We start from the raw sequence: 288358 nt of genomic DNA on the forward strand, positions 1-288358 counted from the left end.
TGAATTTGGAAGTGATCAAGGTTCTAGGCATACTCAGTGTAGAGCAATTTAAAATTATAAGAGCTGTCAAATTTTTATATAAGCACTTCAGTTAGAAAAGGGATTTGGGTTCTGGGCATGTGCAGAGAAGAGCCATTTAAATTATTAAAAGTACTTCCAATTTTTTTCCCCCAAGCACCTGATTTTGGAAGAGTTTTGGTTTGCGGAGCCTAAAGTGACAACTTCCTTTGAGTCTGCGTAAAGAGACTTTCAATCTTTCCAATAGGGCCAGCGCCATGGGGAAATGAGGCAGGCAGTGGGACTTTGTCTCCCAAAGTCTTTTGGTGGCTTGGCATCTTGTAACGACTGTAGTTCTTTTCTAGGCAAAGGCACCTCCAGGATGCCCCTGTCATGATGCTTATCTCTTACATGAAACCATTAATGCATTCATCAGGTTGATGGATCAATGCAGAGTAGGGCCCCAGGGGTGGGGGGTGGGGAGACAGACACACAAACATTGTGGTGATGAAGAGAGGGAGGAAGAGGCTGATGCCTGACACCAGCCGAATTTCTAACACCAGCTGAATTTCTTGGGGACTGTGGGCTGTGGAATGGGCCAGGCAGCAGGCGGCTCTTGGTTCCCAAGGCTGTGGGTAAGATGTGCCTGGTGCATCCTAGTAAAAAGTGATAGAGAACATGAAACTCACTTTCTGTGTGTCAAGATTTTACTGAGCACTGAGCTCCTCCCCCACTAAAACCAATCATTTAAAAAGGTGGATTCTTTGATACTGTTAATGTTCATTTGCATTATGGCTTGCCCAAGATATCAATTTTCTCTTTTCTGAGAAGTGAAATATTATTCATCTGAAGCATTTTAAGGGGAAAATTGAAAGGAAGGTAGAATCGATAGGTTCAGCTTTAAGGTTGATTTTCCTTATTTCATCTTTGGTTGGCAGTTTCAGTGATGTGAAAGAAAAAGAGGCAGACAAATCTGACCAAATGAAAATAATGTTTACTTTCAAAGGTGTATTTACAACAAAGGAAAGGGGAAGATAAATGATGTAAAATGCAGACACTTTGCAATTGTAATTTGTATTAATTTCTCACTTCAGTGAGGTTTGGGTGCCTCTGCTCAGTACTTACCTTATCAGAAGTGTGACAGTCATGCTGTCCTATGTGCCTTCCACTTGGAAAACTGTTTATGGGTCCTCAAACTTTCTAAAAGGGATGGCTTTAAATTAGAAACTTTTAACCTTGAAAAGGGACTTAGCCATGTGAACTTTAGGGATGTTGGTTGTCTTTGAAAGTGAGCCCTCATTGTTTTGGAGTGTGAAGCCTTTAGTTCATCCACTGTCTCTGGGAGGGCTCCACTTTCTCGGCCCGGCACCTCCAGCCAATAACATAGGCCAGCAGATGTCCTGACCTTCCATACAACCCAGCCCTCTGGGTGTCCCTCTCCCTCTCTTGACCTGGGAATGTCAGGGAAACTCTTAATCTTGCCTTCTTGCGGCTGGAGTTGAGGGCCTGAGCAAGTGTTGGGAAGATGGACAACCACTTAGCATTGTAAATTGCTTATATTTTCTGAAAGAGCAACAGAGGCTAGCCTACATCCATGCTGCTCTCAAGTCAGTGCACTCTCTAGGGCTTGCTGGAGGCTTGGCCAGCGGGCCTCCCTCTACCGAGGCAGTGGGTGCAGAGCAAGGTCAGGGCATGGCCGATCCCTGTCCTTCAGATGAGGGTGTGAGATGCTGTTTCTGAATCAACAATGCAACAATTCATCCCAGATGAATTTGAAGTTAAAATGTCATTCCTGCACATTAATCCAAAAGTTAACAAATTAATAAATATATTAATTAATGAGTCACCATCTGTTTATTGCATCTGAGCCATTGTGTTAGGTGCTAAAAGATACAAAGATAAATGAAAAACCATTATTTTCAAGGAATAACAGTAGAAAGATGTACACAAATGGCTGAACTAAAAAAGTATCTTTTTATCATGATGCATGTTTAAAATATATTATAAAACATGATGAAATATATAATGCATATCAGACTATTCTTGCATTCTCTATTGGGCCTGACTCATTGTAGGCTTCCCACATATAACACAATTGTTTTAAATAGTATATTTGTGCAATAAACAAACATGATCAATGTGTGAAGTAGAAAGGATGCAAACTAAGTACTTGGGCCACATGAAGATAACCTGGGAGCTCCTGAGAAATGCTAAGAAGAGACTGAGCAATTGGGTTGGGGTCAGACTTCAAAGGGGCAGGTACCTTTCTCTGTGAGGTTCAAATTTATGCACACTGGGGAATCCGTGAGGGTTTGGAAGCTGACAGGCAGCACTGTTAGATCTTTGTTTTAGGAACTCACTAGGGCATCTTGGAAACTGGAGGAAAGCAAACCAGTTTGGAAGTTATGCCTTCCAATAGAAAGGCAAGGGAGAAGGCAAATTTGAGCTGGGCTGGATTGAATAGAGGGGAAAGAGGAGAGAGCTTTGAGAGACATTTATGAGAGAAAGCCTTAAAGAGATGGGTTGGATGGTTGCATACTGAACTTGAAGAACAGGGTGTAGGCAGTGAGCACCCAAGGGGAAAAAGCAAGAGGAGCGGGTTCTGGAACAGGCGATGTGGGCAGGACCTCTGCATAGAGAGCACCCATGAGCACCTGGAATTCCTGCATAGGAGCTCAGAAGCAAGATTCAGCCAACACAGAGGTCATTCCTTGGAGTCCTCTTTCTCTCGTGGCTTGGGCCTCCACTTGCCTCTTAGGTATGTCCCCTGAGATGAGCACACACTGTTTCACAGCACATGTCACAGGCTGTTCCTCTAGTGTTGGTCATCAGAGCTGCTGTTTTACTCAGGGCTTCCAGAGGAAGGCCATTTGCAGCTCTTACACCTTCTTCAAAAATTAAGGTTTTGAATAAAAGCCAGTCATAGAATTAAGTCAGGCCAAAGTGGTGTCAGGGGTGAAATTCAAAAGACAATACGTAATAATTGGTTTTAAAACAGGAGCCAGATGAATCATAAGGTCAGACATATGAAAGGAAAAAGCTTTCTGAAGACGACTGGGGGGCTAAGGCTGCGAGGGGCTGATCGCAAAGTGGCCACGATGGAGGTAGGGCCTCCCAGTGAAATCACCCAGCAGCCGCTCACCAGTTCCAACGTGTCTGACGACACCCTGAGAAAAGAACTAATGCCGTCCCTGCCCACGTCTCACAGCTTCTGCAGAGAGCTGCTTCCGCTGAGTCCATTGTCACTACTCTGTTTCTTCCAGAGAGTGCGTTGGTCAGGGAGAAGGAAGAAAGGGTCAGGACGTCAATGTGTCTGCTGGAAGCCATGGCTCACCAAGGGGAGGAGCTGGGGTACTCGAGGGTGGGGCTTACTGGCACCCATGTTTGGAACTGAGAGAAAGGTGAGATATTGCCTGACACCCTGGCATCACAGTTGTGGGCACTGAGGCAGCATGGGTAATGACTTGCTCAGGATCGGTGGCTCTGCAGCTGTGATGTCAGGAGGGGAATCAAGACCTCCTATTTTGCAGGTCAGAGCTAGTCCAGCCAACACTCTCCCGAAGACAGGCTGGTCCAGGACCCTGTGCACCATGGCGCAAGGCGCATCTGCTCCAGGATGAGAATCTGTAGGCTGGGGAGTAGGAAGAATCCTTCGTGTTTCCCATTCTTCTGTTCTTTTCTTGTAATCACTGCTAGTTTTTCTTTGGTTTCCTTTTCTGATGTGTAGGTTTCAGAAAGCCTTTTGTAGTGGGCCTGTAACAGCTTGAACTGTGATTTTTCCCACTGGAAACATATGCACGATGACTGCCCAATCATGGGTCTCTCCTCATCCTCTGGCTGCTCAAATTTCCCCCACTCAGTTCATTTTGTGATCGGTGGAATCGTGTTCTAAAAGACTTTTTAGTAAAATGTGTGCAAAAGCACTCTTACTTATTGGAGACACCTCCAAATTACGGTCGCTTCTTCTGAACACCATCCCTTTCATACTTACATAAAATGGTACTTCAAAAAGTTTATGAGAGGGCCAGTGCTGAGGCTTAGTGGGCTGGGCCTCAACCTGTGGTGCCTACATCCCGTATGGATGCTGGTTCTGGTCCCGGCTGCTCCTCTTCCAGTTCAGCTCTCTGCTGTGGCCCGGAAGGCAGTGGAAGATGGCCCAAGTGCTTGGGCCCCTGCACCAGTGTGGGAGACCCAGAGGAAGCTCCTCAAATGGCTGAACCCAGGAGCCAGGGACTCCTTCTGGGTCTCCCTGGGTGTGTGGCAAGGGCCAGAGTATTCATGCCATCCTCCAGTGCCTTCTTAGTCACATTAGCAGGAAGCTGGATAGTATGCAGGGTAGCCAGCACTTGAACCGGTGCTCTGGTATGGCATGCTGCTGCTGCAAGTGGGGCTGAACCCCTGTTCCATAATGCCAGTCTCCTTCAGCAGCCCTTTACTATCCTATGAGGCAGATATGGAACCTTGATCTCAAGTTGGTCCATTTATTCCCCCTCTGAAATTTGGAATTGGGATGCAGTGGTTCTCCAAAGCTGGATCTGGAGGTCATGGAAGCCAGTGGAGTCCAGGAAGGTGTAATTTAGTAGCTGAAACCACAGCCCCTGGGGCGGGCCACCCGGGTCACATGCTGCTCTCCCTCTCCCTAACAGCGCAATCTTGAGTCTCTGACTCAACTTCCACAGATGTAAAATGGGGATAATAATAATGATGATGGTGGTAAAATAATGTAAATAATAAATAGATAAACATGACAATAAGTTCCTTGTGTTAAATGAGTTAATATGTAGTAATGTACTTAAGGCAATAATGCTGTTACTTACTTTTTTAAAGATTGATTTATTTATTTGAAAGTCAGAGTTATACAGAGAAGGAGAGGCAGAGAGAGAGAGAGAGAGAGAGAAAGGTCTTCCATCCACTGATTTACTCCCTAATTGGCCGCAATGGCCAGAGCTGTGCCAATCCGAAGCCAAGAGCCAGGAGCGTCTTCTGGGTCTCCCACATCGGTGAAGGGTCCCAAGGACTTTGGGCCATCTTCTACTGCTTTCCCAGGATCAGAAAAGGAGCAGCCGGGACTTGAACCACAGCCCATAAGAGATGCCGGCACTTCAGGCGGCATCTTTACCCACTATACCAGAGCGCCGGCCCCCTGTTATTTATTCTAATGCTGGTTATTAGTTCCCCTTCTTATCAATTGTAGTTACAGTATAGTTGTTTCATCATTATGGTGTCATCAAAATGGGCTGGGGGACAGTCAGCCAAGGAAATGGTCTTGCAGGTAACATGGAAATAAGCACATATAAATCCAGAAGCACCCTCAGAATCTCCATGAGACCTGAAAAAGAGTTTGGAGAGAATATGGGTTTGGGATTTGTCGTCTCTCCGGGCTAGAGTTCATTACCTCTTGAGCCCAAGTGAAATTCTCCCTCTTTTGCCCTCGGAGTTCCCTGTAATGAAACTTCTCCCTTAATTTCCTTGAATGACTTTTTTTCCCCATGGGACCCAAAGTTTCCTAAATCAGGACAAAGTTAAACCATAAAAGAGGACATAAACGGGGCCAGCACGCTGGCGTAGCGGGTAAAGCCACCACCTGCAGTGCCAGCATCCCACATGGTCACTGATTTGAGTTCCAGCTGCTCCACTTCTGTTCCAGCTCTCTGCTATGGCCTGGGAAAGCAGAAGATGGCCCAAGTCCTTGGACCCCTGCACCTGTGTGGGAGACCCGGAAGAAGCTCCTGGCTCCTGGCATTGAATCAGCACAGCCCCAGCTGTTGTGGCCAATTGAGGAGTAAACCAGCGGAGGGAAGACCTCTCTCTTCTACCTCTCCTTCTCTCTCTGTGTAACTCTGACTTTCAAATAAATAAATACATTAAAAAAAAAAAAAAAAAAAAAGAAGAAGACGACAGTCTCCTCTATGCCTTCCTGGAGGGGTTTCCAGGCATGGCCAGGTGGGTCTCTGACTAAGCTTATTTTGGCTCATTCAGGTTTGATCAGCAAGTACTGTCCTCAGTGGGGCAAGGACCACCCCTGTCACGGAGGTGAGCACTATGAGCTGTAAGACATGACCACAGAGCTTGCCATTTCCTTAAAAGCAACACGAACATGCTAGAGAGTAGGAGATGTGTGCCCTCATCTCCAGCAGAATGCCTGGCACAGGCTCAGGCTCAGTTCATCTTGGCTGTAGAATAGGTAAAGGAAGCAGTGGTGACTGGGGCTAAGTGGCAGTGGGGACCCGGAAGTCAAGAGAGGGGACTGGTTCTCGGTGGCTTGGGATGGTGATGGTGAGGAGTCCATTTCCGGGCCCTCATGCCCTGAGTGGAAGCATCATGGGATAACTTCAGGTTGTAGATGAGTGCCATTTTTATCCTAGAACTTCACACTCCTAATCATTTGTTTCACAAATTTCCAAAATAATCAAAATGAGAAAATCAGCATTTGCACTTCAGTACATTTACTTCAGGTTTTATTTTTGTCACTAAGGACGAAAGTAATTAATGGATTGCCTTTCGGATTGCATAGCGGGTCGGGGTTTTACTATGACCTCTGTGGTGTGTGTTAAGGCCTTCAAAGCTTTGACATATTTAGCTGCAAGTACCACCCAGCCCTAAATGAAAACAGCATTGCTCCAATCAGAAGAGGTCTGGCTATATACCAGCCATCCAGTGAGTTGTCACTGATGCCAACTTTGCTATCTCTGGATTTTGTTTTGAAGAATTTGGGAGGCATTTATTTTCTTGTGGAAACCCAGAGATCCCAGCACGGGACGTAACAGGAGCTATTTGAACACTGTCATTGCATCCCATATACCTGCACAGCGGGAGGTGCCGAGCAGCCAGCATGCCAGGGTCATCGCCACAAAGTCCATCCCCATAATTGGATATAATCCTACTGTTACTTCCCATCTCTTCTGGTCAGGAAAATGGAGGTCATTTTCAACACTTGCCTTCATTTTATTACTGAGAAAGAAAATATAGCTAAAGAAAAAAAAAATGGAGCCGAGACTTTTGTAGCATGGTGCCTGGCCCCCCAGCCTTTTGAGTCATTCCCGACTCACCTTTGTTTGGTGGTCCCGACGTGCACCGGTGCAGGTGTGTGGATCTCCCCCTGAGGCATGAGGAAGGACCCAGAGCCTTGCAGAGAGCCCCTGTCTGGCAGAAAGAATACAAGTGGTCTGATGCCTGTCTTGTCTTGTGGCGTGCTTGCACACAGAGACACATGCAGTCTCCGGCCGGCTCCTTTTTCCTCCCACTGAAACTTGCCTCCTTGATGATTTCACTTCAGACACTGCTTTCCCTAAACCTTTCCTTGACTGGAATCATGCTAATGTTGACAGTTCTCCCCACCCCCACCCCTTTGTTACACCGAGCAACCCAGGGAGAATGTGAGGTGAGCTTGTCGGAGAAGATGAAAGATGGCAAGAAATGGGTGTTTGGGGACCAGTTCTTTGGTGCCATGGACTCTGCAATCCCTTTTTCACTCTCGGTACCTCTCTCCCTCTCTCGCCTTCTCCCTCTCCCTCGCTCCCCCTTCCCGCTCTCCCTCTCATTCTCTCTGAAATGGTGTGTGCCTCCAGTAATTTACATAATACTCTTCTGACACCTTTACTTTAGTCATCAATCATCGCACCTTCTCTCAGTCTATCTTTTGTCTGAGCATGTCTCTTCTTTATCAGGCCATGCACAAAAGATTAATTTCACAGTTTTTCTCTCTTCTTTCTTTCCTTGCAAGATACAAAGCTCATGAAATGACAGAAGCAAGATAATGAAAACAACAATGCAAGCAATTTTTTTTTGTTCTTGCAGGTTGGATCTCAAGATACTTTTTCTAACCTCATTGTGTGCCATCTGTCTTAGAAAAGGTCTGCTCTGTATTTTTTTAATACCTTTCTGATGCTGCTCAGTAGACTACCTGGGGGAGGGGGGTGGATTACATATTTAAATCAGGTCAGAGGCTTGGGTTTTTAAAATCTTTAGAACAATTAAAGCAAGGGGCCCATCTCTGATGGCAGCATGGACTACTGCACAATGCCCACGCCCCAATTAATATTAATGAGGTCTTATGCATAGCCAATTTATGACATTTGATTGACTCACCCAACCACCCTTCAACCTGTCTTATAAAGTGAAATATATGGTGAAGAGGGTCTTATTTGCATATGCATATGTTCTTAATATTAATTAGCCTAATGGATCTAAGGACTTGGAGATAATATGGGCACAGGCAAAAAGAAAAAAGGGAAACTACCACTCACAAAACAGACAAGTGTTCCTTGTCCTGTTCCTGCACTTGAACAAAGGAAGTTGAACTGGGAGATAAGAACAACTCATGCCAATATTTTCTCCTTTTTCTTTGTGTTCTACAGGATTCCCTGTTTTAAAAAATAGAAATGCTTCATGCCAGGCATTAGGATTAGCTATTTAAATTAGTATGAGCTAAATAGATTATGGAATAACTTATAAAAATAAAAGCCTAGTTCAACTGCAAGCCGGTGGCCACAGGTCAGCTCTCTCCTGTCGGCTAGAGAGATGCTACGGCTTCCAGGGAGATTCAGCGTCTCTCAGGAATACATGTCAGACGCAGGACAAGAGGTTATGTCGGGAGGAAGTGTTCCCAAGAACATCTGCTTCAGCAGGGTCACTAATGGAATTTATCCCCACAGCGAATGGCTGGGAGAACCTCTTTGATGTCGCCTAATTAGACCTGGAGGAAAGAGTGGAAACTTCAGGGGTTTTGTCGCTGTGATGTGGGGAAACATCTTGCTCTGAATCCCTCTCTCCCCTAAACCATCCTGTAATGCCCTACAGTGGTGGTCTTTGACTCTGATGATAGGAGGAAAAGCATCGCCCTCTCAGCTCAACCTCTATATGCCAAGAGGACATTGAAATCCACGAAGCACAGGCCTCGCACAACCAAATAGTGCAAATCAGTCATTCTATGATCTTTTTTCATGGCACCATAAATAATAACCACTGTAAATAAGAGTAGTGACTATCATTTGAGCGCTTATTCTAAAGCAAATATGACTAAAAACACACATCGCTTCTTGGCCTTTCGGCTAAGATCAAGTGTGAAAACATATCCCATATCCTGTCGTATGCCAGCTCTGTAAAGTATAGATTAGCATGTCTAGTCCAGAAATCTCTTTTCCAGTAAATGAAACCACAGAGAGGTTATGGGATATGCTCAAGATTGCATAGCTGAGAATGATGAAGCCAGGATTCACCTCTACGGTGACTGGAATGCACAGTGTAATCTCTGCCTTGTCTGCAAGGTCGGGACCATTCAGCAGTGTTGTGGACTAGAGGAAGCTCATTCTAGAGTCAATAGAAACAGCAACAGGTACATAGAAGAGGTACACAAGGGCTTCCTTTAGGGCAGCCAGTGGCTTGAATCACATCATGATACTCACATTCAACAGTAGAAAGGATTATTTGTTGCCATACATTTTAAAGAATATGAGATAATGAAGCCAAGCTCATTAATCGACAGATCAGGAATTGCCTTAGAACAACATGTAATTATTTATATTTAATGTTTTCAGTGAAAACTATAGAGTTAGTTCTTAGGGCCAGTGTAGTGGGGCAGTAAGCAATGCTACCTCTTAACGATGCTGGCAGCTGACATTGGAGTGCCACTTCAAGTCTCAGCTGTTCCACTTCCAATCGACTACCTGCTAATGTGTCTGAGAGTGCAGCAGAAGATGGCCCAAGTGCCTGAGACCCTGCCACTCCTGTGGGAGACCCAGATATAGTTCATGGTTCCAGGCTTCAGCCTGACCTAGCCATTTAGGTTGTTTGGATAATGAACCAGGCAATGGAAAATCTCTCTCTCTCTCTCTCTCTCTCTCTCTCTCTCTCTATTTTTCCCTTTCTCTCTGTTGCTCTACCTTTCAAATAAATTAATTAATTTAAAAAAGTCTTATTGCATAAAAGTCTACCAGAGCTTGCTAGGCTGATCTCACAAATGGAATGAAGAGAGGCTTAAAGAGATGAGGACTAGCTGAAGCCTGTGATGGAGGAATCCAAGGCGGAAACATTAGGAAGGAGGGACAGAGGCCAGCTGAGCCCAGGGTGGCCCTATTGACTCTTCTCCTTTCAACCCCTTCTCTCTTCAGACGCCCTGCTGCTGGACACAGTTGGATCCTAAATCTCTGCAGGGATTTTCCTTCTCATATATGCTAGGGAGTTTTATGAGCTGCCATGCTCCTCACCTGGATCTCTGGTTCAAGCAATAGCCGTGTGGCTGTGTGTATCTCAGGGAACATGTGTTTTGGCAGTGGGCAGAGGGGAAACTGGAGGGGACCCCTGCTCCCAGAGGTCTCAGGCTTGAGTTCACACTCACAGGTGGGAACAGAGAGGGTGGGTCCTTTTCTCAGATAACCACTTATTCTGCCCCAACTTGTTACTTTTTTCTTTTTTTTTTTTTAAATCTCTGCTGCTGAGAATGCTTTGACTACATTGTGAAGCTGTGACAGGTAGTGAAAAAGAGTGTGTATGAAGCCATCGTGGAGCTGATATGCTTTATTCTCTTCTCACATTAAATATGTGTTCATTAAACAAGGCTTGTTTGCAGAGAGTGGAGGAAGGAGGTGGAAGAAGAAAGGACTGCAGTTGCCTGATGCCTGCTATCCTCTTTACAGCCAGCTCAGTAGCAGCTGGCCCAGCAGAATAACAAAGTGTGGGCTCTGGATCCCACTGCCCGGGACTGCATCCTGCTTCTCCCTCTTACCTGCTGGGTGCCCTTGGGCATATTACTTGACCCCCCTGCACCTCAGTTTGTCCTTCTGTAAAAGAGGTACAGCAAGAGCACTTAGTTCACATTGGATTATTTGGAATTTGAATAAGTGCCCAGAGCTGGAAACACAAAGGCAGGCGCCCTGTCCGTGTTAGCTCTCAGGATTATGACTGCCAGAATTTGTCCACTTGGTGGATACACTGAACCACTTACTTTCCCACCAAGAATTCTTGGCAGTACACTCAGGAATATTCTCATTCAGCAAATACGTGTCACCGTTGCCAATCACTTTACAGTTGCTGGGGATGAAAAGGACACATGTGACTACCCTCTTCACAGAGCAGAGATACTCAACAGCTGAACACAATAGAGTATGATGAGTGTTAAGAGTGAAGATTTATGGAGGCTCCAGAGCGGGCAGAACAAGGAGCTGCCTGATCCCAGATGCCTGGGGATTGGAATTTGAAGGACAGGCCAGAGAGCCCTAGAAGGAGGTCTGGAATGATGGGAAAGGGAGGATGGCCAAGAATACAAGTAAATCCTCAGAGTGGGAAGCATCGAGGCATGGGTCAAGGGACTAAAGGAAGACCAGAGTCGATGGACCTCACACAACGCAGGAAAGACAGTGGCAGGGGCAGGCATCGCCCGGGCATTGCTGGCCTCTCGGGGATGTGAGAGTCACACCCCCGTAACGGGAGACTGCTGACAGACCTCAAGCAGGATGGTGATGTGCATCGCATGTCCATCTTGAGAAGACAACTAGACTGGAAGGTCTAGTAGCGGGCTGGTGGGGTGTCAGCTGTGACGATGCTGATTAAGCACAGGAACAAGGAAGGGCAAGCTTGGGCTTACATATTCTCCAAGGTGCCCTGGCCGCACACTCATCTCTTGGGCGATTGCTTGGGTATGTTCCAGACCAGTCCAAGGAGGAGAGGTGATAGGCTGCAGTGCAGGAGGGACCCCCTCTACTGGGAAGCCACCTGTAAGCCACAGGAGGCAGCCCACAAAGCATTTTGTCTTAAACCTCCTGCTTAGGCTCCAGTTCCTACCTCGCAGAAAGAAGACATACCAGCCATTTCTCTCCTTCTCCTTCCCTCTCCGCCCCTCCTGACAGTGCAAGGACTGAGCTACAGTGTCCTTTGTGGCAGGAGCAAGCATGCAATAGACACCTTCTTCCTCCTTCCAACTGTTCCAGCTTCATGGCTGTACACAGTAGGCACCCATGGAATGCACGGTGCCCCAATTTTCTCTCCTCCTAAAGAGAGTGCTACTCAGGTTGCCCCCTTTCTTCTGCAGTTGCTTCGCGTTTATCCAGGTAAGGGCGGTGGGGATTCGGTGGAAGAGGAGACATGAGCAGTACCAGAGGCTTGGCCTCGCTCAGAGGACAAAGCCGTGAAGTTCGATCCCAGCCTTGTCATTCAGCTCGACTGCCTGTCAGGCTCCTAGGGTTCCCAGGCCTGTGGGCTGCCATTTGGACCAACATTTGGGAAGCAGGATGCTTATGGAATCCATTTTGGGTTTGGCAGCCAGAACAAAGACTCCAGGCTGCAAGGGAGCAAAGAGGTGTAAATGTGGCCCAGAGCCCCGGGGCGATCTGTGTCTCATAGCTGACCCTTATGGCCCCCACCCCCCACCCCGCAAGGGGTGGGGCTGCCTGGGGGCGGCTGTTTGCAGGGACATCATTTAAACTCCTACTGCTAGCCAAAAAGGGGGAGCCAAATTGCAAATGAGGTCCCTGAGGCAGCTGCCTCTCAGAGAAGGGAAGCAACTCTTTTTGTGCTCATCTGAAGCTCAGGAGGGGTTTTGCTCTGTGCTGTGCACTTAGGCCAGGTGGGAGGTGAGACAGGCATCCTGGATGTGTACAGGAATCAGTTAAGGCCCCTGAGGCCTTGCTGACAGCGCATCACTTCCTAGCAGGGCTGAGCCGACTCTGCTGCCCTCAGCCCCTTGCCCGCCTGTGTCCTAAAGAATGGGGGCCCTTGCATCCCAGCCCTCCCAGCCCTCCCCACCACGCTGAGCTCCCCCAACCCCCAACTCCTAGTGGGCCCTGTTCTGCTTGAAAACACTCTAAGATATTCTCCGTCCTTCATATACGGGGAAACCCCTTTAGGCGCTAGATACTGCAGTAATTACTATATAATGGAGTAAATACTATACTATAATAATTAACTTGTAAACCTTGAAATAACATTTACTGTAATTTAGACCAAATATGAACTGTGAGTAATGCAGCCCGATCCAACATGAAATCATTTGCAGAGCGCTGTAAGCATATGCCTGGGAAAGGGAAAGCAGCATTTTCACGTCGTCACCAAAATGGGCACAAACGAGGCTCTCACACACTGGAAGTGCATGCAGCTGGTGTTATTTGAAAATAGTGGGTTGGCATTTTTTGTTTCTTTTTAATAAATTGCTTCCCTCTTGCCTTTTCCTAAACTGTCCTTTTAGGCTGTCAACAGGAGCCCTGAGGTGGTGGTATTATTATTATTATTATTATTTTAGTTTAGTTTTTCTCCCCAAATGCTTGCAAATGCTCTATGCAAAACTAACATTTAAAGCCTGGCCCAGAGCCTTGGAAGTGGGCAGAGGGCAAGAAGGTTCTGGGTCCCCAACTCAGCAGAAAATGGGGCTGCTTCTGGACAGCAGATCTGCGGGACGGAGTTGCTCTGACCGCCGCGATGCCGGGGGGCCTCGGGCTCCCAGACGGTTAAGAACACTGTTTGCTCACTCAGCAGGCGTGCCCTCCTGTCTGATTCTCTTTGCGTAGGTTTGCTCAACTTCTGAGCCACTCAGAGGGATGGAGGGTGGCAGGAGGAAGGTTCTGCCCGCCACCCCCAGCTCCCTTCAAAGGTTTTTTGGGTTGGTATTATGTTTAGTCAAATGCAATTGCCAGCCCTGCTGGTACCATCCGGTCCCACCTGAAGCAGCGAGCTCAGTACTCTGCTTCGACGCCAGGCCCCTGTGCTTCCCTCCAGTACTCGGTCTCTGCTGGTGTTGTGGTCCCATTTCCCAACCTCCCCGCTATGCTATGCTTTTGGAAAACGTGTGTCGTTCTCTTACTTTTGCAGCTTTTTCTCCAACTGGCCTACAGGCCATTCGTTCTGGTTACATGGAACTATTGTTTCCTGTTTCAACGCTTCCGACTCTCAATCTTCGTGCTCTCAGGTCCCCTCTTCCCCAGAATCCCTTTTTGGCTCATTTCAATTCTGTCCATCCTTTTTTTTTTTTAAAAAAAAAAAAAACATTTATTTATTTATTTGAAAGGCAGAGTGACAGACAGTGAAAGAAACAAAGAGAAACAGGCAGACAGAAAGGGTGAATTTCTTCCATCTGCTGGTTCATTCTCCCAATGGCTATAAGAGCCAGAGCTGCGCCAGGCTGAAGCCAGAAGCCGGAAACTCCATCCAGGTCTCCGATACAGGTGGCAGGAACCCAAGCACTTGGACCATTTTGCACTGCCTTCCCAGGCACCTAAGCAAGGAGCCCGATCAGAAACAGAGCCGCCAGGACTCTGAAGCAGCACTCCAATATGGGATGCTGGCCCCATGGCCCCAGTCCATCTTTTTAAAGAGACAGTGAAAGTCTACTTCTCTAACTCTTTCCATGAGCAAAGAATATTTGAGTTGGGAACAATAGTACCTGGCATTCATTGAGCGCCTGCTGTGTATTGAGGGCTGATGAGAGGCAACATATGGATTATATTGTTTGATCTTCATAAAACCCATATGAGATAGGTCTCTTTTTTCATTCTGTTTTAGAGATGATGAAACTGACACACACCCTGAGGTCTGATCATGTGGCCAGGGCCACACAGCTTGCCTGCTACAGGATTTCTTTTTGGTGGTGGTGGCCTGGAGCCACAGGTTATCCGGGCTAAGTCCAGTCTCAGAGCAGTTCTGAGAGCCATCTTCAGATAGTTGAGGACTGAAGGCAGCAAAGGCATGAGATGTTGGCAGTTTTCACCGAGCAAATGAGGACCCAGGAGTCCTCATATCTAACACGCTCTCCAGTGATGTTGGGTCAGTGTGGCACAAGGCTCTACTTGGAGCACTGAGGTCTTTGATGTCTAAACTCTGCCCTTCCAAAACTGTTTTATGGACTATTTTGCTAGTAGATTGTGAGTCAGTGATATCAGCTGATTGCTGGACTGTCCTCTTCACTCCAGTAAGGCCACGTTTTGATGACAGAAAAATAATCCTGCTCTCCAGTAGGATCCCCCTCCTGCACTACTCTGTGCCTTCTTGCCAACTAATACATTGTTAAAAATTCAGTGTGATTTCTTTCTCTTCCTGTTTTATGAAAATTGCTCTGACATCTCTCATTGCATTTGCCAACGGAGATTTTAATTGGGACATGGATAAGGTTCTGAGCAAATGGCAAACAGTGGGAATTTAGATCAGGTAGGCCAGCAATTTCAATGACAGTGTCTCTGCTGAGATAAATTACTTTAAGAGAAAGCACATTCAGATCTGTCCAATCACTCCAATTTAGTTCATTGGTTTTTATTTTCAAGTGACATCACACCTATGTAGAAGACCCTTTTTTTTTAAAAAAAAAAAAAAAAAAAAAAAAAAAAAACTTTCTGTGTTTGAAGTAAGTGACTGCTGGGCCCTGGCTTCTTGAATGACCCCAAAGTGTTAATGTTCTCCCTCACCTCTTGTGAGTTGGCGTTGCACAGGGATTTCTACCCGATGCTGGATCGTAGACTGCAGGTGCACCCTGCTAGCTGACACAACGGATTGAAGTATTTATTGCTGCCTTCTTCAGAGGAGGTTTGGAGATGGGGACGTTGAATGCTTTTAGCCAGTTTTTCACAAAACAAAGGGCTTCATGTTTGAAATACCAGCTATTACCAGTCCACAGTTCAGACTCTGGGAAGACTCGTTAGCACTTGCAGGGCTCCCTCCCTCCCTGGAAGCCTGCAAGAATTACACTCTGAGATGTGACCGTTGAAACAGACTCAAAGTCAATGTGCATAATTACTTACCACAACAGTGGTTAATGTGCCCTGAAATATTCCCAGTGCCCCTCGGCCTGGGGCGTGATGGTTGATATTCAGATTTTCTTGATAAATGTCTTGGATGCTTTGCTTACACCATTTCCAAAAATACTTTTGGATTATAATGCATGTGCTTTTCCTCTCCATTTAGATGTTGGACAGAATGGAGGAAGGAAAGCCTCAGAAAGCTGTCACGTTACAGATGTAGAGGGGAATAAATAATACCTAGCATCTAGCAATAAAAAGGACCATTGCAATCATCTCCCACTAGCACAACACACTCATTCACAAAGAAGGACATGGAGACCCAGAGAGGTAATGTGACGTGCCCAGGTCACGCGGCTAATTAGTGCCCAAGTCCAGATAAAAGCCTGCACCCGAGTCTCTCTGTCCCAGTGGGCCGTCTTGAGCTTGCTCCTGCTGCAGGCAGAAGGGCTCACTTCCTTTTGCAGTTAACTGAGGGCCTGAATCTCCTTGCATCACCCAGGCCGTGCCCTCCTGCTTCCTGTCCTCTGGGGAGGAAGAGATTTTTCCATCCTATGCATTTTCCTCATGCTCTCATCCCATCACCGGGGTGGGAAGAGTAAATTCAAGAAGATGTCTCTTTCTGTCCCCTTCCCTGTTGGGTAGTATCGTCCGTTTCTTTCTCTGCTGGAACGCTGAGCTCTGAAGCTGCCTCTGAGGCCTGCACGCACAGCTGCCCTGCCTAAGCTGAGTTCTGCATCCTACAGTCTGATCGCTTCCTCTTCTCTGTGTCAAAACTTGGCCCTCCTCTCTTTTCTTCCCTTTGGGTTGTACTCTCTGTTATGACACCAGAGACAGTAGATGAATGTGTTGTTGCCCAGGCCTGGTAGGGTTCTTCTAGCATTAACCCAGAGTGGTGGCCATAATGCAGGCACCATAGTGCCCCAGGGACAGAGTGGGCAGAGTGAGGAGAGAGGGGCATGAGAGCTCATAAAACCTTCTAACATTGTCCTCCATGTGCAGGTGCCAGGCAGTGGGAGGAGGCACATGTGAGAATAACATGTGTCCTGCCACTACAGAGCTCACAGAAATGTGAAAGCACACTAACTCACCATCCAGGTGGACCGGCTGGGTCCCCCAAGGGAGTCAGTGAATGTTCTGTCTAGAAAGTTGTGATTGGATTAAGCCTGGAATAATAATGCAGATCTTGGTGCTGGGGGGTGGATTGCAAAGAGGAAGAGTACTAAGGGAGAAAACTATATGGACAGAGCCACTGTACAGAGGCTCAGAGAGGTGGTGTGACTTGCTCAGTTTCACACAGCTAATTAGTGGCTGAGTCAAAAAGAAAGCCATGAGGTAGGGAAGCAAATGGCAGCTTAGTAGAAAGATGAAATGTCCAGTACTCTTGGTTCAAGGTGACTGCCCAGTGTGCCGACACGAGGTGCTGGCAAGGGGAGCCCAGCGTGGAGAGGCCTGAAGGACTCAGGACTGGCTGTGCCCGAAGACCCAGTCCCTGACACCTGATCCTCGTGAGGCCTAACAGCCCCGTCCCAGCCAGGGCTGCCCGTGGACTCAGCTCAAACCTCCTCCTTCCTGTTCTCACACAGTCACCCCTGCTCTTGCGTCTGCCCAGACTCCCTCTTTTTTCTGACTCTGCAGGTTGACTCTTGCTTCAAGCACCAAGTCCCTCCCTTGTGTCCTCTGTGAGATCTTCCCTAAACGTCTACACCAGTTCCAGCTGGTAGGTGACTGTCATGCCACAAGCTCAGCTCTGCAGAAATTGTCCATTTCATGGTTGTCTTTGATACTAATGGGATCTGGGTCCAGGTCCTTGTCTCCACAGAATAATGGCAAGTTCAGTCTCAGTGATTGTCTTTATCCTCCTGCCTGGAAGTTGCAGGCCTCCCTGTAGCTGGCAGATGGAGGAAAGGCCTCTGACTTCTAGTTCACCGTGGTTGATCCCAGTGTGCTGTCTCCAAGCCCACGTCCTCCTGGGAGGTGGGTGCGCCCTATCTCTCTAAGCTTTCTGGGGCATGCAAGGTGTTGACCTAGGTCAGTGCTTCCTGCCTTTCTGAAGCCTTGGGGCTCTGAGGGGGTGGGGCACTGGTCTCTGCTTTCCCAGGCCCATTGGTCTCCTCCCTGCCCCAGCTTTGGATCCTTCTCTCTCTCTAGTTCCCTCCAAGCTCCTCACTTGTCCTGGTGCTCCTGGAACTTTGGCACAACCTCCTCAGTGAAGCAAGGCTTTTGAGGAAGGAGAACTTCAGTGTCTTCATCTTCTACCCTGCTACACAAATCTAGAAGCAAAGGAGTACCAAGGGCTTGGCTCCTGTCTTAGGATTCCCAGCAAGAGAGAAACTTAAGTATGTCAATAACTTATTCCAGTCACAACCCCACCCATCCTTTGAACTGTAGATTTATACAAGTGACCTGCCTAAACTCTGCCTTAGGTTCTTTATTCATAAGTGATGATAATGGTGATTTCTAAGAGTTTTACAATAATTACTTGATGAAAGTTACATAGAACTGAATCTGGATCATATTGAAGCTCTTGAAACCTGTGAGTTAGAGGCTGGTGTTTGGCACAGCAGTTAATACACTGCTAGGGACACTTGTGTCTAATATCAGAGTGCCTGGTTTTGAGTCCCGGTTTTTCTTCCAATTTTAGCTTCCTGCTAATGTGCACCCTAGGAGGCAGTGGTGATGGCTCAAGTACTTGAGTTCTTTTCCCCTACTTTGCAGACCTGGGTTGAGTTCTGGACTCATGCCTTTGGCCTGGCCTAGCCCCAGTTGTTGGGATAATGGGCAGTGACCCAGTGGATGGAAGCTCTCTCTGTCTCTCGAAATCAATCAATCAACCAATCAAACAATAACAACAACAGCTTGTGAGCTGCTTCATCAGTTATTGTCAGTTTGACCACGCAGCTGCCATGGAGCACTGAGATGGTTTTATCATGAGCATGGCACTAAGCACACGTGCGTGACTGCAATCCCTTGCCGGTTACAGTGCCCAATGTGTTCTTGGTGATTCGGACTTGACAGAAGGAGCAAGATTTGTCCCACGGATCCCAGAGGACAGTCTGCACCCTGAATAACTATTCCAACTATTGCTCACCATATGTCCACAACCCAAAAAATAATTTTGGAGGGCAGGAAATGAGCACACATGTGCACGTCTGCAGAGAGTAGCCTGCTGAAACTGACACGTAAGGCATATTTACCACTGAGGCAAATGCCTTCGTGTGTTTGTGAGTGGCTATTTCTGAATCCCCCGAAAGGGAAGAAGAGAGAAGCCAAATTCAAGCAGCATCATGTGTTTGTTATTTTGGAGCAAGGTTATGTGGAAGGAGAGCTTCCCTGATGCCTGGAAAATTTTAAGGGGGAGAAATGAAGTATTTAAAGGTATTTTAATGATCATGAAAGGCACTGGCTTAATAGGGCAGGAAACTATAGTTCTCTTTTTAGTCCCAGAAGGAAAATAACAAGGCTGTGGCTTAGTCTTCCCTGAAGAGCCATAAACTGGACTGCAAAGAGGCAGCCCCTTGAGACACCCTCTCTGGGTCCCCACCGCCCTTTAACCGTGGCTCTGTCTGCCCAGCTTTCCAATGTGCTTGTTAATTAGTGACCACGGCACTAGGCTTAAGTCACAGAAACCTCCATGGGTTCTGGGAGAAGCTGTGGCCTCCCTGCAGGCAGGATTAAGGACCTTCCCGAGTGAGCTGCTCTACTTAGTGCCATGTTTTCTACTGACTTCCTAACCCTGCATGGTCAGGACCTCTTCCCACCCCCTAAGTCTGGCTTCTACTCTTTCCTTTTTCAGACATGGGAGTCCCTCCTGCTACTCCCTGCTTCCATTGTTAGCATCACAGACAGTAGAATCTTGTCATCTGCAGCAGTTACATTCTGTAAAGTCCCCGCAATCACTGAATTTGCAAACGCTGACCATTGCTCCCAGAGAAAGTACGGGGTTAGGTTCTTGAGAACCTCCGGTTATACCATTTTCAGCAACTGATTAATCAGCGTGGAACTTGTTTCCTGTGTTTTTGTTTAATGACATCTTAAAGGCCACAGACCGAGCACTTCTGGAGTTAGCCGGTGGTCTAGGGTTTAACGGAAGAGATCGATGTCTTCGGGTGTGTGGACCCCGAGGAACATGCCCTTCTGCTGTCATCATCTCTGTTCTCGCTTGCTGGCCTGAACTGCCAGGAGAAGCTGCGAGCCCAGCAGCTTTCCTTGCAACTCCGGCCTGAAGCCTGCTCTCACAAACTCCATGCATCCTGTCGCTCCACTGAAAGGTCTGCAGCCTTCCCCCACCCTGGGATGGGAGCAATCTTTGAAAGTGCTAAGAGTGGGTTTCTGATCTCCTGAAGTCCTTTGGTCTCCAGAACGGCTTTCTCCATTGTACAGAAACATACCTTGGAATTGTGAGGCCTCAGGCCAGCATGTGAAGGACACGTGCTTCGGATAGCATGTGGAGGTCATCAGCAGGCTGTACGCAGGCCTGGATTGCATCAGCCCCGGCCTGATGGCTCCTCCAATGGGCGTTCCGTGGAAGGCATTGGGGATGGAGTTAGAGAGTCCAAATGTACAATTTCTAATGAGGGCACAATTGTTGAAGACCAACGTGAGTTTGTAGATTAGGCATCTCAGAAAAACCAGAGCATGAAATAGGATAGAACTTTTAGCAGAAAACCAGAAGGCTATGCATGAATGAATTCTGTGATTTAATAACCCTCACCTTTCATGGCAGCATGTTGTTTCCAGGTTCCTTAAAAATTATCACACTGCAGTCAGTAGTGGCTTGTCTATTAGAATTCTTGGTGTATTTCCAAGTGAGTTCTTTTATTCTGCTTTCATATATTTAATCCCATTTGTGTTTTGGTTGTTTTATTTTCATCTGGCATTTTTCTCTACTCCCATTTATCCCAACTTGTCATCTTATTTTCAGTGACTTCCCCTGCCATTTCTCTCTACTCCGTTGCCATCCCCCACACATACACTGACTTGTTTATGTATTGGACTACAACCCAAAGCCAGTTACCCCCCAAAAGTGTGAGAAATCCACTGTCCATGATGGCCTTGAGTAGCACTTTCTTTGGAGCTCTCTTTGTGAATGCATATGGCCTGATTTGAAGCTGTGAAGGAAGTACAGGGCAAATTCTGTGGTAGTTCAGGAAGAAAATCCCCATGGAAAAATGGAAAAAATGATGTCATCTTCACAAGGCAGCCTGAAGACGAGCATAAATTTCTCCATCACTGGAATTTATAGTGGGAGAAGAATTTCTGTCCCACTTTGGACAGAGAGAGAAGTGGAAGCACTGGGATATCAGTGACTGCTCAGGCCTACAGACAGTGTCAGAACAAGGGGCTGGATCCAGGGCTGCTGTCTTAAAACCAGGCCTGACCAAATGCACTATAGCCTGCCTGTGTCCCTGTGCCATTGACCAATTTCCTGCCTGGAGGAAGCTGTCTTTGCTCGTTTCCAACCCAGACAATGAATCCTGCCCTGACCAGAGTTTCTCACATGCTTCTTCCATAGGCAACTCATGGGCCCAATTTCTGGGACAGGGAATGACCCTTCCCAAGCCTGAGCACCCCGGTGGGTGCAGCAGCTATGGTGGCTCTGCCAGTTGGGTCTCAGCATGTGCAGTGCCTGCTGGGAAATCTGCCCAAGGACGGGCTGTTGTGATTGGAATTGAGTGTGTGACTCTTTTAAAGCTATGTCGTTGGACATGCTGCAGGAAATCTGTCCTCTGACAAAGTACTTGCCACAGCCCCTCCCCCATTGAGCTTCTGTTTTCTTAGTTTGACTCGGAAAGAGCAGTGCATCTGGCTCCCTTCGCCTCTCTTCTCAGAGCCTTTTCCTCAAGGTGATGAGGGCCCCCAGCTCTCCACAGAGGTGATGGGAAGAGGAGGAAGTACACAGGCTGACAGATCTCAGCCTGTCGGTGGTTTTGAGGACACCTGCCATGGTGAGTTCCGCCCCTCCTCAGTCAGCAGTAGATGCTGAGAAGAGCTCCGCCCTTCACTGCAAGTGCACATAGTGGCCCTTGAGAATGGCCACCTACTCTCACGCTCCCCTTTCCAACATAGCCCCAAGACCGGGTGCGGAGCTTCTGCTTCCAAGCAGCCTCCTTTCAGAGCTGATCAAAGAGAGCACTGAGAGCAAATCCTTCGCTTCTGGAACAGTGCCTGATGGTTTGGGTGCTATGCTGGAGAGTTTCATTTTGGCTATAAATGAGAAGCAAGCATTGTAAGTGACAGTTATAGCAAATCAGAGTGCAGTGGACGGTTCCAACCTTTATTCCCATTATGTGTCATAATAAACGGCTCTTTAGGAGAGACAGCATCTGCAGAGTCAGATGGAATACCCCAGCCTGCAGCTCTGCCAAGGGGTAGCAGCAATCACAATCAGAAGAGACTAGTGTGGAAAGAGAGTGAGACCACCCTCGACCATGCCTCTCAGATCCTTGGCCTCTGGGCCCATGACTTCTTAATGATAGCATCAAGGAAGACGGAATTGCATGTTGTTGCAGCTTTGGAATGGAGCCAGATGGAGAAGAGCTGAGCCTTGATGTGGGTTTTAGCATGCATAGGGTGGGAAGCTCAAGACTTACACAGGTTGAGTGTAGGAACCTGACAGCCAGCAAGGAAGTTGGTCATTATCATATTTTAGCTTTGGGAAAGCAAGAAGCTACCTGACACATTTCAGGTTCTGAACTTGAGTGGTCAGCAAAACCTGGCTTCTGGATCCAGGCCCATTCAGAAGAAAAGGCTTCCTATGATGACCAGAGGTGCTCCATATCCATATCCATATGCCCATCACCCCAGAAATTTATCTTCCAATTCCCCTTATTCATAAGCCAGTGAGGGCTTATGAGCACTTAGGGCCAATGTTTCCTATATTTGTCCCTCTGGGTTTGCTTGATTCTGAAGAATTTGGTGGTTAGAGAGGTCTGCAGCATCATAGACAAAAATGGCCTGACATCAGAGTTCTAGTGATCTATGTATTTAAACTACTGCTCCAGGGTTATTTCAGGAACATGAAGAAATCATCTCCAGGATTCTACATGGTTTAGTTGTGTCCTTAAGACAAAAGAGGAAAGGAGGATTGTTTATATTGATCCAAAGGAAACACACTCTTAGAACAACCTTACCTTCTCCAGGAGCTGAATAAGCTGTGACAGCAAGACCTGGCAATTATTAATCAACATGCCCAGAGATGTTGAGTAACTGGTCCAGACTTTCATGATTGGCAGGCCTGTGCCTGCTCTGGAAGTCGGTGTCTTTCCTCCATTGAGCATTTCCATTCATCAAGGAAGGAATTCACAGCTCCTCTATGAAAAACACAGGTTTCAGAAGGGAGGACATCCTGGGGAATCCCCGCGGAAATTCTATTGAACTTGGGTTTGAAGTCAAAATCGTGTACACAGGGCTCTGCTCCATCTTGTCAGCTCAGCCTTGGTAAAATGACTTTAAGAATTGGGGATGGAGTATCCTGAAAAAATAGGCCGATAGTAGGAGTGGGCAAACTTTTCCATATGGGACCTGATAGAGTGGTCCATATGGTCTCTGTCATGAATACCCAGACCCTCTGTTGTAGAGAGAAAGCACTGAGTTAGATTTAGCCCATGGGCCATACTTTTCTGGCCTTTGATTTATGCTAATGCTGAAATAATGCTCTGATTTCCTTTTAAATGTACCTCCCACTCCACCATTAAATAGCAATTTTTTTTCCAGGTGAATTTAAAAGGACAGGAAGGGGAGAGTTAACTGTGCCAGTGCTAAAGAACAGCAGGATTGCTTTGTAAAAACATGGCAATTGCTTTATATAAGGTTATTTTTTCTCACTGTGTGAGCTTAACACACACCTAAATAGACACTGACATCAGTGCCTTATAAAGCTCATGTTGCACTGTGGATTTGCACACAGATGTACAGAGTCTTAAGGCAACAACAGGTATGTGTCCTCAAACACAGACATACGTGAGCCTGCGCACCAAAAACTCTCGGGAACCCGTCCGATTTGATTCCCACATTGAGTATTTCATCCAATCCATTAAAATCACAATCATGCTTAGAAAGTCCACTGGTTCCATTTGTCACCTGTTTCTTGCTGCAAAGAAACTTTGAGTGTTGGCACCAACAGGAACAATATTCTATGTAAAATAATATATCAAGTCTCCTTTCCGTTCCCACCCTGTTCCATCCCATCTCTCCCTCTCTGGCCTGTTGGCTGCCTTGAGGACTGAAAGCAGTAGCTTTTCCATATCGTCCAGTGTGCACAAGGCTGAGGTCCTGGCACAGAGAACCTTCCTTCTGTAGGCTCAGGGGTGTAGAGGTTTTCTCCTCCTGCAGGATCTCCACATTGTGTCCCTTTTCAGAGAGCAGCACTGGGGACAGCTGCAGAGGCCAAGATGTTCATTCTGTTTCCAAACACATTTCACAGTTGACTTGGGGCAGACTGCTGTGCAAATCCAACTGGTTTCTGTTCTGTGCTCTGCAGGTGAGGAGGAAGCATAGTGGATGGATTACAGTGGTTTTTACTTCAGAATTAATTTAACACCTCCCCCGCCTGCCCCCGACCATCCTAGGAATGCAGAGTTTAATATTCTGAAAGGCTGTGGAAAGAAGTGGCAATGCCTTTGAAGGGTGCATTGCCCTTGAATTGAGTCTGGGACTGTTCTGGGCTTGGGATATGTGCCCAGTTTCTAGTAGAACTCTCCCTTCCCTTCACTGGGTGGGAAAGGAGGAGAAGCCATCTTAGCATAGGCAGACACATCTGCAGGGTCACCTGTGATTCGCAGGAGACTCTTGGGAATGCTGGCAGAAGACAAGCTTGAACCATCAGGGTCCTTGAGGTGGGAGCTTTGTGAGCGTGGAGGGAGGATTGGGATTCACCAGTGGGCGGTAAGAGCTCCTGTCCCTCCTGGGATTAGAGACGGAGCTTGGTACAACACACAGTAGCTCCATGTTCATTCTTCTCTTCCTTATTGGATAATCTGAAACCTCTACTATTCACTTCTTTCCTCATCGTAAAAAGGGTTCTCAAAGTACCTGTTGTTTACCGAAACCTTCAAGTTTAGTTAATAGCTATACATTTAATTTAACAGCTGCTGATCTGAAGTCCATGTTTACTAAACTGGGCCTGGCTTTAGAGTCTCTGAGTTTCCTGAAACCATAATCCAAATTATAGAGGGATTTGTATACATGTATTTATGAATTCATGCATATGTGTGAGTGAGGGTGGCTTCATAGCTTTGATGAAATTCTTCAGGAGATCTGTGATGTCCAAACAAGTTAGAGCTGTTTTCTGAAGCCAAAGGCATCTTGCCCTCATGATTGATTTTCAGATGTCACGGCAAATGAGTGTAGCTTGATGACTTTGGGTGCTATGAACTCATTGCTACTCTCTACCCTACGTGGGCAGCCACCCTCTGCAGAAATGTGAGACAGATGTGTCCACCAATGGGTGGGTTGCTTTGTAGAAAAAAAAGGACTGATTTAGTTTTCTAGGTCCTTGATCTGTGATAGCAAAGCTAAAACTAAATATGTGGTCTTCTGAATATGGAACATTTTTATCATTCTGCAAGACACAGAAACAATAATGAAAGACTTATCTCTAAGCACCTTGCTTGTATTAACTCCTATAATCCTCCCGATGACATTATGGAGTAATGAGTGTGTTAACTCTGTTTTACAACTGAAGGAACTAAGACATAGGAAGGAGGTAGCTTGCTTAAGTTCACTTCCCTAGGGGAAAAGTTCTGTTTTACCTGATTGGAAGGACTGTTGACTTGAGAAGAGTTTTTATTGTTGTTGTAATGTATGGACTCTCTGAGCCCATACTCCTAGGGAGGCCAGCTCCTGCCTCTGCCTCTGTGGAGCTAGCCTGCTAGTACACATTTCCATACTCAACACCCATCCATTCTGACATGTATGCATGGCTTTCAGGAGCACACAGCTCCTCTTCTTTGACTGTCCCACCCATGACTGCACCCTAGTGACTTGGCCTGCTGGGTCCCTGCCACCCAAATAGTAAGAGTCCTGCACCCTGTTTGGAACAATATGCAAAAGCAGGGACCTGCCTTGCCCTGCCCACTGCTGGGGCTGAGGCACAGCCCTAAAAATGCGGGTATTTTCTCTTCATGGGACTGTAACCAAATAGGACACCTTTTTTAGGGTCTCCAATTTATATCAGATTTTTTTTTCTCTTTCGAAATCTCTAAGAAGTATTAGTATATATAATTTCAGGAGAAGATCCAACCTGGAGTGTTGGGAAGGGCTGGGTCCTATCACTTGCCAGGAAGTTGCCTTGCCCTTGTGAGTCTCTGTTTCTATCTCTTCCAAAGGTAAGTAGGATCCTTTTCCTTTCTTTGTAGGTTGTTGCACAGATTCAGCGAGATCATGCAGATGAAAATGATCAGCGCATACATGCTGAGCACCATTCCTGAGCTGTTTTAATTGTTAACTCCACAATTGCTGTTTGTTTTTGAGGTTCAAAGACTGAGAGGGCATTGTGGGTTCTGATATTCATAGAAATGGAGGACAGGATTCCAGAAAAAGCAGAAGCCAGAGACCAAGGCACAAAGTGAAGGACAGCAGTCAGTGTACAGAAATGCAGGTGTCGCAGACAAGGTTAGGGTGGCAGGGGTAGGTGCAGTGGGAAAAACAGATGGGAGGGTTTTTTGTTTTTGTGGTTTTTTTTTCTGGAGATACTATTTGGATCTTTATTATGTAGATAATTGGGACTCATCCAAAAATTTCTAAACAGAATGGAAACATGGTGAGAAGGTTATTAAATGCCATATAGGGAAAATGAATCACTGCAGAAAAGTATGTGGCAGAGGCTGTCATGAATTTACCAAAGTCAGCTTGCTTCTCCCCGGCGCATGCAGCTGGACTCCATTTCCCAGTCTGCCTTGCAGCAAGGCAAGGCTGGGTGTTCCATCCTGGCAGAAAAAATGCTGGTGGAGGCGGTCTGTGCCAGGTCCAGACCTAGCCAGTTCCATGTGATCCTGTGTGCTCCCTTCCCTATGTGCCAGTTAGAAGATCTGTTGGAGAAGTGTGACTTCCCATGGAATGCTGGGGCCACAAGTTGCAAGGAGGCTGAGTCACTGAATGACTGCATGGATCAGTGTCCCAGCCCTCTCACCATCTATTGGACTGTATGTGAGTAAGAGATACACATCTACTGTGTTGAGTTCCTCAGAGTTGGGGTCATTTATCACAGCAGTCAGCTTACCTTGCCCAATTCGGCTTAAAGTAAAGAGAGATCAGAAGGAGAAACAAAGACTGGTGCAGTGATATAGGAATGAAAATCTCTGATTTTGGTAGAGGTTGAAGTGCGAATAAGTGAAAAGTATTCTCTTGGGCAGATTCATAAGATATAATGACTAATCAGAAGGGAGTAGTATGTGTGTCTGGTTAGAGGAAGGGGGCGGAGTGAAGGAGAGAAGTAAGTTAAAAATAATACCCATGACTTTTTAATCTTGGGACTAAGAAGTTGTACTACTGGCATCAATTAAGATATCAAGTGGGACACATCCAGAAAGGATGATGAAATTTATTCTATTTGTGCTGAATTGGAGGTGATGGTATAAAAGGATGCATCTAGATAAGAGTGTCTCAGCCTTGGCATGTACTTTGGGGGCTGTACTTCTAGGTGGGGGGCCCATCCTGCATGTTGTAGGATGTGTAGAGCATCCCTGGCCTCTTCCCATTCATTGGTCCCCTCCACCTCCCACCAGTGGAGACAACGCAAGGAGTCTCCAGGCAGTGTAAAACATGCCCAGGGGTGGTACAGAGTCAAACCCAGTTAGAACTGCTGGTCTAGAGGGAGCTGGGAGTGTGGATGAGTCTGAATGGCCTATGACGGAAAGGAAACCATATGAAGTCTTGGTACTTTTACTTCTGCAAAGCTCAGAGTTCTGCTGGTGGCCAGAGGTTCACAGAGGGCCCCATGGAAGTTGTCTCCAGGAACTCAGGCCTCTCTCAAGCCCAGAGAGCCCAGAATCTCTGAGGCACGTGTGTTTGCAACAATGAGCTTGGAACAGAGCTTTCCAAATGGCACCAGCCAATCTCCCGCACGGCAACTGGCAGCGTGGTTTGGGAGGATTCCCTTTTCATTTCCTATGCTTTATGATTTTTTTTTCTTCTGCCTTTCAAAGAGCATTTTTACAAGCTAGTATTCTATATTGCTCTGCCTGTACTGTGAGAAAAGATAAATATTTTCAATGTGTTTTCTGAGGCATATGCTCCCATCGAGCAAATGTATCCCTTATGGACGTAGTTATTTTGACCTCATTAGCTGGGTAGATCAGAGGGAATTTGACAAACAGGGCCCTGGATGCCCAGGAAGCCTCTGTTAGTTTCCAGGGGAGCTGTGGGGTAGATGCCACTGGGGGTGCACCTTTGGGTTTCCCAGAGGGCTGCTTCAGGAAGCTGAGGGACCCTAGTGAACAAGTCCATCAATGAGAGAGGCCTGGGAGGTTGACCTTGCTCTGGTTCCCAACCCTGGGGTCCCATTTAGCAGGAGTAGTGAGGAGAGAGTGGAGAGCAGGTTCAGAATTCTACAGAGGCTCTGGGACCACCCCAGGGAGGCTCACACGAATGCAGAATCTCTACCAGGTAGCTACGGCTGCTTTCTCCCTGAAAGGCATTCACAGGGAGGTTTCGTTGATGGAGAGTGACCTACTCATCATAGTTTCAATGAGACGTTCTCCATTTTAGCACTGAAAGCTTCACATCCCGGGGAACTCCTGGGTCCTTGGTTAACCATAAGGTGTTGGTCACCCTACCCAGATGAATGGGTAGGGTGGCAGTTGTTTGTGACATGAGAAAAGTGGAAAAAATCTGCTGCTGCAAGTCTCTATCACACTACGCTAAATCTAAGTGGTAGGCATTCAGGCTTCTGGTCTTTTGACAGTTCTGCATTGTATTTTGGATGTAGAATTTGAATTCCAGATTTATGAGCTGGGTGACTTCAGGTAACTCATATAAGCTCTATGCACCTTGTCTGTGATTTAGGATAATTCTGTCTCCTTCCACATTTGTTGTATGTATCAAACTGGATTAGAGGATATAATACACTCGTTGCACAGAAGCTGTTACAGTGTAGATAATAAGTAATAGTTATTATTACTGTAATTAATATGTGGCTTGAAAAGGCCCTTAATGAATGGGCAATAGCTCCTGGGAAGGGTGATCTTACAAGCCAACATCTGCCAACAAGCCAGGTCCATTTCAGCGTTCATCTTACTTGAATTTTCAACTGCCTTTGCAAAGTTAGTGACACTGTCTGGAAAGTGTCATGAAATGCTTTCCCTGCTTGACCACTGCCACTCTGGTCTCTGCTTTCTTCTCTTTCCAGTCTTCTTTAGTAGATCCTCTTCAAATTCCAGGGCCCAGGTTTAAGTCCTTGGAATTTCTTGTTCCTGTCCACCTTCATTCCTTCGGTGACCTTCATCCATCTCATGACTCTAAATGCCATCTTTATGCGGAAATTTCTGAACTTACATCTCAACTCCATACACATGGCGTCATACATTCCGTTTATTCTCATCAGCAGGTACAAGACTCCCCTGCATTTCACACCTTTGGTGAAACATAGAATCAGACTCATGCCCTTCCTATGTGAAAGTGAAAACAAAGGTGCATTATTCACTCCTTGTCCGTCGTTTTCTCACCCAACCCTATTTACCCCTTGAAGACCTGCTCACTCTTAGATCTCCCTGTGAGATTACAGACTGATGTGTTTGAGATTTAGAGTCCTTTGGGGGAACACTTTGCAGTCTCTCCTTGAGGTAAGAAGAAACCATCCTCCTCTTGTCTAGTAGCCAGGACTAGATATACTATGATGATTTCAGTTATGTCCATGGGTGTTACTTATCTAGATTTATTTGGTTTTTATTTATCTTATCCATGTTTCTTTTAAAACTAAGGTAAGATGATAAAATAATGTCATTTTTTTTTTTTTTTGACAGGCAGAGTGGACAGAGAGAGAGACAGAAAGGTCTTCCTTTTCCATTGGTTCACCCCCCAATGGCCTTTGCGGCTGGTGCACCGTGCTGATCTGAAGCCAGGAGCCAGGTGCTTCTCCTGGTCTCCCATGCGGGTGCAGGGCCCAAGCACTTGGGCCATCCTCCACTGCCTTCCTGGGCCACAGCAGAGAGCTGGACTGGAAGAGGGGCAACTGGGACAGAATCCGGCGTCCCAACCGGGACTAGAACCCAGTGTGCTGGCGCCGCAGGCGGAGGATTAGCCTAGTGAGCCGTGGTGCCATCCTTTATTTACTTTAAAGATTTATTTATTTTTATTTGAAAGTCAGAATAACACACAGAGAGAAAGAAAGGCAGAGAGAGAGAGAGAGAGAGAGAGAGAGAGAGAGGTCTTCCATCTGCTGGCTGCAATGGCTGGAGCTGTACTGATCCGAAGCCAGAAGCCAGGAGCTTCTTCCTGGTCTCCCACGTGGATGCAGGGGCCCAAGGACTTGGGCCATCTCCTACTGCTTTCCCAGGCCACAGCAGAGAGCTGGATCAGAAGTGGAGCAGCCAGGACTTGTCTTAAACAAGTTAGTTCATTTCCCTGAATCATTATTTTTATTGGTTTGCAAAATAAAGGTGGTGTGGTCTCCAGTCATTAAAGGGATCTCTGATTCTTAAATTCCATGATCTGGAGGACCATTTGGCAACCTGGCAGTTCAGAGACTTATTTTGACCCCCATATTGTCAGTCTTCAGTGGATACACATGTGTATGATGTGTCTGTGAAGTATGAGTATTTGAGTGTGTAAGTGTATGGGGGGGGGGGGTGGAATTTACAGGTTCAGAACCAAAGACTGAATATGACTTTGAAATACCTTGTGGTTCCACTGGTCTTCAAACCAAAACATCCAAAATTATGTCAGCAATGAAGAACTAATCTATTTTGAAATTTGCAGTGTTACTTGGAGTTTTTGTTTTTAAGAAATTCCTTCTCAAAGTGAAAGCCTGTCGGGGCCGGCGCTGTGGCGTAGATAGTTAAGGCCCTGGCCTGAAGTGCCAGCATCGCATATGGGCACCAGTTCTAGTCCTGGCTACTCCTCTTCCAATCCAGCTCTCTGCTGTGACCTGGGAAAGCAGTGGAAGATGGCCCAAGTCCTTGGGCCCCTGCACCCACGTGGGAGACTCGGAAGAAGCTCCTGGCTCCTGGCTTCAGATCAGCACAGCTCCAGCCATTGCGGCCATCTGGGGAGTGAACCAGCAGATGGAAGACCTCCCTCTCTCTTTTTCTCTACCTCTCTCTGTAACTCTGTCTTTCAAATAAATGAAATAAATCTTAAAAAAAAAAAAAAAAGGTGAAAGCCTGTTTGTCTTTAGTCCTTCACACCTGGTGTCCTTGTTCTCCTTGGAAATGGATGGATACACACAGTGTGAAATAGGAAACTTTAAGAGCTGGCGCTGTGGCTCACTTGGTTAATCCTCCGCCTTGTGTCGCCGGCATCTCATATGGATACCAGGTTCTAGTCCCGGTTGCTCCTCTTCCAGTCCAGCTCTCTGCTGTGGCCCGGGAAGGCAGTGGAGGATTGCCCAAGTCCTTGGGCCCCTGCACCCACATAGGAGACCAGGAAGAGGCACCTGGCTCCTGGCTTCAGATTGGCGCAGAGCCAGCCGTAGTGCCCATTTGGGGAGTGAACCAATGGAAGGAAGGCCTTTCTCTCTGTCTCTCTCGCTGTCTATAACTCTACCTGTCAAATTAAAAAAAAAGAAAAGAAATAGGAACTTTAAAATGTGTTTGTGTCTAATCAATGAGACAAGGCCAATAGGAAAAAATGATAGACATTTGCTAAATGAGAATGGCAAAAACCTGCTCTTCATACAAAAAAAAATAAGAAAAAATTCCATCCACCTGTCTATATACCTACCTACCTACCCACTATAATCTACTTATCTATTTATGCAGCTCCATTAGCCTAAAGAACAGATAGTAACATTCTCCTTTGAGGTGTCTAGCCCATTGTAGTATGAGTGGTTTCTGTCGGAGGCGGTCATCCATGCTAATACTAGACACACCACCAAACAAAAACTCACATGGAAGTGTGAATTTGAGGGCCATTTAACACTGTAAATTTCCCCCTTGTATAACAATTATGGAAACATGCGTGCTAATTGACAATGCAGTGCTGAGCTGTGTGAATGTGAGCAGTGTTCGGTCGTCCTCATAATTCTTCTTTTTATGGCTGGCGGTGAGCCTGTCCAGAGGATGTCATATGCAGCCCTCTTACACAGAAAGATTTCTCCTCACTGAATCATGTCTGATATTGTCGGTTCCCCAGGTGTATTCACACTGTTTGAACCATTGTGCCTAGAATTTGAGTTTTCGTCTCCAGATACATGCTGCTTTGTTGCTCCGTCTGGGGGCTGGGTGTTAGTTTGTTTTATTATGTCCTTTTATTTTACTTTGCCTGTTTGGTTATTGCCACCTGGGGTAACTGAAAAATATTATTGTACTCAAGAGGGAAGCCTGTGGCCTTAGTTAGCGCCCTAGCAATGGTGGGGGGTAGACTACACTTCTGTGTGAAAATCACACTTACTGGGGGCCAACAGGGTGTCTAAAAAGAAAGATTTTTAAAACTTAAATTGAACCCAGTTGTGCTTCTCAGGGTACTAACCCACACTCTAGACAGACAGCCATGGTCTCTCTGGGGAGTCAAGAGAGAAGGCTAAAGGTCAGTCACAGCAGGCCAATGGCTTGGGTTTGAGTCTGCCTCTGGCCTGATAACTAAATGTGGGAAATCCAGGAATGTAGTCACTTGCTTTGAACACCACTTTTCTCATCTGTAAGATGGGGATGCTGTTAGAGTTGTTACAAGGAGCCCATGAGATACTCTACATAGGGCACTTGAGCAAGTGTTTGGCGTTTGCAGAGCCCTCCTTGTAAGAAACATTGCGCTGCCTTGGCAGGAATCTGGAAAGTGAAATGAAGACTGTCTTCAAGGTCAGCCAGGTGGAGCTGAAACCCCAGTTTGAAATAAGAGCTGATGTGTTTGCACCGATCCTATGAGAATGGACCCAAATCCATGGGACAGGAAGCTCCCATCTCTCTTCACTGGGTGGGCCCAGTGAGCCCTGTATGCCAAGAACACTCACTCTGCTGTGTCATGCAGTTGTTCTAAGGATAAATGAGTAAAAACAGAAGAATATACTTTGGAATTTTTAAATGCTGTAGATGAGTTGTTAATACTTTAGTCTTTGGGCATTGCAACTTATTTCCTTAAAAGTTTCAGGTTACACAGTCTGGACACTGAGATTAGATGTGTGAGCAGAGCTTTGAACTTGAGCTCCTGCCCATGCTACAGGAAGGGAACTGGCCAGAATATCACAGGTTGGCCATGGAGTCTAAACTCATCAAGTAGATTTTTCACATTTGCCCTAAGATTGCACCCAAGACAATGAAATTATGAAGCACATCTCACTTGTATTGTTATGTTATTTTTTTAAAGTATGACTTTATGCTGAAGAGAAAAATAAAGGAGAGTTTGGAATGGGAGGGAAAAGAAGGGGGAAATGGCACATTGTGGTTGATAGTGGTATTTCAAACTGATTCTAGTTACTATTAAATTAAAATTACCACTGGATCTGAACTGACAATTTCTTCTCTTTAAAGTGTTCTGGTACACATCATAAATACTTAATTGAGTAGATCTAAAAATTCTCTATGACATGTCATTAGCAAGCACGTCCTTACAGCCATGTACTCACAGGTATCTGTGAAGGTGTAGAGTTATTTCTGCTGCATTTTGCGTTTTTCTCCTTGTTTTATTTTGTGATCTTGTTTATTTGTTGTGTTTTTATAATCTCTCAAACTCAGCCACAGCCTGTTTTTCATAACATCCATCTTGTCTCCCCTCCATCCCAATCCCCAAGAATCTTAATGCACAATGAGGTCTCAGGGGTTTGGAGGGTGGAGTATGGCAGGAAAAAAAAAAAAAAAACTGAGATTATAACATTTTATGGGTTGTCAAAGCTCTAATGACATTAGCCACCTAACTGCAAGGTAAAAACCTTTGTGATGTCATATAACAGGTTGCCAGGGACTTGACAAACCTTTGTGAAATAAACAAGAGAAAGGAGCTGAAAATACCCACAACCCACCTCTACCCCCCACCCCAAGCGCCCATCGCCACCCATGGACATTCCCTTCCTGCTTATTAGCCCCTGAAGGACATTTTTAATATGAAATATAGATAAAGTCTTCCCAAATCAGAAAGGTCTCCAAGTCTCCAATTTAATTGGAATGGAAAATGCTAACTAATTGGCATCAAAATTTGATTTGTGGGAGAAACCTCCTTTTTTGTTGGAAACACAACAGTGTGTCTGGGAATACAAGCCCAGTCCTTCAAAAATCATCTGTGAGTGCCGCCGAGGAATCAATTAAAGTTGATTTGGCATATCTGCGTTTGACAAATATAAAGAAATCTCTGATTAGGCAGAGAAGAAAAGAGAAAGAAGCCTTCTCTTTCTTCCTCTCTCTTCCTCTCTCTTTCCTCTGCCTCTTCCTCTCTTCTCCTCATTTCCCTTTAAAGGCGGTAGGTGTCAGAAGGGGGTGGGTAGTGATATGCAAAACACGGCCTCCATAACCAAAGTAGCCTGCAAAATTAGGTGTCAGCATGCAAAGCTTATTGATGTATGAATGCGGAAAATGAAAGGCGGCAGTAGACAGCCGGGGCTAAAGGTGAGACAGGCACAGCGAGAGCAGCTGTAGATCGACGTCAAGGTGTTGCTATATGAGCTCGGTTATTTTCTGGAGGGCCACAGCCTAACAAGGTAAGCCTGGCCATGAAATGATGGAACAATACAATATAGGCACACACAATGTGAATACCAAATAAATTGACATGGTGTCTCACCAACCCCCCCCTCCTCTGGCACTGCCCCCCCTTCAAAGTATGCCTGTGTATTCATTAATAAATTCATATTCTGAGTTTTCAATAAAAGAAGAAAATGCAGTGTAAACTGGAGTTACTTAGTGACACCCAGCTCATTGCTTTTTATTGTTGCTTGCAGCTACGAAGGCTTCACAGTGCACTAGTAGAATTTATTACTGTCTGTCTCTGTGGCAAGTTGGCGAAGTGCGCCTTTTGAAGAAAATTGACCCACACTTCATGAATATGATGAAAAATGCCAATAACACTACAAAGACGAAGCTCTTGACATTACTCTGCAAAGAGCTAAAAGACAGTAATGAAAGTATTGCAATTACAAATCATTACCTCCTCTCCAGCCAATCGCCAGCTTCCCTCCCTTTTTTTTTTTTTTTTTTTTTTTTTGACCACTCTCTAGCTCTGCCTGCTGCCCTAGGTGCTGTTTTGCAGAGCATGATGGGAAATGGAGGGTGTGTGCAGGCTCCAACTGACTTCTCAAGGAATGGAAAAGGAGATAAGAGGAAAACAGAAGAATAGGTCAGGGTGTGATAAAAGTGCCCCACCTATTGTACCAGGAGAAAGAAGGCCAGTGGTCAGAAGATCATGACCTTATGGTGTAGCCTCTTCTGTCTGAATAGTGGGATTATAAAAGCCCACTGGTTTCTTTGCCAAAATGGGTCCCTCTTGTCTGGGTTCAATTTAAGTTTGGTTTCATCTCCCTACCATTTGTGGCCAAATGCCAAAAATCCTATGGCAAAATCCCTAGATTTTAGAAGGAAAGCAAACCTGATGCAGCAGTTCCATACTGATTCTTCCTCTTATGTTGTTGTTTAGAAATCCAGCTCAGACATTAGCAAATAAATGATCAAAAATATATTAAAGTGTTTTCAACATAAGAAGGTGGCATATTTTCTTATCTTAAAGGTAGTGTTTAAAAAAGACAAAACAAGGAAGGAGGCAATTAAAGGAAAGAGAGAGACTTGAGACTATAACTTTAGACTTTAATATATCTTAACACTGAAAACCCTTGCCCTTACTGTTTCTGTTGATTGTGCTTCTACTGTTGATCTTGAGAGTCTTGGTTTGCTTTGTTTTTCATTTATTGGGTGTGTGCATAGAGGAGATGTATGAATACAAACATTTCCTGACTTATACATACACTATCTGTAAACAGTCTCTGTGCTTAAAAGAGGATAGTGGTTCATCTTACTTACGAAGAGAGCAGATCATCTTCTGTTTCTATGATGATTGAGGCAATTAAAAATATTGGAAGTTTATAGAGAGTATAGGAAGACAGAAATAAAAGTAAGGGAGAAGTTATGAAAAAAAAGTAACAGCATTGGGAGCTGATTTGGAAAGAGGAGAGGCAGAAAAGGAAGAGATAGGGTGGCATACTTACTTGGCTTTGAGGTGGTCCTCCTGCCTGCAGAGTTTCTCCACTTCCTGCTAAAAGGTTCATTTTACTCTGCAGTGGTGCTGGACAGTCTGCTAATTGGAGATTCTGTTTGATTCAACAACACCTGATTAAAAAGATGAATTCCTCTGGGAAGGATGGGAGGCAAAAATCAATTACACATCAGTATGGAACTGCCGCATCAGATTTGCTTTCCTTCTAAAATCTAGGGATTTTGCCATAAGATTTGTGGCATTTTGCCACAAATGATAGGGAGATGGTAGAGATGGTTTCTAGGTGGCTCTGGGCCCTGTGGGCTTTAGATGACCCTGCAGGACTTGAATTGGAGAAGAAGAACAATGGGTGGTAGAAGAGATATCTTAGCCCACTTGAAAATATTGCCCAAGGCTAGCCCTTTACCATAAAATGGAGAGATAAACTGGAGTGAAATTACTCCTGTGATTTTTCTGTCCTCCTTTCTCTTATATTACACTTTCATTTGCCCTTTCACTGGACTTGGAATTTTTAAGTTAATTATAATATTGTCATGAATCACCTTATGTGGGATACTTTAGGGATCTGGGAGTCAATATTATCAAAAAATCATAGTCTTTATGTCAAAATGGATTACAGGATCCCAAAACCCAACCAGCGAACTGCAGCTCACACTCAACATGGGAACTGTGAACTACAAGGGCAGATTCATTTTTAGTACATAATAGGTGGCCATCTTTGCTAGATTCTCATGAAATTGAGGACAACGAGGGCCAATTTTCCATTATCCTTCCTTTAGGCAAGAAAATGCCTCCCTACTATCAACACTGAACTTGCATAAGTTTTATTTACTATTTTTTTAAAAAGATGTATTTATTTGAAAGAGTTACAGAGAAGGAGAGGCAGAGAGAGAGAGAGAGAGAGAGAGAGAGAATGAATATCAATCTTCCATCTGCTAGTTTCACTCTCCAAATGGCTACAATGGCTAGAGCTGGACTCATCTGAAGCCAGGAGCCAGGAGCTTCCTACGTGGGTGCAGGGGCCCAAGTACTAGACCATGTTCTACTGCTTTCCCAGTACATTAGCAGGGAGTTGGATTGGAAGTGGAGCAGCCAGTATACAAACCATGGGATGCTGGCAATCACAGGCAGTGGCTTCACCCACTAAGACACAGTGCTGGCCTGCCCCTTATTTAATCTTTTAAATTAAATATTTTATTAATCTTTTAAATGATCTCTTACGTCTGTTAACTCAATTGCTTAATTTTCAACTGAGAACATCCAGGTGCTTTGAATCATGTGGTGAACTGAGGACCTGCTGCAGGGATGGCACTCCTTGGCATGCACAACTTCACCATTCTCTACCATATCTGGTATCCATCACCAATGGACTTAGTCAACATCTCTCACTATTCCCCAGAATCCTCACACTGTGTTTCAGGGAACTTCTATTGATTGAATAATGTTAGCACTCCAGAGTAGACCTATTTGTCACTCTGGGGCTCTACCTGTCAATTCCATCTTAATATATCTAGCAAAACAGTATCTCTCGAAGTAGTGACTGCTGAATGCATTCCCAAAAGGGGAAATCAGAGCTTCTGAGAGGTCAAACTAATAACATCGGGTATTCACTTCCCTTTCATTCATGCCTTCATACCACATAAACACAGTGAGTCATGCATGGGTCATGTCGACACATCAGTGAACTTAAGGTTTGACCATAAAGCAGGGTATTGGGACTAAGCTATCTGATATACAACTGAAAACTGGCCTTCCAATGAATAGAATTGTCTGGATGGAAGATAGAACTAGAAGGGCCCACCTTTCTCTGTAGGGTAGTAGCACAGTAGGAACCCATACAAGTAAATACAAGCTAACCCTGGGACTCCTGACTAGAACCTGGATTAATATTACTTAGAAGCTCTATTCTACATCAAAAAATGAGATTTGCAACAAATTATGAGATGTAATAGGATATACATGAATAAGAGGGTAGTAACCACAAATCAAGAGAGCTTGAACTATGTACGTAAATAGGAATATAATACAAATTGTATTTGCACAAGTATTGATGCTGTTAAATTTGTCCAGCCATCAGAAGATTTTCGTGTATTCTTCTACCTTTTGCATGCATCATAAAATGCAAAATCTTCTCTTTCTTGTAGAAAGACTGGTAGGATGGGAATGAAATGGAAGTGAGAAGAGCTTTTAAAGGAAGAAGACTGTGTTTGTGTTACTGGAGTTGATCTCGTGCCTGGCATATAATTGGTACTCGAATGATGATTTTTGAATCAAGTTGTCTATAGGATCAAAGGAAATTTAATTTTCTTAAGAGGTTGATTTCTAGACCATTTATCCACAGAAAGCCTAGCCTTGGAAAAAGGTAGGCATTCAGTGGAACTTTGAGAAGTGGAGTTAGATTTGATATGACATTAGAACTTGCATGAAAGGAAAAGAACTGAGTAACTAAGTATTATAGATCCTGATACCCAGTAAATATTGGTAGACACTCATAAATAAGGGTTTCTCTTCTTCTTTTCTTTCATATTCTATTGACCTGGTATATAAGTTAGGATAACATCTAGTTAGGCTGCTGTAACAGAAAATGCCAATATTTCAGTGATTGGATATACTAGAAGTACACTTCTCACTCATTGACTTGGTCAACTTTTTGTTCCTGTAACCAAATGGGGCAATTAATTAAAAATGGATGTTTATTTGATTCATTGTCCTAGGTGCTGGGAAGTTCAAGACCATGGTGATGGCATCTTTTGTCATCTGGTGAGGGCCTTCTTGTTGCATCAAAACATGGCAGGAGACATCATATGATATGATGCTAGAAAGTATGCTAGCTTGGGCTTTTCTTCCTCTTCTTATATGGCCACTAATGCCATCATGGGGAACCATTCTTCATGGCCTCATCTTGTCCTGATTACCTCCCAAAGGCTCCATCTCTTAATACCATCAACGTATGAATTTGGAAATTAAATTTCCAACACATGAAATCTGGAGGACACATTTAAACCACAGCACTCATACAACAGTCCTATGAGGGTGTTCCTGATTGTCAGGAACCATTTCTCCGTATCAGATTAGACTTCTTTCATCTTATGGTCTTGCAATGCTTTAAGGCCTTGCAGTCCTCTATAATCAGCCAGCTGTCATAGATAGGAAAAAAGTGCTGCAAAGGTAACGAACTGATCTCCTCACAGTCCATTGAAAAGATACTTTCAGAGTCCATCTGATGAAGACAGGGGTGGGAGGTGAGGCTCGGTAGCAAATTCCTAGTAAAGACCATGCCCTGTGGAAGCAGAAGAAGGATTTTTGGGCAGATAGCCAACCATCTCGTACACATGGGTAAGTAGCCCTCAAACAGTGATTAGTAGTGGAAGCTTCAAGTATAATGTGGTTTGCTAGTCAGATCTTCCTACCATGTGCTACAGCCAAAATTTCACCATTATGTATCCATTTGGCTTATTATTCTTATAGTTCCTCACTCATAATAACTCATTCATGTTAAGGAAGGTAGTGAAATAAGGCTGAACCTTGGCTGATAATGAAAGAGAACAAATTGCAAAGAGGCAGGTATTAGAGTTTGTGTAGAGTCATTCTGATAAGCAAGCACCATGAAGAATCAAAGTCAAAAAGACCATGTGTTCTCAGGATGCTGATGGAACTCTCCATGAGAAGACATTTGCTATCCAGCTCAGACCTGTGACATAGGTGCCATTGAAAACATGAGAGAGAATTCCCCAAGGAATACCTGCACAAGGTCTGCCTTGGTGTAGCTACTGTTAGTGAATCCTCACAGGCACTTGCCAAGGTCTTTTTGATTGGGAGGCAGCAATGTTTCCCAATGTGCATGCACTTTTTGTCCTGTCATCTTTGTCCCGCTATTCTGAGTATCTTAGCAGGAAACGGGGAAAAGCTGTGATGCGTGGTCAGTGGTTTTCTGGATGGAGAAATTCCTACGTAGGAGATGCAACTGTATTGAAGTAAAGGGCCATCAATAAGGATGATGTAGACTGGGGCTCATTTTGGCCTCGAAAAATCACTTTCACCATTCCTCATACTCTCTTTGCCAGCAAATTCTGTGTAAAGTTGTTATTTAGAAGCTCTGGAAAGAGTCTGATTCTAGCTTTGAGGTGCTTTCATGGGTTCATTAGCTTTACATCCTTCTTGAACTTGGATTTGCTGTAAATGTTCCGATGGTTACCAAAGCTGGCAACTATTTTCTCAGTGGGCCAAGTGGGCTACTTTTGCTTTCTAAAAGGCAGAGGAAGGCAGAAGGCTCAGGAGGGGGCCATGTTTTATTGTGCTACAAGCACCACACTTCTTGGCCGAAATAATCACCCAGATTATTGAAAGAATGTAGAAACTTGTTGGCAGTTCTGGGTCAAGGGAAGTCAGTGGTTATATATTTTTTTCTATTTAGAATTACACTGGGGAGAGTCTGGCCTCAGGTGCTCAGAAAACAGGCTATCCCTCCTCGTTACCAGGCCACAGAAATTTGAATGGGTTTGTATACACAGATTCTACTATTTCAGGCCTTTTACTTGTTTTTTGAGCAATGCAACTTTCCCCTCAAGTTTTGCATTTGCTCTAAACTAGATGACCATGATGCCTTGGCTAATGCCTTTTAATATCTAAGCCTTGTACATCTAGTGCTTGGTTAATAACAGGGAAAAAGCTCTGGTGACTCACCTTGACCTTGAGAGGGAAAAAACATCCTTTTAATAATCTGGGAGTTTATTTGGATCGAAGGCATACTGCATGTTACACAATCTTCTTGTAGAGCCACACAGGTCACATAGTGGCACCCTTGTTTTTTATGAAGTCGGCAAAGATGCATAGGGGCCAGGCTCACTGCTTCTTGGGGAACCTTCACATCCATCTTCAATATGTAACCCTCTAGCAAAGCAGAAGCCCTCAGTAAGTTTAATGGAGTTTTCTCTGATAACTTTTCTAAATGTATAGCCCTTGTTGCAATTAAAATTAAGGATACATTTTCTTAATGCCCTCAAAAAAGAGCTGACACCTATTTCTTAGGGGTCAACCCATGATCTCTTGTGTCTTAACATTTTAAACTTTCTTTCTGACACTAAATTTGGAGGGCAGGGACAAGTGCATTGACCAGAGCTGGACACATCAGAGTCAAATATGTTGAATAAACCAGAAGACGCAGGGTTACCATACCCTGAGGATTTTCAAGAAGACACTATTTTGCCCCCAGGGACAGTAAGCAATGTCTGGAGACATTTTTGGTTGTCACAGTGGGATTGGGGCAATAATGTTGCTAACATTCTGAGTACACAGCACAGTTTTACCACATTGAAGTATCTGGTCCCAAGCGTCAACAGTGCTCAGATTGAGAAACTGTTACATGCACCCCCACAGTGCTACAGATTTAAAATATCTGGAATGTGGTCGTTGGTTCTTGGAAGATTCATCCAACAAATCTTGGTTAAATGCTTTTCAAACTGACATTCCACCCAAGCAGCCACCCAGAAAGCCCTCTGACATTGTCTGTTTCCCTATTCCATCTCCCTCTTGCCTGCCTTCCCCTCCTCTCCTCCCTTCCCCTCCCCTCCCCATTTTCCAATATCTGTGGGAAAAAGTGAAAGCATACCACAAGAAAGGTCTGGCGTCCAAAGTTCAGCTCTCTCTGGTTATTAATTTCATTGTAGCCATGCCTTCTCTGGATGGTTCCTTCTGAAGATAGATATGTTTATGCTGCCAGTGCTGCCCTGCACAGCTTGGGAAGCCCTTTGGAGGTGGCATGAAGGTAAAGAAACACATTCGCAGCATGTTTACTCTAATGATGCCTCCGAAGCATTTGGGATTTTTAAACATATGCTTCTAACATCTCGCCCTATCTTCACATTGCTGCTAAATTGTGGAAAAGCTGTAAATAGAAATAATGGACTCAGTTTATTTTTAATTAGAAGGCTGCTGCTTATAGTTGAAATCGTGACACTACCAAGCATGTCTTCCTTTCATTTGGAAGCAAAAAATGGAGAGTTCCCAGGATGTTGAACTTGAGCCAGCTTCTGTGAGTCTGTTGGTCTCTGAGCCCCTGTAAATCCAATGCCTTTCAGGGACAAGTGCCATAGGAAGATTCTCTGTATATCTTTTTTTTTTTTTTTTTTTTTTTTTTTTTTTGACAGGCAGAGTGGACAGTGAGAGAGAGAGAGACAGAGAGAAAGGTCTTCCTTTGCCGTTGGCTCATCCTCCATTGGCCGGCGTGGCCGGCACGCTGCGGCTGGCGCACCGCGCTTCTCCGATGGCAGGAGCCAGGTGCTTCTCCTGGTCTCCCATGGGGTGCAGGGCCCAAGTACTTGGGACATCCTCCACTGCACTCCCTGGCCACAGCAGAGAGCTGGCCTGGAAGAGGGGCAACCGGGACAGAATCTGGCGCCCCGACCGGGACTAGAACCAGTGTTCCAGTGCCGCAAGGCGGAGGATTAGCCTAGTGAGCCGCGGCACCAGCCTGATTCTCTGTATTACTTAATAATGTCTTTAGATATAGCAAGAAATGCTACTGTGTGCACCAAGTTAGATACATTCCAAGATGTTTTTTGTTTTCCGTTTTTCTTCATATTCAACCACTAATACCTATTCTTCAATTCAGTAATATTTAGAGAATAATATTTGATCTTGTCAGGTAAATTTCTGTTAAAATGTAGTATTTTCATGTTTCTCCCTATCTCTCAAATAAACTTATTGTGTGAATATAATGTTTGACTATACGCAGTATTTTTTGAGGTTCAACTTTTCCCCCAACTATGACATGGATAAATAGACCTAGGCTAGTATCTGGTTATTTTTGGAGTCCCTCGTTTTTCAGGATTCTTTACTGGGCTGCAAAGATTCAACCTTCCAACAGAAAGTGACGGAAATGTTTATGTAGGAGATGCCCAACTTAGAATTCCCAGGTGGTGAGACAGGAGCAGCCACACGAAGATCTAAATCTAGGCTTGCGTGTTCCCCCCAAATGCTGTGATTTATGACATGCTACCTGCTTTGAAAGAGGCATTTCTCTGTTCTTCCCTCATATTTGATTTTTTTTCTAGTGGGTTAACATTTCCTATTCTGCAATGGGATGTCAAACTTAAAGTATAATCCATGGAGAGCACACAGTGTTGTGCGTTTACACTGTCGTGAGGATGTGGAAGAAGAGAGCTTGATGGAACATGAGAAGCAGCATGTTTAGTGATGCCTGATTAGGCTTAAATGGATATATTGGAGGAGAGTAACATTAGAGAAAAGGATAGTAAGAAGTCAGAAGTGTGTTGTCCAATATGGTAGCTGCTAGCCACATGTGGCTATTGAGCTTTTGAAATGTGACGACTCTGAATTGAAATCAATGTAAGTGCAAAATGCACATCAGATTTCAAAGACGTGGTACTAAAAATTATGAAATATCTAATCAATAACCTTTTATACTGACTACATATGGAAATGGTTCCATTTTGAATGTATTGTATTAAATAAACATTATCAAGATGAATTTTACCTACTTTTTATTTTCTTAATGTGGTTACTATAAAACCTGAACTTACATAAGCGGTTCATGTTGGTGACTTGCAGTATTTTCTGTTGGACCATGTGGCTTTGGAATGCTGTCCAGGAATGACCAGGTCCTCCAGAATGCTTTTCCAAGGTCCTAAAAATATAAACTGTAACCCAAACAATACTCTAGTTTTGAGTTGCATGAGTAGTAAGACCCAATATCACATAAAAAACTCAGAGCAGGGGTCCAGAGCCTTTAAGCTGCTGGCGATGGATTTTGTTAGGTCTCTAGCAACTCTAACATTAAATGCAAAGGATTTTTTATGTGTGAGTTCCATTGCTGAGAAGTTTCTTGACTTTCTTCAGATTCTCTAAAGGGTGCCTGGCCAATGCTTACATTGCACAACTTCAACAATGACTATTCTTGAAGAATTAAGTGGTGACTATGTGGCTTTGGTGTCTCTCCCTAGTTGGGCCACATGGTGATATTGCCTTGATGTCAGACTGTTTGAGAACACTGACCCATAGTGAGGACTCTCAGTTGGTGTGTCACTCTTTTGTTCTGTAGTCCTTGGTGGTTTCCTACTGACTTCAGAATAAAGCTCACATTTCCTAGGATGGCATTTATGGCTGATTACAGGCGAATACTTTCCTAGTTCCACATCTATGCATAATGTGTTTCAGCCACAAAAGTCTACTCAGTGTTTTCAAGGTCTAACTTCCATTTAAAAGGCTTGTGTCTTTATAAACAATGTTCCCTCTTTTTGAAATTCTTTCCTTACCAACTTTAATCTATCTAAATTCCACTTGATGTTAAACTAAGTTTTAAGACAAAATGAGGAGAATATATTTGTTTTTTTCTTGTAAAATTAATCCATCAAACATGCCAAGACCTCCAGAAATCGATAAAGGACGTGAAATCAAAAGTTTAAATAAGGGTAAAAGAATAGTAAGGAATTCAAAGGCTACTTGGCTATGAGAATCTTCAAATTGTTCGTATATACTGCACATATTATAAAAAAACTAAGCATGTATTTTAATAAAATTGCACTAAAATAAATGTGTAATGTAATTCCATTTTCCATGAACTTTTGAAATACCCTCGTATGACCCTTATATGACCAGTGAACATGAAAATATGCCCCATCAGTAAGAGTATTCTACTTAAATTTGATGGGCCAGATTCTGTTTTAAATCTTTAACATAGGCTAATCATTTAATCATCTCAGTATTCATTCCAACCAATGGGTAATTAAATGTAAACAAAAATATAAAAAATGATACTGTTGGTGATAGCAGAGGAAATGGGCACCCTGTATGATTGTATATTGTGCAAACTTTCTGAAAGCTAATTTATTACTATGTAATCGAAGTTTTAAATGCACATATCTTGTAATAGAGAAATCACATTTTGCGGGACCTGTCCTACCCAAATATTAGGAGAAACCCATAAAAATATAGGGACAGGTCTTCATAGTGATGGTCTTTACTGGATACATAAATTTCAGAGTACTCTTACAGTTCTGCAGTTGCAAAAAGAATCAAATTAACCAATATTGACAAATCTGTAGGAAGTTTTATAAATGTTGTTAATTGGAAAACAAAGACAGTGTAACATACATGTAGCTTAATTTTTACCTTTTAGAACAAAGTATATGCATATATATTTGTTTGTACTGGTACTATTACTATATTTATTGAGTGCTTGCTATGTGCCAAGAACTGTTTATATTCATTTTCCATTTAATTTTAAAAATATATCTAGAATATGTATTTTTATTAATTCTATATAGTAGAAAAATAAGACAAGAAAAGTTAAATGACTATCCTGAGTCCACATTGCTGATTTAAGATGGATCTGAGGCTAGAATCTAGCCAGTTAGGTCCAAAATCCAGCTGTCTTAAACTCTGTTTATGTATTAGAGGAGAACAGAGTACACATTTATGTAAGAACACATTGTAAGTCTGATATCATGCATATTGTAATGTTATCCCTTTGGATACTTGGATTGGAAACATGGAAGAATGGACTTATACTTTCCATTTAATACATTTTAGTAGAAAAAGTAGAAGCAGCAATGATGATGAAAGTATGGATGACTTGTATTTTATACTTTCCTCTCTTTTTAAATACTGTGTATTTTCTGTATCTTCAAGTACTATTACATATTGAACATGTGATTGTATTTGGAAGCATATTAACATGTGCTGTTTTGAATCTGAGACTCTGCTCAGTCTTTGTGAAACCTTTCCCGGTCTTCTCAGTAAGAATCTGCAGTTCCCTGATCTGAAACTCTCCAGGGAATGTGTTCTCATTGTTTCTTGTAATGTAGTATCTTTGATTATGTTTTTTCTCCTACCATGGATGAGAAGGCAGAAATGGCACATAGTAGGCCATTTGCCATTTATCATTAGGATTGATGGGTGGATGGACAGAATAAGAAATGCTGACAAGGGTTTTACAACTCAAGCTTTGGCTTCATTGTTGTGTTAGCATCTCATATTCTAATAGGTAAGACTACTGGCGCCTCTCTATATCATTGTGTGTTGTGTCTCCTTGGTGCCAGGGTAAAGCCCATTCAACAGGAATAAGTGCTTTTTAATGCGATCTTCTCGGCACAACTTTGAACTGAATAATAGGAAGAAACATGGCGAGTGAATCCTTGGGAATTTTATAAGCCTTGGGTGGAGACTATGAGAAATGGCCCCATGATAGCAGGCAAATTAAGCTTAGGAGTGGTATAAACAGGCAAGCTCTTCCATTTCAGCCACCTTGAAAGATGAGAGGATCCTTGTAAAATGAGAGAAAGTTCAGAGAGTCTTTGGCTTTCACTGAAGTGAAATACCTACACTTCAGAACAGGTGTCTGAGCACATATATTCCTAAGAACTATTGGTTTCTTAATCCTGGGTAGGGAAAAAAAGACTTGTATGAATAATTTATTATTGTATATAATTTGAAAATTTACTCTTAAGAAGTATAATCCATAGGACAAGAAAAATAAATGATACTCACTTGATTATTGATCTGTTCATATTTTCTTTCTCCATCTCTACCCCTAAAGGGATTGATTAGTAAACTGAGGAAGCATTCACACTTCCAAATTGTTGATTTGATGCCACCATAAACTTGGAGTGATTATTTCTTTAAAGATGATTGGGCTGCATGGAAGTTACAAGCTGTATCTAAAGCCCTAGGCAACAAACTTGACTGGTGATAGCCACAGGTGGAATTGGCCTACTGGGTCTGCTGATCCCGGCTTAACCCACTGAGTGACAGTTGGTTTTTAATAGATGTTCAGTGCTTTTCACTGCATGTACACTTTCTGTGGGATTCCTCAGTTAGTTACAGTTGTCCTGGCCCCTGGCAGATGAGGGGGTCTTGGCCCTCTAGGATGTTTTATTTAAAACTTTAGTTTTCTGAGGGAAAGTCAAGCAGTAGCCCCACTTCCTCAATATTTATACAGACTCTGGAGTGTCCAGAGTCACACTCCTTGCTAGAGAGACATGAAATCTTTGTGCCTCCAACAAAAGGAAGAAGAGCAGGCTATGTCTGTTTGTAGTACGTGCTGTAAGTCATTTGTTAAAGAAGAACCCTAATGGATGAGACACAGGAGAATGAGAAAAAAAGTGATGAGGGGAGGTGGGAAGGAGATGACAGGGCAAGTATTTGGTGCTGTGGTGGAGATGCTGTTTGGGACAGTGGCATCCCGTATCGGAGTGCCTGAGTTCAAGTCCTGGATCTGATCCCAATTATAGTATCTTGGTGGTGCACATCCTATGAGGCGGCAATGATAGCTCTAGTACTTGGGTCCCTGCTACCTACATGAGAAATGCAGATTGAGTTCCAGGCTCCCGTCTTTGGCCTGGCCCAGTCCTGGTTGTTACAGGCGTTTGGGAACTAAAGCAGCAGATGGAATATCTCTCTCTGTCTGTCTGTCTCTTTCTCTATGTAATCCAGTCAGAACAAGAGAGAGACAGACAGACAGAGAGACAGAGGGAGGGAAAGAGAAAGAGAAAGATGATGTGAATGCTAACCAGAATGATGACTGCTTTAATGAAAGCCATTCCCAGGCATTTTGAACCATCCAACAAAGAAACAACAGAGATAATGTACACTATGGACCAAATGGACCTAACAGATATCTACAGAACCTTTCATTCCACAGTTGAAGAATGCACATTCTTTTCATCAGTGCATGGAACTTTCTCTAGGATAGAGCATATGCTAGGCCATAAAGCAATTCTCAGCAAATTCAATAAAATTGAAATTATACCTTGTATCTTTTCTGACCACAATGGAACAAAGCTGAAAATTAACAATTTAGGAACCGCTAGAAAATATGCAAACACATGGGGACTGGCCAACATGCCCCTGAGTGAACAATGGATCGTAGAAGAAATCAAAAAGGAAATAAAAAAAATTATGAAAACAAATGAAGATGACAGTACAACATATTAAAACAGCAAAATGGGTACAGTGAAAGCAGTGTTATGACAGAAGTTTATAGCAATTGGTGCCTACATCAAGAAATTGGATAGGCATCCAGTAAGTGAGCAAACAATGCATCTCAAGGATCTAGAAAAACAAGAACAATCCAAACACAAAATTAGTAGGAGGAAAGAAATGATTAAAATTGGAGAACAAAATTGAAATTAAAAAAAGCAAGGCAAAAGGTCAGTGAAATGAAGAGCTGGTTTTCTGAAAAAATAAAATTGATACACCATTGGCCCAACTAACCAAAACAAAGAGGGAGAAGACCCAAATCAATAAAACCAGAGATGAAAAAAGGAGATATAACTATAGATAACACATAAATAAAAAGAGTCAACAGGAATTACTACAAATAGCTATATGCCAACAAATTGGAAAATCTATAAGAAATGGGTAGATTTCTGAGCACATGCAATCTACTAAAATTGAAGCACAAAGACATCGAAAACCTAAACAGACCAATAACCAAGAGGAAGGTTGAATTAGTAATAAAGATTCTCCCAAAAAAGGAAAGCCTAGGAATTCTACCAGATATTTAAAGAATAACTACTTCCAATTCTTCTCAAGCTATTCAAAATAATTGAAAGGCAGGGAAGCCTCCCGAACTCTTTCTATGAGACCAGAATCACCTTAATCCCAATACCAGAAAAAGAGACAATAAAAAAAGAAAACTATATACCACCTATGATGAGTACAGATACAAAAATTCTCAACAAAATACTAGCTAATTGAATCCATTCACCCAGACAAAGTGGTAATTATCCCTGTTATTCAGGGATGGTTCAACATATGCAAATTAATAAATGATATGCATCACATTAACAAAGTGAAGAATAAAAAACCGTATGGTTATCTCAATAAATGCAGAGAAAGCATTTGATAAAATACAACATCTTTTCATGATAAAAACTTTTAGCAAATTAGGTATAGAAGGAACATTCCTCAGTACAATCAAGGCAATATACAACAAACCCAGTCAGCATCATACTGAATGAGGAAAAGCTGGAAGCATTTCCACTAAGATCTGGAACCAGACAAGGATGCCTACTTTCATCGTTGCTATTCAATACAATCCTGAAAGTTTTAGCCAGAGCCATTAGGTAAGAAAAAGAAATCAAAGAGATACAAATCAGAAAGAATGAGGTCAAATTATCCCTGTTTGAAGATGACATGATTCTATATATAGAAGGACCAAAAGACTCCACTAAGAGACTGTTGGAACTCATAGAGGAGTTTGTTGAAGTTTCAGATATAAAATTAACACACAAAAATTCATAGCCTTTGTATACACAGACAATTTCATGGCTGAGAAAGAACTTGTAAGATCAGTCCCATTCACAATAGCTACAAAAAGTTATAAATATCTTTGAATACATTTTTTAAAGATTTATTTTATTTATTTGAAGATAGAGTTACAGAGAGAGGTAAAGACACAGAGAGAGAGGTCATCCATCTGCTGGTTCACTCTCCCAAATGGATGCAATGACTGGATCTGGACCAGCATGAAGCCAGGAACCAGGAGCTTCTTATGGGTCTCCTATGTGCGTGCAGGGGCCTCAGCACTTGGGCCATCTTCTGCTGCTTTTCCAAGCACATTAGCAGAGAGCTGGATTGGAAGTGGAGCAGCTGGGCCTTGAACTGGCGGCCATATGGGGTGCTGGCACTGTAGATTGGGGCTTTATCCAGCTGTGCCACAGTGCCTTCCCCACTTTGGAATACATTTAATCAATAATGTGAAAATCTCTCCTTTGGAAATTGCAAAACATTAAAAAAAGAAATAGAGGAAGACAAAAATGAAAAAATCTTCCTTGTTTCTTGGATTGGAAGAATTAATAACATCAAAATGTCCTTCCTACCAAAAGCAACTTACGGATTCATTGCAATGTGAATCAATCCCAGTGACATATTTCACAGATCTAAAAAAAGAATGATGTTGAAATTCATATGGAAATATAAGAGACCTGAATATCCAAAGTAATCTTAAACAACAAAAACAAAGCCAGAGGCATCACAATACCAGGTTTTAAGACATACTACAAGGCTGGCGCCATGGCTCAATAGGCTAATCCTCCGCCTGTGACGCTGGCACCCCGGGTTCTAGTGCTGGTCCGGGTGCCGGATTCTGTCCTGGTCGCTCCTCTTCCAGTCCAGCTCTCTGCTATGGCCCAGGAAGGCAGAGGAGGATGGCCCAAGTCCCTGGGCCTTGCACTTGCATGGGAGACCAGGAGAAGCACCTGGTTTCTGGCTTCAGATCAGCACGGTGCGCTAGCCGCAGCGTGCTGGCTGCAGCAGCCATTGGAGGGTGAACCAACAGCAAAAGGAAGACCTTTCTCTCTGTCTCTCTCTCTCACTGTCTACTCTGCCTGTCCAAAAAAAAAAAAAAAAAAAGACATACTAGCATAGAAATAGACATGTAGACCTATGGGACAAAATAGAATTCCCAGAAGTCAACCTGTGCATCTACAACTGGTGAATCCTTGACAAAGGACCTAAAATCAATCCCTGGAGAAAGGCAGTCTCTTCAATAAATGGTGCTGTGAAAATTGGACTTCCACGTGTAGAAATATGAAATAAGACCTCACACTTTATACAAAAATCAACTCAAAATGGATCCAGGATCTAAAACTATGACCTGATACCATCAAATTACTAGAGGAGAACACTGGAGAAGCCCTGCACGGCATTTACATAGGCAAAGCCTTCTTGAAAAAGATCCCAGAAACACAATCAAAGCAAAAATTGACAAATGGGATTACATTAAGCTATGATTCTTCTGCACAGCGAAGTAAGCACTTAAAGTAAAGAGGCAGTGGACAGAATGGGAGAAAATATTTGCAAGCTATGCAATTGATAAAGGAATAATATCCAGAATCAATAAAGAGTTGAAGAAACTCAACAGTAACCAAATAGACAGTCCAGTTTGAAATGGGCAAAGGGCTTCAAAAGTCATTTTTTAAGACAGGAAATTCAAATGGCCAACATACACATGAAAAAATTCTTAGGATCACTAGCCATCAGGGAAATGCAAATCAAAGCCACAATGAGGTTTCACCTCACCCCATTAGAAAGGCTCTCATACAGAAATCAACAAACAATAAATCCTGGTGAGGATGTGGGGGAAAAAGCTTCCTTAATTCACTGTTGGTGAGAGTGTAAACTAGGATAGCCATTGTAGAAGACAGTATGGAGATTCCTCAGAGAGCTGAAAATAGTTCTACCATATGATCTAGCCATCCTGCTGCTGGAAATCTACCCAAAGACATGAAATCCATATATGAATGAGTGATCTGTACCCCAGTGTTTATTGTAGCTCAATTCCCAATAGCTAAGATATGGAGTCAACCCAGATGCCCATCAACCAACGACTGGATACTAGAATATGGTATAAATGCACTTTGGAATATTACTCAGCTATAAAAAAGAATGAAATCCTGTCTTTGCAACAAAATGGATGCAGCTGGAAACCATTTTGCTTAGTAAAATAAATCCAAAAAGACAAATGCCATATATTTTCCCTGATCTGTGGTAACTAATAGAATATAAAAATGTAGTGTATAATTATGTCATTGCAGTCTGCATAAAATTATTCCTGTGTGTAAACTGTTGTGAGATAATTGCTTAAAGTCTAAATGAATTTAATTATTATCTTGGAAACAAAAGAAATATTAGGTGTTGCATTGTTGTTTTTTCTATTTCCTTGAAGACTGAGAGACCAGGATAGATTACACAAAGTCACAGAACCGGAGCAGGCTCCCATCTCCCCTCTAAGTGGTCTAATCTTTGTGTGCATTCATTTATGTGCTTGGTAACAGTCTGGGAAGTAGTGCAGTGCCCTTGAGCTAGAATTTGATCCTTGGGTAGGGCGTTAGTGGCCAGAAAGGAAGAGGAGCTTCGGAAGAGAAGGCGTGTGAATAAACAGATGAAATCTCAGCGAGGAGCATTAGTCTGTTGGAGCTGTAGGAGAGCCTCGATCCCCTATTCACTTCATAGATGAAGACACGGGGCCTGCAAGAGGGACAGCGTTTGAATTTTGAGCCAGGGACCAGGTAAACAGCAACTTCTGACCAGGTGACAAGATTTCTCTCTACCTTAGTTTCTTCCAGAGAATGGAGAGCTGTATTCTCTGGATGAAGAGGAAAGTTTGGATTTCAGTCCATCCTGAGTGATTGACTATGTAACTGCTGAGAGTGCATCAAAGGAAAGATGAAAATGGAGAAAAAAAAAGATAAGGAAAAGAGGAAAACATAGGAGAGGGGGGAAGAGAAGAAAGAAAGGAAGGAGGAAAAATGCTAATCATGGGCCGGATCTTCTGCCAAACTCATTATGTGAATTGTCTCCTTTAATCATCATATCAAACCTATGAGCAAGCAAAGTATTGCCCCATTTTACACGCGTGCACAGGGCCTCAAAATGGTTAGGTGTCTTGCCCAAGACCACACATGCAGCTAGTGATGGGACCAAGTATCAAACCCACAGTTGTTGGTCTTCATTGTTTGTGCTCTGAACAACCTCACTGAACACAGGGAGAGCACTCGGGCCAGCTTCTCCTTTGACCGCTAACATCTTCTGTGTCAACGCCCTGTCCAGTGCTGTTCCTCGCAGCCTGTTTTTTCGGAGATTGATGAATGTTCCAGGCATCATGATTCTCACTTAAGATTTCACTTAACCTTCATCTCTAATGTTGTGATAATTAGTTCAGTTTTGCAGGACAGGAAGTTAGGTTGGGGAGTTCAGCAAAATGAATTCAGACTTTCCTAGCTTATAGAACATAGAGTTGGAATTCAATCCAGTTCCTTCTAACTCCAAGTCCAGGTTATGTCCCTTATCTCATGAGTTTCCAGGCTGCAGAAAGAGAGGGTTCCTTATGTATAATTGAAGGCCACCTGGGCTGTGTCAGCCATTTCTTGTTTTGGGGGGAGCTGAGAGCTTTGTTTTTCTATGCACCTGAAATTCCTCACCTGCCTTTTATCCTGGAGCCAGTTTTTAGGACAGAATTTGACCAGTAATTTAAGAACAAGATGCCCAGGCTACACATGTCCTGCCATAAACTTAACATTGCAGAGGTATCTAGGCCCTGCAATCTGTCTGCATAATATCCTTCCTTTGTAAGGAAAGATATTAGGAAAAAGATGACTCTAATGGGAGGGGATAGGACGGGCACCTCTGTTTTCATATGATAACCATCTGCTTAAGGAGTGAGAGCTACTAATTGGTCTCTCACCTTCAATGTAAAAAATGCACCTCCAGCTATTGTACAGTTCACGCATCACAGTCTACATTAAATGAACCTTCAAGTGGTGGCATGGATCACAACTTCTTTTCTCTCTTTCTTTCTTTCTTTTTTTTTTCTGTCATAGAAATTGAAATGACTGCCAGGAAGGCATGGAGAAAGCTTGTGTGACAGATGGAGGAATTTCTGAGGCCAGGGAAGTCTGTAATTTATCTTTCTTAGGGCTGGTACAAAGCACTCTCCAAAGACTGCAACGTGGAGTGCTTGGGAAGTTGGCCCGTGAGATGCTGAGTGTGGATGGTCTGAGACCTCTGGGATTTGGGGATCAGGATCAGGAAAACTCCTTGTCCTCATGAAACTTACAGTTGCCTAGTTCTTTCTGTGTAAAGACAGGTTCTGAAAGAAAGGCTGACTTTCTAACCAGGCAGGGGAAGTGCTACTCAACATAGGATGATTTAAGAGCATCTTAAAGACCCTCCCTTCTCTCCATCAAACATGAAACAACGATTCTGTCAGGTTGTTTCAGTGTCTGAAATACCGACATCAGAAGTGTATTACTGATACATTCTGATTTTGAATTTAGGAATAGTCCTTTTGTAACATGCACACTCTCTGCAGTGAACACCTCAATGTGTCTTTTTTTTCCCCAGACATCTCAGAACAAAGCACTGGGCAGCCGACACTGGGCAGCAGGAAACACAAGGTATGGACAGACAAGGTAACATTACAATGGTCTTCAGGGCTGTTGTGTTTGAACATTCAGACAAGATCAGCTGGTATGGAGCATCTGTTTCTGCAATGGCGATGTTGTAGGCACCTGGCTTGCCTGCTTGGCAGGGTCCATGAGCACCCCTGGTTTCCCCCTCCACCATAGCTCCCTGACTTTCCCAAGAGGTAACTAGACTCATAATTACTGTAGCCAACTGATTACCCTGATGAAAGTGGGTTCTTGGGTTCTTTTTTATTTTTTTCCCCAAAGCAAACATCCCAGTTGAAATTCGTTTGCTTTTTGGTTCTTCAATTTCATTTGGCTGAACCAATGAAGAAGAGGATGGTCACAGGAAAAAGAGATAGAAAGTCCTCCCAGCATGGCTAAGGGAATGATCAAAACCCTTGACCAGCTCCAGGATTCTCCTGTCTCTTCAGGTGACTTCCAGGCAGTGACCTGAGTCATAGCCCCTGATCCTGCCGACACTCCCAGGTGAAATGTCCTCCACCATCCTTTCTAACTGTAAAGTTCTCCACTGCCTTCCAGGCTTAGAGTTAGACTCGTGTTCTCCATAAAGTGCTTCCTTTCCATTCTTGTCTTCTGACCCTTTACTGTTGCCTTCATTTTCTTACACTCATTATTTTAGTGCTCTGTAGGATTAGACACCAAGTTCACAGGCATTCCTTGTGTTTCTCTAACTAAACTGTAAGCCCCTCAAGGAGAGGGACAGTGTCTTATATATTTCTAATGTTCATGAATTACATGCACTGTAGAATTTTTAAAATTGGAGCGAATTGACTCATTTATCTGTAATTCAGCTGTGATACTAAGTTGCCAACCTTGGGTTGGAATGAACAGTGCCCAAGGATATAAGAAAAATATTGAAGTTGATCAAGTCTTCAGTAGAACAGCTTCACTAGAAACCATAAATTCCCCCTGAGGCTGGGAGGAAGAACATGCTTTGAATACATAACCCTGTATCACTGTGAGGAAGCAGGTGAGAAAAGGTGAATGGTGATTTAGGGGGAAGGAAGAGGAAATCAAAGGAGGTTAGGAAACTGGAGACTGTATTTTGAGACTATAACCAAGAGTGTACTTCATCAACACGTGTTTCGAGAGCCAGTGTGGTGGAGCCATGTGTGGTTGTAGGCAGAAAATGACAGCAAGAACAATACCAACACTGGGGCAGTAAAGAAGTTACTCGGCTGATGAGGTGTGAGCTCCGGGGACCATCAGGAGTGAAGAGCAGGAATATTTCCGAACAGTTGTGGAAATGAGAACAGCTGTGTTGGAGGCCCTAGGCAGAGAGACTAGAAAATACGAGGCAGGCATACCTTGGGCAAAAGGTAGTGTGAAACCAGCCAGGGTGGGTCTTGAGGACTACTAGGTGGGCTTAGACACCAGTACTCAAGAGCACCTGTGCGGATGAGGGTCTTGACTCATTTTCCTGCTCAGGAACGAGGGAGCTCCCCAAGGGGAGGGAATGTTGAGGAAGTGAGACTACTGAGAGTCTGCCCGGTGGCTGGGTATTAATTGCCCTAATCTGCTGATGTGAAGGCTCCAGCACATCCATCCCTGGGGGCAGATTGTGCCTGGGATAAAGACAGAATTGGGACTCTGAAGGACAAAGGACAAGTGGTTGGCCAATCGTTACCCCTCCATTCCCCAAATCACTCATCAAACATGGGAGAATGTGGTGCCCTCACAGGGAATGGTAAGTGGGTTACTTCCGTCTGGCCATATTGGTTGTTTTTAGCTATGCTGGAGTTTTCTTAATTCAAAGGATGAGCTTTGATGTTGCTGCTAGAGGGAAAATGGTCTGAACTTGGGAAACATCCAGAAGCCCCTGGCGAGGCTTTCATTCTGTTTCTGGGACTGATTCCTATCCATGTCCTCAGGCACAGCACTCTATTTTCCCATCTATAAAATGGGATAATGACTGTGCTCTGACAGAGATACCATGGGAATAAATCCATTTACCAGAGCTTTCCCTTTGAAGTCAATAGGATGTGTTATCATTACTATAAACACTCTTACACTCCACTCCCTTTGAAGACATAGGAAAAATCCTGGAGGCATCTCAAATACATTTAATTGAGTCCACTTTTCTCCCAGCAGAATTATAGAAGGGATGGCTAAGGTGCTTGAGTGGGAAGAAGCAACCATGTGGGTGGAGGAGGAATAAAATAGCAAAGACAAATTCAAATTCTAATAGGAATCAAAAGACCAGTAATAATGATGTTAGCCATTGCCAGGAGCACCACAACCACCCCCCTGCCCCACTCTGTCTTTTAAATACAGAGGTCCTTCATAAGCTGCTGTAAACACTGACAAAATATGTGGGTGGTCTCTGGGGCTGGAAGCTGGTTCCCAGCTTACAGGTGGGAAAAAGAGATCATAAGAGCCGTTTGCTGGTCAAATGAGGAACCCGGAATTGAAAGCTTTGCCTCCAAAGGCAGGTTTGTAGCCCCTGTATCCTACTTTGTGGGCTCAACAGCAATTATTAGGCAAATTCCAACTTTCACACGCATGCATTTATTATCCAACATTCAACCCCAGCATTAAGCCTGTGTGTAATTTTTTTTTCTTCTTCTCCATTTTTTCCCCCTCTTTCCTTTTTCTTCTTTCCGGGCTGATTCTATTAATTTCCCCCAATGGCACGTGCAGCCCAGCAGTGACGCAGCCATTGATGATCTCCTTATTCATCTCATAGCAGAGAGACCATTTGGATGAATATACGCTGCCCATTTTCTTTGCATTATAAATTCAGTGTTGTGGGGGAAGGAGCAAATTTTAATGGTAAGGCCTCCACAGAGAAATGTCCCCCTTTGAGAATGGCAGTTTTATCGGGGGGAACAATTGACAGACTCTCAGTACAGTGGGCACATTTTTCTGTACAACTGCATCACCACTAATGATAAATGAAGAGTGTTTGATAGCTGGCTCCGTTGTCTGACAGCTACAGTTTTGGCCAGAGGGCCGTGGCAGGCTTTAGACTTCTGTTCAAAATGAGTTAAACATATTAGGCATTATGAAAGCACAGAAGCCTGGAGAAGGAGTGCTGAAATGAGTGAGCCGGGGAGGCTCCTGGGTACACAACTTGCAAAGCAGATGTCATTCTAATAATGTGTGATATAGAACATGCCTGGCCTAAACCCTGCTGGATGAAATATGAAGCCCCGTTGGTGATATTTAATACCATTTTATGAGGTGCCATCTTATAAAGACAATGCCCGCCTTATGTGGAATGCTTAAGGTATTTTGCCAAAGGCACAGGGAGGTATCTGGAGTAAGTAGAATTTTTATTATTTTATAAGCCTTTACTTTGTAATATTTCTGTTTCCACATTATTGTGGGGGCTTGCTGCCCTAACCCTTTGTCGAGTGAACTTGATGAGCGGCTTGCAGGAGATTGACGGATAGCCCTTGCTGTTTCTGGAAGAAAAGACTAGCTCCTACCTAAAAGCATTCTTCAGAAAACCCTCAAAGAAGATATACAACTTGGCTACAAGCATTCTTCGAGCAGGGACTTTGAGGCTGGCCTACAAAAATATTGCCATTTTTAAGTAGACCATTTTGAGGGTAATAGCGGATTTGGATGGGCTGTAGCTGCCTTCCATACTTTCTCCTTCCTCTACGGTTTTGGACGCTGGGAACCCACCAAAGTATTCTGATCTTGGGGATCCCCTGAGATAGTTGAGGCTTGTGATTTGGAGCCATAGCGTCAGGGTGGGGCTTGCTGCTCCTAAATCCTAGAAAAATCTCAGCATGTGAACAGTGATTGCCCGGGGCTGGGAGTGATTCCCAGGGGAGGGGTGTGGGATGTGAGGTGCTTTGCTGGCAATGAGGGCCCGGTTTCAAATAGATCACATTTGCGTTTGTCTTCTAAGTGCCTTCACATGTACCACCTCACCTGGCCCATCAGGCACTGCAGAAGTTGGGAAGCATACGCCAGAGCAGACTCAGGGTATGGAAGAAAGACACACACACTGCAGTTCTGCGGTAGTGCCTGTTCTCATCCTGACGTTCCGGGAAATGACGTTTCTTTGAGGATCCATTAGGGGAAGGGTTCTCTATTGCTTATAGATGCAATGGCTGATGAGGAAGAGACTTGCTTTTTTTGTGTGTGTGTTTGTCAAAATCAAGAGATGTCTTCATTTTTTGAAAACTTGGACCCTCTGGGGAAATAGAAGCCATACTAAGGAAAGAACGTTTGAGTACATGCACCAAGTAAGAATGATCATGGACCATTAGTTCAAAATTCAGGACAAGCTCTGCCTAACAAGTTATGAGTTTAGGTAGTGCTCTTTGGTAACTAGAAAACTTAGGACCGATGCCCAGAGCTTGTTGGATGTGTGCGGCAGTTCATTAGTACAATTAGTACATTAGGCAATTCTTTAGTACACATTCACCTCTTCGGCACCTCCAGCGGAGCTATTTGCTAATGTACTGTTTGGTCTTTGATTTCCAGTGGATTGATACCGATCATTTTTGTTCTTGTTATTGTATATTTGACTAAACATCTAGTAATTGCTGGAAGATGGCTTCAAAAGAAGGGAATTGTCTTTCTGTTCTTGAAATGCACACCTTGGGACTACTGGATGAAAGTGAGACATTGAAAAAGTGTGCTGTTGAATTAGCTGTGTGTAACACATCTGCACAGGGCTGGGGGAGGATCATTAAAAATGAAAGCACTCTACATTCAGATTGCTTTGCAAATGTCTTAGTTCTCACCTGGCTTTAAAGAAACTGAGATAAGAAATTGTAGCAGGTGGAAACAATGGGTGTGGTTTAACCAGGAAAGACAACAGGAACTCCAAACAGCTGATTCAGAGACAAAGTTTAGGTTTACATCAGAAAATTGGCAAATACCCTGTTTTCATAAGTTTTAAGCTAAGCTTATAAAATGTTTAATCTCTGTGTGGATGACTTTCGGAATTGCATGCTTTCACAAACTTTTTCCATTGATCAGCCACTGTAGGTCCTCTTTGGAGAGAATCTGAATTTATTCAAATTCAAACTGTTGATGGAATGTCAAGTATTAGAATGGTTGCTTTCTTAGATGAACTGAAGTTCATACCTGTTTTTCAGGAAATTGGAAAAAGTTTGATTTTCAAAATAGAAGCACAACATGAAGGAGTAGGGGAGAGAGCATAGGATTTGGAACTTAGTACAAATAACCTTGAGCAGGTACGTCACTTAACCTTTCTGAACCTTTCTCCTCATCTGTAAAATGAGGATAATGATATCCTTCCCTTACTATCTTGCACCATTGCTCAGACTAGTGAATGATATAATATTCAACCTTTAGCACTCTCTATGGATTACATAGATCCATAGGGAGTTGCTCTGTTGCTGCTGTTGCTATTGCTGTTACTATTACTGCTACAACTAATTATTGTATACCTAGCTATTACCACTTGGATGTTAATGTGATTGGGGAGAATAGACATTGGTTCTCCTCTATTCCACATTGTCTTTCCTTGCTTCACAGGAAGGGAGAGTACTAGACTGAAGTTGGCAAGATGAGTTTAGTCTCATCTTTACCACTCACCCTAGTAGAAGCTTGAAGAAGGCCTCTCATGTCATACATGTAAAAAATGAGGGCCATTTTATTAACCAGTGATTTTTAAAACTGCTTTTCTTCATAAATGAAGGTAACTGCTTCCATCTGATCTGTTTGATTACTATGTGATTTTGTGTGGTGATTCCATAATATCAAATTTCTAAAGCTTAAACATGTAAAATTATAAAAGATAAAGTTCTAAAATATAAATTTTTCTTTCAAAAATGAAAAATTCCTATATTCATAGGAGTTTACAAATCACTGGATTAGAGGTTCCCTAATGACCTTTTCAGCTACAAAATCCTTCAGTTCTTCTCATTCCATGAATTATTATGACCCTAATTCCGTTTTTCATAGACCACTGTGGCTACTTAATCCCCAACTTGATCACCAGAGCCAAACAGAACAAATTGTCCAAGCAATTAATTATCTCACATATGTGCAAGTGCCAGCTTTCAGCATGTGGCCTGGCCCTTCCTTTTGTGGACAATGGCAGGCTCAAAGTCCATATGACAATGTTTTTTTTATGCCAGACCTCAGGTCTGTACTTTAAATGGGATCTTGGACCTCTCACACTTCCCAAAATAAGTAAAGGAAATGGACAGATTGCTGATCATCCGCCATTTCTGACTAAGGTGATTCAAAGGCCAACATGTCCCTTCCAAAGATGCAGGCATTAAGGTTGAGAAGATGTGATAGACACACGTCTCTTGTTAGATTTCTTGATCTAAAATCCTGATGTGTTGCTCTTTTTATGTCAATATCTACATAAATCAATTGAGGGGAAATTCATGTTCCAAATATTGGGAGTTATTGTGAGTGGATGTTACCATGGGACCAGCTTCTACCTCAGCAAAGGTATTAAGAGGAATCAGATTATTTTACTTTGCCTGGAGTAAAAAGTCCTGAATTTGTTCCTGCAAAGGATTCACTATAGGCTGTCATCGAAGTCTTAGTTGTTGTCATCCCACTTCCACGTGAGCCATCCCACTGGAGCTTCAGATTCACAACTCTTGTGTCCATCAGACACTCCATCATAGGTGAGTGAAAACTTGATACTGCCTGGCAAAGGAATGAGGAATAAGGGAAACCCCTTGATTGCATTGTCTTTTGAGTCTTGTGCTTTCCATTTCATTGTGATCAAAAGAATTAAAGATCTGTCTCTGCCAGGGAGATGCATTCTAATTTTCAGAAGCAAAAGTTTTTGAGGACTGACCCCCAAATCCAAGGCACCTTATTTGTATTCTACAAAGTTTCACAAAGAATATAAGAGTGTCTGATATAAGATATTGTAGCCATTTTGATTTCCGTTTTCAGGCAGATTAATCTGTACCTGTTATAATGGTCTCATTTCCCTGTAGTATGGTACAGAGTTTGCCAGTGGAGTCAGTTAATTGATGATTCAGGTAAGTAAATATTTTGGTTGTTGGAGAGTTATGACAGTCACAGAACATCGTTACCTATTCCTAATCCTTCTAATGCTACTACATGAAAAAATCGTTTTTTAGAACAATTAGCTTTTGGAATGTAACTCTGTTAGACATATATTACTATTAGTACTTGATAGCTACAGGTATATCTGTCCAAGAATACATATGGATAAGGAAAAGCAAATTCCTCCTGCAGTCAAGCTGTTAAGTCAACAGCTACATTCTCCTTATAGGGATGGAATGATTTTCTTGTTCACAAATACCTGGCTGTAAGCCTAGTCACTTTAGTGGCAAATCTGCACAAATACTGTGTGTACCAGAAGTCTCATCACATACAAAAGTAGAAAATGAGGAGAAACCTGGTAGTCAATCTTGGTTCATCCAAACATCCTCCAAGGGAGAGAGAGCCTTAGTTGGGTATTGCTGTGCTGTGGTCTAGATGGGTGTGTGTGGCTATGCAGCCAACATGGCAACTACCCCATGGAGTCTCACTTCTGATAAGGGCTCACCTTGCCATGAGGCTCTGATCTTGGAGAGAAAAGTATTCAGAAAGTCAGACCAAAAGGTTTTGGTCTAAATGAGAGTAATATTTTCATTATAATGAATAAATGAATGCCCAGTTTATGTATGAGTTTCCTGATCTTGGCTTTGAATGTTCTATTGAGACAGCCTGTTCTTGGTATGTTGACAAATCAGTTTCCAGAACCTTTCAGAAACCCACACTAGACCTTTACTAAGAACCCAGGTCCAAATTACCTTGTGTACATTGGTGCATAAATGCATCAACAGAATGAATGTTGTCTGTTGACCTCCCCAAGGCAGAAACACTGCTGTATGTTGTCTCTGTGGCACCATTTCCTATGTCGTGTTTCTTTACCTGTGACAGGTAATGTGAGTGCACACACCAGCATGTCAGAGTGATCTCTGAATCTCTCCTTCCCTCCACTTTACCAGAACTGTGGAGTCCTCCAGCTAGCAGTTTATCATCTTTGGCTTTGTTGTTTGTCATAATTAAGCATTCAACACTGGGTCTGGGTTTGGGTTATCCTTTTATTTATTTTTTTCAAAAGTTCCTGGGAATCACAGGGTGTCTCAGTGGCATAATTAGGAATGCCTTTGACCTGGAGGTAGGTAGGTAGGTTGAATTTACTTACTGATTACTAGAGAAATCTGGATTACTGAAAAACAGAATGAATTATGATAGTGACTAGATCCTTGCGGGGGAGAAGAGTCTAGGGAAGTAGTCAGTGAAGGTACTGTGGGTCTCTTCTCAGGATAGCTAACAGCCACCAGGGCCTTCTCTCTGCTTAGTCTTTGAACACTGAAATTTTTCTTTATCTGGGGAAGTACAAAGGATGCAAGATAATTATAGCTTCTGCACCTCTACCTTAACTAGCATCAGTGAGAGAAATTAAACAGAAAGACATTTGATTTAGTTCTCTAACATTTTTTGAGTTACCACTGTGGCCAGACACTGAATGACTTGGTGGAGAGACTTAACTGGTTGAGGTCATGTCTTGCGTCTGATGGGAAGGAAAAGTTCCTGTTCTGACATCAGAACTGTCCGTAGTGACACTTCCTTGTTACAAGAGTTAGTCCTGCTGCTTGTGAGTGCCTAGACTGTTGACTCCATGTACTAAAGCGTCTTTTCATGCCTTAGCTAATCTCCCAGCCTCAACCTTAGGCCTAAGTGGAGAAAAATACCTGCCTGATTGTTTGTAGCTAGTTAGTGACTCTAGGCTATCATTTTTTGTATTAGAACTCTCATTTATAATCCTGGCCAGTGCTGTACCCCAGTACTTTGAACTGTCTCAAATTTTTTAGTGTACTCCCCAAACACAATTCAATTGATAGATCTCATAAGCACATACCACATAGTTTTATAAGAAAAAAAGTATGTCTTTAGGCTTCAAAAATGATTTAGAATGTATCTTAGGGTATGATGACAATATCTGATACTTATCTATGTGTGGTATCCAATGCCTGCAGTTCCTTTATGATCAGTGAGTGTGGCACACAGTGAATCTCTGTAATCCAGTAAATTATTGAACTCCTAGCCCTAGCCAGGTTCCTTTCTTGACTTTCTTTGATAGAGTTGGTCTTATGTGTGTATATTTTATGTGCATGTTTTTGGTGATGGTGAGTACAGAATAGAAAAACAGAAGTTGTTAACTGTACATAGCTTCCTGATAGCTGGTAATTGTCACTGTGTTCAGAAAATGAATTTGATCTTTTTAATCTTTCATGCAATTATATTATTTCTCTTCCTTTGGGTTCTTCCCTTAAACATAATCTTAAAGTGAATGAGTGACAGTTATACTTAAGGAAACCATGTATTAATATCTCAGAATATGAAATAAAAATGGCATTATCATTTTCAGAAATATACTTGGGCATAAACCTGTAGATTACTTTCTTTATTCATTTTTTTTTAAATACTAGATGTTGTACCGATTAGGGATGCAAACATGAATTTGGCAATGTCTCATCCCATGATTTGGTTGATAATGAACTTTATTTCTCAGAAACAATGAACTGCCAGCATAGAAACTGTCCAATGGGCTGGGTTCAGCAAGCATTTAATACCAGAATCATTGTTTCCCAAAGTGTGCTCTGTGGAACACTAGCCTACAGGTGCCTCGAGAAAACAAACAAACAAAAATGATGTAAAAGAGATTCCTGGTCAAAACGAAAAATCGGCACTACTGCCTTTCTTTTTCCAGGATTCACAAATCATAGTTATTTATTTAAGGCTCTGGAAAATCATACTGAATTTTGTTTAATACAGCATTTCTAAAGCTCATTTAATCAGAATACCTTTTTGTAAAGTAAAGCTAATAATCCCCATGGTACCCATGTTAGGAAAAACTGGACTAAATGGAAGTGGAAACCAATGTCCGGAAGACCTTTAATGGTTTAAAGAAGCCATGGAAACCTTCAGTTCCTCCCCTGGCGGCATGACTGAGGCCCCATCCCTCAGAGGCCTAATTATTGCGTCTCTCAGATTTAATGCAGAAGAAAGATTTTGGCTCAGTTATGTGTGTGTGTATAGATACATATGTATGTGTGTGTGTGTGTTCACTATATAAGGAAAAATATCAGTAGATGAAAATATACTAGTCTTAAAAATTTCCTATTCCTTCCTCCAAATGTATTTCTTAGGAAGTCACAAAAGCTACAGCTAAATTGTAGGTACATTTCCATCCTGGACAATTTTTATATTATTAGCTGCATGAGCAGAATTTAATGACAATAACTCAAATAAAACTTGCCCTCATACTACCTTTGATTGTCGGTTTCCATTTCCTGAACAGCATTGATGGGGCTGTACTCAACATCCTTCCTGAATCTTCAAGGAATCCTTCTACATTTAAGAAATAGAAATCAAGGTTAATTGAAGAAAAATGAGAGAAAATGTGTTTTTATGTTGCTCTGATAAATCTGTGGCTGGGCAATAATTGCGAAACAATACGTAGATGAAAAATAGAAGCTGACAACTCAAAGTAGCAAATGCTGATTGTGTGGGATTACAGTATTGCTCAAGACAACTCCACTCCTAGTCTGTTGTGGGCTTCCTTTGGAAAAGCGTGGAAACCAGGTGCATATTTCGGTATCTATTATTTTAGTTAGATATGTGTTTTATTGAACAGGACTTTTATTTTTGTCTTCTAAAGTGGGCTTCCTCCCCGTTACAGTGGGATTTAAGTTTCTCTCCTGTATAGCTGTAGTTTCAGAATCCAAGAGATGTTTTTCCCTTCTTTTCCCCTTCTGCCTGGATATTGTTGCCACTGTCAAGTGGAAAATACACTGAAATAGGAGATTAAAAATGTAAATTTTATAAACAGAAATCAAAGGTCCTAAATCCTTTGCAAAGAAAAGCCAACATAAGTAAGAACATTAAAAAACATACATAAATAGTGCTTCCAGGCTGAATTTGTTAAATAATTCAACAGTTAAGTCATAAGCGTTCTTAAACTTAAGTATAAAAATGCCCTTGACAATATTTCACAGCCATGCATTTCTTTAAAATATTTAGCATTCTCATTAAAGAGAATGACTTTAGTTTATATATTAGTTACACTCCTGCTTGTTAATATGAAGGAATTTAGGAGGGAAAAGCATTCTTATGTATATAAGAACAAGGCAATTTACATACAAAGTTGGACAACTATTCACTTTTTATTTATTTCTGGATCATCAGCATCTACATATAGCTATATAGCTTTTAAACAAATTTGCTCCTTAATGTACAATATTAATATTCTCTGCCCCAAAGTGCCATTTGCTAATGCCATTGTGAAGACAGGTTCCTTCAAAGCTACACGTAAGTCCCTGCTTTAGAAAGACTTAATGAACCTTACATTTTTTGGAATACTGCACAGTGTAATGCCTATTACATATTCATTGCCAGAATGGAAGATTTCCTTTAACTCTGCGATTCCTGGTCTAGTTCTCTGTAAAACATTGTCAAAAGTCACCAGAGACTTTCGTGGAAAATTGTGACTCTTGATAGCAGGATGTAATGGGGAGGTTTAGAGTGGAGAAGCCAGGAGTCTATCGCCCCACAGGGAGACGTTCTGACAGACAAATGGATGGATAATACAATTTTTGACATAATGGGATGAAAAAGTTTATGCCAGAAAGAACTGAATTAAAGTTATTACTTTAAAAGAAAGTCTGAAGTTTGAAACTATCAGAATTTCCAATGTGTGCTTCATTTTACTGCTTATATGCAGAAGAGATTTTAAAACAGAGATGCTGCAAGTGATTTATAGAGTTACTAACAAGGTTGCCATAAAATTTTAGGTACCTCTTTGGAAATATCCACAATAAGAACCACAGCATTCCTTTTTTTCCCCTCTCATATTTTTAATAAAGCAAATCTAGCATTGTGCTTTTGTGTTTTTGCTGTCTTGTTACGGAAAAGCCGAGGGATGATTTTTTAGATATATGAGACAGTTCTGGGAGATGGAAGATATCACGACGCAGATTTTTATCTTTGTTGAAAGATGCTTTGTAATGTAATGACAAGTGTGAGAACAATGGTAACCACTGGGCAGTGGGTCTCTGTTGATGTGGAGAGGACTGCCTCTGGACAGTTGTCATCTGTCCCATTATGCCAACACTAAGGGCTCACTCAAAATACTGCCTCCTTCTCCCTACATGTGCGCCACCTCACCCACTCATCTCGGTCTGTTTGGCAGCAAAATGCTATCTTCATTCTTTTACCTTTCTCTGTTTATTTCAGACCATAAAACAACATCACTTGAGCTTTTATAATTAACACTTTACCTCACTCACATTTAAATTAATCCATATTATCATCTCACCAAGTGCAGACCTCTGTACGTACCCTTATTGCTTTTCTTTTTTCTTTCTATGGATCGTATGGATTACTGTCTGTCCTTTTTATTAGATTGATTGATTGATTTGAAAGGCAGAGTGACAGAAAAAGGGAGAGACAAAGAGAGAGGTCTTCTATCTGTCTACTGGTTAACTTCCCAAAAGACTGCAACAGCCAGGATTAGGCCAGGCTGGAGCCAGGAGCCAGGAACTCCATCCTGGTCTCCCTTGTGGGACTCTCAGGTCTATCAGCAGGAAGCTGGAGGGGGAGTAGAATAGCCTGGACTTGAACTAAGCACTGTAACATGGAATGTACATGTCACAAGTAGTGGCTTTACCTGCTGTGCCATAATGCCTGCCTCTGTCTTCTTTTTTGTGTGATTCCCTGAGAATGTGATTTCATTTTTTTTTTCCAAAAAGATTTTATTTATTTATTTGAGAGGTAGAGTTACAGATAGTGAGAGAGAGAGACAGAGAGAAAGGTCTTCTTTCTGTTGGTTCACTCCCCAGATGGCCGCAACGGCCGGAGCTGTGCTGATCCAGAGCCAGGTGCTTCTTCCTGGTCTCCCATGTGGGTGCAGAGGACCAAGGACTTGGGCCCAACATCTGCTGTTTCCCAGGCCATAGCAGAGAGCTGGATTGGAAGAGGGGCAGCTGGGACTAGAACGGGTGCCCATATGGGATGCTGGCACTGCAGGCGGAGGATTAACCTACTGTGCCACGGAGCTGGCCCCGTCATTTCATCTTAATATCTCAGTGATACCCAGGCTGGGACTCAGGTGAGGTGAATGAGGTGCCCAGGGTGACAGTCAGGCTTGTATGAGTAAGTACCTGTTAATGATGCCCCTTAGATGCCTCATTGTCTCTCGGTAAGTACCCCTGTCATTGGTGTGCTTGGCACATAGTAAGAGAATTAATAAATATCTGACAAATGTTACAATGCCCTACTCAAGTAAATTTTAAAGCATATTGTCTATTGTTGGAGTAGATACCTTAATAAAGTTGTTTTGTTACCCTCGTAGTGCTTGGACAATTATCACTATGGCATATCGAGCAGATATTTAGTTATGTAAGGAAAGGGCATACCTAGGCTTAACCAGGAGGTGTGTCTGTAAGGGTCTAGGCATTTGCCACTCCTGGGTTTAGTGATCCAAAGCCTGTTTATAAGTGATGCTCAATAATGACTTTAAGAATTACATAATTCACTAATGTGAAATATTTGGGATTAGGAATATTAAATAAAAATAGGAAAGAAAAGAAGACAGAAAATAAGAGAAAAAACTCTGTGATTTCACCACTCTCCCTTCAGTGAGTCCACAAACTGGGCTTTGCAAATGAAGAGATAATCCAGTGGCACATATATAGCAAGGATATTCTGACAGCTAGGTGATTGGAAAACACCACTGTACGTGCCCAGTGCCTACCATTAATGAGAAAGGAAGAAAAGAATAGACTCTGGGAAACAGACTATTTCAAATAATATGTAACAGTCAAGTATACACGCAGATCAAAACATCACATTGTATGTCACAAATATGTCCAATGTTTATTTTATTTGTAAATTATACTTTCATAAAGCTGGGGGAAATGAAATTAAATAATATGTAACAGGAAATGGTAGTAAGATGTCATTTGATTTTTTAGAGTACTCTGTTCAAAACAACCACAGCTCAGCACACACTTTGGAGAATGAAACTCCAGTGTTTCAACTTGAGGATCACCTGTCAGCTTTTGTTCTTGAGCCTCGGGGGCATATGAGATCATATTATGACAGTGATTTTTAGGACAAAAAACCTTTTTTTTTTTTCTAGAAGGAACACCTCCTTGGAAATAAGTTGCTGCTGCAGTAAAGCACCCATTCAATTCCTGCAATGTTGTAGAAAGCACTTTCTCCAATGGTACCTTGTTTGATTCCCATAGAAATCTATGGTATGCAAGCGCTGGTGCCCCTAGAATGTCAGAAAGAAAACTGAGGTTCAGAGAGCCCAGCAACTTAATTGAGGTTAGCTGGTAAGTAAGTGCATGCGCATAACCACTCAGTCCTCAAACCAAATGGAAAGAACATTCCTTCCTATGCTATTACATCGGTGCATAAAAATTCACATCACACAATGGAAACCATCATTGAGTTATTCTCTAAAGCATGCCAAGAGCTCCAGGCCTGGCGCATGGTACTTTAATTTTGTGTGTTTTCATTAACACATCAGATCCATTCAGAATACTTGGGGGAGTTATTTGATGCTTGCTGGGGTGCTTTCCTGGATTTAAAAGGATACAGCTTTGTATGAATGGAATCCACACCAACACTTAAGATGACTGAAAAATAGACAACCTAATGTCAGTTCTTTTTGTGTGGGAAAAAAATGCCATGCTCTTCTAATTATGGCAAATAGAAAAGCCACTGTTTTTAGTCAATGCCCTGGAGCCTTACAAAGGAATGGACTGGACAAGCCAACAGCCACCAGCGAAAGACACTGAACATCTACTAGGGCTCTCGAACAGGTTGGCACATTGCTCAGTGGTGCATTGGGCAGATTTGGATGGCATTTATTGGGAAATAATCCAATAATGACCTGCCAAAGCTCTTACACAAAAGCACTTGTGCCCAGTGTCAATCAGCATTCTCCAATGAACATCCTCTCTGGGATGGCTTTCAGCCAGCCAACACCCCAAATACAGCAGTCAAAGCTGCAAGACTTGACAGAGAGAGAGACACCAAGATGCTACTGTGAAGCATCAAAAGGGAGTAACACCATATGCAAGAGGCTGCCAAGTGTTGCTTAGCAATTCAATACAGGCAGGCCTAGGGTCATTGCAAGTGCTCACAAAGCAGTTGACGTCTACCACCCACACTGAAAATACATCATTTGGAGACGGAGAACCTGTCACAACAGCCAGAGAATGGGCTGCAAGAGGGTGAGGGGGAAACATTTAGATTCTAGGAGAGAAAAACAATTAGATGGTCTATTAATTAGAGTTCTCTCTTTCTCATCTACATTTATATTCAAGTGCATATCAGTAGAAACACATATAACAGAGGAAGACAAGTTGCATCTATCCAGTGTCAAGCATCTACAGTTAAGTGTCTTGAATTTTATTTTCTGATATTGGGAAGAATTATATAGGTTTCTATTGGATTTTTATCTGTATTTTTTTTAAACAATGTTCATTTATTTGTTTGAAAGGTAGAGAGCAAGAGAGAGTTTCTATTTGCTGATTTACCCCCTAAATGCCTGCAATGGCTAGGACTAGGTTGGACCTGAAGTTGGGAGTGGAAAATACAATACTCCCATGTGGATGGCAGGATCTTAAATGCTTGGGCTATCACTACTGCCTCCCAATGTCTGCCTTGGCATGAAGCTGGAGACGAGCCAGAATTAAGAATCTAACCAGGGTTTTCTGACAGGGGACATGTGCATCACAACCACTAAGCTAAATGCCTGTTCCTTGGTTTTAGGTAGTTATGTGCTACTAAGGAGGAGCATCATAATCCAAAAAAGTCAGAACCAAACGGGCCTCTTAATCTATTTGAGGTCTGAGTTCAAAATGTGGGCATTGTATTGGCAACATACAGACTATTTAGGAATTGGTCCCTCCATACTTTGTTACCCTGGTGAATCTGTGAAGCTTAAATTTTACTGGAAAGGGGAATTTGGAAAGTAGTTTGGAACTTGGAAGTAGTAAGGCATTGCTTTGTTTAGAAATAGCCTTGCTTCCAATGCCAACAACAGCTGTGTGTGGAGTTCAAGTACTCTTTTAGAATGAAGTCCACTGTGGTACAACCAATGGTTTACGTGTTACAAAACCAGGAGAAAACATGGAGAGAGAGCCACCAGTGCCCTGTCTGCACAGAGAGAGGAACTGAATCTGAGTCAAGTGCTAGAGAACCAGTCTGGGAATAGCACAGATGTCAGGGTGACTTGCATTGTGGCAAACTTCATCTGAGACCTGTTTCATCCTTCTGACTAGCTGGAAACACAGTTCTCCCTCCATAATGACTTGTACATTCGCAAGTCTTTTTATTCTTGGTAGGTCTTAATTACTTAATTTCTGAGATTGGTAACTCTGCTATGTTACATGATGATGTTGGGTTGAGAGGAGTGCCTAGGAGTCAACTGACTTTGTGAGCACCGTGAAAACCTCCTTGAATGGCCTTAGCAGGGGAACTGAGTCTTCTTTCTCCATTTCTGGCAAAGGGCAGGCTATTTCCTCCTGGGGCTGTGGTTGCAAGTGCCCACTTGCTCCCTGGATGCTCTGTGGCACACCGTGGGGACAAAAGTTGTACATGAGAAGCAGTGATGTCCAGCTATTCGTCCAGCTTTTCCACAGCCTGGCTGTGATGTCTTCATCCACCCTGCCTGTTCATGGGCTTCTTTGTCAGTCCAATGGAAAGACAGGAACTGCTGGCTTCTTGAGATCCTGGCCCTTATGTTGCTGTGTGCCATTGGAGAAAACGTCCTCCCAAGCATTCTGTTTTGTCTCCCTTCATTCCCTACCCTATTTTTTGAGCGCCTTTTAATCCAACGGAGTCCTCCTACTGAACATCATGCAAGTCAGCTGTGTGCGCCTCCAGTCCTCTCTCTATAATAGGGGAAGACAGAGGGCACCTTCTCCATTCCACCATGCATAGGCCCTGGTCCTCCTGATGTCCTTTAGAACTGGCTTTCAAGCAGCTACCATATCCCAGCAGGAATTGTGAAAAGAAGCAATGAGTCAAGGACGCCATCGCCACTGTCATTACCAGAGGCATCTTCACCCTCAAACAATCCCTCAGGTTGGCGCTCTTGAAAACGTTTTGTAAACCCGTAATTTCTGCCTTGTAGGGACATAGACAACTGGTGGTTACATAGTTAGCCCATACAAGAAAGAATGCAGAGACAGCAGTCACTGTATAAACATCTAACAGGGAATAGTCCTTATTAAATAGTCTGGATTCGGACTAGGGAGAGACTGGGGTTGGGGCAAGTGGTGCTCACTCTGGCAGGGGTCATATTTTGTGACTGAGAGAATTAAATTGCTTAACCCTTCTCTGGCTTACTGAAATATCAGCAGTGGTAACTCAGGATCAAAAGCAGAGAATGAGAGGGAATTGGTAAAGATGGCTGGGAAATGGCTGGTGATGTGATGATGTTGTGGCGTGGTATGAAGAGGACAAGCATGCTTGCCAGGCACTGGGCCAGGCACAAATATGGCAGGCGATTTCCCACAGGAGGCTATGGTCTAAGGAGAAGCACATCCGCTGACTTCTCTCGATGCCATGTGTTGTGGCGTCTTTGTCACACTGCTGCACGCCTACCCTCCAACTCTAACGTCACTCTTTCTCTTTTATCATAATTCTCTTCGTCTATGTTCTCCCAAACCTCACACAACATCTCAGTTGAGGGCTCCTGCATGGATGCACATGCTTCTGAGCACACATCATTCATCCATACGACAGCCTTCCATCCATCTCTGCACCTCTGGATTGTGGAGCCTGTCTCTTGCTGCATTTATATACTTTTCCAAGAGACACAATCATGGAAACCTAGCCTCTACCTTATGGCATAAATTGATTATTGTAAATGATGCAAAAGATAGACAAGCAAACACCTGATTAAACGCAATTTAAACAAAGTGTATGGTAGTTTCTGGTGGGGACAGCCTCTTGTACGTGGAAAGTGGAGCATTTTAGAGACAGTTCCACCAGAGCCTGTGACATCTCTGGTGAGTTCTGAAGGATTTGCGGGTACTAGCTCAGTTAAGGAGGATGACAAAGGGTGTTTTGGTCAGAGAAGTAGCAAGTAAAAAGGAAAGGAAAGGGAGAATAAGGCATACTTGGGAAACTGCAATTGCTCTGTGTGTGTGTGTGTGTGTGTGTGTGTGCATACATGCAAATGTGTGAAAAGCCAGCTGAACCTGGAAAGGGACAAAACCATGGAATTTTTTATTCATTATACTAAAGCTGAAACTTTCTCTAAGTGGTGGAAAGTCATGGAAGGGTTGGAAGCCATGGGGATGTATAGCCAGGTTTGTTTTCAGGTGGGACTCTTGTTTACTGCAGTGAGAACGAGCTGTGGCAGGGTGGGATGGGGCAGAGAGAGAATTATATGCGTGAGAAAATACGTGGTGAAGACTGGAGCTCAGTCAGCCACAGTGAGGAAGTTAAGGAAACACAAAAGCTATTAAGGGCATAGAATTGACAGAAGAATTGATTGGTTATTTGGAAAGCAGGAGGGCTGGTGAGCGATGAACAGGAGGCATTAATAACTCCCAGGTGTTCTCCTGTGGCCAAACTTCCATACAGCATCAGTATAGATAGGGTCAGCGGATACCACCCAAGGAGAGTTGTTCAACCGTGAGATGAAAGGAAGGTCAAGGACAAAGCCCCAAGGATCCCTGGGATTACATGACAGGTCTTCCTCACAAAGTGCTGAATTTATAAGGGCTCAAAACTAAAAGCTTCCATCTTTAATTTAAGGCCCTCCACCCGTACATGCGACTGGAACTCTCAAGCATCACATAATACTGTAACAGCTGCTATAAATTCTTGACATTTGTATGTACCAATAATGTGGTAAGGTAGGTTTTATTATTTTTTATTAGTGATGATTAAAGCAGCTAAGTAACTTTCCCAAGTTTATGCAACTAATGAGTAGGAGAATCAAAATCTGACTCAAACCTATCTGATGCCAAAGCCAAGCACCTTCATTGGTGCCACAGCCATGTGGCCACTCTGGTCCATCACGTTGGTTTTCTTGGAACACCCCTCTGCTTCGTTTTCATCAGTTCACCTCCAGACTTCCTCTAGGATGCCACAGCTCTGAGAGCTTTTCTCTTACTTACTTTATCCTTCAGTTTTCGTACTGTTTGCCTTTTCTTCTCTCTGGTTTAGATTTTGGGTTCGTTTACTCAGACTATGTTGAATATCAACTCTGTGCCAAATGTCACAATAGGCACTGTCTCACATGTCACATTGTGACTTAGATCTTGGTCATGTATGAAGCAAAAATCCTGGTGTGTGTATTTTACCTCTTTTAAGTCTCCATATTGTTAACATACAGCTGATCGTGCAGTTGTGTTTGAAAAGTGCTTGTTGTGGGGAAGAATAAGTAAACAGTACCTTCACTCAAGTGTTTGTTGAGCACTTTCCATGTGTTTGTCACTATCTTAAAGAGTATAAAATACAAATAACACAGGAATATCTATATATATATTCATCCATTCATTTATCATTTATTGAGAAAATATTGAATGTCTGAAATACTGCCAGAAGTTCAAATATACTCAAGATGGCTACTCTTAGCTTTAATGCAGGAGTGAGGAAGTGGATATGCCCAAGGAAACACTGACAGTGATAACAGTATTGGGACTGGAACTGGGTTTATCAGTTTTCAAAATCTGTACTTAGAGAAAGAGAGGGAACAAAGGGAAGAAGGGAGGAGAGGAAGAAGACAATAAAGCAAGGAATGAAATTCAAAGTCAACATTTCATACGTGAAGCTGATCGTGGAAGATGAAGTCTCAGCATGGGTCAGAGAGGGCTGCCCAGCAGACACAGATCACGTGTGCTTGTAGAGGCGCAAGGTGATCTTTCATTGACTTAATAGGGAAATGCATCTCAATAATGTGAATTGTTCTAGAACATACCCCAAATTATTTTAAAAAGTTGTAGGATGGCCAGCGCCATGGCTCACTTGGCTAATCTTCTGCCTGCGGCGCCAGCACCCGGGTTCTAGTCCCTGTCGGGGCGCCGGATTCTGTCCCTGTTGCTCCTCTTCCAGTCCAGCTCTCTGCTGTGACCTGGGAAGGCAATGAAAGATGGCCCAAGTGCTTGGGCCCTGCACCCACATGGGAGACTAGGAGGAAGCACCTGGCTCCTGGCTTTGGATTGGCGCAGCACACTGTCCATATCGGCCATTTGGGGGGTGAACCAACGGAAGGAAGACCTTTCTCTCTGTCTCTCTCTCTCTCACACTATCTAACTGCCTGTCCAAAAAAGAAAAAGTTGTAGGAAGACAAATATCTAAAAATAAAAGTAAAGCCATTGGGTAGCCAGCCCATCTCCAAGGTGCTACAGGTGAGGCATCATAAAAATGGTACACCAGGTGAACTGCAAATTCAGATAATAGCAAATGAACTAGGAAACTCAGTAGTCACTTGGCTTACTGTAAAAATATATAAAAGCATGAAAGTTAACAACTTGTATAATATACAACAAAAGATAATGTCAGCTGTGGGAACCGACTTACTCCAGTGTCCAGGATCTGGGGGACTGCTGAGGTCTCTGCTGCACTCCTACATTCTTTTCTCAGAACTAAATGTTTTACACTTGGGCTGACTTTCACTCTCCTATTGGAACAAGTGGCACCCAGTTACCTTTTGTCTGTGTGTATAGCAAAGCCATTTATGAAACCAAGTTTGACAATATTTTTTTCTGTAAAGAGTCAAATAATGAATATTTTCAACTCTATGGGCCATACAGTCTGTGTTAATGGACTACGCAAGTCACCACTGGAGTGTGAGAATAGCCACAGATAAAACATAATGAATGAGGGTGGCTGTGTTGAACAAAATTTCATTTGTGGGCCCTGAAATTTGAATGAAATATAATTTTCATGTGTCAATAAATATAATTCTTCTTTGGATTTTAAAACTCATTTAGAAATGAAAAACCATTTTTAGCTTGTAACTACAAAAAAAGAAGAAAAAAAAAGGACAGTGCACTCAGTTTGGCCCCTAGGTCATAGTTTGCTGACCTATCACTAGAGCACAGAAATTTGAGGATGATGAGATTCTCTGTACCTAGACAGCTTTCCCAAGAAAGTGGTTGGTTAGCTCACTCCATTAGTGCCTCTGAGCTTCAACTGTTAATTGACATTATTCCTTAATTCCCAGCTATATTTTAAGGTATGAACCTAAAGAATTTTAAAGTCATTATGTGGGTGAGGGACTGTTAAAAATAAATCCTTCAGGTCTCCAAGTGGTAGAGAGGGAATAGCAGGTGTTAAGAAATCCAGGAGTCTTCAGACAAATGGTTCAAATGCAATGGGGTGGGCCGCAAGTCGCTGCTAAAGGTCATTGGTGCTACTCCGTGTCTGCTCTTTATGTACTTTATGCCTCTCATAAAAGAAAGTTAAAGCAGTTTAATTTAACAGTCTAATTAGTAATGGATTTTTCATTTTATCTTTTTAAGTATATGTGATACAGAGATGAGGTCTATATTTGTCTCTGGCTGGAAAGGGATATTAGCAGTTTAAAATTAGGGCTTTCTGATGATATAACCTAGACGGAAGACGATTGGGTTTCCATTTGATTGCTGGAGAATTGATAGGCAAGGGAGAGACAGCTGCATGTTTAATTCAAATAAGGTCTCCAGGAAGTGTGGGTCCCTTGAAGCTCGCTTCCACTGTTAGCGTTTTCCTCCTCATTTCCTATGTGACCAACAGAAAGGAGGCAGCCACTGCTCCTTAGATGGCCTCTAAGTTCACTGAGACTTCAGAGCTTATGTGTGTCTTTGCTAACATTTGTTCTTTATAATACAAGCAGACTTCAAAAAGTTTAGGGGAATTGGAATGAAAAGACAAATGTATTTTAGTGAAAGAAGTTTGAAAGCCATGCATACTGTGTCCTCTGTGAGGGCAGGGTGACCCCCCTTTCCTTCTCTCTACTCTCTCACATTTGAAATGGGGGGAAATTGCCCAACAGGTTGCAAAATCCAACACCTTGGGGATTCATTTTCTTCACTTGCTTTACACCTCTGAACCACAGCACGAGGGACTGGGGCAAAGTCCGAGCTTGAACGAAGACTTGTGTTCCTGAAACTTGACCAGGAACTGAGAGAGCCATCAACCCAGGGGACCCGTGAGACTGCAGCAGCACCCTGGGATGGGAAGGTGAAGGACGGGGTGGGGTGGGGGACCTGCAGGACGGTGATAGATTCATACCTCTCCGGCCTCACAAATTTGACTTTGTGATGTTCTCTCTCCATCTCATTTGCTCCTCTTTGCTGACTCTAAGTGACCAGCTCCCAATCCGCATCGAGTATCCTTACAGAAACGCACCTCTTTTTAGAGCTGAAAACATGATCTTTTCTATGAGAAACCCTGTCAAAACACAGAGAAAGTCCTCCAACCCCCAGCCCAAATTCTTAAAATGTCCCATTCTTTCCTGTGACAAATATGTTCTTTTGGGGACCTTTGATTTTTTTTTTTTTTTTTTTTTGTAAATAAGATGCCTGCAATTTTTTGAGCTGTATTTTGTAAGATAGCTATAAAAAACATGTATCTTATAATATTTTACAAAAGACAAAAATGTTCCTGCATTGAAAAAAACGTTGTTTTCCTGTGATGTACATTCAACTTGCATTTTGAAATTCAACAACATTCTTTCCAAAAGGGGCCTTCTGTGTGCATGTGTTCTGGGAGCACACACACACCTCCGCGTACTCTTGCCTGGGGTTTGGGTAGAGCACTTCAGCCCCCAGGTGCAGGCCGTCCTGGTTCCCCTGTTCTGTGAGTGCTGTGAGTTCTGCTTCTGTCCCTGCTCTGAGGGGGGACTCCAATCCTTGGGGATTGCAGGAGTTGGTGCCAGTCAGCTTAGGAGGTCAAATGTAGGAAGTTCCATTCCCCTGCCCACAAAGATGAGTACAGAGAAACCAATTTGGTGTTTACCCTGAACCCTACTGCCTTCCTGAATTGCTGTAAATAAATGAGGCCAAACGGATCTTTACCTAGATGTGACGGGAAAATCATGTATGTTAACTGGGCACTGACTCCACACAGCTGATTTTGGGGGTGGGGGGATCATAGAGCAAGGAGTGAGGAGGTAAGAGTGGGCAAAGAAGGGGATGTGGACCTCTATAGGTGGGCAGTGTGGAGGGGCAGCTGACCTCTTCCAGGGGAAGTGGAGGAAATGCTGGAAAAGGCAGATCCGTGCGGCTAAGATGACCTCACCTGCTCTGGCTGATTCATTGAATGAACCTTGGATGAAGCCATGGCTTGTTTCTCATCATTTATATCAAAGGGACCAGGCATCCTGTTATAAACATCTCTGGTATACTGAGGTCTTTTCTATGCCTTGTGGCTCATATTGTTCAATAACCATAAGACTTAGGCAGAGGGGGATGTCGTTAGAGCAATCAAAGGAGAGGGAGAGGGAAATGGGGAAGGAGAAGAGGGGAGAAAGAGAGGATAGATTGAAGTGGTTGCATCTTTTAGGGTTGAGGGCTAGACTGTGCTGCAGCTAAGAGAAACAAAGGATGCACAGAGAGAGTAGGTTCTTCGGGGGCCCAGCCCCCTTGCTTGCTCTGGGAAGGTAAAGAAGCAACCACAAAAAGAAGTGTAAGGGACCACTGGCACCTGTTAGCAGCCATTAACAAACGCCGCGTACGGCTAATCTGTGATCATAAAAAGGCCATCTGCTAATGCTCAAAGGTCATTAAGATGCCAGCCGTGTTGACTCCGCTCTCATTGGCTGGGCTGATCATTTCTAAGAAAAAAAGGGGCTTAGAGGGTTATTGTGGTGACACTTGCTAACTCCACTCTGGTTACGGGCTTGTCAGTGTTTCCATTATAAACCCCCACTCTCAGGGTTTAAAATCCAGCCATAAAATGTGCGTGCACACGTGTGTGCATGCTGTTCCTCTTTCCCCAGGACAAACATTTGAAGTGTACCAGTTGGAGTCTCAACCCGGTCAGTGACACTCATTAGAAAGGAGAGGTAATATCGTCATTAGGGGCCTTCTTCCATTTAACCTGACCAGTGGACTTATTTTGGATTAGAGCCTGTCCCCAGTCCTTAAAACATGTTCCTTGAGGAAGTGCACACCTGCACAAGGAAGAATCATCTCAGCTCGAAGAGACCTGGGCTCTTCCATGCTGTTGAGGGAACTGGGTGGCCAGAGGTTGGCCAGCTGTGTTAGGAATGCGGATCACAGCAGCCTTCTGAATGAAGGCTTGCTTCCCTTTGGCTGCTGCTGTTATTCTCAAGAGTTAGCGCACGGCTTACCCAATTTATCTTGTTTCTCTAACCTTTTCAAATAGATTTGTATATGTAGTTCCCTCTAAAGAGGATAGGGGAAAGGACTTCTTTTTTTTTTTTTTTTCCCTTCAAGATACCACTGAATTCTGTTTCACAGCAACTCAGTGGAGAGGGGAGGGAGGTGTGTGGATGCAAACACGTTGAGTGTTCAAAGGTATCAGTAACACTATCATATTTTGCTAAAACTGTGTAATTCCATTATTATATGTATACACATGCTAGGTGTGCTATAGAGCTGTCTAGAGCTCTAAGGAAAATGGTCTTTTCTTTCTTGTCCCCTAGCCAGAATCCTCTCAGAGAAGAAAACATAAAAATAAACCTTGGTATATAGACTAATTGACAAAGGTCCCAAAACCAACTTGCACAATTCTAAAATTGATTCCCAATCCACTGACTGCGGCCGGTAACAAAGGTGACGTCATCAGTGGGTGGCCTGACAGACGCTATGTTCTGCTACCTGGCCATAGCAGGTGGGAAAGCCAGAGCCCACTCCTAAAATAGGCATTTCAGTAATTTGTGTGCATCTGTCTGTGTCTTTGTGTGTGCGCATGTGTGTGGATTTTGGGCTAGAGCAAGCAAGGATGGCCCAACGTCAAGGTAATATCCGCCTAGACCCGACAGCTTCAACGTGATTTTTCGAAAGTCTGGTTTCTGCTGTCTTCCGAGATTCTTTAGCAGTGGAGGCTGAGACTGCTGTTTCCTCCTTCATTCCTGGTCACACCACCGTTTCTCATCACATCCTTCCCTTTCATCTCTGCCAATTAACTAAGTAGTCAGAGCCTTGTTTTGAAAAGTTCTAAGTAGTTAGTGAGATTTTTTTTTTTGCCCCTGAGCCAAGTCAAAGTGTCCTCCCGAGGCCTCTGAATGAGGGGTCTGTCCACTGCCCCCCTCCCCATCTGCCTGTTAGTGCAGGCCTGGGCTTAATCTTTTCCTTTCAATGAGTTGGTTGCAAGGGGGGAGGGAGTTATAGGATAAGGGGGTGGGGTGGTGACCGCAGGTGGCTAAAGAAAGGGGTCTTGTTCTCCTGATGCTAAATGGCTGGTTAGCATTGCTTTTACTGTGAAATTCACTTCTGTCACTTTGTGGTTAATTGCATTATTATTCTCAGATCCAGATTGGACCTGGTTGAGTTCTATCAGGAGCCGTGACTCTCCCTGGCATTGGGCCAGGACCCTTCCGATCCTTTGATCTGGGGTTTTATAATCACGTCACCATTTAGGTTGCAGCGGGAGACATGGAGCTTTTGCTGCAGCTTTCTGCTCAGGAGTGCACAGGGTTGCTCGGTAGGTGGTTGGAGCTTACTCTGCCTGGGGTAGGAGACTCAGGAGCAGGGTCTCATCCCTAAGTTGGTTTCTTCTTCCTGGTCTCAGGCTTCATGGGTTTAGTTTGCTTTTCTACCTCCATTAAGCCCAAAATGGCTGTGGTAGCAGCCATATGCCTTTGGGGGTTCTTTTCTCAGCCCTCTCAAAGTTGGACCCTAGGCATGAATTTGCTCCCCTTCTTTGCCAAAGCTTTTCGGCATCAGCTGCCTGTCCTTAACGTGATCCGAGTCAACAGGTAGTTAAATGGCCTCTCCTAATTGCAAGCAGAAGCTGGTGGACCCCATCAATTGTTCTGGGATGCAGACGCCAGGGTGGAAAATGTCAAGCAGTCCGCAGGCTGTGTGTTGTGAGTGTGCCTGGTGAGGATGAGGAGCAGGAGCAACTATGGCCTGGGTTTTTTAATAGGCAAGGCTGTAAAACATTGGCCAGGCCTAAGTCACAGATGCACCCCAGAGCTCTTTCAAGCCCTTATTCCAATGCTCCACTTGTAACTATTTTTAACCTTATTAAAAAGGAGCAAAATGCTTCAGCTTCACAAGCGCATGCTAGAGTCTTGCAGTAAATTTCTTTGGTTTATAACTGCACCTTTGATTCAGAAGGCCAGCGGGCATGAGAATGTGGATGAACATAAATCTCCCCCAGATCTGCTCGTGGGAACCATACGCAGTTAGGGATGTGCTGGAGACCAGCCCTGGGTCTCCAGCTGGAGCAGAGGGGAAGGCGAGGCGCCCACTCTTTGGATTTGCAGGCAGCTCAATCTTCAATTCAATCTTGCAAAGACAGAATTGGTGGCATTTGTGTAATAGAAACACAGACAAAAGTCAGAAGCAGGCACCCAGGCAGGTGATGTCTGATAACTTGCACTCCACGTGACCGGTTTCCCAGCACAAGGTCAATGGGCCCAGGGAAGCCAACAGCTGTAGCAGGAGGCAGAAGTGGAGCTGGTATTACAGAACCAGGAATTTTTGTCTCTTTTCACTCCTCACAAGGCAGCTCCTCTTCTATCAGTGGCAGGAGCCAAAATCTCATTTAAAATTTCTTCTAAGCTTTCTCTTTTGAAAAGTCTTTGCTAACTTTTGAAAGGAGTTTTTGGGGCCAGGCATAATGCTGGCCTTGGGTTCCTGCACGAATCTCTTTTTGTTATTGTTGGAATCCCAAATAGAAATGAGTTCGAGCCTGCCATGTTGCTTGGAGTTCAGGTCCCTACGATGTGTAGAAGCCGAAACTGGATTAAAGGGCAGACAAGCAGCTGACAAAGAGGCCTGTGATGAGCTGACATGGCAACAGGAGTTTCTGCTCCATAAATCTGGTAGTCCTCGTGTTGTGGGCTAGGTGTACTTGCCAGAATCTAGGCAGGATTGCCTAGGACAAGCCAGCTTAGACTTTTGTCCTCCAGGAGCTTGTCATCTTATGAGAAGCACCCAAGCCAGTTAGCATGGAGCTGTGTAGGACAGTAGGCCACTAAGAAGTTAACAACACTGCAGGTCAGACAAGAAAGGCTGATGAAAACATGGGCTCTCAATTCCCTGCTAGTATTTTATGTGGACTCTGATGGACAGCTGGTATTTTTGGCTGCTGCTGATCACTTCTCCCTGTGGGAGAATCCATTTGATGTGATTCCTTCAGCTGGGTTGATCCCCTCACAGTTCTGGGCACATGACCACCATCTAGCCAAATGGAGTATTGGCCCAATTTGGCCATCTCCGTCAGTTCAAGAATGGGCACCTGACCCAGTCTGGCTGCTCACGATGCTGAGATGTTCTCCCCTGAACCACAGGGAAGGCTTGTTCTTTCCAGGGGGCTTTTCAGCCTGGAGAAGTGTGCATGAGGGTTGCTGGTAGCTCTCCTGACATGGAGGGAAGAGAGCCAGTTTGAGCTGAACAGAGGTAAGCAGACCTAAGAGATGGCAAGAGAAACAGACATCATTTGGTGACATCATTTGAACTTCTGTATCTCACTGTGTCTAAAGCTGGTTATATAGCCTGATAATTTCTTTTTTCTCTGCTGGCTTGAGTCAGGTTCTGTAACTTATAACTGGAAGAGTCTGACCTATCTGGGGTTATCAGGGGGCAGAGGGGAGGAGGATAAAAATGTTCCAGGAAAGTAGGGTTCCTATGTTAGTTCCGGTGGCTCATAGATGGTATAACTAACTTCACCCAGAACAAAAGAAAAGAGCACCAACTTATCTATCACCCCAGCCAGTTCATTTCTCTTGAAGACTAGCTACAAGGGAGCATATAGAATCATAGTAAGAGAAAATGTTTATTGATACTGGGCCTGCTGCACCCAATTATAAAAATATTTTTATGAAGTTGTCTGACTCCCTGCTCAGCCCTTCCCTAGGTCCCCTAAATTCCTCATTAACACCATGCATTCTGCTTTGAACACACTTTGAAACAATATTGAATTCCACAATTATTTATTGAGCTCTGTGTGTCAGGCACTGTGCTGGGTTTGGGAGATTCACTAATGGACAAGTGAGGCATGATCTCAATTAAGTAGTGTCAGCTAGAACTAGTTAATCACAAGAAAGTTGACCTGTCACCTGACATTGATTAATCATACAATGACTAAGATACCTCTGTTGTTTCTAAGAATGTACTTATTTATTTGAAAGGCAGAGAGAGAGATTTCTTAAGATGTTTATGCCCTGCCTCTTGGCTTTTTTACGAGAGATGCCAACTCCTTTGCAGGGTTTGTCTGCTGGTTTAGCTGTGCTTTATATCACAACCCATTGGCTTTGACTAAGTTAAATGTTAACTTAATGTTGGGCTGCTTCTCTTACTTGCTTTGTACGTTTGACTAAATGGTTGTGCTAAAATTAAAACAAGCAAACAACAACAAACATAAAAAGGGGCAATCATTTGGCCTAGTGGCTAAGACACACACAACCCATATCAAGGTGCCTGGATTGGAGTCCCAGCTCCTCTTGCCGTTCCAGTTTCCTGATAGCGCACATCGTGGGAGGTATCAGGTGATGCTCAAGTAGGTGAGTACTTAAAACCTATGTGGAAGATCTAGGTTGAGTTTCCAGCTTCTGACTTTGGTCTGGACCAGCCCTGCTGTTAAGGGCATTTTGGAGAATGAACCAGCAGATGGAATCAATTGCTCGCTCGCTCGCTCTGCCTTTAAATAAATAAATAAATAAGAACTTTTTAAAAGTAAAGTGCATAAATCTGACATCCACATTATCAATGAAGTATGAGCAGTAGAAGAAAATTTAGAAATGACTAAAGTGACCAAATGGTCATAATGCAAAGTTATATAGTGTTTTAGAAAGACTCAGCTCTAAACAAACCAGTGAGAAGGTGTGATCTTTAAAGTGCATAAGATTATGGAAAATTAGAACACATTCTTCAGCATTTGTGGTAGAAAGACTGGCTGCATGAGGAAATGGAGAGGGACTGGATCTAAGAAAACAAAAACTATTTCACATGTAAGTAAAACACATGAATCTTGTTATCAAGTCCTAAGTCTGATGCTTATGGGGTTCAAGGAAGGTTTAAATTAACTGGCAGGTGGTAGGTATGAAAGACAAATAAATGAAACTGTGGTGAGTGGAAGATGCCACCAAGGAAGATGGGATATCCTGCACCCCAGCATCCTTTGATGTCCTCTTTAGAATCAGAGCCAGCACTCCTTATAATTTTTTCATTTTTTATTTTGTTTGTACACTCATAACCCCTTGAACATGTGCTAGTCTCTGAGAGTGAATGGATGGTGATGATCTCACAAGCAATGTTGTGAGGTTAACAAATACAATTTGTAATGTGCACTGAAAATATGAAGTGTCATAAAAATGCTAATGAATTGTAATGGGTGTCCACTCATTAGTGGGTGGTGCAACAGGCCAAGGATAATAGAAAAAGTGACTGCCTACTGAACACACAAAGTGCTGTCCTATTCATGTGGCCTCGCACACGCCACCAGGGAGGCTGCGGCTCAGTTCTCATTATTCACCCAAACAACTTTCTTTCCATCTCTGTCTGGGTCTGTAAAGTGCTTTCTGTGTGAAGAAGGATTCTCTGGAAGCTTTTGGCGGCATCAACAACAGCAGCATCAAAAGTTTGGCTTGAAAAATTCATTCAAGGAATGAGAAAATACAATGCAAATCTATCATTGTGGATGTTTTGGAGAGGAAAAGAAAAAGATTGGGGCTTTGTTTTGCATTTTGGTGAGAAATGATATATAGCTACCTAGGAAAACAGTTTTATTAAAAAGATCTTCTCACCCTGAATTCAAAATACAAACTGTATCCTCTTATCATCCAGTCACTTTGGAATGAAAGTTAAAAATGCTGATCCTGTGGAAGTAGCCCTTGGTATAATATCTCATAGCTGATATATTTGTCTAATACGTTGGTGTTTGAAGGCCCATTACTCAGGACCAGAGCATAGGGCTGTTCATTTTAATCCTTTCTGGTTACTGAAAACAGGATTGCAAGGAAGAACACGTAGATAAGATTACAGTCCCTGCTTCTGGGTATAGTAGGTGGTGGGGTCTGAACCAGATAATGAAACAAATGCAGTTTTCATCATCCAGAGAAAAGGGTTCCAACCCCAGGTTTGTGGGCTTTTATTTAGGGAACCCTGTCAAAAAGTAGGGTTCCAAAGTTGATCAGAAGGAATCCTTCTCTTGCTGCACGGAAAATTTTCACGGTGCAGTCAGGGTCCAGGTATAGATAAACCAGTGTTCAGTGACTTCCGCCATCTTACGTTCTAAACAGAACAAATGTAGGCTGCCATTATGTGTATTCTGCCCTCGTGAAAAGAATCTCACTGTGTTGAAGTAATATACTGAGGAGCAGTCAGGATGTTTGGGCCTCTTGTGCTATTCTCTGATGGGAAAAATAAAGGGAATTATGAAGTTCTTCCTCAGTGGGTCCTTTCAGCACCTTGAACAGTTCAAGAGGAGTGTAGTTAACAGGGTAATACTTGTTTTACTTACACAAAGATGTCCAGCAATTATATCAATGCTTGACAGTGTTATCATCATTTTTTTTGGCTATAAGCTAGATTTATTCTAGCATTCGTAATACTAAGCATAAGAAACATTAATAGCTTTATTAATTATATCACTGCTTTACAGATATAAATAGTGATAAAAATACCAAGTAAAGTGAACTACTTGAATACTTTTAGGAGAATTTTAAAACCAGTTGCTGATTGATGAGGTCTTCAGTGAGACTTAGGGGTTGAATGGAGAAAAAGAGACTTCTTTGGAGATTCAAATCATACTTTCCTTCCTGTTCATAATGCTTAGAAAGTAATTCTGCCTTCACATGGCCATAGTTAACTGAACCAAGTATTTGATATGGAGTCGACAGAACAGGTTGGTTTGGATCAGAGCAAAATGAAAGTCAAAATGTGGAGGACACACAGAGACAGAGAAAGAGAAACGAAGGGTTATAAATGAAGTGTGTATGGGGAGGGGAATGGTAAAGAAAATTGAGTCACTAACATTGTGCCTCTTCCCATTCCATTCTGGTTATTGATCTTGCTCTGTGTTTTCCAGTACACATCTTGCTATAAACAAGGATATTGAGTGGAGAAAAAGAGTTAATAAATTCACTACCTTTGCTATGACTTCTAGTGAAAATCCTTGAGTAGTCTGAGTGCTGGTCAAGTATTTAGATATAACTGGGACTGGAGGACACAGAGGAAAAGAATCAGAGTGGTGGCATGTCTGTCTGTGAGCCTACATGTGGGTAGCATCCTTGGATGGACTGCAGGTCTCACAATCGCTGAGGTTCTGCTTGTTGACCAGTGTAGCTGGTCAGCCTCAAGAACAACTACTCACTCTACAGCAGGGGACACCTGTTTTGTAAATAAAGTTTTACTGGGACACAGCCACACCCATTCATTTAAGTATTGTCTGCAGTTGCTTTGTGCTGCAACTGAGAGTCCCTAACTGATTGACTGTATGGCTATTTATTATTTATTTACTTTTAAAAGAATGCTGATCCCTGCTCTAGAGCCTTAGAAACCATTAACTAGTTGGCTAAATGAGTTGAACTCTTCTGAAGTTGGTGTAAAATGTGCTGCAATATATGCCTGCTTGGAAGTTTTTCATTGCCTGTCTCAATGCTATCTGAGCCTAGGGAGGAGTTTCAGATGTGGGTGGGGTAAGGATGTGTCAAAGAAGGGCCTTTATTTGTGCAAAAACAGGAAGTGTGACTCTTTAAGAAAAGGCCTTAGTTTGCATTGGATAATTCTGATTCTAGATGTCTAATATTAAATCTATAATGCAGGGATAAAAGTGTGTGGGTATTTTTATTTGTGGTTTGTGGTGAGTCTTATTACATTTCTCTGTCTTCTTAAAGCCAGCTGAGAGGTTCATGGCAGGGAATAACTCACCTACAACAACTTGAATGAATTTTCCACCACCACCTCCCTGAAGAAAATTCCTAACATGGAAAATTCATTTCAGCGGGAGAGGTCTGTGCCTTTAAAATGGTTTGACCTGATTTAGAGGCTAGATATAAATAAAAAGGAGAGAGTTGTTTACACACTAAACTTATGATAAAATATTTGGGAGCTAATATATCCTGGATGCAACCTAATGATATTTGCAAAGTCGATGCTGTATTCCTGTTGCTCTCATTTCCCCAGTAGCAATCCTTGAGATTTCCATCACACCTGTTCTCTCTGTTGCCTTTGTAGAATTCAATGCCTTATAAATTCTAAGTGAAATTCTATCACTTTTATGACTATTTCTCAAACAATTCAGCCAAGGATGGTGGAAAACCAACAGGCGTTACAATCACATAGACCTGAGTTCACATCCTGGCTTAGCAGTTGAGGGGGCCGGAGCAATTTTCTCATCTCTTCTGAGGTTCCATTTCCTCCTTTATAAATGGGTGACAAACCCAAGTGTCAGAGTTGTTATGAAGATTAAATGGGATGATGCATGTAAAGGACTTGGCAGGTGAAAGGCTTTCCATGAATGATAATAAGAATTATTTTCTTAGGAGGAACACTTCTGTTTTGAATGACAGCAATTGCCAGGACCAATTAAGGGAAGCTTTCTGTGTACTGTCTAACAGTTTATCTTCTCATATACATATTTGCCTTCCCTAACTGAATTCTGAACTTTTAAGAGTAGGGCCCTATTCATGTATCTGTTCAAATGTATTACAAAGTAATAGATGCTTCATAAGCATCGGGATTGATTATGGATCTTGGATATATTGGATGACTGTACAAGGAAATCAGCAAAGAGACTGTATATGTTTTGTAGGCTCATTAGACAGCACCAAACTTAGAAATTATAGCATGAGAGACTGTTACAGAGGGAGTGGGGAGCTTGACCTTCTGCTGTCTACATTTGAGACATGGGTGGTGTAGACATAGTTCTGAAACACTGGGTCCTACTCACCATGGGGACTTGGCCACCTCCCCGTGAAAACACTTTGTTATACAATTGTGAGAATTATCAGTGGAGACAATTTCCTTAACAAATGAACTATTCCTTCAAATGGGAAGGGGAATGCTAACATTAATTTTTAAGAATCATCCCCTCGTTCAGGGAGAATGTATCAGTATTGCAGTAGGCATTTTTAAAGATGTAATATACCTACCATAAAATTCACCTTTTCTAGGTACACCATTCTATGATTTTGATGAATTTATACAATGTGCAATCTTCCCCATGATTAAGACAGAGAATATTTCAGTCCTTCCAAAAAGTTTTCTCATCTGTTTCATAGTCAGTTTTCCTCTCCTCACTCTGAAGCTCTGGTTTATAAAATTCTGCCTTTTTGAGACTGTCCTGTGAATGAAATCACAGAGTTTGTATCCTTTTGAGTCTGGATCCTTACACTTAGCAAAATGATTTTTGCTTTTCATCTGTTTCTTGTGGCAGTAGTCATTCCTGTATATTGCTAGGAGTATGGACGGCATTATATGAATGTATTGTTGTTTATTTATCCATTCACCACTTGATGGGCATTTGAGTAGTTTCTGGCTCTTAGTGGTTATAAATAAAAGTGCTTTAAATATTTATGTGCAGTTTGTGTGTGCTCACGTATGAAGACATGGGTGTGTGATTCCCTTGGGTGCACAATTGCTGGATCATATGGTAAATGTATGTTTATAGCAAACTGCCAAATGACATTCCAAAGTGATTTTACCATTTTGCATTCCAACCAGAAATGTATGAGGATCTCGGTTGCTCCTCATCTTTGTAAGCATTTTGTATTGTCAATTTTCTTTAATTTGAGAAATTCTAATGCATATGAAGTGACATCATAGTTTTAATTTGCATTTCCCTAATGGCTAATAATGTGGAGTGATTTTTCATGTGTTTATTTTCTATTCATTTTTCTTCTTTGGGGCGGTGTCTATCCAAATCCTTTGCCTATTTTCTGGGGTGGCGATGGGTGGGAGGGGAGCATTGTTTGTACTTCTCATCATACCATGTTTTTGCTAGTCAACACCTACCACTTTATAACATGAAACTACAGTGAATCAGCTCCCATTACCTCAAATATTCCTTTTAGTGCCTGATGTGTCAGCTTTATTAGAGGCAAGAAAGAGAGGCAAAGCATACTACTGTTAAGTCAGCTTAACTTACCAAGAAGGTTTCCTTTCAGCTTGGTGGCAAGAAGTCCAACATGGTCTAGTCCTCCATGTATTCTTTTCATCTCTGCCCTTCAATTTCTAGTATACTCCTTCTCAGCCTCATCCCTTTTTGTGCTGATTCAGCACAAATAAGTCTTTGACCTAGGGCTCATTTTACCCGCAGAATCCTCTACCCATCCCTACAAAGTTGCATAGCTGTGGTATGGCTCCCCATTCAGGTTTCCTTTCAAATGTCTCCTACTTTCTTCCCCCCACATCCTCCTGCTTTATTTATTTATTTGCAGTATTTATCACAACCTGGTATGCTATGTTTTATTCATTTCTTTCCATATTTCCTGTCTCCTACAACTGACATATAAGTCCCATGAAAGCAGGACTTTGACCTGTTTTGTGTGTCTGCTGGATTCCCTAGTCTAGAATAGTGCTGAAGATATAGCAGCCACTCAGGAAATTGTGGGTGGAATTAATAAGTCTTAAAGAGATGGGCGAGAGAAATACTAAATAGCTGGGTTGGGAGTTTTTAGGCAGGCCTGCACATCATACCAGAGCTGGCCTGCTCCCTGCACTTAAAAGTTTGCTAAGCTACTTCACATTTGACCCATGTGAATCACAAAGCAAAGCTTCCTTGGCCTAATCCTGTGTAATATTGCAAATGGATGTGATAGCCATTACAAAACAAAAACAGACAGACAACACCAGCTCCAACATGGAAGCAAACAGAAGTGGCAATGATTGACCTTGTTTGAGGCCCTCTGCCCCATTCCTCTTTGTCTCTGGCTGGTTTATGTGTGCCAGAAAGCACAAGCCAACTCTGTGAGTTCGTTCTCCTTCAGGAAGGACTTGAGAGTGGGCTCGGCCTTTTCTTGGGAGTTCCTTGTCTTTTGCCTTGGACTGTTCCAGGCTTGTTCTTTTATTCACCCTTTCTTCTTCATGTTGCACACACAGGACGTTTAATTGCTTACTTCTCTGTTGGGTTCCCCTGAAGACTGGAGCAAGAATGGGGAAAGGTGGATCTGCGTATGCAATGGGTGCCGTTGAATTAAATGTCTCCAGGTTTAGGAGCTTTGGGAACTTACTCTTCTTTGATGGAGCTTAGATCATACTTGAGTCAAGAATAGATTCTCTCTACATTCTCAAACTTCTTCATGTTCCCACCCATAAACAGTTTTCCATACTGATTCAAATCCAAATTCCTGAATATTGATACTGTTGACCTTACTGTAGACTAATTTGGGAAAATTGAGAAAATTCTAGAAGTAGCCAGTCAGCCAATCAAATGAACGAGCATTCACCAATAAATGGCTGCCTTTGAAATCCAGAATATTTTGAGTACCCAAAAGCATGGGAAAAGGTTTTTAGAAATGCATTGCTTCTTTTTTTTTTTTAATTTGATATAGATATTCAGATTTTCTAATACAGTTTCAGCTCAGAAATGATGGGAAGAAAATGACAGTCTAATCTACATTAATAAAACCCAAAATAGTATTCAGGCCTTTATATTGTCAAGATTTCACGAATGGGAGCTGGTGTTACAAAGAGCAAAGGGACATTGTCTGTAGCTTTTCCCTTGGGCTGGGTTCCTTCACAGAGTGGAGCCTTGCAGATGCTGGTTTTCAGGAATCTCCTAAGCTGAGTGTGTTTCAGAGCTGATCTTTGCCTCCTCAGTGATCTTAAGCAAAATTATGAAAATCTTCCCAAATCCTGATTTTATAACACCATGAAATACTGACAGTGATGCTTTGGGAGGTTAATGATGGTCTAATTATCTTGCACCAATAAGGAAAAAGGAGTCAGCCTTTTGGCAAGATTATGTCAGAATCAGTCAGATAATATAGATATTTCTACCTCCACGCATTTTCTAAAGGGGGATGTTGCTGCTTTAATTAAATGTTATATGAATACATTTCAAATAGATCCAAACACAGGGCAAACTCTGTTTCAGGACTGCTGCTCCTACATTTAAAGCAAATTTGAGATGCAATTTAAAAAAAAAGATAATGGGTAAGAAAAACTAAAATAACTCGAAAGAAATAGAATATAGTAGCTCATCATTACACTAATATATCAAACAATGTGATCTTAGCTTAATTATCCCCTTGGAGAGTTGAGAAAACTAAGCACAACCTTCAATTTACAGCTGTTTGGTGCCGGGAACCTGAAATATTATTTAAGAAGGGGGGAAAAGTTTATTTATTGTGACCTCCGCTCAGTTTTTATTCATCGAGGAAAATCCGTATATTCACAAATGAGGGCTATTCATCGCTGGGCCGCAGCATTCTTCAGCTGTCCAGGCCTACATCAACCGCACTTCTCCAGCTTTTGTGTGCATCTCGAAGGCTCTTCATCCAGATTGTTCATCATCTTGATGGTCGAGCTTTATCTTGCTTTTGTGCAGCTGCATTCCGCTTATCCAAAGTGCTGAGGGAGACGGGGGAGAGGGAGAGAGAAAAGAGCGAGTGGGAGAGCAGGAGCCAGGGTGCAGGAGAGAGTGGGAGAATAGAAAGGAGAAAAGGCAATGGCCGGTGCACATATGAGGATAATTTGTAGTTTCTCAATAATAATAATAAAAAAAGGAGGACAGGCTAATTACTGGCTTAACTAGGGCAGCCTGTGGATCTTCATGTCAAAAGGACTGCCGTAATTATTTGCCATCAAAGCACATTCATATTGTGGCACAAAAGAAGGGCCTTTTGCAAATGGATCTTGCTAATAAACAGGGCTGAGGGGAGCATTATGTGTCTCCCTGGTTGCAGGCACATTAACACAGTGACATGGAGCATAACTCCAGGCCTGAGGAAAAAAACACCAGAATGATAATTATCCCCCTACCCTCCCCAGCCTCCCTCTCCTTTCCCTTTGTGTTGGGCGAGGAAGCTGAACATGACCTACTGGAGGGCCCAAGGCAGGCTATTAGTGACCCCTGAGCCCTGACAAGGTGCCTCTGTTCTTTTAAAAGCTGCCTCTTGATGTCAGGAGGGCCACGTGGACCAGCAGGCTCCGCTTGAAATGGTCCAGCAAACACTTCAGTCTTAAAGACACCTGGGAGGTCATGACCAATTGAATGCAGATGAAGACAGCAGAGACAAGGCTCCGTTGAATCCTGGGATGGCAGTCCTCCCCCTGCCCGTCTCGTTGGCTTCTTCTTTGTCCATGCTTGCTCAAAAGCACCCATTTAAGGCCTCAAAACTCCATTCAGGGCAAGAAAGTGGCTCTCCTTTTCTCTTAGTAAGTGAAGAGAGTCTTGCCTGCATGCCATAGAATAATTTATGGAAAGAAAATTATGGGACAATAATGTGAAAGAAATCTAGGGAAAAGGAGCTAAAGATGCATGCAAATCGAGCCCCTTAGATGAACCCTTCTTCTAGCAGATGGAAACACGCATGTTCCCACAGGTGCGGGGTCGCCTGCGGAGTGGCCGGCACTGGCTGCTTTTCTTGCTTCTTGCTGGGCAGGTGGTGAAGGCTCCTCTCAGGGCATGCTCGAGCAACAAGCCTGGCACTGGGCCCTCCACTGCTGGTGGAGATCCCAGGAGCTGCACGTCACTTCTGAAGGCTGCAGGCTTGTTCTGCTCCCACACGGAGCAGTGGCTAGTGAAGAGAAGGGCCAGTCGCCTCCTTGGGAAAGGCACCCGAGGTGATTCAAACTAGATCGTTTCTCTCTACTTCCTCTTCCCTTTCCGTCTTATGGTTGTGCTATGGGAGGCATCTTCTGACACCACGCGGGCATCCCAGAATCCAGAAGGTGGGGGCAAGTATTCTATTTTACACGCACCAAGAAGCAAACCCAATCCCTGTAACTCTTATTTTACCCAGCAGAGAAATTAAGAGTGAAATTTGCATTGCAAAAGAATTCTTGCTTCACAAAAGCCAGCTTCCCCAAGCATTTAAATATTTAATTATTTCAAAGGCTGGAGGTAGATAAACTTCAAGTTAAAATGTTATGAGCCATTTCTAATGGAAGATCTACCAGGGAAGACTTTGAAACATTAAAAGATGTGTATCTGTATGAAAACAAGATTAAGGGGTTTGAGGATTTGGCGAACGACCTTTCAGGAGTGTGCTGTCTTTCTGAAGCAGTTTGTGAATTTGGATGTCACACACTCTTAGGTAGTAAATTTTGAAGCAATCAATCTCTTCTTGCTTTCCTGCTCGCTCTTTGACTTTTTCTTTCTCTTTTCAAGTAGTCTTAAGGAATTGGGGTATGGACATGCTAATTATAAATCATAGATTTTCCAAACTGCTAAAAATGGTAAAGCCAAAAAAAAAAACCATATGTTGAAACCACACTATTTCTTCTTTTATCTCTTTAGCCTGGATCTCTTTCTCTGGAACTTCTTCTGTATAACTGTCCACAAGACCGCTACACTCACGTGTCTAACGTGTCTAACGTATCTCAAACTGTACTTCCAGAATGGAACTTTAGGTGTCCTATCTTCAAACTCACTCTCTTCTCTTTGACCAATCTCCATGAGTGGTAACTGTAACTTCCCAGTAAGGTCAGAAACCTCCTCATCATTCTTGTCTCCTCTCTTTCCCTCATCACCGCCAATCTGTCAGAAAATACTGTTGGCTGTACGTTCAAATTACGCTCAGAATCTCAACATAATTTGGTCACCTCCATTGATACCTTGGTCTGAGCTGCCATCCATACATTAACACCATTAGTCCAATAGCATTGTTAGCACATCTTCTGCCCCTCCTGGATCTGTTCCCAACAGCCAAAGTGGTCCTTCTAAACCGTATATTACTCAGATTTTAAGTCTGTTATAAGGACCCATGAGGGTCCCTGGCATTATCTCCCATTTTCCCTTTCCTTGGTTATTCTATTCCAGCTACGGTGCCTCTATATTTCCCTCCTAACACATAGCAAGAGTATTCCCGTATTAGTTTATTCCAATTCCTCACCACCCAGTCATTTTTCAGATTTATCTCCATGGTGCCTAATCTACCACCTTATTTAAAGCTGCAACCTTATTTCCTGCTCCCAACACCCAAGATCCCCCTTGTTCCTGCTATATTTTTCATTTTTTCCTTTTATTTTTTTTATTTAAATATTTGTGTATTTATTTTGTAAGGCAAAGTTACAGAAACAGGAAGAGATAGAGAGATCTTCCATCTGCTGGTTCATTCCCCAGATGACTGATGGCTAGGGCCTGGGCCGAGATAAAGTAAAGAACCAGGAGCTTCATCTGGGTTTTCCATATAGGTACCCGAGCCCAAGCACTTGGGTCATCTTCTGCTTTCCCAGGCACATTAGCAGGGAGCAGGATAGGAAGTGGAGCAGTCAGGACTTGAACTGGTGCCCATATGCATTACCAGTGTTGCAGGTGGCAGCTTAATCTGCTATACCACAACGATGGCCCCTATTTTTCATTTTCCAAAAAAAAATTGAACATGGTGTATGATTTATGTATTCTAATTCAGCTATTCCTCTTGCTGTTTATTTTTGTCTCATAAGCTTTAGAAGGGTAGAATTCTTTGTTTTTGCACTGATGGCTTCCCCAGTATGTAGAAGAGTGTCTGGAATATAATAATTGCTCAATATATTAATGGCATGTATTTTGAATAAATGGATGTGAAGGCTTAGGGAAGTAGAGATTAGTAGTAATGATTAAAAACAAGCTGAGGCAAATCCAGCAGGTGTTTAAAAGGGAGAACAAAACTTGCCATGGTAAAACAAGTAAAGGACAAGGATGCTGGGTTACTGTACAGTCAGGCCTATTGGAGACATTGCTTTCTTCCAGTTGTGATAGTTTCATTTACATAGTGCCCTTCCCCATTGGGGGTGACACAGGAAAGAGTATAATAAAATAACAAGAGAATTTAGGTTTGTTTTGATTTTTCTTATATAACCAAACCCGTTTTCCTCCTCTGCATCAATTATTGTGGAATTACAGCAATCTCCTCCTTTTTCTACAGTACTCCACACAGCAAGCACTAGAGTTAGCAAGTTAGAAAAGAATGGACCAGCTTCAAATACGTTTGCCTTATCCACCTCCAGTGATAATCTAGTGACATTTATTTTACCATTTAATCATTCACAGAGCAAACCAGTGACATAGCCGCTAGTTCTTAATTCCAGTCCTGGACTCAAGCCAGTAATTTGCAAGGGTACTACAAAACATTTGTGGAAAATGGAATTAAAAGGTAAGTTTATATTGGTGCAAAAAAAAATGAAATCCCTGCACATGAGATATATTAAATAGTTTGTAAAAATGCAGTATGAAAAACTATGCATGGATTTCCAAATTTTTGCATCAGAATGAATTTATATTTTAATTGCATTTTCCATGAAATTTTGAAGTATCCCCTGTCTCTATTTCCATCCCTCTGTAGCTATCTGTCTTTATCTCCATATATCAATATCTTAATCAAAAATTAAAGAATGTGAGAGGGAGCATTTGAATAAAGAGAACTAGTTTTAATCAGAATAACTCATTACTACAGGATGCTTTAATAACAAAAAGGAAAGCAGGAAAAGAGGAAATGGAATTAGACAAGGATGCCATTTTGGGCTGGGGTTAAATCCCAAGGAGATCCGCGGTTCTCAAAACGGAGCATGAATTTCCCTGGCTCCCAAATCAGAAGAGCTATTTGCCTCGACTGTGGGCAGGTCCTCTCAGCCTTCAGCCCCGGGTTGAAACCGGGCAGTGTGGAATTCCGGGTTTACCTTAGGGCGCCTAGCTCATGCCTGCCTAGAGCATAGAGGTAGCAGGACACCCAGGATGTGAGGACCAGTGTAGTCACCCCCAGATGCAGACCTCCCTTTAGCACACAGGAGTCCCTTGCAAATGCTTAAATACGTGCTTTTACTTTAATGAGTAGGGAGGGAAGCTGTTATTGCTCATGATTTCCCCCTTTCCTGTGTACCTGTAGGCTCTGTCAGCATCCTGCAGAACATTAGCAAATTCATGATTCAGCTTACACCGCTATTGTGAAGAAGAATCATTTGTTAGCTTAAGTAAAACTTGGATTAATTACAACTGTCTGTTTGTGAAAATATTGACTAAAGAGGGCTTTCGTATACATTTAAGAAAGGCAAAAATCTCACAGACTCATGAAATTTCAGGCCTTTTGTTTGTTTGTTTATCAGTAGGAGTTGGGGCAGTTACAAATACTAAAGCTTTGCTTCCGCTGAGTAATGATACAGGAAAAAATAGTTCAAGTTTCCATTGAGTTTCGTTTGCTAAGTTCTTCCCCTGCCCTGAGGGGTACCTCTGAACAATGTGTGTAGAAGGGTAGATGCGCAAGACTAAAAAATGCATCTAAGGTGGTTTTCTTGCAGAGCTGTCTTTCTGTTTTCTCCCCCTTTTTGTGTGACATTGAAAGAAATTGTCCTAGAAAACCTTATGGGAACAGCTCTGGAAAGATCAGCTTTCTGTGGCTTCACATGTTGTCGAATGGTACTGAAACGGCATGTTGTGACACAGGTTTAGTGTTGATCTTAAGTTCCCAAAGTTTGGGTTCCCTATCTGTGTTTTCTGTTCCTTAATGTAGTCATGTTCGAAACAATTTACTTTGGTTTGAAATTACATTGGTTTAGAAAACATGCCTCCATCACAAGTGGAGGAATCTTTGCGGAAGAGACAGCACCGTTTTTTTTTTTTCTTTGAAAAACAAAGTAGAATTCCTCAGAGCTCGCATTGTGGGCCTAAACATCTTGAGCTGTGTTTAACAATATCCCCAGGCTACATTTTCAGGGGCTGTCCTGCAAACAAAGGAGATGTCCACCCCACCTCCAATAGCCTGATTCTTTTTTTTTTTTAACTTTTTTTTTTTTTTTTTTTGACAGGCAGAGTGGACAGTGAGAGAGAGAGACAGAGAGAAAGGTCTTCCTTTGCCGTTGGTTTACCCTCCAATGGCCGCCGTGGCCGGCGCACCATGCTGATCCGATGGCAGGAGCCAGGAGCCAGGTGCTTTTCCTGGTCTCCTATGGGGTGCAGGGCCCAAGCACCTGGGCCATCCTCCACTGCACTCCATGGCCACAGCAGAGAGCTGGCCTGGAAGAGGGGCAACCGGGACAGAATCCGGCGCCCCGACCGGGACTAGAACCCGGTTTGCTGGCTCCGCAAGGCGGAGGATTAGCCTATTGAGCCGTGGGGCCGGCTCTAATAGCCTGATTCTTAAAACCAAGTGGAATCTGCCATGTAATTGTCTCCATTTGGAGAAGGCTCTTTATGTGTCTGAATTTTTCATGCCTTCATGTTCCTGAGCAAGCCTTTGCAAAGAGCAGTCGGTGTGCAGGTCAGTGGAATGGGTGCTGTGGTCCAGGACTCCCAATAATCAGCAGGAGCAAACAGAGTCCCAATGCTTAGGGCTTGGATCAAAAGAGACAATACCTGGGTAATCTGCCTGCTCATTAACATCCTTGAGCTGTATGGATGGATTTATTCTTTAGTGAAAGGTGGTCACCAACAGAATTTGAGAGAAAAATCCAGACATTGAACTTGGGTTTTCAAGATGAATTTGTTATTGTTCTTCTCTTTTTTCTTTTTAAGATTTATTTTATTTATTTAAGAGGCAGAGTTAGAGAGTTCATTCTTTCATCCACTGGTTTACTCCCCAAATGGCCACAACAGCTAGAGCTGGGCCGATCAGAAGCCAGGATCCAGGTCTCCAATGTGGGTGCAGGGGCCCAGGTGCTTGGGCCATCTTCCAGTGCTTTCTCAGGCCATACCAGAGAGCTGGATCAGAAGAGGAATAGCTGAGACCAGAACAGGCACCCATATGAGATTCCCATGCCACAGGCCAAGGCTTAACCTACTATGCCACAGCATCAGCCCCATTATTATTCTTATAGCAGTAAATAAAATAGCCTCATATTTATCATCTTCCTAAAAGGCAATATGTATGTGTTTTTGCCTTTTCCATCTGGAAAATCTAAATATACATATGCACATACCTACACATGGACTTGTATATATGTGTATATGTGTGTAACTTTTTTTTGATATTTTATCACTTGGTTAAAGCAATGAAAGTGGTCTTATTCTCCTTCCTTTGTAGACAACCACCCTCCTGTTAAAAAGGAAGATTATGATGATGGTTCAGTATATGGAAAACCATGGACTCTGCACTTTGCTAAGTTAGAATTTTGGCCCTATCACTTGCTATCGGTGTAGCCTTAGCCTGTTGGCTCAATTCTTTTAATCTTTTGGTTCCTTATTTTCAAATCTTACTTGCTAGGGTTGTTGGGAAACTTCAGTGATATGATGTAATCAAAGAGTTTAGAACATGGCAGGTCCTCAACTGTGACTGTTAGTATTAGGTAGTGGTGCTGTTAACTTTCCACTTAATTTGCTTATGTTGTCCTTCTTTATCTCCTGTATTAGTTTAGAGAAGAAACAGCAACTGCTTTTGAGACTCATTCTTGGAGACTGCATCCTACTTCCTAGACCACTGCTCTGTCAAGTAGTCAAGAATTTCCTCTTTATTGGTTCTCCAATCTGTGTGGTCACATATCTTGCACATGTGAACAGTCATTCTCTATTGATTCCTTCTTTCCTCACCACCCTTTTGCACTCTTCAGTCCTGTAGTCTGTGGTATCTCCTTAATCCCTTTATTGAAGCTACTTATAAAAGTCCCCACTGGGAGTTGGCATTGTGGTGTAGTGGGTTAAGTTGCTACATGCGACCCTGGAAATCCATATGGATGCCAGCTTATGTCCTGGCTGCTCCACTTCTGATCCAGCTCCCTGCTTGTGGCCTGGGAAAGCAGTGGAGAATGGTCCATGTGGGAGAGCTGGATGAAACTCCAGGCTCCTGGCTCTGACCTGACTCAGTCCTGGCCACTGTGGCCATCTGGAACTGAAGCAGCAAATGGAAGATTTTTCTCCGTAACTGTCATACAAATATTTTTTTAAAAAGTCCCCACTGATTCCTGATTGGCACTGTCGTTTGAAATCAGCCCAGCTCCAATACCACATCCTTAGGAAGCACAAGGTGATACTGCCCTTTTTGTACTTCCACAAGACTTTTTAGCATCTATATTATGGCACTTGCATTGTATTGCTATTGGGTTTCTTTCTATCTTGCCTGTTAAAAGATGAATGTCTTGCAGGGGAGAGACTGGGCTTTATTCCTCAAGGCTATGTTGAAGGATAAATACACACAGATTTTGTTGACCCCAAAGACTGTTGTCCCAAAGAGGAAACTTGACATAAAAAGTTGTCTTTGTATACATCAGAGTCCCTAAATGCCGCTTATGGCTGCCTTGTTTTGTTTAGTGAGTGTCGTCAGGACAGCTCTGACATTGCCATCAGCCAGCCAGCAAAAGTTTATTTGCTATTTTGTGCCATCATGCATAATGGAGACCAAGACAGTTCCTGCCCCTAGGGCTGGTTGAAGATTCAGGGACTTGTGAATTGTGATGTCCCTTCCTGTGTAACATAGGAAACACTTAGATTTTATAGCTTAGTAATTAGAACTCCTTGCACAGAGAAGTTCTACTAGGAATTTCTATAATTTTTCAATGGAGTAGAAAAATACATTTCTCTCCTTACAGATTGAACTAATGAATTCAATTAAATTTATAATACATATTTCTAGCTTACATTAAATGATTGGATAATGTGGGTAATTTTGAATGAGATTATTATTCAAATACTAATTATTCAAATACCCAGTATCTGTGGACTTAGTCAAGTCTTTGCATGAAAGGTTTTGTGCAGATGACATAGATCTAGAAGGGAGTAATAAGCACTGGGAAAAATATCCAGTTTGAAAAGTTTTATAAGGTCATCTGTTGATAAAGAATTATGAAAAATCCTCAGTTTAGAAGGGTTTTAAAAATAGTCTGTAAAAATATATGTATAAACAGTAGTCTGTCATTACTTCCAGTCTCAATATGTGATTTTTCCATTCTGAGGTTTTTATTCCTGGAGATATATGTATGCATGTGTGTGTGTATATATACATATATATGGGTGTGTATATATATATATATACACACACACACATATATATTCCTAACTCAGTAGACTGCTGTTGATTGAACAAGAGATACATTTGAAATATCCTTATCACAGTCATTATGAAACTTCTGAAAAACTCAGTACCATACTTTGAAAATATTTAAAATGATGTAATGCATTATCAGTACAAGATAATAAGGTATAGTTTGTTTTGAAACTAATGTCATTGCTAAAGTACAAAGCATATTTCTTTCCCACCTGGGGTTTTAAAAAGAAAAATATGATATAATCACCCCAACCGAGGTGCTGGAAGAACTAGAGGCACCTGTTAACATCTTTCAGTTGATAAATTTGAATGAATACCTGTATTATCAAGCCTTTCCATGCTTGGGGTAAACTATGACTTTTAAATGTTTTCTGAGTAGCTGAAATAGTTTTATTCTCTCTTCGTTGGTGCCATCTTTTCAACAGCTTAGGAACACCAACATTTTCTTGCTGAGAATGACGACAAAGATGTCTTTTTTACTTTCGATTCCACGGCAGCCTGAACAATATCTCACAGCTGTAAATGCTCCACAGATATTTATGTGGGTCTGGATGGAGGGGGCGTGCTTGCTTTGCATCTGTACGTGACCCCTGTGGTCTGAAGTCATGGTAGTTTCCCATTTGAAGAGCACCCTCTCTATCTTCCAGCTTTTGTTCTCAATGTAAGCGGTGACTCTTCCATGGTTACGCAGAGAAAATTTGAGGCTCTGAGAGATGACTCTCAGAGAAGTTATGCCTTTGATAAAGTTTGTTTTCAGTCTGCTTAGATCAATTCTCTGTCCAGCTGGTCTCCGTCTTCTTCTACTAAGCTTTTCATTTCTTTATTTACTTCATAGTTCATATCTTAGTCTGTTTTGTGCCATTTAAACAGAATCAAACAGCCTGGATAATTTATAAAGAAATGTATCGTCCATGGTTCTGGAAGATGAAAATTCCAAGATCAAAGTGCTGGCATCCAGTGAGGCCCTTCTTGCTGGTGTCTTCACATGGCAGAAGGCAGAAAGGAAAGAGATAACCAACTGCTTCCACTGAGCCTCCTCAGGGGCGCCTCATCCTGTTCATGAGCGAGGAGCCCTCCTTGCCTAATTGGCTCCTAAATGCTCTACCTCTTAATACTACAACATTGGCGATGCCTGGATTTTGGAAAGGACATACTCAAGTGATAGCAATTGGGTGATAATTTGTATTTTAATTGCAGTCAGTTCTTTAAAGAAAAGGAGTAGCTCTCTACTTAGTAATTTCCAATACTGGTCAGCAGGTAGGGGAAGATGTTTGGGGTCAATAAGGATTTCCTAAGATCTCTTGAAGTCAGTTGAGTTATGCAACCCTATTCTCTGCCAACACATTAGGTGAGCTGTACAACTGAGTATTATTCAATGTTGAACAAAGGGAATTCCCAGACTTGAACTGGGGTTTCCCTTATTAAACATTAAAACATTATGACAAAGAATTTTGAATTGGTTGGATACAAGTTTATTTTATTTTTTTCTTACAAACTAGCCCCCTTCTCCCATACATGCACACACACATACTCACAAAGTCACATACTTCTTATCAGTGACATCTGCCAACACTTGATTCTGTCAGTCTCTTGATCCTATTCAGCACTTGGGCAAGAGACCCGGCTGAAAATGTACCTCCTCCCCAAGCATTGAATCTGCACAGCATTTATCAGGATTCTGACTGCATCCCATGTTTGTGTTTACTTGTTTTAGACTTGGGACTGTCTCTGACAGCAAATGTCAGCCCTTGGGCCTATGGCATACCTAGAAGAAGCTGAGAAATATCCAGGTCATGTAACCTTTTTTGTAGAAAATTATTTGCTCCAGTCATTCTCCTCTCTGAAATAATATCGATTTATAGGCTTGATTTCATAATCAGGGTGAACTTTTGTTAATGTTTCATGGCTTAGATATATATGGTAGAGCCATGGACCCAGTGGTGATATTAGTAATAAAGACAATATTTTTTATATCACTACATCAATATAAAAAGAGTTATAGAGTTAACATTTGTAAGAAAAAAAAAATCCAGGTTAACAGTTGCCTTCTCTGCCACTAACTCACTTGTTGGCAATATTTCACATACTCACATAGTTTATGTACCAAGACCAGTCTTTGGCAAGAGCAATCAAAGACATACACAAGAAAACAAACACTTGCTTTTTTCCCTCATTCTTCCTCACTTTTCATTTCTCCCTCCTCCTCATTATTTCTTTGAAACCCTGAGTCAATATCCAGCAGGGGGCTGTGTCCTTTCGGAGCCAAAGCGCAGTATTTGAACTTTGCTATCACATAACACTTTCCAAGGCTGCTTGTCTGAAACGACTTAATTTGCACGGCAGGACCAGCCCTGAACCCACAAATACTCCAAAAAGCCACAGTGAGCCGGGGCAGCAGACCTATTACTAATTTTTTATTAAAATCCCTGAGGCACCCAACACTGGGCCCCAAAGCAGGTTTAATAATAGACAACATACAGCACATTTTTCTTGTATTGCCATGTAATCAAATCTGAAGCTGCTGTTCACTTTCTTTGTTTTACCTAGAGGACCAGCTTCCAATTTAGTTGTGGCCTACTCTAAACTGATTTTTCATTGTAATTAATGCCTACTTTGGCCTCAGCCACTTACACAACTTTCCATTAGAGGTTTGCAGCCATCCACAGGGTATTTTACTAAGTTACCCTCACAGACCTGCTATGACTGCAATTTTGTTAACGTCTTTCTTTTTATTATTATTTTTTACAAAGTATTTTTAAATTGCTCAGCTAAATTGTGTTTTTAAAAATTTTGTCCTCTGTGCTACACCTATTACAGTGTTTGGGCCAGGGTACAATTTGGGGAAACACACACAGAAATGCCCATTTACTACCTCCACTGCCCCCCAAAACTCCAGCCTTCAAGTGATTTCAGAGAGTGGAACTTATTTAGGTGCACGTGGCCTGTGACTGATTTTCTCGCTGTGTTTTGTGCTGTCCCTTTCCTCTGAAGTCGTAACCTGAGGTTTAAAGTTCTTCAGAGGATGTAAGGAGACATCTGCAAACATACGGGTGGCAGCCTTGCCACCATTAACCTTAAACAAGATTATGGCACTGGGCCCAGGGTCAGATTGAATGGATGGAAAAGTATATGTCAGGCCTGTGCTGCTCCCTCAACCTTTCTCTCTTGGCTGGGCTGACATTTTCAGTGACTTTTCTTAGAGCCTTGTTTAGACTGGCTTCCTAGAAAATTCTGGATCTGTTTACTACCTATCTTCTTCCAACCCCTGGCAACTCCACCCACCAGTGTGTCTAAATTGCAAGGAACAACTTCCAGAAATGAGAGCCCTCTGGCTTCTTAGAGAGTACCGTTTCCACTGGAGGGGATCGTTCTCAGGAGCAGCCAATGCACCAGTAAGGTCCATCAACACATCATTCAGAACATGAACCTTCTACAGTAAGGCGCTTGGGGGGAGGGGCTTGCCCTTCCAAGGCCTTGGCTAGGAAGATTCTAAGGCTTCTGTGTGGTTTTTAGCCCTTACAATTTAAACACTGAGAGTTTACCCTATAGGTGTGATGGGGGAAAAAATTGCCAACTTTCTGGTAATAAGCAATGAATTCCCTTAGCTAATACAGCTTACAAAAATTCTGCTGGTAGTTGAATATAATGATTCTTTTCCTAATACTTAGTAGTCATGTCTCCTTGGATAACATTTTACACTGCTAGCCTTTTAAAATTGTATCTATGGTCTCTTTTGGTCACATCTACCGCATGATTTGTTGAATTTGGAAAGTATACAGAGACTTAATGGAGCCCTGTATCTATGTTGTGACTGTCAACAACGGGGTGATGTTTGATAAAGGAGAGCACATAGGTAGGATGTGGGAAAGTTGAGATTCTGGGCTGTTTCCCACCCCTTGCTTATTTATTGAACAAATAAGGCCGGCTGGTCCTCATTAGATGGTGTGGCCTCATCAAATGTGTGGCAGGTCCTTCTGTCTTTCTCAGTAAGGACTTGTGGGCATCAACAGATAAACAGAAGCACTCAGATAAAGTGCTTGATGATTCATATTTTTAACATAGAAACATAGCACCATTAGTTATCTTTCCCTTGAGAAGACAGAAAGTGAGGAGACTGATGTGTGTGTATGAGGCTTGAGAAATCAGGGAGTCTGCTTAGACTCACACCTCATGCATCTTGTGTTTGCATTCATACATATAAATCATCTAAACTCATTTAAATATAGAGTGACACTGAAAGAGGAGTGGATTTGTAATTCATCAGGTGATATGTTTTGCTTCTAGTTGAAGGGATCCTACGTCCTATAGATAGCATGTGTTATAAGTTCAGAAGACCAGAAAGGAATCTCAACCAACATATTGAGATGCAAATCTCTAAAAGTTAGTTAAGAAAAACTCAATCACAGTGGTGTATTTTATTTGTCTGTTTTCCCAATCCCTCCCTTCTGCAGTATGGAACCACCAGGATGGCTGCTGGCTGCTTTATGGTGTGATTACCTGTCATCCCTTCACTCCTTCTCCTCCCAACCACTGCTAGCACCCTGCCACCCCCTATTGTACATCGATTGGCTCCTGTTTTAAAGAACTGCCTGGCAGTGAATATCAGAGACTGCCTAGTGCCAGTTCTGACAAATAGAGACAGTCCGCCTCTGTCCTCCTTCACAAACATCAGGGTGATTTTATTCCACCCTTATTTTCAAGTTAAAATATGAAGCTTGACTCTCTGGCTTTAGAATGCCTCAGAACAATTGGCAATCCCCTTTAGTGTGTTCTTCGGAAGTGTGTGTGTGTGTGTGTGTGTGTGTGTGTGTGTGTATTTAAGATGAAGGGCAAGGGGATATTCTACTTGGGTCATTGACAGATGTTAGAATTTTCTAACAGAACAATTGAATATCATACCAGGTGCCCAACCAAAACATCTCTTACCGGCACCTAAGTGGAATCAGATGGATGTAGCATAAATGCATTTTTGTTTCACTGTGAATGGGATATTTTTTGCCTTCCCGACATAAGGAAAGGTTCTGAGCATTAGATAGTGTTTGGGTGATTGTGGCTGGCCTGGCCAAATGGCACGCATGCTGGGCTGTTCGGAACCCCTTTCACAACACTGAATGCAACTGCAAGGGTTCTTTTGAGTTATGGGAATGAGTTGGCACCCATGATTGTTTCATGCAAACAGACTGCAGAGCTAATCTAACTCAACACCCTTACTTTGCAGATGGGGAAAATGAGACACAGTCTAGTTAATGAAATTGCTCAAGATTCCACAACCAGTCACTGAGTCCATTTTTGAATGCAATCCAGCTTCCTTGTAGGGTGTTCTCTGCCTCCATTACACAAATACATCCAAGAATCCCCATCAAAGCCCAGGGCCACACAAGAAAGGGAAATAGTGAATTTAGAAAAGCCCTTTAAGAAACCATGTAATAGGCATCAACAGCAAAAGCCCCAAATGGCTAGAGCAGCCATTTGGAATAGATTTGGAATAGCTTTCAAAACAATGGTTGGTGCTGTGGTGATCATGGCGTAGGGAGCTGGGGTGTCTGCGAAGTTTTGTAATATTAATGTGCATTGAATTTATCTAGGGAGCTATTTAAAATGCAGATGTCTAGAGCTCTGCTCCTAGTTGGGAATTCCATGAGGCAGTGCACGATCAGCTGTGTTTGACTGGACAATAGGTACTGCATGTTACTCCACAAGGCCAATGGTTTTCAGGACTAGTAGTATCAGTGGTGCAAGACGATTGACTGCCTCCATTAAGCCAAATATGTGTTTGTGTTTAAGGACCAGGAGAAGTGGTCAATAAACATATAATCAATTAATCAGTTGAATTCAGAGTTGGCAGATGCTATAAAAATAAGACAAAATAAATGGATATATGGTTGTGTGGAACTGTACTAGCTAGTGTGGAAAGAGTTGGATTTTCTTAGCTCAAGGTTGAGAGGAAGAAACTGCAAACATCCATGGGGTGAATGGGAGCCATGAAGAAGCATGGAGTGGGCCCAGGGAGTGGCTGGGAGAGGAGGGCTGCCTGTGGAGTCTGTGGGTGGGCAGGGTGGGATCTGCCCTCGATGAGGCTTGAAGCTAAGTGTGAATCTCCTCCTAATGCAGAGAGCATGTGTTGAACAGTTTATAGCAGGTGAATGAAATGATGAAATTTATGCTCTAATGAGACACATTTTAACAAGTGTTCGTGCACTTGACTCTGACTTGGGTGATGCACATATTTTGAGAAAATAAAGAAAAAGGAAGAAAGGAAGGAGAGGGGTTGAGGGAGGGAAAGATGCACGGAGGGAAGTACGGTTATCTTCCTACAATCTTATAATTGTACCTATGAAATACATGAAATCTGCTCTCTTTATATTAATAAAATTTTTTTAAAAATTTGCAATTAGTATGTGGTCATGATTCATCATTTTGGTTTTCAGTTTTCTTATTTACAAAATTTAATTTCTGATTACCCATCATCTTGGGATTGCAGAAATCAGATGTTTCCTAGGGAAGAATATACAGAAGGTAAATTTTAAAAGTTTTATTTATTTTACTATGTTTCCATGGTCAATTCAAGAGACAGTTAGCTGGGGGATAATTCAGAGTTTGGCCACTGGGTTGGACAAGTCACATACTTTAGAAGACCCACTTGTAACCAACTTATTTTTCTTCTTTCCAGTATTCATGGTAAGTGGATTTCCCTTTTGTGTATGTATGTGTTTGAGACAGATGGCAACTTTACAGCATGATGTTAGAAGAAGAAGTGTTTGGAAAGGGAAGAAGGAAGGCAAACGAGAAAAGCAAGCCTTGAATAAGCAATTTTTCTTAAAAGGAATACATTCTGGGACAGTTTATTTTTGTGATCTGCCTGGAATTTGGGGACAATGTGCTAGAATTCTCTTTTTGCCTTCAGCTGGCAGGCTGCCTAAAAAAGGTGGGACTTGGAAGAGAGACACAATGTTTCTATTAAAATAAGACTTTATTGAAAGCAGGACCAGTGGCTAAACTTAGTCCCTGGCTTTTTTAAGGCACCGAGCTGGGGCTATGTGAACACTGAAATGGAGAATGGAAACTATTATCCCTCGTGGGCACCAAGGCTCAAATATCGAAGTATATTCAAATCATTTCAGGTCAAGTAGTGGGCTGTTTTTGGAAGAGAATATGAATTATTTGGATAATGCCCTTACTTTCCCACTTTATTTTTGAAGCCAACATGGTCTACGGTCTGTATTTGAGCTGAGGATGAGATTAATATATTACCTTCTCCCAGAAATACTTCTCTGTGGTTCTTCCAATTGATTTGGCATTGCTGCTGTTAATGCTTAGAGGGAAAAGCTCCCTATGGCTTAGGGCCATCCTAGCTGGTCACATAAAACTGTTCCCTAAAATTGCAACTACCCCCAAAGTGTGTAAGGGTTGCTCCTAGGTCAGGTGCTCAGTCACAGTCAGTAGTTGTTGTTTTAAAGTTTTCTACTTGAACTTTCAACTTTTGGAGTTATGATTGGCGCTTGACTTTCCCTTTGCTTCCATCTCTGATGGAGTGTTGTATGGCTTCTTCCATTGACAGACCTTCTGGATAGCAGTGACATTCATAATGCTTTAAGATATATTTTAAAATTTATTTTAAATTTCATTTATTAGACAGTCACAGAGAGAGAGAAAGGGAGCTAGCTTCCATCTGCTCATTCACTTCCCAAAGGCCCACAAAGGCCATGCCAGGACAAAGCCAGGAGACTAGAACTGATTCTGAGTTACCACATGGTCCGCAGGGACCCAACCACTTGAGTTATCACCTGCTGCCTCCCAGGGTGTGCAATTGCAGGAAACTGGAATAGGGAGTGGAGCTGGGACTTAAATCCAGGCACTCCTATAAGGGTTGTGGACATCCCAAACAGCATGTTAACTGCTGTATCAAATGCCTGCCCCTCATTAATTCTTTATATATAAAAATTGTGATAAATTTACAAGCTAATTTTAGTTAATTCTTATACTTAGATAGATACAATTGTGCTATTTTATACTTGAGAGAACTGAAAATGGGTTGTTAAAGTATTTATTTGAGATCACAGAGCTAATAGGTGATGGAATTGAGATAGAACCTGCAAATTAGCTACTTTTGCCAACAAAAATTTGGATGAATTTCAAGGCTTGGAATTTGCTAGACACAGGGAATTAAGACAGAACAGGGTAAAGGGGGAAATTATGAATTAAACCATAGAAATTTATTAAGAGGCAATAAATAATTAATATGAAGGTACAACATGCTCATAGATGGGATGGCAGATTATAACAAAGTTTCAATATTAGGGGGCTGGTGTTGTGGCACGGTGGGGTAAAATGCCACTTATGCAAATGATATCCAATGCCAGATGTAGGTGGGGTCCTGGCTGCTCTATTTCTGATCCAGCTCCCTGCCAATGAGGCTGAGAAAGTAACAGAAGATGGCCCAAGTGCTTGGGACGTGATGCCCATGTGGAGACCCAGATGGAGTTCTGACTGCTGACTTTTCCTGGCCTGGGCCCAGCTATTGCTAGCATTTGGGGAATGAACCAACAGATGAAAGGTATTTTTTTCTCTCTCTCTCCTCTCTCTCTTCTCTCTCTCTCCTCTCTCTCTCTCCTCTCTCTCTTCTCTCTCTCTCCTCTCTCTCTCCTCCCTCCTCTCTTTTTCTCTCTCCTCCCCTCCCTCTCTATTTCTGTCATTCTACCTTTCAAATAAACAAACAGTTCTTAAGAAAATTGTCCATATTCCCAAATTTCTATATACATTTAGTGCAGTTTCAGTTGGGATTATCTTATTTAGTGTGCCAGAATGCCAATATAATTAATTTTTAAAAAACTCTTATAGTCAAAAATAGATTATAACTTGTATTTTGTAAAGGAAGAGTAAAGAGATGAGAGTTCTCTATTTGACAGTGAAATCTACTTACTAAACTAAAGCAACTGAACAGTGTAATATATGGTTATAAGGAGTTAAGCATATAGTCAAGAGTCAGACTCAAATTTATGTTAATTTGAAATGCGATACATGTAATACCACAGATGTCCAGAGAAGGAAATGGGTGATTGATAATTAGCTTAGAAAAATTGTATTACACGTTGAAAATATAATGTTGCCTGTTCCCTAACACTAACATAACATAAATTAAAAGTTTAAAAATGTAAACCCTAAAACAACATATATATATATATATATATATTTATCATCTTAAATGGGAAAGGATGTCACAAGTGTAAAAGCAGTCACAGAAGCCAAAAAGAGATGAGAATAGATTCCATAAAAATTCAAATATTGATGTCAACTCTATAAACACAATTGAAACACATATTGTCGTAAAATTTTTGCAATAATTATGTAAAACAAAAGTCACACTTACTATATAGTAACTGCCTATGGATAGATGAGAACAAAATCCTAATACCTTTTAAAAATAAGAGAAAAGTAAATAAATAAGCATATATGTTTAATATATGTAAAATGTATTTAAGACCTATGGAAATATGGAAATAGAAATAATGAAATCTCATGTTTTATCATCAAGTTAGTATGTAATGAGGCAGAATTTTATACTAGTCACCAACATCATGAGTGGGGCCAAAAAGGCTTACTGACTCAAGGATGTGGAGACGGGACTGTTGGGGTCTTGCCACAGAGCAGTTTTCTTACTTGAACAAAGAGCTTGAAAATTGTCACACCTATTACCTGCCAGTAGTCTTTTAAGATTTTACCCTAAGGAAATAACGAGGGATGTAGTGAAAGAAATATGTACAGAGATGTTTGTTGTACATTATTTATAAGAGAAAGAATTTAGAAATGATATAAATGTCCAACATAAGGAAGTAGTTACATTTTGGTATATGTAGCTCTCTTATGAAATGTGCAGCTATTTAAAATCATGTTTTGAAAGAATATTTTATGTTATGGGAAAAATGCATAACAATAGGTAAAACAAAGATCCGACTGTACTAGTACATATTTCATCCTTTAAAAAGATCTCTTTACACACACATACACACACGCACACACATATATATGTAGGCATTTCTTTTTTCACTGAAAAGACAGGTGACAATATTAAAAGTGGGAACATAGACACTATCTAAAAATGGGTAAATGCATACTTGAGATCCTATATTTGTATATTTTTAAAGTTTTTTTAATTTGAAATATATAGTTTGAAAACTTGAATATAGCTTAAAAGTGTTATATGCTTTTAAGAGAAGGGAGACTGTTCTTAGCGTGGAATTAAGTCAACTTCTTGGAACCAGGCTGAGTACTGCTCTTGGACAGCCACCAAGTCTGTCTTAAGATGTGACAATTCCCATTGCCTCAGTAGAACCCTGTTTTTCTTTTCTAAAATCGGGGAAAGTTCTGCATACCTAAAAGAATGTTTGGCTTATATTGTCATTCAAATTGGCTTAATTTCATTGAATTTTGTTTTATCTCTAGTGAAACATTTTGAAATGGTCCTATGAAAGGCCTTCTACAGCCAAGCTATTGGCTGATCAATTTGATTAGCGGTTAGGAATTATAAATGGAAGATAAAACGGGTCTTTTCTTGTTATGCAGCCCTGGTAATAAATGGCAAGTACATATTTTTCTGAGGCTTTTATTCTTAGAAAGAAAGCAAAAAGATATAATAGGTTTTTAAAATACATGCCACATAATTTATTCTGACAAACAGATGTATTTTGTTGTTGCTATTATCATTTGATGAAATACTTTAAAACTAGTCCAAGGTGGTCCATTTTCAAATATAATACATACAGTACATCTAGCAGTTAACAAAATTTGGATGTGTAGCATAGAATGGTCATTATTTTTACTGAAAAAAAATAAAGGCACTAATTACTTACAGACAAGATACTTAGCACAAACAGATAAGCTTCAAAATGAAAAATTCTCGGTTTATGATAATTATGTTCTCTGCTTTGTTTTCAGAGACTGATAATTTGAGGCTTTAAAACCACCAGGAAGCCATTAATTGGAATTCTTCAATAAAAAATAAATTACATAGAAGTTCATGATTAGTTGTAAAGGCAAAGAGACTGTATTATACAGTGAGCGACATTGCTTCACTATTTATAGCCTTGTGCAGATATGCCTAACAGAAAACTGTAAGGAATTTGAGATGTGCAGATAGCAATTATTCACAGATCCAAACTATCTACAGATATTTCAAATAACAGCTTTTAGCAAATCCTTCACCAATAAAGGCAGAGCTTTAATTTGAAGCAGGGTTTTGCTAACATGTTGCTTCTTGTTTTTGACATTTTCCATGGCTTCTTAAGGTCACATCAGATCCTATCTGCAGAAGAGATGAATCTTCACACACATACTGGCACCTTGCAGCCCCAGTGGAAGAGTAGGATAGCCCCATGTAAATAGGTTCATTTAGGGGCATGATACCTTTCACTGCAGGTCTGGATTGCACTGCCTAGGTCAGCTATAACAATCTCACTTTTAGACTTATTCCTTTCATCTTTCTAGAGAAAATCAACTCGCTGTAAATGCTAATCTATGCTCAGGGCTTGGGGCAGGGTTAAGGGAGAGAAAGGGTGCTCAGGTAGCCTCCTAAGAGGCTACACATTTCAAGACAAAAGCAAATCTAATCTTGGTAAGAAAAGTGAGCAACTCGCAGGTGCTGTGTGGGGGAAGGTCAAGGTGTGGTCCATACCTGTCAGTGTGGTTGAGTAGTCTGATACTGATGTCTAGATGTTTTCTACCTCCCTTCCTCTCTCATCTGATATCAGCACAGCTACAGTGGTTATCACTCATGCCCATGGTTCATGGAAAGAGAAGGATTTCTGTGGTGGTGACAAACAAAGACCATCCTTTAGGGGAAAGAAAACCGTGAGGCATGGAGCTGTAAGAAGGAAGTTGGGGCTTGGCACTGCGGCTCACTAGGCTAATCCTCCGCCTGCGACGCCGGCACCCCGGGTTCTAGTCTTGGTCGGGGCGCCGGATTCTGTCCCGGTTGCTCCTCTTCCAATCCAGCTCTCTATGGCCCGGGAGTGCAGTGGAGGATGGCCCAAGTGCTTGGGCCCTGCACCGGCATGGGTGAGACCAGGAGAAGCACCTGGCTCCTGGCTTCGGATCAGCGTGGTGCGCCAGCCGCTGCGGCCATGGGGGGGGGGGGGGTGAACCAATTGAAAAGGAAGACCTTTCTCTCTGTCTCTTTCTCTCTATCTCACTGTCTAACTCTGCCTGTCAAAAAAAAAAAAGTTGGAATTCCCTTTTACTTTTTCTTAGAATATCTTCCTCTAGTCAACAGTTCCAAAGTGTGCTCCACAATACGCTCAGAATTGTAGGGGATCAAGGTGACCTTAAAGTATTAGGAATTATATATATATATAGTTATATATATATATATATATATATATGACCTTAAAGAATTAGGAGAGTAGCCGTAATTCTTTCTGTGGATTGAGCATAGATTTTATAATCTGTATTTATCAACATGAGCCAGGTTATGTCTTGTGACAAACTGTTCCAAAAGTCCAGTTTCTTGACATGCCAGAGGTTTCCCTGACACATGCTCCTGTGGTCGCCACAGCCGAGAAAAGTGTGTGTGATGCATTGTGCACTGACTCTTAAAGCTGCCTGGTGTCATTCTGCTCACATCGTATTGGTCAGAGCACGTCACATGATTACAGCTAACTTCGCTTCTGTGGGAAGAGAGCTAGAATGCTTGTCAACTATTCTAATTTGTGCCTGTATGTGTTTTTAATGACTTGTAATAAATTATCACAAACTTGGTGGCTTAAATAATATTGATTTTCTTACATTAACCAAGGCTTAGAAATCCAAGAACAGTTTCACTGCTCCCAAACCAAAGTGTGAGAAGGACCATCCTGTGTGTCCAGGGGAGACTCTGTCTTTGCCTTTTCAGTGTCTGAAGCTGTGTTTCTTCTCTTCCTTGGCTTTTGGTTCTTCCTCTGTCTGCAGAGCCAGCAAGGGTGCATCTCCCTGCACTCTTCACATTGCCATCTTCTGACAGCCACATACGTTAACTCTGTCTGCTTCCCTCTTATAAGGACACCTGGGTTTACATGTAGGACCCTCTTGTGGAATTCACGACACTCTCCTCATCTCAAGCTCCTTAATCACATCTGCAAAGCCAAGTTTACCATAAAAGGTAATATTCAAAGGTTCCAATGACTAGGACTTGGGTATATTTGGAGGTTACTATTTATAAGTCAGTTTATAAGAGTTTCATAGTCCATGGTCCTAGATGTGATTCTCTCCGTCATCAAGTAAAATTCCCTGGGACTCACCTTTTTCATTTATAAAATGAAGTCTAAAAATGTCTCCTGGCAGGGGTAAGGGTTAAATACTCTATCCATGCTGATGGTCTATAGGATAATTCAGTTGTCATCTGAAATAATTTGTATACACACACATATTCACAACCTGTGTCATCTACATGAGTACCTAGTGATGCTCTTGGATTCAGTGCCTGGGTTTGGTTGTATTTAGGATCATGCAGACACCTATGGTCTTCTGTTTTTTTTTAGCTACTGATACAGTGTTTCTCAGCCTTTATGTGCACCAGGGAGAGTTGTGTTCTATGACCATATCTTCAGATTCTGACTATGGGGAAGTCTGGAATAGAGCACAGGAAAATGCATTCTTACCTCCACCAAGGTTGATTTTCATGTGGGTGCTCCATGAACCTGCTTTTGAAAAGTATTGTGTGGGTAGAATTGTCTGAATATTGGTAAATTATGATGTCTTGGTATCCTAATGAGAGTTGAGTTCCTTTCATGACTGTTCTTGTGTACTCAGAACTATGGTCATCTTTTCATACAACAGAGAATAAATCCCAAAAGTTCAACATATAATTAATAGCAATAGAAGGAAAAATCGGGGAAAATAATTTTTCTGAGATGTAGGAAGAATGTTGTCATTATGAAGGTATTCGTCAAATACCAAGGAGAATTAAAGACGCACACCTAGACAGTCTTTTGGAACATATTCTAAAATTTCCAACAGTATCCATGTAAGAAACTTAAAAGCTTTTGGATAGGTATGGCGGAGACAAGAAGAAATGTGTATACAAAAGGATGAGAAGCAGATTGTCATCAGACTTCTCCTCTGCCACACTGATAATAGAGAATAATGGAGCAGTGTCTTTGAGAATGTAAGGATTTGAGTCAAAGAAACATTCAAGTGAGACAGAAAAACATAGACATCACAAATAATCTACTGACTGTTTTGGAAGATTGAAATATGTGATCACCTAAGCAAGACAATAGAGTGACAACACGAGATGGAGGACAGTGAAGGATCTGAGGAGTCATACCAAGAAAGGAATGAGGCCAACACATTCCTGCATCTGCGTAGTTGCTGACTCATACGTTGATGATGATACGATCACATGTGTCGGGCTGTGAGGCGATGGACTGAGGACTGAGGGGTACTGGCTTTGAAAATAACATGAAGAAAATAAAAACTCTGCTGAGGTTTATTTTCTGGGTGGATGGAAGAAAATTAATGGTGATCTTAACTATATATTGGTAGACAAATTCAAGTTTAAAAATGTTCAGTTAAATGTTTGGTGGTACAATTTGAAGTTAGTTATGCTAATGGATTTGAAGTTGTAAATTCTAAAAAAAATTCTTTCATAAGCTAAAACAATAAATACACACAAAAGAAGAAGCAAGACTACATAGTTAACTGAAATATAGTCACTATGGTAGGAATGTATTTCAAAATGTCAGTAATTGTGTTACATAGGAATGGACAAATTAACCTTTTAAAATATGAACTCCCTCATTGGCTGATGGTGAAGATGATGGATGACAGTGTAATAAACTAGCTAGATGTCATTTAAAATAAACCTGTCTAAAACCAAATAACAAGAAGGACTAAGTATAAAGGGATGGGGAAAATATGCCAGGCAAATGCCAATGATAAAAGAAAAAAAAGGACAAAAATCAAATCAAATGCATTAGATACAACAAAGAAGATTTTTGTATATAAATTAACAACATAATTAACCAGAAATCCCATAATTGTGAATTTTTCTGCCTTTAAAATATATCTGAAATAAATACTAAGCAAAATCTATTAAAATGCCAGGAGACAGTAGCAAAGGCTTTTATCAGAAATGAAAACCCCAACACACTCCTCTAGAAAGCAAGCTATGTGAACAAAATTAAACTAAAGATTTAAGTAATATATTTAAAAAGCTGCATTATGTATCTTTATATAGGTATATGATATTCCTATTGGAAATGAAAGTCCTGAAAATATATTACCCAATAAACATAAAATATAAATTCCTCTCAGATTCCAATGAAACACTTTAAAAATTGAAAATGCATTAATCTGAAGGAACATCTCAATAAATTCTAAATCACCAGAAATCATTACTCCAAATTCTGACCATGGAAAAATGAAATTAGAAATTAACCAAAAAAGTGAATGGCTAAAAATTTCTCTTCACTAAGAAATTAGAAACTGAAACAAGTAAATTTTCTCATTTACTTCATGAACAATTAATTGACAGATGTTATAGAAAAAAGTAGATATACCTTGAGGCTGGTATGCTATGTGAAATAGACTGAAAACCAATACCTCACATTGTGTGATTCTGCTCAAATGAGCTATCTGAAGTAGTCAATTCCATAGAATCAGAGTGGAATGGTGGTTGCTAGGGGCTAAGGGAAAGGGGAACTGGGTGGTTATGAATCAACAGGTGTAACATTTTAGTCGACCAAGAGGAATACGTTCTAGAGATCTGTCATACAACCCTGCCCACTTAAACTCCCCACCAAGAGGGGAGGTCTTCTGTTGTGCTCTATGGCAATAAATGATTTTTAAAAAGAAATCGTGGCCCTTATTCTTCCTCGCTGCCCTGGCTCCCCTTGTTGCCCTGCGCCTTCAGGGCGCCTGGCCTTTGGGCTGCCCGAGCTCTTGTCACCTTCACTGCTCCTGCTAAGCTGCTTGTGGCTGCTCATAACCAAACGCCCGCTGCATGTGGCTCTCGGTCTGCTCTCTGCTCGGTATGGACCCCAACTTAATTTCTAGACTTTTCCTTCTCCCTTAAAGCCCTCACTCCCCTATGCATCTCTCTCACCAAATAAAAAGCTTAAAAGCTTAAAAAAAAAAAAGAAATTGTGAAAGTATATATGTAGGGGTCGGCCCTGTGGCATAGCAGGCAGGAAAAGCCACCATCTGCAGTGCCGGCATCCCATATGGGCGCCAGTTCGAGACCCAGCTGCTCCACTTCCAATCCAGCTGTTATGGCCTGGGAAAGCAGTAGAAGATGGCCTAAGTCCTTGGGCCCCTACACCTGTGTAAGAGACCTGGCTGCTAGCTTTGGATTGGCATATCTCTGGCCATTGAGGCCATCTGAGGAGTGAACTAGTGGATGAAAGACCCCCCCCCCCCTTCTGCCTCTGCCTCTCTGTAACTCTGCCTTTCAAATAAATAAACTTTTTTTTTAAAAAAAGAAAGGATATATGAATACTTTTTCTACAAGTCTGTATGCGTAGATGAAAAAGGTAATTTCCTAAATTGACCAAAAAAAAAAAATCAGAAAATTATCATGGACCAAGAATGATAAAGATAACTGTAAAATGTATCAAAGTTCTGGTTCTATTAGAGAGTGTGTAAGTATACTCTACAGAAAATTTAAGGAACAGATAATTCCCTATGCTTTATAAACTATTTCAGAGCACTGAAAAGTAATGGAATACTACCCAAATGACATTAACAGCCATACAGGCATGGCACATAAACAGAAAACTATAGACTAATATTGCTTTCTAGCAAAGACATAAAAACCATAAATACAAAGGTAATGTAAAGTAAAATGAATTATACTTAGCAGTACTTCAAAAGAATAATATATTGTCATCTACTAGGATTATTCTGAGAACTGAAAATTATACAATTTTTGGAAATATATGAAACTTACAGAATAAATAGCTTAAAATGGTAAAACAAATATTTTGACAGATGAGGAATCTAATAAGTTAGCCCCTGTTAAATTGACAGGAACTGGGATGGGCTTTGCCCTAGTGGTTAAGATGCCCGTTAGGTCACCACATCTTTTATCAGAGTACATGGATTAGATATCTGGCTGTGGCTTCTGGTTCCAGCTTCCTGTCGATGCCGATCATGGGAGGCAGCTGTGGTGGCTCAAGTAATTGTGTTCCCGCCACCCGTGAGAGACCTGGGTTGAGTTACTGGCACAGGTCCAGGCCAGCCCCAGTCGTTGTGGGCATTTGGGAAATAAACCAGTGGTGGGAGCTTTCTCTGTTTTCTGTCCCTTTGCCTCTCATAGAAAGAAAGAAAGAAAGAAACTGACTTGATCTTTTGATGTGATCATTGGGTGATATTTATTAAAATGTAACATGCTCAAACCTTTTATTCCAGCACTTCTACTTTGAAATGCATGCCTTAGGGAATGCTTGCTGAAAGAAAAAATGTGTATTTCAGTGTTGTTACTTATAAATAAATAAAAACCACAAAAATTGCTATCAATGGAAGATTCCAGACTCTATGGAAAGATCACCAAAGCATCTTGTTTTGTTAAAAAAAATCTTATTTGAATGTAAACAAACAAAATTAAGGCTATATATAAGATATTAAAGGAAAGTCTTGAATATATGTCAAATTATTACCTTTAGTCAGGTAGGTGTAGCTGGATTGTCGAGACAGGGATTTTATGTAATTTCTGCCAAAAATTATAACCATGTGTGATTTTTAAGGCCATCAGAATTTGTTCAAATGTTGCATGGACAAAAAATAATTTTAAGAAAATAGCAGATACAGGGACTTCACTTGTAAATGACCTCATTTATTCTGCTGTATTAGGCAGAAATACCTTTCGGTGGAAGGAAGTAGGCATCCGTTCTTCAGAGTATGGGAGAGGCGCCTTCCAGAGTGTAACTGCCATGATCTGATTCCGTGGCCAACAGCACCCTGTGCTAGACTTTCTCAGTGACTCTCCCCCCTTGATGGGAATGCTCTGCTTTGCTGCTTGGACCTTTGATCAAGTCCATTTCTGTTCTACAGTGACTGAACTGGCCACTGTTTGATTTAAAGGCTATTTCCATGCAAAGCAATGCTGCTGTCACCAGAATTCTCAGTATCTGACTCTGACTTGCATGGGATTACAGAATACACACACACACACTTTTTATTATTATTATTATTTATTTATTTGAAAAGCAGAGTTCCAGAGAGGCAGAGGCAGAAACCACAACAGCCAGAGCTGAGCCAATCCAAAGCCAAGAGCCAGGAGCTTCTTCCAGGTCTCCCATGCTGGTGCAGGGGCCCAAAGTTTCGGGCCATCTTTTACTGCTTTCACAGGCCATAGCAGAGAGCTGGAGTGGAAATGGAGCAGCCAGGACTCAAACTGGCACCCCTATGGGATGCTGTCACTGCAGGGAGCAGCTTTACCAGCTACGCGACAGCACCGGTCCTAACAGAAGCTTTTTGTAATGTTTTATTTTTGGTGCTAATTCCTCTATTACTTAAATGTGATGAATTCGCATCTTTATGTGACCTAATGACATAGTTAATGTGAATCTGTGGAGACGAGGTAACGATGTCAAGATAAAACGAAGCAATATTGGACAGCATCTGCAGAGAACAACTTTTTTTTGTTTAAGATTTATTTATGTATTTGAAAGGCAGAGACAGAGAGAAAGGTCTTCCATCCACTGGTTCACTCTCCAAATGGCCGCAATGGCTGTAGCTGGGCCGATCTGAAGCTGTGAGCCAGGAACCAGGAACCGGGAGCCTCTTCTGGGTCTCCCACACTGGTGCAGAGGCCCAAGCACCTGGGCCATCCTCCACTGCTTTCCCAGGCAATAGCAGAGAGCTGGATCAGAAGTGGAGCATCTGGGTCTTGAATCGGTACCCATATGGGATGCCAGCACTGTGGGCGATGGCTTTACTTACTATGCCACAGAGCTGGCCCTGGGAACATGTTTTAATCCTCAGATGCAATGGGCAGTCAGGGACAATGCCACAAAACAAAAATATTGAGTCTCTGCAAGCATGGAAACAGATCAGAATTCTTGTTGAATAAAACTCACAGTCATATGAAATCAATTGATGACAGAGCTTGGGCAGATTAAAAATGGTCCCTTCCCTTTTAGTAATAAGATGACCACAGGGGCAGATGTCATGGTCCAACAGCATAAGCTGATGCTTGGGATGCCTGCATCCTATATTGGAAGGCTGGTTTGAGTCCTGGCTACTCTGCTTCTGACCCAGCTTCTTGCTAATATGCTTGGGAAGGCAGCAGATGGCCTAAATTCTTGGGCCCCTGCCACCCACATGGGAGACCCGGATGGGGTTTGTGGCTTCTGCCTGGCCCAGCCCTGACTTTTGTGACCATTTGAGGAGTAAACCAGTGGATGGGAGCTCTCCCTTCCCCTGCTCCCTCCTCCTCCTCCTGTCAGTCTACCTTTTAAATAGATTTATAAGTAAATCTTTTTATAAGAAGGTGACCACAATCCAGGATTGATTATTGACACAGCTAATTTTGAGAAACACCTTCTTACTCACTGAAAGGAGATTGCCCATGATGAGTCATTTTCTTCTATTTTTATTGAATTCCTGTTTTTGAGTAGCCATTGAGCAGAGAGAAAGAGAGGGGGAATTCCATTGAACTGACTGACTGACTAGGGAATTGTTTCTAGATATCTTCTAATTGTCTGCAGCACATTCTGTCTTCCTTAAAAAAATAAGTTCATAATCAGGAAATAAAAAATTGTTAAAAAGTCCATACAAGCCTGTATCAAAGGATGCCTGCAAAAACAAAGCTATCCTGAGGCTTTGAATTCTGCAGCATTGAAGTTCCCTGGGAAGCAGGTTCTGAGTTAGAGATTGGCGCTGAAGAAGGTGACTGGGGAATGCTGTCAGACGTATGAGAAGGGTAGTGAGCAGGAATGGGCCAAGGAGTACCCTCACTACAATGCAGTCATTGGCTCTGTAGAATTATCTCTCCCTGGACCAAAGGGTAGGGTTTTTTAGAAAAAGTTGTATTTGTTTGAGAGGCAGGACACACACAACACACACACACACACACACACACAGATCTTTCATCCTGTAGTTCACTGCGCAAAGCCCACAAGGACCTGATTTGGCCTTGCTGCAGACAGGGGCCAGGAATGCCTTCCTGGTCTCTCCCACAGGTTGCAGGAACCCAACTACAGAGGCTGTTACCTGCTGTCTCCCAGGGTGCACATTAGCAGGAAGCTGGATCAATAGCAGAGGCAGGATTTGAATCACAGACAAAAACCTACACACTCCTGTGTGGGATATGGGTACCCCAAGTTCAGGGCAGGTCTGTGACCGCCCTCATTGATGCTGGGTGTGGACTGCTGTGGAAAGGAGACCTGATCTCTAGGTAGATGCTTTCCATCAAGCACTCTCAGAAGAGATTCTCAACTGTCACTCACCACACACCCAGTGCCTATGGAATCGCGTGCCTCAGTCTTTGAGGGCAAGCCCTGGACACTGCAGCTTGTCCAATACTAGTTAATGTTCATGCTAATTAGGCTCTAGCCTGAATATTTGTTGGGGTATCACTTTCGGTTAAGTCACTCAACCTCCATCTAAAACGAAAAGGTTGGACTCCTGACTAGGTCATGCCCATCTCTGAATTTTATGTACTGAGGATTTTCCTGCTGGAACGTTTTAAGCACTGGTGTTTAAAATAGAAGTGCAACAGTTGATATAGTTTCTCAAGTCTTTGGTCGACAAGCCCACTTTGTTCCTTTTACATGCTTTTGTTGAAACCTCTCTTGGGTGGCTCGGGTGAAAGGAGGTCACATGCATCTTTGACAGTCTGAAATGTTCAGGAACAATTCCAAAATTTAATTAAGTACTGATTGTCTTCTATGCACATGAGAGAGAAGACGAAAATCTTCAGAAATAACAGAATTAAGCATGCTCTATTTTGTAGCCTTGTAATGACCTCCAGCAAATGCCTGACCTAGTTCTGAAGGCCTTGAGTCCACTGGCATGAACACGATGCCTTAAAAAGCTGACTCGGAAATCAAAGTCAAAAGCTGGCACCATCCATGGTAATGGAGCAGGGAGGGATGTCCCGTGCTATTGGTGGAAAAGACAAAATTTAAAATAGAATGAAAATTGCCTCCAGTCACTTAATTTGGAGGCAGCACAGGAATTGTACAGCGTTTCTGTCCGACGCTACCTTGAATTAAAAGAGCTAATCTGCAATGAATTTTCTTATTATCCTGATGGCATTGGGAGCGCTTATTTCCCAGCCACACTCAAGCTTAAGGGCGGCACCTCCTGCCTGCCCTAAGAAGGTTAACTGGTGAGCAGTGCTCTGTGCAGGCCCCAGATGTTATGTGTGTCAGAATCCCATCCTTCCCATTCCTAGGAGAGGGTCCTTAGTCAGCAGAGACAATGCCTTTGCTCTTTTGTGTAGAAAACAAAGTTTGTACCAAGAGACTGAGAGAGCTTCTGTTGACGAAGACTCAGAACAGATTCAAGGGCTGAGTCCTTTGCATCCTAGAAGGTCCAAGGGGCATGACTTTTCTGCCTTATCAATCGTGATGTAAGTCAGTTAATATGCAATGATGCTATTCCCCACAAAGTGGCTTACTGAACACTAGTCTTGTGATGTGCTTCAAGACCAAAAACAAAAAAACAATATAAAAATGTTTTGATGATGTAAGTTTGGGAAATAGTATTTCTTTTTTATTTATTTATATATGTATTTATATTTCCCCAGAATCCTTTTATTTCTATTTTTTAAGATTTATTTATTTATTTGAAAGTCAGAGTTACACAGAGAGAAGGAGAGGCAGAGAGAGAGGTCTTCCATCCACTGGCTTACTCCCCAGTTGGCTGCAACAGCTGGAGCTGCGCCAATCTGAAGCCAGGACCAGGAACTTCTTCCAGATCTCCCACACAGGTGCAGGGGCCCAAGAACTTGGCCCATCTTTCACTGCCTTCCCAGGCCATAGCAGAGAGATGGATCAGAAGTAGAGCAGCAGGAACTTGAACCGGCACCCAAATATGGGATGCTGGCACAGTACATGGTAGCTTTATCTGCTACGCCACAGTGCCAGCCCCCACAATCCTTTTATTTAAGGTATACAAACTTCATGCATTTTATAAATGGAACTTTAGGAACATAGTAATCCTTCCCGTTGTACCCCTGCCCCCCTCCCACCCTTCTTCCTTCTCCCTCTCCTGTTCCCATTCTTATTTTTTACTAAAATGTATTTTCAACTAACTTTATACACAGAAGATTAACTCTGTACTAAATAAAGAGTTCAATGAATATTAAAAAACAACAACAATAACAACAAAAACTATTCCTTAACAGTTGAGACAAGGGCTATTCAAAGTCATCACATCTCAAAGTGTCAGTTTCACTTGTATAGATAACCTTTTAGGTGCTCTATTGTTTACCACAGATCAGGGGGAACATATGATACTTGTCCTTTGGGGACTGGCTTATTTCACTAAGTATGATGTTTTCCAGTTTCATCCATTTTGTTGCAAATGACAGGATTTCTTTTTTTTCTTTTTAACCACTGTGTAGTATTCCATGTTGTACATATTCCCATAATTTCTTTATCCAGTCTGCAGTTGATGAAGTTGATTCTATATCTTAGCTGTTGTGAATTGAGCTGCAATAAACATAGGGGTGCAGATAACTCTTTCATATGCTGATTTTAAGGAAATAGTATTTCTTATACTCCTGTTTATAAATTCCCCATGAACCTTAACATGTTAAAATGCCATGGTCATCTTGCTTTATAAAATTCTGGTTAATCCAGGTCTTTGCAATCTTATTTGATCACAGACCTTCTTTTGGGTTCTCTTTATGATCATACCTTTATAATTCCCCTAAAGTGTACTGCACAACACAATTTGGCAAAGCTTCTCCAGCTGATTCTCACATTGTCAACAGTCAGTCAAGGCTGCAGGCCCCCTCAAGGCTCTTCTTGCAAGTTCAATCTCTGGTCCTCCAGGAATCCTCTGACCACTTATTAAGATAGACCTCAAGTTAAGTGATTCCTCCATTCTTTCTCTCTTTCCTTTAAGCCAATATAGCATTTTTCCCCTACTTTGTAAATTTATTTATTTATTTATTTATTTTTTTGACAGGCAGAGTGGACAGTGAGAGAGAGAGAGACAGAGAGAAAGGACTTCCTTTGCCGTTGGTTCACCCTCCAATGGCCGCCACTGCAGCCGGCGCACCGCGCTGATCCGATGGCAGGAGCCAGGATCCAGGTGCTTCTCCTGGTCTCCCATGGGGTGCAGGGCCCAAGCACCTGGGCCATCCTCCACTGCACTCCCTGGCCATAGCAGAGAGCTGGCCTGGAAGAGGGGCAACCGGGACAGAATCCGGCGCCCCGACCGGGACTAGAACCCAGTGTGCCGGCGCCGCAAGGTGAAGGATTAGCCTATTGAGCCACGGCGCCGGCTAATTTATTTATTTATTTTTAATTGACAAGCAGAGAGGCAGAAAGACAGAGGTCTTCCTGTGTTGGTTCACTCCCCAAATACTTGCAAAAGCCAGGACTGGGCTGGGATGAATGCAGGAACTGAAGAGCCAGTCCAGATTTCCTGCATCAGCAGTACGGACCTAAGTACTTGGGGCATTATAGAGTGTGCATTTGCAGGAAGCTGGGATCAGAAGCTGAGCACTTGAACTGAGGCACTCCAAGATGGGAAGTGGATGTCCCAATTCGTGTCTTAACCACTGTACCAGAAGCTCATCCCTGTAACTTGTTTTTAATAGCATAGGATAATTTTTCATTGCTCATAAATTCTTCACATGTTACAGATATTTTTAGGTCCCTGCTCTGTTTTGTTTATCATTAGCCCTCAATAAATAGCAATGGTAATTAAAGAATGCATCATCGTGGACTAGATGGCTCTTTTGAATCCATCCTAAGAACATGTATGGTTAAGAACACGGCCAGTTCTGAGGCTGGAGGATCCTGGGACCAGGTGGAGTTCGGGGAAATGGTTTTCGTGTCTACCTGGAGCTCAGCCCAGGAAGTATGGGATTTAGAACAGCATCACTGGGATCCAAAATGACTTCAGATCTCAATAAATATGTATGATGAAAGAGGTACTCCCCAGGAGCAAATCATAGTCCATTTGGCCGCCTTTACTCTTTTAGTCAAAAAGTCTAAGAAAACCTCATTACTTTCATCCCACATCTAGGTTTTCACTCCCCGAGGAGCCTATTCAATTCTGAAAACCCTTGAGGAGCTCCCCAAGGTGCACTGTTTCTTGCTTTCACCACTTCCCCCGCTTATAAAGTTTTCTTATTTTGGTCCCTTGAAAAACACTGTAACAGCCTTTTACTGTAAATAGTGGCTACTACCCTCAAATTTACCTCTCCCCAAAGAAAGACACAAAAGCAACTCTAGTGTGAAGTCAAAGGAAGAGGTGGTAGCTATTACACCACTAGGATTCTTATGGCATTATAAATTTCTATGAAAATGGGAATTACACAGAATCCGCTTTGCTGTCAGGCAACCTGGTTACCTTCCAGAACATTCAATTTCTGCTCCTTACTGCAGAGTGTGGGTGGCTGGTATTTCCAGCCATGAACCTACCAGATTTCTCTCTGGATGGATAGATAGAAGGATGGATGCAGTTTGAGACATGCTGGGATTGCCATATCAGCTTTCACTTTGTAAATGTAAAATGGTGTTTCCTGTATAAACTACATTTATTCTGTTAAAAGAATGTGTTGAGCCTGTGAAAACACCTACAGACAGACACAAGAATATATAAAGTATTCAAATGGTCTCTTTTACAAGCAAACACTATGAAAAACTTTATTTTGTACTGCTTGTTGTGGAAGTGAAATTTAATGAAGAAGAGACAAAATTATGAAATTGGACTCCAAGTCACACAAAGGCCCAGCAAAACGACCTCATTTCTTCATGTCTAACATTTTAAACAATCTCACGATGTGCACTGCTTGCATTCAGTGCAGTCTCCACGTGCTCAGGGAGTGCTGCGAGTTCAGATTTACTGCTGAAGGGATGAAGAATGGGAGCTGATGGCATCCGCGAAGGCTTCCTGGTGGAGGTGGTATTGGATCTGGAAGGGTGGTTAACATCTGGAGGATCCCTAGGTGAGTATGGAGTTGGAGTGCTTCGGGAATAGTATTCTCAGTGGCACAGAGATGATGAAAGTACTGCCAGACTGACTGAGGCCCATGGGGCAGAAATGTAACCACTGGGCAAAAGGTACTGAAAAATGAGGCTGGACATACTTACGTTGGAGAGCCTGCATTGCTAGGTGACAGATTTACTGTATTCCCGTGGATCCGGCAGTGTTACATGTGGTTGAACAACATGCTAGCTTTTCGTCAATTGTAAGTTGTATTAGAGTAATTTGATTCTAGGAAAAATAACTACTAGAGGTTTTTGTTTGACTTATGTTTGGTTTATTTAAATTAAAGTTGCTAGTTTGTAATCACCTATGGTAGGGATTTTAGCATACCATGAAGCATTCTACCGCATACTGTTAGGATTTAGGCATGGCTGGGCCATTTTGACCAACAGACAGGAGAGAATGAATAACCACTTGGTTCCAAATGCTTGACGTTAATCTTCACAGGGTGAAGAGTATTGATCCTAAGGCAGAAGAAGCCAGCCATAAGCCAGTGGTGTAGACTTCATCATCACCCAGGAGCCTATGTTCTGGGGTTGGCTGCTTCTGTAACATGCACTTGATCCAACTTCCTAGCTCATACCTGGGCCCTGAGAAAACAGAAATCTTTAATCAGTGTCACCACTGGGGCTCAGGAAACCAGAATGCTTCATAGAGGGGGAGAGAATGCTTTGCCATATATCTCCTTACAAGTATAGAGCAGCCAGAAGAGAAACCCTATGATTAGTGGAGTAGCCAGAAAGAGACACCAGCAACAGCTCAGATGCTGTGAGATAGTCTGGAGACTTCTGGAAATACTTGAGACAGAGGCATCAGCAGGTGGAGGAGGTATTTAGAAAGGACTTGACTTCCTATCTAAGCAGGTAACTGATTACTTGGGTAAGCAGTGTCACTCTCATTATCTTGCATTTCAGGGCAATTATTGATTTATAAGAAAGGAGCCAACTTTAGAGCTACAAGGCTGGGTATGTAAACACAATAGATCCAGGACCACAAACATGAACATCACCCACCAGATGTGCAGTGGCACAGGGAACATCTGAGAATTTCTGCTGAAATTCCTGGAGCCATTGAAATTCCAAATGGGTGCTATCTTGAGGAAAATTATTTTCTATGATCAACCTAGTTTCCAGGTGAAGAAAGCAATAACTAGGGCATATTTTGCAGGCTAGGAGGCCAAGTTACTAGGGTGCAGATCAGTGTTGCCAGCATGGCAGTTGGAATCAGAAACACACTTGCGCTCTGGCTCTCCCTGTTATCTGGTGTGTGTCTTCCAGTGAGATCGTTTGCATTCTGATCCAGTCTCTGCGCATTCTGCATAGTCCATGAGATGAGTACCTGCTTAAACTCGCTGCCCCTCTTCTTTGCCATCGCGGCACTTCCCAAGATGCTCTGTTTCCTTGTCCAGGGCATTTTGGATGCCCTTATCTTGATTTGCTCTAGCTCCAGCCCTCCCTCTGAAAGTGTAGCAACCCTCGAATTATATTCTAAGTGTTTTCTACAGTTATGACCACAAGGGATACACGAGGAAGCAAACAGCAAGTATGTGAGAGTTTACAAAGCAGACTTTTGTAGAAGGCATTTCAGCAGTTATTCTTTCTCATCTTCAAATTTAACTTCCTTGGCTCCCTTTCAGATTCCCTGGGACCCATCTGTTAGTCCTTCTTCTGGAAATCAGCCCTGCCCAACCCTGCTCTCTCTGACATGAGTCACTATAGAACTTCTCCCTCCTGCTTTCTGCAGGGCCCCTCTCTTTTCTTGTAGTGACCCCTGGAGGGGAGGGGCAGTGGGCACTGAAGGGGGCTGTGGGATGCACAGAAGCCCAAGGCAGAAGAACATGATATCTCTCCCTGGGGGCAGCTTCTCAGTTGTGTCTTCCTGCTTCATGCAAGAAACAGGGGGTCCTTTCTGTGTGGGAGCAAACTGTTGAAATCTTTACTTAATGTATGCTAAACTGATCTTCTGTATATAAAGAGAATCGAAAATGAAAAAAAAAAAAAAAGAAACAGGGGGTCCCCTACAAGATGTTATGTGACAGTTCCACAAACATGGATTGTAACTTATGCCTCTCAAGGTAGCATTCTAAACTGGAGTTAACTGGGTGTGCAGTAGCAAAAGAGACAAGGAGATGAGAAGAGAAAGTGGAATCTGCTTTTGTCTGGGTGTGTTTCCAATATCTACGTAAATGTGACAACTGTTCAGGACATGAGTGGAGAGGTGAAGTCAGCTAAGCCCATATTTTCACTCGTGGATAACATAAGGTAGTCAGTTTTACACCTAGCACATGGTAGGGAATTAAGGTATTGATTCATTTCCCGGTTAAATTAACCATATGTGTGAACCTGTCATTTGTATACATAAGGATAGTTTTAAAAATTCTGTGAAAATGGAATTAAATAAGTTTGTTTTGGTACAAACTGCTTTGAAACCCAAGCATAGTTTTTAATAATATTTTACATGAACTCTTCTACAATAAAAACTCCCTGTATGTATGGCTTTCGAAAATTTTTTGCACCAAAATAAACCTATCTTTTAATTCCATTTTCCAAGAAAGTTTTGAAGTACACTTGCCTATTTTATGATCCCTGTTACATGTTGAAGTGCTGTATACTACACAGATCCTACAACAGAATATTATCTTCAGCTCAGGTACTTCCACCCCCTTCTCTGCCGAGGCTGATGCTGCTCCTGAACATAGATCCTGGTTGTGTTTTCTTTTTTCTTTTCTTGATGGATTCCTGCTTCAGTGAAGTATGATGTGTTTCTGTATGTTTGTTAAGCTGCTTAGAACGCCATGACTGTGTAGACATTCTGCAGGAAGTTGTTTTCCTCTCCTGGCTTTAACTGAGCAGTGGAGGGTACTTGGTGGAAGGATGTGAGAGCTCATTAGAATTTATTGTATGTACAGTTGGGGGAAGTGAAATTATAGAAGCCGAGGAGGGGTGTGGGGGAAGAGGCAATTGTTAGACCAGCACTGACACCAATAACTTTTTATGAGGGTGAGTCAAAGCATTAGGAAGGCTGGAACCAAGTTCTCACCCCCTTGACCCTATTACTATAGATCATGGTAGAGAATAGAGGGAAGGCAAGCTTCTCTGGCCGGGTGGCGAGGCATATGTCAAGGCAGAGGTATTTGAGTGCAACTGTGGTTAGGGTGGGCAGGTGTATCAAGAGAAACCACTGGGGTAGTACATGTAAGAAGAATCAATGTATGATTATGCACAATAATGGGGGACTGGAAGCACACACTAGTGGGCAATTTCTTTTTTCTTTTTAAAGGTTTGTTTATTCAAAAGAGAGTTACAGAGAGAAGTAGAGGCGGGGGAGGAGGGGGGTTCTTCCATCTGCTGGTTTACTTCCCAAATGTTCACAATGGCTGGAGCTGAACTGATCCAAAACCAGGAGCCAGGAGCTTCTTCCAGGTTCTCCCATGTAGGTGCAGGGGCCCAAGAACTTGGACCATCTTCCACCACTTGCCCAGGCCATTTAGCAGGGAGCTGGATCAGAAGTAGAGCAGCCAGGACATAAACCAGTGCCCATAAGGGATTTTGGCACTGCAGGCCAGGGCTTTAACCTGCTACGCCACAGTGCTGGCCCCGCTGGTGAACAATCTCCACTGCTGCCTAAGGCTGGACTTCCCTCCAGTCTCATTCCTTTGTGGGAACTAGAAATTAGTGTGCTGCTCAGCATCTGGAGAAGCAGGTAAATCTGAGACACAACGAGTATGAAAACAACTCATTTTGCTGGAGATAGTATAGTATCCCATCTGCCCATCTTTAACTTTGGCAGTTGACAGGGAGAGTGGCATGAATTGACCACAGTGCTGGTGAGGCTGGTCTAAACGAACCATTCCAGGCAGCTCCTGTTTGACTCATTTCTGCAGTTAAGGAGAGCACGTAGTCAGAAGAAGGCTGAGTGGGCCCACATGTGGCTCTTCTCTATCCCAGTGGCACCTAGGTCTTTACATTTTCCAGTAAAATCACCAACCCTGAATGTTCTAACCCCTCAGGTGGCCTCAGTGGTACCAAGCTCAAAAAAAGAGAAGCATTTCTTTCAACCAAACAGGAGTAGAACTAAATCACTAAAAAGTTGCCCAAGGCCACAGCTTCTGATTTATGTCTTTATACTTTCATCTCCTCTGGTGTCAGTACTCTTTGCATTTTCCTAGTTGGCTGTTTTTCTCCCACTTCTTTCTTTTGATCATTAATTAACTATCTGCTTCTGAAATTTCCTAGCAGATGATTCGGGATCCTTTCATTGAGACCCTCAAACCATGCACATCACCGGTTCTAAAATAATCCACTCTGCAACCACAACAAATGATGGACTGAAGGTCTGCGCCACAGATCTCAAACTCTGAGCACTTACCCTTGGCTCCCAACTCTGCTTGCCTTGTGAATACATGTTTTAGCTGTGGCCAGCTCCAGTTGTAGCAGGTGGGCTCCAGCAAGGGTGTGAGTGTGGGAAGAGAAGAGCGCTCTCTGTGATTTCTTGGAGCAGCACCCTGCTCTATATCCTAAGAATAGTGTGTTGTGTGGGAGCACAGAGTGAGGTTACAGACTCCCGCCGAGATGGGGTGGTGGGCCTCTGTGCTTCCCATTTAGTCACTGTCCCTGCCCGGTGTGTGGTTACTGTGGACTGCACTCTGCTTAGGATGCTCAGAGAGCAAGGGTTTCTTGGAGGGTACCCAATAGCCTTTTGTGAAGACCTGGAAGGCAGGCTCAGGGAGTTTTGTGTACATGAAGAGGCTCTGTGGAAAGGAAGCAGAGTGATGGAGCTGATTCCAAGGCCTTAAGGTCTAGACTTAGTTTACTCTGACTTTGGAGTCAGAAGTCTCATGCGCTACATCTCCTGGAGACACAGGTAGGTGGGCCCCCTCTGCTGACTTTTTTTTTTTAAGATTTATTTATTTATTTCAAAGTCAGAGTTACACAGAGAGAAGAGAGGCACAGAGAGAGAGAGAGAGAGAGAGAGAGAGGTCTTCCATCTGCTGGTTCACTCCCCAATGGGCCGCAACGGCTGTAACTGCGCTGATCTGAAGCCAGGAGCTTCTTCTGGGTCTCCCACATGGGTGCAGAGGCCCAAGGACTTGGGCCATCTTCTGCTGCTTTCCCAGGCCAAAGCAGGGAGCTGGATCGGAAGAGGAGCAGCTGGGAGTAGAACCAGCGCCCATAAGGGATGCTGGCGCTTCAAGCCAGAGTGTTAACCTGCTGCGCCAAAGCGCCGCCCGCCTCCCCCCCACCCCCGGCCCTCCCCTGCTGACTTTAAGATGGCTGTTTAGGTCTTCAGTGGTGTTCTCTCCCAGGCTGGGGGCAGCAAGGACAATGGGCATGCATTTGGCTGCATCTGCCCACTTGACACCAGAACTTACTCTGCTTTCCCTGAGTGCTTGGGGCCTGTGTTTGGGGCACACACCCACATGAAAGGTTTTTCCTTTATGGTGTCTTAGACAAAAGCAACAAGGAGAGAATGTGCCCTCCCCCCACCCCTGTGACGCCCCCATCCTCCCACCCAGGAAAAAGGCCTGCTGGCCTGTTTGTCCTCAGCCTGTCTCCTGTTTGCAGGGACGCATGGCACCACAAGAGCTATCCTTTTTTTAGACTCTCTCTGACCTTTATTTTAAGTATCCTGTGACATGTGTACATGTGTTTTTATTGCAAACTGCCTCAACTCCATTTGGATATGGATGCTGTACAAATTATAAATAAATAAATACATGATAAAGAGAGGATCTCTTCCCTGCCAGCTTGTTGCTTAAAAAGCAGCAAGTTTGCACTTGCGTGACTCGGCTGCTGTTGTTGCTTTTGCTGGGTCCCATGCCGGCAGCCAACAGGAGTGAAAACAAAATCTGTCCCTTTCAGCACCATGCATTACTCCCCTGAGCCTAGGGGAAGAGGTGGCAAGTATCATTTGCCAATCAGGAGCCAGCTAGCCTTTCCTCCCCTGAGCCCAGCAGCTGATGGAATTCTCATGAGTTTTGTAGATTGATGCTAGTGAACACAAGTCACCACCCTTCCTGCAGGTGCAGAACGGCCAGGGCTCTGCATTCCCACAATTCTGCACAGCCCCTTGGCGGCTGCTCCTGTGGGCGCTCTGCACGGCCCTTAGGAACCTGGATGTTGTGTGTGTGTGCGAAGCAGCTCCCCCGTCCTCCGTTTATTCCCCGTGTGTATTTCTCAGCACTTGCCTGAGTGAGACCTGGGCTTCCCTTACCCTACCACTTCCCGGAGGACAGCTGCGTACTGGTTGGGAAGCTCCTGAATGTATCGCTCTTGCTTACTCCCTATCCTGCTGACTCCCTCTTTCCAGGCATTATACTCTCCTTGCATTCCTGTACCTACCACTTCCAGGTCCATTTTGAGGAGACGGCATTGAGCCCCCACACGGAGGCTATTGACATCCTTCCGGGTGGTTCCTCTCGTATTTTATTTCAGCTTCTTTTTTCCCTGTTTTGCTTCGCATGCAGTCTTCCTGCTTCCCGAGGCTAGATCTTCAGCTTTGTCCCGCATTTCCGTCGTTCCTTTCTATGCAGGCTCCTTGCCTCTGTAAACGTGGCCCTTCTCTGCTCATGGTTTCCTTTACTTCTCTATGGATTCAGCCTCCCACCTTTGTATTCTTAAAACATTAACAAAATAAAGCCCTCCCTACATGGGCCTTTGGCCCAGTGGTTGAGATGCTGGTTAAGATGCTTTGGTCTCCTATCAGAGTGCCTGGGTTCAATTCCCAACTCTGGCTTCTGACTCAGCTTCCTGCAGAAGTGGATCCTAGGAGGCAACAGTGACAGCTCGAGTGACTGGGTTCCTGCTACTCATGTGGAAGGCCTGGAGTTGTGTTCCCAGCTCTGGGCTTTAGTCTCCCTGCTGTGGCAAGCATTTGGGGAAACTAAAATTCAATCCAGATATCCCACAATGGAAGCAAGGACCTAAGTACATAAGCCATCATCTGTTGCCCCCCAGGAACTGCATTAGGGGGAAGCTGGAATCAGGAACAGAATTGAGACTTAAACCCAGGTGCCTTGATTTGTGATACAGGCATCCAAAATCGGTGACTTTTCCCAAAGGCCAAATTGTCCATCCTTGGAGGACAAAATCATTTGGAACCTACATTAAAGGCACATAGATTATTCTCTTTTTTTCTCTTCTTAACTCACTATACATTTGTGGACTGTAAAAGAAAAAAACATTTTATGTGTTCCTAATGACAGTTTTGTGATGTTGGGTAATATAACTTCATCTAGCTTTTGTCAATTTTTATAGCAAAAATGACAGTTTTTAAGTCAGATTGTTTTGAGCTGATCTCTTTGCTCAGAAAGAACAAGGTTCATCAGACATACCTTGGGTAGGCAAACATAAAAGCTCAAACAGACAGAAGAGAATGCCCATATACAAGGCATGAGACCTTTGCAGAAGTTGTGGGCTGTAAATGAAAGAAGAAATAGAATATTAATGGAGTTCATTGAAAACATTACTTCTGAGCAGCAGTGTGTGGATGTCATACTTAACATTTTAGCTTCACAGGAGAGAGTAAACAACAAGAAGGGGAAAAATCACAAAAAGATTAGAGACAACATGTGGTGAGGAATAGGAAAACTCACAGAACTGTACTAGCAGAGACTTTACTGCAACAAAAACATCATATGCCCTTTGTTCTATATGTTTATATGTAGTATTTGAAACTTGATTTTATTCATTTCTATGTTGTTTTATGGATAAATTATTGTATTTCTGACTATAAAAGAGTAGGTCACTATATATATATCCTCCAGCTTCTTTTTTCCTTGCTTATGCCAACTGAAGGGAAGCCTTGAAAAATTTTTGGATAGGACAAAGAGACATCGTTAGCTTTCCAGATGAACAAAATGGAAAAAACGATGTAATAGTAAGAAATATTGGGTAGCCTCCTTAAATCCCACCATCATCTTTTTTTAATTATTTATTTTATTTATTTGAAAGAGTTACCAAGAGAGGTGGTGGTGGTGGGGTCTTCATCTGCTGGTTCACTCCACAAATGGCTGCCATGCCAGAGCTAAGCTGATCCATAGCCAGGAGCCAGGAGCTGCTTCTTGGTCTCCCACATGGGTGCAGGGGCCCAAGGACCTGGGCCATCCTCCATTGCTTTCTCTTTCTGCACTAGCAGGAAGCTAGATCAGAGGTGGAGCAAGCAGGACTCAAACCTGCTCCCATGTAGGATGCTGGCGCTGCAGCCTGGGCTTTAACACACTGCACCACAGTGCTGGCCCCTAATATTTTTTTAATGTTTTTATTATGGTAAATTATGGGTAACATAAAATTAGCCATTTTAAGTGTACTTGTATGATTCATTGATATTAATTGCATTCACAATATTGTGCAATAATTACCACTATTTTCAAACTTTTTTTTCATTGATTTAATAGAAATTCTTAGCCATTAACCAACTTCCCCTTTTTCTTGTACCTCAATCCCTGGTAACATTTAGTCTACTTTCTTTCTTTTTTTTTTTTTCCTCAGAAATCTTTTATTTAAAGAATACAAACTTCACGCATTTCATAAGTACAACTTTAGGAATATAGTGATTCTTCCCACTGTATCTACCCTCCCACCTGCTCTCCTACCCACACACTCTTCCTTCTCCCTCTCCTATTCCCATTCCTATTTTCTACTAAGATCTATTTTCAATTAATTTTATAGACATATGATTAACTCTGTACTAAGTAAAGAGTTTAATATCTAGTCCACTTTCTTTCTCTATGAGTTTGCCCATTCTATGTACTTAAGTGAAATTATGTAGTATTTGTCCTGTTGTGTCTGCCCTACTTCACTTAACATGTTTTCAAGGTTCATCCACATTGTAGTATGTATCAAAACTTCATTTATTTTTTAATTGAGTGATACTCCATTGTATATTTATATATCTGTTGTTCATTCATAAATTGATGTACCCTTGGATTGTTTCTACCTTTTGTCTATAATGAATAAGGTTGCAATAGATATATCTGTATCTGTTTCAATCCCTATTTTGAATTCTTCTAGGCATATACCTAGGAATGGAATTGCAGGGTTATATGGTAATTCTCCGTTTAGCTTTTTGAGGAACAACCAAATTGTTTTCTATAGCAGCTGCATGATTTTACATTCCCATAAAAATGTATGATTGGATATGGCTATTGGATATTTCTGCACATTCTCACCAATACTTGTTTTCAATTTCTTCTTAAAAACGATAGCCTAATATGTGTGAAGTGGTGTCTTACTGTGATTTTCATTTGTATTTCCCTAATGACTAATGATGCTGAGTTTCTTTCCTATGTGATTAGCAATTTATATATTATTTTTGGCAAAATGTCCTTCCAAATACTTGGCCAAAATTCTTGAATGAGGCTGTTTGTCTTTTTGCTGTTGAATTGTAGAATTTATTTACATATTATGCATATTATAACTTTATCTGATATAAGATTTGCTAATGTTTTCTCTCATTCTTTACATGCTTTTCACTTTCTTGATGATGTCCTTTGATGCACAGAAGTTTTTAATTTTGGTGGTCTGATTTACTTATTTTGCCTTTTGTTTCTCATACTTTTGGTGTCACATCTAAGAAGCCATTGTCAAATCTAAAATCTTGAATATTTACCCCTATGTTCTATAGAGAGAATTTTATAGTTTTAGCTCTTATATTTAGGCTATTGTTCCACTTTAAGTTAATTTTTTTGGATAATGTTGGAGCTCAACTTTATATTTTGCTTGTGGAAATTCAGTTGTTCTTTCTCAATGGAAAGAGCTTGGTACCTTTGTCAAAAGTTAATTGGGGGGCCAGTGCTGTGGCATAGCAGGTAAAGCTGCCTGCAGTGCCAGCATCCTATATGGGTGCTGATTCCAGTCCCAGCTGCTCCACTTCCTATCCAGCTCTCTGCTATGGCCTGGGAAAGCAGTAGAAGATGGCCCAAGTCCTTGGGCCCCTGCACCCACATGGGAGACCCAGAAGAAGCTCCTGGCTCCTAAATTCAGATCAGCACAGCTCCGGCCATTGTAGCCATTTGGGCAGTGAACCAGCAGATGGAAGACCTCTCTCTCTCTCTCTCTCTCTCTCTTTCTGCCTCTGCTTCTCTGCAACTCTTTCTTTCAAATAATAAATAAATGCATCTTTTAAAAGAAAGTTAATGGGCCATAGATGTATGTATGCGGTTCTTACTCTATTCCATTGTTCTACATGTCCACTTATAAGCCAGGACCCAACTATATTGATTACTACAGATAAGTATGTCTTGAAATCATGAAATGTGATTCCTCTGATTTTGTTATTCTTTTTCAAGATTGTTCCAGCTCTTTGGGGCTCCTTGTAATTCTACATGAAGTTGAAGATCAACTTTTCCAATTTGAAAATCGAAAGCTGTTGGAATGTCAATAGAAGTTGCGTTGAATTTGTAGATTCCTTTGGGTAACAGTTTGATCTTAACAACATTGAGTGTTGGTACCTGAAAACACAGTGTCTATTTCTTTATATCTTTTTTTGTTTTTAAGTTTCTTCAGCAACATTTGGTGACTTTCAGTGTGATTCTTTATATCCATGGTTAAGTGTACTTTTAAGTAGTTTATTCTTCAGATGGTATTACAAATGAAATCATTTCTCATTTTTCTCTTGGAATTGTTTATTGTAGGTATATAAAACACAAGTATTTTTGGTGTGCTGACCTTATATTCCACAAGTTTTGCTGAATTCATTTACTTGCTCTAGTAGCTTTCCTGTTCTTTAGGATTTCTTATATGTAGAATCCTGTCATTTGTGAATAGAGACAGTGTTACTTTTCTTCCTTTCCAACTCAGATAATTTTTATTTCTTGTCTAATTGCTCTGGCTAGACTTTTAGTATAGTATTTAGTGGTAATACTGAAGGTGGTCATCCTACATAGTTATAACTGCCTATTATAATTTATTATCTACTATATGAATATTTATCTCTTCAATTTTGTTAATGTTTGCTTCATTTATTTAGGGTTCTTTTACTCAGTGCATATTTATAACATGGTTGGTAGGGACCAAGTACTTGAGCCATCATCTGCTGCTTCCCAGGGTATGCATTAGTAGAAGGCTGGATTGGAAATAGAGGCAGGACTTGGAACCAGGCACTCCCACATGAGCTCCAGTTTGAGTCCTGGCTGCTCCTCTTCTGATGCACCTCCCCTGCTAATGCTCCTGGGAAAGCAGCAATAGAACCCAGTACTTGGGCCCCTGTCCGTGGCACTCCAGGCTCCTGGTATCAGCCTGGCCCCACCCTGACCATTGCAGCCATATGGGGAGTGAACCTGTGGATGAAAGATCTCTCTCCCTCCCTTTCTTTCTGTGACTCTGCCTTTGAAATAAATCAATATTTTAAAAAAGGAAGGAGTTGTCATTTGCTATGTTCTTTGTATCTTCTTTTGTCCCTCATTTTTTGTGATTACTGCTTTCTTAGGAGTTTGGTTGATTTTTTTTTTCATGATGAACTATTTTGCTTCTATTCTCATTCCCTTTTGTATATATTTTCATATTTTTTTGGTGATACTACTGAGATTAACTATAACATCCTAAATGTATAACAATTTGGTTCGTATTTATAGGAACTTAAACTTCAATGGCATATAAAACATCTACTTTTATATAGGGTTTTCTTCTACTTCTCCTTGTATTGTGGTCACATATTACATTGTGAACTTAATAATTTTAAATTCCTCTTTATAATTTTGTATTTTAAATGCTATATAAGAAAAAGCAAGTGGAACAACAAACCAAAAGTATAATAAAGGACTTTCTTTAGATTTTCTTGTAGGGAAGATCTAATGATAATGAACTCCCTCTGCTTTTGTTTATCTAGGAATGTCTTAATTTCTCCCCTCAGATCTGAAGGACAGATATCCAAATGTGCAATTCTTGGCTGACAGTTTTGGGTTTTTTCCTTTATCACTTTGAATGTCATTGCACTGTCTTCTGACCTCATAATAATCTTATTGAGTACTTGGATATAAGTTGCTTGTTTCTTGCTCACAAAATTCTCCTTTTCTTTTGAGAGTTTGACTTTAGTGTAGGTCTCTAAGTGGAGTTTTTTGAGCTTCTTGTGAACTCGGAAAAGACCCCCTATAATTTACACTGAAATGTGGCCCCTTAAAGTTCCCTAGAAATGCTATCCAAGGTGCCACATGTGCTACCAGAATTTGGGGTGCCTTATGATTTCACCACGGGCTTATTACTAAATCCCTGATATTAATAAGAGAAAAATTCTAAATACTGGCACAGATAAACGAGGCAGCATGGCACGTTTTAAGCTTTTATTTAGTGAGAAAGATGCATAGGAGAGTGAGAACTTTATTTAAGAGAGAGGTGAATAGGGATTCATACTGAGCACCAGGAACCAGCCACGTGGAAGAGCATCTAGGCCTGTATCTGGGCCAGGAAGCCTAGAGCACAAGGCCTGGAGGCCATGCGCCCTGGAGGCACAGTGCTACAGCAAGCCCCTCCTGACAAAAGGCCAGGGAAGAAGAGCGAGCTGGACACATTGTGTCCTAGGCTTTTAACCCACTTCCAAAGGGGAGTGGTTAATTAACCTGATTGGCTGGTGGGCACCCAGGTGTGGCCAGGTAGAGGAATGAGGCCACATAGGGGCATGGCAAAGGCATCAGGTAGGGGCATGAGGTCACACAGGGGTGTGGCAAAGGCGTGCTCTTCCAGTTCACAAATCCAACAATTTTAGCCTGTATGTCTGCCTACTTCACTTGTACTCATAGATACATGCCTTTCATCAAATTTGGAATATTCTTCAGAATTCTACTTGTTGTTGTTTCATTGACTCTCTCCTGCCTGCCCCTGGGCTCCATCCTTCTGGGACTTCCATAGGGTATATGTTGGTGTGCTTACTTTTTTCTGCTCTTTTCTTTCTATTTCTCAGGTTAAGTAATTTTTCCTAATTTTAGGTGCACTTATTTTTCTTCTGTTGGCTCAAATCTACTGTTAAACTCCTTATAGAAACCCTTCCATGTCTTGGGGGATCTATTGTGTAGTTGAACTACTGTCCTTTGACTGATGCATCTTAGAGTTGTTAGTTTGGCTTTCAGTGTCTTTTAACAATGCCCAGTACTTTTAGAGGCTAAGATTCTAATTGCACAAAACGGAGTTGCCAGTCCTCTAGATTATAGCTAACCTCAGTCTGGTTAGTCTAGTTAAAACAGACATACAAAATAGTTGTTTACGAAGTCCGCTCTGTTCTCTCCAGAAACAGGGACCAGAATCCCACAGTGGGAATGTTGATTGCACTGCTTAATGATCACCACTGTGGTGGGGAAACAAATGAGGCAGAAGCAAATAAAAATGCAACTAAGGCTGGCGCCGCGGCTCACTAGGCTAATCCTCCGCCTTGCAGCGCCAGCACACCAGGTTCTAGTCCCGCTGGGGTGTCTGATTCTGTCCCGGTTGCCCCTCTTCCAGGCCAGCTCTCTGCTGTGGCCAGGGAGTGCAGTGGAGGGTGGCCCAAGTGCTTGGGCCCAGCACCCCACGGGAGACCAGGATAAGTACCTGGCTTCTGCCACCGGATCAGCGCGGTGCGCCGGCCGTAGCGCGCCGGCCACGGTGGCCATCGGAGGGTGAACCAACGGCAAAAGGAAGACCTTTCTCTCCGTCTCTCTCACTGTCCACTCTGCCTGTCAAAAAAAAAAAAAAAAAAAAAAAAGCAACTAAGATTTTACTGTTGTCCTGAACTTGTGTTTTTCTTGTCTCAACATACACTTAGTTTCTATAAACTTTTGACTGTTTTTCTGAATTCTGATAGTTTCTGTTTATTTTTTTGATGTTTCTCTGGGGGATGAGAACATGGAGCTGCTACACTGGTATTTTTGTGATGCCAATCTCACCTTAAAATTTTAGACATTTAATCCTTTTTGGAAAACTTTAAAAGAATCTTGAAATTTCAGAACTGGAAGGAGATTTTGAGATCATGTAGTTTAGTGATTTCCAACTCTTCTCACAGAGAATTAGGGGTTCTTTGGAATTCCCCTATGATCACCGCAGGATATTTTAGGATCCTTACCACTGCTTTTCCTCATCTTCACCTAGAAACACTTAAGAGTTTGTCACCTTTATTTAAATTTTTTATAGAACACTAATCCTCAATTTGAGTCAAGAGTTTGTGCCTTTGTATATGAGCTAAATTGACATTTTGTGATGTGATTATTGTTTATAGTCCTTGTCTTTATTGTTGAGGAACAGTGGTTTTTTTTCTTACTATTTGTTGAATTTTTTACTTAGTGGAGGGTTAAGCTTATGATTATAAAATAAACTGAAAGTATGTCATTGTAAAAATTAAAGAATTAGAAAGGAAGGAGGAAGGAGGGGGAAGGTGGACAGGAGGGAGGGTAGGGTGGGAAGCATCATTGTGCTCCTAAATATGTGTATATGAAACACATGAAATTTGTTCACCTTATATAAATTTAAAAAATTGAAAAACAATCTAAAAAATATTCTGGAAACTATGTGTTCATATCAAGTACTTAGTTGAGAGATAAGCAAAGAAGGTTCAGGTTCCTCATTCAATGTCATGCAGTTGCTAGCTATTCAGCTGGGTAGCTGTTCTGAGATATGTAAGCATGCTTGTGTCTTTGTTCAGTCTTTAGGTAGAAGAACTGTGCTATTGAGGGAAGGGCAGGAGGAGGAGATTGTCCTGAGCAGTCTCAATCCTTTTCTTTTTCTTCTTTTTTTCTTTTTTTTTAAGATTTATTTATTCATTTGAAAGAGTTACACAGAGAATGAAGGAGAGTCAGAGAGAGAGGTCTTCTATCTGCTGGTTCACCCCGTTGGCTGCAACAGCCAGAGCTGCACACCAGGAGCCAGGCACCTCCTCCAGGTCTCCCATGTGGGTGCAGAGGCCCAAGGACTAAGGTCATCCTCTACCGCTCTCCCAGGCCACAGTAGAGAGCTGGATCGGAAGTGGAGCAACTGGGACTCGAACCGGCGCCCCTATGGGATGCTGGCACTGCAGGTGGCAGCTTTACCCGCTACGGCCCCTCTCAATCCTTTTCTATCATCCTGAGCAATCAAGTTCTGGTCAAAAGTTTGCATCCTCTCTCAATGAGGCTCTTTAGTAGACCAGATAGGCCACTCCCAGAAGGTCACTTGTCAACTATCTGCTGTCACTGGAAAAATGTCTCTTGATGGGTTCACCTTTCCTTCCACAACCAGCTCAGAGATTAGCAAATTGTTTTTTTTTTTTCCTTATTACATTTAGTTCTTTCCACTGCAAAATAAAAGTTTTTCCATTTTATTACATTTTTGGCTACATTATCATATGACTGCTAGCTCTGAATACACTAGAGTATTATATGATGAAATTGAGTTTCTCCATTTTTTTTACTCTTACTGAGCAACGGAGTTTAAGTTACTATTGAGCAACACAGTCACCAGGAAGGACGTTGTATACCATATATATTATCAAAGAAGAGCAGAAGAGAAATTCTCTAAGGGTGGAGAATTTTGTGTTGATAGAAAATGAGTCATCTTTGTTAAACAAATGTCACTGTAGTTCTTGAAGAGAATGGATTGATTTGATTTAACCAACCTCTTACAGTCTCTCAGAGCCTTATGATGCCATACCAATTAAAAATTTTCTGATTCTGCATATATTATATGGATATAATGAATTTTAATTTCTTTGGCACAGATATACATACACATATATGCACATGTTTTTTATTAGTTGATTTTAAAGAAAAAACATGGTAATGTCACTCAGAAGTTTGTAGGAGCAGTAATTTTCAATCCATGTAATATTGAATCTGGATAGAAAACAATCACTTTGGAGGTTTTCTTGCTGACTGCTATATTGACATGATTGTGATACCTCCAGCTGGCTTTTTCACACTGAATGACAATTACACGCATGCCCCATGATACTTGATGCTCACAGAGCATAAAGAGAAAGGAAAACAGTGATCTTAGGTCCATGAGGGAAGACTATAACCACGGACAAAGTAAGCAAATAAAAACCCAGCTAATTGAAAGGGAGGGTAGTTAAAATTTAGCAAAGTCGAATTGGGAATAGCATCAATGTCAACGGGAGCTTGAGTTTCACTGGGTGATTGAAAAATAACATGAAAACAATTATTTCTTCTTCCAAATTTATGGCATCAAAGCAAGACAAGAATTTTTTTCCTCCTTTATCTTTAAAGACAGCTATTGAATATATAAATTTGGAATTAATTTGGATGGAAATTAGTTTATAAAATCAGAAATATATTTTATCTTTTTGCATGCTTCAGGTGTGACATAGTTGTATGGCTTTGCAATGACATGAACACTTTTGGCTTTTATTTGTTAGTTTTAAGTTTCTGAGTCATTTCATTACCATTTAGCTCCTTCCCTAATCCTCAGTAATAATCCTTATTTTTAAGGTAAGGAAATATGTACATATTGAATTAATAATAAATAATAAACAATGACATATTGAGTCAAAACATATTAAAAAAAACTCTGTATGTTTTTCAGAGGTACCTGTGGTATAGTGGAAAGATCTTAGACTGGAAACTCAGAAAGCCTATGTTCAAATGTAGTACTCTGCTATTTATCATGTGATTTTCTTTTCCTAGCTTTTGATTTTATTCCCACCCCCCTGTCATTTTGTAGGATGAAAAAAGGAACTTAGTTTTCTAACTTCTGGGCTATTTTGAAATAATGTATAACAAAACTTTTGAAAAAAGAAGTAACTTGCAAGTGGTGAGAATGATAATGCTCTCAACCAAGAAATTAATCTTTTAAAAATCATTATTTCCACATGACGTTTATAAAAGCTGAAACATGATCAATAACTAGTCATTTTTCAAGGAAATAAGAAAGATTTGATTACTATTTTTGCCTGACTTGACAGTGGGGAGTGGTGAAGAGAACCAAGCAGGACCTAGAATCCACCAACTACGGAAGCTTCTGTTGGTTTTCTCATACCCCTGAGTCTTTTCTCTCTTATCATTTAAACATAAACTCTATTTTATACAGCCTTTTAAAATAGATGATGGGATTTGGTACATTTATCCTCATTTCTTATGGTCCCTTCTTTCTGCTTGCCTACCCTGCCCCATCACCATATTTCTCTATAACTTGTTTCTTCTGTTAACTAACTTCAACAAGGTCTTCATGACTCAGGTCAGACATCACTTTCTTCTAAGAATTCTTCTCTAATTTTTCTTCTCTACCAAATCTGTTTTAAGCAGATCTCCTCTGTGTTGTTTTAATACCTTATACCTGTCTGTGTCATTGAACACTGCTATGTTGTTGTGTTTATATGTCCTTTTCCCCATCTATAGTCTAAAACACTTGAAGACAGGGGTCATATGTTATTTATTCTGATAATTGGCAAATTGTGGATTCTTAATAAATCTTCATCTTAAGTTTTCTCTAAATAATTTAAAATTAAATAATACTTTAAATGAACTGAAGGTACTTTATATTTAAAGCATATCAGTTTTATAGAGTACAGAATTCTTTTGAAGAAAACAAACTTGGTTTTACAACCTATACTTGTCTTCCAATACAAATCTCTTAAACAGTTGCCCTCCTGTATCCCTATGTGTCTTCTCTACTATTCAGGAAACCATTGTTGAATGGCAGTGGAGAAGAAATATCCCCCAGTGAAGTACTTTCATTGTCATTGGGAATCTGAGCTTTTGTTCAAGAAAACAGCCATTGTCTGACAAACAATAACTTTGAGAACTGTGCAGAGATACTTGTTTCTGTCAAAAATAAATAAAAAATGCTAAGGTAATATTTTCATGAACTTTTGGAAATCTTGTTTCTAAACTAATATAAAAAGCAGATCTGTTAACAATTTTCTTTTCCTTCTTAAGATTACCTTGGAAGTTTTATTATTGTGTTGTTTGTTTGCTTGCTTGTTTATTTTGCAAATTGACCCCAGAGAGAATGAATTGAGAGTTTCTCACATAGTTATGATGTCACTTACCCCTATTTTATCAGGATGCTTCTTGTCTTTGCTTGGGTAAGAACATGATTTTGGCTTTTCTTAGTGTTGAATTAAAAACACTAGCACAGTGTTTATAGTCTTTGATGTGACATTGTCACAAAGTGGGACTCCATAAGTGTCCTGCTAGGCTTCTATGTGAAATTCTGCCTGATGAGAGGCCACTCTGTCTTAATTACTTTTTCTTCCCAATTAACCTAATCAAAGAATACTATGTGTGCATTAACCCTACACAATTAAAATTCATGAAACTTTTGCCACAATCAAGGTAAAGAATGTTTCTGGCTATCTCCAAAATTTCCTACTGCCTACTTGATTTCCATACCATCATACCACTGTCTTTTCTTGGACAGGACTTCTTGAGGTTGAATTCTTTGTGGGGAATCAACTGATATTTAAAAAAAAAATGTATTTATTTATCTGAGAGGTAGGGTTACAGACAGAGAGGGGGAAAGGCACACAGAGAGGTCTCCCATCTGCTGGTTCACTCCCCAGTGAACCAGCTGCAATGGTCAGAGCTGAGTCAATCTAAAGCCAGGATCCAGGAGCTTCCTCCAGGTCCCCCATGCAGGTGCAGAGGTTGGAAGGATTTTGGGCCACCTCCCACTGCTTTCTCAGGCCATAAGCAGAGAGCTGGATTGGAAGAGGAGCAGCCAGGACATGACCTGGTGCCCATATGGGATGTTGGTGTTACAGGTGGAAGCTTAGCCTACTAAGTTGTCACAGCACTGCCCCAAATCAACTGATCTTATAGAGATGAAGGAGAAGACAGAGCTGAAGCATTTATTTAAGGAAATTTCTTCAGATCTGACTGGCATTGGTGCTTTGTGGAAGCAAACTTTATCTGAAGTCACAGGCCTGTTTGTCACCTGTAGAATGTGGTTCACTAAGAATTATAAAACATTGGAATGAGCTTTACATATGCACCATTTGATCCAGGAAAATCCCAGGAGGAATTTGATGAATTGCAGTAGCTTTTTTTTTTTTAAAAATTTATTTATTTATCTGAAAGTCAGAGTTACACACAGAGAGAAGGAGAGCCAGAGAGAGAGTGAGAGAGAGGGGGAGGGAGGGAGGGAGGGAGGGAGTTAATCCACTGGTTCACTCCCCAGTTGGCCTCAAAGGCAGGAGCTGAACCGATCCAAAGCCAGGAGCCAGGAGCTTCCTCCAGGTCTCCCACGCAGTTGCTGGGGCCCAAGGACCTGGGCCATCTTCCACTGCTTTCCCAGGCCAAGGCAGAGAGCTGGATTGTAAGTGGAACAGCTGGGACTCGAATTGGCACCCGTATGGAATGCCAGCACAGCAGGCAATGGCTTTACCTGCTAAGCCACAGCACTGGCCCCGCAGTAGCTTTGATGAAGTAAGTATTTTGTTCCTCACATGAATTTGATCCCATACACTTATCCTTCCTTAAGACAAATGAGATTCTTTTTTTTTTTTTTTTTAAAGATTTTATTACTTTTTGAAAAAGAGAGAGAGAGAGAGAGCTCTTCCATCTGCTGGCTCTCTCCCCAAATGGCCACAATGACCAGGGCTGGGCCAGTCCGAAGTCAGGAGCCAGGAGCTTCTTACAGGTCTCCCACATGGGTGGCAGGGGCTTAAGGACTTGGGCCATCCTCTGTTGCCTTCCCAGGCACATTAGCAGGAGCTGGATACGAAGTGGAACAGCTAGGACTTGAACTAGCACCCAAATGGGATGCTGGCACTTGCATAACCCACTGTGCCACAGCACTGGCACTGACAAATGAGATTGTAATATTTATTTTTCTTTACAGTGGTCACCATCAAGAATCAAGTTAGTGGCTTTTCTTTGACCATGCATAACTGTAGGATATAAATTCTTATTTCTAGGAATGCAAATGTTTGTTACTATTTCAAATTTTGAAAATGGTTAAGGGATAAATAGCAATTTGACTTTAGCACATAGCTCTAACCACTGGACATTTGACTTTATACGGCTAAGGATCAAGTACTATTGGTGAGATGTTTGCTAAAGGATTGGAGTGGAACAGGTTGAATAGCCTTTTATGATTGTGTCACAGTCTAGAAATAAACATTACATTTATTTTTCTCTAAATATATTTGTGTCCTGGAGAGCCATCTGACAGTTATTGTCTTTTTTTGTTTTCTATTAAATAGCAATTGTTCTTGGCTGAAGGAATGGCACTATTGAAAACTCCTTCACTCTGAAGAGTCTCCCTGGTTTGAAGGAAAAAGCTTTCCAGGCTTGATAATCAATAATTTGAAGTCTATTGCATAATTCCCGTCCCCCATCCCTCTTGTGAAAATTTTGTTAAATAGGGCTTTAATCTATCTCGGAGTAAGGTTGAGAAGCTCCTACATCAGATCTGTCCCAGACATGAATGCCTTCCTAGCTTACAAAATTACCTTCTTCTTCAAAATATTTAGTGGAACAGGTGACTTTTAATGCTTTGAATACTGTTTTCCATTTTTCTCTTGGTAGAGGTTTAATGAACTCATCTCCCTTTAATTTAACTTATTTTTTAGAAATTTTGGAGAACATAATTTACTTACAGCAATGTTAGATTTTTTTCTCTACCCCACCCTTTTTTTCCCCAATAGGCAAGAACTATAGTATATGCAGATTATTGAGAGAGGAAAAATAATATCTGAAAAAGGTGGCTTTCTTAAAAGGCACTCGTAGCATTAGTGTCATGTCTGAAGCACCCATTTGTGTCAACTGTACAGACCTTTCAATGGAAAATGTGCTGTGCTACCTTTTAAAGTATGAAATGCTAATTTGGGATTTACAGTTTTTGAACTGGAGGGCTGCATTTTGCATGGGATTTTGTTTAATTTCCCAGTGAAAAAAGGCATTTGAAACACAACTGCCTACAGCCAACTGTCAACAAAAATCAACTGTAATAGCGCAGAGCCTGTCAGTGATGTATGTGGTGATGTGGTAATCTTCTCAATTTAACCGGGTATTTCTCCTTCGTACAAAATAGCTGAAAGTCTTGCTAGGCATTTATGAATATCGGGAAGTGTTATTAGGCTGATAATGGGACCAGATTAAAGAAGTGTACACTGGTTCAAAGTGTCAGTTAAAGAGACACAAGATGGGACGATGAATGGTCCTTGGTCTAAGGGACTCTTATCTCAGGTTTGCTAAAGATTTTGGAGAAAGCATGCTGAGATCCATCTGCTGTGAAAGTGGCTTTCTGGGAAAAAAAATCAAGTTGTTATGCTATTTTTTTCTCCTAGAAATCTGTTTTTGTTTATCAAGAGGGTGAAATAAAAACCTCTGAAAATGGAAGTGAGCAGGGCAGGCGAGGAAAACCTCTGTGGGGGACGTGCATCTTGTTCCTGAACATGGAGAGCTGGTGGTCGAAGGTGGCAGCTTTTCCTCCTGAGCCACAGCTACCTAAGAGTGGAGAGGAGAGAATTCTTTTGCGGTCTCTGTATGTTAGTAGCAGGTCTCCCTTTGAATGCTAAATAACAACCAACAAATGCAAGACAAAAAAAAAAAAAAAAAAAAAAAACTACATATAACCTATGCTTTGGAAAGGCACAAAGTTGACACTTATTATTAGCTGTCATCAAAACATGGCATTAGTGAAGCTTCTTATATCCAAAGGGGTTTTAGCATCAAAGGGCACTGTATATTACCAATTACTGTTTTGTTGTTGTTCGGTATTGTGAGTGAGTCTTCAAATTCTGGCCCCACCATTTATGGGTGCCATGGTGATAGCTAAGCTCTCTGTGATCAAATCTCCTCATCTCAAAAGTGGATTAATAATTATATCTCCCTCATTAGGGATTTTGTGAGAATTAAATTACTTATGTCAGTGCCTGACATATAATAAACATAATATAATTATTTCCTTCCTATGATTTTTATCATTAACAAATGACACATTCACTGTTATCAGGTACTCAGGCCAAAAGGATGGAAGGAGAAAGATACTAGCAGATATGCTATATAATCTGCTGTGAAAGATGTGTTCATTTCTCTGAAGGATTGTGTTTTTATGTGTTGATGGGTAATAGGAGTGAACCACCTTCCTTGAGCTACCTGGAATATGTTCTAAGACACTTAAAAATAGCACCATGATCCACTGGAACTTCACAGTACCCCACCAGGTTTTGAGCACTGCCTACCTATGGCCCCTTCCGCCAGGGCTCTGCCCTTGTGCAACTTTTGCTTCCCATGTGAGCCTGAAACATTTTCTTCCTTGTTGGCCTTGGCCAGTGATGAAGGGTCTGGGATAGAGTGGCATGGCTCCAGGTACACACGCCAGGGACATGCCTTGGCACACGCCTAAGAAAAGATAGGTTGAACTAATCCATTTCTTCCTCCACAATTCTGTAATTGAGTACTGAGACATAATTGTCAGTTGCCAGTAGGTGCATAGATTTACAGTCTATAAGAAGGAGAGAAGGATTAGTTGTGGCTAGAGAAGTTTTGCAAATTAAAAGTATGAAGAAACAATGGGACAAAGAAAGAAGGAAAAAACACCCTGAGAGAGAAGGAATCTCAGAGACAACCTGCTTTTTTTGTGTTTTCTGAGCTCTCATAACTGGATCCAGTTTTTTCCATATGTCATGGGGCTCCTATATGTCCTTAGAATTTCCCTTCCTCTTAACTCCCCACTAGCATGAGTGAATTTCTGTGTCTTGTGACCACTTAGGACACCAAGGGTCCAAGGTACCATGTGAAGGTAGGAAGTCATTTCTAAACATGGTGTGCAATTATATTAAAGATAATACTGAAAGGAAGTGGCCCATGGGGGAAAGTTTTTTTTTTTTAATTTATTTTGACAGGCAGAGTGGACAGTGAGAGACAGAGACAGAGAGAAAGGTCTTCCTTTTGCCGTTGGTTCACCCTCCAATGGCCGCCACGGCTGGCGCACCGCGCTGATCCGAAGGCAGGAGCCAGGTACTTATCCTGGTCTCTCATGGGGTGCAGGGCCCAAGCACTTGGGCCATCCTCCACTGCACTCCCTGGCCACAGCAGAGAGCTGGCCTGGAAGAGGGGCAACCGGGACAGAATCCGGTGCCCCGACCCAGACTAGAACCCGGTATGCCGGCGCCACAAGGCGGAGGATTAGCCTAGTGAGCCGTGGCGCCGGCCTGGGGGAAAGTTTTTATTAATCATCTTCAAAGTCTTGGCACTGAAGGTGTGAAACAAAAGAATGGACAATGATTGTTTAGGCCCTGCTATATTTGTGAGGTGGTCTCTGTACATACGGTGATTACTTTCTAACGGGCTAGCTGCACGATCAACAAGTAAATAGAAATAAACGTGATAACATAGTAATTATAGACTGTGAGGTCTTTGATGTAGGAAATAGGAGGAAACAGGGGATCTCGAGGTTTGCTAAAGGGTGTTTTTTGTACCAAATGATTTTGCTGGATACTGCCAGTGTTTCTCAAGTATAAAAACAAACAAACAAAAAAACAGCAACAAAAAAAATCCACAAGACCATATTCCCTTCCTGTGTTTGCCTTTCCCAGGGATGACCCACCAGGGATAGATCTCTGCTGGAGGAGGGTGGCCTAAGAGGCATAGGTATAGGTACAGGTGTATACCCACATGGTAGGTACAGATCACTCCTACCAACCTGCTTTTTACCTTCATAGAATGACACCAGAAGCCACTGGCAGATTATTAAAGTTTTTTTTCTCCTTTATAAATAGGAATGGATTTTTTTAAGATTTATTTTATTTATTTGAAAGAGTTACAGAGAGAGGTAGAGACAGAGAGAGAGGTCTTCCATCCACTGGTTCACTCCCCAGATGGCTGCAATGGCCGGAGCTGCACCCATCCGAAGCCAGGAGCCAGGAGCTTCTTCCGGGTCTCCCACATGGTGCAGGGGCCCAAGCACTTGGGCTATCTTCTGCTTTCCCAGGCCATAGCAGAGAGCTGGATTGGAAGAGGAGCAGCCGGGACGAGAACCGACGCTCATATGGGATGCCAGCACTTCAGGCCAGGGTTTTAACCAGCTGTACCACAGCACTGGCCCCCAGGAATGGATTTGAATGGTAGAAGATACAATAACAACTTATTGAGCCTACCTTCTGTTAGGCAAAATACAAGATTAAACTCTAATGTCATTAGCAAGTCACCTGTAGTCTCACCTTGTGAGCAATGGCAGTTATGTATGAAGTGACTGTCCAGGGCTTTGTCTGGATCTGAGAGAGACCAGTTCTTTGTGGAGAAAAAGCTGCTCTCATTTGCTATTTGCTTACTCTAGCATCAAGTTCTAGCCTAAGTACACACTTTTAATGAGCAACCCATATGGAAATGATTAGTGTAAGAAAGAAATTAACAATCATTTTCCAATCACTTTCTCCTCTTTAGAAATGATTTGCTATTTGGTTTCAAGCTTTCCAAGTATTTTGATGCTAATGTATATTCGAGTTGCACAAAGAAGTGGGGTTTTTGTTGTTGTTCTCATTATCCCTTCCAGTTAAAGCTGCCTGGTTAATTTCTAGAGATAGACATCCCCTTGAGGTCCTGTGATAAGAACTAGCGATATTGCTGTTTGGTGCCTTCAAGATCAGTGAATACTCAGAATAAATCTCCTATAGGGTATCAGGCCCATAATCGTGAAAGCAAAGAGGGATCTAGAGCATTAGAGAAGGCACACACCACATACAGTTGCAATTACCAAGCAAAATTCTGTCACTAAATGGATGAACAGTCCTCTTGAGTCCTTCCCAGGATGCCAGACAAGTGGTCTCCATTGGAGCTCTCTCTTCTTCAGGGGTTCTACTTGGAAATAAAAAGAAATTAGAAAGATACAGAAACCCTGGCAAGTAAGCCTTTGGATGGGAAAATGAGGCCAGAAGGATCATGACTGCTTCCGCCGGATGTGAATGATGATTGGTTAAGGTGTTTCTCTAGGGTGGCTGGCCTTAACATTCCTTGATGGCAATGTGTTTATTTCTTTTTAAAGTGTAATTATTTACACTTATTTCAAAGGCAGAGAGAGAAAAAGAGTGATTGAGTTTTCTGTCTGCTGTTTCACTCCTCAAATAGCTATAATAGCCAGGGCTGGGCGAAGTTGAAGCCAGGAGCTAAGAACTCCATTGGGGTCTGCCATATGGGTGGTAGGGATCCCAAGTACTTGAGCCATCATGCTGGATCTGAAGCAGAAGCAGGAGTCAATATCAGGCACAACCACCGCACAACGCCCACCCTGGTAAAAGTTTTTAGTTGTTCTTCCCTGCACACTTTTCTTTCAAAGGCACTTGAACATGACAATGAAGAATGCACTCATCACCACCTCCAATGACCATCACAAATGATGTGTCATGAAATATTTACCACAGGCAAAGTGTTCTAAACTCCCTCTTCTTAGTTCAATCTTATCTCAATGTGAATATCCATGTGTACTTATCTTTATAGTGAAGCTTGGACAAAGTGTGAACCCAATATGCATTTTTAATAAAATCAACATTTTGTGATATTCTGCGTACATTTATTCAACAAATGCTAACCTGAGCCTACTTTGTGTCAGAAAGAAATGCAGTAACAAACAAGACAGACAAGCACTTGTATCCATAAGAGTACATTCTACTGAGGAAGATGCATCATCAAGTAATTATCAATAAACTAGGTAATTATAGATTGTGATGATTACCAGGAAAGAAAGTGAGAAATGATGAGTAGCATTTGGGGTTCTCGAAAGTTTATCTATTTGGTGCTAATGGCCATCCCTTCCTTCTCATACCATGTCTCCAATGTGCCCCTTTCATCTTTAAAGTGAACAAAGTCACTTTTTTTCCCCAGGTTTATCTACACAGCTCGGTAATTACAACTTCAAGCTCTTTGTGCCCTTCCCAAACAAATTCTTGTCAGCTTCTCTCCCTTAAGACACTTACAGTTGCCAACGAGCTCCGTATTAAGCAATTTTCTTGGCAGATACAAATTCTATTTTATAAATGCGGAAGCCAAAAAGGATGAGTAGCTGTATTATAGTTATTTGCTTACATGTCTGTTCTTCCTATTTGACTTTGGATAGCTTGAAGGCTGACAGTCATTTGGGTCTTTTTGTCTCCCATGACACTTAACCCAATGCCATGCACATAGTAGGAACTCAGTATATCATTCACTGAATTGAACTGAATAAACAGAAACCACCCACTGTTGCCAAAGATATTAGCGAATGCATGTTTGAAGAAAATTAACTAACAATTAAGATAAAAACGTCAGCATTCACATGAATTTTGGCGAAGCAGATATATTTCCTTACTGGTGAACATAAGGCTTTTCAGACCAATGAGTCTGGCATCCTATAATTCCTTGCCAACAAGGCATGGCGGGGATGGAGGAAAGGAGTACAGGCTGAATGCAGACATTGGCAAGTGGTTGGCACTTGCATTTCCTCTGCCAGGGCCACAGGCTCGTGGTCTGTGTGCCAGGAGGTAGGAGAGGGAGAGACTGGGAGGGCCTCAGGTAGACCTTGCTCTGGAGGTGTTGGAAGAATGTCTGATTTGGCTTCAAATTTAGGAGAGGCCTGTATTGTCCTCTCTTACAGGATGATTTCAGGCTCCTTCTCCACATGCTGCCTCCAGGGATCGTGTTGAAGTGATCCCTTTGTTAAGACCTCACCATGTGCAAATTCTATACTTAGAGCTCAGATTAGAAGTGGAAGTAACCACTGTTCCACGTAAAAGGCAGATCTTAACCCTGGAGCAAAAATCCAGCTGTGATAACGCCCCTGTCTTGAGAGTTTATCCTTGCTTGTACACACACACACACACACTCACACACACATTACACATACACTAGCACGTCCACACATATGAACCTTCTTACTTGAGGTAAATCAGAGTAATTGCTTCAGGCCTCACCCTTGGGTGGTGAGATTTGGGGATGTTTCCAAGCTATGACAGAGAGCAAGTTAAAGGGCCAGGACCAGAAGAGGCAACTGGCATGGAAGAGAAATGTGGTTTTAAAAGCTGGCTTGGGTTTTATGTTCCTAAATCCACCCATGAGGTAAATTCCTGTGAAATGAATCACAGGGATACACAATTAATCCAATCATTTATTTGTTCAGTCAATAAATGACTGTTAAATATCTGTTATGTGGTGTGGACTAGAACAGCTGCAGAAAAGAGGAAAAATATAATTTGCAGGGGAAAATAGACATTGATCTAATAGTCCCACAAATGTCAGATTGCAAGGGCTAAGGTGCTTGTATGGTGAAAATGTATATTAGAGGCATTTGACCTGGCGGAGAAGGCTGTCCTTAATTTACTTGGTTTTGCTCTTCTAATGCTTTCCATGGTATTGGAATGATGAGAGAGGATATGCACTCCCTTCCATGTTTGTCAAGTTCAGTTTTGTATCTTTTTTTTTTTTTTTTTTTTTTGACAGGCAGAGTGGACAGTGAGAGAGAGAGACAGAAAGAAAGGTTTTCGTTTTTGCCATTGGTTCACCCTCCAATGGCCGCCGCGGCCGGCTCACCGTGCTGATCCGAAGCCAGGAGCCAGGTGCTTCTCCTGGTCTCCCATGCGGGTGCAGGGCCCAAGCACTTGGGCCATCCTCCACTGCACTCCTGGGCCACAGCAGAGAGCTGGCCTGGAAGAGGGGCAACCAGGACAGAATCTGGCACCCCGACCGGGACTAGAACTCGGTGTGCCAGCGCCACAAGGTGGAGGATTAGCCTAGGGAGCCGCAGCGCCGGCCCAATTTTGTATCAGTGCATGTGTGTGATTAAATCAACTGGATTGATCCTTTTTCTCTCATCTTTCCTACCCCCTGCCAACCCCACCAATTCCTACCTAGCTACCTTCCTCATGATTAGAAGTATCGTGAATGGATTCATGTTTACTCATCATCTTCAGGGGGTGGTGGGAATCACATCACACATGCAGTTTCTTCAGTCACTCACACTGGACAAGGCTTTCACTGAGCTGGAAAGCAGGTTGAGTGATGCATCACAAAACAGCTTTTATGTTGAAGGCTCTACTTTGAATTGTGTTGTATTAAAATAGAATACACCAGAGGCAGCATGATGTGTGGAAAGAACAAGAACTTGGAGTCCAAGAGGCTTCATCACTCATCCTCCAAAGGTCTTGGGTAACTTGTACATCTTCCCTGAACCTCAGTGACTCCATCTGTCATATGGAGGTTATAAAAGCGACCTCAGAGGGTTTTTTTAAGTGATGATTAAGGCACACAGAATATTTGAAGGCTCTATGACAGTGTCTTGCATTTGTAGGACCCCAATAAATATTTGCTTAAATTCAGATTCTTGGGTCTGTTTATTATGTGTCTAAATGCAGAAACCTTGCTGATTTCAAAGATGGTTTCCTTTACCATGCACAGGGAGACTGAGGGGAAAATTGGAAAAGGATTCCCACCCAGACACAGGGAAGGTGAGACGCCCATACTGTAGTTTATAACAAGATTCCGGAGGGAACAGAAGATGAATGTATATTAAAATGATTCAAAACACGAGCAGGCTCTCCGAGTGTTCTGCACAGATGAGTTAATTGTTTTGCCTTAAATATATTTCCTGAAGAACAGAAGCCTGATCACAGCACACATCGTTATGTATTTTAGACAAACAGCACTTTGAATCAAATTATAGTACATGCATAAAATATTAAAATAAGACATTTATAACAAATCTTTCTAACTTAGTGCTCAGCTCTAAAATAGATTTATATGTGGATAAGCAATAGGTGCGATAAATGTGGTGCAGATACCACAATTTAAATTGCAAATCTACAGGGTATCATGGGAAAAAGAAATGCAGACTTGAAGTACTGGAGGAAAAGATCCAGCCATGCAATATTTTTAGGTCTTGTGCCTGATTTTGTTTTGCAGTGTCTGTATCTGGACTCCACATTTGATACATTCCAATATCTGTTCTTTAATATAATTTTGTTATAATCCCAATTTAAATGACCTAATTAAAACTTTCACATTTTGTTTATTGTTGAACGATTGCTAATATACAGTTCCTGGAGTCTTCAAGTTATTTGAGTTAGCTGGGAGATTTTTAGAATAACATGATTTTTTTTTCAGGGTTTACAAAATAGGCAAGGGGAATGGAGAATGAAGTCTTCGCATGTGGTTGAGTGCTGGCTGCTTTGCCAGATAAACTTGCACCTTGGACTCCTGCTCTTCCTGGGACTTGTTGGACAATGGGGTGGTGAATGTGCAATAAGTCAATAGGTTGTTTCCAGTCATCTAATCCCTGCCCAAGAATATTAAACTTTTCATTTATTTTGAATGACTTCCAGTTGAATGTCTACAGAGCTGAAGTTTCTGGGTTAATTGGCCTGCTACAGCCCATCAGGGCCCTCTCCCCACCTCCCTGGCTCAGTGGAGTTCCCCCAAACATTGAAAGCCTTTGGAAGTTCCTTAAGAGATGTGGTTGTGCCTTGGGACTTGCATGGTATCCAGTTTCTTTGGGGGAAATGGTTCTTCTGCTCGCTGCATCACTGGATGTAGATGAATAGCTAACACTTGCCTAAACAACTCCTTTCAAGACCAGAGATCCACGAACACGGAGGAGGAGAGGCAGTCAAAAAGCTCCGAGTCAGTATTAATGAGTACAGACCACATAAGAGATCTCTCTAGCTTGAATTTTACTTGCATTAGCAGAATTGAATATCACTTCTTAGCAAGGAATGGAGCTATTTTACTCTTAGAAATCTCTCTTCTGATCTATATGCTAGAAATTTCACTTCTCATTGAATATTTCCAATATCAGTCTCTTCACAAAGAAGCTTTGTGCGACCATATTTTATTTTCTTATATATTTTATCATGTTTTTAGTGTTGATGTTTCTAGTACAATTAACTCACCTTCCTGTTTCCCACTCTGCTTGCCATAATTGTTTCCAAAGCTTTTTTGGAAGCTATTGCATTAAAAATAATGAAGGAAAAAAATGAAAGCTAAGCTTTCAGGTGGCAAGATTCAACCATACTTCACGTTATGCAGCCATGCCAGAAGAGAAAGAAAAGCCTGACTGTATTTCTGCTATAAGTGTTTACCTCCATGTAGGTCAATGAACATTAATGACAATCAGGACAACTGTTAGGGAGGAGGAAATTAAAAACACACAAACCCCGCAGTATCAGATTGTTCCTGGAACTAAGGTGCCAGTAGAGGTTCCCAATTATTTATTCTAGTAAGAGCCAAGTGTAACCTTAAAACAGAGATGTTAAGGAGTAAGATGTGTGCCAGCCATCCCATTCAGCTCTGGCCATGCACAGCAATTGAGCACTTGCAATGTAGCTAATCTTAGTTGAGCAGAATTGTAAATATAAAATACACACCAGATGTTGAAACCTTAATAGAAAAAAGCAAAATATCTCAATAATTTCATTCTGATGATGTAGTATGATGACATTATTTTGGATATATTGGATTAAATAAAATATATTATTAAAATCAACTTCACATGTTTCTCTTCTTGCAAATGTAACTACTAGAAATTTAAAAATTATATACGTGGCTTTTATTATATTTCTAAGGGACAATGCTGAGCAAGATTGATGTAAGGCAATATTGTAACTAACTAGCTTGAAAGACTTTGGTATTAGGCAACTCACTTTGTTCTTTATAATATGCCTGAAATTCACTGTAAGTGGAGTCATTCTAACTGTGCTGGAGTTCTCGCTGGTTGAAGTAACCCCATGCTGAGAACTGCCATGTTATAAGTAATCACTGCCTAATGTATTTGTTTAATAGGTTTAGCTTTTAATAGGCCTTCCTAAAATAAAGTTCACCAACTTTATCATTTGCTTTCCAATTTTACTTTTACTTTTTATTTCTGTGTGAAAAGTTTCTGACTTTTCATGAGACATACTTTCTTACTGATCTTTCCCTATCGCCATCCCTTAGGAGGGAAGTGTAGTTTAGTTGGATGTGCTTGGGCTTCGGAAGTTCTACTGCCTAGGCTCAGCCTTGGCACTTATTGACCTTTGGTGTGGCCACCTTTCTTAGCTGAAGTTTCCTCTTCTGTGAAATGGAGCAATAGCTCACAGCTCGTGGGGGAGTCACCAGCATTGCATGAGACCATCACCATATGGGGCAATGGGCAAGGCCCCTTGAAGTGAGTCCTCGTGTGCTTCCTTTTGTTTTATGACCACCTAGCAACCTGAGTTTGTAGGATTCTGAGACTATTTCACTGAGCATTGATTTTTTTCCTCCCAAGGGAAAGCCATTATTATGAGCATTATATACTGTTTGAAGAACCTATCTGCTCACTACACTTGTAGAGAGAGTCAGGCACAAGCTCTTGGCCTCTGCAACTTCATACCCGCCCTTTTCCCTGCACAGAGAACCCTCCTTCCCTCAGCGTCGTTGCTGCTCTCCATTGTCTTCTCTGTCTGGCAAGGCTCGGACGAAGTGCCCCCTCTTTCATCAAGTCCTCTATGACTATTCTAGAAAGCACTAATTTAACAATGTTAACAATTTAAGCACTAATGTAACAATGTTATACCTTTTATTGCCAACTGGTATTGGCAATAGCTTAAATCAAGTAGCAAGTATTTATCAGGTAATTCAAATCCCAAGGCTTATTTTTCAGTGATTTTAAGTCTATTTGTTTGGATTCATCCATGAACTGTAAGTTTGTTGAAGGCAGTGGTCATGCTTCATACCCGCTTCACAACCTCCTTACATCTTGCTCAAAAACCCTTCTTGATTGATTGATTGAGAAGGCACTGCTAGTAGAAAATCTTGTAACATGGCAGTAATTATTCACAAGGGGAATGGGGTAAGAAATACTATGTGCCGCCCTTATAAGTAAATGACAATACTTGCACAATGGTAAATAATTAGTACATATGTCACAATAAGAAGATTATCATGTATAATCTCCATACCATTTAATTGCCTCATTCTAGGAAATATCTGTAGTAGTAAAAAGATGACAAATAAATTTCTACTTTAGATCTATTGGAGATATGTATACGCATATTTAGATCCCTTTGAGATACAAATTTATGTATCTAGAAGTCTACGTATGTAGGTATAAATATATCTATAATCTATATTACTAGGAACAGATATTTTAAAAGGACTTTTCTTTCTAGATAGATAGGTGGACAGATTGATAGATAGATGTAATCAGATCACTAAGATGCCCAGTTTCTATTTGTAGTCTATTTTCAACAAGGACATGAGTGCTTTCAGTATGCTTGGAGACAATGACTAGAACACTGGCGTCATTAAAAATAGTTAGCTGTTCCTAGGTACCTTTACAAAGAAGTCCCCTTCCGCCACCTCTAATTGGTGAGATTCACATGTCTATTTTGCAAAGGTGTGCAGCACTCAGAATTGGAGCTGTGTATGTGTCTGCGCATGTCCTCTGTAGGTGACACTCCACCCTCCTCAGACGGTCGGCATTGTACTAGGACATACTGTATGCAGACAATGCCTTGCCCAACACTCCCTCCTCCCCTTTTTTTTTAAACCCTGAAATATGGTTGATATGGTCCATTGCAAAATGAACCTATATTGGAAATGGCAAAATTGTAATGTAAAATATACCGGGGTCAGTGGGGTGTGCTGTTTTTTGCATATATTTTTTCTCCCCTGACCCATGCCATTCCCCTGCATACAGGGAAAAAAAGCTTCATCTCACACAGAAATGTGATGTCCTTTACTGCCAGAGGCTGTTGCTGTTTTAAATGAGGAAAAAGCACAATGCATGAAGAAGGAAAATTAAAGCATATTCATTTTGGAAATTAGATATGGTGTCAGGAGACTCTCAGAAAATAGCCCCGTTTGAATGGAGGCCTGCACTACAAGACAGTTCACTGAACTTTTGACCACTATTTATGCTATGGAAGCTTTTGAAATAGGGAAGAGAGCAAAACATTTTATAGCTGCTTAATAGCTGAGTTCATTTTTCTTTCTTCTTTTTTTTTTCCGCCAGGCATTTGTCCCTCCCTTTGGTGTATATAAGATATGCAAACACCATGTAGTTTATTGGCAGGCCTTTGTGTTAATGTTGTTTCCAGGTTGGCTCCAAAACACACAGCTCCTGGATGAGAGACTCCCCCAGCAAGCTTGGTGACCTTCCCTACCCTGCACTGCAGTCTGCAGCCTGCCCCTGGCGAGGCTGGAAAGGCTAGCCCCAGCCAGGGGCCTGCAGGCCTTGGCAGTGCCAGTAACCTCCTTAGGGGTCATTCTGCCAATGCAAAGAGAATATCTTTCACAAGTCTCAAGGATTCTTTATGCAAAATTGGACAAGGATGGGCGAGATGATGGAAAAGGCACTTTGCCTAATTTCTCCCTTTCTATTATTTGGAAGAACAGTTCTCAATTTGTGATCATCCCTGTTCTGCTTCATTGCTTCCCTCCTGCCGAGCACATCACACCAGTCAGGTTAAGTGGGATTCAAGGGCCCTCCAGGAAGGACAGCCAGATTTTTGATTCAGTGCTGAATAAGGAAGCGCCTGAGCAAACGAGGTAGCAGAAGAGTTAATCAGGAATGGAGGGTGGGGTCAATTAGAGATAAAAAGAGAAATCCAATTTGTATCAGTACTAATGAAAGATAGGCTGTAACTTTTATATACATAGGAAGCATGGAGCTAAATATTACAAATTACAGGTTGTGAGTCTATGTCAGCTTTATTATTGTCATTACTATTAATGCAATGGTATTAAACCTAAGGGGTCAGTGTGTTTGTTTAATTTATTTTTGTGAAAAGCTTATCATTTCATTTCCAAATGGAGACCTTTTATTTGGCCTCTTGGTGCCTTGCCCACTGGCACGAATTGAATCCTGCCTTACTTGGGATCTGGGGGCTCCTTGTGTACCAGGGCTGATACCCCACCTCCCCCGTCTCCATCAACCAGTGGCCTCACTTCCATTAGGGGGTGATATGATATCAGGTTTTAGCAGTGGCTTGAGGTGGGCTGAGGACAGGATTGCTGGGAAAAGGCTCAGCAGTGGAATCATTCCATGCTGCAAAATGCCCATGCATCTGAATACTGATCGTCAGGGAGTGTCTTGGTCTGAGAAATGGGGGCAGTCCATGACTCTGAGCCCTTTACAAACTCACATTAGAAAAAAAATTCATCATGGGGATACATTGCTGTTTTCTACTGTGTACTCTGTGGTTTTAACTTGGTGGGGGGAGGGAAAGGGAGAGAGGCCATCTCTCTCCTCCCCCACTCAGCATTATTCATTAGGAGAGGATTTTTTTCCCTCCTTTGGACTGGAAAATTCTCTTGCTAGCCAGTAACAACCCTTCTGTTCATCCTTATGGCAGACCTTCACAACTGCACTAATGCGATCTCTGACAATTGGAAACAAGCTGGGGGAGTCTGAAAGGGGCCACTCAGAACCCAGGGGCCGGCTTAGGGTATGCTCAAGGCAAGAGCTCCTCCCTGTTGTCCACTTTCTGCCAGGGCTGGGAGGCTGAGATCTGTGGGATGACCCAGGCCACAGGCTGAGAGAAACCTGAGAAGTGCTTCCATCAAAATCCTGGGCTCCAGAAACACACCCCTTTGTTTCCTGTTCCCCCTGAGGCTTCTTGGCACTGCCGGTAGCCATGTTGCTTCTGCTCTGGCTTTGTGAGAGGAAAGTCCCAGGGAGCCCTGCTTTGTGTTCACTGTCCATCACACCCTGCCATCCCAGCCTATAGCTTGATGGATGGAACCGAGCTGGGTGGGAAGAGTGGGCTGAGAGGGGGTGAGGCCACACTGGCCATGTTATTTTTTGGAAAAAAAAAAGGTGCCAGAAATAATGACATTAAGTAAGTCTTTTACAGTTTAAAGGTTTAGGTGGGAAGTAATGAATCAGGCTTGGAAGGTGGTCAGGCCCCCACAGGCAGCTTTCCCTGCCTCTGCCTACCTCTGAGAACATTGCTGAGTGGCCTCGTGGACTTGAATGCCCTGCCTTTGTTTATCAGTCTTGCTGGCAGGGAATCATCCCCACAGTTGTCACACCATTTGTGGTGGTCCACAGTTCCCCTGCCATGGCGGTGGGTGATGGGGACTGGGTGCTGTGAATGATGAAGAAATGACACTCTGATCAAATCCAGCAGTATCAGGCCTGATGATTTCTTTTTCTTGTTTCAAGTCCTCTGGAAGAGAATGAAGAGACAGGCCTGGGCAGGATTTCTGCTTTGCTTAATTACAAATGGACATATTATAGCAGATATTAATGATTGTATTAGTTTAGGAATTTCAAATATGACTCGCCTGATGTTATGATTATCAAGCTTCAGATGCGGATCTATCTCAAAGAAAAATCCCACAGTAAGAAGACTTCATTTCATACTGGGGAGATGAAAATTGGAGTGTTCTCTGGTTCACAAGGGTCTTTGTCACAGGGGTCTTCGTTTGTGGCTCCACAGCATTTCTGTTACTCTTGTGGTAGTGAATGGAGGACTGAAAACTTCGTACAGTTAGAGTAGCTCTTCCTTTCTTTATGAACTTGGGTTTGGATAAAGGTCTCGTGACATTGTAGACTGTTGAGAGGCAACTGATGGAGTAAAGAGGGAGATATGGGTTCAAATCTCAAGTCTTACACTTGGAAGACTTCAAGACCTTCAGAAGGTCAGGCTGCTCCAATCTCTGTTATCTCCTAGGTGCAGCATTGTTAGAAGGATTGAGAATTACTTCGGTAATACTCAATGCAAGAAAGATTTGATATCATCTTCATTATGACAAGGGGTGTTAGAGCTGTAAGAAGTCTTTAGGATCTATTAGTTTAATCTTTACTCTTCTTATGGAGAAGAAACTAAGTTTAAGGGAAGCTAAGCACCATACAAAAACAGTGTCAGTGCCAGACATGGGCAATAATCTCTTGTTGCCCAGACACATGAACTTGTCCTTGCCATTTGTCAGATCAGGTCTTTCATGTGTCCAAGGTGAGTGCAAGATTAGAATTTTGCTCAAATGCTTTGATTCCTGTGATGTCACAGCCCTTATTGGTCTAGCCCTCATCCAAGCCCTTTCATCTACAGTACTTCATTCCTTTATTATCCAGTAATCCATTCCTGTCTTCACCTTGTTTTCCCCACAAAGAGTAGAACACTAGAGAAAGGGACTGTGCAACACATTTTCACAGTTTCTGACAGTTTTCTTTCACTGATCCCTAACAACTTTGTTTTTTCTTTCTTTCATTTCTTTTTTTCTTCCAGATAAGGCATGCATATAAGATGTTTGCCTACATCTGAGTTTTCTAAGACATTTCAGAAGGCCTCTTTTATTCAACAACATCATTTTATGTATGAAAAGATCTTTGAACACCAGAAAATAAAATAAAAATTAACCATGATAAGAAATGTTGGCAATAGGGCATGGGCATTGTACCCATGGGCCATTGAAAATTTCAATGAACCAACAGAGAATCCAGTAACTGAGCAAATAGGAGATGTTAGTCTAAGGGACAGCTGTGAGTTTCAATGTGGAACTAGAAAATCTTAATGCTAGAAACCTAAAATTGGGATAGCACTGTTGAGATGATTTCACAGGATTGCTATGAAGTTTAGACAAAATGATATGGAAAAATGCTTTGAATAGTCAATGGTTCTTTTAAATAAAAATGGATTATAATTACATATACAGGTATATATACTCAAGCATATGTATGTGCAGGTATTTAGGCATTTCATAAATGCTTATTATATGATAACAACATATATATTTATATCGTATAATTTGGTGTTCTATATATCTACATATATATGTTAGGTGTTCTATAAATGCTTATTGATAAAACTATATATATGCATTCCTTTATACAGGGGACTTCAAAAAGTTCACAAAAACTGCAATTGAATGATAATGTGAATTTCTTATGAACTTTTTGAAGCCGCTTTGTGTGTCAGATCAATATACAAGAGCTATAGAAAAGATATATCTCAGTACTAGGAAATAGGATGAGAGTGACAATGGTCCTAACATCTAGTTATAGTCTAATGAGCAACACATCTTTGTACAATTTCAAATTATAATATAACAAATGATTCTGGAACCACAGAAGAGGAAATTGTTGTAAGAGTTCATGAAAGTACTGCCCCCATCTGCAGTGACCCTGCCCCCAAAGTGTTTCTTAGCCAGAATTCTGGACATACTCATGTATTCATGAACAGCTTTTGAGTGGCTGATTGGCTGAAGTATGTGGGATAGATCCCCAAAATGGGATCCAACAATTGTTTTTCCAAGGGAAAGAACAAAAACAAGAACCTCACCTCTCATTCTTTGTGACTGTATTCCTGATTCCTGAGCAAACACTGAGCCATGTTGTTGCCTAGACCAAATATGGCTGAGTGTTAGGGGATCAGCAGGATACACTATTTCAGGGCACTGCAGCAGGGCAAACACTTTGGTGAGCTTTCATTGCAGAGAAAACTGAGGTTCACTGAAGCCAAGAAACTTGCCCAACATCACACGGTTAGAGAGTGGTAGAGTCAACAGTTTTAAATAAATCTGACAGCAAAATTCATGGTCTTTCCAATAAATATACAATCACATGTGGATGAAAGGTTATGGCTCAGTGAGTGGAAGGGTCAGGAATAGGGAAAAAAGGAACTGCTGCCTTCTCTCTCCTCCCCCAGATACCTTGTCATTCATCCCTCCTTTGACTGACTCTCTAACCTCAGTCACAGTTGAATCGCTTTTTCCAAGGTCCAAAGACAAATACTAATTTGGGAGCAATTAGTTTAGGTGTTGTAAGGGGCTCAACTAACCTATGCTTCCTCAGATATCAGACAAGACAAGTTACCCCATTATTTCTGAGTGTAACTGCTGTATATTCTTTCCAGCCCATTCCTACTCTTTGGTCCATTGTTTATCTCAGAGAGGAACAAAGAATGAATTTAAGTGCAGTCTGAAATTACAATGAGATTGCCAATGGAAATCAATGACTTGTCCTATGACAAGCTAGAGCTTAGGAGGCAGCCTAACAGTGTCCTTCTGTCTTTGCCTACCCCATTATACTGCCATTCAAGTGGATTAGACAATTTTCCTGTTATAAAGGGGTGCAGTCAGGGCACCAGAGAGTCTAGTTGGGTTTAATAAAGCTGGAAGTGATAGTACAGAAGCATTATAAAGGAAAGAATATTACAAACAGGATATTCTAATAAGAGTAGTCTGGGTTGTGGGTTGACATATATGTCCACATATATTCACGACAGAAAGGAATCACAGAGCAGGTGAGGTCAAAGAGCTCACTGTTTCAGCAACAGGGACCTGAATATTCAGAAAATTGGAAAGGAGTCTATTGGAGTGGTGAAATATCACCGCATCTGTTTTCTGGTGATGAGGATTTCTTGAATTTTAGTAAAGCAGCTGAAAAGTTCACTCTATCCCAAAAGAAAACACAAAAATCGAAATGAAGATATGATAGTTTCAGAAGACACACATAATACTACTGCTGTTCTATCCAATATGGTAGCCATTGCTGAGTGTGGCTTTTGAGCTCTGGAAATTTGGGTAGCTTGAACTGAGATGTGCTATAATTATAAAATGCAAACCAACTTTCAAAGACTCTGTATGAAAAAATAACATATCTCATTAATATTTTATATGGTTTACATTTGGAAAGATAGTATTTTTCTTGTATTTGGTGGTATTCTACAATATTAAAACAATTTCACCTGTTTCTTTTTAGTTTTAAAAAATGTAGCCACTACATAAAATTATGTATGTGGCTTGCATTATATATTTAGTGCACAGCATTGGTCTCATGTAATGCATATATGATATCATCCAGGAGTCAAATTCCAATCATTTGGCCTCATTTAAATCAGAATGCCAATTTGCATTCTGTGTGTATGGGATATGGATTTGCATCCTCCACTGTGACGTGCACCTATACACACATCCATATTCATGCATGTGTGAAGAGTCTTAGCACCTTAGGATGAGAGAATCATCCCAATAAATCCAAAGTTGTTTTCTCACCCCGTGATCAGGTGCCGAAATCAGCAGAGCTATGGCCCACATAGAAATGTTATTTTCCTGTATCTTTTTGTTTTAATAAAACCCCAACCCCAAAGAGCACGATTTGGAATAAGCTACTGGAGCAATTTATTCTTTTCTCTCCATGGATTAGAGAGGTGGTACTTGGAACAGCTTGTTAAAGAGGAGAGCTCGGCCCTTGCCCTTGCTCTGTGTTTAATGATCCTCTCTTCATGTGCCACCTCTCTAATCTGCAGAGAGATAGGTACAAATTGTATCTATAATGTTATATTACTTAACAGTATAATGTATGATAAATCATAGAATTGCATCCCTACCTTGTAATTGGTGAGACGTGTTGCATGAGAGATCCCCTAATTCAATAGAGAGTGGTTGCTCTTATGCATAACTGCCTCTCTGGATCAAACCAATTCAGCTCGCAAGTGATGAGGGGAGAGTTAAAGCTTTTTTAATTAAAAAAAAGCAAAAATATGACTTAGAATTGCTTTATAGGCCCCTGGATTCAAACGGCCGCTTCATAATCCTCTACTTGAATGGAGCCTCCTTTACCCCTCTTTCTGTCGGTGGCAGGGAAGGACCGGCTGTGGGGAATGGGTAACTGAGAGGCCGTGCATTAGGTAAATTCGTGGTAATGATTGCTTTTGAGAGCTCGCCCCTAGCCCTGTGTGTTTATTGTCTTTGGAGACTTGTGTCTTTTCCCTCTTACCCCAATGTGTGCATTTTATTCTCAACCCTTTCTGTTTTTGTAATTCATTCCTTTCACCTGTGGAGCCCCCTTCCTGGTTCTCCAGAATTCTTTCCCAATATTTTTATTTTCTCTGATTCCTTTAAACTCCTGGGCTTATTTTACATTTCAGCACTGCCTGTTTTGGTGGCCTCTTTCCCCAACTCCTGTCCTCCTTAGACTTCCAAGTATTGCTGCCTAAACGAAGAGCAGCAGGACTCTCATCACTGCAGAAAGATGGGCATGCAGCGAACTGGGTCTCATTCTCCTGCACCAGTGAAGTTTTAGGAGCAAGCTGTGGGAGTGGGCAGACAGTGACATCTAGATTGTGACTGTAAATAGTGGCAACTCCAGCCAGCATTGCAGATAGTTTGATCATTGACTGTTCAGAAATTAGTTATGAAGACAACTAAAATAAAATTTGACAGGCAAGTTTAATTAAGTCTGTTACAGTTGTTATGACTCATACAAATTAGGCTGTTCCAGCTGGATGGGGCCATAGCTCATCTTTGAGAAGGAGATGAGGAAAGTTGGGTGGAATATCAGTACTGGGTTCATTGATGCCCCTAAAAGAAATCTGGTCCAGAACTTGTGTTTGCCAGCAGCTCTGTCCTTCCCTTTTCCCATTCCCTTTCAGAAACTTCTCTTTAGGAGCTGAATTCTGTGATGTCTTGTTCAGGGCTCAAAAATAGACAATGAAAGTTGTTATATACTTGCCGACCACAGTTTTCCATTCATTGTTAGGTAAATGAGTGAGGTTCTATGACCTGAGATTTCATTTTTTAAATTTTTGATGTATTTTTTTAAAAGAAAGATAAAACAGATCATGTGGCTTTATCTTAATTTGATCACTTCTCAACTCTGACTTTCTGGAAGGAGTGGAAGGGCAGTCTTTTGACATGAGTCATTGATTCTGTCCAAGCAGACACAGAGATATCGCCAAAACGGCAGTCCAGCCGTAGCCCCCTTGAAATCAAGCGGAGGATTCGGAGGTGGGGTTGTCTGTGGTTTTCGATTGTATCTGCATTGCTTTTTTCTGTGTTCTCCTGCTCCCCATCTTAACAAAGAGAAACAATTCATTTGGTAAATAATCTATAACACAATTTCCAGAGAGTACTCTGCCCATTCTCAACTGCTGGATATATTTTATTTTTACTCTGCAGGTAACCAAGGAAAGCAAAGTTGCAAAAGGATGTCAGCTTAGGCTTTTCAGCTTTGAGATGTCAATAGCCCTTGATTTTGTTGTTATCGTCACTAATTTCTGCAAGTTAAAAAAAGTGTCATAAAAACAAACCGCCTTTTAATCTCCTATCATTTTTCACACAGTATTTTAATGAGAGGACTTTCAATGTATTTGCTGTAGTTTTTGAAATCACTTTTTTTTCTACCATATGAGAATTTTTTATTGTACTTAGAACTTGGGTGATATTGTGAAAAAAAAATTTCCTTTCTTCATATGTCTTTATTACTTTATAAAATATATGCATAATATTTTTCCAACCCCTTGTTTATATGAGGATTATCTCATGCTTTATCTTTCTGATAGACATAATCAAGTGAACAGAAAATGCCTTCTGATGTTGCTGATTTTTGTCAGTATTAGATCTTTGTTTTAAATATTTATTAAGCCAGAGCCGCAGCTCGCTAGGCTAATCCTCCGCCTTGCGGCGCTGGCATCCCGGGTTCTAGTCCCAGTCAGGGCGCCGAATTCTGTCCCAGTTGCCCCTCTTCCAGGCCAGCTCTCAGCTGTGGCCAGGAAGTGCAGTGGAGGATGGCCCAAGTCCTTGGGTCCTGCACCCCATGGGAGACCAGGATAAGTACCTGGCTCCTGCCATCGGATCTGCGCGGTGCGCCAGCCGTAGTGCGCCAGTTGCGACGGCCATTGGAGGGTGAACCAATGGCAAAGGAAGACCTTTCTCTCTGTCTCTCTCTCTCACTGTCCACTCTGCCTGTCAAAAAAATTATTTATTAAGAGTTTCTTGCCTTTTTAAAGTAATATTAACCAAAATATCATTTACAGATCTAAGCAAAGGCATTTTCATTTCAACCATGTTACAAATAAAATTCCTTCTAAGATGAAAAACCATGAAAATCAAGGACCTTGCATATATGTTAATATTAGTTCCATTTTCTATGATAATGGGAAACTCTCCAGACAAAACATACCACAAGAAAGCCAGGCTTTAGCAGAAGTCAGCTTAGGAAGAGCCCTGGCAGCTATGCCAGCCAAGAGTTGGGTCACTGGAAACGGACATGCCCTGGAGCTAAAGGGCTCCAGGTCAGAGCCACCGGCCTTGTTCATTCTAAGCTGAAAAGCCAAGCCTTTCTTCACCCCAGCTTCCAACGTAGCCCCTGCTGTCAAGGGGGTGGCCAAGTAGCGTCAACAACATTGCAGGCAGGACTGTATATTAACTAATGTTACATCTTAATGTTAGCTGTCGCAAAACACACTGGCCACCGGAGTAAGGGAAAGGGTTTATTGGGAACACCCAACAGACCGGAGTGAAGGGGCGGTGAAGGAAAAAGAGAGAGAGTATAAGAGAGAGAGACAGAGAGGAGGGAGAAGAGAGACAAAAGGAGGAGACTAGAAAGCAGATCAAGAGAGCACAGGAGAGAAGGACCAAGAGAGCACGTGTGCAGGAAGAGGCCCTTTTAAAACTTCGCCTGAGGGTGGGCAGGGAAGCAGGAGCAGCGAATCCCATTAGGATGGGGGTGGAGCCTGGCTCAGGTAGCTGGGCCATGTGGCCACCTGGCTACAACTGCACCAGTTTCCTAACATTTTCCCCTTTTGTTTTTTATAGAGCAGGATTTGTATGGGGTTACATTAGTCCCAAAAGTCCAGGAGGGGTAGAGGGACGATGATCTGTCTTTAGAGCTGCTTCCTGCTGACATGGGGCGATGAGGTACTCTTCGCTGGCATGGGGCGATGTCTCCAGCCGCTGTCTCCTGGGTGGGGAGCCGAATATATCCTTGTAGCAGCATTTGGTTGACTGTCTGGTTGTTGAAGGCCTTAGTTTGTTCATTATAACCTGCTGTAAACACTTAGACACCGTAGTATAAAAGACAGGGTGAGAATAGTAAACAATGATCCTAAGAGTAGTATTAACCAGGTAATGAGAGGATTTTATAGAGGAGAGGAAATGGGGGGGGGGGTGTCTCTGGACCCTTATGGGGATAGGATGTGCTTTCAGCCGAATCCAGCCAAGACTGGGAGAAAAGCCACTCAACTTTTGGAGGTAGTGGGGTTTCTTTGTAGAGAAATTTTGAACAATCATACAACATTAAGTGGGGAAGAGGACCATCAGTACACACAGGTTGGGAGTAGAGCCATTGACGGTAGAGTAGAGGCTATGGTTACAAAGGAATGAGGCCCAAGTGGGCTAGACAGGGTCTAGAACAAAGGACAGAGTCGTTATTAGAGGAGCTAAGAAAGGTGCTGTCTAAGCTACAAATAAGTTTTCTGACTGAGAGGCAAACAGAACCTGACAGAAGGGGCTTGATAATGATCAGGTGGGCTTTAGGCCCAGCCCTATATCTCTTCACATAGGGTACATCCTAAGGGAGGTGTGAACCTCTTTGGGGAAGGCACCCTGTTGACTTCCATTTCAGCTGGCCTGGGAGGAGAGCTGGCCAGGTAAAGGCAGGTGGCATCTCTAACAGGAAATATACAGCTCTGCCTGCAATGTTACTGACCCTACTTGGCCATTTCCTCAGTTGCAGTGGTCACTTTGAAAGCTGGGCTGAGTGAAGGGCTTTTCAGCTTAGAGCCAATAAGATCTGTGGCTCTGACCTTGGCATCCTTCGACTCCAGGGCAGGTCCATTTCCAGTGATCCAACTCTTGGCAGAGCTGCCAGGGCTCTTCACAAGCTGACTTCTGCTGAAGCCCAGGCTTGCCACGTTGAAAGCCACAGCAGTGGACTGGCCCGTTGGGTCTCCTTGAGGGCAGATCACTGTACAGAACAGCCATTAATAGGCCTGCCACCCATTGCTTCTGATGCCTAGCTTTCTTTTCCTCCTGATTTTTGTTAAAGCAGACCAGAGGATGCAAGTCAAGGGGGTGCTCAAGTCCCATCTCTAATCTTCGGCAGCCTGAACAAGAAGTCTATAGTCACACAGGCATGATCTGTTAGTGGTTTATGTTGAGGCAGATAATGCCCCGTCAGGAAAGCTATGTCCTTACTTTAAAACTGAAATCACTTTTAATCACTAATACTTGGGCTCTCAGCAAAGGCTGCTCAGACTCTATTTTAGATTTCCTTTGAGTTTGTTTTTCTGTTCCTTCTGGTTTCATGGTGACATTTTTGCTAGAAAGTCGCATTTTCATCCAGGACAATGGCATCTTGTTTTAAAGCAAACAAACACAATACAATTTGTTTTGAAAATATGTGGGTTGATGACAAAGTCATAAGAATTTCAGAGAAATGTCAGCGCTGGTGTCGAGAGAGTCAGTTCTCGTGTTTGTTATATGAAAATGGAATTTGGTGCCTTATGTGCTGACAACATCCACATGGTGCAGAAGTTTCTTTGTTTTTGCTGGGCATTGTCTTCCTCTTTTCTCTGTAAGCCCACTTGATGGTTTTGAAAGATCAATTCTACTTTGCAGTGAATGTGCCTCTTAACCTTTTCCCTAGGAACTGCAACTGTATACAAGTGCGTGGCACAAAAGGGGACCTCTCGGATGAACAGCAAGGAAGCAAAGGGTTATATTGTAATTCACCTAGAAAAGAGCATTTTCACTAATCAGTACCCATATCATACATTCATAAAAATGAATGCCTGGCAGGTGAAAAATCTATGTTTTTGACAGCATACATTTAGTCTTAAATCAATCCAACACAATGGTTCCCTTTTTTGCTTTACACAAACTCTCTTTCACCTCCTGATAAACTGTACCCCTGTGAGCTGTAGCATGTTTCAGATTCCTACCCCTTTCTGTGTTGCGGCAGTATTTTGAGGGCAATGTAGAGCAGACTCGTTTGGCAGAATGTTTTTATATGCATATTGGTACAAAGCTAGGATTTAATAATTTGGTGGATTAAAAGCTCAGTCCACAACTTTGTAATATGCTATGAAATACTTGTAGTGTGAATTGAGTCTCCTGACCTGCGGAGGCCTCTCTGAGGTATTCTATTTTAACCTGGTGCATTGAGCACAATGACGATAAATCTTGAAGCTGATTCAGGAATTTCCCCATAGTATTGTGTCTGTTGGAGTTTCAAATAGCCCAGCATAGGTATTCAAAGTCTTGATATATTTGGATATTCCAGACTATATCTCCTCTGTGTGTGTGTGTGTATAAGTTTCTTGCAGGACAGCTTCATGCACTTGACCCCCTTCTAAAAGTATAGGTGGATACCCTACTGAGCTGACTGAATGCTAATTATTTTGTCTCTCCTGAATCCTTAAAAAATAAAAGAAAGAGAAGAAACGCTAGCCCATTTGCATGCTAAAAAGTATGCCAAAGATTGTATGAAGCAGAAGCTTGAGACTTTCTGACTCTCAGGTCTCAGGATACCATGAAGGATTTGATTTACTTTTCTCTTTGGCTTCCAGAGATTCTTTGGCCTAGGGTATTTTTGGATAGACTATTCTCTGAGGTTCACCTGAGACACCATTCATAAACATCAGTATCTCAGTGCAGCCAGAAATGTGTGTGCAAGGGCCAGAACTGGGACTTGTAGCAGCACTGCCTTGATCTCAACCCTTTAGCAGGAGACAAAAGTTTTGATGGTGTCTTCTCAGTGCCAACACCTTTGTGAAATAAAGGTCAGATCTACATAATGAAACAAAAGGAGGGCTAGGTCAGTGAGAAGGGGAGTTGTTTAATCCAGGAGGCAAACTTCAGAGGTTTGATTGAAAACCCAGATGCTTCCCTGGGATAAGCATTAATTAGTATGGGAAATCTAAATGTGCCTATGATGTTTTTTGCTCCTTTCCACGAATGATGAGCCCTCTCACTAAACATATTTTAAAAAAGCAGAAATGATGGGCCCCAGAGGAACACTCTATGGGCCACTCACTCCTCTGCTCCTGTGAAAAAAAGTGCCTCTGAGAAGAGAAGGCTGTGCAGCGTGCTGACAGCACATGCAGAAGCAAGAGAGGCATGCAGCTTGGGAGACCATGCCTCAGGGAGCTTGCATCCCTGTTCCTTAGATCAGACCTCAGGGTCTTTCTGCTGGCTGGTCCACTGGAGGGAGCGGGGTGGCCGAGTAAATCCAAGCAAAGAGAACATGGGTCTGTACCAGTACGTTTGTGCACGGTTGTGTATGTATGTGTGGTTGTGGGGGAATGCATGAGAGTGTGTGTGCACACGCATTTGTAGAATATGCATGTGTACATAGAAATAATATGCATGCTTGATGGGTTTGCCAATGTGAGTGTATGTTTGTTTTTAAAAAATTATGTCACTACTTATACTTTAGTAAAATAGCTTACACTTTTTCCCCTCCCTCTGCCTTTCATATGGTCTTTGTTTCTCTGCTCTTAGTTATTATAGTTTGTCATAAAGGAAAATAAGAAAAAGAAGAGCATCCTCCTTCTTAATGCTTAGAAGAAGAAAAAATGCAGTCATTCCCTCTACGTCTTTTCACTTTGGTGAAAGTGTCATGAGGCAGAACACACAATGGCCTAGGATCCTGCTCCTATGTGTTGAGTTGGGGCAAACAGGAGCATTTGTTGAGTGGACTCAGGCGGCACCACATTTAATGTACCAATTCCCTCAGTTACCTTCCCTCATTCTTTTGACTTTGCGATCTCACCATCCTCACCATGCTGCAATTCTTTCTCCACAAAGATTCTTTCCTCCAGCTCTTATTCTCCTGAGTTTTCTAAAACAATCTTTTTTTTATCTTTTTATTATATACATTTCTAATTTACAAATAATGACCTTTTTTAACCTTCTTTTTTAAGATTTATTTGTTTATTGCAAAGTCAGAGTTACACAGAGAGAGCAGAGGCAGAGAGAGAGAGAGGTCTTCCATCTGCTGGTTCACTCCTCAGATGACCGAAATGGTCGGAGCTACACCTATCTGAAGCCAGGAGCCAGAAGCTTCTTCCAGGTCTCTCATGTGGGTACAGGGACCCAAGGACTTGGGCCAGATTTCACTGCTTTCCCAGGCCATCGCAAAGAGCTGGGTCAGAAGAGGAGCATCTGGGACTCAAACCAGCACCCATATGGGATGCCGGCGCTGCAGGCGGCAGTCTTAACCACTACGCCACAGCGCTGGCCCTTTAGTCCTTCTTATTTGTTGAACTCTTTTTTGTAGTGAAGCATTAAGCCCTTGACTATAATGTAAACTAAAATGTCATCTCAAATATAAAAGAAGGAAAAAAAATAATATTCCATACTGTGGACTGCAAGCTTGGAATTATAGAAGCTCACACCCAGACAGGACCTTGAGGATATTCTAATTCAGTTCCCTTATTTACAGATGAGTGTATTTAGAGCAGATTCCTAGGGGCAGCTGGCTGAGCGTGGCCCAAGCAACATCCTAGGGCTGACAAGGACACTCCACTGTAGGTCATGACAGTCCACGACTTAGCAGTGAGGGGAAACACCACCAAAGACATTTCCTTTGGGAGGTTAAATACGGTGACTTGCATTTGGGGACGTGCTTTGTGAGCTGTGAAGTGGCAAATGCATTATGAGTCAGCTGTTTCTCTCTTTCCTTTTTCCTTCTGTAACTAGTAATATACTGGGTTAAGGTTGTACCATGATTTTAAGACTTATAAAGCCGAGTGAAAACTGAAAAGTCTAGGTTCATGTTCCAAAGAAACCTTCTATTGTGTCTCAGCCATTCGTTAGTAGTTGGTTTCCAGAACATTGTTGTGAACATTCAGCACTTTGGGCAAGAAGGCATCATTGTTCATTCAGTTACAGAAAAAGAACACTGGACTAGGGGTTTGCAGGTGTAGATTCCATTCTGGCTTTGATATCATGCCATGCTCCTTTACTTGGTGACCAAAAAGACTGTTAATTGCTTAACCTATATAAATGGCACTCATCACTTTCTTCACCCAAATGTGATTTCCATCTGTTGCCTGTTATGGAATGACCAAGTGTCCAGTAGGCCCGACCAGAAATGTGGAAAGCATATGATATCCTCTACATCTTCCAACTCCTTCCACTCCTTTCTCAATTCCCTCCCATCACAAGGGTCAGTCATTTCCACTCCAAAATTTCTCTTCAACCCTCTTTACTGATACCATCCTTATCTTTACCTCTCTCTTTCCCTTTCTCCAACCTTGCCTTTTACCCTTTTCAGCATCAGCCGGGTTGATCTTACACTTTATAAATGTTTGTAGTTCACTCCCTTGAGCAGTGCCCTCAACGAGTTCAGAATGCCTCAAGGAGGAAGTTCAAAATTATTACCTTGATCCACAGGCCCTTCAAAACAGGACCTCTGCTGCCTTTTGGAGTCTCCCACTTCGTAGCCCTCCTCAAGTTTTCATGATCTGATTTTGCTTCTAGAAACATACCATCTTACCTCTAAGCTTTCACTTATGACAGCTCCTTGGCTGAATATTTAATATGAAGTACTCCTTTCCAATCTGTCATCTTCATATGCGAAAATCCATCCTTTCTTTCAAGTCTCAAATGACCATTATTCTGGAAGCCTTTTCTGACTGCTCTCACTGCAGGTCACTGGTATCTCTGTACATCTACAAGTGCACATATCACTAATTATTAGACAGAGTATGTGCTTGCTATATTGTAAGTTATAGAAGATTAGGAGTCAAGTACCTCCATGAGCTGTATTACAACATTTTCATCAACAATGACACACATTAAAGTGGTTCTATAACATGATATTACCTAGTGACATTATAGTCATCTTAGTTTATGTAAGTGCACCCTGTGATGTTCATTCAACAATGAAATCATACAAGATTGCATTTCTCAGAATACATCCTTATTGTTAAAGGATACAGGACTATATACACAACTTGTATAGTTCCTGGGCTTACTCTACCATACATAGGATGTGTTCAAATGCATGTTGAATAAATGAATGTATGAATTTCAGTAATCTATTTTGTGATCTTGATCAAGTCATTATTCTAATTTAGGTCTGTATTTTCATCATCACTAACAATGAATTAAAATGGCATGACAATGTATTCAAATTTTAAAGATAAATGAATATATGGAATTGTATGTTTATATCTAACAGAAGTGATAGAATTTTCAAAGTAGATAAAAGTTAGTGATATTTTTCTCTTTGATATGAGCCTAAACATTGAAAAACTTTGTAATACTCATGCCTATACCATACTATGTGCCTCCTGCTGAATATCTTTTCAATGGAAATCATGAATGGCTGTCATTAATACCAGAAATTAAGAGAAGTTCATATCCTTACAATCTGGTGTTTTGTGAGCTTTTTAGACATGGGAAAAGAAACTAAAAGAAATATATTTTTCTTGGGGAATTTGGGTCCAGTCTAAAAGACAGCAAAACGCTCAGAAGGAAATTCATGTTGATTTTTACTTCAGGTTAATGAAATAGTTGCTTGAATGTCATAGACTTAAGATGGGAGCTGGTCAATACTTCTCTAAACTATGTGGACCCTTTGGAAATTGAGTCATCAATATTTATATAGTGGCTAAGTCCTAGGTCTTTAATTTTGTTCCTAAATCAGAAAATGCAGTGTATTTTGGTGGGTCTACAGGTTGTCCATGTGAGGAAGCAGTTGAGTTGAAGTAGTGCTGATGGTAAAGAAAAGCAACAACATATCTGGGAGTGAAACATGCAAGGTATAGAAGTATAAAGTTTTAAACATCTTGTTCTTAATTTTAGATGCTACCGAAGATGAGAAATGCACATAATTCACCATCAGAGGGAGCCAGTTTTGGAGTCACCATGCAAATCAGCAGGCCTAGCTTCCATGTTTCTTCCCTAGAGAAGCATAGAAAAGGTCAAAGCCTCGTGATGCAAGAACGATCCAACTAAATACCAATATGAAGCCAGCACACAATGTGCCCAAAAGAACAAAGCTAGCTATGCGTTCTTATCAGGGTCTCTCTGAAGACCCCTTCAAGCTTGACTCTGCATCATTATCTTTGCTATTCTGGACTCAAAATGTAACCAACTTTCTAAGGTTTTGGTCCTTGGCTTTTCATTTTTTTTTTTTTTTATCATTTTATGTCTTGTGCTTATGTGAGAATGGATCTACTCAGTGGTATTGTGGTGTTGGAATTAAAAAAAAAACTGTACATCAAGGATTATTTTTCTGATTTGTCAGCTTCTTGGACAAGAATTTACTCCTTAGACTTACTGCCAATCCCCAGTTGCTAGTAAATGGTATTCTGATGTGAAGAATTGGATGCTTTTAGTTGGGGGAAGGAAATCAGGAAAGAAAATTGATTTTGATCTGAAATGGACATTCAGACAAAGGATTAGTGGTTTGAGCAGACAGTGCACCAACATGGCTCTACATTAGATAGAAGTGCCAGCTTACCACAAACACGAGACCACTCGAGCAACAGAATAAAACTAGGCCCACCTCTTCTTATTCAAATACCACCCACAACTTTCTGGGAGAAGAACATATGCAGAGCATATTTGAAAACATTATAAGGCATGCATAAAGTACAATATTAGTCAATTTTATATGCTCGGTCGCATGAAATCTGTGTGTTTAAAAAATATAATAATTTGCATTTCATGGCTTTTGATAACCTCAGGAGTGCACTTGAAATTCAGCACATGCCCACAGCACCTCCCAGCTCACCCCATTTTTAACTGAAGACCAATGGTTTCTATTAAAGGATCAGGCAGGGCCTCTGACAAGCCAGTCAATAACTATGTGAGGTTACTTCATTAATGCTATAATGGCTGATAGAGTGAGAGGCAAAAAACAGGTTCCTGACAGCAGCAAATGAAAATGATAGAGATTCCTGAAGCAATGCGCCTTTCCTTTGTCATTGTCTTTTGCTTCGCTTATTCAAAATGTGGCATTTATGTATTCAGTCTTGATGAATGTTGCAGGCTTTAAGTACTTTTTCCATCTCTAATGCAGTGCCGATTGCACATTGTTCTCTCTCTTTCTCTCTCTCTCTCTCTCTCTCCCCTGCTCCCTCTCTCTCTCTTTTTTCCTATAACCTCTGCTGTCAAGGCATTGCAGGCTGAAGGGTTGCAGGCACTGGCTAAATAGCTTTTGTACTGTAAACGGTGAATGTGATGGGACAATGCATCATAAGTGCTGGTTGGGTCATAGAGCAGAGTAGGTGGGGGGAGCTTGACCCTGCAGCTAAAGTGCTGCAGGGACCCCTGGCCCCACCATATTCCTACCTTTGTTTGGAAGTCAGAAAGAAACCTCCAAGGGAAGTGTAGACATCTCTGTGGCGCTCACACAAGGATGCACTTTGGAGAGGAAAGCATCACCGCAGGGGGTGGGGGGGTGGGGGGGTCAGGAAAACGAGCCACGGGAAAAGGGCACTCAGTTACCACCGTCAGAACCGTGTGCGGGTATGGTGAGCGTGTGCTTGCCTTAGTGTTTGACTCCCGAGATTGAAGTTGTCTCCCATTTCAAAGGGCCTTGATGGGTTGTGCTTCTTAAGAGGATCATGAAGTTGGAATGAACGAGAAGGAATGCCACGGGCAGGTCTCTGGCATCGGTGGGAGGAAACCAGAGCTAGAAGTGCAGGCATTTCCCTAAATTGTGGTCGATGCCTTCTTTGATGAGGGTCATAGTCAAGCAAATGACAGGCGTGTGAGGGAGCCAAAGCTGAATCCTCCTTGGTGCCCATTATGATGTGGTTTCCTGCGGCTTAGCAGACCAGACATTTGGCAATGCCTTGCACCTTTGGTATGAGACTTTGAGCCATTTTGGAAGAGGTAGAAGTGATAAATCAATTGATATGTACATATATTTTAATTTCTTTTTTTAATTTATTTGACAGAAAGAATTAGTGAGAGAGAGAGAGAGACAGAGAGAAAGGTCTTCCTTCCGTTGGTTCACCCCCCAAATGGCTGCTACGGACAGAGCTATGCGGATCTGAAGCCAGAAGCCAGGTGCCCCCTCCTGGTCTCCCATGCAGGTGCAGGTGCCCAAGCACTTGGGCCATCCTCCACTGCCTTCCTGGGCCACAGCAGAGAGCTGGAGTGGATAGGAGCAACCGGGACAGAATCTGGCACCCATATGGGATGCTAGCGCAGCAGGCGGAGGATTAACCAAGTGAGCCACGGCGCCGGTCCTACATATATTTTAATTTCAACAACCTTCTCCAGTGAATTGCTCTGCTTTGTGGGGTGCTTAGCTTAAGCTGGCAGAACACCGGAACCACGTCAGCATAGTCAGAGATGCGGCAGGCGGGAATGAATAGTGCCATGGCCCCAGTTCCCCCCAGGCTTTCCCCATGTCCAACTTGGGTGGCAGGATGTGGCCTCACATTGCCACCATGTGTTTTAAGAACTGACTCAGAAGCCTTTTGAGGGAGGCTGTACCTAAACATAAACAAACAAAAACCAGCCACCCCACAATTAGATATATAATTATAGTCTGAATGTCCAGGTAGGCGACTTGCCTGGCTAGAAAACACCTTGGCAGAAGGAACTGAACTTTGTCTGTGGCTTCACTAGATAGTGTGGTGAGGCTCTTCCATGTTTGTTTACTGCAGAGCTTCATAGCAGAAACTGCCGTCTATCTGATCAAGGTGGTTTCAACTACTTAGGAATATTGTCTGGGAACTTACTGTGCCTCGTTTTCATTGGCCCTTACTAATTACTTACATAATAGGCATTATTCTTTCTATTTGGTAAATATGGTGGGCTGAATCATCATCCCCTTCCCTCAAGTTCGTGTTGAAGTCCTAACCCCCAGATCCTCAGAAGATGACTGTATTTGTCCATAGAATCTTGAAAGAGATAATTAAATTAAGATGAGGCAATTAGAAATGGCCCTAATTCAATAGCATTAGTGTCTTCTTTTTTTATTTCAAATTTTATTTTTCTAGAATATCTAAAACATGTGTTTTTTTTTTTTTGGTCTTTTGATAGCTGGTTTAATTTTTGTTTTTTAAACATTATCACTTACATTTAAACAGAAATACAAATCATTAAAAGTGTATGAACATAGAACACAAAATGTAGTTTTTACTTAAGCAATTACATGAATGAGGCTGTTTTAAGTTTCTTCACTGACAACCCCATTTTAACCATTGAACAAATTCTACTTAAATTAACAGTAGTAAAAATGTAAAAATTCAAATTTAAACATGAAAATATGGAACAACAAAAAAGAACAGGAAGTATCTTCATTACCAAACAGATTAACAAATTCACAGGCACTCAGATACTTTCTGAGGCATGTCAAAACACCTATACCAAAGGTTGCATTCATTTGAGAGGTATCAGTACATTTCAGTGCTGAGACTATTTGTAGCACTTACAGTATAAACAAAGCAGCATTAGACTACTATGGTTCACATTTGAGAAACAGATTTAATTATGTTACAACTTGCCAATTTAACATTACAGCTAATGCAATGACGATTACTCATTTCATATTTTTTCTTCTGAAACTCAATAAGTAAGTTATCTTTTAAGCACATGGTCTAATGCCATGTCTTCTTCTTTATAATAGTAAATTTTAAAATCCAAATACTTTGTATCATAGAAATATTACCTGGCTGTACAAAGGCACCCAGATACAGCACAGTCATAAAGTTTCTTCTTTGTAGATTTCATTAATTTATAGTTATTTTAGTACAGATAAATGCAGGACACTATTCCAGATTATTGGGCAACAAAATGTCACTACCTGTGTTTAAGTACAAGCACACCACAATTACAGCCATGGCAAATAAATGTCCTCACGTGTCCTCCACTGCTTCCAGGATCCCTTTCCACATCACAGGAACTAGTTTAATGGATACTGTCGGGTCTCAAACTATCCCTGAAAGTTTCTATATTAAAATTCTTTGAAATTTAAGTAGTGGAACATCTACAGTCTCAATAAGCTAGTTACTTTTTCTTAGTCTTCACTAAACTAGTTCAAATACAATATAAATGTTTTAAATTTTTATAAACACCTTATTAAAATGATTTAAGGTATCTTAAATACCATTAGTGGGTAAAATATTAACCAAAAAGAAATGACACCAAGAGTGTTTTGAGACTATTTTTTCCTAACTAAAGCTATGGGATTCATAATGAGCAGATAGGATGACACTTTAACTCCGCTGTACAACATCAATAATAAGAGTAAATGCATGAAGCTCAGAAAAGAAGAGCAGGATATCAGGGGAAAGATCTAGTAAACACTTGAATTTTGGGTGCCTCAAACACAAAAGGGTTCACAGTACTTATAAGCACTATCATTATTTTCATCCTTTAAATAGTTCAAATCTTTATTTCATTTCTAATTTTATCCAGAAATAAAAAACCTAATTCGTTACATAATATATTCTATCAATTTCAGTTTTCAAGCATTCAAGTAATGCAAGTGCAAGTATTTTCTTTTATGGCAACAACACACTTATGGACTGAGTTTCAAAAGTGGAAAAATTCATTTAAAATAACTGAAATATTCTTCTGCCCAAAGACACAAGAACTAAGACTTAACACTGTAATCACACAAACAGTATGTAATAAGAGAAGAAAAAAAAGATGGTCCAATATAATCAATGTCTTCTTTTTAAAAGATTCAAAACCGGATTGCCTTAATATGTGGCTAGATTTCCATTAACAGGATATTCTGAAGTCTAAGGAACTATAGAAGAAAAACCAGAGTAAGTTCAATTTCCTTGCCATTTTTCCATAAACCTTTCTATTGTTTTCTTTGGATTTCCTTTGCACTTTTACTGGGAGATTTTCTGGCTTCACCTTGTTTCATAGTGATGACCATGTTTCTGAGTGTAGCACATCCTTAAGCATCTTTAGTAAGGCTGGATGAGTAGTGACAAATTCTTTCAATTTCTGCTTGTTATTGAAGTTCTTTATTTCACCTTCATTCATAAATGAGAGCTTTGCAGGGTACAGTATTCTGGGTTGACAGTTTTTTACTCTTAAGACTTGGAATATATCACACCATTCTCTCCTAGCCTGTAGGGTTTCTGATAAGAAGTCAGCTATGAGTCTAATTGGAGATCCTCTGAAAGTAATCTGCTGTTTCTCTCATGCACATTTTAGAATCTTTTCTTTATGTTTTACTATGGAGAGTTTGACTATAAAAATGTCATGATGAAGATCTTTTCTGATCATGTCTATTAGGAGTTCTATGTGTTTCCTATACTTGGACTTCCCTTTTTTTCTTCAAATTAGGGAAGTTTCTTGTAATTATTTCACTAAAAAATCTTTCTAATCCATTCTCTCTTTCCAAATCTTCAGGAACACCTAAGACCCGTATGTTGTTGATAGTATCCCATAAATCTCTGACACTATATTTTAGTTTTCCAATTTATTCTTCTTGTGTTTGGTCTGACTGTAAAATTCCCAGAGATTTGTCTTCTTTTTTTTTTAAGATTTATTTTATTTATTTGAAAGATAGAGTTACAGAGAGAGGTAGAGACACAGAGAGAGGTCTTCCATCCGCTGGTTCACTCCCACAGTGACTGCAACTGCTAGAGCTGTGCCAATCCAAAGCCAGGAGCCAGAAGCTTCTTCCAGGTCTCCTATGTGGGTGCAGGGGTCCAAGGACTTGGGCCATCTTCTGTTGCTATCCCAGGCCATAGCAGAGAGCTGGATCAGAAGAGGAGCAGCTGGGACTCGAACTAGAGCCCATATGGGATGCCGGCGCTTCAGGCCAAGGCTTTAACCGGCTGTACCACAGTGCTGGCCTGAGATTTGTCTTTTAACTTGGATATTCTTTCTTCTGCCTCACCAAGTGAGGCAAGTTAAGGCTCTCCACTACGTTTTAAATTTAATCTATTGAACTCTTTATTTTCAATATTTTTTGATTTCTCTTTAAAGTCTCAATTTCATGGCGAAAAATGTTCATACATGTCATGTATGGATTTCTTTAATTTGTCTATTTGCTTCTAATTACTTCTAAGTAATCATATGATCAATTTTTTTGAATTCAGTTTTTGGGATTTCTTTAGTCTCTTCATTTTCACATTCCAGTATTTTTTTTTTTAAAGATTTATTTATTTATCTGAAAGGCAGAGTTACAAAGAGGCAGAGGCAGAGAGATAGAGGTCTTTCATCCACTGGTTCACTCCCCAGATGGCTGCAACAGTTGAGGGCTGTGCTGAGCCGAAGGCAGGAGCCAGAAGCCTCTCTACGTCTCCCCCATGGGCGCAGGGGCCCAAGGACTTGGGCCATCTTCTACTGCCTTTCTAGACCATAGCAGAGAGCTGGATGGGAAGTAAAGCAGCCAGGACTTGAACTGGAACCACGTGGGATGCCAGCACTGCAGGAAGCAGCTTTACCTGCTACGCCACAACACCAGCCCCCACATTCTATTATTGAAGTGTTGTGTTCTTTTGGAGGCGTCGTGTTGTCTTCTTTATTCTTTATTCTTGTTTCTTGAGTTGCTGCATTTATTTTGGGGCATTTGTGGAGACACTTGGCTTTTCTTTTTTTTCCCCAGTGATGGCTTTTACCTTTGGACTATGCTTCTGGGATTAGTAGAGTGTCAGCTCTTTCGGAAATAGCCTGAGGCGTGTGCTGGGTGTGGCCAGGGAGCTCTGTTTAGTGCTCCAGGGTGATGAGAGTGTCCAAGGTGAAACCCAAATTGGGAGTGGTAAACCTCTTCTTTTTTTAATCAGAGGGGAGGGTTAATCTGCTCTGTGGGTGTAGTCTCAAGCGCACCTGCTCTCCAAGGAGACCAATGCCTGGTTGCTAGCCCCAGTGGGTATAATATTCATTCGCACTGCCACAAGAACCATGCAAAGGATCTGTGCCATCCTCAGTGTGAGCACGGATCCTGCAGCAATGACCCTCACTAGGGAATCAGGGTGCCCTGAGTGTGTGAAGCTGCCCGCAGTGACTACCCAAAGACCCAGCCACGCCTGTACCCTCCCATGCAGCCACAGTGGCTCCTACAGTCACGAGTACCCAGCCCCTGTCAGTTCCCTGAGCCAGATTTGGGGGTCTTGGCTCAGCTGGTTGCTGGGCGTAGCTGTTACCTATGTCAAAAATGCCACCTGCCTCTCATGGCTAGTTAACAGGATGCCAGTACTTGGTGGTCAGGGAAGGAGAAATGTGTCCCCCCTTTTTTTTCTCCTAGGTTGGCTGTCCCCATAGTGTTCCAAGCCATACTCATGCCAGGATTTTCTGGGAGCTTTAATGCCAGTGGCTTGGACTCCTTGTAGATCCACACTGTCCCTCTAATTTGCATGGAGTTTCTTCTGCCATTTTCTCCCTAACTCTCCCCTGAGCTTATACTCTCTCCACTTTTTGTTTTAACTATCTTTCCCGAGACTAGAGCAGTAAGCTCCCTCTCTATTTCCACCATCGTGGTGTCTCCTCTAGTGTCCTCATGATAAGACAAAATGAGGACATAGAAGACCTTGTGAAGATGCTGGGACAAACACTTCCAGTCTGGGAGGAGGTTCAGAAGGAACCACCTCTACTGGCATCATGACTGAAGATTTCAGGCCTCTAGGACTTTGAGAAAATACATTTCTGTTATTTAAGTCTGTGGTAGGTTTTTATGGTAATCCTAGCAGACTATGACAGTAAGTAGGAAACCTGTGATGTGAGAGGCTTAGCAACTTGGCCAATGTGACTGAGCAGGTTATTTGGCCCAGTTCCCTATCATCTATCCCCCAGGCTAAGCATTTTAATAAGACATGTGTATTCTCTACACCCATGTTTTTGCTTTTGCTTCTAAACTGGGGGTCCATAAATTATAGGTAGAGCTGTATGTTTTGAAAAGTTTGCATAAAGAGTTTCTATTGTTATAATGTTCTATAACCTGCTTTGTTTCATTTTGTGTTATAGTTTTGACATGTCTTTTGATAAGTACAGAAATAATCCATTCACTTTAGCTGTTGTATAGTACTCTATTGTATAAACATACTACTGTTCATTTATCTATTCCCCGACTGAAGGAATTTGAATTGTTCCTATTTTTTTGCAATATTAAACAGTGCCATCATTAATATTCTTGTGTGTGGTTCTTAGAGCACTGAGTGAGAATGTCTGTAAGACATATTCTCAGAATAGAGATCACAGCACGTACATATTTTCAACTTTACTGTCAATATGCGTGTCAAAATAGATAGAACAGCTTCTCCCAGTAGTGAAAAAATACTCCCTTTTTTCCATAATCTTTCTTACCAGCACTTAATATTTCTGGGATTTGAAGTTTTCTCTTAGTCAAATGGGAGTGACTGGTGCTCATGTTCTTTGCAGTGCCCTCTCCACTACCACATTTCCCAGTGACCAACATTTATTTTTGAGCACTTAGCCAAGTTCTGAACTGTTGTTTCACATCTTCTTCAGTCTTCACAGTGGTCCTGTGCAGTAGGCGTAATTACTATCACCCATATTTTGCAGATAAGGAAACTGAAGTTAGGAAGATTAAGCAGCTTGCTCAAGGCCAGACAACGACCCAGTGATTAAATAGGGATTAGCATTTATCTGATTCCAGAGCCTGTTGTGTCAGTTTGAGTTTCCTGAAGAGCAGATCCTGAGACTAAGTGCTGGTGGCTTATTTGGGAGCTGATCCCAGGAAGTGCAGGTGAAGTCTAGAGGGGTCAACATGTTACCGGGGAAATTGCAGGGTTCTTGTCTTCACGCAAGAGAGAATTCAGGCGTGAGACAGAGAGTAGTGGGAGGTAAAATAGCAAGGTTTATTAGGGAAGGGACATCCGTAAGGATGGATGGGCACCTCTCCAGACAGAGCCTAAGAGAGTGCCCAGTCACTCGGACTGGGGGAGAGGGGTGGGAAGGAGTAAGGTTACATGGTTGAGTAGAGAGATTACACCTGACCAGGCCAGGCGGGCTGCCCAGCAGAGAGGTCGAGGGCTGAGCGCACAGTCCAGTTGAGGCCAAGGGTTTTTAAGGAGATGGGTCTTTGTCTTCACACATCTCCTCCTGAAACAAAGGATTTTATGGATGTAGATATTAAGAAGCTCCTATCTGAGTTTTCCCTTGAAGGTATCAGACAGGAGGAAGCCTAGCTGGTGCCTACCTGAGTTTAGAGGAAGGGTGAACAGGACCCCCTAGAGAATGGGGATCCGGAGCAGGGTGTTTGAAATGCAGATACTGGGCTGCATCTGGGAGATGGTGGAAGATTTGTCAGGCAGAAGGGGCGGGGACCTCCACCTGGCAGGTTATCAGGTAGAAGGGGGCAGGGCAGATGTGCAGATGTGAATACTGGGCTGCCCCTGAAACATTGTCAGGATGACTTTGAGATGCAGATGCATATGCTGGACATAGATGTCTTCTCTTTAGGCCTTTGTGTCACACACACATAAGCTCATAACTGACTTCCTACCTAACAAACACGGGGCGTAATAAGGAGCAAACTGCCACCATGGGGAATTGGGTCTCCATCCTCCTGGAGGCTCCTCTTAAAGCTGATCCTGTTGGAATTACGCTTTCTACCAATGGGCAACCTGGACTTTCATTCTCCAACCCCCATTCCTCAAGAGAAATGACCAAGCTCCCCCAGGCCAGAGAAGGCTTTCAGTCAGAGAAGTAGGGGGAGATGAGTCCTTGAGAATACCCAGGGCAGCTGCAGGGGAACACAGAGTCGGGCCACATGTAGTGGAAGCAGTGTGAAAGTCCATCCTGTTTCTTGCTACATTGGCATCTGCCAGAGCTGGAAAAAGCTGTACCAGCTTCTTCTTATGACCTGATTAGAAATGACTGCATTTTAATCCCTGAACTATGGGATTGGTTTGTAATTGATAAGACTTCTTACAGAATGTGATGCACAGTATTATACTTCACTTAAATTGTCTAACTTCCTATGGCGTGGATTTTTTTGGTCACTTGTATTCTTTCTTGGTTTCAGTTACTTTGTATATGCAAATAAGACATACATGCTTTTGATAAAGCAGGGGAAATGTCAATTTCCTTACTGCTTTCTTGTGATATATATAAAATTCATCTCTAAGCTCTATAGTAATTCTTATTATTTATAAAGATATATTTTTCACTCCAAAAAAGTTTCAATAAGGTCATGGCTTTAAAATTGGCCTACAGATAAAAATTTTACCCAAATCTCACTGGGGTAATGAAAACAGACAGTATCTTTTTTTTTTTTAAGATTTATTTTATTTATTTGACAGGCAGAGTTAGAGAGAGAGGTAGAGACAGAGAGAGAGGTCTTCCATCAGCTGGTTCACTCCCAAGATGGCCTCAACGGCTGGAGCTGCGCTGATCTGAAGCCAGGAGCCAGGAGCTTCTTCTGGGTCTCCCATGAAGATGCAGGGGCCCAAGGACTTGGGCCACTTCTGCTGCTATCCCAGGCCATGGCAGAGAGCTGGATTAGAAGAGTAGCAGCTGAGACTAGAACCAGCGCCCATATGGGATGCCAGTGCCCCAGGCGGAGGATTAACCAAGTGAGCCACGGCATCAGCCCCAAGTCTGTGTTTTTTGAATCACATTAAAGTTTTTCAAAATGTGGTTCACAGACAACCTGCACCAAAATTGATACATTTATTTTTCAAGTGTGTAAGTCCAGGGCCTTAGCTCAGGGGCTGGCTCTCTGATAAAATTTCTTATATATAAGGTACAAAACATGTTTATGGGCTTATGTTGACACTTGGATGCCATGATGGTCATGACATTCTCAACATCCCTAGAGATGGTCTAGGAAGAAATAGAGCCACAGAGGTTCCACTACCCCATGCTTAGACAGTGTCTTCACACAACCAGTCTCGCCCTTCACAGTAGAATATTGGTGTGCCTACGCATAGTGGTCATCATTGTAGTGATATACAGAAGTCCAGATGGCTCAGGGGGAAGAACACATTTGTCATCCTCATCTCTTTACCAATATTATATCTTTTTTTAAGATTTATTTATTTATTTGAAAGGCAGAGTTACAGAGAGGCAGAGACAGAGAGAGAGAGAAAGAGGTCTTCCATCTGCTGGTTCAGTCTCCAGATGGCCACAGCAGCTGAAGCTGTGCTGAGCTGAAGCCAGGAGCCAGGAGCTTCTTTTGGGTCTCCCATGTGGGTGCAGAGGCCCAAGGATTTGGGCCATTTTCTACCGCTTTCCCAGGCCATAGCAAAGAGCTGGTTTAGAAGTGGAACAGCTGGGACTAGAACGGGTGCCCATATGGGATGCCGGCACTGCAGGCGGCTTTACCAGCTATGCCAGAGTGTTGGCCCCCCAATGTTATCTTTAACTAAATGGTGCAACCCCAGACATGCAGATAGGTTTATTCATGAAAGTCTCGATAGCCTTCTACTTCCAACTCTACCTCCACTTCTTTACAACATTAATAAGTGCGTCCCAACAGCATGTCTGCAGTATAAATAAAATGACTAATTGTAGCATTGATGAAGTGTCACTCAGGTGACTTTAAATACTTCCTATAAATCTTCTAGTGTTTCAAGAGGCCAAACTATTCAACTGTATTTTCTATGTCTATCAAAGTTGTACTAATCATATTTTCTAAAAAAAAAAATTTGGACTGCCTGAACTGATTTCTGTACCATCAAAATGAACTGGAGATGAAATACTCATAATATTCCTTTGATGTCCAGGATTATTTCCAGGGGCAGCGGCAGTTGTCCAATTGAGAGATGATAGGGGTTAGACTTTGATGGGACAGTGGGTGTGATCAGAAGAAATTTAGTTTTGGTATGTTTTAGAAATAAAATGGAATTTCCTGTTTGAGAGTAGGAAATAAGAGGTAGAGAAAGGTCCAGGGGGACTCCAAATTTTTTTTCCTTGAGCCACTAGAATGCTGATGTTTCAGTAAGATGGAGGAGTCTATGGATGGTGCAAGTTTTATGAGAAAAGTCAGTTTGGGCCATGTCATATTTGAGATGTCTCTTAGACATCCAAGTGGAGATGGCAGATCAACTGAACATATGAGTGTGGACTCTGGGAGATAATCTGGATCCAGAATAAAAATTGGGAATGATCAGCATTTAGTTCAAATATACAGCCACAAGACTAGATCAACTCCCTGGTAGATTTATAACAGAAAATAGAACTAAACTCTGGGATACTTAATAACAACCAAGAAGAAGAGGAAGGATCAGCCAAGTTGATCGGGAAGGAACAGTGAGCTGTGTGATGTCCTGACATTAAAGGAATAACAGGGTATTGCACAGAGGGAGAGTCCTCTTGCCAATTCTGTTAATAACTGACCATTGGATTCAGTTATGTGGAGTTCATTGATGACTTTGATAAGAGCAGTTTCTATGAATGATGAAGGCAAATGTTAGCTTGGAATGTGCTGAATAGACAAGGGAGGAGAGGACCTTGGTTCCTGTTTAATGTTTCACCTGCCAGTATGGTTCCCATTGAATGTGCCATCTCCAGAGGACTGGCCTTCTGTTATGCTGGGCACAAGGTCCTAAGATCAGGAATTTAACTACTGGAGTAGAAAGCCAACAACCTGGAAACGACTCAAATGACCAGTTTTACCAGCCTGACAATTCATAGCTGTAATCTAGATGTGTGTCCCTCTGTGTGAGGGGAAGATGATTACAACTGGTCCCAAAATAGCCTGTTCGGCACCCAGCACAGTGGCTCATCCATAGTCAGTATTTAATAGCTTTTTGTGGTCTGAATGGATTTGTAAGAGAATGAATATGCTTGGGTATATTTGGAGCAAATTATCCATGTTTGGTCAATTTTCTTTTTCAAATAAAAGATCTGCAAATGATTGCTAGGAAAAATAAATAAATAAAGCCAGGGTTGAGGAAAAAAACCCATTTTAGACAAACATTTTGTGTCCTGAAAGATCTATTCTGTCATGCCAGCAGTCTCATTGGCTGTGATTTGTATATTAAGAAGATTTTAATTGCTCAGGTAAGTGCCTGCACCTGCTAAGACATTGTGTATTAGAGTACTTTATTCTAATCTTTTACAATACAGGGCACACTTCACCCATAAAATTATTCTCTGCACAATTACCACTCTGTTTTACTGAGGTAGAAAGTGCAACTTAACACTTTGGGTTTCAGTCATTATTATTAAAATCATGGAAATTAGGATCATTGGGTAATGCTTGTGCAGTTAACTGCTGAATTGCCCCTGTCCTTTCTGCTCCTCTTTTGCTTGCACCAATGAGCAGGACTTGAGTAAGGTTTTCCTTTATCTGCAAGCATGGTGGGGGCCTGATTGTTTTCAACACAAAGAATGTTATAAACTCCCAGCAGTGCTTTTCTATGGGGGCTCAGGGAACATGTGAACTAGCTGGCTTTCAATTCTATTTTTAAAATAATATTTATTTTTTTTCCTTGATTTTAAAAGAATTGTAAAAAGGAAAATTGAAAGAAGTACATGTAGTAGTGGGTGTTTAGCCTAGCAGTTAAGAACCCTGCCTCTCACATCCACTGCCTGAGTTCTATTCCTTCCTCCAGCAACTGACTCCAGCTTCCTGCGAATGCAGACTCTGGAAGGCAGCGGTTGATGGCTCTAGTACTGCACTGCCACCTACATGGGAAAACTGGATTGAGTACCCACTTCTGGCTTCAAACCCCTGACCATCATGGACATTTGGGTTGTCAACCAGTAGAAGGGAGCTCTCTCTCACTCTTTCTTGCTCTGCCTCTCAAAAAAATAAAGTAAAAATGAAAAATAATTACATTTAAAACATAGTGGAAACCTAGAAATTTATGGGAAAATGAAAAAATGTTTCTAACCAATTATTATGTGGTTTTTATGTGCTTTCTTCTAGCTTATATAGAAACATAGCAAACACATAAAACACACATACACATACACATCCATACAATCACATAGTCTCAGACTGAATATAAGTAGAATGGTTATAATTCTTCTTTTTCTAAAATAAGCTACAACAGGGGTTGGCAAACTGGCTTGTAGACCATACCCTGCTTGTTGTTATGAATAAAGTTTTATTGGTACACAGCCATGCTCATTTGTTTGCATATAACCTATGGCAGAGTTAAGTAGTTGTAATAGAAGCCACATGGTTTGCAAAGCCTAAAGTACTTACTTTTGGCCTTTCTCTGAATTACTACAGCAGTGTTTTGCCACATGTCTTGCACTGAGGTGTTTTGTTGCTGATGTGGTTGCAGTGGCATTTTGATGACTGCCTTGGCACTTTATCCAGAGCCCAACACTCAGATATTGTGTCTTAGTTGTGGTCTGATTTGACATAGCTCATTTGTATAACGAGCCCACTCTAGGGTGATGTCTGATTTCTTCACACATTTTTACCTACTTCCCTGAGATTTCAGCACAGCCTTCCTGACTGTGCTCCTAACAGTGGCAATCTAGTGATGATACAGGAGCCAGCCTTTTCTTCCCCCTAGAACACAGATGATAAAACTTCAGTGGGCCTCAACATGTACCCTAATTGATCCCAAGTCAGTGGATTGTGAGAGGGGCCCGGGAACCTGCATTTCAAATAAGCAGCCCATTGTGGTTCTAATTAGGTGGTACATAAAACTTAATATTGAGAAACATGGTCTTAGATCTTTTCTTTCCACTTGCCCTATCAAACTTATTTCATCTGTCCTCCACCTACCACTGAGGACTTTGCTTTCTGCTAGGAATTAAAAAATGTACTGAGAGTGATAAAATTAACAATACCTAAGGAGCATGGTTTCATTCCATTTAAACTTCCTGAAGACGAAGTTTTAACTTAGAGAAATGATTCCTCTGAAAACTGCAAATCCATGGCGTATCAATGTACAGGTTTAGGCAAGTGGGTCCTATGATGCGTCTAACATGTGTGCTTGGGCCAGTCCTGTCAAACACTGACTGCTTAATAATTGCTATAGAAATTTTTGAAGGGTCCTAATTTTATTAAGCAAACAAAACCAAGCAATAAGTTGTCATATTGGACTAATCTTTAGTTAGAATTAATTGACATCTGTCTTAGATTCTGTAGTGAATATTTTCTTTCATTTCATGCACTAACTTAAATTTTTCAACAATGATCCCCTCTCAAACCTCTTTGGATACAATACAAACTCTGTCAGTATGAACACTGATTTGTAGTTATAGCAGCAATATTTAAGTGACAAGTGAAGTAACTTTTTATCAAAAGCCTCGGTAAGTTTTCATATTTGAGAGTTCTATCTTTGAGCATTGACTGCAAGTATTAAATGAAATGGTTTCTTTTCTTCTCTGACTTATATGTGACCATGTCTTTATCACCTCTTACAGATTTGTAAGGACAACAAACCCTCAGATTTTCTCTGTTCCCATGCCTTTAGGCAGCACTCCTTGAAAAGCAATCATTTGAACAATTACTGTTTTTTGAGACCCTAAGTATATCTAGTGTTGGGTTAGATGTGCCATAAAGCATAGTTGTTGGCCTAGAATTGCTTATGATCGAGAGAAAGAATAACATGTAACTTAACAATGGGGGTGAAATTCAGGGCAGTATAGAGAGACCCTTGGTATTCAATGCTTTAACATTCATTCACTCAGTCAATAAGTATTTATTTTGTTACCTGTTATGCACAGGTACAATACTATATTAGTGAGCAAAAGAAAAAAAAACTTCAAAAAGTCTTGCTATAGGCAACTTATGTTCTATTGGGGAAGACAGATCGCAAGTAACAGTATATGAAGTCATAAGTGGACAGGAAAACAACAATAAAGATGAAAAGGGGATTAGAGGGTGTATGTTTTAAGGATCAGGGTGGGGTGGTTAGTCTGCTTGTTAGCTACCTCAAAGGTTCAGAAACTTAAATTTCATGAGCTTTGAGGCCCTTCCTGGATCCTTAATCTTTAAGGTTCACAGTGCAGCATCTCAGGACAACTGTGTTCTGGAATTCTCATCAGGTAGTCAAAATTCTAGTCAAGCTATAAAATTTTTATTTTTTTATTTGTTTAAAGGTTTATTTTTTTAAAAGGCAGAGTTATAGAGAGGCAGAGAGAGAGATAGAGATAGAGAGAAGTCTTTCATGTGCTGGTTCTCTCCCTAGTGGGTGCAATGGCTAGAGCTGGGTCGATCCAAAGCCAGGAGCCAGAAGCTTCCTCCAGGTCTCCCATGTGGGTGCAGGGGCCCAGCACTTGGGCCATCTTCTGCTTTCCCAGGCTATAACGGAGGGCTGTATTGGAAGTGGAGCACCCAAGGCTTGAATCCGGCACCCATATGGGATGCTGGCACTGGAGGCAGCGGCTTTACCCACTATACCACAGCACTTGCCCCTTTATTTTTGTTTAAAATTTTTTTCTTTTCTTTTCTTTTTTTTTTTTTTTTTTTAAACATAGTCTCAGAAGGGATGGTGTAATTCAAAGATGTGCAGACCTTGGGAATTTGCAAAGTTGAAGTACATATCCGAGTTCTAAGGGAGTGTCTCGAGAATTTTTTGGCCAGACTTCTGCATGTTTTTGCTCCTTATCTTTCAGACCTCATCTCCTGAGGGAGGTCTCCCTAACTATCCATCTAAATTACCCCCACTGCCTGGTTTCACTTAATTTATTTTCTTAGCACTTATCACTAATTGATATTTATTTATTTATCTACCTGTTAATTGCTTTCTTTTCCCCACTAGAATGAAAACCCCAAGTAGGGAACATGTTTGTTTTGGCCTTGGCATAGAGCAATTCTTAATATATATTTGTTGAGTGAAGGAAGACTGCCAGGAATTAGCTATGTCTTACCTTAGGTGGGAGAAGAGAGTAAAGTCTTCTGACAATATTACCCTTAAAAAGTTATCTGAGGGCTGTTTTTCTAAACTGTAGGTTGAACCTCTTGTAATGCTGGCATCCTATATAAGCCCCGGTTCTAGTCTCAGCTGCTCCACTTCCCATCTAGCTCCCTGTTAACATGCCTATGAAAGCAGTGGGAGAGGGCCCAAACATTTGGGGCCCTGACACCTGCGTGAAAGACCCATGGAGTTCTAGGCTTTTGGCTTCAGCATCAGCCTGGCGCAGCCCTGAACACTGCAGCCATTTAGGGAGGGAACAAGTGGAGAGAATCCTTCTCTCTTCCTCTCTCAACTCTGCCTTTCAAAGAAATAAATAAAACTTTAAAACAAAATACCCCAAAGGGCAAATATAATTTTTTCTCTGATTTGTGGTAACTAATATATAGAGTATAAAAAATGTAATGTGTTTGAGTGAAGTGACATCTTGAGATTTGATTATTGTTTATAGTCCTTGTCTGTACTCCTAGAACAGTGGTCTTTGTACGTACTACTTATTGAATTCTTTACTTAGTGGGGAATTAAGCTTGTGATTATAAAGGAATGGCAAGTATGTCATCACGAAAATTAAAAATAAGAAAGGAGAAGGGAGGAACGGTGTGAGGGAGGTGTGCGGTATCATTATATTCTTGATCTGAGCCAAAAGGCCAAGAAGCGGTGGATCATTGTATTCTTAAAACTGTAATATGACATACATGAAATCTCTTCCCTTTATATAAATAAATAAATAAGTTAAAACAGTCTCAGGGTAGATGTTTACCCCACAGTTAAGACTCCAGTTAAGACATAAGGAGTGCTTGGGTTTGATTCCTGACTTCTGACCCCAGCTTCCTGCCAACTCAGACCCTGGGAGGCAGCAGTGATGGCTCAAGTAGCTTAGTTCCTCCCACTCGTGTGAAGACCCAGATTGCATTCCTGGCTCTCAGCTTCAGCCCTGGCCTAACCCCAGCCGTTGTGGGCATTTGCGGGGTGAACCAACAGATGGGAGTTCTGTCTGTCTTATCTCTTTGTCTCTCTTTCCCTGTCAAATAAAATAAATTTAAATTTTTTTTTAAAATTAGCTCAATTATAATTCTAGTAAACTTTTTAAGAGAACGAACAATTTTTAACTTCATTTTTTTTTTTTTTGACAGGCAGAGTTAGACAGTGAGAGAGACAGAGAGAAAGGTCTTCCTTCCGTTGGCTCACCCCCCAAAATGGCTGCTACGGCTGGCACTGCGCCGATCCAAAGCCAGGAGCCAGGTGCTTCCTCCTGGTCTCCCATGCAGGTGCAGGGCCCAAGGACCTGGGCCATCCTCCACTGCATTCCCAGGCCACAGCAGAGAGCTGGATTGGAAGAGGAGCAACCAGGACAGAACCAGCGCCCCAGATGGAACTAGAACCTGGGGTGCTGGTGCCGCAGGCGGAGGATTAGCCTAGTGAGCTGGGGCGCCAGCTTAACTTCAATTTCAGTAACACACTAATTGTGAATAATTCAAAATAAAAGTTCTTATTGGTGAATTTTTTTATTGGTTTAGCTGATTTCCATGCAGATAAGTGTACATCTGTTTTATGAGATGACTGGAGAACAAGCTGCAATGAAGGTGCCATCCTCTACTCTCTAATACGGTAATGTGTTTACATTTTTTATTTAGTAAAAGGCACAAAATGCATTTACCTTAAATGAGTGTTTCCATTTTATTCTATGTATATTTGAAGCAATTGTTCTTCTATATTATGAAATAATTCAAGCAAATGGAAAAGCACACAGAATAATACAATATGCATCTGTGTTACCCAGAGACCAACTTCATTGACTGAACATTTTCTGATATTTGCTTCATATCCTTATGTTTAATAAGCACTTCCAATACATTTGCACCCCTCCATATAATTGTCCCTCATCCTGTTCCAGTCTCCTGCTCCCAGAGGTCGTGAGTATCTTGATTTGATTTTAAGCTGTCCATGCTTCTTTCCTTCTTTAATTAATTAAAGAATATATTTTATTCATTCCATAAGTACAGTTCTGAGAAGATAACCACAATTCCCTCTCCCCCTCTCTCCCATCCTCTCTCCCCTCTCTCTTGATCAGTTTTTGCAAAACCATAATGCTAATCCATTCTGTATTCACAGGACTGATTGACCACTAACCGTACTATTCAACAAGTAAAATGTAGGAACACCAGTTACACAGGAGTATAAACAAGGGCTAAAAAAGGGCAATCATTTCACAAGATGTCTGGTTCATTCCTACACATTGTTTTTGAAATTCTGCATTAGCTGCCACAAATCAGATAAAACATGTATTTATCTTTTTGAGACTGGCTTATTTCACTAAGCATAATGGTTTCCAGTTGCATCCATTTTGTTGTGAAAGACAGGATTTCATTCTTTTGTTGTTGTTGTTGTTAAGTAGTATTCCATAGTGTGTGTGTATAACATTTTCTTTATCCAGTCATCAGTCTTATAAATATGTATATGGTGCCATAAGCAAGACATAGTTGTGCATGTTATATAAGTGATATCATATCCCATGTTATCTGTGTAATTCTGTACATTGCAGTTTTTTGTTAAACATGGTTCATATTTATACATTTTGAAATAAATAGCTGGGGCTGGCACAGTGGGGTAGTGGATAAAGCTGCTGCCTGCAGTGCCGGCATCCCATATGGCTGCCAGTTCGAGTCCCAGCTGCTCTACTTCCAATCCTGCTCTCTGCTATGGCCTGGGAAAGCAATAGAAGATGGCCCAAGTCCTTGGGCCTCTACACCTGCATGGGAGACCCGAAAGAAGCTCCTGGCTCCTGGCTTCAGATCGGCATAGCTCCAGCCATGGAACTGGAACCATTGGTTGGAAGACCTACCTCTCTCTCTCTCTCTCTCTCTCTCTCTCTCTCTCTCTTTCTTTCTCTGCCTGTCCTTTTCTGTGTAACTCTGACTTTCAAATAAATAAATAAATCTTTAAAGAAAAGGAGCCATAAAAAAAAGAAATAAATAGCTAAGACCTATCATAGGCTAGTATACACGCTTTCCAGTTCATCTCCTGGGGTAACACTGGGTAGGGGTGACAAGCTCATGCTCCCCTGTCTAATCTGTGAAAGTTATCGTTTAGTTCACACATCCTCACTTATTCTTGCTAGTACTGGATTTTTATCTTCACCTTTGTGCTTCTGATGGATAAAATGTTCCGCTTGGGGCCGGCGCCGTGGTGCAGTAGGTTAATCCTCTGCCTACAGCACCGGCATCCTATATGGGCGCCAGTCTAGTCCCGAATGCTCTTCTTCCAATCCTGTTCTCTGTTGTGGCCTGGGAAAGCAGTAAAAGATGACCCGAGTCCTTGGGCCCCTGCACCCGTGTGGGAGACTCAGAAGAAGCTCCTGGCTTCGGATCAGCACAGCTCCGGCCGCTGCGGCCATTTGGGGAGAGAACTAACAGAAGGAAGACCTCTCTCTCTGTCCTTTCCTCTCACTGTCTCTAACTCTACCTCTCAAATAAATAAATAAAATCTTTAAAAAAAATGTTGTTCTGCTGTTACTTTGCCATACACATCTCCATTTAATAATACACAAAACATTGTTTCTTAGGTCTAATGAACTTTTAAATTTGTTTCATAGCAATTGCTTATTCATAACCATTGCCCATTTTTCTTTAGGTTATTCATTTTTTAGTTAATTTTTTATTTGAAAGGCACTAAGTGAGAGCAAGAGAGAGAGAGAGAGAGAGAGAGTGAGCACATGTCAAGAGTTCGCATTTGCTGGTTTGCTCCGCATGTGCCTGCAACAGATTGGCTGGGCCAGGCTAAAGCCAGGAGCTGGGTACTCAATTCACGTTTCCCACGTGGGTGACAGGGACTCAACTGCTTGAGTTGTCACCTGCTGCCTCCCAGAGTACATATTGGCAGGAATCGGAAATTGGGACTTGAACTCTGATATTGGGTCAAGGTGTCTCAAACAGCACCTTGGTACCTTAACTACTGTGTGTGTGTGTATTTTTTTTAATAATAACTCATAAAATGTCTTTCTAAGATGCCTACCAAGTTGCGCATAAATTACTATTATGTAGTTTACAGGTTTTTAAAAAACATTTTATGATATATTTTATTGTACAGAAATATTTAATTTTAATTTAATATTCAAATTTAGCAATCTTCTTCAGGATTTCTTTATTACATCTTGAGAAATTATTCCTTACTCTGAGACTATAAAGATTTTATCTTCCATGTTCTAGAAGTTTTAATATTTTTATTTTCACATTAAAATGTTTAATGTCCACAGCTGTTCATTCACATATGGCGCAGACTGATTTGGAGAGTATAGCGTCATACTCCTGAACTCAGAGGCCTGTGTCCGAGCCTTGTCTCTGTCGTGATCTGGTGTAGGAGTCTGCGCACATTTTTCAGTTTCTCTGAAATTTCTCTCTCAACGTTATGGATACTAGCAGGCTACATTAAGGTGCTGGGCAGATTCGAGTTCTAGTAAGGACCTACTTCCTAAGTCGTAGATAGGGGTCTTCTCCCTCTTTCCCTCCCACGGGCAAAGGGGAAACGACAGCTGTGTGGGGTTCTCTTTTATGAGATCAATCACTACTGTCATTCCCGAGGACTCCACTCCTATGACATAGTCACGTCCCAAAGCCTTCACTCCTGCTACCATCGCACGGAATGTTAGATTTCAACATAGGAATTCAGTCCACTGCACTAACTAAGGGCTGTTACAAGAACTACATTAGCAAATGTTTCTACACACTTAGCATTGCATTTGACATATAAAAGCACTTAGCAAAACTGTGGAATTTGTACTACTACTACTACATTAAAATAAGTCCAGATGTTTTGATACATATTCTTTTTTCTTGACACTTGTCTTAACTCATTACTGTCTTTTTGCTATTGTACATAGATTTTAGGATCAGTTTGTTATGCTTCAAAAAATAACCTATTTTGATTTTAATTGGACTTGTATTGGCTTTTTTGGATTAATCTGTGAAGCATTTGCATCTTATGTAACTGAGTGTATACATCCATAAATATAATATAGATTTTCATTTAATTAAATCTGTATTTTTCAGTAAAATTAAATAATATCCTTCCTGAGGGTCTTACGTATGTTTTGTTAGATTTAGCATTCCTTTTGGAATATGTCTTTTTCCTTTCATAAGAACTATAATTCATTTTTGCAAATCAATCATATCCAAAACCATATTTTGAATTCTTATAATTATTCTAATTGTTTGCTAAAGATAATTTTGGATTTTCTTTGTTAACATTGATAGTATCTACAAATACTGTAAGTTTTGCCTTTGGCTCTTGATTCTAGCTTTCTGCTAATCTAGACTCTGGGAGGCATCAGTGATGGCTCAAGTAATGGGTTTCCTGCCACTCTTGTAGGAGACCTGGACTGAGTTCCCAGCTTCTGGCTTCAGCTCCCTGGCCAGTGGATGGGAGTTCTCTCTTTTTCTATCTCTCTCTGATTAATACATTTAAAAAATTAAAAATGAAACATTTTGGTTTAATATTTTTTCCCCTCAGGGCTCAGTACATATAGGTGCTCAATAAATATTTATTTATTTTTTATTATTATTTTTTTTTTTTGGATAGGCAGAGTGGACAGTGAGAGAGAGACAGAGAGAAAGGTCTTCCTTTTTCCGTTGGTTCACCATCTAATGGCCGCCGATGCCGGCGCACCACGCTGATCCGAAGGCAGGAGCCAGGTGCTTCTCCTGGTCTCCCATGGGGTGCAGGGCCCAAATCCTCCACTGCACTCCCTGGCCACAGCAGAGAGCTGGCCTGGAAGAGGGGCAACCGGGACAGAATCTGGCGCCCCAACCGGGACTAGAACCCTGTGTGCCAGCGCCACAAGGTGGAGGATTAGCCTATTGAGCCACGGCGCCGGCTTCAATAAATATTTATTGAATGAGTAAATATTTTTAAAAGTTTTTATTGTTCAATCTGTGTAATAGTAATTGCTTTATTATGAATTCTTTCTTTTTATGTCACAGTGTTATTTACCTGAGTTTCTGTAATCCACTAAGAAAACAAAATAGATGAAGAAAAAGCTCCAAAAGTCCAACATCATCTGTAATGTAAGATTTAATTTAATTCTTTTATTTTTAAGCTTTAGTTTCACTTTCAGTACTGATAATATTCCTGACCATAAAGGATAAAAAAAGTCAATGAACAACAAAAGCTGGGTTGAGTAGATAGAACATACGTGAAAGAGTTTAGGCTTAAAATCTAAAGATCACTTGATTGCTTTTATTTTAAAATCTAGAAGTATCAAAATGCTTTCCCCATACGGGTGCTGGCTGCACTGTATGTGATGTGATGATGTGGCTACTTCCTTGTTTCCTGACATCTGTTGCCCCATGTCTTCAGGAACAGCCGCTGAGTCTGATCTGTTTATTCTCCTTGTCACTTGGTTATTTCTGTTTTCACCTTCCAAAAGAGAAATAATCTCTTTGCAAGGAAAACTCTTGAATTAGTTATGGGGGGGTATTTATTTGTTTATTTGTTCAGACTCTACTATGTTTAAAAGCCTAAGTAAGCTTGATGGATATTCAAAATATAACAACAGCATTAATTTTAGTATATAGAAAAGGAAAGAAATGAAATAATAAAAGGAACAAATGACAGGAAATATTGTTGTTTTGGTATAAGATTCAGAAAACTCAAACCAAAATGACCATTTTTCTGACTTCTGGGGGCCAGCATTTGTCTGTGTCATAGGAAAAGGGGAAAGCCAGTTAGTTTCCTGGTTCTAAGTGTCCATGATATTAATGCAAGCCAGTTGTTAAGCCAGTTGTTCTTGGTTCCCATACCAGCCAGGAATTTCTCCTGGTTCCTCATATAGGAGACTCAGGAGGAAGAAAATCATTTCAGCTGAACTGAAACACTGTGATGCATCTAGGAAAGGCTATAAGCAGTTGGGGAATCCAAACCAGGATAAGTTGTATCCATATTTGCCTTCCTCACTACCAACACTGCCAGGCCCAGGGCAGATATCCATTAAGTCTCCTGCAGAGCTTGAAAAAGATAAAATGGAAAAAAGGTTACAATTTCTTTATCATCTTTAATGGAAGTTTTCTGAAAGAGGAAGTTTCCTTAAGGACCAGATGTGATTTCTGGCACCACTTCCATCATCATGCAAATCAGGGTGGTGATGGAATGCACAACCTGACTTAAGAAGACTGGTGGGTATCACAGAGTCAAGCAAATGTCAGTTGCATAGGACTGAGAACTGCTACCATGGGTTTCTATGCCTTGGAATAAATGTCTGTTTAGCTTCTGCAAACCTCATTGCAGTCCTGAGAACTTGGCGGGGCAAGCAGTTAACAGTGCTGGGAGCCGGGATTCCCTCTCTGCTGCACAGGGCAGCTGATCGACTGTTAATACTTTATGCCCAAGGGTCCCCCAGGTCCTTCACCCTGAGCTCTAGGATGTAATAAAATTCAAGGATTGACGGATTTTCCCCCATTTCTTCTTTTCCTAGAATAAATCTTATAATGTCTGTCTATATTCAGTTCATAGATTAAAGTTTAGTTTTCTAAGACATCGCTTTTTTTCGCTTTACCAACATTTATGTCCACTGAACAATAATTACACTGTGGCCTGGGAGACACAGTGTGATTGTGTAGGTTCAAGTCAGAGCATCAGGGGGAGGGTGCGTAACAATAAGGCTATAGTATTCTTTGCTGTGTTGCAACTGTCCACCTAGGTGACGTGAGAGGACTCAAAGGTAAAGCCAAGTCGCAAAAATAGTTGGCTTATTACCGCACTGCTCCACCCTCAGAAGCACATTGCTTCAATTAGAACAATGCTACGCATTTTGTGTCAGTAAAGAATGAGGCAGTCTTTCCCTTTATTTTCTTTGGTCAACACTTTCTTTACTTGGAAAAGCAGGCTCTGTGTGAAAAAGCAGGAAACAAAGCACTATCTTTCCGACTTTCCTCTTTACCCCTGCCAGTGAAAGACCAAAATATTGCAGTGGGCAAGGCTCCCGTGATCCAGTTTTTCCAACTTCTTTTATCCAGGAGTTTGGCCATTGATAGGGAGACTGATGCCCCCACCCCCACCCCCTTTTTTAACTCAAAATTTGCTTTTGTTATGTGAAGGTGGATATTTGTCTGCCAAAACAGAAAACCTTTACAATTTAAGTGGAGAGGGGGAGTTGGGGAATGCAGATATTTGCATTCACTATTCTACTCTCTGGGCTCTGCATCAGTGCTGAGAAGGTTCAACAAGTCCCCATGTGGTTGTTAGAGGAGAAATCCTGCATGGTTTCCTGCAGTGAGCACACTAAAGCAGCCTATGTCATTTGCAGAACCATAACAATCTCCAAGACTTTAGGATGACAGACCCATAACACATACTTAGCCCTTGCCCAGTGGAGTCTGTTGGCAGCCTGGACACTTAACACTTGGCGAGTCCTGAAAATAAGATTTGATGCTCTTTTGTACATGTAAAGGTACTGAAGAATAAGATATACATCATATTTTGCGTTAATAAGCAAGTTGCTTCCATCTTGTGATTATGGATGGGAGGTCAAGAGGCTGGCGCAATGTGCTCTTCTGTCCACCACCTGCATCAGCTCTGATCTGCTGGCCCCGGTACGGCCCTTTGCATTGAACTGGTATTCAGTGAAGCACACAAAGTTTGCAGAGCTGCAGAGTCTTCAGAGAATAGATGAGTGAGAGAGCTGCCGCAGCTGAGCTCATAGTCTTACTTGGCTTATATGTGATGGGAAAATGTACCTACAGGAGGAATGGCTATGTTAAGGCAGTCTTCAGATGGTCAGAGGTACATGAGTGTTCCCCAAGACAGTCTTGTCTAAAAGAGGAAGAACTGCTCTGATATCAGATAAAAACAGGAGTTGAAACAATGGCTCTGTCATATTCTAGCTGTATCACCTTGGACACGTTGTTGAACCGTTTCTAACTTCTGTATCATCATCTGTAACCTGAAGATATATCACAGAGTTGTGAAAAGGAAACAAGATAATGTGAGTTTAAGTACCTAACTTTCTCACAGCTATTTTCACCTTCTTTCTTACTAACTTAACTTCATCATTTCGTTCTCCATGTACATGGTCTTAAACATTATTATAATAATAAATATCAGTGAGAATGCCCTTCCTATCACTGATCAACATAGTTGCAAGGCTAGAATAATATTGTATTCTCCTCTTTAGAACTAAAACTCATTTTCTGTTTCAAAAAAAGCAAAACAAAGCATATTTTGATTTTTTTCAATGCTTAAACAGTTACTCAAAATAGTAGCTTAATTTGTAGATCCTTTCTTCAGGAGGTATTTTTACAATATGCAGCCTCTCAAAAACCAGGAGTGTGGCATTTCATAACTCGTGTCACTTTGTTGGATCTCAGTTTCTTCATTTGTAAAATAGTGCATGAGGTCCTCCTACTTCTCATCCTCTGCCCAACTGACCCAAGCCTTGGAATCCCAGTGAGTTTCATAAGGTAGGAATTGTTTACTCTGTTTTACAGATTAGCTGAAGTAGTCAAAGAAGAAAGATGGTTTGTCACGGTCGTTGCTGGTGAGAGAGTTAGGACTCGAACTAAGAACTTCTGATCCTACGGAGTGCATTCAGCTCACTGTGTCTTCAATCACATGAAAATGGTTACAATGTCTCAGATAATTAGGACACATGAAAACCCATTGACTGTACTGGGGTTTCACAGATAATTCGCAATTTTATAGTTCCTCATGATCATCATTATAATAGTACTTATTACTATTAAAAACAGTGAAAATTATTCAATCATAAAGAACTTGAGCAGAATCCATACTGACCCCTTAATATTTTCAATATGTTCCTACTTGCCACTGAGTAAATAACTATTTGTTGTGCCAAATGGGACTTAATCCCTTAGATGTTATTATCTCTTTAGCATAAATAGAGTGCTTAACAAGTCTGGTAATTTTACTTTTCTTGTCAGTTATATTAAAAAAGGATGAAGGTATTTTTTTTAAATTTTTTTTGACAGGCAGAGTGGACAGTGAGAGAGAGACAGAGAGAAAGGTCTTCCTTTTTCCGTTGGTTCACCCCCCAATGGCCGCTGCGCTGATCCGAAGCCAGGAGCCAGGTGCTTCTCCTGGTCTCCCATGCAGGTTCAGGGCCCAAGCACTTGGGCCATCCTCCACTGCCTTCCCGGGCCACAGCAGAGAGCTGGACTGGAAGAGGAGTAACCGGGACAGAATCCGGCGCCCCGACTGGGACTAGAACCCGGGGTGCTGCCGCCGCAGGTGGAGGATTAGCCTATTGAGCTGTGGCGCCGGCCTGGATGAAGGTATTGATAATAATATTAATTGATAGCATTTGGTGAGCTCTTACTAAGGGTCTGGCTCTTTGTGTCGTACTCTGTGTAGATTTTCTTATTTAATACTCTTCAATTAAACATACGGAGTTGTTGTACTATCTCCTCTTGTTACAGTCACTGAGACAAAGGTTAAATGGCCAGTCCTCGGCCAAAACCTAGCAAGCAGGTCTCAGAATTGAGTCCAGATCGTTTATTTTTATACAGCTTTCAGAGGTAAGTTGGTTTGCATCTTCAAAGTTGAGCAGTAGGTTTGTAATTAACTAACACACTCAGTAGTTTTCTGGTGACTATCATGTTCCTGGCATAGTATGGATGCTGAGGAGTCCATAGTGAACAAGTCAGATGGTCCTACACGTGGATTTCAGGTCACATAGAGCTAATAACTAGAATCCAACTCTGGTGATGCTTGGCAAAGCAGAGAAAACCATGGTCCCTGTAGCCATCAAGATACTCTCCAAATAATCTCTACACTTTTTCTTCATAACTTTACTTCTCTTTGTTAGGGAATATTTATTTTTGTGATTACTGGTTAATGCTTTCTACTTGGCTACAGACCATAAGCCCCATTAAGAAAGGAGCTTGTTAAGAAATGCCTGTTTTGTTCATCACTCTGTAGCTGCATTTAATATAATCCTTGGCACATAATAGGTGCACAATTCACATTTATTGAAAAAAAAAATGAGTGGCCAATCTCAAAGCACAGACCAGAGCTTTTGAACTTGGTATGAGCCAGAATTTCCTTGAAGAATTTTCCCTCTTTATTCCTTTATGTGGATATGGCAAGGAAAGAGGAAGAAAGGAGGGGAACATGGATAAGGATCTTTTTATTAAAGTGCCCACGTCCTCTTCTTTGATAGTGGTTATCCCCACCATGAGTTCCCCTGGCAGCATCCCATGCTGAATACAGAGTTGGTCCATCCCACTTTTTTGAACAATGGAGCTGGCTTCAATGAAGTATTGGTCCTAAGTTTCTTCAATGGAACTAGGTAGAAGTGAAAAACTCCAAGCCAAGAAAAGGACAAGACTTTTAGAAAACTGAGTAGAATGCTTTTTAACACATGGAAGGGCAGACAACCACAAATGAAGAATGTATCATTATTATGGAATGTTGGAATTTTTCAGATGTTTGGAGGGAACTGACAAGGAATGAAATATACATATAGAGCAAATTTGTACAGAGACTGCCATCGCCTCTCTCTCTCACCTGACTTCCTAGATCTCTTCCCTTCAATCTTACATTCCCATAGAACAGCAACTTGTCAGCCTTTGGGAAAGCCAGCCTTCCTTCTACTCCTGAACCTATGTGTGGGCTGTTCTATCAATCTGTAAAACTTTTTCTCAAGCTCTTCACATGACTGGTTCTTGCTCATTATTCATTTTTTGCTTAATTTTCACTTCTCATATCTCACCACCCTTCCTAGACTACACCCATATGAGCTCTGTTCAAATCTTTTCCCTGACAATTATCTCTATCTGTGATTATCTTAATGCTTCATTCAGTCTTTCATTCATTCATTTTATCTTTTCCCTAGAAGGTAAAGTTTATAAGAGTATAGGTGTTGTTTGTTTTGTTCACTCTAGATTTTTATCTGATGCTTGGTAGGCATTTAAAACGTTCTTGTTAGATGAAAGGATGAGTACATGAATGAAGGAGATGAGAGAAGTGTGGGAACGTAACTGCATAATAGATTCTGTGGACTTTAAGGAATACAGTAAGTATTTGGATTTATTTGAGTCTAGTGTATCATTGTAGATTCTATATTTGCCATCAACAAAATCCACACATGCTAGTTTAGGCAGAAAGGATTGCATTAAAAATGATGCTATGCAGCTCATGATCAGGGTTGCCAGTAGGAATATGGACCTAGATAAAATTTTATTTCAAGAGGTGCATGGTAGTTAACAGTAAGTGACAAATTTAATCTATGAACATTTAAGTGAACAGATGACAGTGTAGGACAAGTGGGACATGTTGAATGAATGCAGATGTTTTTCTGTGAGTTTTAGCTATACAAAGATCTATTGAAATAGGAAACTAATATATCTAATCGAGGAAAATTGGCTGGCTTACTTAGATATATTTTGATATTCCCATATCCTGTACACTTGGTTATGAGGTCAGTCATTGTTTTATGTATCTCTGTGTGTAGTTTTTTCCTGTTTCATTTTTTTCTTAATCTTTGTGTGGCTGTGATGAAATGGGCCTTCTAAAACCTGGGGGATCCCTGAGAGGGCTGGAAAGGACACCTCACTCTCCCACGTCCAAGGGTGGTCTTCCTTATTGAAACTTGGGAAAGCTAAGCAGCCAGATTCTGAGGACTTCCCATCAGCATCCACACTCAACCATATGATGTAGAGCTCTAGTGAGAACTCCTTTTCCCCTTGATACCAATAATACAATAATGCCAGCATATAAATGCTGCAGGTCCTGCCATGTTTCACTCTTGGAAAGCCAGGAACTCCTTCTCTGGGCTTGCCCGAGGATCAGTCTTTGTGTGCAGCTCTTTCTCTTATTGCCCAGTTCCCATGTCTTCCATACATGTTATTTTGATGGACAGGGCCAAGTCACAAACCTGTCCTCTTAGCTGCATGAGAGTTTGGGAATTTTTCAGGTCCATCTGGGAACTATAGGGCTTCTAATGTGAAAAGTGACTCAATTAAGGGGAGGATTTTCAATAATGATAGCCACAACTGGCAGAAGTCCAATGCATCAGTGGTTTAGTGTTTAAAGTAAAAAGGTGCTTTGAGAGACATTTTCAGATTTCTCTGGATTCCAACTGGATAGTGGGTTGTCAGGTGGCAAGAATGGCAGAGAAGAGAGAATGATGAGGAGGGTGTGGCAATATAGCAAGGGAAAAATGTGACTTGGACTAGGCTGTGGTGGCAGGGAGGAGAGATGTGGATAAATGATAAGCAACTACAACAACACAAAAAATGGGAAGGGATGGAGGGGGTAAGGTTGAGGCAAATGGCACAGCACTTCTCTGGGCCAAAGTGTTTTTGTATTATCATGCCGCTAGAACACCTTTTCTATTAACTTAGTCTTCTACTCTTGATAGATGTCTATGAACATGAAAGAAGACCAGAAGTTACCAATAGGTCACCTAATAGCATCTGAGATTTTAAGTATCAGAATGAGCATGTAACATTCTACATTTCTTTACTTCAGTATGATTTTTATAGTTGGATGACAGTTGCATTTTAATTAGATGGAGTGTCTAAACAAGGCAAGTTAATAATATATTAATCTTTTCCTGTTAATTCACTCCCCCCCCCCCAGAGTCAAGCTTTTCTGCTAGGCTCTATAGAATACTATACAGCAGTCAAAAACAACGAAATCCGGTCATTTGCAAAAAGATGGAGGAATCTGGAAAACATTATGCTGAGTGAATTAAGCCAGTCCCAAAGGGACAAATACCATATGTTCTCCCTGATCGGCGACAACTAACTGAGCACCAAAGGGGAAACTTGTTGAAGTGAAATGGACACTATGAGAAACAGTGACTTGATCAGCTCTTGTCGTGACTGTTGATGTACAATGTAATACTTTATCCATTTTAGTATTTTCTCTTTGTTTTGTTCTAGTACTATTGTTTGAACTCTGTGATTAACACACAATTATTCTTAGGTGTTCAAATTTTAACTGAAAAGTGATCCCTGTTAAATATAAGAGTGGGAATAAGAGAGGGAGGAAATGTACAATTTGGGAAATGCTCAATAGGACTTGCCCCAAATGGTGGTGTTAGAATCATGCCAGGGGATCCCAATACAATCCCATCAAGGTGGCATGTACCAATTCCATCTCACTAGTCCAAGTGATCAATTTCAGTTCACAATTGATCACACTGATAGGTCTAAGAGTCAAAGGGATCACACAAACAAGACTAGTGTCTGCTAATACTAGCTGATAGAATCAAAAAGGGAGGGAACGATCCATCATGGGAAGCAGGATACACAGCAGACTCATAGAATGGCAGATGTCCCAAATAGCACTCTGGCCTCAGAATCAGCCCTTAAGGCATTCAGATATGGCTGAAGAGCCCATGAGAGTATTTCAGGCATGGAAAGCCAAGACACCCTGGAAAAAAAAAAAAAAAACAAAACAAAACCTAAATGGAAGATCTCTGCAAGTGAGATCCCAGTGGAAAGAATGGGGCCATCAAAGAAGGAGGTACCTTTCTCTGAAGGGAGGAGAGAACTTCCACTTTGACTATGACCCTGTTGGAATAAGATCGAAGTCGGTGAACTCAAAAGGCTTCCATAGCCTTGGCAACTCATGACTAGAGCCTAGGGAGATTACTGACGCCATAGCAAGAGTGTCAAATTGTTAAGTCAACAACAGGAGTCACTGTGTACTTACTTCTCATGTAGCATCTGTCCTTAGTGTGTTGTTCAAAGTGAAGTAATGCTATAACTAGTACTGAAACAGTATTTTATACTTTGTGTTTCTGTGTGAATGCAAACTGATGAAATCTTTACTTAATACATACTAAATTGATCTTCTGTATATAAAGATAATTGAAAATGAATCTTGATGTGAATGGAATGGGAGAGGGAGCGGGAGATGGGAGGGGTGTGAGTGGGAGGGAAAATAAAAAAATACACAATTACTCTTAGGTGTTTAATTAATGCTATAACTAGTACTCAAATAGTATTTTACACTTTGTGTTTCTGTGTGGGTGCAAACTGGAAATCTTTACTTAATATATGCTAAATTGATCTTCTATATATAAAGATAATTGGAAATTAATCTTGATGTGAATGGAAGGGGAGAGGGAGTGGGAGAGGGGAGTGTTGTGGGTGGGAGGGAAGTTATGGGGGGGGGGGAAGCTATTGTAATCCATAAGCTGTACTTTGGAAATTTATGTTCATTAAATAAAATAAAATAAAAAAAATCTTTTCCTTTTTTCTGTAATTTTTTTGACTGAAATTGCAGCAGGCATCCAGGGCAATTTACAAGGCTGTCTATTCTAGTTGGCTCTTTCTTCTTAAAAAGCCAAGAGCCTGGAGTTCACAAACCAAAATGTGATGTGAACTTTGCAAAGCCGAGCCACCAGGAAGTGCTTTGAAAAGAAATCTCCTGATGATTGTAAAACAAACATCATCAACTCTTTTATTACTAATCTGAAGATAAATATTATATAACCTGGTCCAGCCATCACTAAGAGGAATATAGAATTTTTGAGAAGGTTTGAAAGGTTGAACACTCTCCATGAGGAAGAGGTATTGTTTTTAGGAGATCCAATTATAAATGATAGAGTGAAACTGAGTGAGGGGAACATTAGAGCTGAACATCAAAGAAAATTTCCATCAATAAGGGCCACCTTCGTGGTGAAAGAGCAAAGCGTGGAGTCTCTCCAAACAAGTGTGTAGTCATCACACTCATTCTGCAAGGCAGCCAACTCCCAACCTGGCTGGGCTGTGGTCTACACAGCAAAAAGGTCCTTTCCCTCTCAGGCTGTCTGTGCTCAGAAGCAGTGACTAGGTGAGAGAAATGAATTTCAGAACAGATTTAGAGGACTTGTTCAGGGCATCCCAAAGTGTCAAAGCACCTCTCATACTTCCATTACTGCTTGACAGTAGAGGTGAAACAGAATGTTGGCCAATGACCACTCACGGGAAACTAGTCCTTTATCATGACAGCTACCTATTTTGAAGGAAAGGATTTCTGTTATAATCATCATTTATTGATATGAGATGTCACAATTTTATTCTAAACAGTGGCTGGCTTACTGTGGAAAGTCTTCATTAGCAATGAAATGAGCATTCCTGATGATATACTAGTACACATATCGAGAAAGGCTCATGATTTGCCATCCAAAAGAATAATTTACCACAATAGGAAATGAGGACTGCATTTTAAACACAAAATGTTTACTGCCTTGACATTTCACATCTAATGCTCAGTAGTTTATAGTTCTTGTGTGTGTTGGATTTTGTGGTTAGATTCAAAGGAATATCTAAAACTAAATCTTTGCAAAAAAGCTTATATGAGTGAATCCGTTTTCCTTTCTTCAAAATATTGTTTTTTGATTTCTTCCCTAGACAGAGGGAGATACATATAGGAACATAAGTCAGAGTAAATCTGCTATTGGTTTTCATGAAATTCAGAAAACTGGGAAATATAGGACACTCCTACCAATGATCACTCATCCACCAAAAACAACACAACTTTGCTGAGTAAAGGAATAGAAACTTTAATCATGAGGGAGAGATACTATATCCATAGGGCAGAAAGTAATGCTGTTCCCATGCCAGTTCTCCCCAGACTTATCCATTGATCCAGTTTGATCATAATTCAAATCACAATGGGTGTCTTGAAATTGAAATTCTGATTCTGAATCTGATAAAAAAAAAAAAGGAAATGTTCCAAAATAGGCAAATATCTTTCAAAAAGAGGTATCAAGTTAGAGAATCAACACCATCTGATTTTAAGAATTATTACAAAGCTGGAATAATTAAGGCAATATATTAAACCAGAGATAGATAGGCAGACATTTTATGAGAGGGATCAGATAGTAAATATTTTAGGTTTTGTAGGCCATACTATCTCTGTCACAACTATTCCGTTCTGCCATGGAAATGAGTGGGGAAATAGCCACATATGATATATACAAGAATGAGTGTGGTTGTTTCAATAAACCTTTATTTAAAGATTCAGAAATTTGAATTTATATAGTTTTTACATGTCATCAAAAAGTATTTTTTCAAACTGAAATGTAAGTATCATTCTTAGCTCAAGGGCTGTACATAAACAGGCAGTGGGGGCCAGACTTGAATTGTAGGCCATTGCTTGTTGACTCCTGGCACTAAGATAGACAAAAGACAAATGAAATGGAAGAGAGAGTCAAGAAATAGGGGCCAGCATTGTGGCACAGCAGGTTAAGCTAACTCTTCTGATGCTGCCATCCCATATTGGAATGCCAGTGCCTGCTACTTTTCTTCTGACCCAGTTTCCTGCTAATGAGTCTACAAAGGCAATGGATGATGGTCTGAGTACCATCACCCATGTATGAGACTGGGATGGAGTTCCTGGCTTCTGGCTTCAACCTGCCCCAGCCTCTAGGGAGTGAACCAGGAAAGGAAGACACTCCTCTGTGTGTGTGTGTGTGTGTGTGTGTGTGTGAGAGAGAGAGAGAGAGAGAGAGCACAATCCTTTCTATCTTTCAAAGACATAAATAAATAAATTTTTAAAAATAGACTTACAAGTGGATGTAGTCTTTGACAAAGGTGCACAGGCAATTCTGTGGAAAAGACAGTCAAATAGTACTATGATATCCATGTGCAGTGGGGGAAAGAACCTTCTTTCATTCTCTATATCATTTTTAGAATATAAAACTGAAGAAACTATAGAAGAAAATCTTTGGAAACTTTATTTAAAAAGGATTTCTTAGAATACCCAATGCATGATACATAAAGGAACAAATTGATAAATTGGACTTTATCAAAGTGACAGCAAAAAACTCTAGCTCTATGGAAGATATCAACATTAGAATGAAATGCCCATCAATAGGTAAATATTTATGTTATATCCATACAATGGCTCAATAGTGAATTATCATTATATATGTTACAGTCTGGATATATATATTATATATTATGTTATATCTATTATGTTAAAGAAATCAGACAAATAGCATAGAATAAATGAGTTACCAAAACTGACACAAGAAGAAATAAAAAATATGAACAGCATTGAATCTACTATAGCAATGGAATCTGTTATTAAAAACAGTTTCTCACAAACACCCAGGTTAAAATGATTTCTAGGTGGAATCTGCTAATTGTAAAGAACGAATAACATCAGTGTTACATCTATTATTTGGAAAAATGGAAGAAAACTGAATGTTTTCCAACTGTTTGTATGATGCCAACCTAAAATCAGTAACAAAATTACAGGCTAATTTTTCTGTTGGACATGAACACTAAACTCTTAAAATATTAGCAACTTTAATTGAATAATATATATATATATATTAGCTAACTTTTCTTTATCTTATGAAAGCAGTGTGACCTTAACAATTAAAAAAAATCAGTCAGTGTAATTCATTGTGTTAAAAGGAGCCTGTGAGAAAAATCATATAATCCCTTTAATAGATGAAGAGATCAATTTTTTTAAAATCTAGGAAATTTTCATGATAAAATATTTCCTTATCCTTTTAAAGAGTATCTACACAATATCTATAATAGTCTTTTTGCTTAGTGGTGAATTATTTTAAGATTTCCACTAAGGGTGGGGTAACAATAAGATCTAATCCTACCAAGTCTATTCAGCATTTTACTGCTGGTCCTAGTAAGCACAGAAAAGAAGAAATAAATAGAAGACATAATAATTAAAAACGAAGAAGCAGGTCTGCCATTATTTACAGGTAACGTGATTTTTTTACATAGAAAATTCAAAGGTACTAAAGACACATTATTCAAATTAATAAGTTAATATGGTAAAAAATCAACCGAGTTTTACATGCAATGTAATAAATCTTCAAAGCTCATAAAATTCTATGTGATAAATGCATGTATAGTTACTGGGAAAAAATGGTTGGGATCAGATGCCAAAGACCTATGAGGTTAAGAACTTGTCATATGTTGGTGAAGGACCCCAAATTATCAAATCTCAATAAAATGACTATCAACCACTAGAAATTACAATTAAAGAGTGATGCCATGTAACATAGCATAATTGATTACTTAGAAATAAATTGGATGAAAGAGTTGTAAGACTTCTGCAAGAATATTTTAAGATGTTATTGAGCATTTTTAATTTTTGTTAATATAAAGAGAACAGATTTCATATATTTCAGTTATAATTCAAGAAGAAAACCATACTTCTCCTCCTCCTTTTTCCCCTCCCTCAATCCCCCACCTTCCTTTCCACTCCTCTTCTTCCTCCCTCTCTTATTTTTTTTTTAAATTAAAAATTGACAAGATGATCCCAAAATTTATGTAGAAATATGCATGGAAAGAGTATCCAAAAATAATTATGAAGCAGTTGTAAGGTGTATCTATCAAATAATGAAAGTTATTGTACTTACAAAGCAACGGTACCACTGTAATTCAGTGGGACAATACTTTGTCTTTTCAGTAAATGGCACTGAGCCACTTGAGTAACTAAGAGAAGAAAAAAAAAATAAAAAATCTTAACTCATACAATATTGCATATACAAAAGTCAATTCCAAGTGTATTGTGGACTTAAATGTGAAAGGTAAAACTTTTCAGAGATAACATAGAATTTCTTTATGACCTTGTAATGGATAAGCAAAATTAATTAATACTATTTTGTGCTCAGCCTGTCAGCCAAAGACAAAATTGGAAATGTGAAACAGGCTATAAAATGTTCTATTTAGGAGGCTGGGCTTATGGTATAGTGGGTTAAGCCGCTGCCTGCAGTGCTGGCACCCCATATGGGCACCAGCTCAAGCCCTGGCTGCTTCACTTCTGATCCAGCTCCCTGCTAATGCACCTGGGAAAGTAGCAGAGGATAACCCAAGTCCCTGGGGCCCTGCACTCATGTAGGAGCCCCAGATGAAGCTCCTGGCTCCTGGCGTCAGCCTGGCTCATTCATGGCTGATGTAGCATTTGGGGAGTGAACCAGTAGATAGAAGATTCTCTTTCTCTCTCTCATCTGCCTTTCAAATTAAATAAATATTTTTTTAAAATTACCATTTACCTGGCCATCTCATTTTAGGCCCTTGTATATTGATATATAATAATCAGCTGGATATATAATAGTTATAGGTGTCTCTGTATAACAATGCCTAGGATGTTTTGAAGGTTTTATAAAGACAATACAAGGAAAAATCAGGAGTTGATGTGGAAACCCTGAACTGTGTTCAGTTTACTACATAGTAAGTGCAAGAATAAACCCATACAACAAACTATATACAACATACAGGGTAATAATACTTATTTCCAAATCTATCTCCAAGGGTTTAATGAAACCTGTAGCCATATGACCTAAGGGATTTTCTCTCTTTTCCATTGTGGTTCAGATTTCTCCTCTTTCGTCTCTAGGGTGCTGCTCCTGTCTTGTGCACCATGACATATTGTTGGCTATAGTAACAACTACCAATACAAGCACCATGCCAAAGTGTTGTATGACCAAGCACATGGGGTTTGGGGTCTGGAGTCCCATTATGGGTACTTAGAGCTATCTCTTTGAAACTGTTTCCCCAGTTGAGGAATAAAGACCCATAGGCTGCTGGGAGAGCTAATGCAGATGCTGTCTGTGAAATGCTTGACCCAATGTCTAGGCTATTATCATTGTTCAAAAACGGAATGATTTTTCTTTTCCTTTTGGTAAGACCTTCATTGCTAACTGCAAGGACTTCTTAGTTCTAAAACAGCAGAGATTCAAAATCTGGATTTCAAATAAAAGTCCCAGTCAACAGATTTTCTAATGATACCTCTGATTTTATTCAACATGCTCTACAAATGTCATGCAGTTAAATTCCTTGAAAATACTTTCTTTTCTTTTCCCCTTGGATCCATAGCTTTGGTTTCTCTTATACCTTCTGCAGTGTCCAGCCCCATGGTCTAAAGAAGGAGAAAGTTTATGTGATTCAAGGGTTTTTGCTAGCCGGATGAGTCCTAGTTGAACCTGGAATAAAAATGGGCTCTCCATTGTGCAGAGATGATGAGTCCCATGATAATCTGATACAACTCCCTTACTGTTGTGGGAGTCTAAGTTTTACAGTTTAAAACCATATGGCACAAATTATGACACAGGCCAAAGCTACTCATAAGCAGAGCCTTTCTTTTGTCTATAAGCCTTTGTGCAAGTACCTCCATGCTTTATTTGTGGATACAGGTATGAACTGCAGCAGTTGAAATCTTTCTGCCTTAGCTGTTCCATGTATACCAACTCATGCCTGTCCCTTGGATGTTCCACTCTTGAGGAATGGGGTATTTTTTATTTACAAATGTGAAAACCTGCAGCCAGGCATATCTCTTTTACAATGCAGTGAACCTTCCGAACCCTGTCTTAGTCTCTTGGAACCAAACAAATTACATGCCATAGTGTGCCGTATATCACAGCTGGAATGTTTATAATGTCTGGCTGAGTGGATTTGGGAATGGGCTTCTCTGGTGAGCTGGAGCAGATTGTGCCTTTGACTGACAAGCTGCCATTTTCTGGAGATTTGACGATTTCGGGTCCTTCACCTATCCATGCAAAAAAACCTTAACCTCAGAGATCTCTGGCATTTGACCCCAATATTTTTATACAGTAACCATACATACATTTATCACTCAGAGCTTTATGAACAGTGAAGGTTTATTACACTGCACTCAAACCTCATTTAACCTTTTCTCTTGAAGCAATACTTTAAAACAGAGTTGAGAGAGTTTGTACGATCAAGGCTGGTTGGTTGATGGTTTTGTGCTTCCTTCCTCTAGCATGGATGTTTATGGTCAGAAGATGTTTTCTGTATCCTTGACAAAATGTAGCCTTCTGTCTAAATGTACTCTCTCAGCAGCTCAGAGTCCTTGGACACTTTGGGGTTGGCAGGGATTTTGCAATGGGGAGACCTCCAGAATGATTGGTGAGAAGTAGAAGTGATCTAGGCTGTCCCTCATGCACATGTAGTCCCTTCCATCTCTGAATATTGTGCCTGTTCTCATCCGCTTCCCAATGTATGCATCAGTCACCACGTCAGGACCACTTCATGCCTGCTGGCTGTCATTTCTCCCCTTCCTTTTCTGCCCCATGTGAAAGTGAACCGTGTGGACTCACAAAATGTAACATTTTTACCAAAAACTATTTTGGGTTATTTTACGATTTTAATTTCTATAAAATTATTTCTCTAACTCCTTTGTAGTTTCTTGAAGGTTGAAATAGTATACTTCTGAACTTGATTCAAACCTAAAACCATGCTAGACACACAGTAGGGTTATAGCGCAGGTTGAATGGGTGTATTTTTACAGAGTATCTTAAAAGAATAGACATTTTCATCTGAAGACAAGCCTTCCTTAGGAAACAGGCAAGTGTTCAGAATGGGGCAGACTTTTCTGCCTTGGGAGTTCAGGACCACATAGTTACTATTCATTGGTACTAGGCCTATGTGGATTTGTCATCAGAAAACAGCTATCACGTGGTCTCAAGGCTCTAAAACCCTGTGTGCTATTCCCTCTTTGTTGCAGTCCAGTTGATGTCTATGTAGGGATGATCTGCAGTATTGAATGGCATAAGGAGAAGTTTTCAGTTTAGTGGGAAAGAGGACCCTGGCCGCACTGGAGAAGCTAATGGAAACACACGTGTCCTTTATTTGTCATCCCTGCAACATACATCATGAACCAGGCTAAGAGTTGATTCTCTGGTTGCTGTTGAAGTTACTTTTGGATCCTTCACTTTCATGACCCTCTGAAATCAGTACCAGTCTATCCTAAAAACACTTCCCTCTAAGTAAAGAAATGGAAAACTCTGACTAATTTCAGGTAGATCTGTAGGCATTCAATAATAACAGGCTTGGTTGTTTTGGATCAGGTTTTCAATTTTACTCAACTAAGCCACTGTTCCCCCTGCCTTTTCCTTGCTTTCAGTATGAGATTTCAAAGCTTCTCCACATTTTATGACTCTGGTTGCAGCTTGCTTTCTCCATGTGCACTGTCTATCAAAGCTATCAAATGCTTTAACTGACTGGTATTTTGGCTACTGTACCAGGAGGGATGTTCCAAGCCCTACATTTTTATTTTTATGGTACTTCCTCGGTGCTTTATACCTGTTGAACTACGTAGCTACTAACATCATTAATCCTTAGAACAAACCCCTAGGGCAAACACTACAATAATCCACATTTAATAGATGAGGAAACCAAGGCACAAGGCTGCTGTAACTATTTTATCTAGTGTCGCACAATCAGTAAATGTCAGGGCCGAGATTTGAATCAGTGCAATCTAATTTCAGAGACCATGCCATCAACCAGTATGCCACACTCCTTAAGTTCTGTGTATTTTATGCCCAAAGCTATGTGTAAAGATCCTTAGGGAATATGGAGAAGCAGAGGACCCAGTTACTGTCTACAAAGCACATCAGCACTCAAGGCGGAAGGAAGGGCACGTCCAGCTCTGCACAATGTAAGCGAGTGCTCTCTGTCCTCAAGGACGCCTGGTTCTACACGCAGGAGGAGCAGGAGCTCGGTGTAGGCAGAACTGATGACTCATTTCACAAGGAGAGCAAAGTAGCTGTTGCGGTGCTTGTCCATCAGGAGAACTTTTCTAAGGTTGTGTGGGAGTGAATAATAGAACTCCTGCTCATTCATCTCACAAACATTTATTAAGCATCAGTAAGTCTAAGATATGAGATTAAGGAATATACCAGAATATGGTAGCTTCTTACCTTTCAGTATTATAAAACTTCACTAGTTTGGACTACCTGGGGAAAACTCAGTGGAAAAAGTCATACAAATTTGCATCCTTCATCTTCAATTAATGCATTGCTATCCCTGCACACCTATTTTCATAAGGAAGGGCAGCAAGAGAAACAGGAAGGGGAAGAAAACAAAGGGTTGAACATATGCCAGGAATATTAGCATATACCAGTGACTTGAGCCCAGAGTTCTCGTTCTGCCTGTCCAAAGAATCTCAATGTGGGTACCCCTGCTTGGCAAACAAAAGAACCCACTTTTGAAAGAAATCCATAGGCAGCATGAATTTGGCCAACGTATCAGCCCCCTAGGAATACTAAATGTACCCCATTTCATTTATAGGAAAGAAGCAAATTAAGACAGAGTGCTTTTGTGTAAACCATAAACTGCATTTAACAAGGCAGGGGCTTGGGAATCCCTGGTCAGGCTGCGTGTTTTTCCTGGCACCTTGTTAAACATTGTTGAAAGTTTGCTCGCTGGGGAACAGCCCACTTTCTCTTTGTTCTGGAGAATGCTTATAACTGACCTGGCAGTCCTGGGTGTGTGGGGAGGACATTGGGACTGAAGAGAGAAAGGAGCCCAGTGGGTCTGCACGCAGTGCCCACCTCAGCTGGACCTGAAGGCCTGTGCACGGATCTCTTGTGTGCAAACCTTCCAAAGAACAGGGCCGCCTCCAACACTCATTGCAATGTCTAATAACACTTATTATCAGGCCACTCTTTCTATGTCTAAATTAAATCCTTCATGCTGCAGTTTAGTGCATCTCCTTTTGTTCTGCCCTGAATAAAGATGGAGACCAGCTGGTCAGCATCCCCTGTAGAATAACCCTTCAGACACTTGAAAGCTATTATTAAGTTCCCTCACAGTCTCCTCTTCTCCAGACAAATACTGGCGCTTTCCACCACTTATTTTTCCCACTCACCTTTTTCTCAATTGGCTTTAGGTCCTTCTCCAGCTGCTTGCTTCTTGAGGCCACCTGGAAATCTACCTGCATTTTTCCTTAATGACATTGTTCCTAGAAAATGATGCTGGGGGATTTTGTTACTCTCTCAGTCATTGTTTCCTGGTGGCTTTAGTCTTTATTTACCCTGGCCTATCATTCATTGGCTTGAACTAATTGAAGAATCTCCCACAATCTTTTAGCATGCTGGGTGAATGGAGACCTTTCTTGTAGAATTGTTTGTGTGTTTGTGTGCATGTGCAAGTCTTGCATTTTTTTCTGGGCTCTTTCATTTGTCACTTCCTAACACTATCTCGTGATACAATGTGTACCTCTACTTTAAATGGGATTTCATATCACATTTCTTTGTAAATTGGGACAGAGTATTTTGTGTGCGTGTGTGAGAGTGTTTGTATGCTAACTCTGATGAATTTATAATGGCTGTCCAGGATCCAGTGGTGAGGAGGATTCTGAGGCTTTGTGTAGCTAAGCTGAGAAGAACAAAGCTGTAGGGTTTTCTAGCATGAACCATGGGTGAGAGTGGGTGTAATGGTACTATTGCCAAGTTGTATGATGCCTAAATAAATGTTTGAAAAAATTAAATAAGTACGATTTTCCTTTCCTCCCTTGATGTTTCCTTTAGGAAGTATAGCCCTTTTATTGATCCATTTATAGGGAGCAGCATTGTCACTCTGATTCTATCCTTGTATATTCCAGTCTGTTTTGGTACTTCTTTTACTCTCAACTCCTGTGTTCTGTTAGTTAATTGGTCATCTTGGAAAGCATCTTGTTTCCCATCACATTTTGGGGATTTATCAACCCCTTCTTGGATTACTCAAACCCCATACCTGGCCTGTTTGCCTGTTTTTCTACATTTGGCCATCATGCTAGGAACACAGGCTGATTCTTCTTTTGTGACAGTCCATTGCTCAAGAAGAGCTAGGAGCTGAGTGTTGCTTACTGTAGCCCAGGGGAATGCTGCTTTCCCCAGGACTTCCAGGGTTCTCTCAAGGCAGAGAGCACCCAATACATTTAGCATAGCTTCCTTCAACTTCCCAGGAATGCTTTTGCTTCAGAAAATTTTGAATATGTTTGTATATTCAAAGAATGTTCACCTCATCTAGTGTCTCCTCCCCTCTTTCCATCCATCTAAATCGCACCCATTGTATGAGGCTCGTCATCCATGAAGCTTTTCTAAATGTACGCTCCCAGCTTTATTGATGTCTCCTTTCTCTAACCTCCTACTACAATTATATTCAGTCACTTAGCCCAATTATGTACAGTTTGTGTGCCTTGCTAATTGTTCTGTATGAAGCAACTGGTCTTCTTTCTTTGGATAGGCTTTAATTTTCTTCAGAGAAGAGACCATGCCTTCTCTTTTCTCTGTTTGTCTTACTCTGTTTTTTGTATTAATTTGCCCCACAGCGCTGCCATGCTCAGAACCAGTCCTCTAAAAGTACCTATCACATGACCCTCCAAGCTACCAGCCTGACTGCTTTTCACAATGATCAGATTTTTAAAAATAACTGGAATAGTCTTTATGACTTTGGATAGATGGATTAATATTTCAGAAGGTGTAGTTACTAGTGACGTTAGTAAAGAAAAATGTATTTGGGGAGCACACATAGTTAATAAATGATTCTCTTTTGGAGAAGAATAAAAGTGATTTCATTTTGACAGAGCTCAAAGTATTATTAATTACACACATGCTAATACGGAACTGAGGATATCATGGAAAAGCATGGAAATGCGATTTCTCACCTGGCTTGCATAAAGGGTGATGAGATGTTCAACACAAGATTTCTCTACTCTGGCACAGCAAACACATTAAAAATTGCAGGAAAATGTCCACAAGTGGAGTAAAAAAATCTTAATCATTAGTATGATACAACATTCACTAGGACAGTCAAGAAAAATCTGGAAGGAACCTGTTGGCACTGATGTGTCACACATGTTATGGTGCTGCGTGTTCGGTTGAGGAAGGTTGCAGACACCCAGGGAAGACGCCAGAAAGCCTCAGCCGGGCTACCATTCTGTTCCTGGTGTGGAGCTGGAAGTCGTGAGGGGCACAGCAGAACTGTGCCATAGCCTGGCATTTCTGAACCACAGAATAGTGGCTTAATTGATTTATACTTGATTCTTTTCAAAAGACAGCTGAATGTCAAAGGTCTTTCTTTTGTGTAGTACTGGAAAACTGGTTGTCAAACAACCTCTACTCATTTAATAATTTATCCCATTTTGTAAAAGAAAGGCAGCTGACATGCAGTAAATCTACTCCATATTTAAATTACTACAATGAACAATAATAAGGAGAATGAAAAATCTAGTCCATTATTTAAAATTAAACATATATGAAACTGTTTTTTTTTTTCCAAATGATCACCAAAGGCTATAGTTTAAAGGCAGCACTGAAGCCCTGAGTGGAATAAAAAATGCCTAACAGTGGTTTGCAAATGGCAGTGGAATTATTTATTCTATTTTTTCTATACATAAGGAATTGAGCTAAATGAACAATGTTTAAGCATGTCAGAATTTCATCAATTTTGCATGAGCATTCTCAAATATCCTGGTGGGGGTAATTGCTTGCAAATACATTTAAACTAATGATATGTTATATCCTTACTTGATATAAAACTATTAAAAGATACGTTATTGCATTTGACAATGCCATGCAGCTGGGTCAGATCTTAATGACAGATTTCTGCATTTGTGAATTAAGATACACTCTGCTGGAAGCAAATATTTTGTAAAAATAAAAGCTATACAGTATGTAAGTTTGATCATTTATCTAAAATTTCCATTAGTGTTTGTTGGGAGCTACCAGAGTTAGGAAAGAAGGGTTTTGTCCCCTTCTTAAAACTGGAAAAGGAATCCAGAGCCCTAATCGAATCCTCATACCCCACTCCCCTCAGCAGGGGCAAAGAGAATTGTAAAATCCACCATGTGGTTTCAAAGGTCCACTTAGAGTGTGGTTTCACAGCCCTTGCAGGCTGAGGTGACTGACATGCCTCAAATCAATTAAAGAAAGTGGCCCTTCCCCCGTGGAAAAAAAGATGTTTATTTTTAAGGGGAATTAAACTAGACTGAAAGGAGATATTGGATGGGAAAAATAATGCAAAGGACAAAAAGGGAATAGAAATCCACTTGCAGAAATAGTTGTGTAGAAGGGAAGTGTAACAATTTGCTGCAAGGATCCCCTGGCCCTTCGCTTTCAGGAGATACTGGCTTTTTTTATCTTTCAGCCCATTCTTGCTTTTGCCTGAGGTCAGTGTACAAAAGGCCCAGCTTTTGTTAGCTTCAGTTAATTTGCCTGGATCTCACCCTAGGTTCTGTGATCAAAACCCTAGTGTGATTTCTCTTATTGACAATGGGCTAAGATGCATATTAATTTGTCTCCGGTGCCAGGATTCATGAGACTCCAAGATGGATTGTGAAGCAGGCAGTAACACTCATGTGTGATTATGGAACTTGGGGAGCTAGCTTGACATCCCACTGGAAGTCAGATGATGTTATGATTACAAGGAAGTATTGATATACTCCCCTAATTGTTTCTCAGGACTTTGGATTCTATTTATGATGTCATTACAAAGCTATGCATTATCTGCATAATCGCCAAGGAAAAGACTCTCTCATGAAGGGAAAAGCATCCCACTGAGATAATGCCGCAAGCTACTGCTATACATCCAACGGCATATGTATGATGTTGAAATAATAAGACAGCATGGAATAATGATGAATTCTTGTTCCCATCATGACAGAAAGCTTTCCCCAAATTATCACTATTATGGGCTTAATTGATCTGTGCTTGGTGAAAGGATTTCAGCAAATGGATGGCTTTGGGACTCCATCCCTACTCCACAGCACAATTTCCAATAGACTCGAAGACAGACCAGGCGCTCTTTACAGAAGCTTGGATCATCCTGCATAGAATCAAAATGCTCTTTGCATTCCCAGGAATTGTGAATTGTGTGTGTGTGCCTGCACATCTGTGTGTGTGCATGTGTGAGGATTTTGAACACAGACCTGCACATACACACCATTTGGTTGATGACCTAGGGGTTGAAAAATAAAGGTAAGATAAACTTGCCTCTGGAGTAAGAGCAAGATAATTTTTCTCAGTGAACAGACTCTTCACCGAGTGAAAAAAATTACACATTATTGTCGCTCTGTGTTATATATATGAGGCTCTCACCTTGACTCGGCAGCCTAGCAGGACTAGATCTTTTATATGGCAAAGCACAGTACAATATACCTTTACTGCAAGGTTTCCAGTTACACGGTAATTCTGATACATATTCTCTCCCTCTCCTTAAAAGGCACGGATGCCCTGATTTTCAACATCATTGAAGATTATTACAACTTGGCTTCATAATATACTGTAAATTTTATTATAAAGCACCAATTCCTTGGCTCCTAAGAACAATCTTAGGGAAAGAGTGCACTATACTTCTTACTCTTTTGGTAATGTGAGAGGAGACCTAATGAAGCTCTTTATGCAAATTTTTCCAGTTATCAGGTAAAATCTTCACATAGAAAATCTGTCACATGTTGTAAAATTTCTTTATGTTATCAAATGCTAATGATGACACAGCCCACAGAGGATCTTTGAAATCTTTCATAAAAACTGCATTCCACCCCAATATCAGAGGCCTTGGAAATTCCACCACTCTGAAGACTCGGGTTTGTAATTAGCATGGCGCGGGCTTCTCTGCCCTCTGCAACCATAATGTTAATTACAAAAATTACACTGTGTTTAAAAGTGCAATTAAGAGACTCCGCCGCACAAAGGGAATCTTGGAACCTCTTTTCACACTTTGAAGCCAGGTCATAATGTAGCCCATAAAAGGGAGGCCAAGGCTCATTCCCTTTTAAAGGCTTCAGAGGATCATAGAGGCAATGTCAGCGAGAACGAGCTCGCCAGAGCTCCCCGGCACTCTTAATGAATAATGCTCTACCTGGAGCAAGGGAGGAGGTGGAAGGAGAAAATTAGCTGAGGAATGATGGCTCTCTGACACTCGTTTTGGCAATCACCGACACCATCGCCCACCTTGGGCCTGCTTGGGGCCTGGTGTCCATGAGGCTCCCCAAGCAGGACAGACATCTATGGAAAATGGAGAGATGGGGGGTGGTGGCTTCAGGCTGGTGTTGCGGTTGATTCAGAACAGAACCTTGTAAGACTGACTTGAATAAAAAATTACACTTGGAAATAAGCCTTCCCCGCTTCCCCCACCATCTATCTCAGAGAGAACAAGGGAAAGAAATTATAGGATGAAGCTTATCACTTTCTTTGGCGATGTCGTGGTGTGACTCATGTGCGTGGTTGATGGGGAAGTGTGTTTCTGGTTAGCACAAGGCAGGCGGTGTAGCTGAGTGGGCAAAACATTGGGGTGAGAAACAGAAGCCGTGAACAAGCGTCTCAGGTCTGCAGCTGTGCAACACTCAGAAAGAATTTAACTCAGCAAAGTTTCAGTGTCCCCACCCCCACCCCCCAGGGATAGTGACAGTAATGCAGATTGTGAGGAGGATCCAGTTCCGTTGATTTGGGGGTTTGTGTTGTGTGCAGCAGATTAAGCTGCGACATGGGACACCAGCAGACTGCAAATTGGAGTCTAGCTACTTCTCTTCTGATCCAGCTCCCTGCTAATGCACCCGGGAGGCGGAGGCAGCAATTGATCTCCTGAGTATTTGAATTTCTGCCACCCACGTGGGAGACCCCAATGACCCAGGCCCAGTTGTCACAGGCATTTAGGGAGGCAACCAGCAGATGGAAGATCTCTGCCTCTGTCCCTGTGTCCCTGTGCCTTTCAAGAAAAAAATAAATGAAAATGTTAACCTACCTCAGAAGTCAAATCCTCAGTATTCTATAAAGCAGTGAGTGTATGAACTTAATATTACTTCAGATGATTAAGGCAACGTGAGAATTTTGGTTAGCTTGACAAATTTCTCCACTCACTCAGTGTCATTGGTTAAACTCTGCCCCCTCAAACATGTACTTCATAAGCTGACAGCACTGACATCCCAACTCGCAGGATCTCCAAATGGGGCCTTAACTGGAAATGGAGTCCTTGCGGGTGTGATTAGCTAAGATGAGGAGGCCTGTCCAACATGACTAGTGCCAATATAAAAAGGGGAAATTTGGGCACAGAGATATGCACGGAGAGAAGATGATGGAGGTCTAGGGTGAGGACGAGCCAACAAGCAAGGACCAGGGTAGATCCTTTCCTCTCTAGCCTGCGGAAGAACGAACCCTGAGGAGACCTTGTCTTGCATTTCCAACCTCCGGCAGAGTAAGGCGAAGACTTTCTGCTGCTGCCACCATTCTGTGTGTGGTACTTTGTTACAGCAGTCCTGGGAGACAGGTACACCCGGCCACTGAATGTGTCTTCCCTATGGGGATTTCTGTCGGAAAACTGTGACATAGCATACCTGTCTTCCAGATAAACCCACCTAAGGTCACACAGGCCTTCCGGTCACTCTTCCTGCACCCACAGCCAGAGTCTTGCTAAGTTTCTCTTCTCAAATACGGGGCTTTCTGAATGCAAAAGTATATCTGGAGCGGCTCTTTATGTGCCCCCTTTTCGCATTTCTGAGGAAGCAGCCTGGTGAGCTGAATTCTCACCAGCTGAGAGGGGCTCTGCTGGGGCCTGGATTGCTATCCTGTCCTACGTCTCTATACAGCAGCATAAAAGGCTGCACATTTATGTACACCCTCAATGTTTTGGTGTTTTGGTTTTTTGTTGTCCAAAGAGCTATAAAAGACAATGCAGACATGGGCATTAGCCAGAGTTTTGTTGTGGAAGAATCCAGAATGGTGGACGTTCAAGAGAAGGTCCCAGAAAGAGGGCAGGCTGGCATTGGTACTGTGGAAGGCATGAGACAGAAAGATGTTTCACGTCCTACAAGGCCTGTGGTGTAGTTGCCAGTGTAGCACTGCTCTGACATCTCAGATAACAGCAAAAGTGACTTCAGGAAGAAATGTATAAAAAGCATTCCGAAAGCTCATGGGAAAATGGAATTAAAAGATACTGCACATTTTCCATGAACCTTTTGAAGCTCCTTTGTATATACAGGAGATAAAGTGTTCTTTAAAAGTTAGAAAGCATTTTCATTTCCTATTTTACATGCCCGTCTTCCTTCTCTCCCTTTCTCCGTCTCTCCCCTATGTATACACATGCATGTACATAGACATGCATACGCTCACACACACACACACACACACATCCATGCTAAATCCTGAAAGGAGGATTTTTGCATGCTTTTTTCTGTAGAATAGTATTTTATGGATTTTTCCTTTCGTAAATCTGCAGAATCTTCAAAAAAATGCATTTCTTGGGAATCTAGACTGCTAAATAAGTTGCTGCCTAAAAAATTCCCGACAGGGGAATTTTTGGTTCTCTGTGCCCTGAAAGCCTCAGACCTGTTAACTGCAATGGTTTGTACTCACAAGCTCCTATGTGGTCTCAAAGCTGCTACACTTTACTTAATCCCTCCTTGCATTTACAAATAAGTTCCCGGTGAAGCCTGGTGCAAAAACTCCCAACACTGTCCAATAAATCACCTACCCGACCTGTTGTGCAAATACAAGGTCAGTGTGGACACTGAGAGCAGGATGGGAGGGACATTCCTCCCCCCACACCACCACTCCCCAACGCCCTACACAGTGTGCTACCCAGTGGCCTGGGCTGTTGGGCCTACATGTCTGGAAAAATTCACTTCCTCCTCCTTCATCTTCTACCTGCCTGACTCGTTACAGAACCAGACAGTTTACATATGTGATCCTTCCTATTTAGAAAATTAATGGTGTTTTCTGGCTCCAAATCACAGCTTGTGGTGCTCTGCGGGCGATGAAAAACTTGGCCAGCTTCAGCAGCAAGGCAGCCATTAGAAAATTAACCCTTGGTGACCAAGGAGCAAAGGTAGGCGAACGGGGTCCTGGAGACGTGGCAGGCTGTAGCTTTCAGGTGTCGATACATATGTTAGCCGTGTAGGAACAGCACACACGGGGCCCCCTGAGAGCTCCTAGCTAGCATGTTTGTGGTTGGCCACCGTGGAGAGGGCACGGACATAGCACTTGGCAGCCAATGCAACCAATATGCCACGCTTTTTATTAGAGCTCAGGAGAAAGCCCAGAGCCCAGCTTTGGAATCCCAGCCATCGCTGTGTTGGCTCCACCTGATTAAAAGATGTGCCATTCATCGCATCCCCGCGTGCCTCCATCTCACACCCGGTGCTGCACGCTCCCTGCCTGCCTCAGGAAATGGCTGACCTCAGAAAGACTGAATCACAAAAGCCAACGTTGGAGAAAACTTTAAAGTGATTAATTCCACATTCGCTGAGGTCTCCCTGCTTGCTTGCTTTTAGGAGTTTTTGTTTGTTTTTTTCTTACATGGGAGCCAAAAGGAGCTAATTTCGTGTGTGTGTGTGCATGTGGGAAGGGAGCGAGGGGCAGGGCACAGGGCTTGCAAGTGTCAAGACTAACTTTGGGAATTTACTTTTGTGAGGCTCCTTGTTGCAATTTCCTCGTTCACGAGAAAGGCGGGAGCAAAGTGTTGGGAAGGTTCAGCTGTCATCCCTGATGAATGCAAACTCATTTTCCCAGCCCTGCCCAAAGGCAATGAGCATCCAGGACCCTGAGGATCCTGTGTGTTGCTTCCGTCTTACACGAGTGAGGTGCGCAGACCCTGGACTCCGAGCCAGCCGCTGCGGGGAGAAGCAGAGTGATCGGGAATGGAAGCTGCCCATCTCGTGTTCTGCACACCTATCCTGCCGTTCTGAAGTTGATTTTTATTTTTAGGTTCCTGGTGCAAGAAAACACAGCTGCTTATTTTACTGGCTCTGAATGCTTGCTCCGTGGTATTCAGTGAAATCAGGCTATATTCATCTCTAACATTGTGTAACACCAGCTCTAATACAAACAGGGGTAAATAACAGTGGCACATTAATTACTCCTTTCTAGTTTACTCTGACAAAAATGTACTAAAGTGAAGACTAATATAATTATAGATGATGCATTTTCAATTAGCCTTTGTTAATACTATTAATAAGATTAATAATATATACTAAAATGTCAATATGCTTATCTAAATAATTTTTTAAAATCACCCTTTCAAGTCCTAGCATCAGACATGAAAGCGCAGCGTCTTAATTACATGTGCTCATCAACAAAGTTAAATGGGTAGCATCCCTCAAGCGCGGCCCAGACAGACAGGCGCACTCCAAGCCTGCCTTGCTGTGCGTTTGCTTTTACTGAGCCCGGTTTTCCTACCCCGTGACCCATTCGTGTTCGTGGAGAGAGTAGGTCCAACTCAGCCTAGGGCTTTGCAGATTTCTTACACAGCCAGTTCTGCTCCTGGAAGGGCTCATTCTCTAATGCACACACATATAAATGACCCCTTTCTGAACTGAATGATAAAGCATGGCTCTTTTCCCTTCATAATTTTAATAATATACAGCACAACTGTGACTGGTGTTAATGTATAGAAATTAATTGCCCCAGTGAGACATTTCTTCCCAAAAAGCAATAATAGCTGGATTCTCCTTGAGAACACGAAAACCCTCTGGTATACTAATAAAATGAAAAAGGTTCACAAAATCACATCCTAAATAATTGGGTTCCCCGTAGCCAAGGACCCCATGTCGTTTCTCTTAAGCAATCTAAAAAACAATGTGATTATTCCTTTGGACTTAATAAAACATAATTGAAAAAACATCAGTGAAGATAACAGAACAATCACATCCGGGTCCCTTTAATATGTTTCAAGGTGAGACTCTTAACACGTTCTCGAAATTATGGAGAAAATAAGTTTTCCGAGTAAATAATGATATTTATTTTAATAATATACAGCACAACCGGGACTGGTGCTAATGGATGTGTTATGTATACTTGATCAGGCAAACTTTTCAGCACCTCCAGTTTCTAAATCGATTGGCTCTTTGCTCCCAAGAAACTGGGAAACTACAGGCTCCTACTGTGCTGTATTCATAATCAAATTAGTGTCCTTTGAATAGAGTGTGGGGGGTGAGGAGGGAGAGAGGGAATGAGAATGAAGGGGGAATGAGGACACAAAACTGTTCTCCTACCTGGATGGATGTAGCTTTCCTTTCTTCCCTTCAGGCATACAGGCTGACCTAGACAGAAAATCTCCCCCTTGTATTTTTTCCCTACTCATCTTAATCTGTTTATTTACTTGTTCTTCTGCAACAACAGCTGGGAGAAAACAGTGGCTGGAAAGGAACATTACTTTCCACGAAGAAACAGGAGCTGTGGAGAGTGCGGGGGACCCGGGAGGGAGAGGGAAAGGGAGAAACGAGAAGGGGGCTGCGGACGGAGCAGGGGATGCTGGAGCGACAGAGTGCTGAAGATTGTTGTCCCAGCTACGAGATAAAAGCTACATTACATGAAATTAATGGAGGCTGTCTGCGACATACATGAATCACTGTTTCAACACTCGGAAACCAGCACAAAAGAATAAAGAAATCTGAGTACTAACTACATCTTCAAAGGTCTCCTATTTACCCAGCTATACTGGGTACTGACACAAGTGGGGAGAAATATAAGAAAAAAGCACTGCTGTGATCGAATGAATGCGACCATATGAGCTATATTGGAGCCGTATGCATCCTATTTAGCTGATATCAAACACAGTTTAATGAAAGTTAAATAGTTTCTGAGGAGTGCATGAGCTGGAACAGATTAGATTCCACCGAGGGGTCTCACAGCATATTGTTGCTCACATGTAGTCCCTGCTCAGGGCTGCTACAATTCCAGCACTCCATTAGCAATACACAAAAGACTTATGCAGATAGCGGGCATAAGCTCCTACCGCCATGTTGGGAAATAAAAACACACACACACAGACACACGCACACACCGGTGAAGGTTTTGTTCAATGTGTTCATCTCAAAATAGATCTCTGTAGCTCAAAACTGATAAGAGCGTTTGTGGAAGGAAGGAAGTAGCTGCCTATGTTTTTAAACAGAGAACTACCGTAAACTGCTTCAAATAGAAGATCTTGCATCAGGTCCATAATGCGAGTTTGATTTTTCCGAGGACAATGACATGGGTGAATGTGATGCCCTTTTGATCCGTCAGCTGCATCTGATGGAGAGGTGCGGCAGGGCTGCTGTTACCACTCCATGAAGTTAGACGGGTGTGTGCTTCTGCAAATCCTCACACCCAGTATTTCTCCAGCAACGCCTCATTTTAAAAATGTACAATTCCTTCCAGAAATAGTGCCTGTCCATCTATTCACATGGCTGTCGCAAAACTGACACGAATCACAATTAATAATTTTATTACTTGGCAAAGATCTATTTTAACTTCCCCACAGTTAAATTGTCCATGTGCTTTTTGCCTTCCTTCTGTCCAAGACCCCCCTACTCTGTCTTTATGGAGCTGACTTTTCATGGACAGACAGTGGTGTTTTAATTTAAGCAGGAGCAATCTTTCACACTGGTCTTTCTATAGCAGTGGCCGGAACGGCTGAATAACATCGTTGGCTCCTTTCACATGAAGAGTAAAAGCAGTCCTTTCCAACCCTCAGCTGTATTCACTTTTTCACTCTTGCATAATTGCAGTCAAACTTCATTGAACATTTATTCTACGTCCAGCATTTTCTCTGTGCTAGGCTGGGTTATAAAGATGAATCAGCCACGCTCCCTATTTTCCAAGAGCTCTCAATTTCGAATAGGGGATCTCAACCAGGGGTGATTGTGAAATTCCCCTTCAGCCTCAGGGGGTATTTGGCAATGTCCAGGGACTCTTATTTTTCACTGTCCAGCAGGGAGAATGCTGCTGGCATCTAGTGGGTAGAGATCAGGGATGCAATGCAGCACCCCCACCCCGAACCCTGACACACACACACACACGCACACACACACACAGCTGTGTGGCCCAAAGGGTAGTGTTGAGATCTAGAGATGATTGTTTCCCGGGAAAGAGCAAGGTGAGCCTCAGTAAGCATCGAACTCAGGGATATTTCTGCACCTTTTTCCTATTCCCAGTGAGGTCTGAACACTTTGGTGTGTTGTCACCTGGTAGCATTCGGGAGCTGAATGAGGCTCCTGTACCATTTTCCTTAAATTTGAGGAGTGAGCCTTAAAAGCTTTGTGTAGCCAGTCACAGTGCTCCAAGTTTTGGGAAACCCCTTTTAAGTCTCTCTTTTCTGAGTTTAGGGGCAACAGCTCTTCTGTACATTTAGCCTGGGGAAAGGGAAGTAGATAGCACCAGGCGTCTGCCCTGTGATCTTTTCCCAGATATGGGGAGATTTTCTAGAAAGGGCAAAATTTGCTTGTTATCTCCTCCATGACCTTCTCTTATCTACCATTCCTGGGATTAAAACTATCCCAGGTTAGGGAGCTGAGAGCCTGCCTCGGGTAGCCTGGCAGATACATGAAGAAAATTGGCTGTATTTCTTTATAGTGGTGCCCAGGTCTGATACTTTCATTAAGAAGCAGAGTAGGTGCTGAAGTTGTCACCAGCTGCCAGTTCTGGTCAACACGTGTTTCCTCACATTATTCCTCCTGTCCTTGTCACACATTACGTCATCACGTTCCGTGCCACATTGTGTGGGAAGTGGTGCACACATTGAAAGTTGCTTCCATCTGGTGGTGGCAAAAGGTGTTCGGGGGGAGGGGCCTGCCATTCTGTTTGACAACATCAACCGGTCTGGAATATTTGTAACAATATTGATGGGCATGCCCTCCACTTCCTCTTAGATTTGTGCTCCTCTTATCATTGGGAATATAACCTCACTAAGGCTAAAAGCTGAAGCATAATTTATAATGAACTGAAAGCAAAGTTTATCTACTATGACTAATAATCATAATGTAGTAACGGTAATGTCAGTCATAATAAGGAGGAACTAATTAGAGTGGAAAACAATGTCTCTTCTTAAGAAACCTTACCTAGCTGAGAAAATAAGACATGCGGATGGCATGGCATGTGCCAATTCATTTAGCACAGTGATCCCAAGAACAGCACTTGCATGGAATGATTGATTGACCCAGGAAGTAATTCACATGGAAACCCATTGATTGAGGATCACTCTCATAGCACCTTTACCTGTGACATGAGACGTGTTAGAAAGGCTGTTGGGTGAGGTAGCCCAAAGCAATTATTTTCTCGGCAATGTCTCCTTCTGTGTTCCTCAATGTGAGTATTGGCTGGCCCTGGGTGTCGAGTGAGGAGAGAAGGCTCGCTGCCATGGTGATTGCAAAGGCATATTTTTGATAAAGAACATCGTCAATGAAATGAGACTCCATTCCTGCTGATTGGCAACGTTTGGGAAATATTTTGGAGAGAGTTATTACAGTGTGCTGTGAGATTTTCAGGGTTTCAAGAATCTTGCAACAGTTTCTCTTTAACCTGCAGGTGGCATTAGTAGTAAAAATGTATTTCCTATCATTCTTGAAAAAATATTCAGCAATGAAGTGAGGGAAACAGTAAAGGGCTTCACAGCATGACTCAATTAGAGGAGCAAGCCCGATTCATTGCAGATGGCTTTTTGCTATGTTTAATAATCCAGGGAACTCAATGATCCAAATCCAGAAATAGTAAACTACAATCCTTATAGGAATTGAGAAATCTGGGGAAGTTTTCTCTTTCTCTCGAGTTTGAATACAAGCATACATCTATATGCATACACACACACATGTCTTTGTGATTCTATTTGCATGTGGGAGGCCAAGAATCTGAGCACTGGGAGCAAACGTGATTCTTTACTTACAGCGCGAGAACTGAAAGTCAACAAACTGTGATGGAAACTCTGTGAAACCAGCCCCTAAGATTCGCTGTCACTGCTGCTGGGCCCTGCATCTGGCACAGAGAGACCATGTGTTGCTGGTACAGCAGCTCCCTCTGCCATGCACTGACTTGGCACTTCCTCATGGCCTCAGAGCAATTTACTGCTTGTACTGACCAAGCAAATCCTTGGGATAGATATGGTGAAACACCTGGAATAGAGCCAGTTTAGTACAGTCTTCCCTCCTAAACTCCCTGGAGTTTCCTAACCAAACCATTAACACCTGGAGATGGGAACGGGAAACTAGGAGAGTTTTCCTATAGAAACGCCAAAACATTGAAGATATTACAAACTCAGGAAGATGGCAGTTATAGAACCTGTTGGGATTGGCGTCTGTGATTTTATTCTGTATAAGCTGGAGCAAGATGACATGAGGGCAGAGATATTAAATAAGGTTACTCAGAATAAGGCATACATGCAATGCGTCGTCCTAGCCTGCTAGCAGAAGAGGATGTAAATACAAAATTCAGGTTGATGGATAATGATCGCTCAAGAACAGGACCACTAACCACAGTAGTTACAAGTTGTTCTGAAGTTAACAGTTTCTTCTTTGATGATTTTCATGTTTATTTATTTAATTTGTAAAGACTTAGTTATTTGAAATATAAGAGGAATATATCTACCATCTGTTGGATCACTCCCTGAATATCTGCAACAGCCAGAGGCTAAGCTAAGCGAAAGCCATGAGCCAGGAACCCATCCAGGTCTCCCACATGGGTGGCAGGAGACCCAAGTACTTGGGCCATTATTCATTGCATCCTGTGCACACAAGAGGAAGCTAAATCAGAAGTGCAGAGTAGCCAGGGTTGAACCAATCACTTTGAGATGAGATGTGGGCATCCAAAGCAGCAGCTTAACCCATTGTGCCACAATGCCCACCCCTGTTTCTCATATTTAATTGTTTTATTATTCAAGTTTCTGATTCCCTTCTAGTGGGCATTTTAGGATTTTGTTGATTTCTAACTGTCTTAATCAAATGCCAGAAGTTGATCCCTAGCTATATGGGTCTATTTCTGAAAGCTCTCTTTAGACAGGCTTATGTGAGCACCAACATTTAATTGAATATTTTGCATGATACAAAGTGAAGGGGTCTATCAATGTGGTAATACACAAACATTTATGGAGCCTGAAGGTTACCACCGATGTTTCCCCATTTGTCTGCTAGCCTCTGCTTAATATCATTGTTGCTCCGGCTCACAGATTCTCTGCCTCCCAGGATACACAACTCTTTACACAGCTGATGCCGGTGGGAGTTTCTGTCAGGAAACCCATTTCCACTGGAGGTTGCCACTGCCTACATCTCACACTGCAACCTGGGCTGCTTCTTGATACTTCTGTGCCCTTGGGCTCTGTTGTTCTCTGCAGAAGTGAGACAAGTGGTTGACCAACTGACTTCAGAGGAAGTGCCCAAGAAATCTTTCCCCTCTGTTAGGGTTACTCACTGTTAGATGGGTTTCAAGCCATGTGGTCTATGCTTAAAGACTTAAAAGAGAGCTCTGTGGCACACTAGGTTAATCCTCTGCCTGGGGCGCCAGCATCCCATATGGATGCTGAGTTCTAGTTCTGGTTGTTCCTCTTCCAGGCCAGCTCTCTGCTGTGGCCTGGGAAGGCAGTGGAGGATGGCCCAAGTGCTTGGGCCCTGCACCCACATGGGAGACCAGGAAGAGGCACCTGGCTCCTGGCTTTGGATTGGCATAGCTCCAGCCGTTGCGGCCATTTGGGGAGTGAACCAACAGATGGAAGACCTCTCTCACTGTCTGTAACTCTACCCTCACTTGGCTAATCCTCCACCCGCGGCGCCGGCACCCTGGGTTCTAGTCCTGGTTGGGGCGCCAGATTCTGTCCTGGTTGCTCCTCTCCCAGTCCAGCTCTCTGCTGTGGCCCGGGAGTGCAGTGGAGGATGGCCCAAGTGCTTGGGCCCCTGCACCCCATGGGAGACCAGGAGGAAGCACTTTGCTCCTGGCTTCGGATTGGCGCAGCGTGCCGGCCATGGCAGCCGTTTAGGGGGTGAACCAACAGAAGGAAGACCTCTCTCTCTGTCTCTCTCTCTCATTGTCTAACTCTGCCTGTCAAAAAAAAAAAAAAAAAGACTTAAAAGAGTTATTTAGGAAAATCACTTCCGCAGTAATAACTTTATCCTCTGGGCTGCCCATAGAATTCAGGGACTAGTATCATGGAGGCTGCGCTGGGAAACAGCCACCATACACGAAACGTGACTCAGTGCCAGACTGGGGTTTCCTTCCTTAGACGTGCTCCATGTCAAAACCAGCCCTTCCCCAGATAACTTGACTCAGAGCTCCAACTTCACTCCGAGTCATCCTCTTCCAGTGTCCCGTCGTCTTCCTTTCCTTCTACTGGGTCTTATGGGAAAAGAGACACTGATTTCCTCTGCCTTGTTTCCTCAGCTCCAGAGCTTATAGTTTCTAAAAATAGATCTGCTAGTTTCTTTATTTAGATTAAAGTATTAGCTGAGCCAAAATGTTTTCTGACTTTTCTTTCTTTATAAAAGAAAATCCTTTATGAAAAGAATGTTCCCTTAATTTGCAAAGTTTTTCCTTGGTGTTACACTTATATGGTGCTCGGCATTGACTATTTGTCTCCCCAAATTGACATGTTGAACCCTTCATCCCCAGTGTGAGAGTACTGGAGAGGGGGCCTTGGAGAGGCCATTAGGCCATGAAGTGGGGCTTTCGTGAAGAGTGCCCTTAGGAAGGGGTCACAAGCTGGCTGCCTCTTTCCTTCCTCCACAGGAGGACACATAAAGATCACCATCCACGAAGAGGGAAGAGGGCCCTCACGAGAACCTGTCATCTCCGACATGCCTGCCTCTTTTGTTTCAGCATCCCAAGCAGACCAAGGCACGTGGTTATAAATTGTTTCAGAGTGAGTTTTATATTTAGTCGACAATCTTTAAAAAATCACATGAATGATGATTATTTTGGAAATGCAGACATGTCATTGCCTTAGTGTTGCTGTATGTGACAATAATATCTTCTGCAGCCGAGAAGACACTGTGCTTAGTCCTCTCTTCTTGGAGTTCCCCATATTAGTTCACTCTTTTAGGATTTTAGCTCCTGTATATTTCAGAATATACGGGTTCTTTGTGGTAATTTATAAGGACATGACATGGCAAACTAAGTATGTTACCCAATGATTCTTGACCTCTGGGCTGGGTTATTTAACTCCTGCTCCACTATTTCAATGGGCCTTGTATGACAGCTGTTATGTGCTTCAACCCTTTTGTCTTTTAGCAGGTATAGGGAAGCATTATTTAACTTTCACCAGGTTAATTTCAAAGACCCTTTAGAGAAAAACCAGAAATTTGTTTCACAGTGGTACAAATACATGCCTTTCTGGGGGCCGGCACTATGGTGTAGGAGTAAAGCCGGCATCTGCAATTCAGGCATCCCCTATGGATGCCAGTTGAAGTCCAGGCTGCTCTGCTTCTGATCCAGCTCTCTGCTATGGCCTGGGATAGCAGTAGAAGATGGCCCAAGCCCTTGGGTCCCTGCACCCACATAGGAGACCCAGAAGAAGCTCCTGGTTCTTGGCTTCGGATCAGCCCAGCTCCAGTCATTGTGCCCACTTGGGGAGTGAACCAGTGGATAGAAGACCCCCCCCTCTTTTCCCTATTTGTAACTCTGCCTTTTTTTTTTTTTTTTTTTTTTTGACAGGCAGAGTTAGACAGTGAGAGAGAGACAGAGAGAAAGGTCTTCCTTTTTCCATTGGTTCACCCCCCAAGTGGCCGCTTCTAATAAATAAACAAATCTTTTTTTAAAAAAGCAGAGAGCTGGATTGGAAGAGGAGCAGCTGGAACTAGAACCGGTACCCATATGGGATGCTGGCACTGCAGGCAGAGGATTAACCCTTGCCATGGTGCTAGCCCCAATAAATAAATATTTAAAAAAAAATGCCTCTCACCTCCAACCATTTGGAAGAGTAAATCCACTGCTGCATATTCTACTTTTGCTTCCCTCGGAGTTGTTTCCATTTCTACTCTACAAATGTACACCAAACTGATTGCAAAGTGCTCTAACAAAACCCCAAAACTTCTCTAAGAAACACACACTCCTTGAGGTATATGGCATTGAATCCATTTACTTGTTTCTATTATCTAGTCCATGAATAATTCTATGGAATTTCTTGACTACAAGACAATGGACACATCAGATTTTTGGAACAAAGAGGTAAAACTGTTCGTCAAAGTAGGATATGGAAAGCATAAAAAGAAAATAAGGATTAAGTACTGACTTAATAGTATGTTCTCTGTCAGGATTTACTCATCTCAAAGATAGGATTCATCATAGTACCTCTGCTACATGTTTTATGTTCCCTAAACAAGTAAAATGAAGGAAATACTTTAAAAAACTTAAAGTAGTGTGCAGACATCAGCATGGCCGGTGCCTGATTTACTGCTGCTTCAAACATCTGGATTGTCTGCAGGACGCTCAGCCATGCCTAGGAGTCCTCCCAGCATGTGACTGGTACACTCTCTGCATTTGCAAAGGCAAACTGTCCATTTAGCAAGTGCATTTCTATGGCTTTTGGCTGCTAGGGAAAGTGAGAAGTTAGCATTTCTTTCATCCTTTTTAAAATTTCTCCATTTACTCATTTGACAGAGCAAATCAAAACATGTAAGAAGGGATGACTGTTTCCACAAAGTGGACATGCAAAGTGGGTTATGCGTGGAGATGCCTGCCTTAGAAGTGTATGAAGAGGTGGAGAATGGAAGAGTGCTTGGGTGCTGGAGAATGGAAGCAGCTAAGGAGGAATCTTTTTTTGCTATTATTAATGAATATGCCAGACCCTTCAAAAAGGAACATGGACCTAGTTAAGTCGCAGGCATTGTTATGAGGCACTCAAGACCCGTTTGTTTTGACTTAGGTGTGCGTATTTCTAAATTTCTTTCCCTTTGCAAACACATTTGCTCTAACCATATTGCAGCAGATCTGTATTGCTAGCCAATTCCCTTGAATTCTTAATTCTTGTTAACAACTCTGGCAATTAACCAATTACTCCTACCACTGAAGGGCTTAGGGAGGAAGGGACCAATGATTTATAGCAGCACAGCGTCTGTGCTTGTTGACTTGAACTCAATTGCTGGAATACTTCATTTAGAGAATGGATGGGCAGGTGAGTAGCCAACAGGCTGATGCCAATCTAAAGACTAAAACTGCCAACAGGTGACAGGTTGGAAGGGCTGCTTCCTTTGGCTCTATTGTGCTGTCTGTTTCTCGCCTCCTCCCCCTGTTCTCAGAGCTCACAGGAAACCCTGATGCTGCCGGTGCTGGTCAGCCACCTAAGCCAATGCCGATGGCTTTCCAGAAGGCTGGCATCAGAGTGTTGAGGAGTCCCAGACTGCTGGCCTGTTAGTGCAGGAAGGTGTTCCATAAAGCCCCGGTGGATGGCCATGTAGACCCTTTCAAATAAGACCAGAATGACTCTGGGAGACAGCTCATTCTCCTGCTTGTTAGAAAGTCTCCCTGAAAATGAAACATAATCTGCCCATTTGTAATTTATATTCATTGATCCTAAATTTTCTCAAACAGTCCAGAATAACCCTGCCCTTTGGTCCTGGGGAATGTGCCTCCAAAACTTGAGAACTGCTTTTGTGTCTCTGTTCCCTTCTTTTCCCTGTAGTTCCTTAAATACCTGTGGGGGAATGATTTTCATCTCTCTTCCCAGCACCTCCTAAAAAATCCCCTTTTGTTTCTCAAGCTCTTCTCGAATCATAACAACAAAAGTTTTCCCATAATTCCTCATGCTGCACTTGTTGTGAGCCCCATTCCTGCCGTCTTCCATCCCCACATTATCCTTAGTCCCAATACCATCATAGGTTTTGGAGGCCCCATTCAACTCAAGCCAATAGAATGACCAGGCACCTTCTGATGACATTTGCTGGTCCTTTCCTGAAATAACTTTGGATTTATCATTTCTGTTTTAAGAACTCTTTCCAGGGCTGTGTGTGGCATGACTTGAACTTTTGATATGCTCTTTAAGAGAATCTAAATTTACAGAGTTAATAAAATTATAGATACTGGTAAAGGCAATAATAGAGCAAAGGAAGGTGAGCAGTGGCATCAGCCAGAGGGGCAGAAGGGAAGGTCACTCCTGTGGAAGGCAGCAGTGTCTGCGGAGGAGAAAGCTCTTTGCTAGTGGGCATGGAATCAGCCCAAAGTGGGGGACATGGCAGTGTGTACGTGCTGCGAATAGGGGGCTGCTCAAGCCCTCCTTGTCCAGTGTTCCTTACCCTCCTCCTTCCACCAGATGTCCTCATGTGACGGACTCCTTTTGCTTAAGGCCACTGTAAAAATGCAAATATTCTCTGGGAGAGTAAAATATAAAGCCATTATCAAACAGTGACATCTTAGCTGCACTTGACCAAATTAGAACTAGCTGGTCACTGCGAGAACCCCTAAGGGAATAGGCTATAAAACGGATACATTTTAATTGGGGAAGAATAAAGAATACAGATGGATGGAATTTCAAGACTTTGTGGAGCAAGGGGGTGAAGAGGAGGCAAAGAGATAAGGATTGGGTGGGTAGTGAGCTGCCTGAGACAAGTGGGCTACCTCTGTTGGGGCCTGTGGAGCCCTCAGCAGCTGTGTGGATATTGGGAACTGGATGAATAAAGGGAGGATGCTGAAAAAAATAGCTGAAACAGAATATTAATGAGTCTCTTAGGCTGAAACATTATGGAGGGAGGCCCTGAGGAAATGTCCACAGAGCTTAAGCTTGGGTACTGTGAATTGGCTGGGTAGGCACCGTGCCCTAGTTCTTTGATTTTTGATTTTAATTTCCCAACTCTGAATGGACTTGCTTAAATTACTTCAAAACTGCCAACTGTAAGCGGAAATTCCTTTGGTTCCCTGGATTTTTCACTTGTTTCATCCTTTTTGATTTTCCCCATTTTGTTCATGCTGAAATTCCCAAAAGACGGTGAATTCTCAAGTTGAAGAGTAGTGGGTCAGAAAACAGATCATAGGTAGGAAAAAAGGTAAGGAGGGATAATTTTCATATTCTTTGTAATCACGAACAAGAAGGTCTCTGACTTCCAACGACAGAGAAGCAACATAGAAAAAGAGAAAAGATGAATAAAAAAATAAATATAAATGCCTTGAGAGTGGAAGGAGAGGGGTAAGTCAAGGCTGCCTGGTTCCTAAGATGGCAGTGCTGGCACGGCTCCTACCTTCCCCTGTTTCTTATAAGAACCTCTTTCTGCCTGTTGGGTTCATTTCTTCCTTTATTAGAGGGATTTTCTCCATATGTCAGACTTATAATTTCTCAACCTCATAACCCAAGAAGTAGTTCATTGTTTTTGCTTTGTTTTGTTTTTGAGTTCAGTTTAGGAAAAGTATAAAAGGATCCTGATTGGTTCAATGTATTGATTTATTCCTAGAAGGATCACCAACCAAGGTGAAATGTGCTACAATTGGCCAGGCAGCTGATACCTGTACTAAGCAAGGATAGATAGCTCTGGACATATGCAGTAGAAACTAGAAAAGAAAGGAAGATTGAGGGCAATGTTGTGTTACATAGCGGTATCCATATATCCCTAATGGGAGTGAAGGCCTTGTTGGAGGCTCTTGTAGCCTATAACCTGCTTACAAATTTGGAAATGAACATTACATGTCTGCCAGGGCTGCCATAACAAACAACTGCACAACAGCGGTCATCTACTCACGAATCCTTCTGGAGGCTGCAAGTCCAAGGTCAAGGTATTACTGGCTAGGGTCATTTCTCCTGGTGCCTGTCGCCTTCACTTGTGGGTGACTGCCTTCTCTTTGTTTCTTCAGATGGATTTTTTTCTGTGCATGCTCATTCTTGGTGTGTCTGTCTCTTCTTATAAGGGTACCAATCAGATTAGATGAGGGCTCTGGTCTATGACCTCATTTAACCTTTCTTAAATGACAGATCTCTAAATACAGTCTCACTGGGATTAGGGATTCAACAAATGAAGTGTTGGAGTAATACAATTCAGTCCATAGTGTGAACTAATGTAAGCGTCACCAAGGAAATGGGTGCAGCTGAGGAACAACATTTACTTTTTTTTTTCCTCTAAATTTTAGAGAACAAGTATCATTCAAGGAGGGTGAACCCATCTGAAACAAATACATAGGATACTTGAAGTGCAAGGTTGAGGGGATTAAGATCATGTGGATAAACTAATCAGGCTGCTGAAGATCAGGAGCTGGGAATCCTGTGTCACAGAAAGACTGACTATGTTACAGGAGGAGTCTCCTAAGAGGGGACCCGCATCTGGAGAAGCAAACATTTTTTGTGCGGGTTAAGGAATAATCTGTCTCTATTCCTGTCTGATGGAAAAGGTGGCCATATTTTTATCAATGCCATGATCCAAGTCTTAAAAATTGCCTAGGAAAATACAATTCTTGTCTGCAAATATGCATGGTAATGGAATCCTCTTGCTGACTAATGTCCATCAGAGGAAATAGCTGAATATTCAAAATATCCACGGGTAAATCCTTAAAACCATCATTCCTGTTAAAGGGTAGTTTACACCGCAGCTCTTGTTTGAACTTAAGTGGAAATTCTGTCTGCACTGGAAGAATGAGTTTTGCAGGCCTCCTGATTTAATAGAATGAATCAGGCCTCCTGATTTAATTGAGAAAACAGACATAAAATCATTTTTAGAAATTAACCAAGTCTGGTAAATAATTACTATTGTGATCCATTGAATGGAAGCTGTTTTGTTTGTTCACTTGGTGTGTAGTTTATACAACTCCTACCTGTGTAAACAAACTGCATCTGAGGGCTATGTATGTGTATGTGTGTGTGTAAGAGAGAGAGAGGGAGAGACAGACAGACAGACATAGGGAGACAGCAAATGAGATATAATAAACTCAGTGGATGAAGAGCATAATTTAGAAATGTGTGTCTTTTTAGTAATGTCGTTTTGAAAAATAAGATAAACCGATAACGAGTGTTCTTTGTAGCCAGGTTTGTTAAAAAGGAAAAGACTTTCTTACATACAATTGCAAACCCACGTGCTATGCCCCCTGCAAATGTAAGCAAGGATGTGCACATATGTCCCAAATTAATTCTGAAGCAATTTCAGACTCAGATTTGTGTTAATGCATTTAGTAAGTAATTAGTTGTCCATTCATTCATTAACAGCATATTTAAAAACTTCTTTGAAAACCCCACCAACCCTCTCAACAAAGTGGCATTTATAAGAAGACAGAAGGGATATAAAATATGTTGGGTATAAGACAGGAAAACAAATCAGAAAAAATCATACGTGAATTTTAGAAGAATAATCATCATAGAAGTGGGATTTACAAAGAAAACGCTTGGCTCTCCCTTACCTTTTCACACAGGAAGGCAGAAGTTGTGATTTGGAGCTGCATCACTGGGTTCTTTAGCATTTTATGATTCCAGTTTAGTATAATGTTTTTCTCTCTTGAACATTATAATTTTTCTTCCATTTGTAAAGCGCTTTATAGTTTTATAAGCAGTTTCACATAGAGTAGTTCATTTGTGGAACTAATAGCATTTACATGGGATAACAATATCCTAATAGTGCAATTCACATAATGAGTTTAAGTTGTTATTAGAATGAATGCCACTTGGATGAGGTGCAAGTGGGAACCAGACTGGTCAACAGTCTTGAGATAAGCTTTGGCCATTCCCGATGTGTAGGTGGTGGGGTCCATGTGTCTTTCTCTCTCTAGGCCTCTTGATTCTTTTCCTTTATTTGTGTACAATCTGTCCTTTGTCTCTGTTCTCCCTTAGCACAGAGGATAAATTAGGGCACAGAACAGGGGAATCAACAGGACTTGATGTACTTGATTGTACCTTTTGTACTAAGGGTATAAAAAATCAATATATTTTATTTTTGTTTCCATATATTTTGAATTTAAAAATACTAAAGTTGGGATACAAATGAGAACAGTTGACTGCTTCTTAGTATGCTGACATAAAGACTTGGAAGTACTTCATGTATGAGTTGATAGAAACCCCAAATGCTGTTTAGGATGAATAAAAAGAATTTTGCCCCATTGAAATGTAGCTTGTCCTAGAGAGAAGAGGTAACACTTGAGTGTTGAATCACTCTTTTCATTCTCTCTTGATCCCTTCTCTCCTCGAATACTGATGTGCTAGATTTTCCACCTTCAGAGCTTCATAAAATCTCAGTCTTTTGGTGAGCAAAGCCAATTGTTTAGGATTATATGGGTAGTTATCAATTTTGAGATTTTCTGAGGAAAAAAAATTTAAGGATCTGGGACAATATAGGGGACTGGAGGGTGATGAATGAAATTACTTTTGGGGAATATGTCCATAAAAAATTATTTTATTGTTTATAAGTGAAGGCTAAAAAGATAGTCTGTCCCTCTGTCAGGTTTTTCCTTCACTGTTGTGATAGAGATTGCTGGTTTCTCTCTCTTCATCCCTCCAACCCTCACCCCAACATTGTAAACGTATCACCTGTGCTATGTTGGAAATGGCAACGTGCCAACTGAAAAGATCCTAGTCCCCTTTCTGGCTCCATCAGCCTATGCCTATAGTTGTTTTGTTTTTGTTTGTTTGTTTTTTATAGGCAGAGTGGACAGTGAGAGAGAGACAGAGAGAAAGGTCTTCCTTTTCCATTGGTTCACACCCCCCCAATGGCTGCTGTGGCTGGCGCATCGCACTGATCCAAAGCCAGGAGCCAGGTGCTTCTCCTGGTCTCCCATGTAGGTGCAGGGCCCAAGCACTTGGACCATCCTCCACTGCACTCCCGGGCCACAGCAGAGAGCTGGACTGGAAAAGGGGCAACCGGGACAGAATCTGGCGCCCCAACTGGGACTAGAACCTGGGGTGCCGGCGCCACAGGCAGAGGATTAGCCCATTGAGCCACTGCGCCGGCCCAGCCTATAGTTTTTACAATATAGCTACACCTGTACATCCCAAGAGGATGTACAGAATGAAGCTACCTGCTTAAGGGCGAAAGAGAAAATGATATGAAGAATCCAAGACATTGAAACTGTGTGGAACACGGCTTGTGGATTCTTCTGTTACTCTAGCCAACACCAGGTGACCAACTGTGCTCAGTAACTGCTTGATAAGGTTATACTGCATCTCTCCCTTCCTGATCCCGAGTCCCAGATCACTGCCTTCATACAGCATACTACTAAGATCTACGGTTCTGGAAGTGCAACCCAGAAGTATTAGCAGTGCTTTGTAAGGAGAGTTACATCTTGGGACTAACAAGTACCCTTTCCAGTGGGAGACAGAAGCCAATAGATCCACGCATTCCTCTTTCTTGCTTGCTGAGGGTCCTGAGACATATTCCCCAAAGCTCCAACCGCACTTCAACAGGTCACCATAGTGTTGCTTCCTTGCTTTCTTCTATTCCTATTCACAAATAAACTTACATATTCAACTTTGTGTCAGAATTCTCTTTCTAGGGACTCTAGGCTGTGATGGATGAAATCATGAAGTAATAATTCAGTCCTGGATGGCCTGACACTGAACTTTATTCTTTTGCTTTTTTTTTTTTAAGTGGGAGAATTATTGTTGTTTTCAGCTCAAGAATTTCTATTTTGTCCATTGCTATAATTTCTGCTTTTAAAATTTACACCTCTATTTAATGACATGTCATTCGTATATTTTCCTTCAGTTATTTGGACAGAGTTTTTTTTTTCTTAGTTCTTTGCATATATTTTTAAAAGTTGATTTAGAGTGTGTCTAGTAAGTACAACTTTGGATTTCACCAAGATGATATCTAATAACTGGATGTTTTATTGCATGTGGACCTCCTCTTCTGTTTCTTGGTATTTTTTATAATTTTCTCTTGAAAACAAAACAATTTTCTTCAAATATTTATTTTATTGTTTTTATTTTACAATATCTAATAGAGATTATAGACATTCAATGTACACAATATAATTTGATATACATCTAAACATTGTCTAATAATTATCAACATTAAATAACACAAAACATGGAATCTTTCAAGAATTTGTGTGTCATCCTTTCATAGAAGTTATACTGAATTTCTCTATCTTTCCAAGTATAGTATATGTGCTGCTGAAATAAGCATTAAATATTACACTTAAATAATATAATGTTGTCAATTCTGGAAAGCCGATTTCTCTCCACCTTCTCCAGAGTTTATTGTTGCTGTTGTTTGTGATTTCTGTGGCTGTTTAGTTACTTTTCATGACTAATTCTGTATGATTTATATGTTACCATAGGTAGCCATTGAATTCTCTCCACAATAAGCTTATTGGCCAGTTGGTGATTAAACTGACATTTCCTTAAGTGCTTTGTACCTATAATTTCCCCTGCCTTTTCCAATAGGATTGTGTGTGTGTTGAGGTATACTTTCAATTGTTATAATTGGTATTTTGCGACTCTGGTTTTGCTTCACTTCTAGTTTGTGCAAATCCTCAAAATCAGCTAAAGGTAAGTGAATAGAGCCTTTCAAAGTGTTTCCTTGGCATGTGCACAATATGGCATATGCACATGGCCTTTTCAAGTGCCAGGAACACATTGGAACTTTTTAAAAAAAGATTTAGTAATTTATTTTAAAATTAAAGTTATGAATGTGGGGGGGAGTAGGGATGGGGGAAAGAGAGACAGAGATGGGAGACAGATCTTCTATCCAGTGGTTCATGCCCTAAATGGGTGCCAGTGCTAAACCAGACCAAAGTCAGGAGGCAAGAGTTTCATTTGGGTCTCCAGCACTTGAACCAGCCTCCACTGATTTTCCATCCATTAACAGGGAGCTGAATTGAAAATGGAGCAGCTGGGACTCCACGCTAATGTCACAGACAGTGGCTTAACCACTATAACACAATCATAGTCCCCAGAAATCAATCTTAAGTCAAGAATGAAAGGGAAGGGTAGATAGTGGTTAAGTCCCAGTTTTGGATGCCCATATACTAAATCAGAGTGCCTGGTCCAAGTCCCAGCTACTCTATTTCTGATCCAGTTTCTTGCTAATGTATACCCTGAGAGGCAGCAGATGATGGTAGGAGGTTTCTGCCACCTACCTAGGAGACCTGGATGCATTTCTGGCTCTTGGCTTTGAAGACCAAGGAAAAAGACCATCTTAAAAGTAGTTGAGCAAGAAGACATTCTTTTCAAAGGACCCACACAACTTGGCTGGCAGCAGACCTCTCAATAGAAACAATGGAAGCCAGAAAACATTGAAATGACACTTTCAAAGTGCTGAAAAACATTAACAAATTTTATAGCAATGAAAACATTTTTTTGGTATTCAAATATTTTCAGGAAAAAAGTATGAGGATTTATTTATAATACCAACTTATTTAAAGAAACCCTAAAGGGTATTTAGAAAAAAATGCAGTGATATAATGTATGAATAAAAGAGCTAAATAAGTGGCAGTAAGTAAGCATTTGGATAAATCTAATGAATATTGACTGTAAAAATAAAATGAAGAATGTATTTTGAAGTTTTATATACACATAAGATTAACACATATCAATAGCAACTTAAATAGAGTTAAAGAGTTTGGAGGCTTAGGAAATGTAAGTATCTTCTTATAGCAACTTTGTAATTGTCAATATATGTTTCTAGGTCCTACTCTGATTTCTAAGAAATTAAAGTATCTACAAATATTAAAATCAATAAAAGTGGGCTGGCACTGTGGCTCACTTGGTTGGTCCTCCACCTGCGGCGCCGGCATCCCATGTGGGCACCAGGTTGTGGTCCCGGTTGCTCCTCTTCTGGTCTGGCTCTCTGCTGTGGCCTGGGAGGGCGGTGGAGGACAGCCCGGGTGCTTGGGCCCCTGTGCCTGCATCGGGGACTGGGAGGAGGCATGTGGCTCCTGGCATTAGATCGGCGCAGCACCGGCTGTGGCAGCCATTTGGGCAGTGGGCTGGTGGAGGGGGGACCCTTCTCTCTGTCTTTCTCTTTCTCACTATTTATAGCTCTACCTGTCAAATAAGTAAAAAATAAATAAGTAAATAAAAAATAAATAAAAGCAAGGTAATAAAACATGGAGATCAAATAATTTAAAAATTAACTTTAATTCAAAATGAGACAAAAAGAAAATCAAAGGATATAAATCATAATATAATAAATATAATATAATATAATAAAAATAATATTCTAAATTTAGAAGCAAGTTGCATTAGCTGTTACAATTAACATAAAGTAAGCACTTCAGAAAAAGGCAAAATTGCCCAAATAGTTATAAAAATAACTCTCCCAAATGTATATTAAAAGAAGTTTTAAATATAAGGACACAGAGGGCTATTAGAGGGATGGAAAATATGTGCCATATAAATAGTAAACGAAAGTCAGATTGTATAACTATTAGTATTAGACAAAGACTGTAAGACAAAAATCATTAATATAGATTAAGATACTTTTAATAACAAAAAGTTTAATACTCCAGGAAAAATTAATAATTTAAAATTTTATAGTCACCAAAATATAACTTCAAGCATACAAATAAAAATAACTGATAAAACTACAAACAAAGGTCTTGATACATCTGTAATCATAGTGGTACATTTTAACACATTTCCCTCATTAACCAATGAAATAAAGCAGAGAAATAAAACAGGAAGAATATATAATATTTGAATAATTTTAACAACACAATTAACAAAGAAGATGGGATGGGGTTGATACAGAACACTGCATCTGACATCTGCAGAATATGAGTTTATATGACGTACACATGAAACATTAACCAAAATAGATCATCTGCTGATTCATATAGAATGTCTAAACAAATTTCAAAGGATTGTAGTCATGCTGAGTATGCTCTCTGACCACAGACCAAAGGAAACTGGAAAAGAAAAACAAAAAATAACTCGAAAATTCCCATGTTTGGAAATTAACAAGTATACTTCTAAATAGCTTTTGAGTCAAGAAAAATTATAGTTGAAATTAGAAATTTCTTTAAAATGAATGATAATGAAAATATCACACTTGCAGACTGCAGCGAAAGAAATTTAGAGTGATAATTATAGATTTAGATGCCTATGTAAGATAAAGATGAAAAATAATCTGAGCATCGATCTAAATAAGTTGTAGAGAATATGAAATCCTACCAAAGTAGATGGAAGAAAATGTAAATATAGCAAGCATTAAAGAAATAGAAACCAAACACACAAGAAAGTCAAATGCACATCCTTTGAAATGTGTACTGAAATTGATAAATTTCAATTTTAGTGATAAAGCAGATGAGATAGAGCACAGGAAAGAGAACACACAAATAATCGAAGTCAGGAATGAAAAAAAGACATTGATATGAATCTTGCAGAGAATAATACTTTAATATTCTGAAAAATTTATGCCAGACATTTCAAAATATAACATAGAATGACCAGATTCTTGGGCAAATTACAAAGACAGAAATAAGAAATAACAAAATTTGCACACAACAAAGTATTTATGACAAATTTCTGTGGTAAGGCCGGCGCCGAGGCTCACTAGGCTAATCCTCCGCCTGAGGTGCCGGCACACCAGATTCTAGTGCCGGTTGGGGCACCGGATTCTGTCCCGGTTGCCCCTGTTCCAGGCCAGCTCTCTGCTGTGGCCAGGGAGTGCAGTGGAGGATGGCCCAAGTGCTTGGGCCCTGCAGCGTGCCGGCCGCGGCGGCCATTGGAGGGTGAACCAATGGCAAAGGAAGACCTTTCTCTCTCTCTCTCTCTCTCTCACTGTCCGCTCTGCCTGTCAAAAAATAAATAAATAAATAAAAATAAATAAAAAAATAAATTTCTGTGGCAAAAGCAGAACAAAAAAAAGCACACCATGGCCAGATGGCTTCATGAGTGAATTTGACCACGTATTGAAGGAAAAATTCATGCAATCTTATACATCCCTTTGTACAGAAAGGAGAACAGAAATAAAATTAGGGAGCACTTCTCACTCAATTTATATGGTGTGCATAACCTTTTATCCAAAACTGACAAGGAGGTACAAAAAGAACAGTTGCAAGTGAATTTCCTGTATTTACATGGATGTGAACTTCTGCCCTGACTGTTGATGAACAACTTAATATGTTATCCCTCTTAGTATTTTTTTTGTTTGTTCTACTTAATATTTTTGGTTGAATACTGTAATCAATACACAATTCTTCTTAAGTGCTGAAACTTAACTGAAAAGTGATTGCTGTTAAATATAAGAGTGGGAATAAGAGAGGGAAGAGATGTGCAACTCGGGACATGCTCAAGCTGACTTACCTCAAACGGTAGAGTTAGAAACATACCAGGGGATTCCAATTCAATCCCATCAAGGTGGCATGTACCAATGCCATCTCACTAGTCCCAGTGATCAATTTCTGTTCACAATTGATCATAATGATAGGACTAAGAACCAAAGGGATCACATAAACAAGAATAGTGTCTCCAAATACTAGCTGATAGAATAAAAAAGGAAGAGAATGATCCAACATGGGAAGTGAGATACTCAGCAGACCCATAGAATGGCAGATGTCCTAAACAGCACTCTGGCCTCAGAATCAGTCCTTAAGGCATGCGGATCTGGCTGAAATGCCCATGAGAGTATTTCAGGCATGGAAAGCCAAGACACTCTGGGGAAAAAAAAAAAAAAAAAAAACCTAAATGAAAGATCTCCACAAGTGAGATCCCAGTGGAAAGAACAGGTCATCAAAGAAGGAAGGAGGTACCTTTCTCTGAAGGGAGGAGGGAACTTCCACTTTGACCATGGCCTTGTCTAAATATGATCAGAGTCAGTGAACTCAGGGGTCTTCCATAGCCTTGGCAACTCATGACAAGAGCCTAGGGTGATTACTGAGGCCATAAACAAGAGTGTCAATTTGTTAAGTCAACAACAGGAGTCACTGTGCACTTACTCCTCATGTAGGATCTTTGTCCTTAGTGTGCTGTATATTGAGATTTAATGCTATAACTAGTACTCAAACAGTATTTTTCACTTTATGTTTCTGTGTGGGAGCAAACTGTTGAAATCTTTACTTAATGTATGCTAAACTGATCTTCTGTATATAAAGAGAATCAAAAATGAATCTTCATGTGAATGGATGGGGAGAGGGAGTGGGAAAGGGGAGGGTTGCAGGTGGGAGGGACGTTATGGGGGGGAAGCCATTGTAATCCATAAGCTGTACTTTGGAAATTTATATTCATTAAATAAAAGTTAAAAAAATAAAAATAAATAAAAGAAAGCATTAAAAAAATGAGCAAACTCAATGCAGGCAAAAATAAAAATGGTCATACTTCAAGATCAAGTTAGGTTTATTCCAAAATGCAACTTATTTAATGTTAATAAATGAAGTGATATAATTTACCACCTCAACAGAGTTAAAATATTTTCAATACGTACATAAAAAACAGTTTAGAAGCATTTGCTTTTTATAATTAAAATAAACATGTAAACAAAACATCTTAGCAATAATAGAAACTTCCTTCATTTAACAAAATACGACTATAATCTACCTGTAGCAAATATTAGACAATGCTGAAATGTTGAAAAGTATTTATGATTGGGAATCATTCAAGCTTGTTTTCAACTATTCAGCTTTTTACTCAAGGTCATTTTCAAGGCAATAAGATCTAAAAGAGTGCCTGGCATTGTGGTTCAGTGGATTAAGCTGCTGCCTGGAATAGTGGCATCCCAAATGGGTGCTGATTGGAGTCCCAGTTGCTCCACTTACCATTCAGCTCCCTGCTAATGCTTCTGGCAAACAGAAGATGTCCCTAGTGTTTGGGCCCCTGCATCCTCACAGTAGACCCTGATGAAGTTCCTGGCTCCTGGCTTCCATCTTGCCCAGCCTCTATTTGGGGAGTTAATGGAAGATCTCTCCCTTCCCCTCCCTCTCCCCTCCCTTTCCTCCCCCCCCCCACTTATCTTTCTATGTCTCTCTCTGTCTCTAAATCTGCCTTTCAAATAAATAAAATAAATCTTTTATAAATGAGCTATCAATGCATCTCAAGGACCTAGAAAAACAACAACAAACCAAACTCAAAATTAATAGGAGGAAATAAATAATTAAAATTAGAGAATAAACAAAATTAAAACCAAAAAAATACAAAAGATCTGTGAAATTAAGAGCTCATTTTTTGGAAAAATAAAATTGACATACCATTGCCCCCCCCAAAAAAAAAGGGATGGGGAGAGAGAAGACCCAAATCAATAAAATCAGAGATAAAAAATGAGATTTAACACCAGATGTCAAAGAAATAAAAATAACCATCAGGAATTACTACAAGCAGCAAGCTATATGCCAAAAAAATTGGAAAATCTAGAAGAAATGGATAGATTCCTGGACACATATAATTGAATCATGAAGACATTGAAAACCTAAACAGACCAATAACCAAGACAGAGATTGAATCGGTAGTAAAGACCCTCCCTAGATGGCCATACACATGAAACCTTGCATGGAGACAATTTCTGTGAGCTGGCACTGCAGCCCCCTTGAGAGGCGACTTCCTGCTGGGATCCTGTTTTGACCATGGGTCCCTACTTTGCCCCTACTTAGCTTGAAGAAGCAAGAGTGGTTATCTCCCTAACCCTTGACAGCAGCCAGAGTTTCCATAAACAGAGGAAGGAAATGAGAGCGTCCAGGACTCGAAGCAGGCCAGACTAACTCCATCCCACTGCTTCTTGCCAGCATGTACCCACTAAACAAAACGGGAGTGTTCTTTCTGTGTGGCAACCAGGCATACATCTGTCTTCCTACTAGCTAGACAGGGACTTATATATACTCTTGCTTTCCTATTTCCTCCTCTGTCCTCATTTTGAACATCTTTTCTTCCATGGGCAATGTCTCTAAAATCTCCTTTAATACTGCTTATCATAGCGCTCCTATTCCTACCATGTGCAATTAAACTATTTCACAAGTTCTTATAGGAAAAAGTGACTGCCATATCCCGAGCTATCATTTTTAGAGCAACACAAGACTGCTCTTCTTTAATAAGTATGATCCAGAATTTAGATACCCTGCCCTGCATCAACACCCCATATCAGCAGGAAGTAACCAGAAATAAGCCAGTACCCACCTCCTTACCTCTACTCAGAATCAGGATTGATAGAACAAGGATATGAGCCTCAGCTATTTCAGCTCCTTGCCTGAAAGTAGATAAAATTCCATTTTACCCCTTACCTCTCCCTTCTTTCAAGAGACCAGCCTAGCTCCACGCCCTATATTGTTTACCTCCTTATGCTGCCCCCCCAACCACCAACCCCTAGACCTTTAGCCTACTCTAAGATATAAGGCATTGGCTATTGGAGGATTCTGCCCTCTGCCATGTGATCCGTCTGTGTGCACATAGGCAGTTAGCCACCTTTACAAATTTATTTTTTATTGAATAAATTCTTTTTTGGCTGTGAGAAAAAAAGCCCTTCTAACAAAGAAAAGCCCAGGACTGAATGGCTTCACTGTTGAATTCTACCAGACTTTTAAAAAAGAACTAATTCCAATTCTTCTCAAGCTTTTTAAAATAATTAAAAGGGAGGGAATCCTTCAAGACTGTTTCTGTGAGGCCAGTATCACCTTAATTCCTAAGCCAGAAAAAGATACAGCAGAGAAAGAGAACTTTAGACCAATATCCCTGATGAATATAGATACAAAAATCCTTAACAAAATATTATCTAATTGAATTCAACAATACATCAGAAATATCATTCACCTGGACCAAAAAGGATTTATCCCTGGTATGCAGGGATGGTTCAACATATGCAAATCAATAAATATGATCATCACATTAATAAACTGAAGAATAAAAACCATCTGATTATCTCAATAGATGCAGAGAAAGCATTTGATAAAACACAACATACTTTCATGATGAAAACCTTAAGCAAATTGGGTAGACAAGGAACCGTACCCAACAAAATCAAGCAATTTCTGACAAAACAATGGACAACATCTTATTGAATGGAAGCAATCCCCCTAAGTTCTGGACCCAGACAAGGATGCCCACTCTCACCATTGCTATTCAACTTACTCCTGAAAGTTTTAGCCAGAGCCATTAGGTAAGAAAAAGAAATCAAAGAATACGAATTGGAAAGGAGGAAGTCAACATACCCCTATTTGCAGATGGCATGATTCTATATATAGGGGAACCAAAAGGCTCCTCTAAGAGACTATTGAAACCCATAAAAGAGTTTGGTAAAGTTGCAGGATGTAAATTTTTTTAAGATTTATTTATTTGAAAGTCAAAGTTACACAGAGAGAGGAGAGGCAGAGAGAGAGAGAGAGAGAGAGAGAGAGAGAGAGACTCCATCCGATGGTTCACTCCCCAGTTGGCCACAGCGGCCGGAGCTGTGCCGATCCGATGCCAGGAGCCAGGAGCTTCTTCTGGGTCTCCCATGCGGGTACAGGGGCCCAAGGACTTGGGCCATCTTCTACGCTTTCCCAGGCCACAGAAGAAAGCTGGATCAGAAGAGGAGCAGCTGGGTGTCAAATGGGTGCCCATACAGGGTGCTGGTGCTTCAGGCCAGGGCGTTAACCCACTGCACCACAGTGCTGGCCCCGCAGGATGTAAAATTAACACACAGAAATCAATAGCCTTTGTATCCACAACCAATGTCATGGTTGAAAAAGAACTTCTAAAATCAATTCCATTCACAATAGCTACAAAAAATTAAATACCTTGTAATACATTTAATTAAAGATGTCAAAGATCTCTATGATGAAAACTAGAACATAAAGAAATAGAAAAAAAAAGCAAAAATGGAAAAATCTTCCATGTTTGTGGATTGGAAGAATTAATATCATCAAAATATCCATACAGTCAAAAGCAATTTACAGATACATGTGATCCCAATCAAAACACCAATGACATTCTTCTCAGAGCTAGAAAAAACAATGCTGAAATTAATATGGAAACACAAGAGACCCTGAGTAGCTAAAGCAATCTTAACAACAAAAACAAGGCTGGAGGCATCACAATACCAGATTTCAAGACATACTACAGGGCAGTTGTAATCAAAACAAAAATAGACATGTAGACCAATGGAACAGAATACAAACTCCAAACATCAATCCATGCATCTACAACCAATTAATCTTTTCCAAAGGAGTGATTGTGGGATACAGTATGGAGATACTTCAGAAAGCTGAAAATACATCTACCATATGACCCAGCAATCCCACTCCTTGGAATTTACCCAAGTGAATTGAAATCAGCATATGAGAGTTATCTGAATCCCCACGTTTATTGCAGCTCCATTCACAATAGCTAAGATATGGAATCAACCCAGATGTTTGTCAATTGATGACTGAATGAAGAAATTATGGTGTCTATATATGGTGTGTGTATACACACACACACACACACACATAAATAGGATACTAATCAGCTGTAAAAAAATAATTAAATCTTGTCTTTTATAACAAGATGAATGCAACTGGAAACCATTATACTTAGTTAAATAAGCCAGCCCCAAAACACAAATACTTCATGTATCCTTGGTCTGTGGTGATAAGTAGAGTACCAAAAATATAATATATAGGAGTGAAATGGACATTTTGAGATTCGATGATTGTTTACAGCCTTTGTCTCTACTGTTGAGGAACAGTGTTTTTTTCTCCTTACTCTTTGTTGGACTCTTAGTCCAACAAAAATATCACTGTAAACATTAAGAGAGGGAATCAGAGAGGGAGGAGGAAGTTTGGGACATGGGCAGGAGGGAGGATAAGGTGGGAAATATCACTGTGTTCCTCAATCTGTATATATTTTTGAAATACATGAAATTTGTTCACCTTAAATAAAAATTTTAAAAAGAGAACTAAAACAATGTAAAAGGAAACAAAAAATAAAAGCATTAACTGAAATAACTAAAATTTTCATTTTCAAAGATATTATAATCATAAAATTGTAAAGAAATCAGATAAATATTGGAATTAATAAGTGATTGGTGTTGCAAGCCTGTGTGGAAGGCTAATGTCCAACAATTAATTATATTTCTGCATGCTATCTTCCAAATTTTAGAAGAAAATGAAAAATGTAAGAAGGAATGATTTCAATGGCATAGAAATAATTTGAAGCAGACCTAACAGAAGTTATATAGGGTATCTATACAGAAAATGATAAAACAAAATTCAGAGAAAATAAATTTTAAATAAATGGAAAAAATACTATGTTCATTGATTGAAAGATTCAAGATTAAGAGTATCAATCTGCAAATTGGCATTTAGATTCAATACAATTACAAATTCTCCAACAGATTTTATAGTTGTCAGTATCCCTGAATGATTGGTTCTAAGACTGCCCATGGATATAAAAGTCCACAGATCCTCAAATGTCTTCTTTAAAATGGAGCAATATCTGGGGCTGGCGCTGTGGTGCAGTGGGCTAACGCCTTGGCCTGAAGCACCAGTATCCCATATGGGTGCCGGTTCTAGTCCCAGCTGCTCCTCTTCTGATCCAGCTCTCTGCTATGGCCTGGGAAAGCAATAGAAGATGGCCCAAGTCCTTGGGCCCCTGTACCCGTGTGGGAGACCCGGAAGAAGCTCTTGGCTCCTGGTTTCGGATTGGCTCAGCTCTGACCGTTGTGGCCAACTGGGGTGTGAACCAGCGGATGGAAGACCTCTCTCACTCTCTGCCTCTCCTCTCTCTGTGTATCTTGGACTTTAAAATAAATAAATAAATCTTTTTAAAAAATGGAGCAATATTTGTATACAAACTACACACATTCTCCTATATACTTAAAATCATGTTTAGATTACATATAGTACCTAACACAATGTAAATGCTATGTAAACAGGTGTTATAGTATATTGTTTAGGGAATAATGACCAGAAAATAAGTCTGGACATGTTTAATGTGAATGCACTTTTCTCCCAATGATGTCTAACTGCAGTTGTTGAGAAGTTGGATGAGGTGCTCTCAGAAATGGAGGTCTCACTGTAGTGTTGAGCAAATGAAGCTCAGACATGTAGAGACAGGTGCTACCTGATTCCACTCATAGTCAGTTCAAAGGGGGGGAATTACAATTTAATGCTAAAAATCAAATAATGCTTGCATTCAAGGAGGAGTAATGTGGTAGTGAATGGAAAGAGGCATGGGAGGAGGTCATCCTGGATGCTGGGGAGACGCTAATGATATGGATGACCACTATGTGCAGAGCATTTGTGATAATCAGTGCAATGTAAAATATATTTTGCATACTGCACTATATTTGTTTAATATCTGAATTATCAAAAATATATAAAAAGTTATTTATATTTCCTAAAGTTCAAGGAGACAATACATTATGAAACTCTTCTAGAACCTGGAAGAAAAAGTGAAGGAAACTTCTTGTCTGATAATATTAGGTTGTTTGATTCTTAAACAGGATGAATACAATATAAAATACAAGAAAAAAACCATAAAATCCAATATTATTTTTAGCATAGATGCAAATATATGCAAGTATACAATATAAATAGAAAAATAAGCAAATTTTATCAAATAATGTATAAGATATTTAAATGATAGTGAAGCCTGAACAAGTAAGCTATATTTCAGAAATATAAGAATGGATCACAAAGGAAAGATTTATTAGTATAATCAAATAATGACTAGGTTAAAAGAGAAACAATATATAATCATCTCAATGGAGAATAAAATACTTTTAATGCAAATCAATATCCATTCTTAATAAATATTTGAATGAAATAGTAACAGTCCACCCTTTTTTTTAAACAAAAAATATAGAAAGGTAATAAAAATTGTGAAGGAGAAAACTTCAGTTACTTTTATAATCTTGAGGTTGAGGAAGATTACTAGAGCAAGAAAAGGAGGTAAAATAGATCTGCAAAGGAAAAATTTGCAGATATTTTGTCATAAAATTATTTTGTTGTATGACAGAGATTTCACAGCCTAAGATAGAGTCAAATGACAGGTTGAAAGAAAATAACTGAAACATATAAAGGAACACTCATTATTATCCAGATTGTCTATCATCTATCATCTATCATATAGCTCTATCATCTATAATCTACCTATCTGTCCATTCATCCATGCATTTGTCTATTAAACTACATATCCAACAGCTCAACAGTAGCAACCTTCTATCTCAATATAAAATTCTTCAATAAATTACCAGGCAGTTCAACACAAGAGAAAGTAGAGATAACTCACACCTATAAAAAGACATTGAATCTCTTTAATAAAAGAAAAAAATTAGGAAAAATCAATTACAAAAAGGACACTTAAAGGATTAAAAGTCTTCCAGGGAAATGAGAACCATAATACACTATTGGTAGCCACACAAACTGTGTGGTTTTTTTCAGAGGTGCAAATTGCCACTTTCTATCAAAATTCAAAATATCCAAAGACTTTGTTCTAGAAATTTCACTTTTCAGTGTTTTTTCTTGAGCAATACTTGCAAAGCCTGCAGAAAGCCAGGTAAGGAAATGTACATTGTGTCAGTTATTTTCATAATTGAGAAAAATTGCTGAAAATGACTCTAATAAGTTTCAGTAATTAAATACATAAATTAGGTTCAGTTCATGCATGGTATGGAAATCCACTCAGAAATGTCAGTGAGAACAAGGTGGATTTACAAAACTGAAATGGAAGGAGCTTTGAAATAGTTAAATGGCAAACAAAATAATATTACAAAATAATGTTACTATTATCTCATTTATGCAAAAGTAAGCAGTTTACTTACACGCATGTAAATAAGCATTTAATGGAAATGAACAGAACAAAGTCAAGAAAAGATAGTTATGTGATACTAGTTGCAGATCAGTTTTGTGAAGACAAGTGAGATTGGGGTATATAAAGTGAAATATTTGCTATTAGTCTGACTACATATTGTTTTGTTTTAAAAATCAAATTTGTGTGTGTACTCCTTTTATAATTAAAATATGAATTGCTAATAGTAGCAACAATGTTGTTATAATGTACATTTGTATCATGCTGTATAGGTTTGTGGTTTTATCAGCCCTTCTGTGAGATGTTTTTCAAGAATGCAAATCTATACTTTTCTGTTTCTCTGTAACTCATCTCTGAAATTGAATTATGAGGCTCTAACCTGAAATATCAGTGATAGGTAAAACATCAAATAGGAAAAAGCAATAATAAAAATAATGAAAGGTAGTACAGAGTTGTAGTAAGCATAGCAAAAAAAAAATGAATCACAAGTAGAATTTGAATTTGACATTTTCAAATGAATAGAATATCAAAGAATTTATAGGTGACTTTCCATAGGAAGATTTCCACCTAATATTATCATGCAGAAATGGCTTCCTAGTCCATCTGGTATTTATTGTAGAATTGGGAACCTACACAGCAACTTTCCATCCCCTACTTCTTCATTCCCTACGTCCCTTATTATTCTGGCTATGTGAAGAGAGTATTGACTTTTGTTCCAAGCATATGTCTGTCTTAGTGGGACTCCCTCTTTGGACTCTAGGGACCTTGAGCAACTAGTTTGTGTGCCAGCAGTTCTGTATTTTTGGATGATGAAAATTGATTTTCCTACTCTTAGCAGGTGCAGTCTCCGAGTGAGCCTCTCCCCTCACGACCTGTGCAGATTGTGCCATCAAAAGCAGGAGGGGAAGGGGAGGAATGTCTGGAGCACTCAGCACATAGCACCTGAGCAGCCCGGCAAAGCCGTGCAGCAAGGATGCTCTAGGAACCACAGGAACAACAAATGAGCTTTAGAACTGTTCTCCTCCTTGACGTTTCCCAGACAAGTTCAATATCGCTATGAATTTTCTGGAATTATCAAAATCAACAGACCTTCTTGGAAGGTTTATTATTCTCTATATAGTTCTAAATGGGTCACTCTTGCTAAATGAGAAATGAGAAGACTTTTTAAGGAAAAGAAAGATAACTATACAGGATTTCAGTGGTAGATTAAATTACCTTTATTAGAATGTCCCCTCTATTTGTTAATTATTGTAACTATTTTACGACTATGAAGCCCTATTTACAGAGATGAACCTTTAGTTGGTGCAGATGTTTGAGTTGAGAAATGAAAGCAAATGTAAAGTTTACACTTACATTTAGGATAGATTTTGGATTTTGAGTTTAGAGACAGGATGACACGTTAGAAAGTTATGGCAAGTGCCTAAATCCAATTCATATGGCGGCTCTGGACACAGAGATGGGGTTAAACGCAGATATCTCAGAAAAATAAGGCTTCCTAAAGTTCTTGGTATTTTAAGTATTTGTTAAAAAAAAAAAAAACGATGAGGCTGCTATTAAATAGTGTAATTAAGGTTCAATTGCTAAACCCTTGCAAGATAGAGAAATGAGGGTGTGGTCTGAGGGTAGGACCACTGAGTTGACTTAAATAGTAACCAACTCCTTGGATAGTAAATACATAGTGGACAGTCCCACCCTCGATGTTTAGAAGACCATTTCTAGGTGAAACACAGACACACACACACACACACACACACACACAGTAGCTCATATGGATACACAGTAGCTCATATGGATATTCAGAAGGTATGGACATTGTTGGAAGTGCACTAATATCCTGCTATGTTCTAGGTTATACATGTGCTATATATAGTAGTTTGCCTCTTTGCTAGGGAAGAAGGTAAAATAAGAGGTAAAGGAGCAGCATAATTTTATACTTCAGATAATTACGTGTGATGGAGGAGTTCTAAATCAACAAAAGAAAATCTACAGTATAGAAGATTCAGAAAAAGATTTGTAAAAGGCATACAAAAGCAAAATTGTAGATTGTGTATGAGAGACAACACGCAAAAGGTACAAGAACCTTTTGTAATTCACATGGGACAAATGAAACCAACAAGTGCAACTAGTTTTCGTTCTAATGACTCTGAATTTGAGGACCAATAAATGGGATTTTTTTTTTTTTTTGCTGGAAAGGTGTTTAGGTTCCTAAAATTATGTAAGACATGACATTTTTTGAATTAATCAAAAATTCTGAAGATAACATTAAAAGAGAAAAATAAATTGCCAGAAAAACACTGAGAAAAAAGTGTTAAGGGGAAATTCAGCAGACATATGTACTTAAGAGATTAGCACACAGGGTTTTCAGTAATGTTTTGGAAGAGATCAATGGGCTTTCATATAACATAACAGGTGATGGAATAGTCAGCAATTAAGTTAAAAATTGATTTAAAAAATTTAAAAAAGGCCTGATGTGTGACTTGGGATTGGCAGAAACATACCCATGATAAAATGAATTAAATTACAAATTTATTTCGGTGCAAAAAAATTCTAAATGCATGCACATAGGGGTCTTCCAAAGCTCATGGAAAACACATATAATGAAAAAAATGCATAGACTTCACAATTTTTTGCACCAAAAGAAATGTATTTTTTTTAAAAAAAGATTATTTATTTGAAAGGGATAGTTACAGAGAGGCAAAGGCAGAGAGAGAGAGAGAGAGAGAGGGAGAGGGAGAGGGAGAGGGAGAGGGAGGTCTTCATCTGCTGGTTCACTCCCCAGGTGGCTGCAATGGCTGAAGCTGTGCTGATCAGAAGCCAGGAGCCAGGAGCTTCTGCTGGGTCTCCCACATGGGTGCAGGGGCCCAAGGACTTGAGCAATCTTCTATGCTCTCCCAGAGCAGAGCTCTCCATAGCAGAGAGCTGGGAAGTAGAGTAGCTAGGACTGGAACCATCACCCATATGGGATGCTGGCACTGCAGGTGGCAGCTTTACCCGCTGTGCCATAGCATTGGCAATAAATACATTTTTTAAATTCCATTTTTCCAAAATGCTTTGAAGTATCCTTGTACAAGTTCAACTCTGCCTGGCTGTAGTTTATGAAAATGTCTTCTAGGTATTAACTAATTCCTCAGTGAATTAATGTGGCAATTGCTGATTGGAGAAATAATAAATATATATTATGTAATATCTAAAATATTTAATGTGTCATATATGAATATAGATGAGTTCATGGGCCAATCTCTGAAATGTGGTTCACATATCTGGATTCCACATTTTAAAGACATTACAAAAACTAATAGGCACTCAGAGGAGCACCAAGAGAGAAGAGATACATACTGCATGATTATTCTTTCAAATATTTGAAGAGCTTTTGTATTGAGGAAGGACTGGCCCTACTTATTATCCAAGGGGCAGAACTTGAGCCAATAGGTGAAACTTGCAAGGAAATGGACTTTTAGCTAAGCAAAAGGCAAAGTTTTCTTTCTAATGATCAGCGCTTTGGGAGAGCCTTTTTGTGAGGCAAGGAGATATCAATCACTAGAAGTGATCAAGATGAGGTCAGGTGACAGGTGCCAAACTGCTGCCGGGGATATATTTGTTGGAAAGAAGGTTGGATTAGGTTAATTATAAGGTTCCTTCCAACTTCAAATTTTTGTTCTTCTATGAAAACAAGTAAAAATCTGACTATCTCAGAATGAGATGCCTCTTGATATGTGGTTCACAGCTTGTTCATAAAAGTGAACTGCAGGGAGAAATCAAGAGAGAGAGAGAGAGACAGAGACAGAGAGAGAGAGACACAGAGAGAGAGATATCTAGATGTAGATCTAGATCTGTCAAGGCTAGGATAACTGGATATGCTTCTCAAGTGGACACATAGGAAAGTATAATACTTGTTTAAAACAAACACAATGGATAGATAATAGATAGATATGCAGATGGGTATAGATTTGCAATGGATAGTTACAAGATAGCGAGTCATTATCTTATAAACATATCTTACACACTCTGAGATAGCCAGCTCCTAGAGCGAGGCATCTTCTAGGGAGCTGTTCTTGAAGCGGCCAAGAAAGGGTTAATCTTTTGTCCTCAGAGCCCACAGGAATGTTTATCAACTCTTGCACCAGCCTCCTTTCTTCCTTTTGGTGAGTGAAGTCTGGCTCTGCTTTGTTTGACGCTGCCCATTTGAGGAAAGCTTATCCCTGACCTTCTGCCAGAGAGACTGATGACAAGGACAGTTTGCACTAACCTTGACATTCACCAGGGTAAATGGCTTTTTCCACAAGTAGTCGGCAAACAAGGAGAGCCAGTCAAGAGCTAATGAATGTGCACCTGAGAGAAACTGAACAACAATTGTGCTTTTAAAGAAGAGTCCTTGGAAGGTGTAGGCCCATCTGGTGCTGAAAGGTTCATGGGAAATTAACTGTTTTAGTCAATGCAGTTTGCAAATAGATAAATAAAAACAAACCCAGATCTGAAAAATCTGCCCACAGGGGTCTTTTTAAGTTTATCCTTCTAGTTTTTCCTGCCCCCAGTGAACGCTGGGTGCCATTGGGTAGTGCCCCTGGAAGTCAGAGTGATGCTGCACAGAGACCGGATGGCAGGATGCATTTTTTTTCAGCCACCACTTATGCCACTCAGCTCTATTTGTTCTCACTGAATTTAAGGGAAATAATAGTGAATCTTATTTTTTAAGTGGCTCCATTTGTCTCCCATGTATGCTATATAAAAATCTACAAAAAGCAATACTGTATAGAACTTCCTTATTATAGACAATCAGACAAACTAATTTTCCCCAAGGGATCTATCCCTGTGACCAGATCTAAATCCCACTGGACAGACTTAAAATTGTAGTTCTTTGGTATTTCCCAACTAAAGTCCAATTCAATACCCTGTGGATTCTGCCCTTATTCCTCTGATATTGATTACTCTGTTTTCATAGTGTCTATGCATTATTGTCCCTTCTGTATAATTTGTCCTTAATGCAAGCTTACTAGGGTGGTTATTTATTCTGGGTTTATAAATCTTGACTCTTTACTAGACCTGTAATAAGTTAATCAAGGTGTGAGGCATTTTTAATGCACCACAATCAGTTGCTTAATTCTGACATACTGAAGAGTATTCAGCATGGAAACATACCAGCACCTACAAAATAGGCCGACTGTTGTCCATAGTTCTGTGCAGGCTTTTGTTCATCATCATGTAGTAAATCCTGATGTTCTCACCCAGATGACTTTATGCTCTACACCAAAAGTGCTTCCACCACACCAAAGTCCTTCTACACTTCTGTTCTGCTATTATTATTATTGAATTATATAGAGAGAAAACTGCATATGCTCAAAGTGCATAGTAGAAGGCATTTTTACCAGTGACACATTCATAAATAAATAAATAAATAAAATGCACATTCCACTGGAAGCTTCCCTAATGCCCTGTCACAGTGACCTCCCTTCAAAGGTAACTTCTGTATAAGGAATTCCTATAACACTTACTAATTTTTTCATATTTGAACAGCTTACAAATGAAGTATTAAATAGTCTCGGATCTAGCTGTTTTATGCTTAATGTAATATTTGTGAAATTCATCCATGTGATTGAATATAGCTTTAATTTGTTCATTTTCAGTGTTATACACAATTCTTTATTGTGGAATTTTACCACTAGTTATTTATCCTATCTACTTGAGCATCTGGGTAGTTTTTATCTTTTGTTTTTTGATCATTATTAGGAGCAATGTTTATAGATATGTATATGTTTCAATTGGGAGTGAAATTCCTGGGTCAAAGTTAATACAAATGTCAGCTTTAGTAGATGTTTTGTAATGTTTTGCTTTCTCTTTCTATAATCTGGTAATTATTTTCATATTATTTTGTTTCAGTTATACATATCTTTGTTATTTTTTAGTGGTTACCCTAAATAGCTCCATAGTTCATTTCATTTTACCAGAACTTAGTATTTAGCCCAATTTTCTGAAAATACAAAGATAATTCAACTCCATTTATTCACTTACCATGAGAGATGCTACTGTTGCCTTTAGTTTTATTTATTCTAAAACTCTCAGAACTAATTTTTTTAAATTTTTATTTAGTAAATATAAGTTTCCAAAGTACAGCTTTTGGATTACAGTGGTTTTTTCTCTCCCTTAACCTTCCTCCCACCCGCAACCCTCCCATCTCCCACTCCCTCTCCCATCCCATTCACATCAAGATTCATTTTCAATTATCTTTATATACAGACGATCAATTTAGTATATACTAAGTAAAGATTTCAACAGTTTGCACCCACACAGTAACACAAAGTGTAAAGTACTGTTTGAGTACTAGTTATACCGTTAATTCGCATAGTACAACACATTAAGGGCAGAGATCCTACATGGGGAGTAAGTGCACAGTGACTCCTGTTGTTGATTTAACAATTGACACTCTTGTTTATGATGTCAGTAATCACCCAAGGCTCTTGTCATGAGTTGCCAAGCCTATGGAAGCCTTTTGAGTTCACAAACTCCGATCTTATTTAGACAAGGTCATAGTCAAAGTGGAAGTTCTCTCCTCCCTTCAGAGAAAAGTACCTCCTTCTTTGATGGCCCATTCAGAACTAATTTTTAATATTTTATCCATTCAATGTTTGTGCCAATTTACCTACACATTTATCATTTGTATCGCATCATTCTTGAACCTCCAAATTTTTCTCAGGGATCATTTTCCTTTTACTTATATGACGTCTTTTAGTAAATCCTTTGTTATGTGCATATTGATAATGATTTCTCTCTGTTTTTGTTTATCTGAAAATGCCCTTGATCATTGATATTTTTGAAGGAAGTGCTTACTAAATTCAGAATTTTATTTTTATAATTATTTTATAATTATTTCTCCCAACACATTCAGATTCTATTGCTTCATCATTTCTCATTAATTGTTTTATTATTGTTCTTGTGAACATAATTATCTATAAATGATAATGTCTATTTCTCACTGTGTTATTAATATTTTCCCTCTGTGGTTATAAGTCATTTTACTATGAGTATATGTGTTTTTATTTGGACTTATCCCATATTTGTTCACATTATTATTTACTTCTGTGACATATATCTTTTCTTAATTTTTAACATATTTTGGCTGTTTCCCTTAAAACATTGCTTTTGTGCCTTCTGTGACACTATCTAAATTTAAAATAGAACTTTCCATCATGTGTCATGTATGTCTTACTCTACTGCCATGCATCTGTCTGGATATTTTTCTTTCTACTACTATGTCTAAAGGGCAGTGCACTTATTTATTGAGTTCTTCATTTATAAATACTATAATTTTATAGTTTTTATGACTTAATCATTCCATCTATTTTCTTGTTGGTCATTTTTATATTAGGGTCCTTGAAATTTAACTCCAACATCTGAATCATTTCTATATTTCATTTTCTATTTTTTACCCTTTTAGTTTTTAGTTATTTGATCAGATTTTGTGGTATGCCCAGTTACTTTTTCTGGCATTACATATTAAAAGAAAGCCATAGGGACTTTGGATATTCTTGTTTTCCTGCATATTCTATTCACATTTCTTCCAGCAATTCTCTTTATATGGGCAGATTTCCATGATTTTAGCATGGATTGTCTTGAAGCTGATTTTCACTGTTCTTCAGGGTTTCTCCATTTCTTCAGGGTTCTCAACATAAAGTGCTCAGGTTCCTCAGAGTTATGGTGTCTTCCAAACACAAGATTATCTATAACTTTTCAAAGGTGGATTTCCCAGCTCTTACCATTTTCAGCCTCAGATTGGCCAAGGCCCTAGTGAGAAAATGTCGACTTGGCAATTTGTGCCAACATTTTTCCTGACACTTTGACCTCGCAAGGCTTGGCTGTCTTGGCAGCACTGAAATCCAAATTTTACCTTGTGGACTCCTTTGGCTGCTGAAAACACTGAACCGCCTTTTTATTCTTGACTTTTCTTGGTCTTGAGTCACCTACTTATGGCCAAATTCCTCAAGGAGAAAGTAGAAGACAATGTCAACTCATATTAATGCACTTTTTTCCTCCCTCCAAATATTAGGATCCCTCAAGTCCTGGATGGCTTTGCTGCCTTGAAATAGCTATATTTCTATTTTTGCTGTCTTTAAGTAGCTATATTTTGTAGTCTTTCTGACTATTGTAACTCTCTGTGTAGGAATTGTTTTGATGTGCTGTACTATTCATATTCAGATGATTATTGGTGTTTGCATAATCAAACGCTATTCCACCAAAAGCAGCAATGAGCAATGGGAACTTGTCTTAATGTAAAGGGCAAAGAAGAGTAGGAACAGTGTGTAATGTCTTCAGAACACTAGGAAATAACGCATAGATTGGGAAAATAGAATTTCTCATCTAAAATTTTAATGTTTATTAAAATAATTTTAAAAGTTTGACCTACACATAATTCATTTTCTTCCTTAGAGCAAATACCTGTACCCTAGAACATCTTGGTATTCTATTTTAGGGTAAACTGATGAAAAATCAGAGTTGAAGTTCCACTCCAAGTTTCTGCACTTATATTAAGGTGATCTTTCCACTAAGCTAGCTTTCACTTATTCTTAAGAATTCTGTTGCCCCATAGAGATGTTTAGAGAATATCCACATCTCATCCATTTCTTCTTCAGTCAAAGGAAGCTCTTTGTCTACCTTTTCCTGATACTGGGATTCTGCATAATGTTTTGTTTGAGAAAAGACCTTCATATAAATAGCTTGAAAATCAGTTATGCTATAATGTCCCATTTTGGGACTATTTCTGAAGACTGGGATATATAATATGAAATCAGGTTTTCCTTCCAATTACTGTGTGAGGAAGAGCGCTGAAATACTTCTGCTGGATATCAGAGGGCAGTATGGCACGAAGCAATTCATTTTAATTTTTCTCAGTTTTAGTTTCCCCATATATGGAGTAAGTAGTAATTCTAGCTCTTGCAAAGTCGGCTGTGTGAGAAATATAAATTTGTTCATTCTTCTGTAATTTGACCTAGTTTTTAATTTGCCAGGATGGCAAGAAGGTAATGTCATTCAATTGTGAGGTGCTCCTCTTTTCCGATGGCTGCTTCTACATTCTAGAAGCTATAGTAAGCATTGTGGACTCATTGTGTGCAGGAGAGGATGGGGAAGTAGCTGGTTGCTGATGTTAGGCGTTCACGATAACACACACTGAGACATCATTTTCCCATGTAATTCTTTGCGGTCTCTCTGCACACGGCAGCTGAAACACCCTGGTTTCCATTTGCAAGTCTCTCCAGTCTGGTTTTCTCTGTGACTTTCGTGTTCTAGCGCTCACTAGATGAGTCAAACCCCTGAAGGGGTGATCTGTGCTTTGCTTTCCTATATATAGAACACAGGCATTTTCTTTTGATAGTTTTGTTCTCTTTTAGCCTATCCTTCATGACAGAAAACAAATTATCAATGTTTTCAGAGGCTGCAAATCTAGGTGGTTTACTAATTGTCCAGGGCTTGACCCCGGGAGCAGAGCACTGGGCTCCACTTTCTTTGGGATTTACTGACTTCTGTGCATCCACCGTTCCCTCCACCCATTCCATGGCAGGTAGACTGCCTCAGAGCATGGGGAATTTAGTTATATTAGCATTAGGTTTATTCTCCCAGTAATATCCACACAGAGCCATTTGTGTTGCCTCCAGAATCTTGACTTACAGAAAAGTACTGCCTATGTTTCTTTTCTGTTTTCACATGTCTTCCCTGAGTCAGAGCATAGAATGGTGTAACGGCCATTTGAGTGATGGAAAAGTGGGAAGGGTAAAGGTAAAGAGGGCAGGCAGATAATAGATGCATAGGTAGAGTTCTCATCAAGTGTGTTTCTTCAACCTAGTATCTAGATTTACTTCTAGACTGACAATTCTGGGGTATTATAAAATTATTAGCTTTCTTTCACTGAGAAACTTATTCTGCCAGGTTATCATGCTAAGCACTTTATACACACAAACTTTTTTTTGTTGTTTTCAAAGATTTGTTTATTTGAAAGTCAGAGTTACACAGAGAGAGAAGGAGAGGGAGAGAGAGAGAGAGGTCTTCCATCTGCTGGTTCACTTTCCAATTGGCTGTAACAGCCGGAACTGCACCAGTCCAAAGCCAGGAGCCAGGAGCTTCTTCCAGGTCTCCCACGTGCGTGCAGGGGCCCAAGGACTTGGGCCATCTTCTACTGCTTTCCCAGGCCATAGCAGAGAACTGGATTGGAAGTGGAGCAGCCAAGACTCAAACCGGTGCCTATGTAGGATACTGGCACTGGAGACGATGGCTTTACCCACTATGCCACAGCACTGGCCCTGACACGAATCATTTTTAACCTTCCCAATAATCTTCAGAGAAAGGACTTGTCTTTAATTTACAAGTAGGCAAACCAGTCCTCAGAAATGGTTGAGATCATGGTGTTAAAAAGTGTCAGAGCCAGTATTCTAATCAGGGTCTATCTTACCTTAGTTCTCATGTTCTGGAGTCTGGGAATCCACAACCTTATAGGAACACATTTAATTGTGTCAACCAGGTGGGAAGTTCTGAATGACAGCAACAAGGCACTGATACTGGATATAAACCAGGTCAGAACTGACCCTATGACAAGTAATTGGCATACACTGATAGAGTTTTTCACAGCAACATTTAAAATATGATACTGTCAGCTTCATTATAGAGATGCAGCAAGGACTTGAACCCAAGTCCTGGGCTCTAGAGTCCGTGACCTTAACTACCAAATGTTGCTACCCATGCCACAAGAAGGACACGAGGATAGTGGGCACTCAAAAGGGCAGGCCTGCAAAGTGGCAGACGCATCTATACTCTTTTCCATCTTTCCTGGAGGTCTCTATGGCTTCTGCTGCCAGAAGCTTTCTGAACCCAAACTGCACACAACAGGGAAGATCCTATTTCCTCTTCTCCCAGCTCAGTAGGTTTCTGGTTTGAGATTTGAGGATCTCCAGACAGCAAGCTCCACAATCCAGCAAAGGTCAGCCTAAATATTAGCCATCTAAACGCCACCTTAACCATAAGCACAAGGATGATTCATTTTCATAACAGCACATAACATGATAACAGAGACAGCAAAGAGCCAAGGAGCTACCTGACTCCCTGAGGCCCTCCTTACCCAAAAGTTGTTTTCCTGACTATTTGCTCTTATAGCCCACGGCCTGAACCTTTCTTTCTAACATGCCATGTGTTGAGTCATCTCTCTTCCTTTATTTCCCCCCATCGGTCTTGTTTATTGTGTTTGTTGGTGTGTGCATTTATAAGAAGATGAAACCTTTGTTGCCATTTACAAAATCAAGAAATAATGGGGATGTATTTTGATTTCCAATGCAGTGGTTTCAGGTTAATCAGTGCATGTTGTTCATCCTAAATAGGGCATTATTTGGAACTGCAAACTTCCCCTTTCTTCACCATGGGCAGCTGCCTATGTGCTGCCCACCCTCTCAGAAGCCCATTAGAGATGGGAAAACATCACTGAACCTTCTCCCTGATGGACAGCTGTGATTGGTCCGAATCACAACCTGTCCTCCCCATTTTTTGTACTATTTAGTCCTGGTAAAATAGAGCAGGAAAGTAATAATAATCTTCCGATTCTACGGTTAGATCTCGGCTGTATGGTTGATTGCACTTAATGGATTTAAACAGAACTTGGCAAACTTAATAATTACGTTGACTAACTTTCTCATTGCTTTCTTTTATTATTAAGTAGGTACTAATGCTATTGACTTGCTGTAGGTGCGCCAACCAATAAAATGATCCTAAGTGCTTGGCTATGGTAATTTTATACCTTAGGCAATAGGTGTTACTCTACGGAATATATTTTTTTTCTTCATTAGCTATTAGATGGGGGTCCAGTTTATCGTAGGCCTCAGGTGATTATAAATACAGGCAACTCTTAGTTACCTAAATGACAATGTCTCAGGTGATGTGGCTCCTGAGACTAATAGCGAGTCTCAGATTGACATCATGTGTTCCAAGCCTCTGGTGTCAAGGGGCTGCCAAAGGATTCAAATGTTGTCCTAAAGTAACCCAACCTTGTTCCTAGACCACCACCCGCCTCTTACTCACTGTATGCAGAGTAACAGTGGGAGACTCCTTTGTTTGCCAATGTGCTTGTCAATATGCCTCTGTCACCAACTGCCCACATTACCTATCCTGGGATGTTATTTCTCCAAAACTTGTTAACGCTTCCTATCTTGAGTTTTGACGGTCTTTGGGTGGATGGTCTTCAGCAAGTCGCTTGATACTCCAGATCTCTGTTTCTTTATCCTTGCCATCACAGAGGTGTTATATTTCAGTGACCTCTAAGGATATTTCCATCTCTGAACCTTAATACTCTCTGGAAACCTCATTTCGTAATCCTCTGACATTTTCTGTAACATACCTTTTTTGGCTGCTCAGCATAGCACATGGCAGCTCATCAGAAGAGCTCAGAACTGAGTCCTGTGATTTGGACGTTGCACATGTGCTAAGAGCAGTGTGAGGTGTTCTGTGCTCTCCCAACAAACTGATTCTGAGCTGTATTGGGGAAATTGCCCAGCAAGGCTCCGTCTTTCTTCTTTCCATACAATGAGGCTTGAATGTTGATTACATTCAGTTCACACTAAAATTTTTCATCCATTTAAAGAAATGTATGCTCTTCATTCTAGAAATCTATCTTTTTTTCCGCTTGAACTCATTTGCCTTTTCCCTACAGATACTATATTTAGTCAGTTTGTGGAAACTAATTTTTGGTGTCACTGCACATTTGCTCAAGGTATTTATTTATTTTTAAACTACAATAAGCTAATATTTGCCAGTGAAGGCTCCTGTTTGAGGTTCACTGATGCAACTGAGAAGGCTGGCAAGGGAATTCTGGTTTTGTTAGCCGCTCCCTGCTGATGGCTCAGGATTCTAAATTGCACACATTATCTTTCTGCTCTGAAATCTTAGTACAAATAACTTTTCGATAATTAGTGAGGTTTTATCACATGCATAAAAACATTGTAAAGTTATGAAAAACACTAATGTTATTTTAATTGCCTTTAAGTTCCCATTGGGAGTTAGATTTTCATAAGGAAACCCCTTATAATAGTCACAGTTGGGAGGACACATCTGCGTCTAGAGAGGAATACCTTTTAATTCACTTGTCTCTTTCACTTCCCCCTCCCTATGCCCTGTCTAAATCCTTGTTTGTCTTTTTCTTCATATGTAAAGTCCTATTTGGGAACTATGTTAGTGTTTTGAAAAGATGCCATATAGGAGGCCAAGTGCATTCATAAAGAAGAATATCAAGGAATTGCTTGCTGAGGGAATAGTGGGGGACAAATAATATTGTGAGGTGCCATCTTCCATTCAGAACACCCGACTTTGGCCATGTGGAAACTGAACTCCCAAAATGCAAGCACAATTTGTTCTTTAGTAAAGGTATCAGGAAGTATGCAAATAAAGTTTTCTCATTTTCTTAAACACAACAGAAATTTGATAGAATTATTGAAACCTCTGGCCACTTTGGATACAGTGCATTGGAAATACACAGTTGAATGGCCAAGGAAGAACTGGGCACACATTTCCATCTGATAGATACAGACTCAACAACATACAGCATACCTGTTGTTTTACATACAACACTCTCCCTCCAACAGTGGCAGACCCATCAAGACTTTGAATCTTTGCTGGGCAGATTGTTAGGACATACGTACTACCATAGGTTTGTTGATCTGTGACTATCTTGAAGTCCACCGTGTATGGGTGAAGTTGACATCTTCTCAGTTGATTGTTGTTCATGGCCCTTGTTTGTGTTCTGCTGAACAATGGTCTTTTTGCTTTTGTTTGTTAAACTCTTTATGTAGCAGAGCATTAAACCTTTGGCTATAATGTAAACTGAAAATATGTTACCTCAAAAAAATTTAGATAGAGACTTTGTGGCTGTAGAAGCTTGTTCTGCTCCCACCATGCTGAAGTCCCCATCATCTCTCCTTTGCTCTAGACTCTGCTGTCAACAGAACTCCTGCTTCTCTCTGCTGCTCACTTTCCCTCAGTGCTGGGCCGTAAACATCAGCCCGAGTAAAACATGAACACGGATGCAAGTTCTCTTTACCTTTGACTCCACTTTTCAGAATTCTAAACACTGAAATACTCTTCAAGGCAGTATTCTTGCTTTTGGATTAACAATGGTTGACAAACAAGTGACCTTGACAGAGAAACATTGCTATTGCCCTATCCTAATTCCTGTACAGAACTCTTCACTTCTCTACACTAGCCTTGCTACAAATTTCCTCTGGCTTTGGGACTGTGATTGGCCGACTGGGGGCCGGCCAAGGTGGACTGAGGGGAAGATTAAGAAGGTGGCAAGTGTGCAAACATAGCTTACTATTATGTTCTCCCATAAAAAATGAGTGATAATATTTTACCCTACTGTGACTAAGTTATCTCAGCTATATTATTGAAGGATTCAGAAACGTTAATCTTAGGAACTACATAGAATTTCCAACAAAAGAATCTATTTTGAGTTCCAAACAACTAATTTCTAAAGCATTTATTATAGAATAATACCTATACACCCTTTTATAATCTATTTAGGGACAAAATAATCAGTGATATAGTAAAAAGCAATAGTGATGCTTTAAACATGCAGTTGGAATATACTGCTACTTTTTAAAAATAATATTGAATACCTGTATAAAGTTTTAAGTTCACTCATACATAGATGGATAGATGAGTAGACAGATAGATGACAGATGGGTGGAGGGATACCTTCATGCCACGTTATTTGATCTTTCAAACTGGGTTTATTTATTTGTTAGGAAGTCTTTAGCTACAAGAAATCTGACATCATAGTTAAATAGTTCAGAATTTTTTTCTCATAGAACCAGATGTCTGTATTAATGTTTGCATATATCAGTTAGATCAGTTCACCTGCTCAATGATGTAAGTGCTAGTGTCTGTAGTCCTTTTGCTTTTCTTTTCCTTCATAATTATACAAAAGTTCTTATCATCACATTGGCATTCAAGGCAGGAAGCAATGGAAGGAGGGAAGAGGCTATGCCAGGACTTTTTTACTATTTGCAAGGATATGAATCTCCCCAGAGGTCACTCCTCCCACCAGCAGACTTCCATTCATATTCTACCAGTCTAAATGGAGTCATGTAGCCAGCAATCCTCATGTGAAGGGAATTTGAGAAAGTGAGTATGCAAGTTCTTCCATATTCCATCACAGAGCTGATAATGAATGAGTTGTTTAAAAAATGGGGGCTTGGGCTAGCTTCATGGTGCAGCAGATAAAGCTGCCTCCTGGGATGCTGGTGTCCCACATGTGTGCCAGTTCATATCCTGGCTATTCCATGTCCAATCCAGCTCCCTGCTAATGGTCTGGGAAAGCTGGGGAAGATGGCTCAAGTGTTGGCCCCCCTGCCACCCATGTGGGAGACCCAGACGAGGTTCCTGGTTCCTGACTTTGGATTGTCCCAGTGCTGGCCATTGTGGCCATCTGGGAAGTGAATCAGCAGATGGAAGATTCTCTCTCTCTCTCTCTCTCTTCCTCTCTCTCTCTCTCCTCCCCTTTCCCTTTCTCTCTGTAACTTTGACTTTTGAAATAAATAAATCTTTAAAACAATAATAAAAATGGAGGTAGGGTAAGATCTTAGGAGATTGAGCCACCTATTGATTGCAAAGATGATTAATTTAGAATAGACATATTTTATGCATGTAAGGGGACAAGGTTGGGAATAAGGAAACTCCAATTCTAGTTCTGATTCCATTATTCCCTTGTTTTCTGATCTTGAGAAATTCACTTGATTGTGCTAGGTTCTGGAACAATTCTTTGTATAGAGACCCAAGATTAAGTCTGTGGCCTTTAAGGTCCCTACTGAATGGAACATTCTGTGATTCTAAGAGAGATCTAATTGTACACAGCTATCTACTAGTGTGATAAATTTGAGAACAAAATTCAGTGTTCTTTCCACTAGGCCTCTGTGTTTCTTCATGGAAACAGATGAAGAGTTCTAAGAATTGTTTGGAGAAGTGAAGGAAAGGTGGCAAGGAGAGTAATCATTAAAAGTATGATAGCGGAGGGCAGAGGTGTTGAAAAATCAAGAAATTCTTCCTCCAAATCCCAGAGAACAGGGAAAAAAAAGAGACTGTTAGAAGTTAATAAAATTTCAAACACAGGTACCAAATACACTTTACATCAAAGAAGAAATGTAAAATCTGAATAAAAATAAAGCAAGTTTATTTGATTCAAGTTTTATGGGCCTTCACAAAAAAAATAAAATAAAATATTGTGAATTCAGATACACCTTCTAGACCATTATTATTTAAAAGATGAAATTATAAAAACAAAATCAAAGTAGGGGTGGACTATGCCTTATGTATATACTATATAAAGAATATTTTGCTGTATGCAAAAGGCTATCTAATGTTATTATGACAACAAACTTCCTAGGCTTTCATGTATATGAAAATAGATGAAGTTAATTGGCAGTTAATTACCTCACAGATTTCAAGGTTGGAAGTAGACTGGAAAGAGAATTTGAATTATTCCCATTTGGCTATTACTGGTAACGATGAAGTGACCTATAATGCTAATGTTGGAGAAGAGAAAGATTTTGCATGTATAAGTTTGGGGACTTGTGTTTTTCAGTTCCCATATCTGACCAATAAATATGGTTCTTTCAGGTGAAAGTGAATTTGGATCCAACTTTGCTTCATTAGTCCTTCAATGCTCTGCTTCATGATGATTTGAAGTATAGTAAACTACACAGAGACAAAAAGGGCTGAAAACATTACAGTTCCAATCAGGAATGATTATTTAACATATTGATGAATATTTCTATGTCAATATGTTCAGAAATCCTTATCAACATAACTACTTTGGCTGTAGTTTAACCACATTCCATTAACTTAAGCAAAACAGAAATTGGTTGCAGATCGTCAAAGGTGCAGCTCTCTAAGTTATGGGAAGATAGCATTTTTAAAAATTGGATATACCTTCTACTTGGCTCCCTCTAACTGTTGTAAAGTTAGGGGCTAGCTAGATAATTCTGAGTTTGTATCAATTCTGAGTTTGTCTCAAAGAGGAAGGAAATTATTCCCATGATTTTAATTTCTTTTTTTTTTTTATTTAATTGACAGATAGATAGTGAGAGAGAGAGAGAGAGACAGAGAGAAAGGTCTTCCTTCCGTTGGTTCACCCCCTACAATGGCCGCTACGGCCAGCGCTGTGCCAATTGGAAGCCAGGAGCCAGGTGCCTCCTCCTGATCTCCCATGGGGTGCAGGGCCCAAGCACTTGGGCCATCCTTCACTGCCTTCCCGGGCCACAGCAGAGAGCTGGACTGGAAGAGGAGCAACTGGGACTAGAACCCAGCACCCATCTGGGATGCCGGCGCTGCAGGAGGAGGATTAACCAAATGAGCCATGGTGCCAGTCCCCCATGATTTTAATTTCAAAAGTCCAGGCTACAAAGTACATGGAAAGGACTTGAAGTGAGTTCGTTGAATTTGGAAGACTACAAAGAGAATCAGAGCAAGGTTTCCACTCTAAAACTAACTAGTCTCAAATTATAATAGCAAGAGGATAAGAAGAAAAGCAGGAAAGAGCGAGAAGTGCGTTCCTATGTTCTGCCTTTCCATCCCGTGGAATTCAGGGGGTGCCAGATTTCACCCACCTGAAAGACTTGAGGAGACTAAGGGAGGAAATATCTCACAGTAGAAATACTTCTCATTATCTTTGTAGGGGTGACCTCATAGAGATCACGTGTCCCAACACGACTGAGAACAGCCTAGTATTTCCTCAGAACACAGAAGGTATGCATAACACACAGAATATGGATCAATGAGCATTTCGGTAGTTATTAGCCTATATAGAACAAGACAGAAGACCGGGTACTTCTTTTCTGCAACGTTGACATTACACAGTTATCAGTGTACTTAGATAAAATCTAAGGAAGAATTTATGTAAATTGAATGACACAGAATTTCAATCACCATAGATAAATCTGAAGTTAAAGTAAGAATTAAATTAAGCATAAAATTATATATATATATGTATATGTATATTTTCCTCAAAAAATGTGAGTTTGTAATCTAAGATTCATTGGTGGGAATGATAATTAGTGCAGCTACTGTGGAAAATGGTGTGGAAATTTCTTTAAAAACTAGAAATAGACTTGCTATATGATCCAGCAATCCCACAACTGGATGTATATCCAAAAGACTTGAACACAATCTATCAAAGAGATACCTGTGCCACCATGGTCATAGAAACACTGTTCACAATAACCAAAATTTGGAGCCAACCAAATTGGTTCATCATCAGATGAATGAATGAAGAAATTGTGGTCTATATACACAATGGAATATTACTCAGCTATAAAATAGAATTAAATTCTGTCACTTACAGCAATATGGATACAATTGGAAGACATCACATTGAGTGAAATAAGTCAGACCAGAAAGACAAATACCACATGTTCTCCCTTATATATGGGAGCTAAAATTTAAACAACAAAAAGAATAGAAAGAAAAAAGAAAGAAATGTCTGTGTGTTTAGTATTGCTACAAATATAGTTTTGTAAAACATTGTTTATACCTTTTTCAAACCAATGTTTAAGAATATTATATTGCTATTGTTTTAATGATCTGTGATTACTTTACAATTTGCTATGTATAGATGGAATGGCCATTTTTCCATTCAATTATTTTAATAGCCATTGTCTATATGCCCACTAAACTAGGATGTTTTTGCTTTTAACTTGTTAAACTTATTTGTTAAAGTATTAAGTCTTTTTACTGTAATGCAATTTTAAAATATGTTAGCTCAAAAACTAAAAAAAAAGGGGGGGGAGAAGAAATGGGGGTAAGAGGGATGGAGAGGAAAGGAGGGAGAATGGAAGGAAGAGAATATCATTATTTTCTCAGAATTGTGTCTACAAATCAGATTATGAAACTAATTAAAAATTAAAATAAAAAAATAAAACACCAGAAAAAATATTGGTTTGTGTTTCCAGAATGATGGATTAACGACTCCTGACAATCGACTCCATCATAAAAGGTATGAAGACCGTGACAAAGATTTTCAGAACTCTGGAAGTAACAAAATTTATAGCAACTTTTGGAGTGTGTTTTCAAGAGAAGCATTGAATCTCAACAAGAATAACAAGCTTTGAGGCATTTTAATTTGCTCTATTCCCATACATACTCTCTTCTATGAAACCCAGCAGCCACACATCTATGGTACCTGTAACAGTCAGAAGGCTAGCAGCCACCAAACGAGGTGGGGAATGTGTTTGGAGCTTCTCAGAAAACACCATCTTCAAAGAACTTGTCATTATTTGACTTTCTTGAAAGTTTGTGGGAAAGTCCTATTCACAGGACCTCCTGTGTTTTGTTGACTTGTCCTTAATTGAACATTGACTCAATGCTCACTCCCTGGAAAGAAAACTCATTCCCTAGGATAATTGTTTAACACAGCAGTGACATTTCTTTTACCTGACATTTGCCTGGGTGAAGATACCAGTTGAAGCAAACAAGAGGCAGGCCATAAAATCTGAGAGAAAAATTAGGAAAATTAGGTGCTCATATTGGACTTTGAAAAATTCCAACATATTCCTGAGGATGTAAAAGGCCCATTAACATGTGGAGGGCTGTGCAAATGTCCAAGAGAAACCTGAAAAGAGCTTAATTGCTCACTTCTGGTAAAGTTGAGGCTGTGCAGAATAGAAAGTGAAGGCTAAGGTAAGATTTTAAAATGCCAGCATATTAAAAGTGAACCCAACTCACACACGTCTTAGCAAAGCCTGAGATAAATGTTTCTAGGAACTTAAGAAAACCTATGTCTAAGCATCGGTTGACCACTAAGTTAACTGAGCAGAGATTCCATGGATGCACACAGTGAAGAACATAAACTTTAGGAAACCAGCCAAGAAAAGCACTAAACAAAAATACAGTAACAAGAAGATAAAATATTCACAACAAAAACGACTGGAAAGGGAATACCTGCTTTTCAGAGATGTAAATCTTATTATTTAAAATGTAAAGTTTTCAACAACAAAATTACAATATATATCCATAAGCAGGAAAACATGGTTCATGCACTAGGAAAAAGATTTCAATAGAAACTATTCTTGAGGAAACCGAGATATTGAATCTGCAAAATAGAGACATTAAATCAACTATTGTGAATATATTCAACAAACAAAAGGAAATAATATGTAAGGAATTAAAGCTTCTTGGCCTTTTGGCTAGGATCAAGTGTGGGAATTAAATAAATGCATGAGAACACTCTCAACAAATAGAGAGAAAGAACAAAGTGAAAAAGGAACAAAGTAAAATTTTTTGAAGTTGAAAAATAGAATAAAATTAAAAATTGACTAAAGTTGCTCAACAGCAAAATTGAAGTGGCAGAAAAAGAACCAGAATCTCGAAGGAGGTTAATTTAGATTATAACAATTTGAGAAAGCAAAAACACAGTGAAGAAAAATGAACAGATCTTTGGAGATCTGTGGAACGTCATTAAACATCCCAGTATACACATAAAGACTGTACAGAAAGAAAGGAGAGAAAGAAAGAACAAGAATAATAAGGAATGAGGGAACAATGGTTAAAACATCCCAAATTTGATGAAAAACATTAAATTACATAACCAAAAAACTACATAAACTGTAGGTAGGAGACAATCACCTAGACACACCAAACTTTGAAAATACAAAAAGAATCTTGAGAGCAGTGATGGTAAAATAACTCATCAAATACAAAGGTTGATATCTCATCAAAAAAACTGTAGGGCCCAAAAAGCAGTACAATGTTACAATGTTATATTTAAAATAGTGAGATAAAATACTGTCATTTAGGAATTCAATATCCAGCAAAACTGTCCTTTGAAAATGAAGGATACCCGGTTGCTCCTCTTCCAGTCCAGTTCTCTGCTATGGCCAGGGAAGGCAGTGGATGATGGCCCAAGTGCTTGGGCCCTGCACCCGTATGGGAGACCAGGAGGAGGTGCCTGACTCCTGGCTTCGGATCGGTGTGGCGCACCAGCTACAGCACACCGGCCATAGCGGCCACTTGAGGGGTGAACCAATGGAAAAGGAAGACCTTTCTCTTTGTCTCTCTCTCACACTGTCTAACTCCGCATGTCAAAAAAAACAAAAAATGAAGGAGAAATTAAAATATTCCCAGATAAATAAACACTGAATTGATCTCTAGCATATTTAACTTCAAAATATTCCAAAGGAGGAACTTCAGCTGGAATGGTTGGACACTTGCTAATAACATGAAGAAACAGAAAACTGCTGATAAATGTAACTGCATAGGTAAATTTTTTTTTGACAGGCAGTGCTAGTGAGAGAGAGAGAGAGACAGAGAGAAAGGTCTTCCTTTTCCATTGGTTCATCCCCCAAATGGCCACTATGTCTGGCGCACCGCGCAGATCCGAAGCCAGGAACCAGGTGCTTCCTCCTGGTCTTCCAGGCGGGTGCAGGGCCCAAGTACTTGGGCCATCTTCCATTGCCCTCCCGGGCCACAGCAGAGAGCTGGACTGGAAGAGGGGCAACCAGGACAGAATCCGGCCCCCAACCGGGACTAGAACCCCGGGGTGCCAGCGCCGCAGGTGGAGGATTAGCCAAGTGAGCCATGGCGCCAGCCTGCATAGTTAAATTTGAAGACTGTATAAGTATATATTTGTTTGTAAAGTTTTTCTTCTAGGTGAATTAAAAGAACTTGATAAACTAACAATTACAACACTGTGCTATAATGTACAAGGATATACTTTAGCATAGGGAAGAGGGACGAGAATGGTAACGGAGCAAAGTTTTATATACTATTGATACGAAATGGATGTTAATTTGAACTAGTTTCTTTTAAATTGGGACATTAATTATAATTACCAAGATAGCTAGTAAAACAGATAAAACCCTCAAGAATATACCATGAACAACAGAATTAAAATGGTGCACTAAATGATATTTATTTAATACAAATAAGGAATTAATGGAGGAATAAGATATCAAAAAAGGAAGACATAAGATATATGAAAAAATAGCATAGTGGCAAATATAAATATTGTCTTATCAGTGATTAGATTAAATACTAATATTGGATCAAATACTCCAATAAAAAAGAAGAGATGGTAGAAGAGTTGTTTAAACATAATCCAGCTTTATGCTGTCTACAAGAGATATGTGGTATTCAAAGATACAAGTAGGTTGAAGGTAAAAGCATATAAAGCTAAACCATACATTATAACTAAAAGAGAGCTGAAGTGAATGAAGTGAATATACTACATAAGACAAAAATAAACTTTATGAAAAGTATTGTTAGTAGAGTCAAGGAAAGACATTTATATGAATAAAAAGTTTATCAGGAAGTCATAACAAATATATATGCATCTAACAACAGCACTCTGAAATATATGTAACAGAAACTTAAAGAATAGAAAGAAAAAAAAAACACTTCAACAATAATAGTCAGAGACTTTGATATTCCACTTGTAATCATAATGGATAGAATAAACAGGCAGGAGACCAGTGAACAAACAGAAGAACTCAGTAACACTATAAACTAACTATAATTAATAGCAGATATAAATCATTCTCTCCAATAACAGCAAATACACATTCTTCTCAAGTATGTTTTGGAAGTAATAAATACCAGAGTTGAAATAAATGAAATCAAGAATAAAAATAGAAAAAAATCAGTGAAATAAAAAGGTGTTCTTTGAAAAATTTAATAACATAGACAAAGTTTTAACCTGATTGACCAAGGCATTTATGAAAATTCAAATTACAAACATCAAGAGTTAAACGGAACATCTGTAGTGATTCTACCTAATTTGAAAGTGCTCTAATAGAATGAAATGACCATCAGTATGTTAAATACATCAGATAATCTTAAATTGGCAAATTCATATACAAACTACAAAAATTGACTCAAGAAGAAACTAATTAATTCACTTGAGAGGCAGAGTGATGAAAGGGGGCAAGCAAGAGTGAGGTCTTCTGTCCACTGATTCATTCCCCAAATGACTGCAGTGGCTAGGTCTGAACCATGCTGAAGCCAGGAGCCAGGAACTCCATCCTGGTCTCCCATATGGATGATGGAGGCCCATGTGCTTGGGCTATTTTCACTGCTTTGCCAAGCACATCGAAAGCATAGTAGAGAGAACTAAAACTAGCACTTGGATATTAGATGCTGGTGTCACAATTGGCAGCTAAACCAACTGTGCCACGATGCCAGCCCCTAAGAAACAGAATTATGATTAAGACATAAAAAAAAGAAAATTAAATTAGTAATTTAAAAGTCTCCTACCAAAAATGACTTCACTGTTTAATTATATCAACATCAAAAAAATTATGTATTTCATTCATTTGAAAGGCAGAGGAGGGATGCAGGGAGGTAGAGAGATATCTTCTATTCCTTGGTTCAATCTACAGTTGGAGCTAGAGTTGGACAAGTGATAAAAGTAGTAGCTGGGAACTCAATCTGGATCTTCCATGTTGGTTGTAGGAGCACAACTATTGGAACCATATGCAATATTCATAGAATTGATACCATTTAGATAATTAATCCCAGTACTTCACAAATACTTCCAAAAAGAGAGAAAGCCAGTATTATCCTGGTAACAAACCAAGCAAAAATTTCTTATGAAAACTACAGACCAATATTGCATATAAATATAGCCACAAATATTCTTAGCAAAATACTAGAGAACTGAATACATTGGTGATAAACCATGGTCAAATGAGATTTACTCATGGAATGCAAGGTTGATTTAATATCTGAAAGTCAACCACATGACTATCATCTCAATAGATACAGAAAAAGCATCTGACACAATTCATGTGTGGGTATTCTTAGGATTTTTCTTTATATGAGATTATGTAATCTACTAGTAGTGATAGTTTTATTTATTTTCCAATCTGGCTTTTCCCCTCTTCCCCCAATTACTTTCTCTGAGTATAGTGTTGAATGGCCAAAGTCGTCGAGCCCCTGCACCCACATGGGAGACCAGGAAGAGGCTCTATGCTCCTGGCTTTGGCCTGGCCCAGGCCCAGCTGTTGAGGCCATCTGGGGAGTGAACCAGCAGATGGAAGATATCTCTCTCTGTCTCCCCTCTTCTCTCTATAACTCTGCCTTTCAAATAAATTTTTTTAAAAAATCTTTAAAAAACCCAAAACTATGGTATATCTATACAGAGGGAAACTACCAAGTAATATGAATGTAAGAACTTGCAATGACATAGTGAATTCAGAACATTTTGTGAGTCAGTTTGAAGAATATTATGACATTTTACTGATATGATGGTCTAGAATATAAAAAGTAATCTATAGTAAACTCATTATTTATAAAATAGCAGTGGCTGCCTTTGGAGAAGTGGTGGAAACTGATAGAGAAGACTCCCAAGGAGCATTTTATGTTAGAAACTGGAGACAGGCATTTAAAAAACCCTCTGAAGTATGAAATTTAAGTTCTGTTCACTTCATTTTGTATAAATTATACCTTAATAAAACATATTTTACAGCAGAAGATATTAATGTGCCAGTTTGTTAGCTTTAAAAAATGATTTATCTGGTAGGCAGAGAGAGAGAGAGAAAGAGAGAGAGAGAGAGAATGAAACAGTCCTATCCTCTGGTTCATTCCACAAATGGCTCTGATGGTGACACTGGGCTGGGGCCAAAGCTGGGGGCCAAGAGCAAGTAATACAATCCAAATCTCCCAAATGGGCAGCGGGAAAGTAATTACTTGGGCCACATTTGCTACCTTGCAGGATCTGCATTAGGAGGAAAGTGGAGTCCGAAGCAGAGCTGGAAATCAAATTTAGGCTCTTCAATATGGGACAAGGACACCTTAATTCCTTAGCTAAACTTTTGCTCCTAGGCTCTAGTTTCTCTCTCTCCTATCTTTTCATTGTGCTAAGAAAAATTTCAAGTATTTAAAAATGGCAACAACAAAAAACTATTTCTATCATCATTTCATGAAAAATAATTAGTTACCTAAAAAAAAAAAAGAGAGAAGATCAACTTAGGGAGAGGATAATCCTCTAAAATGAACACATTTAGCAATGTGAATAGTGAAATGCAGTGTTTTAATTTTTTCATTCCACCAACTTGAAAATTTCATCCCTGATTGACATGCTTTGCTGGACCATTCCTGACCATTTGATCTCATCAAATATGAGTTGTCACATTTAGCAAATAAAAGCATAAGTCCATATGTGCATGGGACAGAGAGTGCCAAGTAGTACATAGGATGTACTGTATCAAGAAATTATCCATTTGTTTATCTGAAATGTGCATTTTACTGGGTGCCCTGTATTTTAGTGAGCAGATCTAAGTCAAACACCTCTTCTGATAGATGAGCAGAGCAGAAGCCAGAAATGTGGAGAGGTTTTCCCAAGACCTCATGAAAAAGCTGCAATGAGTGCCCTAACTCCTCATCTGTAGTTTAATGTTTGGAGTTAGGAAAATGAATGCCAAATTTTCTACAGCAGAACTATAAAACAGTAGTTCCCGTCTGAAATTATGCTGCAATATGTTTTCTCCACTTGGAATGCCATGTTACAATCAGTCAAAAGTGTCAATCCAGCAGCACCAAGGAGGCACAGTCTGCACTTCCAGGTATTTCACTTTCCTCCTCTGTACATGGAAGTGAGAAGACAGTGCCCAGCTCACAGCTTTGTTGAGAGGGTGAAATGAGCTAAATGAGCCAATGCATGACAATCATGCCCCAGTGGTGTGGCCTTGGCAAGTGCCCAGTAAATAAATATGGCTGCTACTCCCCCCTCCCCAGTCTCACTCTTCAGTGCTAATATTGTGATTACCTTTTGACAAATGCCCATGCCTTTCAAAAATGTTGCCTCTACCTAAACATATGTGTAAAACACTGAGCTATATGTGGGCTAGGTCTCTGCCCTCAAAGTGTGGGAAGAGAATTAAATTACTTAACAGGAGAGCATATGGCAATCTACAATTCCCAGACAACAGTCACTATATGTAGGACTCCTGTTGACTTTTCCTTGCACTTCTAATAAAAGCCAACCCTCCTGCTATGCCTGGGAAGTCCAAATGCCCTTCTGTCTCCCTCCCTTTCTCTCTCTCTCTCTCTCTCTCTCTCTCTTTCTCATTCAGCTCCTCACTTGCCATTCTCGTCCTCACTCTGGCAAGGAACTGAGCAAGGAGATGATTTGGGCTCATTCTGTATCTTCTTCCTAGAATGGACTTCCTCATGTTACCCGTGCAAAAAGCTCTTCCTCATGCCTAACTCTTAGAGCCGCAGAGGAGTCTCTCTGACTGCCCTAGTGATCACCATCTGTTATACTCCCTCTCATCTCCTTGTTTTGGTCCTTATGAGCATTTATTACTACTGGAAACTATTCTGTTTATATCTGTTTGCTTGTTTATTGCCATCTGCACCACTGGAAGATAGATACCTTGAAATCTGGCGTGATGGGCATTGCTTTCCTGGTTCTTGACACTTGGCACAGGTCTCCCTACTCTCTGAAGAATAGCAGCGTGCTCCCTGCTCTGCACCCTCACCATTCCTACTCTTGCTCTTGGCATGTCTTAGGGAGGCTCTCCTCACCCCCAACCCCAGGCACGGGTCTTCTGGTATAAACCTCTACAGTAAGTTGCTAGCACTTGCTGCCACTTATAGCAGACAGTAGTTCATACAATTAGTTGAGTAATCTCTGTTTCTCCCACTGGGCTGGACATTCTGCGCCTCTGCTCAGGGTCCATTTGCTTACCACGACACCCCTCAGATCCCCCATAGTGCCTATCTAGTACAGAGAATTATACAGAAGAACATGAGGTTGACACAGCTTAGCCATTTTGGACCTACTGAGGTGAGAATTTCATGTAGATCAACCTAAGTTCCCAGGACATGACTTTCCTTTGAAGAACCTTAAAAATCAAACCAAGATGGAGTGACCTAAGCCAATACCATTAAAAACAAGAAGTCACCTTTGCCCCAAATAAAAATTAAAGTTTAAAATTACAGCCCTAAACTTTTTCCCCCAAAGCTAAAATTAGGTGCAGCTATAAAATAAGGGACCCTATGCTTAGCTAGCTGCGACCCTTGTGTCTGGCTGTGCTAAGACCTAACCCAGTTTGTATACCTCCTAATACTCAAATAATGGTGTGGGAAGCAGGACGCCGCTCTCCCACAAGGGGAACAAAGGGAGCAAGAAGTTGTCCCCCCTCAGGATGAACAAGATGGCACTGACAGGGAAAGGAACTACTAAAGAAGTAAACAATAAAATGGCGACGAGGTGCATGCCTCCCGTGTGATCTCGTAGCTGATTGGATAGAAGACGCATGCCCTTCACATGATCAGCTCGCGGATTGGACTACTGTGTGCATGCCTCCCATGTGATCCTGTAGCTGATTGGATAGAAGACGCATGCCCTTCACATGATCAGCTCACGGATTGGACTGCTGTGTGCATGGACTCTATAGTGCTTTTGATTGGTTGCTGTGGGTATATAAACCGTGTGGCTTGTACTGGGGGCGCTCTCCAGACTCCCGAGTTCACGAGGCCTGTCTGCGCAGACGCTGAATAAATCCTCTTGCTTTTGCATCAGCTGGTCTGGAGTCTGAGTCTCTGGGGTGCACCTCTCGACGTGTTAGCATCCTCACTCCGAGGGTCTAACATCTTCTATAATTATTTTAAACCCTGTTTTATACTTGGTAGGCTTGCAAAAGCTATTTCCCTGTGGTCAGGGATCAGCTTGTGCTATGGAGAACTGCAAAGCAACAATGAGAGGCTGTAGACCCAGCTGAGTCTGACACAAATAAATTTCACCATCAACCAAACAAGAATTTCTGTGTCCTTTTCCCACATCCACATTTCTGCATCTACCACCTTCCACCTGCTTCAAGAGCAGACCCAGCAAAGGACCTCAAGTTCTTTGCAACATTTTCGGGTGGGGATGATCTGCTGTACCTTGCTGTGAAGGGTCACTGCTGGGGCAAGCTGTACTTTTCCAAGAGCTTTGTTATTTTGTGCACATCTTGCTGTTACTATTATAGAGGTCAGTTTTGTGAGAAAGCCAAGGAGCCTGCAGATTGTTAAGAACCAAATTCTGTGTAATATATACTTCATATGGGCATATTTATTGCATCTAAAAAGTCAAATGCCATAACAATTACTTTAATATCCCACATTTCCTTTCTGTGGACTGTATTTGTTCTCTTACAGTCCTGTAACAACCTTTCCACATCTACATATCATTTCTCAACTGCCACCTGCTCTGCTTCTCCCAACTCCCTCTTGCCATCTTCACTTTTCTCCTATCTTGCTGGAAGAATGAACCTTTACTCCCTGGAAAGTGTCCTAAACTGTAGTCTACCAGCACTGTTCAAACCAAGATATTTTTCTGGGGTGGGTATTAGGTGCAGCAGTTGAGTAGCCACTTGAGATTCCTGCATCCCATATCTGGATGCCTGGTTCAAGGCTCATCTCCCCAATTCAGCTTCCTACTGATGTGTACCTTTGGAGGATGCAGGTGATAGTTCAAGTACTTGGGACCCTGCTATCCAAGTGGGAAGCCTGGATGGAGTTCCAGATGCCTAGCTTTGGTCTGGCCCAGCCAGGGATTTGGGTAATGAACCAGTGGATGCCAGATCTCTCTGTCTCTGATTAACTTGCTCTCTCTGTGTCTCTCTACATTTCAAATTAAATAAAAATAACTATATGGAAGTGGTTAAAAACAAAGTTTTTCCCCCCAGTTCTCTCTTTGGCTATACCATGAGATCAACCCCCTCACCCTCTTACCCTCCTCTGGGCAGCATTAATAGTACACACAGGGCTTGGATAGGATGGATGGGGTGGCTATTTCCCTTTGGTATGTTTCCACTCTCCTCTGTTGTGTCTGATTCAATATCAGTGCAGTTTGAATCCTGGGCTATATCCCCGCCTTTCACCATTTGTCAGGATCTGTGTGGAATGAAGAGGCCAGGAAGGGAGGCTTTAAATGAGCAAAATGAATGAAGAAAGAAAGAAGCCAGTGCATAAACAACAGAGATGTTGCTGTGGTTGAACGGGGATTGTGATCAGATGGGAGCTGAGTGATATTTCCAATGTTTATCAACGATGATTAGTGATGGGATAATAGTCAGGGACAAGTATCTTCAGCCTGCAATCCTGGCAGCCCTCCTCCAGACAACAAATACTCAATGTCATTACCAGATTAGTAACACACATTCCACTCTACCCGTGCAGGGCTGCCACAGGGAGTTAACACTTTCAGAAAACCAAATAAGAAGATAATTTGACCAAGATCTACATTTGCCTCACTCTAAGTCCATTTATTCAATGGAGTATTCTCAGGATTATGCATTTTGGAGGCGGAGCTTGGAGAGGGCTACCTTCCAAAACTAATCTCTAAAATTATCCAAAATGAGCTTGAATCACACATTGTTACAAGTTAATTTGAGAACTTGAGGAGACAGGGAGGCAGGAGGGTAACTTATTTAGTGAACAGTTCACTCCCTTTGTCCTCCTGCCATCTGACATCCTTTCCTTTGTTTGGGGAATGTCCACTCTGTTTAACAGAGCCTGCCCCCTAATATGTAAGCTCAAAGTTCAGCTACTTGCTTCCTTAAGTGCTTTTGAAGCTAAGCAGAGGCCCCTGCATCAGGCATGTGATCCGAACACTACAGCTCAGACATGCTGGCTCACCATCAGTTTTAAAAGTAATGTTGTATTTTTGAAAAACAGGGATCTTGTAGATGCCATTTGCATGTGGCTGGTAGCAACCAGTGGCTACACGTGCTTTCCAGAAGTAGCAGTAGCCTTTGCAAGAGACTCTCTTACCCAATTTGGGTGATGTTGATAGTGTGACCTGGGGCCAGTGCTCAGTGGCTGCAGCCATGGTACTTGTGAGCCAGACACTAACCTTTAGTAAATTAACCAGAGCTTACTTGTGCTGTCTATAACTAAGACCTTGACAGAATCAGAGCCAGAGGTACAGGAGTGATTTGGCTGTTTTATTAGTTTTGTATTGCTGATTACCAAATCACCTTGAACTTCGTGGCTTAAAACAACATGTGTTAAGGGCCAGCGTTGTGCATAATGAGTTAAGCTGCCACCAGCAATGCTGGCATCCCATATTGGCACCAGTTTGATTCCCAGCTGCTCTGCTTCCATCCAGTTCCGTGCTAATGCACCTGGGAAAGCAGCAGAAGATGGCCCGAGTCTCGGACTCCTGCACTCACATGGGAGACCTGAATGAAGCTCCTGGTCCCTGGGTTCGGCCTGGTCCAACCCTGGCCATTATGGTGATTTGGGAAGTAAACCAGCAGATAGAAGATTTCTGTCTCTCCCTCTCTCTCTGTAACTCTGACATCCAAATGAAAAATAAATCTTAACAAAAAGCAGAACAAAATGTGTGTTTATCTTCTTGAACATTCTTTGGTCAGGGGCCAATGCATGGTGTAGCTGGATGCTATGTCCAAGATTGCAAAAAAGTTGCACTCAAGGTGTTGATTGAGTTGCAGTCTCCCTAGAGACTGTACTGGAGAAGGACTTGCTTCCAAGCTCCCTCAGGTTGTTGGCAGAATTAATGTCTTTAGCAGTTCTGGATTTCATAGAGATTGTTTCATCAAGACCAGTAGGAGAGATAGGCGTGACCCTTTGGACCTGCTTGAAACAGCTTACCTGATTTGTTCAGACCTACCCAGGATAATCTGGGTTTTGATGTACTTAAAGTCAAGTTATTAGGTGCTTTAATTACATCAATGCAACCCTTCCAACTTTATCATGTAAGGTAATCTAATAGCAAGAGTGCTGTTCCATTGCATTTGCCATATTCTATTGGTTAGAAGCATGTTCTGCCTGCTCTCGGGAGAAGAGAATGGATTATTAAGGGTCATTGTAGAATTCTGCCTTCAACAGTTGTGCTCACGTGTATGCATTTTTAAGCCACTGAACTTATTTCAAATTGAGGCTGCACAGATAATGGTTCCTAATACAATTCTCCTGGTGAAACAGGGGCCCTCCAAATAATCCTCCCTCGAAGCGAGGATTTCTATCTTGAGTCAATAGACTCTCCTTGGAATTGGATGATGCTTTGGTCCCAAGATTATAAAAAAAGATGATACAAATTTTGTTACTTAGCTGTAGATTCATGTGGTCTGTGCTGTGTTTGAATTTTTAGGGCATAGTTGAATTAGGTTTATAATTTCAGATTCTGTGGGTTATTTGTTCCTGAAAGCTTAGCCTATGCTTTCTTAGCTGTTCTCAACAGTAGGTCCTACTCTGCTCATTTAAGTCCCACCCCAAAGTGAAGCCATCTTCTTTGCGCCGTCTGTTATATTCTGTTCATGTAGTTACCATTCTTTACACTGGGACCTATTCGCAGAATTAGCATCTTGATTGGATAACACTGAGGAAGAGTTGTTCTGAGAGAGATCCCATTGGCTGTTCAGATGTTTGCTAACCTTCCTGCTGTTTGCTATCCACACGTCTTGCTCTTTGAACGTGAGACTTCGGTATGAGACCTGCAGTGGTGCCGACTCCAGCCCTTGTGAGTTCCTATATCCAGACCCTTCGTCTTGTCCACCAGATGTGAAAGTGGTAGGAAATGGCTGTAAGCTTGCGTTTGTTTTACTACTATCTAGCGAGTCCATGTTCTCCATGTAAAGGCCCACAAAAGCAAGCAAAATAACTCGCCCTTAGCTTTACTTTCAGAAGCAGAAGAGTATTGTTTTAACCAGGCAGGCAAAAAGGAGTTAAACTGTTTTCTGGAGTGTGATAGCAATTACAAAGCATCAACTGAGACTGTCACCAACTTCTGGGGATTCAGGACTATTATTCACTGGGTGTGTGATGTCTGGCATTCGTTAGAAGGGCAAATGTGTATCATTTTGATCTCTGAGAATCAGTTCATTCAAATTTTATCTATGCTCAGCCAGAGAGGGAATTTCATTTTTACATTCTGATGAGGTATATGTATTGTCTCTTCTTTTCTCTACTACTGTTTTCTACCTTTACATATAAATCCAAGTCTCTTTCGATGTTAAAACACAGAAGCAGACAAATAAAACCTGTTTGGTTCTCAGTTCCCATTAGTTACTGCCTTGTCTTACATTTTATCTTCACTTTCAAGTTCTTTAAGGTGTCTACAAAACTTCTTACTGCTTATTCCCTTTGTGAAAGGCGTTGATCAGACTGTGCTACTACTAATGAACTGAGATTGCTTTAAGGTTTGCCCTGCTTGACTTCTGATTACTTAGTTAATGGGCATCATGGTCTTTATCTGTTGATACCATTGACCATTCAGCATCTTGACCCTTGCTTCTCTTGGCTGTTTAAGTCTTTTTCTCAGTGTCTTTTGCCCTTTCCTCTCTGCTTCTTCTGCCTTGTCTGCAATGACTGCTCCCACCCCCTATATCACCTCTGTTGCTATTTCATAAGCTCATGACTATATCCTCCTCTTCTCTGCTCTTTACTTTAGAGACAGTGAGACAGAGATAGTTTTCATCCTCTGATTCACCCTCTAAATGCCTGCAGTACCACAGGGCTGGACTCAGCAGAAGTCAGGAACAAGGAACTCAATTTAGGTTTCCAATGTGGTTGGCAGGAACCCAGTCACTTGAGCCATCATGGTTGCCTCCAGGGTCTACATTAGCAGGAAACTGGAGTTAGGAGCTGGAGGTGGATATTGAACCCAGGTACTTCTATATGGGTGTCTTAATCAGTCAGTATCTTAATTGCTATGCAAAACAGCTGCACCTTGCACACACTGCCTCTTCTTACACTGCACGGTGATAGAATTTTCAGGTACTACATTCTTATTAATCACCTTTTACCAGTGATTCCCTTTTCCACCAAGAGATAAGCACAACTTAAATTTTACACAATTATTTTCTTCTCTTTAAAGTTTTTCCACAGTTGTTATTGTTTGTTATTTTTGCCTTTTTAAGCTTTTTACACATAGAATAATACAGCATTTATTGTTAGACAATCGAGTTTTTAATGTAACATTAATTTTCATACATGGGAATGCTTGCAGTTACATTTTACTCATATTATTGTATAAATATTATACAATATGAATATTTTAGTATTTCATTGTATAAATATACAACCAGAAATTTATTTACTTTCGGGTCTATGGATACTTATTTTTTTCCTAGATGTTTAGGTTGATTTGAACAATTCTGCTTTAAACATTCTTTTTTTTAAAGATTTATTTATTTATTTGAAAGTCAGAGTTACACAGAGAGAGGAGAGGCAGAGAGTGAGAGAGAGAGAGAGAGTGAGAGAGGTCTTCCATCCACTGGTTCATTCCCCAATTGGCCGCAACGGCCAGAGCTGTGCCGATCCGAAGCCAGGAGCCAGGAGCCAGGTGCCAGGAGCCAGGAGCTTCTTTCAGGTCTCCCATGCGGGTGCAGGGGCCCAAGGACTTGGGCTATCTTCTACTGCTTTCCCAGGCTATAGCAGAGAGCTGGATCGGAAGTGGAGTAGCTGGGTCTCAAACCGACACCCATATGGGGTGCCAGCACTTCAGGCCAGGATATTAATCTGCTTTGCCACAGTGCGGGCCCCTGCTTTAAGCTTTCTAATACATATATCCTGGTGCTCTGAAGTTTCTTGACTTAAGGGGGGCGGGTAGAAGGATATCTGCATTTGCAATCCAAGCAGGTAATACCCAACTTTTCCTAATGCCTTGTGTCAATTTATCTCCTCCTATCTGTAGATTGGGTTATATTGTTCTACGCCCTCACAAATACTGGCACAGTCCTGTGTTTTAACTTTGCTCATCTAGAATTTAACGCATTTATTTCAAGTTATAAACTGTGTGGAGAGAACTGGTACTGCTAGACCTTGACCTTGTCAGTACAACGAGGGGTCATAGAGATCCTGAACATCTAGCTCCTTCTCTGACAATTCATGAACTATGGAATTTGGTCTGTTAATCTGGGAAATTTAATATTTTAACAGATTTCTAAATTAATTGGATTAGAATATGATTTACATCTTACTGAATATATCTACTTAACTACCTTATTCCTCTAAAGACATTTTTCATGAGAATAAGCAGTTTTTATGAGTTCATTTTAGACAAAAACTTTTTGGTCAGATTTAAGACACATATATAATGACAAAGCTATATTGGATAGCCCAACATTTTTGTTTGTTTTCTGTCTTTATCATCAGTCTTTGGAAACAGTTAAACAATACAGACCCAAATGGCATTATTTTTGGAAGAATTATCAAAAATATTTATTAATTGGATAAGTAGACAGTTGTAAAACAAAGCTTTCAGTCTAGGACCTAACTGAGATAGGAATGTCTCTCAAAGACTTAAAACTTCCAGGTAGTATAAAATGATTCAATCGACTGTATGGCCAGTGGTCATATTATTACCCACAGGAAGACTTTGTAAAATTAAGCTACATCATGATTTTCTTAAACTTTTATGAAATGGGAAGTTCTGTTTGATGTCTTTCTTCCACAGTTTTGAATGATGTTCTAAAAGAAAAAGAAGAAAGCAAAAATAATTACTCTGGATAATCTTCTGATGTTTCTTATTCTTGTGTAGTTTTTGACCTGAGATATTAACATATTTACTTGTCTATTTCTCAGATAATTCACATTAGTATTACTATCTCACTAGGTGAATGTTATACCTAATGTCACAAAATCAATCATATTTTTATTTGTTTGTATTTTGCAGCCATGACAATGTCAAACATACTTAAGTGGTACAAAGGATGCCAATGGTGCTTAGCTATTCTGATAATATTGTTATGCATTTACTATGGGGCTTTGCCATTTTCAAAACATTTCTGTACACTGTGAAGAAACTGACATCAAGAGAGTTTACCTGACTTGCCCCAGCTGCAGAGTGACTGTTTCTATCAGAGT

General features: G+C 41.1%; 1 non-coding gene across 1 annotated transcript; it reads right to left on the reverse strand.

Annotated features, from left to right (window-relative positions):
- Positions 1-240920: 240920 nt before the first annotated feature.
- On the reverse strand, positions 240921-241025 carry LOC127490428 (U6 spliceosomal RNA). Its single transcript, XR_007918382.1, has one exon. It is a non-coding gene; the product is annotated as a U6 spliceosomal RNA (small nuclear RNA).
- Positions 241026-288358: the final 47333 nt, after the last annotated feature.

Source organism: Oryctolagus cuniculus, chromosome 2, assembly GCF_964237555.1.
Source record: "Oryctolagus cuniculus chromosome 2, mOryCun1.1, whole genome shotgun sequence".
Classification (NCBI taxonomy): Eukaryota; Metazoa; Chordata; class Mammalia; order Lagomorpha; family Leporidae; genus Oryctolagus; species Oryctolagus cuniculus.